The sequence below is a fragment of the Sinohyriopsis cumingii genome, chromosome 3 (assembly GCF_028554795.1).
Source record: "Sinohyriopsis cumingii isolate HCF-2022 chromosome 3, ASM2855479v2, whole genome shotgun sequence".
Taxonomy (NCBI): domain Eukaryota; kingdom Metazoa; phylum Mollusca; class Bivalvia; order Unionida; family Unionidae; genus Sinohyriopsis; species Sinohyriopsis cumingii.
Window position 1 is genome coordinate 11,168,557 of NC_142963.1, and position 219,315 is coordinate 11,387,871.

Genomic DNA, 219,315 nt, shown 5'->3' on the forward strand with positions numbered 1-219,315 from the left:
TTAATTCATGACCAACAAGACAATAAGTCTACTTGTGAAACCCCCATGTCAGCAGGACCTTTTATTCAAATTGAGAAGCAATAGTTACAATGTCATGATAGCTTTCATGCCAGCCATATTTGAAATTTGATCAGCACCATTTTAATTTCCAACCAACTAAACATCAAAATTAGCTTTCTGTTGAAAATCCAATGTTGATATGACTTTCTATCTATGGTGAGTACAAAGATTTAACAGAAAATATGGTGGTCATATTAGACCACAGCTCAACAAATCTTTTACTGAAGACCAAGCAAACAAGATATAAGACGTCTCCAGGTGAAAACCCCATATTAATATTAAATTTCAGGTTGACACTAATTTGATTTAGGACCAACTACTGTCTGCATAAAGAAAACCGTATGCTGATAAAACCATCCATTCAAGAAGAATTGCAATAAAAAGATTTTCAATTTACTGTTTTGTCTCCATTAAGGATAAGTAGTGAATCAAGATTGACACAACTGCTGAATGGTAACCTCATTGGGCCTCAGATCAGAACTAGTTTCATTTAGGACCAACCAGAACTCTTTTCATGAAAACCCGATGTTGCCATGATGGGTGCAGTAGCCATAATAAGTTTTTCATGATGATCACCATGGCAAGAACATAAGAATAATGGCATTTTTATTAAGGTCCCTTTATACTATGGGATGTCTATGTCTGACTAATATTTTTATTAAGGTCCCTCTATATATGTGATGCCTATGTCTGACTAATATTTTTATTAAGGTCCCTCTATACCATGTGATGCCTATGTCTGACTAATATTTTTATTAAGGTCACTCTATACTATGGGATGTCTATGTCTGACTAACATTTTCATTAAGGTCCCTCTGTACTATGGGATGCCTATGTCTGACTAACATTTTCATTAAGGTCCCTCTATACTATGGGATGCCTATGTCTGACTAATATTTTCATTAAGGTCCCTCTATACTATGGGATGCCTATGTCTGACTAACATTTTCATTAAGGTCCCTCTATACTATGGGATGCCTATGTCTGACTAACATTTTCATTAAGGTCCCTCTATACTATGGGATGCCTATGTCTGACTAACATTTTCATTAAGGTCCCTCTATACTATGGGATGCCTATGTCTGACTAACATTTTCATTAAGGTCCCTCTATACTATGGGATGCCTATGTCTGACTAACATTTTCATTAAGGTCCCTCTATACTATGGGATGCCTATGTCTGACTAACATTTTCATTAAGGTCCCTCTATACTATGGGATGTCTATGTCTGACTAACATTTTCATTAAGGTCCATCTATACTATGGGATGCCTATGTCTGACTAACATTTTCATTAAGGTCCCTCTATACTATGGGATGCCTATGTCTGACTAACATTTTCATTAAGGTCCATCTATACTATGGGATGCCTATGACTGACTAACATTTTTGTTAAGATCCCTCTATACTATGGGATGCCTATGTCTAACATTTTTGTTAAGATCCCTCTATACTATGGGATGCCTATGTCTGACTAACATTTTCTGGCAATCAGTCATAAGTTTAGCAGTGGAAATAACTATCTTGTTTGAACAGATGAATGACAGACAAAAGGCCATCCTTCTGAGTGCCCTTCAGAAAACTGTAACCAGCTTAGCTCAAATAAAGGTCATTGCCTACACTTTTTGCTTTTAATTTTTTACATTGATAAAAGCTGTTTTGTTCTTTTTCCATTCTGGCAAATCTAGACTATGAATTTCCTCTTTCTGGTTGAATTTAACTATGTGAAAAGTTAATATTCAATACATAGTCAAAGATACATCTTGGATTTCTTTCCTGCTAAGATTTGGTATGTAAATGTCCAACATTCAACGTCATCATTGATTTTACCTACTTGCATTATGTTCATTATAGATCCTATGGCAAAACATTTGAAATGCTCAGTGTTTGTATACTTCTTGGGTGGGTGGGAATATTGACTTGGCTATGTTGTTTGCTTTTAATTTTGCATGTTCTAAGTTTGTCAAATCATGTATCTGAAACAAATTATTATTTACTTGGTATATTCGAATAAGTAATTCTAGTCATTTATCGCTTCTATCATCAAGTTGAATTAACAGTACTTTAACATCCCTAAAAAGTAAGTTTTTGCTGTCACTCTTGTTATACATAAATGCTGGTCAAGATGGTGACAAAAAAGTCAAAACAAGATTTTATATTTAGTTTCAGTCAAATCTAGTATAAACTTTGTGGTTCTTTCAAATTCATGGTCATTAAGTGCTAATGCTATCTGAATGTAAGATGTGAGTATTATAAACTTTCTTGGTTTCTCTTGCTTTCTAGAGGATATATTATGTTTTCTTGTGCATATTTTCCAGAGCTTCAAATACAAAATAAATATACATTTTGTGCACATCTACATTTACTTTCTGTTTATCATTATGTATATTATTTGTTGAACATTACCCCATATCAGGGCTTTACAAATCTGATTGCCCAAATTTTGGGATAAAGCTCAAAACTAGCCCAGACAAGCTAAAGGTTGCAAGGTACTTGTGCATGGGCAAGTCCAAAATGTTGGGAGAGATATGTCAGATTCATTTAGTAATGCTTATTGTTCTGAAAGTTTTGTTCACCGCAATTTCACCACAGTACATATATCAGTACCTTTATTTGCATCTATATGTACCACATTCTTCAATTACATAACTGTCAACAGTCTTGTTTAATAGTTTTTCGTTTGTACAGACAGAAAACCTACGCTCAAAATGACTCACTTTGATGAATTTTGAACTGAAAGAATAACAAGACAAATAACTAATGATTATTCATGACCACTGAAGATTAAAGTAACTTGATAGGGTTAGCATCATTTATATTGATTCTTCACCTCTTGTACTTAGAAGTTATTAGAAGATTATTTTGTTTTCTATTTACTTAGAGTGGACAAAAGCCCATATAAACATAACAGGGTTCTTCCTCCACCAGTTATACTGGCCGCCATGTATAGCCTATCTTGTGCTGAAAAATGGCGTTAAACCCTAGAACAACAACAACAACAATATTGATGACATGGTTTGTTAATGTTTTAATGATTGAAATTCAAATTTTCTCATCAGGTCAGTAATGTAGTTTTAAACATGTTATTTGCAATATGTGTCAGTAACCTAAGGAATAGTGAAATATTTTTTTACCAGTTTTCAATATTTTCTTACATTTTTTTAACACATCAACCCCTGGAGCTTTTTGTCATTTTCGCCTGAAAATCGAGAAGGAAACACATTTTGAAAGCTATTTCTGAATAGACCCGAAAACACCAAATCCCCGGTCATCTTTCAATAACATAATGCCTAGCTGTGTTAAAAACATCATTTTTCATTGGCTATTTGACTCAAGAATGAGCAGAAGGGTAAAAATTGGAGTTCTTTTTTTTCTTTTTTGGGGGGGCTAATCAGAGCCATTATTTTTGTATGGAGAACACTCTTTATTCCAAATGCCCATCTTATCCTACTTTTTGCAAAGGCTTATCTGTCTTTCTGCAGTACATACTGGTTTGCCTTAGCTATGAGACCAAAAAGTCTAAAATCCAGACACAAAATCGGATTTTGACCACAGGCGAATTTTGGGTAAATAAAAAGTTGGGTGCAAAAAATTAGTTTTTTTTATATGTCTTTTGTAGTGCAACTAGATATTCCAGATTATTTGGTATCATTGTAGAGCTACATCTGTCTACCTTTGTATAATATCACCCATTTTAGTGTATCATGCATGACCATGACATTACAGAGCTCGGCAGTAAGCTACTACTTCCTTCCCTGTTAAGTCGTCGCTAAGGGATTAATGTGTTAAAGTAACTTGATAGGGTAAGTATTATTTTATATGATTCTTCACCTCTTTTACTTAGAAGTTATCAGAAGATTATTTTGTTTTCTATTTACTTAGAGTGGACAAAAGCCTACATAAAAATAATAAAACTATTCTAAATTATGTACTGATTTCTTAAACATATGAGTCTTGACTTAAAACTTAAATATCAGCACCCTTGTTCCCACACATCTACCATAACTCTCCTCTACCGCAACCATCCTCAAAGCAAATATTTGACAGCATCTTTGGAACTGCTAAAAATGTATCCTAGAAAGCCCCAATGTTACTGCTATATTTTGTGATAAATTCATTCAAGTTGCACATAAAGTGTATAGAAAATATCATTACCTGTCACTACTTGCACAACAATCAAAAGCAAAGTAGATTCCATCTTCATGACCTTTGAGATGAAGCTCAATTGAAACTGGAAATAGATATGAAGAAAATAACTTATTTTTAAATGAAGTCCAGTGTACATGTAAAATACTGTACTGCATTTGAATACAAAATGGAAGTATGCAGACAGGTAGCATTATCCACAGGTTTTTGTTTGTTATCACAACACACCTCTATCCAGTATAAATATATAGAGAAATGTTTCCCCTCTAACTCCAGATACACAAGTGATTCCATTCTAGCTCTAACTCCCTATATACAAATGTTTCCCCTCTATCTCCATATACACAAATGTTTCCACTGTAGCTCTAACTCCCTCTATGCAAATGTTTCCGCTTGAGCTCCATATATACAAGTGTTTCCGCTTGAGCTCCATATATACAAGTGTTTCCGCTTGAGCTCCATATATACAAGTGTTTCCGCTTGAGCTCCATATAAATACAAGTGTTTCCCTCTAACTCCGTATACATGAGTATTTTCCCTCTAGCTCTTAACCCCCGATACTTGCGTGTTTCCAATCCAACTCCCTATATACAAATGTTTCCCCTCTATCTCCATATACACAAATATTTCCACTCTAGCTCTAACTTCCTATATGGAAGGGTTTCCCCTCTAACTCCATATACACAGGTGTTTCCCCTCTAACTCCATATGCACATGTGTTTCCCCTCCAACTCCATTACACAAGTTTGTCCCCTCTAACAAAATATACACAAGTGTTTCCCCACTAGCTCTAACTCCATATACACATTTCCCCTCTAACTACATATATACAAGTGTTTCCCCCTCTAGCTCTAACTCCATTTACACAAGCAAACTTCATATACACGTATGTTTCCCATCTAATTCCATATGGAGGTAATGAAATCTAATTCCAAAACTGTTATGTGCACTCTACAGAAGACTATAAATCATACTTAAAATTAAGAGGTATTTATAATATGTATAATAATAATTCTAATAACAATTATATATATATATATATATATATATATATATATATATATATATATATATATATATATATATATATATATAATCATAACACTATTATTGTTATTAATATTATTAATATTATTTGTTATTATTATTTGAGTTAAAGAGGGTGATATGTGTGTGTCCTTGCTGACTTCTCTCCCCCAAACAGTCGAAACTCATACAGTATGCCATCAGTACCACACAGATGAGTAGTATTTCATACCGTCAAAGCTCATACAGTGTGCCATTAGTACCATACAGATGGGTAGTATTTCATACAGTCAAAACTTATACAGTGTGCCATTAGTACCATACAGATGGGTATTATTTTGAATTAATCCCATTCAAAGTTCCTTAGTGTTGGAAACTGCCTCTGAATAATTACTTATTTGTTTTGGGAACTTTATACTGATTGGTACATATTGATCTCAGATGGAGTGTTATCAGGCTGACTGTTGTGGAATTGTCATTTGAACTGTACATAGATGGCTTGGCTTTCCTCAATTAATTTGGTCTCCAACAGACAGTGTTTTTAATTTCTAGGTTGACCTTTCCTCTTCTGATTGTTATGATATTAGCCTTGATGCTTTATATAGAGATGCCAGCCTGCTATGTTTTTATCACATAAACTATCTAAATATTATTGTATGTAAAGGTTATAAAATAACTTGATTATGTTACTCAAAGTAATAAACCTGAATTAACGTTTTAACTGATCCCTTGGAGAACTGTACCATGTAGTGTAGATGCAATATGTCTTGTACCTCTCCTGGTAAAATACTGTACTTATGCTGGTAAAACATTGTACTTGTGCTGGTCAAATACTGTACTTATGCTGGTCAAATAATGTACTTATGCTGGTAAAATAATGCACTATGTTGGTAAAAAATGTACTTATGCTGGTCAAATACTGTACTTATGTCAGTCAAATACTGTACTTATGCTGGTCAAATAATGTACTTATGCTGGTAAAATAATGTAGTTATGCTGGTAAAATAATGTACTTATGCTGGTAAAATAATGTACTTATGCTGGTAAAATAATGTAGTTATGCTGGTAAAATAATGTACTTATGCTGGTAAAATAATGTAGTTATGCTGGTAAAATAATGCACTATGTTGGTAAAAAATGTACTTATGCTGGTCAAATACTGTACTTATGTCAGTCAAATACTGTACTTATGCTGGTCAAATACTGTACTTATGCAGGTAAAACATTGTACTTATGCTGGTAAAATACTGTACTTATGCTGGTCAAATACTGTACTTATGATGGTCAAATACTCTACTAATGCTGGTAAGATACTGTACTTATGCTGGTAAAATAAAGTACTTATGCTGGTAAAATAATGTATTTATACTGGTAAAATAATGTATTTATGCTGGTAAAATACTGTAATTATGTCGGTCAAATACTCTACCTATGCTGGTCAAATACTGTACTTATGCTGGTAAAATAAGGTACTTATGCTGGTCAAATATTGTACTTATACTGGTTAAATACTGTACTTATGCTGGTAAAATAAAGTACTTATGCTGGTCAAATACTGTATTTATGCTGGTCAAATACTGTACTTATGCTGGTCAAATACTGTACTTATGCTGGTAAAATAAAGTACTTATGCTGGTCAAATACTGTACTTATGTTGGTCAAATACTATACTCATGCTAGTAAAATACTGTACTTATGCCAGTAAAATACTGTACTAATGCTGGTAAGATACTGTACTTATGCTGGTAGGATAATGTACTTATGTTGGTCAAATAATGTACTTATGCTGGTCAAATACTGTACTTATGTTGGTCAAATAATGTACTTATGCTGGTCAAATACTGTACTTATGTTGGTCAAATAATGTACTTATGCTGGTCAGATAATGTAGTTATGCTGATAAAATAATGAAGTTATGGTGGTAAAATAATGTACCTATGCTGGTAAAATACTGTACTTATGCTGGTCAAATTCTGTACTTATGCTGGTCAAATACTGTACTTTTGCTGGTCAAATACTGTACTTATGATAGTAAGATACTTTACTTATGCTAGTAAAATACTGTACTTATGCTAGCAAAAAAAGGTACTTATGCTAGTAAGACACTGTACTTATGCTGGTAAGATACTGTACTTATGATGGTCAAATACTGTACTTATGCTGGTCAAATACTGTTACTTATGCTGGTAAAATAAAGTACTTATGCTAGTAAAATAATGTACTTATGTTGGTAAAATACTGTACTTATGCTGCAATACTGCAGTACATTTCCAGCATAAACACTCATTTATGCTGTTTTTGAGCATCGACTGCTTTCACACTGAATATGCAGTCATGTTGATATTTGATATGTTTAATACCAAATGAAGCTTGAGTGTGAAGAGCTTTTTAAATAATGCATGTGTGAACCAATATATATCAAAGCTACAGCAGAACCAGCTGTGCCTGAAATTCCCACTACTGGCCGAATGGCTACCATGATGGCTATAGTGGATATCAAATTTATTTCCATTTAGGACCAAATAAGACATAAGAATTCTTTCCATTCATGACCAGTAATGTTAGAGGAATTTCAATATTTCCAACTGGCACCATTTTCATTTAGGACCAACCAGACCATGGAATAAATGTGCGTGCAAATTTTTATAGCAATCCTCCTGGTAGTTTAGGAGGAGTGTTGGTAACAAACTTGTACTAATGTATGGGCAGATGAAGGATGACAAACCAACCTATAGGATCTTCTGTATTTATGACAAGTTGAGCAAGAAAGCTATTAAACCAAATCAAGCCATATAAGATACTAAGATATACTAAGCAGGTTCTAAGGCATGAGTGGCCTTTGTCCATAATTGGGGATAGAAATTTGGGCATATCTGACAAAGTCATCTTTGTTAAACATGTTTATGGATCTGAGTTCAGGACATTAGTTTTCACCTTGGAAATTCTGAGTCCATCTGATATTTGTCATGCTCTTTACTAAATTTTAGTAAAAGACTTGACCTTGTTAACAACTTAGAATGTTCTGGAAATGAACATCTGACCGTCATCCTGATCATCTTATTGTATCTTAGATTTTTACAATAATGTTGCTTACATCAAAAGTATTCATTCTTATCTTATAATCTATAGTGGAATCAGTATTTTAGTCATGTTCAGTTATAATTTGAGAGGATCATTTATTTAAATTATTAACTGGAATTACAAAGTGATCTTTTGGACTAAATCACTATTTTGGAATTATTATGAATTGATTAAAAGTCATTCTTGACTATATCATTGTGATGTATCAAAACTGTTGTCACATCAGCCCATCCAAGACTAATGTCACATCAGCCCATTCAATATTAGAATTCAATCGAAATACTCTATACATTGGAACTTGTGATAGAACTTTAAGTACTATTTGGGATTTAATTCACAATACTATAAGTTCGTTTTAAATATTCACTTTTTATTCCAGGGAAATAAATTATTTGTTTAATTTTACTAAACTTCTTGGTTTTTGCTCTTTTCTGTTACTTAGCTGAAGACCATAGAGTTGTAATCAGTTCAATCCAGAAAAATGATTTGACGCAGACAAATGAATGTGGTTCCCATGAAAATTCCATTTACAGTGATGAGGTGCAGATTTTAGACTACACATACATAAAAGGTTACACTGTACTGACTGTATCCAGTATTTAAATTTTTAATTTTAATATTCCTCCACTGCCCAAAAAAATGGAAATGTGATGGAAATATTATGCCTTAAATTTGAAAACATGCAGAGCAAGCAGTTTGCTGAATTGTAAACTTATTGTGCAAATTCATCAAAACAGATTTGCCCATGTAAACATGATCACATTATTAGCAGTGAAATGTTTGTCTTGAAATGCAAGGATGACAATGTTAGGACCACTGGTGACAATCAGGTTTGAAATTATAAATTAATTACTGAAATTGTCAAGTTTTGTGCATTTTTCATATATCCTTCAGGCATTTCATTTTCAAATCAGAAGCAGGGTATAAACTGCCTTTTGGGTTACCAACTACAGTATAGGTGCATGTATAAACTGCAGCACAGCATTGTGGTGTAAATACCTATTTATGCCATTTTATCCAATATTTTATTTTCATTTGTTTTGAAATTTAAACAATACTACTTGCTTCTTTCATTTATTTAACAAAAACTGAAAATGGCATCCCAACATTTCAACCATATATACTTTCTTGTAGCAACTGGGCAAATGCAGTTTCAACTGATTATGTATTTGTCAAGTTTAAATTATAATGAGTGATGAATGTTAACAACATTCTTATTACAAAAACAATATAATTATCTAAACTTATTTATGTACTTAGTTTGTTTCTTTGTTTTTGTAAACATTTTATCACCTTACGATTGTATATATCTTCATGTTTTGTAATGGCACATTAAATGTCAATTTTTATCCATTGAAAAATGTGGCCTATGAAAATTTTGTGTGGGTTTTCAGTTTTCCATTTCATAACCATCTAACTAATGCACATATTTGAGATTTGTCATTCACTGCCTTCAATATTTTAAACACAGTCACATTTAAATTTGATAGCTTTTACACTGAATAAACACAACCCACAAACACTTCTTTCAAAGTTGTAATTTCTGACAGTCAGGAACTGTTTTAAATATTTCCTGCAACAATGCAGTTCAAACAAAATATATTGGCCCTATGTATAATTAAAACCCTAACCAAACATCTAAACCATGATGGCCTTTTATTTGAAGCCCAAGATATGCATTTGATCTCCTATACAAGTCTAACTGTCAAAGACAGTCAGCAACAAACCAATTCATTTTCATGCCTAACTCCAAGTAAATGTAATCCAGATTAACTTTCCATGCTAACAAGGCTTATGCTTTTTAGGTTCATACACTCTACATTCAAATTTAGAAGGGTGTCAAATACAAACTATCCAGTGAGGCTTTAAGAACTTACATGCAAGTGTGATTAATGAAATAAAGACTCTGTTTGAAAATGGTGGGTAATTCTGAATAAAATGCCATCCAAATTTGTTAACAATTTCAAAATGTTCATTTGCTTAATTTATTGCATTCCCCCAATGGTCCAGATGTTTTCATATCGAGCAACAGCTATGAGACACCGTCACACTTCGTCTTTGACCCTTCCCACTTGAACCTAAATTTACATTACTCACATATCCGCTTCATCAAGTTTCATAGTTTATAAATGCCTGCAATGTTAGTGCCCAGTGCTATTAATTATGTATTAAAATAATTAATTATATAGTAAAAAAAAATGTTAAGAGTCTTTGAGAAATCTCAAAAGGAGTTTAGTTTTTTGCAGTAAATGTATAAAATGTGCATACTTAAGTGTTTAAGCTGTGTGCATGTTGTGCGGCATACATACACTGATCAGCAATCATTCACTGGATTCATAAATACAATTTAAAACAGGACATTCATCATACCTTAATGTCTAAGACTCAAATAAAGTTGATGTGTATACATCTCAGCCTGTAAAATCTCCATAGCAACTGGTGCTGCAGATGACTTCTGAGGAAATATAATAGACGATATTCTTACATCTACAAGTACCACTTCTGCTGTTGTGCTATCCAGGACCTTCAGGTCTATAAGAAAAAGACAAGGAGAACTTCAACAGAAAAGAAGCCTGACACTATTAGACTGATGATAATGTTAGCATTATTTTCACATTAAAAATCAAATTTTGCTTGTGGCTTTTCAACTAGGCATGTGTCACATCCCAACAACATGCAGTATTATTCATAAATGAATTGGACTGTGCATATTTTGTTGTGACAAGTATGGGAAACATGTTCAATTTCTGAAATATACATATCAGGATGATGCAAGAAAAACAGTAGATGATGCACTGCATGTTTTATTTGTTTCCCTCTTAATTAAATCACTCTGTACCTGCTGAAGTTGTACACCTGCCTAATTTGACAGTTTTCTTACTTAAAATGCCATAAAATTACTGATTTGCACCAAATATTAGATCAGTGGTGTATTGAAAGGCCATTATACATTTAATTTCTCTAAACAGAATGATATTTATTGTTTTAAATATTGCAGTCTGTGTAGATAGGAACATAAAGGCATACAATTAAATCAATCCTCATTTTATTATGGAAGTATGTAAACTATGTACTGTAGATATAATGAAACTTAATAACAAAGTAAAATAATTCAATTAAAACACCTTGATTAAACTTCAACGGTTTAAGAAGGTTATTATATAATGGGTGAGAAGTGACAAATTAACTATGACATTGTTGAGTTAGCTCCCTTCTACAATGTTTTATTCCTAGTGTGCTGTTATAATGCCTTAATAAGTCAGATTCATGCTACAGAGATAATGAGGACATGATTTTTAGCAGAGTGAATGGGATTTGAAATGCTTGACAAAATTTCTTAATGTCTTATAGACCAGATTTAGTTTCTGTTGGAATTTATAAACACAAAGCACATGCCCTCCATCTTAAAAATGAATCGGGGGAGAAAAATCAAACCATCTAGTGAGACCTAAGGCACCTTCATTCACAACTTGTCGTCAGTCTAATGGATCTTACACATTTTCTCATATGAGTGACATGAGAATATTTCATACCCTAGTCTGTCCATCATGCTACTTTAATGCCAATCAATGCTGACCTACTTCCTGGTCTTCATTCACAACTTGTCGTCAAGTCCAATGGATCTTACACATTTTCTCATATGAGTGATATGAGAATATTTCATACCCTAGTCTGTCCATCATGCTACTTTAATGCCAATCAATGCTGACCTACTTCCTGGTCTTCATTCACAACTTGTCATCAAGTCCAATGGATCTTACACATTTTCTCATATGAGTGATATGAGAATATTTCATACCCTAGTCTGTCCATCATGCTACTTTAATGCCAATCAATGCTGACCTACTTCCTGGTCTTCCTTTGTGAACTGAAACATATGAAATACAACATCAACTGCTCTGACCAAACAGCCTACTAAAAACTGATTTATACTAAAAGATCAGCATTATTATAAAACAAAATAGATTTTCCTTAATGTACAGCAATTTGTAAGTCATAACTACTTGTCCTATGCATATGACTGATTAATGGGTTTTACAGCAATAACTTTGTCCAACTCTGGTAAATACTTAATGAGAAAGTCTGTTTTTCAGATGCTAGGAAAACATTTGATACGGTCAATCACTGGACACTTAAAAAAGCTGCTCAACAATAAAGATACCCATCAACATGATTGATATTAAATGGTGTGGCAACAAGTAATACTATGTAAAGTGGGAATCCAATTCCTTTGATGTAATCAATCAAGCAAAGCAAAAAGAAACAATTAAATGATTGTTATAATGCATAATAAACAAACTGGTTTATCACTCGGTGTTCTTTCAAATTACCATCTCCTCCCTCTGTACTTCCTAATGGTCATGCTTTTGGACATGTAAACAGTTGTACATATTTTAGAATCCAATGGATCAGACGATAAAGATATGATGAGACATTACAGATTTATGTGTACTCAAACAAATTATTTTATTAAAATTAGACTGCTTAAATCTTATTGCTTTACAATTTATTGTGCATTGCTGTTAACAAATTTAAAAGAAGTATAAAAATAGAGTTTAATTTTTACTGTTTATTAAAATAGTCTTATTTTTAACTATTAAGACTTCCAAGATGGAACAGTGACTCTAGAATGTCTGTAAATAATAATGTATTTATGGTAGTTTTCAATAAGTAATGAGCAAGTATGTATTTTAAATGATAAGAATATTTCATGCTGAGAATAGTATCTTGAAATATATTTCAAACTTGTGATATGTTTTAATTCTCAGATCATAGATGGAACAAATTACTCTTTAATATCCTATAGAATTTTTTCCTTAACAATGACAGACACTTTGTAAGTGTACATGTGTCTCCATATTTGTACACAAAACATGTACGATCTTTTATGCTTGAAATATATTGATACCTTAGTTCAGAGTCATGAATGGTGCAATCTGAAATAAGGAATCTTATTCTTACATTGTTTTGCAGAAATAGCAGAGATGGTTAAAATGGAATGTCAGTCATTTCATAAACTGTTTGTTTTATAACTTGGTAATTTCACAACTGGGGTTTTTATCTGCCAATTTCAAAAACTGTTCATATAACTTAATTTCACACAATTGTTGGTAACATTTTAAACAGAAGATATACTACTATATTTATCACTCAATTATTTTTCCTATTGACGCTACATTATTTTGTTCAATGTCAATTTCCTTTATTCTTTGTCTCTATGATATTTTATAATTTCAATCTGATCACTTTGTAAATGTCTTCAATACTGCATAACAGCCTGTCGATTAAGTTGTTTTATTTTATTTTTATGTCTTAAACTATTTATAAACTTATTCTTATGACTTAATGTGATTTAATACTTATGTATACATAATGTTACTTTAAAATCCATTTTAAACTCATTCATTTTATATTTTTATTGTACTTTAAACATTTTAAAGTGTTGACTTTTTCATTTTAACAATAAAAACAAATAATAACAAATGTTCACAGTTCATTTACATTAAATGAAACTAATTTGAATAGAAAATAAAATAGCATACTGGGTACGAAAAACGTCCCATCAACGAAAACGTACTACACCCGTCTGAATGTACCTGTACATGTAGTGGCCCTTTACAAAGAAAGAAACTATACACATCTGAATGTTTTTAAATGAGATGTTAACAATAAAAAGAATGTCCTCGTCGTTTTAGTTTTCCGGGCGAAACAATTTCGTCCTTTCGTGCAAACATGGATTATCGTTTTAGTTACAGTCCTGTGTGGTTTCCACCCAGTTCGGAATGTATAATTGTGGATGTACTTGATTTAGAATTCAGTGTAGCGCCTTCCAGTGTTCCGTCGCATTAAAGTGCCACGGTACCGTGTTCAAGACAAGAATCACTCTGCGACATTGCCACTAAATATCGGTTTTTAATAACACAGGAACTTGTAAAATTTGGACAAGAACTTTCTGCACTTTCCCACTGCACTAACATGGAGTGTGATGATGTCAGCAGGCGGTAGTCATTTACCAATGCTGATGCAAACTAGTTTTTTCCACTTCATGGATCAGTGTATAGTAGAAGTCACACGGGTCATGTATACCCATTTACTCATTTAGCATGAAATATTGTGTGCATAATGGGTAGTCCGGCCCTGAACCAAAGTGAGAAGTCAAATTAAATCATATTTACAGAAGGAGAGATAGATACTTTTTTCAACAACATTGCAATTAGTCGTCAAATATTAAGTAAGCGTATTGTCTATCTGCCGACTACAGAAGGACACGACCCACCCCCACCCGATGCCCAATAACGCCACAGCGACGATAGCTATGGAGTCCAGCATGTTGCACATTAAAAGTCAACAACAACAAATCGCTGACGAAAATTATTGATCGCTATGGAGTTTTAAAGTCGTGGCCAGATATTAAATTGGGAAAAGAATGAGTATGGTGGGTCAGTCATAATAAATGACAGGGTAGTACGAATGTTTTTCAACACGCACAGCTTTCCTTGTGAGATCACAACGCGCGACATTCAATATTTGACCTCGTTCAAAAATGTCTACGTTCTTTAACATTGATTTTTGCTGTATGTCTTCCTAAAAGGAACGTGGATGTGTGGTGATCTAAATAAAATTAATTATCACCATTCAAAAGTATGTGTAATTATATTCTAAAAACAGTATACCCATTTTGAAAAAGTAAATAAAATAACAACAGCACAATAAGCATTGACTGTTACTAGAGCCTGCCTAATAACGTTTAAATGTAAACAAGGAGAATACTGCTTGTCACAAAACATTGCTTAAAAACCGTGAAAGAGCTGGTACTGCGATAAAGGCATCAACTCATATTATGTCCCTTTTACTTCATGATCATCCTCCATTAAATCTAGAAGTCGTAACCTCTCATATGAAGTACGTCATATTTTTTTTAATTTTGGAACTTACACGCGACTTGATGCAATCTGAAACGGTGCATTAATCTGGTATTTTGCCTTACGCGTAAATTAAGCACCCTATACCGACACCACAACACCAACCCCTCAAATTTCTTGTGAAAATAATGGCCATTTTAACCTACCCCAAGCCCCGTGTCATCACAAATCAATAAACAAAATCGTGGATATTCAAATAGAACAAAAAAACATCCCAAGAATTAAAACCTAAAAATATGACCAAATCTATTTTAGATTTAGACTCAGTGGAATCGACTACCTAATTAATCATTTTAGAGACCAATCAAATTTTAATTCAGTTAGATCAGTAGTTTGTCTTGGAATGGTAAAAACTGTAAATATTATATCGGCAAATAATACCCCCACCCCCAACCTATGATGACGACAGCTATTATGTGTGTTACCATTTGTTTTACTGTCCTTGTCTTGTGTGCCATCGAGTGTCCTACTGTTAGCTCATTTCTTTGTCTCATAATGATGTTAGTCTTAAATTGGTGTTTTTGACTTAAATTTAATTTAAATTCCGATTTTAATCTATTTTTTAAATAACGAAGCCTTGTTAGCATTATTCAGATCACCTTAACGTGTTATTTTTTTATTTTATTTTTTTTTGCCTAAATTCACTTTTAATTGATATTGTCCTGGGAATCATGTTGATTTAATGTCTTTATTTCTTTTATGTCATGTTGGTACAAAGCTCAATAGAACTTAAACTGAAATGTTGTTTTGAATCATGCCGACTATAAATAAATCTTATGTCCCGTCTTGTCTTGTCATCTCATCTCAAGGTACTAATTTATAAGTGATATAAATAAATTTACAAATCAAAAGTGCAAATACGTGGGTGAAGTAACATGAAACTGAGGTGTTACTTATTTCCAATCCACGAAAACAATAGAAATGTTAGATGTTCTTTTCTTTTATATTTATAATTTATATGAATAAGACTGTGCTTAGAATGAACCAAAAAGGATTTTTTTATTTTTATTTGAGTAGATTTAAAGTAGGGCTTTTGGCCCACCCCTAACAGGGGGAGTTTTTCATGTAATATACTAGCTGTTGATTGGTCATTTATTTGATGTTTCTTGGAAGGACAGCACAAGTGCAAACCTTTCAGACAAATGACCGTTGGCAGCGGAAACGACATCTTGACGAAAAAGGAAAACCGCTTGTTGTTGTACCGTTGGGCAGGACTAGGACGTACCCCACCCCACCCCCCGAGACCCTTCTCCCATCTTGTAGCTGGCTCAAAAGGTGTTTTCAATAAGCTTTATAATGTGCCGTTTTCAACGTTTATTTTTAATGAAGGCCAATGATAATTTGTGAGACTGAAAGCATGGTAAAATCGATATCTGCTGTCATAAACATTTTAATATTGTTATTATTATTATTATTATTATTAAGTCGGTAATAGGTTGACTACTGGATTGAGAAACACCCTCCAAAAAGTCACCTTAGAATCAAACATTTCGAATTATCACATAATCCAGGTATAAATAAATATGATGTACATAAAAAGAAAAGGGAAGTAAAAAAAAGCAATATAAAAAATAAACAAAACACACACACACATGCATTTAATATCGCACTCTCTTCTGATATACAGGGCCAGCGCTACCATATAGGCAAACTAGGCAGCCGCCTAGGGCGCTGATTTCAGGGGGCGCATTTCTCCAAATCAAGAACAGTTTTGAAAAATAAATAAATAAATTTCAGTTTTATTGAGGATCGTTTTTTATCCTGGTTTATTTCATACAGGGACAAATAATCGGGTAGATTCAGTCTGACCGAAACACCAGGCTGACCGGAAGAAGCAAAATGAGTGAGTGAAAATCGCGCGTATACGAAACTTTCAGGACGTAATTAAGTTCGCGTGTTTTTATAGGCCACGAGTTTTTCCGTGGAATCACGCGTATACGAAACCTTCAGTTTGCCGCGGAAACCAAACTGAGGAGGGTAACTCCTTATTTTAATGATATAAACAAGGAAAGAAATGGCCTGTGTTGGGTATTTAAATGTCCGTCTTTATGTTTGTTTATTCTTGTCTTAATTTTTCAAATAAAATAGTATCAAGTAGTGCTTTTTGGGGGGGTCTCCGGACATTTGAGCACAGAGGGGTAAATTTTTTTAAAAATTACCCTTGGTCTGTGCTCAAATGTTGATTTTTTTATTTTAAATTTATTGTTTATAAATTTTGAAATTTATATTTTCCGGGGGGAGGGGGGCGCCAGAATCTAACCTTGCCTAGGTTGCCAGATAGTCTGGCGCCGGCCCTGCTGATACACATATTAAATATACAAACACGAGTATGCAATGTCTAAGTGATACAAACTTGTGTGATATTACATTATTTTGTTGTAAACTGTATGATATTAAAGTATTTTGTTATCGACTTTGTGATATTACAGTATTTTGTTATAGACTATGTGATATTACAGCATTTTGTTATCGACTATGATATTACAGTATTTTTCTGTCGGCTATGTGAAATTACAGTATTTAGTTAAAGACTATGTGATATTACGGTATTTTGCTATCGACTATGTGATATTATATTATTTTTTATACACTGTGATATTACAGTATTTTGTTATTGAGTATGTGATACTATAGTATTTTATTACTGACTATGTTATATTATGGTATTTTGGTATAGAGTGTGTGATATTACAGTATCTTGTTATCGAATATGTGATATTACATTATTTTGTGATCGACGATGTGATACCGGTATTACAGTATTTTGTTACAGACTCTGAGATTGCAATATTTTGTCATATACTGTGTGATGTTATAGTATTTTGTTATAGACTGTAATATTAGAGCTTTTTGTCGTAGACTGTGATATTACAGTATTAGACTGGGATACTACAGTATTTGCTCCTGTTTTCCATCAGAATAAACCCAAATAAAGATATCCAATTGAAAGGAGAAAAATTATTCATACTTAGGTCCAATTTGGGACAATTAGTAATCTTTTTTTATACAATTTAGCAATGTATTCTTCCATGTTTTTTATGCATTTCAACTGTTTGCTTAAAAACTTAATTGGAAAAATTCTGCATCTCGAATACGAAAGCGTAAATATATTATTTAGCCGAGATAAGCAAGGAACGATACAAAGTGTCAAATTGTTCAATTCCTAAAAATATCTATTTTATTAGATAAATATTAAAAAAAAATTGGCCAACAAGGTGCAAATGTTGAATACAACGGCACCAAAACTTTCAAGTAATATTGCAGTCACATAAGAAATGTTCAATACTTTCGTTCTGACTCACGCAGAAAGTACATTTGTTGTCGTCTAATATGCTCATTCATTTCAAAACAAATATGCTTAACACTTATTCTATGAATTAATTTTAAAAATAAAATATATCCGATTGGTATCCTTAGTACAAATTTTCACCAGACTAAAATCAGACCGTTTCTCATTTCTCATACTTTTATTTGACATTTGCATCAATGTTTCTTGCTTAGCAGTATGATGCCTTTTTACCTTTTTTGAAAAGTCTTCGTAAACAAATTTAGTGATTCTTTTTTTAGGGTGGAGGGTGGATGTTCATCAAAATTTAGTGTATACTAAATGGCTCTTGACAGCATATTGCCATGATTTTAGAATTCTGTATACTAAGAAGCATTTCGAGAAACACTTACATCTACTTTTTCGTTTTCCAAACGTATTACATTACCATGATTATCCACTAAACCATTTCTAATTTCAATGCCGGACTCTGTCCAGGATTTGTATTGATAACATACATTGATATTGTTTTCTTCTGGTGGGGGTAACTACTCTGGGATAAATAATCAATTGAATTTTGCAGTTCCTTTTTCGAACTGATACTGTCCAGTGACTTCCCCACAAAAACCATTTTAATGAGCTTACCAAGTTATGCTGATGAAATCTTACTGTTAGTGTTCCATTCTAGCCCCTACCTTCCTATTTTAAACACAATTTCCACCCAATTCAAAAATAAGGTATTACACAAAAGAACTTGAAAAAAGAAAATTCAATTAAAATACCGTACACCACACGCTTAAAGATAAAAAAAGCATTAATACAAATTTAAATCCATTATCAACACAACTAATTTAATTATATTCCTATAACCCAAAAATCCTTTTTATAAAGTAAAAAGCACTACCTTCATTCTGTAATGTCGATGATTGCTCCGGTGGGCTAAGTGGCAAGAGCGTCCGACTCAGATGCGGAAGGTCGCGGGTTTGAACCCCGGCCGAGTCATATTAAGACTTATAAAAATTACTGCAGCAACGGCCTCGCTTGGCGCTCAGCATTTAGAGGTTAGTGTTAGGACTGTTGGCCTGGTGTCAGGATAATGTGAATGGGTGGGAAGTGATATATATTAAATTACATAGCTCTTGTATGTCCTTGATAAGAACCAGGCATTTTACTCCTTGTAAAAGTTGTTTACTTGACCCTCAGTCAAGGTCAGGAATTAAGTCAAAAATAGAAACAAGTGTTTCTATTTTTAGGTATCTAAGTTAAAACTTAGGTTAAACTGAATTTTCTGGAAAGTATGAATTCCTTGTAAACAAAATTACATTATATTGACATGTAAAGAAAATAAAAAGATTCCAAAACCCACAAACAATCAAATCAAATCAAATACAACTTAAATCGAATATAAATTAAATCAAATATGTGTAACATAAATAACAGAAGGATACCATTTTTACCGCATTATAGTGCGAATAGAAAATGAGATTGGGTCATGTTTGGTTTTTGTTCTGAACAGAGTGTAATCCTAAGTTAGAAACGTTTGTTGACACATTTTTTCATCGATCGATTGTTTAAAACAATCACTGTTATGCTCACTGTCAAATGAGAGCTGTAATGGTTTGAACATGTGCCAGATCTTAAGTCTAAAATTCTTTCATGGCTGCATGGCAAATACATTCAGATGGCAAAGGCGTGCGGTGACACTTTTGGTTCTCAATGTTAATAATCGCAGCTAACATGACCTACCCATTTTATGTAATGTCAGTGTATTTGTGACAACACTTTGTTTTAGCTTACCTTTTAAAGTCAACGCAGAGCAGAATAAGTAAGACACCATTATCATTCTGTAGGAATCTCACACTGAGACTGTAATTGTATGTCAATGGGTATGTGCAGAGGCGTAGCTGGGGGGGGGGGGTGGGCAGGGGGGTACATATGTCCCCGGGCGCCAAGGTACAGGGGCGCCAAAATGAGGCTTACAGCGTTACATTATAATAAGTAAACAAGGGTAATATTCAAAAATGTGATTAAACGGGGAGGGGGCTGGGGCGCCAATTTTATAGTTCGTCCCCGGGCGCAAAATATCATAGCTACGCCTCTGGGTATGTGTGTGTGTGTGTGTGTGTGTGTGTGTGTTTATGAAACAGAGAGAAAGGGGACCTTAATAGGTAGTATACTAAGCGTGAGCAGCTGATGTTGAAAACGATGTGTGTGTGTGTGTGTGTGTTAAGATCTTATTCCTAATAAAACAAGACGCATTTTATCAGGTATATGTTTTGTTTGAAGAAAATTGAACTGAAATTTCAAAACAAATTACAAAAGTCAATTTATTTTCTACTATCAGTGTCTTTATTTCTTAAACTTTTTCACCGACATGCGTAATTCTGCTATGTCATCTGCGTGTTTTGCTTTGAATTTCTCTGTTGGAATGGATTCTTCTTTTGTCATTTATTTCTTCTTCTTAAATTTACTCTTTTTTCTGTTTTCACTTTCCGGTTTTGACAGTTATAATATATCTGATTAAAATCATATCTCCGCTGTCATACGTGAAGACCAGACGACGCACGCCTAGGTGTCATGTTCTGGTGGCCTTTGAATTAGCCAGTGGAAATGTAGCTTTCAAAATCATGCTCTTCATATACACTGCTCAGTCTCCAAACGCGAAGATATAAGACTTCATCTGATTAGATGATATAATTTTTGTTGTTGTTGGGCTGACTTCGCTTGCGAAGATTAGGAAGGGGTATATTCATATCTACTGCATGCGCGCTGGTGGCTGACGAACCATATACGTGACAGGCACGTCCGTCCACAGAGGCTGCAAGGGAATGTCTGGGTTGTGTTGGGTGCTGATGATGGTTTCCGGTTTTTTCTTCGCCATCGTTTTTTCTCCAAGATGGTCCGTCTGTTTTGTTTAAAAGTGGCAACGGCCTGGTGAACTGTACGCGCTAGCTTTCACGGTCAGCAGCTTGTGATGCCCATTTCCGGTGATGGATGCCACAGGTGGTGAGGGTCTTTTTCAAGTTGTCTTTATAACTCTTTCGAGGTGCCCCTCTATCACGGTAGCCAGTTGACAACTCACCATACAGTGCGATCTTTGGCAGACGATGATCCTCCATCCTGGACACGTGCTCTGCCCAGCGAAGCTGTATCTTCATGAGCGTGGCCTCCACGCTGGTGATCCCTGCTTGTTTGAGGACTTCAGTGTTGGGGATGAAGTCACTCCAGTGGATGTTGTGGTTGGTGCGGAGGCAGCGTTGATGAAAGCGTTCAAGGAGGCGGAGGTGGCGGCTGTAGGTGACCCAGGATTTGGCGCCATATAGGAGGGTGGTCAGTACGACAGCTCTGTAGACGCTGATCTTTGTATCTCTCTTGAGACTGGCGTTGTGCCAGACTCGTTTATAGAGTCTGCCGAAGGCACGGTTTGCCTTGGCCAGTCTGTTGTCTATTTCTTTATCGCTGGTGGACTACGTTCAGCTCTGTCTGGTCAATGAAGATGCTTGGTGGTCGGTACTCTTCCTTGGGAGCAGGCTGGTGAAGTACCTCGGTTTTCTTTAGGTTGACCTCAAGACCAAAGAGCTGGCAAGCTTCTGCATAGCAGGATGTTACGCGCTGTATTGCAGCTTCCGTGTGGGCAGCAAGGGCGTCGTCGTCTGCAATGAGAAGTTCTCTAATCAGTTTTTCCAAGGTCTTGGTGTGGGCATGAAGTCGCTTTAAGTTGAAGAGGTTGCCATCAGTCCTAAATCGGATATAGATGCTATCTTCGTCATCAAGGTCTTCTGTTGCTATTTGGAGAATCATGCTGAAGAAGATTGAGAATAGTGTGGGGGCTAAAACGCAGCCCTATTTCACGCCATTTGCAATGGGGAAGGTCTGTAACAGGTCGTTGTTATTTCTGACCTGACCAAGCTGGTCTTCATGTAGTTGGATGACCATGGTAAGAAATTTAGGAGGACAACCGAGCTCTTCAAGGATTTTCCACAGTCCAGTTTTGCTCACCGTATCAAATGCCTTCGTCAGTTCCACAAATATGATTTACAGTCCTTTGTTTGTTCTCGGCATTTTTCCTGGATCTGTCTCAGGACGAACACCATGTCAGTTGTGCTCCTATTGGCTCTGAAGCCATATTGACTCTGTGGAGCATGATCTTCTGCAATGTGGGCAACAGTCTGCTTAGCAGCACTCTAGCAAGGATTTTGCCTGCAATGGAGAACAGAGTTACCCCACGGTAGTTTGAGCAGTCAGACTTTTCCCCATTGTTCTTGCACAAGGTGATGATGACTGCATCGCGGAGGTCTTGTGGAAGTTTCCCTTGCTCCCAGCAACGAAGAACTCGTGGAGTTTGGTGTGCAATGCTAGGCCCCCTCTCTTCCGTATCTCTTGGTTGGATACCATCTTTTCCTGCAGCCATTCCTGTCTTCCGCTGTTACATGGCTTTATCAGTCTCTTGCAGTGTGGGTGCCTCATCAAGTTCCATCTTAGGTGGCTGTTGTGGGGTGCAATCAATAGCTGCCTTCTGGACTATACGGCTAGTGCTAAATAGGGTGTGGAAGTGCTCTGACCAGCAGTTCAGGATAGATTCCCTGTCAGTGAATAGCTCTTGGACATCTGCGCTCTGTAGGGGGCTCTGTATTTGGAAGAAAGGACACTACATTGATTTCAGCGCTTCATAGAACCCCTTGTAGTCACCAATGTTAGCGTACAGCTGGGTTCTTTCTGCAAGCTTTGTCCACCATTCATTTTGTATGTCTCGCAGACTGCTCTGGAGGCAACTGCAGATAAGGCGGAAGGCTGCTTTCTTCTGTTGATAGGATGGTTGTGCGAGATGGGCTTGGTACGCTGATCTCTTCTTGGCAAGCAGTTCTTGGATTTCTTGGTTGTTTTCATCAAACCAGTCTTTGTTTTTCTTAGTGGTGAATCCAAGGATTTCTTCTGAGGTTTGCCGAATGGCAGCCTTGATGTGATTCCACATATCTTCCGGACGTAGATCTGGCGGAAAATTAAGTTCTTCAAGTCTAGACTGCAGGCTTTCTTGAAAATCTACCTTGACGTCTTCAGACAACATGTTTTTGATCTGGAGCTTCCTTTTCGGGGTACCTCTTTGTTGTCTGGGCCGGGGCTTGAAGTGGAAGTCGAGCTTTCATCGTACAAGACGATTGTCTGTGTAGCACTCTGCACTGGGCATCAGTCTGGTATGAAGGATATATTTTAAGTCCCTCTGGCGTACTATGATGTAATCGATTAGCTGACAGTGTTTTGATCTAGGATTCATCCAGGTAGTTTTTAGGCTGTCTTTCTGCTGAATACGGTGTTTGTGATGGTTAGTTGTAATTTTGCGGAAACTTCAAGATGAAGGTGCCCAATGTCAACTCAGTCACCCACGCCATCTTTCCCAAGAACGGCTTTCCTGGCTTCTGAATCTCGGCCCACTCTGGCATTGAAATCTCCGAGGTGATCATTTTGTCGCTTTCTGGGACGCTCTTGATAAGTCTGCGCAGGTCAGCGTAGAATTTATCATTTTCAGAAGGATCTACTTGGAGTGTTGGAGCATATACACAGAAGAGCGTGGTATGTTGTTGGTTCCCTAACGGGAGATGTGTGGACATGATGCGGTCGTTGTGACCAGTGGGAAGGTTTGTTAACTTGGTGGTGATTGAGTCCTTGACGATGAAACCGATTCCTGAAAGTTGTTTTTCAGTTTTTGGTTTTCCTGACCAGTACAGGGTGTATTAAGCACCGAGTTCTCTCAAACTTCCCTCCTCTGAAAGGCGGACTTCGCTAAGTGCAGCAATGTCAACAACAAGGCGAGAGAGTTCGTGTGCGATTAAGGCAGAGTGTCATTCTGGTCTGTTGCTGTCCGTTGAATCTAGCATTGTTCTGATTCTCCAATAAGCCAGTTTTAGTCTTTTGCCACGATGTGAATCAGGTTGGGCATGCCTTGGTTTTTCTGTTAAGTTTCGACCGCGTTGAAAGATGCCCGTTGGCTGCGTCAGGCCAACTGGGGGGTAGGGGGAAAGGAGACGAGCTTTGGTTAGGCCACTTTTTCTAGGCCCCTCTCCATGCGGAGCAAGTAGTGCTGTCCCTAGAAAAGGCTGCTTGGTCACTCAGGCTGCTGCCGGGTGATGGTGTCGTCTCCGAATCAACACCAGACGACCAAAGGCCTGAGTCGACTGCATGCAGGATTGGGACTGCGGCTTCCAGTGACATCTTTCACCTGCCGTTTCGCCACTTTCCCATCGCTGCAGGGCTTGATAGAGTCAAACGTAAACAGTAGACAGAGTTCCTTCATGCCTGCGCCATAGAGCTTTTAGGTGGAGTGCAGTCTGCGCAAACTGGCCCCACCCTTTAAAGCTGGGGTTCATCTGCCACGGCTCAGCAAGCAAGGACGGTGACAACGAGGTCCGCAGACCGTAGGTTTTATATCGGAGTTTCCCTCTCCTAGGCAGATGGCCAACCATGACTGAAGAGATCTGCCTTCCCTGCTATTTCAAACCATAGCTGGTCGGCCACAACCGCAATCCACTAATACATATGGTGCGCCCTGGTCCCGAACACTTGGTCGTTGATCTGTAGAGACCTTCCGCCGTAGCCGGTGACTGCCCTGTAGAAGGTGATACGCCTAGTGATGCAGTGTTAACATCACCCCCTCAACGTCGATTGGTCTGCCAGCTGAAGTGGTGTACCGGGGTATGCCAGGAATAATTCCTTCTTGGAGGCAGACGTTGGAGATTTGGGAGATGGATGAAGACCAGTATGTCCGTCCACTCAGAGAATTAAGCTGCCAGACAATAAAGGTACTACCTCTACCTAGAGCCCCCTATACACCTTGATATAATTAGCGCTTATAGTAATAACATAGGTTACCAGATCATGACCCTGAAGCGATCTCTGTCAGATCTTCATGTATATTAGTGGAGATTGATTTTAATCAGATTGCAGTTATAACAAGTATATATAAATTAGAGTAGTCTGAAGGTTTGTAGATTTAATGCCATTTTCAGCACGTGATAGGCTATACATGGGTCCAGTATGTTTGGTGGAGGAAGAAAATGGGAAAACCACAGGAAGAACTATCGACCCACAGATTGAACTGGCAAGTTTTGTCAAGTGGGCACTTTGTCCGGGCAGAGATTCGAGCCACGGATAGCGGTGAGAAGTGATTTGTGAAGTGACTTCCGGAAAATTTAGAACAATTGTTTACACTTACAACATTAAACTCAAACAGTTGTCTTGTCTAGTCAATGATCAGTAAAGGCGACTGCCTTTGACTTCTCGGCCACCTGGGTCCCCATAAGCATTATGAGGGCTTGCCGGATGTGTACTGTCAAATAACACTTTCTGGATCTCTTACCAAAATGGGGCGGTATCCTAGGGAAAAATTAAGGATGATTAATCAACCGTCATGAAATCATCATTCCATTCAAAGAAAACCAGAATCTAAAAGCAACGATTTTCTACTTCACCTCCTACCCTAAGAGAAGTATTAGCAGATGTTGACCAGAACGATTTTAAATAAGACATGAGTGCTCCTGAGCCATTGCCATCTACATCATCTAGGGTCAAGGCCAGTCAAGAATTTAGATCAAAACACTGTATGTTCCTCTTACATTTTCATATTATAACTTCTTTCTGTTACTTAATTTAAGATAATTTCAGCTTGTTCTTTTTAAAATAGTGTGCCTGCTAATTCATCATAATCATCATTTAGTAGGAATTATTTATTGTTGTATTCCAAAGTCTACACCACCATCAGAAATTTAGTTTGCCTGAAATAACTCAATACCCATTGCTGCTTCAATTAGCTAACATTAACGTTCTTATTAAATAGTGAATAAATCGACACAACATATCTTGAAAATGAATTGGAAAGTTTAGGTGTTTCAAACAATCTACAGTCACATAAACGGAATAATAATGACCAGATTTTAATGTAACTACTCTAAATAGAACATATACAAGGATTACTGGTAAATACCTAACTCGAAGTATTGAGAGGAAAGTTTTGGAAATGCCATAGCAACTAAACTCATTTCAGATGTAAGTTTTATTATTACTTCCTGAATACATGTCATCAAACGGAATTTGATATTTCGCTGGAGTTTTATCATTAAAGTTAGTTTTGCCATTATCAGTATCATGTGTTAGCTTGACAACATTCTTACGTAAATATTTGAATGTTGCAAAATTTGAATGAGGCCTAAAATGCTGAAAATATGTTTTATGGATGTGCAGTGGTGGTTTGTACTCGATGTGCCTTTAACTATAAGTATTACAATAGTCTTGTTATAGGCATCTCTGTCTGTTATACTGTGAGATCTTTTAGAAAAAATAACAGAAAATAATATTCATAAATCTATTATATGTGCTTTAACATTTACATGTAATAATAAACAAGATGTCGTCTGAAACGAAAAAGTTAAATTCGGCTTACTATGCAGAGCTTACATCAGCTCTAAGAATTGCGTACAATAAGCTATTTTTCTTCCTCAACCATGTGATAGGAATTCTGGTGCAGTCAGTCCTTTATTAATATGCCCAATCATCAAAGTTCATGGAGCATATTTTACTAGTGCAGATTTTTATTGATATATACAAAAGTTATTATAGTTAAACATACCCTGTGTTTTTTCTAAAATGAACAGAATACTATATAAGTGGTAGATTCTGCGATAGCCACTAATTGGCTTCTTTGTTGTGATTTTAGTTCATTAGAATTAGTATTATTTGGTTAATTATAATGTTCACGAGGTTACTAGCACATTTTTCAACTCTGAACAATAGCCATGAAATTGATTAGCTGCTGTTCTAGAACTAGCAACAACAAATTTGCTTCTTTGCTTGATAGTAAATATGTTAGAACATTGCACGAGGTATACATATCATTTGTAAAATGCAAACAACAACTGAGTTATACCAACTATGACAAAGTAAATTAATCCTGAAACATTGTTAATTCCTTATGTGTATCTTTGTGTGTGTATTTGTGTTTATCTCTGTTTTTGAGTGCAAAGGTTGTTTAGACAATAATATTTACACGACGGACTCGAGACCTTTACGCAAAATGCACTATGGTATTTACTAAGTCTTCTTCTTCCTTTAATTGTAAACATATCACCTGCATTTTTTTCTTTAAAGATGAGTTGCATATTTTTCTGCCACATTTACAATAAAACCATTGAAACTTGCGTGATCTGGTATTCTGATAATAGAATAAAGAGCAATTTTAATAAAGTAGCAGTATTGTTATAAGGAAATTTAGCTCTTATAAATCATAGAAGAACATCAAGTTCAATTGGGCTGTTAGTCTGGTTCTGAATACTATTACTGGAAATGCTTATGAAGAAATTGTTGAACATTTCCACAATGTCTTGTACAGATGTTGCTATATCATCATTTTGCTAAGTCTAGGGGGAAGACAACTGTTCCTGGGTGGGTTCAGTTCTAGTAGATGCTTCCACGATGTCTTGGTACTCTTATGTTCATTAATAACCTAGTTTTAGCAGTTTTCTTTTGCCGTATCTATCAGGTGCTTAGCTTTATTCCTCCACTTTCTATAGTTTTTTATGTCTTTTCTTCTTGTGCACATTATCTCTTAGGTACCTAGCCTCATTGATCTCTGGGGTAATTAATAAAGTTTATTTTTAATGTCTGCATGCTTCTGTTAGATATGAAGGCCTAAGGTCTTAAATATACTCTTTGGTGTACACTCAGAAATACCGTAACTAATCTGCTATAGGTTATCTCCTAACAACAGTAACTTGACATGGTACAGTCTACACAGCTGAGTCTAAATGGGATGAAAAAATAACAGAATAATATAGTCCTTCATACAAAACCGCCAACTAAGGGGCAGACAATTGCATCAGACATGAGTCTTTGCAGAATATAAATCACTGACTTCTGATTCAATGGGTGGAATTTCCCCATCCAACATTAGTAAATAATGAAGGTTATGTTCGCACATTTCTTCCTATGTAGCATAAGGTATAAAGAAAATGGCATCCAATGTTCTTTATTTAAAGCGATTGTATAATGTTTGGTTTATACCAAAAGTAGACGCAAACTGGAAATGAGGTTAGTTAGAAAAAGATATAATAATTGCAGAAGATTGTGGCACAGTGCATAGCATGACATCATGGTGGTGATGCTCCATTTCACCATTTGCTTTGTTCTGCACTGCAGATTGTAAAACAAAATATTAAGTTCCAATTTTTACCTTCTATCCTAAGATTTAAATCAATTTCATCAATATATCATATGGATAGACTGTACTGAATGCAGACCCAGTCCTCAATGTAGACAGTAGAATGGCATGATTTACGCTGGAGATGTAGACTAATGGGTCACAATGACCTTGATTTTTGTTAAGGTACATGGTCTAGAACTAAACTTGTTGAGCATTGGCTACATGGCTGTCTTACGAGATGACCATAAACTCTGCAAGCCATGTACCATGACCATAAACTCTGCAAGCCATGTACCATGACCATAAACTCTGCAAGCTATGTACCATGACCATAAACTCTGCAAGCCATGTACCATGACCATAAACTCTGCAAGCCATGTACCATGACCATAAACACTGCAAGCCATGTACCATGACCATAAACTCTGCAAGCCATGTACCATGACCATAAACTCTGCAAGCCATTTAAATTGTTGGGTCAAGGAACTGGGTCTACAATAAAAGTTATACTGCAAAAGACATTTTTCAGCATAATGGTCTTGACACTTCACCTTTTGACCCCCGAATCAATAGGTATCTTCCATACCTTCAGTGAAAGTCTGTCAGTGAATGTGGAATCAAAATGAAGTTTTTTAAAATCTTCCATTCAGTGACATTGACCTTGACCCCAATGTCAAAGGTATATTTTCTACCCAATTGTAAGTCATCTAAAATGTGTAAAGTTTCCATGGTTACAGACTGACAGTTTTTTGAGGAACCCACTTTTCAGCCACAATGAACTTGATTTCTGACTTTTTGAACCGAAGAATAGTAGATGTCTACCTTACTTCCAGTGCAACCATCCACACTGTTAGGTCTGCAAATAATAACATTTATTGGGCACACTACAATATGTTCTTTTAGTACAATTACATTGACCATTCACCTTTCAAACCCAAATTTGATAGGTTTATTTTCTGAGGCAAGTGGAAACTACTCATAAAATTTTGTGCAAGTATGCATGTAAATTATTTTACTGTACATAAACCATCTTTCTTTATTTAGTCAATGACACTGACCTTTGATATACTGTCCCACAAAAATGAAAAGCTTTTTCCTTACTCCAAGTGCAAGCCATCTGCAAAGTTTGGTAATATTTGATGGTTGAGAACTTGAGTCATTGTGAAGAAATAAAACAGGGAACAGGGCGAAGTATAAATGGATAATGTCAGGACATAGCATGCATATAAAAATAGGTTCTGTTTAGCATCTGTGCAGAGGTGAGGCAAGAAACTTAATGTATTGAGGAATTTCACAATAGGCTTCATTTACACTAATAAAATATTAGTTCAAAAAATCTCATAAATACAATTTTATGAATGAAAAGATTTATTTTTCCTCAAGCATATGTACATTTTTAGAGTAGTTCAGCCTTTTTTCAAGCTAATGTACATTTCTAGAGTAGTTCAGCCTAACTATGATCCTTTTAAGAGTAGCTTTTATTAATGGACTCCTTTGCTCATTTGAATAGAACTCTCATTTGAATAGATCTCACATTTCAATAAATCTCTCATTTCAATAGATCTCTCACATTTTTAAATATTGCAATACATCTGACCGCAATTTTTTTTTAACCTAGTGTCGCAAGAGTACCATAAATTATACATAATACACCTGATGCATATCTTGTTACAGGCAATGATGACATTACAGTCATCGGGGGTATATGTTATCTGTTGCATAATACCTGTTACATTAAAGGTAATGATGACCTAAAGTCATCAGGTGTCTATATTGTATCTAGGGCACATAACCTGTTACGTTAAGGGTATTTATGTTATCTATGGCACACTACCTGTTACATTAAAGGTAATAATGACCTAAAGTCATCAGGTGTATATACTGTATCTATGGCACACAGACTGCTACATTAATGTTAATTATGATTAGCATATTTTTAATTCAAAGGAGTTTATCCCATTCCAAGAAGTAATTAAAAACTATGAGTATATTTTTGAAACTTATAGACCATTTCAAGATGAAACTGAAAAGGTACCAGTATATTTTTATTGTCACTTCCAGGGATATGAAATGAACTTACCGCTATTGCAGAAATAATAATGTCACTTTACATTGCAGTCAGTATAATTAGTGAAAACAGTATAATAATTAAAGTTGTAGTTCCTAAAAATCGCTAAGTATTGCATTTACTGTGCTTGACAACTGAACACAAATCACTAAACATTGCATTGTGTCTGATGATTAAAAACTAACTAATCATTGTATTTGCTGTACTTGTCAACTGAACACAATTCGCTAAGAATTGTATTTGCTGTCTTTGATGATGAAAAATAACTAAACATTATATTTCCTGTGATTCATATAAAGAAGAATAAATTAAACACATTATATTACAAAGCACATCAAGGAATTCTATCAAATGTAGGATTGCGTATGATATATTACATAATATATATATATAGTTTGGTTTTTCTGCCATGTCAATAATGATTAATTTAGCTTTGTACATTGGCCATAACAAATGGAAATCACACATTATCTGCACATAAGAAAGTGAGCTAGTGTCCCAGATCATCAACAATTTATCTGTTTGCTAATTTATAAAATACCTTAATTACAGTTTTCTCTAGCTGAAATTAAATTAATTTTGTTAAGATCTAGCTAAAACTTTAATCTATGACTTTGATAAAAGACAGCAATACCTTTTGGAGCATACAAGTTACTAACAAAAAAACTAAAAGTGCTTTCTACAACATACAAAAAACAGCCTTTATATTTTTATCACTTTTAGCTCACTGCAGTTTAAACAATCATACAGCAGTACATTATTCCAATGATGAGTCACACAAAAGAAGAATAAATGGCATATGTTCCCTATCTGTAGTGTTTTTATGAAAGAAATAATAGTTTTCTTCAGCTCCCATTCCTTCATTTGTTTACTTCTTTTCAGCAGTTTTCTGTTTCACCATCACTATCAGGAAATGGTTCTCCTGTCTTGCCATATGCTATCTGTGTTTCATCATCACTATCAGGAAGTTGTTCTCTTTTCTTGCCATATGCTATCTGTGTTTCATCATCACTATCAGGAAGTGGTTCTCCTTTCTTGCCATAAGCTATCTGTGTTTCATCATCACTATCAGGAAGTTGTTCTCCTTTCTTGCCATATGCTATCTGTGTTTCATCATCACTATCAGGAAGTGGTTCTCCTTTCTTGCCATATGCTATTTTGACATACTCCATGCCGTTCTCTGTACCTCGAATTATCAGCTTACTTTTCTTATTTGCAGGGGAATATAACTCCAAGTCAGAATACAGTAGGCCTTCAATGTTCACCTGAAATAGTCCGAATCCAGTCTGATAAAATGAATTAAAAGCTTCCAAGAAGCAAATGTTGCTTATGATTAAATTTAACTTTTCAATAATATAAACCATTTGAAAAACAGGATTTCTTATCTCCGTCTCTAGTACGGATATGATGAAATGGTAAGATAGCTGATTAGCAGTATATAAAGTATAAATGATAATAAATTCAAAGATTCATTTCCTCACAGTTTAATAGTAACTATTGGGTATATCAATAAACTGTCACTAAACTTAGCTGCTTAATAATTTACTGTGTATTAATGAGTAGACACACCGATAAAATGATGACAAAGGTGATATGTGCCCTGAATCTAGATCAAACTCCAGAAATGACTTCATGTATGAAGGTCGACTAGCAACCTCTGACAATCAAACCCGAACATTACAATTCTTCATGTGTATGACTCAAAAGCTGATAGCCATGAATATTTACTTACTGTATTTGTTAGTTACTCAAACAAAATGTTTTCTACTGACTGATGCACCACTCTAATATGACAGAAGTTAGGCTATAGTCTAATGTGATAGCACAAAGTGGAAAGTCTAATGTGATAGCAATTAGGCAGGAAGTGTATGTTGTAGCAAGTTTTCTGTATGGTTTATATGGAAATTGAACAGATGCTAGGGAGGCCTCTAAAACTAAGACTTTGGAAGAAGATATTACAAGGATTCATGCAAAGATCAATGACTCCAGAAGCTTGAAAATTGAAAAAGTGAAGTGACTCTTGATGTCGAGGGATGCCCTAACCAGCAACACACCATGTTAACATGATGTTGGGAGGTGCCTAATATACATCACACAGTGTCATCATGATTTTGAGGGATGCCTAAATGCACATCATACCATGTCATCATGATATTGAGGGATGCCTAATGCACATCACACCATGTCATCATGATATTAAGAGATGCCTAATGCACATCGCACCATGTCATCATGATATTGAGGAATGCCTAATGCACATCACACAATGTCATCATGATATTGAGAGATGCCTAATGTACATCACACAATGTCATCATGATATTGTGAGATGCCTAATGTACATCACACAGTGTCATCATGATATTAAGAGATGCCTAATGCACATCACACCATGTCATCATGATATTGAGGGATGCCTAATGCACATCACACAATGAGCAGCAGAGGGGGCGAACAGACCGAAACTATTTTCACAATAAACCCCTCCAGGAAACTATTCCTCGATAGAGGGCTTATTTCGACGAAATAAACCCTTCTATTCAGAATACAGGACAAAAAAAAATGTCCTTGAAAATGCTTTGTATTTCCGCTGATATAACGCGAGTTACTTCAATAAATCCGACTCGTATCCGACATAATTTCCACGGTGAGGTATCATCGAAAAATCAGGTGTAGTTTGCGCCCCCTCTGCTGCTCTACGAAATGAGTTTCCAAGAAAACATTTTTATGTCGCAAATAGTGTATCAAGGCCGACGCGGTATCGTGTCCGCGGGTCGTGTAAATTTATTGTCACAAATCCATGCGGGGTTCTTTGAGCGCGACTAAAGAAATTTTTGAATTTATTAATATCCATATCGCCGCTACACCAGGTTTGATGAATATTTCTCAGCGTGTGAACATCAACTCCATTAAACACCGCAAGAAGATTACAGTTATCCCTGATTACTTTTGGAATTTGTGTATAACGCTGAGTAACATAAATCACATCAGTGTTTTTATGACGACCTCGTGAAAATATTCTTGCAGGATTTTTTTGCTTGTCCAGCATCACATCATCATACACTACTAGGTTATTTATTTCCCCGTTAAGGTCTTCCACGGACGGAGCTTCTTCAATATCAGTTATAAATTCAACAACATCCTCGCCGTCTTCACTCAGCGCTTTTGCACTCTCATTAAAATCTTTTATAACATCATAACAACGTTGATCATCCACAGACGGAGCTATCAAGTATAGTTTGTCCCATTTCATCCACTTCATTATCATGTTCAGCAACAGCTGTGTTTTACCTGATCCTGACGGTCCTATGATGATCATTCTGATAGAATTTGGTAGCGCGGAATTATGCTTGACTGGTTCTTTCCTTCGCGTCGCAGAAAAATCAGTGATCTCCATTTGTATATAAGGAATAATAATTATGGATCTATATTGTGTGAAGTGTAAGGCACAAACCCCTACGAATGATCTAACAACCATTACAACAAAAAATAACAGACAAGCACTTTCTGGTAAGTGTGCGCGATGTGGCACAAAAAAATTTAGATTTCAAAAAAAAAGCCTGACAAAGTCAGCGGAGGTGACATCGCAGCAACCCTCGGACGACTTCCAGGTACCCCTTGGGGAAAATATCCCGGAGAAAAACATCTCCCAGGATACAATTACTGCGGTCCAGGGACACGACTAGATATCAGACTTGATGAACAATCTAAACCAAAACCGGGAGAGTATCCGATAAACGCTATCGACGCAGCGTGTCACATGCATGATGTTGCTTATCGAAGTAAAGATCTGCAAGACAGGCATATCGCGGATGTGAAATTAATTCATGCACTAAGCGCCATAAAAAATAAATCATTTAAGGAGTCACTCGCTAATTGGTTAATAAGATCAGCGATGAAATCTAAATTAGCATTAGGCGCTGGATAATTAATAACGATGCAGACAAGTCCAAGGACTTCCAACGCTAGTGTTTCCATGCAAGCGATTTATTATTCCCCAATCGGATATTGGAGAGGTAACTCAGCAATTAATAAACTCGCCAACGCGGCATCAGTAACACGCGAGGTTGCCAAAAAATGGCTGTCAAAACAAGCAATATGGCAAATCTACCTACCACCACCTCGACAAATCAACTTTGCACATTTTGATGTTAGTGTGCCCAATGAAGTTCATCAGGCTGACATACTATTCCTGCCTCATGATACTGTCCGTAGAAAAATATACAAATACGCGCTAACAGTAGTTGATGTTGCTAGTAGATACAAAGAAGCAGAACCGTTAGCGACTAAAACAGCGTCCGAAGTCGCCTCTGCGTTTAAACGAATTTATCAACGAGGACCTCTAAACTGGCCACGATTATTACAAGTTGATCCTGGCAAGGAATTTCAGGGCGCGGTATCATCACTGACAAAGCAGCATAACGTTGTTATACGACGAGGGCATACTGAAATTCATCGGGATCAGGCAATTGTTGAGCGATTTAATAGAACACTCGCTGAGAGATTATTCGGATACCAGTACGCGAGGGAATTCATTTACGATACGAGATCTCGTGAATGGGTTGCAAGACTGCCAAACGTGATAGCCGCACTGAATAATGAAATTACCAGAACAACAAACATGAGGCCTGTAAATGCAATCACAAAAAAATATATACCCCCGATCACTAAAGTGATTCACGGACATGTTTCAACGCAGCCAACGACGCTAGCGGGTAATGTCACCGTTAGGTATTTATACGAACCAGGCGAACTAGAAGGAGGAAAAAAAAGAGCAACCGATCCCACATGGAGTGTTACTACACATAAGATATCCAGCATAACCAGATCAACCGGCAGACCTCCCATCTACAGATTAGATTCGACTGCTCCTCAACGCGGATTTAAACGCGAGCAACTTCAGGTGATTCCCACGGATACACAATTACCACCTCGATCACTTAAATAACTGCAGCAGCACCTCTGCGTCGATTACACTCAAGACAGGTCAACATCACATTTTCACGCGTATGACCGCGATTACTATCTATTCTATCTACGGTAAATTGCCTTGGATTATTTTTCGAATACTGCCACAGCAATAAACAATTACAACTCGCGCAGTGATTATTCTGCTGTTGTTGTAATTGTATAATAAATGTTTCGTCGAGATCAAACTCGTTGCCATTTTTTTTGTCGCTCTGTTTGTAACCGGCTAATTTCTTTCTTATTGTATCATCAGCGATTGAGCTGTTGATGCTGTCGTTGATAACATCATCTAATACAATTCTTCGTAACTGAGCTATCCTTCTTACTCTTGACACGGCTAAATAAACTAAATTTGACCACTCGATGCGATCATCAACAATCCAAACTGTTGTATCTGAAATAGTTAGTCCCTGCGAACTGTGGATGGTCATAGCGTATCCTAGCGTCCACGGGGATTTGCTCATTTTCAGTGCCTGTTCAACAGCATCAATATCAACTGTGACAATATCATTTAATACTAAATTCTGTTTCTCCGGACCCGCCGCAGTCAGGCGCCCTGGAATATCAACGTCGGTATTCTGCAATCGCGTATCAGCTGGTCTATAACACAACGGCACTACCAGCATTGGAAATTTCTTCTGATGTAACTGAAATAACCGCTGCTGAAGTGTGTCCCTGACTATCTTTCTACTTGCCACAATTAAATCACCTGGTTTCCACGTTTCCCAAAAGTCGCTCAGCGAAGTCTCTGGAATTATTTCACGCATTATCTCACACTGGACTTTATTGGTTTGTAGCCTGATCAACGCCTTAAACTCTTTCAGCGTTTCATCGAGTGCTCTAACATCGTTAGTTATTTCCTCATAATAATCTACAAAAGTTTTCAGCCACGTGTGTGGAGATTCACCTGTAAATGGCGGTGGTTGACCATGATCGCCGCACATCACCACTGCGGTATTTTTCTTTAGCAACCAATCCAGAACCTGTTTTAATGTATCCAACGGCACAGTGTCTATCTCATCCCAGATGATTATTCCAGGGATATATTTCGTTCCCATTCGCGTAGGTGTCCACGTGCCGCCGCTGTATTTGAAAAAACTGTGATACGTACACGCGTTAACATCCCGTTGTCTCATCTCCCTGGCAAGTCTATGTGTGGGTGTTAGCACAATCATGTCAGAGTTTCTAAATAATTCTATCGCGCGAGTTGTCTTACCGGAACCACCAGCCCCGTTGAGATAAACTGTTCTATGTCTCACAACAGGATCGTGCACCGGCGGCAGCGAAGTTGTCGTAGAAATTGAAAATTTCCCAGATATTTCTGCGCCGCGATATTCATCCTCGATTTCAACATCAGCCGATTCACAATATCCATGCAACATTTCATTTTTTATTCTCCATGAACCCCACGATGGATCATTCGGTATAACCTTATTTAACGCCGCTAAGTGTTTTTTATCGATATAGAATGAATCCGTTGCAACTCTCACTGCGTCAACGGGAAACCTATTAATCATCGACAATAGGTTTATTGATACATAAGCTAGCATCGAAGATCTCAAATGTGTGTACTGAGATGATTCTCCGTCGGTGTAACTAACAACAGTTCCTAATTTTTCCCCGTTTGACAGAAACACATCTTCGCGGGTACAAAACGTATTATTCGTGGCGGCATCAGCGACAATAAGATCCAATTCGGCCTCGTCCATGATTAATCGACTATGATGTAGTTTATGATCATACGCTCCACCTTGAGTAAATTTTCCTATTATTCTTCGTCCTAGATCTTTTGCGGTGCTTTCATCAGTTCGGGGAGTTCTTTCGATGATAGTGTCGATAAACGATTCTGGATATTCTCGGAAATTTTCAATTTCTACGGTGACTTGCGGAGTTGGCAACCAAACTTCGGTTTGACGACAATAACATATAATCGCTTCACTGACCGTCAGCGACAGCAGTATTCGACTGTCAAGCATGTATCGCAATAACACTATTGGGGCCCATCGCTTCTCAACGAAATGTCTGCCAAACCAAGCATAACACATAGGATGTAAACCCGTAGCGAGTTTAAACGACGACACACAAGCAACCCCGGTCAGGTCAAAATCAGGCAATGGTCCGTTTATGGCAACTCTTGTCATCGAGCTTGTAATATGACCAAACCGTTTAAAATACTCACTACATTCTCCCCGCCCAAGAAAACTTCCTGGATAACACGCCGTCATATCCACGGATATCATATCGCGGTGATCATACTGGGTATTCCACAAACCACCGTGTCCGTATTCGATACAGCTCTGTTGAATATCCTCGAGAAAACTCTTCGGGGTTGGTCTCCATGAATTTCGTTCTCGGGCTATATGCGTGACAACACCCGGGACAGTAAAACACTGCGTCAGTAACGTATCAGTGTTCGTCGCATGATATTTTTCTGCGAGTTTTTTCATTTCGTGATGTAATGCCGCCGTTCTGTATACCTCCCCGTTGGGTTTCACAAACTGATCAAACTCACCCTCGAGGTCACTTCGGAATAACCACACCGACACTGGATCGGTTTTACTTATATGATAAATAAAATCAAACATGGAAACTCTTCGAGTTTCACCACTAGTGGTTCCCATGCTAGCATTTTCCAATTCCGGATAATACTTTACAACACGGTCTCGAGGAAATATCCTAACCGAGTCAGTCCAGGCGTGACTGTTATGATCGATAATAGTTATTGGTGCTCCACGGGAATCATATTTACTCTTGTACAATACCTCACCGGTCAACGATGAAACCGTTATAGGAAATTTTAGTAATCGTTCGAGCTCGGCAACATCATTTATTGACGCTCCTTCATCCACTACTTTTGCCGCCCACGCTGTTATTTTAGTCTGTCTTAGCGGTGTTAGGCCGTTTCCTCGCGCGGCATTTTTAAAATGTTCCATTACTCGCTCGGCTACACAATTCAACCCTGGGGATTTTATCAATGACTCTGACATCTTCATCGGTTTGAGTTTATCAACGCGTGGTTTCTTCATCGGATAAATTCCATAAATGACTGCGGTCACAGGATACGCTCTGGCATAATACGGTGTATCAATCCCAACAAGTACTCCCGGGTTTGAGTCTTTGGTTACGACGACGGTTTTTCCCCGTCGGGCATCAAGAATAGGGTCTAGTTTGTCTCTGATAATCCATGTTGTTTCACCTGTTTCCGTGTCGTCGACGCCAACGATAAATTTTATCTGTATGAAATATCTTCTATCGTCGAGATACTCAATTATACTACGCGCGATTGTATCGTTCATGGTACCATCAATGATGGCATTTTCAGAAATGATTTTATACGAAGACCACACATGTGCGGCACCATCACGACGAAACTCTTCTTTGGCGTTCTTGATAACACCAATTACCGCTGCGAGTTCTCGTCGTCGTACATCACCGGTTAACCGGTCAAGATCGAATCGACCTCGGGGAAATTGGAGATTTCCAGGTTTTATTCTGGATAGTCTTTCAAAACTCATTATTATAATTAAGACAAGTATTTAAATAGACAAATATATTATATGCACCAATGCAAGTGGATTAAACTAAATTTATCAGCGCCGTGTAGCAAACGTTGCAGAGGCGAATACTGTGGACAACATGCTCAACAGGTCCGCGGTGGGAGTCTAGGACCGATACCGTGTATCAGATGCGGCATTGGAGTACGAGGAAAAACTCAATTATGTTCAGCGTGTGGGGGAAAACGCTATCGAGAACTAAAACGGTATTATGATAAAAAAAATCCAGACTCGAACACGTTCTCGGAGCGTGATTACATAAATAAGTTTTCAGACAAATTATGAATTAGACAAATGATTTGCTTATAGTATAATGAATCAAGAATTCGTCCCCGAACAAGAATTTGTTCCCGAACAAGAATTTGTTGCACATCCAACTATTCCAAATTATGAGGCAAACCGAGATGGCATAGTGAGAAACTACAGGCTGAGGAAACAAGTTGGTACAGTTGATAATGCTGGTTATTTAAGATTTACTGCCACGTGCTCAAAGAGGTATTTATGTCATCGTTTTATTTACGAATGTTTCTTTGGAGTGATCCCTAAGGGTTTTGTCATTGATCACATTAACGGTAACATACTTGATAACTCTATAAACAATCTTCGCGTGGTCACTCAGAGCAAGAACTGCCTACTGGGTAACACAGGGCGTTGTAAAACAGTTGCAAGAAGAGCTATTAAATCTATAAACGCAACCGGTGAAGAAATTGTATTCCAGTCAATAAACGCCGCCGGTAGGTATTTCGGTATTTGTTCACCTGTTGTACAGCATGTCGCAGATGGGATCCACAAAACAGCATTTTCAAAGAAGCTCAAACAGAAGATTTCATTCTGTTATATAACTCTTATCGTTGACACAAACGACGATAACTCCTCCACGAGTGTGTAACGCTTTGCAGAGTTGTCGTCGTAAGAGGATTTGCTCCCCTGAGAAAGCCACCTTGATAAAATATTTTATCGAGTTCATAACATGTAATCATTTATTTACCGTAGAATATATATTTTTTTACAAACAATATCCTCGTTTTACTGAATATATCCGACTGTTTTGCTCTTCTGTGCTTGTTATATGACCGCGCTCGAGAAAACATACAATTAAAATATTTTAAACAAGTCCCGCCCACTGCTAGAGCGAATTTCCAACTCGCAAGTAACAGTTGGGTTATATACGAAATCGCTCCCTAAGACCTTTGGGTCGATCGAAAGTCAGCAGCGCAAGCAAAACCATAAATTAAATCCGCCAATGGCGGGTGTCTTTTGTGCACCATCCAATGGTCGATTCAATGGATGGTTTTGCTCTGCTGCTGATCGTAGAAAATGACCCTCCTGTGTATGTTTGTGTCGTCATAGGATAAGGTCTTAGGATAAGTTAGGATAAGATTACATGTTCATTGTGCCTTTACTTGCTGTCATACTCGAATCAGAGGTAAAGGTTCTTCTGTGTTGTATCGTCCCTCCCGAGCTTCTAGACCGTTATTTGACGATCTAGAAGTTCCTCATGGGGTGAGACCCCCAAAAATAAACAGATAGATGGATGCATAAAGCTCTACGTCACCTGGGTGCCCACCAATAGAAACATTCAGAAAGAGTGTTGGCCAAAAATAAACGGTAACATGAGGTGCCTAAGGGAAAAATCACAACACGAAGGTCTAATATAAGACCAAGAAAAAAAAATCCTAACAAAGGACTCATGAAAGAACCGTAGGCCGGTGAAGAGTACCCAGTAAGTGATAACCGCTCATCATCTATCTGTTTATTTTTGTTTTTGGTGATGCTAGCACGAGAAACTCTTCGAGTTTCCACGCTCATGCAAAGCATTTTTCATGCATTTAAAAATATAAAAATATATAATAATATGAATCACGAAAATATAAATACCATACTTGTTGAAATTAAAGAATTACAACAGCGAGGTTTTAATATTTTACTAGACACTGAAACAATTATGTCAGATTTTGAATCCTTGAATGAGCTATCACAATCGGGGAAGAACAATCTCCCCGCGTGTTATAGGTTCATTAAGGGTTTGCAAGATCGCATTTACAGATCACTTGCCGGGATAACTGAAAATCAGGTATCTGAATTTATTCCACTGTGCCGTGCAGTTGAGAAGATTCGTCTTGTATTGTCAAGCGAGTATGAGACTCGAAAATTAATTAGCACCAGGGTGAGACGGTTAAAAGGTTATATAAAGAATCTAGACACGGAAATGCCTTGCATTTCTGACGAAAATACTAGTATTTGTGACTACGAGGCCGACAAGGAAGTATAAACCGCCGCGTGTGACTCACAGCACAAAGTGAAAGTAGAACCTGAGAAACGCTAGCCCCCCCGCTTAAGTGTAAAGCACATTTCCACGGTAAAAAAAAAGTGTATTATTTTTTTTGCCCGAGCGTGGAAACTCTTCGAGTTTCTCTGGAAGTCCAAAGGACTTCTCAAGGGCGTTTTCAGAGTGTGAAACTCAAAGAGTTTTCGAAATGTTTTACATGAGAAGTCCTTAGACTTCCAGGATTTGCTTAAGCGTTTCAACATCAATACAACAATGAGAATAGTTCATAATCTGTTCTCGTTGACACCAAGCTGTGATCATATGATTTTGCTGTAGCTGTGTTAATTGTGACGACGTTAACAAGAAGTCTTCGTCACCATACACGTCAACGATTATTTTAACGGGGAAATACTGTTCCCCTAGGGAAACCCTAGGGGGCTGACTCTTTGAGTTTCCACGGAAGTCCAAGGGACTTCTCATGCTAGCGTTTCCAAATGCGGTTTTTATTGCCTCGTGAAGAATTTGCTTATCATGAATATGAACTCGTGCGTGAATGTATTCACACATTATATACAACTGTTTTTTTTTAAATGCGTGAGCGTGGAAACTCGAAGAGTTTCTCATGCTAGCATGAGAAGTCCCTTGGACTTCCGGAGAAACGCTTTGCATGAGCGTGGAAACTCGAAGAGTTTCAGGACTTCACCAGTAAGTTCACGGAGACAGTCTCGCCACGCAGGTCCAACAACCCCCCCCCCGTTGGTCGACGAGTTTGAAATTTATCGTTGACAACCACGGATTATTACACCGCAGATAGACCACATTGATTGGTTCTTGCACAATCAGAAAACCAGGGGGGTCTTTTGGTGTAAACGTATACAGGATAAACCCCTGTTGGGCCGTCGTAGTATCTGATGCGCTGTAGCTACCGTCGATGACGTCACATACAAGATTGACCGCAATAACATCTGTGATATTTACGATCCCGGGTGAGATGTGTCTGCCATCGGATGCTGTACTGTTGTCGTGTCTTAAAATAACAGGTTGTGGTTTTGTTCGCGTGTACGTGGCAGAAATATCTTCGAAAGATTCCGCGATGAGATCCTGGACTGATTTTCTCAGTGTGTGCACGTTATATCCAGGAAGTTTAAAATCTGAAATATCCTTCACGGGAATACCAAATCGGGCTGCAAAATTCGATCTTTTTTGGGTTCCATAATCGCCTTTGTGATCCAGTAGATTCTGAATTACTTTTTGATTCATAAATTCCATCGTGGATACGAGTTTGTTTAGTTTTTCTATGGTGGTGATAATGTTCGTGCGTGGTTTTGTTATATCAGAGATATAATCTTGAAAATATACTCGCAACAGGTCTAGCTGTTGTTTATGTGCTTGTTTGATCGGATTAAAAAAATGAGCTTCTATGTCTTCTGGAAGGTATTCACGGAATCTCCCGTCTTCGAAAGCTGTATATATTATATCCAAGGGGTGTCTATCTGATGTTGAAAACCGGGCTTGGCCTGATCGTAATTGATCTGGAAATAATAAATGCTCGCCGTACACGAGGTCGTGTAGTTCTTCCTTCGTGGTCTCGAAATCCGATTTTTCAGGTTTTGGTGGACCCGGTTCAACCTCGGGTCGTTCTCGTGGCCATCCTAATACTGTTCGAAGAGAGCTGCTATAAATATCCACGGCGTATTCCGGTGTTGAGATTTCAATGACCGCAGACAGCGTTGGTTCGTGCGCGGTCACAGATATTTTGGCTTCCTTGCCGGTGATTCGTTTTATTTGGCGTTGTATCTCATTGTTGATTTCTTCGATCTGATAACTCCCAGTGGGTAGCGTAATTGTATCCCATTCAAGTTCACGTTGTTGTGGGTCCGCGCTGGGTCTCCCGAACACAAACGAATTATTCGGCTGCTGACCGCCAAATGATGCCGACCTGATATTGGGCCAGCTGTGATACGCACTGAGCTTTGCTAATGCGATTTCGCTCACACGAATTGGAGTTGGAAAATTAATGCTGAATTCTGGTGTCGTCGAGGACACTGAGATCATTGTGGTCCTTACCGGTGTTGTGTTTGTGACTATTTGCTGAAGCAGTTCCTGTGGCGTTGCCATCAGTGACATTATTTATTTGTTTAGTTTTCAAATAGTCATTGTACACATCTGACATTAGTTTGAATTCAGAATCTGATATCAACGCAGCGTCGCTGGATTGCGCGTCTAACGATGATGATATCAGCGATGATAATTTCTGGTATGCGGTCGTGGCTGTATTTAATTTTGTCGTGTAATCGTGTAATTTTGTGTTAGCACACGAGGATATTTTTTTTGCTATGATGCCGAAAACTCCTGCTGTTGCTGTAGCAGCGGAAACAGAGATCGTGGCAGCGACTACTGCAGTCACTGGAGTGACCGCTGATAGTATTACTCCCGCGGATGCAACAACGGCGGATACTGAATAAACCATAACGTCTAACACTGTTATGCGTCTGCGGTATTTTTTTACTTTTTGACTGGTTACTTCGATGACAGTTTTTAACTCAGATTGCCACTCACGGACTTGATTATATCGATATTGTTGAGCATCTGGAAATCCTTCGGATTTCAACGTTGACATTTATTTAAAAATCGCTGCCGATTTTCAATTACGCGGTAACCAATTGAGGCGTTGCAGCGACGAATTCCAAACAAAACCAGTAAGATGTTGCTGTTAAAGTATCGTCGGCGGCTTCAAGCATAAATGTTTCCTCGGTTCCGCTGTTTAGTATTACGGTTACAACCCCGGAATACTTATCGGTGGAATGTCTCCAAGGATATGTTGTGAAGATTTCAAATTTAGCGGCTGAAAACACAGACAACCTGTAAACACCGGTGGTTGTTGCTGTATATTTGATAGTGCTATTTTGTCGTGACCATGTTGCGAATCCCGATGATACCGTGAATACGATGTTGGTGATATGCCCGGGAGTAACTCCAGTGGGAACTTTAATCAAACTGGTTTTGTTAACGATCTCAGGAATACCCGATACTATATTCTGCTGTGTTTGTTTGATCGTGTTAATGTTATTTTCTATTATCTGAACTTGATCTGAAAAACTTTTTTCCGTTCTGACTACACCTAACCGGGTATTAATCTTATTGATATCGTTGCCGTTATTAGTAAGATTTGGTATGATTTCAGAAAGTTTCGTGTCGACGACTGGAGGATCCCCAAAGAACTTATCCACGGCCTCATCAGTTTTTGAGAAGTTTCTTCGAAGTCTTGTAAACGCGCCCACGTGAACATCATACTCTGCACGCAGCGTATTTAGTTTACCGTTGACGATGTCCACGTATTGTTTGTTTGACGCATCCTGGTCGGATTCGGGATTTGCTAACGCGGTTATTTTGTTGCCGCTCATGTCAAGTCCGCCGGTCATTACGTCGCCGGATTTTGTTACTTTGTCGCTGACTAGGTCAACAACGAGTTTGTACTGCGCGTCGACGTATTGTTTGTTTGCTGCATCGTCGTTCGAGGCTGGATCTCTGAGTACGGTTATTTTGTTTCCATTCATGCTGAGTTCGCCTGTCATCGTGTCACCGGCTTTTTTCACACATTTATCAACACCTTTATCAATACTGTCTTTGATGCTTGCGATTGATATGTTCGAGTCCTTGATCCGGCCGCCATCACTAAATGCGGCGAAGTTATCCTTGGTAGCTCCAAGAACTCTGCGAATTATATCATTCCACTTAATGTTGCTCGTTCTTAGTTTTCCCTGCCTGTCTTGAAAAATAGCAACTTCATCTGGGTCAACTCCAGCTATATTCAAAAGATTATCGACTTCATCTTTGGTCGCATATTTTGAGAGATCAACATCTGTGCCAGGTTTGACTTTTCTTGTGAAAGGTCTTCCGTAAATATCCACCATTATTCTTATTGCTGTTTTTCAAATGCGAGCATGAAAATGCTAAGCATTTCTCGATGCGGTATATTCATACACTACTCGATGCGGAGGAGTTGCTGGATTTCTTGAGATTGCATCAAGAACATTTAAAACCTCGTTTCCACAAATGGGCGGATCAATTAATGTTTGTGTTGGTAGCGTCGACTGCCACACTGGAACATTATAAAATCTGCTGTTGAGAGTGCGAGGCACTCTGCGGACATACTTGAGAAACTCAACTGGCGGTGCTAAACCGTACGAATCGAAATAGATAATTCCACGTGGATCGATCGCGTAAGCAACCCAGTGAGTTCCCGGACCATCTTTGTTGTCGAGATTGATAATGCCAGTTTCTGGATTATTCGGCCGCGTCGGTAATTGATCTCGCATAAATACTCCTCTAAAATGTTTTATACGCAATTTTTTAACAGCATCGAGTAAATCAAAATTGCTCAACGGCGTTAGAATTTTTTTGGATACCATGATGGTGGAGTTCCTGGTAGTCTTAGCCCTGATCCGCGAGTGGATCTCCCCTTTTTTTTCTTGTATCCCTTTCCCGTTGCCTTCTTTAGTGCCATTCCAGCTGCGGTTCCAACTGCACCTAACGCTGCAGCTTTTGCCGCTGCGCCAAGTAATCCTGGAATTGCAGCAGCTAGTATTGGGATGAGGGGAAATATTCCACCGGTTTTAGTCATGTCCTTGATAGCTGCAGCAGAGAAATCAAGTCGGACACCGGTTTTTGCTGTTAGTGCCTTATTAAAATGTTTAATCTGAGTATTAGTCAACGACAGCTTGTTTGGACCACCAGTAATCTGATCTCGTTTTAGTGTTATTGATGTCCCGCACGTGCTTGCGTTCTTTGATTGCAATTTCTTCGTTTGACCGGAAGTCAAGGTGACATTAACATGACTGTATGACATTATATCCTAAGTTTGATTTTAATTGCGTTACATATTCTCGATTGGAGCGTCGATGACCCTCATTCGTCCGCCAACACCTTCAAGCAGCATTGCTTTATCGGAGAGTATGACAGCAATCGCTCTATAACCACCGGCAGGAGCACCTACACGAGCTCGGAAATGTAGGTCGACAACAGATTGTTTAACCAGATCAAGATGTTCCAGCGAAAAGTAATAAATCGGATATAAACTCATAAAGTCTCGCTGTGATATTTGCAGGCCAGTGTCTACATTAAGGTCGCGCCCCATAAATGACATCAGACGATGATACGCGCGTGCGACACGATGATGTTCGAAATCTATTAATATATCCTCAGATGGCTCCTGATGCCCATTTATTCTCAACGAAACTTCAGAAACTCCAAGTGTATCAAATACCATTGGATTTCTTTCCTGATTATCTATTCTAGCACGGTATTGAAATGCAATGAAAATATGTCGTGGTGCTGATACTCCTTGTTGCGATGATATATGCCATGTAAACAACCCGCCGTGATCACTTTGAATAACGTCTGTGGTTGTTGTTTTCCAGGATAGCAGTGATTTACCATCCGTATTCATAAAAGACAACAGTCGTTCTTCTTCGGTGATTGACGGAGACAACACTGGCATCCACAACCACAGTTTAGTTAGTACTATTTGACCAGGGGCAACAGCAGCATCTCGCCAGATAGCGTCATTATCATCAGGTTTTCGCACAAGTACAACTGTGTGTTTGGCACCAAATATGACCTTGTGGACATCTCTGCAGAATCCAAAGATGTGAGACAATGGAATCACACCTGAGAACTCTTCATCTCCACTTAACATCGATCTACGTGTTGCAAAACCCAAATTAAAATTTTCGTTCATCGATGCAACTTCGGTACCACCAGCATTCATTGTTACATTCCTGTTCTCGGGGCTGTCGGTTATATCCTTTGCAAACATCATTGATGGTCCGGCTGATCTAGTGTAATCATCCGAGTATCTCGCCAACCCGAGAATTGTTGTGGCAACATCGACGTTATCATGAATTGTTTCAATTTCTTTTCCATCTATCATATAAATAGCGGATTTAAATAACGCCATGATGCCGTTGTTAACAAATCCAACTCGGTCGCCGATTCCGTAGTTAGTGTTATCATTCTTTAAAAGCCTACCTTCAACTTCGATGAAGGCCTCAGCGGGCAAGAAGTATCTACTTGTATCCTGGACCTGTAGTTCAATTCTTCCCCGTTGGTTAGGATTACGTGCTTCATAAGAATAATATTGAAAATCACGTACAGAATCATCTTTAAGTACTGGTTTGGACATATCAAACGCGTCATTGGATTTTCGTGCAAACATTATTATTATTTGTGATGGTCTAATTAAAATGTTATCGTCACCGGAAACCACTACCAGCTATCAAATTAGCAGTTACACTATCTTGCAACGCTTTGGAGGTAATTCCCGCTGTTGCGATCTCAGCTAATTTCTGATTTACGGCCTTATTTACTACGCTACTAACATTTGCCGGCATAGCTTCAGTGGATGGTAGTTTTACTGGCGCGGACTTCTTGACTGGGGTTTTTTTTTGTATCAGCTGTGCTAGTCGATCCTTGATTGATTGAAATGCTTTTCCGGCAAGACTACCAACAGTGCCAATGGCTTTATCCTTGACAACATCAGCGGCTTTCATCGCGAATTGTTTTACTAACGGTCCAGCTTTCGGAGCGATTCTTGTGACTAAATCCCTAACAACATCACCGACTCCATCTCCGTAAACAACCTCGTATACTGGTAATCGTGAGTTTACTACTCTGACACTTCTTGGTCTGCGAAAAGAATCGTGTAGTATCATTTTATTTAATTATTGTTTCTCTAACTAAATTTACTAGTCGCTGTAGTAACCATCCGCGAGTTCATCAATGAGTCCCCGGTAGATGCCGATATCCATGATGCCACGCTGAAATAGTCTCTGACAGATATCTGCGGCTTCATTTATAATTTCCGGAGAGTTGTTTCCGGCACGTCTTCCTCCGATGAGAACTTCCAACCGTGATACGTCATTGACGATATTATCAGGGCAAGTAATGTGACCACCAAGACCACTACCTGTAATTTCGAAGGATTTAATAAGATCTTTGGGAACATCATCATTGCCTTCATCTGGACGCCCCCCTCCTGGCGGTAAATAGGGGGGAAGAGATTCTTGTTGTCTACTAGATTCTTGTTGTTCACTAAATCTTTGTTGTCTACTAGATTCTTGTTGTCTACTAGATTCTTGTTGTCTATTTTTTTCAAGTTTCTTCACTGCGCCTAAAAGTAATGAAAATTTTGAATCTTTAGATTTAACAATTTTCTTGTCGTAGTATATACGATACATCCACTTAACAAATCTAAAATCATCCGTGGACTTATATTTTTTGTTTAAAACTTTTTCTTTGTTGTGTAAACCCTCTAATATCGATTCAGGTAAATTTTCTTCTGGTGTATTTTTAAGGAATTTAATAAAACCCGGATTAAATCTCTCAGTTAGTTCAGCAATTCCCCTTGCTGGTTTAGGTCTATCAGCTTTAGCGACGGGGAGAGGTTGAGCTGCAGCGACTTCAACGACGGGTGGAGGCTGAGCTGCAACTATATCAGCCGGAAGATCTCGTAAAATCTTTTTTGTTTGCTTCGTTCTTTTTGCTATTTTTTGAGTCAACGGGATAATACCCAACTTTTCTCTCTCCTCCTCTTTAATATCACCCCATATTGCCTTTTCAGCGGCTGCTGCGGCTTTTTGTGTAGCTGTTGTAACGGGTTTAAATAATTCTTCCGCGCCAGCTGCAAATTCGATTTTTGCTTCTTGTCTTGCTTGTAATTTTTCTCTAACACTATCACGGACAGGAATAAATTTTTTAATTGCTTCGAGTCGTTCTCGTGCTAGTCTAGATGCGCGAGATTCGCCAATATTTGCCATTATTTATTTGTCCATGATTTAATTCCCCCGCATGGATTTGAGCAGCAGAGGGGGCGCAAACTACACCTGATTTTTCGATGATACCTCACCGTGGAAATTATGTCGGATACGAGTCGGATTTATTGAAGTAACTCGCGTTATATCAGCGGAAATACAAAGCATTTTCAAGGACATTTTTTTTTGTCCTGTATTCTGAATAGAAGGGTTTATTTCGTCGAAATAAGCCCTCTATCGAGGAATAGTTTCCTGGAGGGGTTTATTGTGAAAATAGTTTCGGTCTGTTCGCCCCCTCTGCTGCTCAATGTCATCATGATATTGAGAGATGCCTAATGTACATCACACCATGTCATCATGGTATTGAGGGATGCCTAATGCACATCACACAATGTCATCATGATATTAAGAGATGTCTAATGCACATCACACCATGTCATCATGATATTAAGAGATGTCTAATGCACATCACACCATGTCATCATGATATTGAGAGATGCCTAATGCACATCACACAATGTCATCATGATATTAAGAGATGCCTAATGTACATCATACCATGTTGTCATGATATTGAGAGATACCTAATGTACATCACACCATGTCATCATGATATTGAGGGATGCCTAATGCACATCACACAATCTCATCATGATATTAAGAGATGCCTAATGCACATCATACCATGTCATCATGATATTGAGAGATGCCTAATGCACATCACACCATGTCATCATGATGTTGAGAGATGTCTAATGCACATCATACCATATCATCATGATATTGAGAGATGCCTAATGTACATCACACCATGTCATCATGGTATTGAGGGATGCCTAATGCACATCACACAATCTCATCATGATATTAAGAGATGCCTAATGCACATCATACCATGTCATCATGATATTGAGAGATGCCTAATGCACATCACACCATGTCATCATGATGTTGAGAGATGTCTAATGTACATCATACCATGTCATCATGATATTGAGAGATGCCTAATGCACATCACACCATGTCATCTTGATGTTGAGAGATGTCTAATGCACATCATACCATGTCATCATGATGTTGAGAGATGCCTAATGCACATCATACCATGTCATCATGATGTTGAGAGATGCCTAATGTACATCATACCATGTCATCATGATATTGAGAGATGCCTAATGCACATCACACCATGTCATCATGATGTTGAGAGATGTCTAATGCACATCATGCCATGTCATCATGATGTTGAGAAATGCCCAATGCACATCATACCATGTCATCATGATGTTGAGAGATGCCTAATGTACATCATACAATGTCATCATGATATTGAGAGATCCCTAATGTACATCATACCATGTCATCATGATGTTGATTATGTCATCATCATGTTATGGGATGCCTAATGCACATCACACCATGTCTTCATGACGTACATCACACCATGTCATCATGATGTTGAGGGATGCATAATTTACATCACACCATGCCGTCATGATGTTCAGGGATGTTGAATGCACATCCCACTATGCTGTCATGATGGTGTGTGATGCCTCATGCACATTACACCATGCCATCATGGCATTAAGGGATGCCTACTACTCATCCCACTATGCTGTCATGATGGTGTGGGATGCCTAAAGCACATTACACCATGCCATCATGGCGTTAAGGGATGCCTGCTACTCATCCCACTATGCTGTCATGATGGTGTGGGATGCCTAAAGCACATTACACCATGCCATCATGGCGTTAAGGGATGCCTACTACTCATCCCACTATGCTGTCATGATGGTGTGGGATGCCTAAAGCACATTACACCATGCCATCATATTGTTGAGGAATGCATAATGCATATCACACCATGTCAATATGATGTTATGGGATGCCTAATGCACACCACACCATGCCATCATGATGTTGAAGAATGTCTAATGTACATCACCTCATGTCATATGTTTTGAAATGCCTAATGCAAACCAGATCTTATCATCATGATGTTGAGAGATGCCTAATGCACATCACACGATGCCATCATTATGTTGAGGTATGTCATTATGTTTAGGGCTGCCTAATGCACACTACACCATGTCATCATGATGTTAAGGGATACCTAATGCACATAACAACATGCCTTCATGGTGTTGAGGGATACCTAATGCACATCACACCATGCCTTTACGATGTTGAGGGATGCCTAATGCACATCACATCATAAACAATGTATGACAGAGCCAGAGCCCTATCAGACGTCACATGTCTTTATGAACTGAGTTACAACTTAGTGTAGAATTACCAGTAATGAAATAAAACATCACATGTCTTTATGAAACTGCAGGTGAGTTACAACTTAGTCTAGATGTAACAGTAATGAATCACTTCACAATCAAACAAAATACAAATATCCTGAAAGGATTACCACACATAGTATGCAATATATCCAATATCTTGTTTGTGGGGTAAGGGTTCAGAATGAACTTGACCTTGACCTTCAGACCAGAATAAATTTAACTTATTTGTATCATGAATATAATCAGCTGCAATACGTCTGGAAAGTTCTGGAATATGTGTCTCCATATAAGAGTTTATTTGAGGATTTCCAAATGAGCTCAGAATCTTTTATCAATGAAAAATCCCATTATACTGAGAATATGAATCATCTACATCGAGTCCTTAGGCATATGACACTATACAGTCCTAAAAAGCTGTGTCAGCTGTTTGTATTGCTGTCTACTGACAGCAAATATACTCAAAATCATTACTAGGGCTGTCTATTGACAGCAATTAAACAAAATCATTACCAGGGCTGCCCATTGACACAAAAGTATTCAAAATCATTACCAGGGTCCTCTATTGAGAACAATTTGTACTCAAAATTATTAATATGGCTGTCCATTGACAACAAATGAACTCAAAATCATTAATAGGGCTATCACTGACAGCAATTAAACTCAGTATTATTACCAGGGCTGTCCAGTAACAACAAATGAACTCAAAATCCAAAAAGGGCTGTTATTGACAGCAATTAAACTCAAAGCCATTAATAAGGCTGTCCGTTAATAACAAATGTATTCAAAATCATTCATAGCATTGTCCATTGACAACAAATGTATTCAAAGTCATTTATAGGGCTGTCCATTGACAACAAATGTATTCAAAATCATTCATAACACTGTCCATTGACAACAAATGTATTCAAAATCATTCATAGCACTGTCCATTGACAACAAATGTATTCAAAATCATTCATAGTGCTGTCCATTGACATCAGATGTATTCACAATCATTCATAGTGCTGTCCATTGACAACAAATGTACTCAAAGTCATTTATAGGGCTGTCCATTGACAACAAATGTATTCAAAATCATTCATAGGACTGTCCATTGACAACAAATGTATTCAAAATCATTCATAGCACTGTCCATTGACAACAAATGTATTCAAACTCATTCATAGCACTGTCCATTGACAACAAATGTATTCAAAATCATTCATAGTGCTGTCCATTGACATCAGATGTATTCACAATCATTCATAGTGCTGTCCATTGACAACAAATGTATTCAAAAGCATTCATAACAATGTCCATTGACATCAAATGTATTCAAAATCATTCATAGGACTGTCAATTGACAACAAATGTATTCAAAATCATTCATAACACTGTCCATTGACAACAAATGTATTCAAAATCATTCATAGCACTGTCCATTGACAACAAATGTATTCAAAATCATTCATAGTGCTGTCCATTGACATCAGATGTATTCACAATCATTCATAGTGCTGTCCATTGACAACAAATGTACTCAGTCATTTATAGGGCTGTCCATTGACAACAAATGTATTCAAAATCATTCATAGGACTGTCCATTGACAACAAATGTATTCAAAATCATTCATAGCACTGTCCATTGACAACAAATGTATTCAAACTCATTCATAGCACTGTCCATTGACAACAAATGTATTCAAAATCATTCATAGTGCTGTCCATTGACATCAGATGTATTCACAATCATTCATAGTGCTGTCCATTGACAACAAATGTATTCAAAAGCATTCATAACAATGTCCATTGACATCAAATGTATTCAAAATCATTCATAGGACTGTCAATTGACAACAAATGTATTCAAAATCATTCATAGCACTGTCCATTGACAACAAATGTATTCAAAATCATTCATAGCGCTGTCCATTGAAAACAAATGTATTCAAAAGCATTGATAAGGCCGAATTGGATCAGAACTCATCTTAATATGTATCTATGTAATTTTCAGTGGCCAAGTTTGCAGATGTAGACTGTATTTATTAAAACTGAATGACATGATGGATATATAAGATGGCTTCAAGGTCAATACAGTATACCTACCTGTGGCTGAATCAGTTTTTCTGCCGCTGGATTTTCATACACATTCTCTCCAGAATCTTGTACTCCCCCAAGTACTGGATTTTCATACACATTGTCTGGATTTGTGGGCTTTCTTGTTAAATCATCATTTGTATATATAACTCCTGGAAATAATTTTAAAAAAATTACATATTATTATTCCATCCAAAAAACTCGTTCATATTTTTCCATACAAATGCAGTAACTTATAATTCTGGACCATTGGTGGTCATTCAAGCATAGAAAAAATGTTGGTTTTTTTATCACTCAAGGGGGTTCTGGTCAAGTGGTTAGTCACTTCAGCGCTGGTTCTGGATGACTATTGGTTGCATCGGTGTTTATGCATTATATAACGGCTTGGTAGTGTCCATGTGCTAGTGAATACCATCAGTGCAGTATTGTTTATCATCATATGGGCATAGTCCTTTTTTGTTGTTGAGCGTTGTAGATATTTTGTGCGGTCGTGATCGGAAAGTTCTCACGGAGTAGTATTGGAGATGTCAGTGTAGTGCTTGTATGTAATGATGGTTGGTAGCGATGTGGGTGATGACATTTGTTTTGACACCTTTAGCTTTTTTACTAATGGTTCCATCATCGAGTGTGATGCAGCACATTTTAGACCAAAGTCCTAAGAAATCAGTGATGGGTACATGCCAGGAGTTTCATCTTTAAACTTTCCAAACACTTTTTTATTATCGTTGCAGTGGAAGGTGTGGTCTTGTTGATAATTGCTGAGATTGAACAGTTTTTGGTGTTGATACAGGTCTGTGTAGGTGTCATCGGTGTGAACTTCATACATGAGTGAGTCTGTATCGATCATGGTCAACATTGCCTTGTCTCCGTATTTGTGTTTGATGAAGTCGTAATGAAACTCAAGCATGAGCATTTGGAAGTGATCAAGAACTGCTGCACCCATGTAGATGGGGTTTTAGATGGGGTTGTCCAGCTTGAGACGTAGATGGGGTTGTCCAGCTTGAGACATAGATGGGGTTGTCCAGCTTGAGACGTAGATGGGGTTGTCCAGCTTGAGACATAGATGGGGTTGTCCAGCTTGAGACGTAGATGGGGTTGTCCAGTTTGAGATTGGTTTTCTGCATTCGATCACAATTAGATCTTCATCAAATATTTTCATGCTTACAAAGGCATCGTTGGCCACGAGCTTATCTCATTGTCGTAGGTTATTGACTATTTTGATTGTTTTTTTTTTATACCTAATGTTTTCTATAGTTTTTCCAAACACACTTCTGTCATTGAGTTTGAAGAAATCTTTGTCGAATGCTGTGGTGGCACTGGCTCATTGTGTCATGTTTAAGTTGATGTAGGGTTTCATCCACGGCGACAAATGAAATTTAGTGTGCCATAAACTTTATCAATAACGAATCCATGTTGGAGAGCCTGTTAGAGCAGTCAATGATGCATCTTGTATTTGGTTTTGTTCGCGAGATTGGGTACCAGTTTTTTCACCTTGTCATCTTCAAGTCTGAATTTGACACCAAATCCCTTTTCTAGGTGTGTAAACTTAGGACAGTTTTCAGCAAGTTCTTCCAGTGACACTGGCATGAACTGATCACTATTGATGAAACGGAAAGGACCAATCGAGAATGACATGTACTTTTCAAAATTGTTAGGGATGCATTTGATTTGGTTTCCAACCTTGGCGAAAAGTTGTTTGACATGAGAATGACTCAGCGCTGAGACAACAAAATGTCCATCATACCCGTATAGATTATATGGGATCACTGGTAAGAAGTCTGGGTCTTTGAAGTGTACATTGCAATCAGCATGAGCAGCTCTCGATATAGACCGGAGATATGGCAATGATCTCTGCCTTTTTATCATGCAGTTTAAAGTATTCTTCGCAGATATGACATCACTGAGCTGCACTGTGTTGCTGCAGTTGTTGTGGCATGAGTGGAATCATCATTGCTGGAATTTATCGGAGGTCGTTAATGCGTTTCCATTCAGCAACGAGTTGGTCAAAGAAACAGACGATGCAATCTTTGTCTCATGCTGATGATAAAGTGAAGACAAACTTACATCGACGGAACAACGTTTTATATCCGATCGCGCATCGGTCATGCTTATGTTCCACTTGGGTGAAAGAATGGTTGGTATCTGGCAAGGTTCCTTCCCCTATTTTAAGGATTGCCTCTGAGCCGAAGTCAATATGGAAGGGTTGTGCATATTTGTTATGTTGTATTTTGAACTGTAGTGTTCCATCGCATGACATCTGAATGGTTTGTAGTTCTCGACAGTATCCCGACGACATGTGGTCATGTAGTTTTTGTGGTTGAGGAAAGCATTGTAAGCAATGGTAATAGAATTATCCATGATTTTTATGTTGCATGTACTGAGATTGGCATAACCAACTGAAGTTTTTAATGTGCAATATATATACTTATATATGTATGTGTGTGTGTGAAGTGTCGAATTTTGAAGTACAGAAAATTTAAAGTTGAATGCATTTAGCAATTAAGGTTATCGCAGTTAAGCCAGGAAAGTCTTTGTGAAGGGTCACTCTGAACTTCCATCAATCATCTCCCATCATGTCAGTGTAAACTTCAAAGGAACAATATTTCTGAACCAGTGAAATTGACCGGGGTATCTTAAAAAGTCTTTAGAAGTAAACATTTGAGCTGCCGACCCTAACTGGTAGGAACCTATATCCACTTATCATATTTTCAGAGGGAAAATTGTCATGCATTGTCGTACACAGATTCTGAGCTGTCTAAATCTGATGAAAGAAATTATTTCTTTGGGAAAGATTAGGGACCCTTGCCTATGATTGGGTAGAATAAATTAGGGCGTACACTTTAGAGCAATCTGACTTTAAAGTGACGACCCTAGTGTAAATTCTTTAGTCTGGAAACTTCCTAGAAAATGAAGCTTTGTCTCGACTCCGTGGAAGCCTAGGATTAGTGCTTTCCTCGTGAAACAAGAAAGGGACCACTGGGTTGTCATGTAAAAGGAAAGGCATGTTTAGTGCTAAAACGTGGAAGTCCTGAAAATACATCAATGAGGAACAGCTTTCGGAGAGAAGGACGAGACAGTCCGAAGACAAGAGTATGGAAAAGAAAGAAAGAAGGACGAGGTCAGAGTAAAAAAAACCAGGAAGTCCGTGAAGGGGCAAAAACTAGAGTTGGAAGGATGAACTAGGAGACGTTGATATATGGTCAAAGTGAATGAAGGTGGTGCAGTCAATTGTGGATATTGTGCTCTTTCACCTCTCGTTATGATGATGTGATAAATCCAAATTGGTCACACCTGTTAAATTCTACTTGTATAATCTAACTTGAATTTTAATTACCATTTTAATTTGTTCTTATTAAATTTGTTATTTTCTTGTCAAAGGGGGCTCGTATTGTTTATTTCTTAACAGCATTCTCGCTCAGTTCTCTGTTGAAATTCCATTCTTCTTTCACTCCCGCCAGGCTATAATATCGAGGGATGTCATCCTCTGGATAACGCAGCCAAAACCCAATTAACCACTCCCCTTTATAAGAGGGCGATGTTATATATATATAGAATACAAATCATATGACGAATAACAGTCCTTTCAAGTGCACTGGATCAACAAGGGATCACGTTTGTCAGGGATAGATTAAGATAAATGTAATAAACTGACTACAAACAGTGCAAAACTAGTATCTAGCTAACCTAAGCGCTTTCGACTCTTAATGAGTCTTTTTCAAAGGCAAATACAAAACAGACAAGACAAACAAATAAAACAGACAAAATATTGTCTTTGTCAGACTTTACATGACTATGACTTGTTGCGGATGCTGAAAGATATTTTATATTAATCTAAAAATCGATGAGCCATAACGACATCTGTTATTATGAATGACTAGTGTGGTCTTGGTTAGTGATTGGCATTATCTTCGCCCTAACCAGGATGTCTTTGAGGTGTTTTGGTCTCCAGTAGGCTACTACAGGTTTGTTCAGAAGTATTAATTTTAGTGCATCACATGATTGCACGATGTGCCAGTGTTTCCCGATGATTTTACCTACTTTGGGGTTGCCTGAATGGTAGGTCAGGATAAATGGTATCCTCTCAGCCTTTTCCTTCTCTCTATATTTTAGTAGGTCATTGCATTTTTTTTTGCTTTATCTTTTGGGTTGCTTCCGCAATCCGGTCTTTGTCATAGCCTCGGTAAGTCAAATGTTTAGATAACTCTTCAGACCCTTTTTCGAATGTTTCACCATTGGAGCGAATTCTGCGTATCCTCAGTTCCTGGCTATATGTAATGTTCCTAATGCAGTGTTTTGGATGGTAGCTGGTTGGGAGGAGATACTGGTGTTTGTCTGTTCGTTTAGAGTATATGTCTATATTGAATTTATTTCCTACCAGTCTGGTTGTTGTGTCCAGGAAAACATGGTTTGAGTTGGAGTCTTCTGCCTTGAATTTTATTGAAGGATGGAAATTGTTTGCCTTTGATATGAAATTATCCAGATTTTCTATTCCATGTTGCCACATCATTTCTATATCATCAATGAAGAACATCCAATAGTATGGTGCAAGTTCCACCGATGCTAAGAGTTGACCCTCCAGTTTCCCTTTAAAAATATTTGCATACGAAGGAGCCATTTTTGTACTCATTGTGGTTCCATTGATTTGCAGGGAGTGTTCTTCATTAAATTCAAAGTTATTGAGTTTTAGGACAAGCTCCAGGAGTTTGACTAGGAAGTGAGTGGGTGGATTGTCTATAGTTCTTGTTTCCCATGCTTCTCTACACGCATGAATCCCTTCGTTGTGTGGTATGTTAGTTTATAAAGATGGGATGTCTAAGGAAGCAAGCAATATATCTGGTGGTAATGGTTCGCTTGCTTTGCTTTTTATGAGGTAATCCGTTGTGTCCCGAAGATGTGATGGTAATTTGTGGACATGTGGTCTCATGAAATGATCAAAATATTCTGATATCCTCTCTGTGGGATGCCCGTTACCGGAGATTATAGGTCACCCAGGTTTCTTTGTTTGTGCTCACGTGAAATGATCCAAATATTCTGATATCCTCTGTGAGATGTCCGTTACCAGAGATTATAGGTCTGCCAGAGTTTCCTTCCTTGTGAGATGTCCGTTACCAGAGATTATAGGTCTGCCAGAGTTTCCTTGTTTTTGGTCTCATGAAATGATCCAAATATTGTTTGCAAACAAGGAAACCCAGGCAGATCAGATCCCTTCCCTGTCTCAAACCGAGTGAAGCAAGGCTGTGTACTGGCGCCAACACTTTGCAGTCTCATGTTCTCAACCATGCCCACTGATGCCTTCAGAGATGGTGACATGAGAATCAGCATCAGATACCTAATTGATGGCAATCCATTTAACCTCAGGAGGTTCCAAGCAAAAACTAAGGTCAGAACAGACTTCATCAGAGACTTTATATTTGCTGATCACTGTGCACTCAACGCTAGTCCTAAAGCTGACATCCAACACAGCATCGACAAGTTCTCAGATACTTGCACAAATTTTGACCTTACGATCAACACAAGGAAAACTGAAATAATGTATCAGCCAGCCCCAGGAAAACCGTATGCGGAGCCCAAACTCACAGTCAGTGGCTACAAACTGAGTGCAGTGAACAAATTCACCTATCTTGGCAGCACTCTGTCCCAGAACGTCGTAATCAATGATAAAGTTAATGCCAAGATTGCAAAGGCCAGCACAGCCTTCAGCAGACTACACTCCATGGTCTAGACTAGAAGAGGCATTAGTCTACAGACAAAGTTGAAGGTGCACAGAACGATAGTACTCCCTGTGCTTTTATACGCCTGCAAAACTTGGATAGTGTACCAGCACCATGCGAAGAAGTTGAACCACTTCCACAAAACATGCCTCAGAAGACTCCTAAATATCAAGTGGCAGGACAGGGTCCCAGATACTGAGGTCTTTGCCCATGCAAGACTTCCCAGTATTACACCATCTTGATGCAATCACAGTTGCGATGGCGAGCTTGATCAAGGTTAACTCAACAAAAGAGGCCAGAGAAAATGATATAAGGACACCCTTAAAACGTCATTGAAGAACTTTGGCATTAGCTATGACACATGGGAGAAGACTGCCCGGGACAAGGTCGTGTGGCGCTCATCCATCACTAAGGTGCTAAAGCTTGCGTAGACAACAGGAGAGCCATGACAGAACAATGGAGGCAGGCCATGAAATCCCGAGCCAGTAGCCACATAATCAGCATTGCTACCATCCCATGTCCACAATGTCACAGAACATTCAGGGTGAACATCAACCTCATCAACCACCTATGTACCCACAGACCATTTGTTCCCGCTAAAACACTGAATGACTAAAGTGGTCCTCATTGACTTGATAGGCGAACTATATATATATAGATAATAGAACTATCCATGATTCTTATGTTGCGTTGACTTAGATCGTCATTACCAACTGAAGTCTTTGATGTGAACCTCATCACTAGAACCCACTCGATTGACGCTCCAAGGATAACATATATGAGACATCTTCACTATACTACAGTCACATCTCTAATTCAACCAATAGTCATCCAAAACCAGTGCTGAAGTGACTACCCACTGGCCAATAAAACCCTTGAGTGGTCCAAAAACACTTATTTTTCTACATTGGAGTGACCACCCCTGATCCAGAACCCCCATTTCTGTATCCAAGACACCCATTTTTTCTCTGCATGAGCCATCTACATAAACTTGAAAAAAGGTTGTCCAGAACCCCCATTTCTATATACTACTAGCAACTGCAAAGATGCTGAAAATATTAAAATATGTCAAACTTGTTGAAATCCGAGACAGGCACAAGTCAAAAAGCTTATGTGTGATAAATGACAGCTTTAATATGGCTCGTAAATGGCACCTGTTAGCAAACTTCAAGCTGCCAAAAGTGATTTTATACCAAAGGAATTATTGTAAACACCAAGTAACAATGAGATAACATTGTTGACCTTGGATTATTGAATCTAAAGACATGTAACTTTCAAATGAAACATCAGAATGCCTTATGTATTCTGTTTACCAAAATTTCATAGAAATATTTTCAAAAGTGTTGGAGTTTTACCCCAAAACAAAAGCATGGGATGGTTTTAGAGATATTCTCTAGAAACAAGTGTGTAATGGATGGATAGAACCCATTCCAAAAAAGTCTTAAAACTTTAAGGATATATGTAACTTGAATTAAACTAGTAGAAATATATTTGCCTTTCATTTCTTTCCTGTTTTTCTTGTCCACCTTGGTATAAAGATTGCTGTCGTCATCTAGCTGTCTTGCTGTTTTCTTTGGTTTGACTATAACAGCATACTCAGCCCCTGTACTACCAGCTGATGGTCCAGGTAGTAAACCTGAGGATTCATACACTGGGTTGTCCACCAGTCCTATTACATTCAAATCAGGTACTCAGTTTAAGTTTCCAAATTGCTTATCTAATAGCTAAAAGATGAAAGCCATATTAAATATTTTACTATAAGAAGAAAAGCTTTAACAAATATGTTCATGATGAATTACAAACACATGCTAGGTAAATCAGGTAAATCAGGTAAGTCACGTAAATCGGTAAATCAGGTTAAACTAGCTTTTACTGCAAAATAATCAGATGCACCCATCTCAGAGGGAATAAAATTGTTTACAAGCGCAATGTAAATCTGAAAACACTATTCTGTGATTTAAATACTAATTCCATGTTAAAAACAGGTAAATCTTACCATCTTCTTGCTGTTGCCTGTAACAGAAACAATAAAGTAAAATTATATTTAATAATCTGCTTGTCAAGAAAAAAACTTGGAGTTATTATCACTAAAAATTGAAACATCTAAATAACGTGAGTCATATTTACGTAGTGACGACTTTACAATAATGACTATTTTAGGCTTCATTTTTACTATTTCCCATCCTTATTTATCAATTACATTTACATTTCTTTCCCAGTATTTAGACATTTCATTCATGAGATGATCGAAAATTAATAATTCAAAATCAAAATTCTGAGAAAAGGTGTACCAGAAGTTAAATGATAGGTCCAAGGAAGACCAACATCCCTCACCTGGCACAGGTTGCTCTAAATATCAAGTGTAGTAATTATAAGGAAGATAACTTGGGCTGAAAGACGCCTATGTCAGGATAATTTTCTGTAATATGTTTGAAATTGATGTTAAATGAAATGTGGTTTAACTATATTTTTCTACCTTGAATAACTTTAGTTGTACTAAGTATTTAAGTGGCATCTTTGAATCTATGATCATGAAAGGTGTTCATCTTAGGACTGTATGGATCAAATTGGGTCTGATATGGGAAGACAAATTTGCAGAGAAAATTGTTATATAAATAATAATAATAATAATAATAATAATGCTTTATTTATAGAGGGTGACTCATTAGTCAAGGATTATTCTCCCTTGAGGCCCTCTTAAGAAGAGTATAACAATGCACATTATAAGAAGAAAGCAATAATTACTGTTCATTTTAACATGTTTAGTATTAAAATACTAAATTTCATTATCTATTAGAAACACATACATGCTCATGATATCTCTTCTTAAATACTCTGATATTTTCAGCAGATTTTGCATAAAGTGGAAGACTGTTCCACAGAACTGTACCAGAGTATTTGAAGCTCTTTTAAATTGCTCTGTTCTTGGTTTTGGTGCTAGTAGGTTTCCATGTGATATTGATCTCAACTGGTATTGTGTTGAAAAAGGCCTGAATAAGTCCTGAATAAGTCCTGAAGATACTCTGGTGGAGGTCTATGTAGACATTTATATCAAAGAACTGTCTTGTGAAAATCTATCCTGTCATATGTTGTGAGCCATTTGAGTTCTGTACACAATGCTTTTGAGAGATGATCAATAGATGCATCTAAAATTATGTGTGCTGCTCATTTCTGAAGTTTATCAATCATGTCAAACTCAGATTTAGCACAGTTCCCCCATACATTAGAACAATAATCCATTGTTGGAAGAATAAATGACTTGTAGGAGTGTTTCCCACATAATTTATAAATGACATGATAATCGTCCTCTCCAGAAGGCACCATCACTATGTGCAGACTACCAGATACAAATTTAATAAATAAGAATCTAAAATATAATTAAACAGGATATTTATTTGATCAAAATACCTATATTCATACCAAAGTATCGAGATATAGGTTAATAAAAAAGGATGCTTGGAAATCCCCGATTATTTATAGCTGAAAAATTGTGCACTAGAGGAGTTCTGCAACTGATACCCTTTCCTCACATTTGTACATGTACAGACTTGGGTCCATTACTGGAAGAGGAGATTATAGTCAACAATGGCTTGGCAGGAAATTACTGATCATTTTCTACTTGAAGTCAATGCTGATGCAAATTTGCAAAGTGAATAGCAGAATGGAGAAAGTGAAGGATGAAATCGAGGATGATAATTCTAAAATGAAATCAGATGCTGGTTTAGAAGAGCCACCATGGAAGAAGCAAAACTTTGGAGCAAAGTTTCAAAAATCCTGGCTGTTACACTATAAATGGTACAATACAACACAAACACAGGAAGTATGTTGAGTAATATTTGGAAAAATTGTGGGGAAAATGTTCCTTTTATATCAGAGATGGGTCTTTGAATATTACAATGTCAACTTTTACATGAAACACTGAGTCAGCATTAAGTATAAAGATTATCAGTATGTCAAAGATTAAACAAAACATTTAACCCAGATACACTGATAATTTAAAGCACACTTAAAGGTGTATATATTACAATAATGGTATTTTTAAAGACTTTATCTCTATTATATATAATTAAACTATAACCAATACCTTGTACATGGTTGCAGTACACACAGCTTGTAATTAAACTATAACCAAGACCCTGTACATGGTTGCAGTACACACAGCTTGTAATTAAACTATAACCAAGACCCTGTACATGGTTGCAGTACACACAGCTTGTAATTAAAACTATAAGTAAGACCCTGTACATGGTTGCAGTACACACAGCTTGCAATTAAAACTAAACACAAGACTGTGCTCAAGGTTGCGGTACACAAAGCTTGCAATTAAAACTATGCACAAGACCCTGTACATGGTTGCAGTACACACAGCTTGTAATTAAACTATACACAAGACCCTGTACATGGTTGCAGTACACACAGCTTGTAATTAAACTATAACCAATACCTTGTACATGGTTGCAGTACACACAGCTTGTAATTAAACTATACACAAGACCCTGTACATGGTTGCAGTATACACAGCTTGTAATTAAAACTATAAGTAAGACCCTGTACATGGTTGCAGTACACACAGCTTGCAATTAAAACTAAACACAAGACTGTGCTCAAGGTTGCAGTACACAAAGCTTGCAATTAAAACTATGCACAAGACCCTGTACATGGTTGCAGTACACACAGCTTGTAATTAAACTATACACAAGACCCTGTACATGGTTGCAGTACACACAGCTTGTAATTAAACTATAACCAATACCTTGTACATGGTTGCAGTACACACAGCTTGTAATTAAACTATACACAAGACCCTGTACATGGTTGCAGTACACACAGCTTGTAATTAAACTATAACCAAGACCCTGTACATGGTTGCAGTACACACAGCTTGTAATTAAACTATACACAAGACCCTGTACATGGTTGCAGTATACACAGCTTGTAATTAAAACTATAAGTAAGACCTTGTACATGGTTGCAGTACACACAGCTTGCAATTAAAACTAAACACAAGACCGTGCTTAAGGTTGCAGTACACAAAGCTTGCAATTAAAACTATACACGAGACCCTGTTGATGGTTGCAGTACACACAGCTTATATCTTAATGCATCTTTTGCTACAAATATTTTAATGGAATATGGATGCCCAATCATACAGTCTGAAAAATGATCTAAACATCATATTCAAGGTGTGATTAATGGAGAGACTGATGGATAACAATATTACTATATGAGCTACTATTTTCATAGTAAATTATACAAATAAAATTCGAATTTGACTTACTAACAGACTATGATATGTTATTAATGATGCCAAAAAGATAACATCTTTTAAAAAGGGACATATATCTGTTCATGTGTAATCTATGAGCTTCAATGACTCAGACTTGAATTCAGGTCAACAGTACATTGTGCTCTTAAACAGGATGAATTTCGTACCTTTGAATATCTACTCTGCTCATGCTTTGTCCTGAAGAAGATAAGAAAACAAATAATATTAAATTTAGACACACAAAAGCCATGAATAAAACCAACAACCACTCTCAATATGAGACAAGTTGTACATATCTATACTAAAATATTCATGAGTCAAATGGAACATACAAGCTATTTCATAAAACCAACAACCACTCTCAATATGAGACAAGCTGTACTAAAATATTCATGAGTCAAATGGAACATACAAGCTATTTAATAAAACCAACAACCACTCTCAATATGAGACAAGCTGTACTAAAATATTCATGAGTCAAATGGAACATACAAGCTATTTCATAAAACCAACAACCACTCTCAATATGAGACAAGCTGTACTAAAATATTCATGAGTCAAATGGAACATACAAGCTATTTCATTATATTCTGGTTGTTACACCAATTATTTTCAATTCAGTTTAGATTTCTAAAATGCAAAGCTCAGAATTAATTCACCTTCTTTTAAGAAGGACATCTGATAAATTTATTTCAATGGGATTGGCATGGGGAATGGTTATAATAAGGGAAGGTATGGGGAATGGTTATAATAAGGGTAGGTATGGGGAATGGTTATAAGAAGGGTAGGCATGGGGAATGGTTATAATAAGGGTAGGTATGGGGAATGGTTATAATAAGGGTAGGTATGGGGAATGGTTATAATAAGGGTAGGTATGGGGAATGGTTATAAGAAGGGTAGTCATGGGGAATGGTTATAATAAGGGTAGGTATGGGGAATGGTTATAATAAGGGTAGGTATGGGGAATGGTTATAATAAGGGAAGGTATGGGGAATGGTTATAATAAGGGTAGGTATGGGGAATGGTTATAAGAAGGGTAGGTATGGGGAATGGTTATAATAAGGGTAGGTATGGGGAATGATTATAAGAAGGGTAGGTATGGGGAATGGTTATAATAAGGGTAAGTATGGGGAATGGTTATAATAAGGGTAAGTATGGGGAATGGTTATAATAAGGGTAGGTATGGGGAATGATTATAAGAAGGGTAGGTATTGGGAATGGTTATAATAAGGGTAAGTATGGGGAATGATATGAGGGTTAGTACAGTGATTGGTATAATAATAATAATAATAATAATAAGAATAAGAATGACTTTATCTAAATATGGTATTGATATTAGCCCAAATGCTCATTTTTGAAGTTATGCCAGTTTTGCTGTTTTTATCATTTGAATTAGCCCATACTGTATTACAGTAGTCTAAACAGGGTTGTATGTAACTGTTATAAAATAGTTTTCTGTGTGTTTCATGTCTTATCCTACTGAGAAGCCATAAACTTGAATTAACTTTTTACTGATATGTTTGATATGTTCAGTCCATGATAGATTATTATCTACCAGAACACCAAGTAGTCTATCATGACAGACCATTTGCAAATTTGTATCCTTCCATGTCAGACATAGTTCATCACTATCAAGATTTGTCCTTCTTTGCCATATTGAGATAAGTAATATTTTAGTTTTACCAGTATTTATCACCATGCCATTGCATGTGTACCAGTTGTCCAGTTTGTTTAGGGCATTCTGTAAAGAAATTTTGAGTTCATGCTTTGTGTTTGGATGTCTGACAATGTTATGCCATCAGCATAGAGATCTGTAGATGATATTGAGTCTCTTAGTAAAAGTGGCAGCTAAGGTCATTAATATATAAAATGAATAGTAATGGACCTAGAATTGTTCCAGGTTCAGATAGAACATTATTTATATAAACATGTTGTGTTCTCTCACTTAAGTAAGAATTAAACCATCTAACTGTTCTTTCATCACACTGGTAGATTTTCAGTTTCTTCAAAAGGATTTCATGATCCACCATGTCAAAAGCTTTCCTGAAATCTACAAATACAGATACTATTATTCTACCTTGGTCAAGTGCTTGAAGCCATTTATCAGTTAGGGAGATCAAGGCAGTCTCACAGGAATGTTTCTGTCTAAAGTCTGATTGATTAGGGTGTAACAGCAAGTGTTTGGCTAAATATGACATGAATGAGTCCCGGACATGTTTTTCAATCAATTTTGACAAGTTTGGTTGCATTGAGATCGGTTGGTAGTTATCAGCATCATCTTTAGAACCAGATTTACGAACAGGAGTTTCTTTTGCAGTTTTCCGTATTTTGGGGACAGATGAGGTTGCAATATTTAAATTGATTATAAATGTTATGCTATCTAAAATAGCAGAGGCAGAAGATTTAATCAGTGGTGGACCAATCTGATCAAGTCCTGTAGCTTTCTTGGTATCAAGTTCACTGAGACATATTTTAACAAAGATTTTTGATACTGGTGGAATAGAAAAACATACCTCATTAGAGATTTTACTGCTGCAGAACCTTTTCACTTCATTAAAGCTGTTTTCTATCACTGTTTCTTTTAATTTTGTGGTAATTTTGGTGAAAAATTCATTGAAAACACTTGCAATGTCAGTGTCATCAGTGACTATGGTGTCATTTACCAGAAGTGAGTGAATTTTTTTTGTCTGATCTTTGTGTGTTTCTCCATTGAGTTCATTGAAGACTTACCAAATGGAGTTTGTGTTGCTCTTTCTTTTCAAGCATTGATTGATAATAAGTTATTTTAGCTTTTTTAATCATACTTGTTATTTTATTTGTCCATACTTAATATTTTGCATGGTTTCCTATAACCTTGAATTGGTCTCATGTTTTCATAGCATCTAGGATTTCAGTAGCAAGCCAATTAGGGTGGATTTCATTCTTTACTCAATGTACTTTCAGTGGTGCATGCTTAGAGACTACATCCATAAATAAGTCAGTCCACACCCTCAGAGCTTCATCTATGTCATCCAGATTTTGGATCATATTCCATGGAACTTTATATAGGTCAATGAGAAACTGTTCTTCATTAACATTTTTGAATGATCTGTGAGTGATCGTTTTCTGTGTATGTTTCTTATTCCTCTTGCATTTAACCTTTCTTGTCAAACAAGTAGGATAGTGGTTGCTACGACTAACATTTGGTACATTAACACAAGCCAAATTGTCTGGTAGGTTGGCATAAATGTAATCAATAAGAGTGATTTATTTTTCTTATTTTTCTTTTACTCTTGTGGGCTCATTTACCAGCTGGACTAGGCCTAATGATTCAATAAATTCCATCCAGTTGTTCCTTATTTGAATATTGAGAAGGTCCTTATTTATACTGCCAAGTATATGTTTTTTTCACCTGTGCAAGAACATTTTTCATTTGTTTCTTTAAGTTATCATTCCAAATTGCTTTGCAGGAAGGTGGCCTATAAATGAAACCAACTAGGAATGATTTTGCATTATTTTCAGAAATTTCCACCCAGATACTCTCAGTTTCATGTGACTCCAAGTTAAGTCACCTTTCTGCATTTACATCTTCCCTAATAAATACAAGACCTCCTCCCCCCCCCACCGCCTTTTCTCTCCCTGCATAATAGTTTATTGTAGCCTTGAGAGTGAAATGTATTATCATTGTGGTTAGCATTTAAGTTGGTTTCAGTGAGACCTAAAACAATTATATTATTTTCCTTGGAAGAGAACATTAACTTAATCTGATCTGTGTTTCCCACTATACCTTGTACATTTAAGTGACCTATGTTAAAACCTTTTGTATTTAGTTTCATATCAATTATATGTATGTCATCATGCAATGGGGTACTCACTGAGATTGTCGCCATACTACTTTTATCATTTTGATATTGTATTTCCATATTTAAATATTCATATATATTAGCATCTTCAAAGTCACATACAAACGCTGAGAATCTGTTAACTTTTGCATTTACACAGTTAGTGTCAAGAGTCCTAATAGGTACATTTAGATTTCTTATAAATGAAGCATTGGCATTTTCCTCTTTGCCAGCTTCCTAGTATGGATAATACATTGATTGACAGAGCCTTTGTATGTGTCCACATTTATGGCATCTGAAGCACTCAATCTGCCATGACAGCGTACCTGTGTCACATGCCCAGTTTCTCCGCATTAGAGACAGTACTCTTCATTATAGTGCCTGAAAATGGGGGCATACATGTTTATATTTCTCAGCAGTTGAGAGGTTCCTTTTCTACTTAAATGAATTTTGTCTCTGTGGTAGAGGCTTAAGTTGACATCCTAGTTCTGAAGAAAGAAAGATGTGTATTGTGGAATGGACTTTAGGTATGGGATTGACATGGGGATTGGTATGGGATTGGTATGATGATTGGTATGGAACTGGTATGAGGGTTGAATTGGGATTGGCATGAGGAATGGTATAAGGGTAGGTATAGAGATTGAAATGAGGGTTGGTATGGTGGTTGGCATGGGGATTAGTATGAGGATTGGTATAGGGGTTGAATTGGGATTGCCATGGAGATTGAAATGAGGGTTCATTTTGAACAGCAATGGTTAGATGCACATGACCAGTGAACAAATTAATCAAAAGTTTAAACAGATGATTGGAGGATGGTGTCAAATGCATTCATATGCCATACACAATATGGGGATTGGAGGATGGTATTAAATGCATTCATATGCCATACACAATATGGGGATTGAAGGATGGTATTAAATGCATTCATATGCCATACATAATATGGAGATGCATTCATATGCCATACACAATATGGGGATTGGAGGATGGTATCAAATGCATTCATATGCCATACACAATATGGGGATTGGAGGATGGTATTAAATGCATTCATATGCCATACACAATATGGGGATTGAAGGATGGTATTAAATGCATTCATATGCCATACATAATATGGAGATGCATTCATATGCCATACACAATATGAGGATTGGAGGATGTTATTAAATGCATTCATATGCCATACACAATATGGGAATTGGACGATGGTATTAAATGCATTCATATGCCATACACAATATGGGGATTGGAGGATGGTATTAAATGCATTCATATGCCATACACTATATGGGGATTGGAGGATGGTATTAAATGCATTCATATGCCATACACAATATGGGAATTGGAGGATGGTATTAAATGCATTCATATGCCATACACAATATGGGGATTGGTATGAGGGTTGATATGGGAATGGCATGGAAAATGGAATCAAATTTATTCATAGAACACATGCAAGTAATTTAAGGTTCTGCTTCATTTTTTTGTCAGCTTGTCATGTGCATGACAACTGCTGACATGATGGCATATATCTGCTCTGTATAAATGACTCCAGTAAAAAGTCACAAAATTTGTATGCCAAATGCAGTTCTTTGTTTGCTTTCAACATTTACTTTCTTATTGCTGTAAATTGTGTTTATCTGTACAATAGAGCAAATGCAAAGGCTTATGGGATATTAGCAATATTAATTTATCAAAACAAAGAATATGAATATTTTTATAATTATTATTTTTAATTTTAGAACTCAGTGATAATACCCACCATATGATGAAGTCTGTCTTCTTAACAACAGTGTCAAAACAAGTATTAATAAGGCTAAGACGACAACAACACCACCACCTGACCCTCCAACAATAGTCATTATGGGTAGACCAGGATTTGTGGGTTCTGCCCATCCTGAAAAGATGTATATGCATATTAGTACTAATACCACTCCTACAAACAAAATGAACTGAGGGCAAGACATCAACAGCAAATTGAATCATCACCCTATAAATTAAATATATTTTTCACCTGTCATAAGCTATTCCACTGCAAAACAGGTTTAGAACTGAAGGCATGCAAGAGCATGAACATATGTGCACCAGAGATAATTCCATTTTTAACTAGTGGAACCAAGATGGCAGGCAATCACATGGTATGATTTAACAGAAATCAGTGATTTCAGATTAAGATGTTTGAAAGCCAAATATTGCACTGTAGCAAAGATTTCTGATTAACAAGTGCAAAATTGGTTACATGACATCATATCTTATTGCCTTTGAGAACTTACATCTTTGCAGAAGCACTACCAAAAACATATTTAAAGGCAATATTATGTGGCTACCCAACACAGTCTGGAATCCATCAATGCAGATAACAGAGAGGAGAATCTGCAGACCAGAGCATGCAAGTACAGATTACTAAACACAATATCTGCATTTATTGTGTGGAATGGACAGACCAGCTGGAGAGATATTACTGCTGAATTTATTAAAACAAATTTAAATTATTTTGAATAAGTCTGAAAGATAACCATTGACACCTATATTGTCTTGTGTTATTGGTGTTTAAGCAACTTGAAAAAGATAATGACCAAACTACACATAATAATTATTGATACATTATATGCAACATCTGACATGTAAAGTTAACAAAACTGTCATTTGAATTCATTTGTTTTTGCCTGGTAAATATGGCCATGTGTGGGGTTTATGAATGGTAAACTAAGATCTAATGTGGGGAAAAAAGGGTTTGTTCCTGATCTCTAACCTGCAAATGTTTTTTTCCAGAAATCACCTCATCTGCCAGTTTTCCATTTCCTTTCAATTTGAATGTATATGTTCTGAAGTAATGTAATGTATTTGGACTCAGATCTGTAATTGCTGTATTAAATGATTCTACATGTGTTCCTCCAGATATTGAAGAAAGATTATGCCATACAATGTAATCCAAGCAAATCTGTACAACGAAAGTCTGGTTGAAGCCAATGTAGTAACCAGGATACCAGGACAATGTTTTTTGATTCTCCTATGGAATCCTGGAGTTAAAATAGTAGGGATCTATTTATGTCCAGTGTGTGCCATTGCTAGTGATCCTTGCCAGGGATCTATTTATGTCAAGTGTGTGCTATTGCTAGTGATCCTTGCCAGGGATCTATTTATGTCTAGTGTGTGCTATTGCAAGTGATCTTTGCCAGGAATCTATGTATGTCTAGTGTGTGCTAAATGTGCAGATTTATCAAGAGATGATTCAAACATACAGAAGTCAAAAATTACTGTAAATTAGTGACATAATTTGTCTTCAAGTTAGTCCTCTTTATAATTATACTTTAATTTGCATAAATCTTTTATTAGCTTCATTATAAAAGTTGCAACTGAGTAGCACTTTTTATACTTTTCTAGTTTGAGATCTATTAAATTAATTTTTTGATAATTTAAATAGTGCTTCTTACAATTCTGGCAGAGGGGGGCTACCATAAACCCTGGCAAGGATCACTAGCAATAGCACACACTGGACATAAAAAGATCCCTGGCAAGGATCACTAGCAATAGCACACACTGGACATAAATAGATCCCTGGCAAGGATCACTAACAATAGCACACACTGGACATATTAGATACCTGGGAAGGATCATTAGCAGTAACAAAGAGAACCGTCACCTCAGAGGTCACAAGCTTAACATGGCTGGGAAAGAATCTCCTATCTAAATTCATGAAATGAAGCCATTAATTTGCTATTTTGCTTCATAGCTAGCATCCTTCTTCATGATAGACAACCTTCTTTTAACAAAGACAAATTACTATTCTGATGCAAAACTGTCTTTAAGACAGAAGCATATGGATCAATAACATCAATATGAAGTAAATGGACTCCTCAAATTAACAAGCAATGATTTATATTCAGGCAATACCTGACATTATGTCACTACATGGATTACAATTTACATTTATTGTGGCACATGTTTGAAGGTCTGTTGGTAAATATACACAAAGAGAAATTCAATTGTGGTTCATGTCCATTACAAAACAATAATAATATGTACTTAAAGTGATGAATATGTACATAGAACTATTCAGCTGTGGGTTATGACTAGTACAAAACAATAATAATATGTACTTAAAGTGATGAATATGTACATAAAACTATTCAGCTGTGGGTTATGACTAGTTACAAAGCAATAATAATATGTACTTAAAGTGATGAATATGTACATAAAACTATTCAGCTGTGGGTTATGACTAGTTACAAAGCAATAATAATATGTACTTAAAGTGATGAATATGTACATAAAACTATTCAGCTGTGGGTTATGACTAGTTACAAAGCAATAATAATATGTACTTAAAGTGATGAATATGTACATAAAACTATTCAGCTGTGGGTTATGACTAGTTACAAAGCAATAATAATATGTACTTAAAGTGATGAATATGTACATAGAACTATTCAGCTGTGGGTTATGACTAGTACAAAACAATAATAATATGTACTTAAAGTGATGAATATGTACATAAAACTATTCAGCTGTGGGTTATGACTAGTTACAAAACAATAATAATATGTACTTAAAGTGATGAATATGTACATAAAACTATTCAGCTGTGGGTTATGACTAGTTACAAAGCAATAATAATATGTACTTAAAGTGATGAATATGTACATAAAACTATTCAGCTGTGGGTTATGACTAGTTACAAAGCAATAATAATATGTACTTAAAGTGATGAATATGTACATAAAACTATTCAGCTGTGGGTTATGACTAGTTACAAAGCAATAATAATATGTACTTAAAGTGATGAATATGTACATAAAACTATTCAGCTGTGGGTTATGACTAGTTACAAAACAATAATAATATGTACTTAAAGTGATGAATATGTACATAAAACTATTCAGCTGTGGGTTATGACTAGTTACAAAGCAATAATAATATGTACTTAAAGTGATGAATATGTACATAGAACTATTCAGCTGTGGGTTATGACTAGTTACAAAGCAATAATAATATGTACTTAAAGTGATGAATATGTACATAGAACTATTCAGCTGTGGGTTATGACTAGTTACAAAGCAATAATAATATGTACTTAAAGTGATGAATATGTACATAAAACTATTCAGCTGTGGGTTATGACTAGTTACAAAGCAATAATAATATGTACTTAAAGTGATGAATATGTACATAAAACTATTCAGCTGTGGGTTATGACTAGTTACAAAGCAATAATAATATGTACTTAAAGTGATGAATATGTACATAAAACTATTCAGCTGTGGGTTATGACTAGTTACAAAGCAATAATAATATGTACTTAAAGTGATGAATATGTACATAAAACTATTCAGCTGTGGGTTATGACTAGTTACAAAGCAATAATAATATGTACTTAAAGTGATGAATATGTACATAAAACTATTCAGCTGTGGGTTATGACTAGTTACAAAGCAATAATAATATGTACTTAAAGTGATGAATATGTACATAAAACTATTCAGCTGTGGGTTATGACTAGTACAAAGCAATAATAATATGTACTTAAAGTGATGAATATGTACATAAAACTATTCAGCTGTGGGTTATGACTAGTTACAAAACAATAATAATATGTACTTAAAGTGATGAATATGTACATAAAACTATTCAGCTGTGGGTTATGACTAGTTACAAAGCAATAATAATATGTACTTAAAGTGATGAATATGTACATAGAACTATTCAGCTGTGGGTTATGACTAGTACAAAACAATAATAATATGTACTTAAAGTGATGAATATGTACATAAAACTATTCAGCTGTGGGTTATGACTAGTTACAAAACAATAATAATATGTACTTAAAGTGATGAATATGTACATAAAACTATTCAGCTGTGGGTTATGACTAGTTACAAAGCAATAATAATATGTACTTAAAGTGATGAATATGGGGACTGATGTTTTCTACTGGCCAAAAGAATTTGCAGGCATTAATAATTATCTGTTTCTTTCCATCTTATATTCTTTTTAAATGCAAAGTATTCAAGTCATGTATAAGGACAAATGATGATAAAGCTTGCATTTGGCCTACTGCTTTCCTCAAATTCAGATTCAAATGTAAATTGATCTTGCATTTAAATTTTATTTGATAGTCTGTGGTCTTGCTCTGACCTGAGGTACATATATATCTATTGAGAATACTTTTATATAAAAGTATACATGTATTTATGTGTGTGTGTGTGTGTACAAGTGTGCATGTGTGTGTGTCTGTGTGTTGAGAATAATTTTATATAAAAGCATCTACATATAAAATCACAGCAGAACTCTATCATTGGAAGCAACAACAACAAAAAACAAAAATTTTTCAGCACTCTCAATCCAGTTACTGGAAGAATTATTGAACATCATGCAAAAATCTTAATTAGCCTAATGCTTCATAAAGACTGTTATTATACATTTTTAAGACAATCTAAGTAAATTAAAGAAAAATACAAACACAGAAAATTGTGCTAATTCAGTGTGATTAGTCATGGTACAGGATAAAATGACCATTATGTCAATAGTAGGTGGAAATTGGATAATCCATGGCAGATAATTTGGAAATCTAAGTTTTTGTAATCATAAATTGAGAATATTCAATGCATGCTGATTTGACCAGAAGTATAAAATAATTTTGAAAAATTTATTTATATCAGAACTCTTGCAAATTGTAGGAAAGATATGGATGCAAGCTAACACAAACACATAATATTCATATTGCATTTAAAACAACTAACCTGAAATGAAAAACATTCTTCTTGTTGAAGAAGAAAATGCAGAATGAATTAGGGCTCATTCTATATTTACCCAGGCAATAGTACATCATGATATAGACCTATCAATGCCAGACAATAAACAGAATGAATTAGGGCTCATTCTACATTTACCCAGGCAATAGTGCATCATGATATAGCCCTATCAATGCCGGACAATAAACAGAATGAATTAGGGCTCATTCTATATTTACCCAGGCAATAGTACATCATGATATAGACCTATCAATGCCGGACAATAAACAGAATGAATTAGGGCTCATTCTACATTTACCCAGGCAATAGTACATCATGATATAGACCTATCAATGCCGGACAATAAACAGAATGAATTAGGGCTCATTCTACATTTACCCAGGCAATAGTGCATCATGATATAGACCTATCAATGCCGGACAATAAACAGAATGAATTAGGGCTCATTCTATGTTCACCCAGGCAATAGTACATCATGATATAGACCTATCAATGCCAGACAATAAACAGAATGAATTAGGGCTCATTCTATATTTACCCAAGCAATAGTGCATCATGATATCGACCTATCAATGCCGGACAATAAACAGAATGAATTAGGGCTCATTCTATATTTACCCAGGCAATAGTACATCATGATATAGACCTATCAATGCCAGACAATAAACAGAATGAATTAGGGCTCATTCTATATTTACCCAGGCAATAGTACATCATGATATAGACCTACCAATGCCAGACAATAAACAGAATGAATTAGGGCTCATTCTATATTTACCCAGGCAATAGTACATCATGATATAGACCTATCAATGCTGGACAATAAACAGAATGAATTAGGGCTCATTCTACATTTACCCAGGCAATAGTACATCATGATATAGACCTATCAATGCTGGACAATAAACAGAATGAATTAGGGCTCATTCTATATTTACCCAGGCAATAGTACATCATGATATAGACCTATCAATGCCAGACAATAAACAGAATGAATTAGGGCTCATTCTATATTTACCCAGGCAATAGTACATCATGATATAGACCTATCAATGCTGGACAATAAACAGAATGAATTAGGGCTCATTCTATATTTACCCAGGCAATAGTACATCATGATATAGACCTACCAATGCCAGACAATAAACAGAATGAATTAGGGCTCATTCTACATTTACCCAGGCAATAGTACATCATGATATAGACCTATCAATGCTGGACAATAAACAGAATGAATTAGGGCTCATTCTACATTTACCCAGGCAATAGTACATCATGATATAGACCTACCAATGCCGGACAATAAACAGAATGAATTAGGGCTCATTCTACATTTACCCAGGCAATAGTACATCATGATATAGACCTATCAATGCCAGACAATAAACAGAATGAATTAGGGCTCATTCTACATTTACCCATGCAATAGTACATCATGACATAGACCTATCAGTGCTGGACAATAAACAGAATGAATTAGGGCTCATTCTATATTTACCCAAGCAATAGTACATCATGATATAGACCTACCAATGCCGGACAAAAAACAGAATGAATTAGGGCTCATTCTACATTTACCCAAGCAATAGTACATCATGATATAGACCTACCAATGCCGGACAAAAAACAGAATGAATTAGGGCTCATTCTATATTTACCCAGGCAATAGTACATCATGATATAGACCTATCAATGCTGGACAATAAACAGAATGAATTAGGGCTCATTCTATATTTACCCAGGCAATAGTACATCATGATATAGACCTATCAATGCCAGACAATAAACAGAATGAATTAGGGCTCATTCTATATTTACCCAAGCAATAGTACATCATGATATAGACCTATCAATGCCAGACAATAAACAGAATGAATTAGGGCTCATTCTACATTTACCCAGGCAATAGTACATCATGATATAGACCTATCAATGCCGGACAATAAACAGAATGAATTAGGGCTCATTCTACATTTACCCAGGCAATAGTACATCATGATATAGACCTACCAATGCCGGACAATAAACAGAATGAATTAGGGCTAATTCTACATTTACCCAGGCAATAGTACATCATGATATAGACCTATCAATGCTGGACAATAAACAGAATGAATTAGGGCTCATTCTACATTTACCCAGGCAATAGTACATCATGATATAGACCTATCAATGCTGGACAATAAACAGAATGAATTAGGGCTCATTCTATATTTACCCAGGCAATAGTACATCATGATATAGACCTATCAATGCTGGACAATAAACAGAATGAATTAGGGCTCATTCTATATTTACCCAGGCAATAGTACATCATGATATAGACCTATCAATGCTGGACAATAAACAGAATGAATTAGGGCTAATTCTACATTTACCCAGGCAATAGTACATCATGATATAGACCTATCAATGCCAGACAATAAACAGAATGAATTAGGGCTCATTCTGTATTTACCCAGGCAATAGTACATCATGATATAGACCTATCAATGCTGGACAATAAACAGAATGAATTAGGGCTCATTCTACATTTACCCAGGCAATAGTACATCATGATATAGACCTATCAATGCCGGACAATAAACAGAATGAATTAGGGCTCATTCTATATTTACCCAAGCAATAGTACATCATGATATAGACCTACCAATGCCGGACAAAAAACAGAATGAATTAGGGCTCATTCTACATTTACCCAGGCAATAGTACATCATGATATAGACCTATCAATGCCAGACAATAAACAGAATGAATTAGGGCTCATTCTACATTTACCCAGGCAATAGTACATCATGATATCGACCTATCAATGCCGGACAATAAACAGAATGAATTAGGGCTCATTCTACATTTACCCAGGCAATAGTACATCATGATATCGACCTATCAATGCCGGACAATAAACAGAATGAATTAGAGCTCATTCTACATTTACCCAGGCAATAGTACATCATGATATAGACCTATCAATGCTGGACAATAAACAGAATGAATTAGGGCTCATTCTATATTTACCAAGGCAATAGTGCATCATGATATAGACCTATCAATGCTGGACAATAAACAGAATGAATTAGGGCTCATTCTACATTTACCCAGGCAATAGTACATCATGATATAGACCTACCAATGCCGGACAATAAACAGAATGAATTAGGGCTCATTCTACATTTACCCAGGCAATAGTACATCATGATATAGACCTATCAATGCCAGACAATAAACAGAATGAATTAGGGCTCATTCTACATTTACCCAGGCAATAGTACATCATGATATAGACCTATCACTGCTGGACAATAAACAGAATGAATTAGGGCTCATTCTATATTTACCCAGGCAATAGTACATCATGATATAGACCTACCAATGCCGGACAATAAACAGAATGAATTAGGGCTCATTCTACATTTACCCAGGCAATAGTACATCATGATATAGACCTACCAATGCCGGACAATAAACAGAATGAATTAGGGCTCATTCTACATTTACCCAGGCAATTGTACATCATGATATAGACCTATCAATGCCAGACAATAAACAGAATGAATTAGGGCTCATTCTACATTTACCCAGGCAATAGTACATCATGATATAGACCTATCAATGCCGGACAAAAAACAGAATGAATTAGGGCTCATTCTACATTTACCCAGGCAATAGTACATCATGATATAGACCTATCAATGCCGGACAATAAACAGAATGAATTAGGGCTCATTTTATATTTACCCAAGCAATAGTACATCATGATATAGACCTACCAATGCCGGACAATAAACAGAATGAATTAGGGCTCATTCTACATTTACCCAAGCAATAGTGCATCATGATATAGACCTACCAATGCCGGACAATAAACAGAATGAATTAGGGCTCATTCTACATTTACCCAAGCAATAGTGCATCATGATATAGACCTACCAATGCCGGACAATAAACAGAATGAATTAGGGCTCATTCTATATTTACCCAAGCAATAGTACATCATGATATAGACCTATCAATGCTGGACAATAAACAGAATGAATTAGGGCTCATTCTACATTTACCCAGGCAATAGTACATCATGATATAGACCTATCAATGCCAGACAATAAACAGAATGAATTAGGGCTCATTCTATATTTACCCAGGCAATAGTACATCATGATATAGACCTATCAATGCCAGACAATAAACAGAATGAATTAGGGCTCATTCTATATTTACCCAGGCAATAGTACATCATGATATAGACCTATCAATGCCGGACAATAAACAGAATGAATTAGGGCTCATTCTACATTTACCCAGGCAATAGTACATCATGATATAGACCTATCAATGCCGGACAATAAACAGAATGAATTAGGGCTCATTCTACATTTACCCAGGCAACAGTACATCATGATATAGACCTATCAATGCCGGACAATAAACAGAATGAATTAGGGCTCATTCTATATTTACCCAAGCAATAGTGCATCATGATATCGACCTATCAATGCCAGACAATAAACAGAATGAATTAGGGCTCATTCTATATTTACCCAAGCAATAGTGCATCATGATATCGACCTATCAATGCCAGACAATAAACAGAATGAATTAGGGCTCATTCTATATTTACCCAAGCAATAGTGCATCATGATATCGACCTATCAATGCCAGACAATAAACAGAATGAATTAGGGCTCATTCTATATTTACCCAGGCAATAGTACATCATGATATAGACCTATCAATGCCGGACAATAAACAGAATGAATTAGAGCTCATTCTATATTTACCCAAGCAATAGTGCATCATGATATAGACCTATCAATGCTGGACAATAAACAGAATGAATTAGGGCTCATTCTACATTTACCTAGGGAATAGTGCATCAAGATATAGACCTATCAATGCTGGACAATAAACAGAATGAAAGATGACTTAATGATATTAATTAATTGTGTTACCTTCTGTAACTCTTTGAATGAGGAATGCAGTAAAGCTTCCTGCAACATGTAGGTAAACTGTATCCTTGTACCAACTATATCTACTAAGGCAAATACAAATTTTATGATTCACAGAATTTATTCTATGGGGATTGCAATAGTTCTCAAATAATAATCCTATGTATAATATTATTCTTTCTGGCAAAAAATTGTTCCTCCTGTTGCTTCCCCTATTCCAAAGATTGATTATCAATTAATCTCACATAAAAGTGTGATTGCATGTCATATTGTTCTGTCTAAATCAGAATTCTTCAATTAAATATATCCAAGTGCCAACCTTTGAATGAAATTTTTGTTGTTGTTTCTAATAGTTATTTCAAGGTTTCTCTATTGTCAAAAACAGTGGGTTCTTCTGATGGCAAATCAACAATAATTAGTCTGGATGCTTGCAGTCAAGTTTGGTCATATTTACATGTTTTGGAAAATAAGCTGTTCTAAGCCTTTCCTAATAATGGTGATGGCCATACTTGACTGGATATTAGCACTATTTGCAAGTCTTACAGTTCACAATGCTAAGGTACTTTGTGATAAATATAATCAAATTCTGTTCAGCAGTTTTGTTTTTGTTTCTTTTTGTTGTTGCTTTTTTGTTACTTATGTGGCTGTGACCACATCTTATAGTGGCTAAGCAGCCTTTGTAAAATTCTAACCATTCTATGCTATAATGACTAATGATACATCAGGTCAAATTCAATTCACCAGTTTTGTTCAGAAACTCTTTTAAAGCCTTTTCTGTTTTTAGTAATAGTGATGTTTCTATTGTTTAGGATCACTGCTCACATCTGAAGGTAAACTGTCATAGAGTGCAAAATTATTAAAATGCTTGCTTGCATGACAAGTCCTTTTAAACTTTATGTAAATCTGCTCATTGGTTTTTGACAAACTTTTAGTCTTTACGCAGGTAAAGCTAATTTTGTTTAGGTAATACTTACATCAGGGTTCCTGACACAAATTTTTTATATGAAAAGTTAGACATTTTCCAGATCAAAAAATACAATTTTCCAGACCCATCAATGTGACAAATTTATTTTTATTGATCTAAAGTACTTAAATATTGTGAGTAAAACGTAAAGAGATGAAAAATGACTACTAGATTTTAACCATAAATCACAACTTCTCCTAAATGCAAAAAAGCTGACATGTTACCAGTTTCCATAATAACAAAAGTTTAAGACTTATTCAAGATTTTTAGTCAATTTTCAGTTTTCTCAGACATTTTCAAGACTTGGAAAAGCAATTGTCACATTTTAGATGTTGTCTAGATTTCCAGACCAGCACACGAACCTTGCTGCATGCTTTTTCTAACATTAGTCCCAAATCCATGCACACTATTCCTTTGTCTAATTAGTACTTTGAGGCCTCAAATAAAATCAACTTGATAACAGTCTTATACCTTAGTTCACTTCTAAACATCAGGATGTATTCCTTCTGTGAGATGGACCAAGACTGAAGGACATCAGAGTGACAAAGGAAAAGAAAACATGCAATAATAACAGGTGAGTATTGCATGGTCAAAGTTAATTGTACTTACAGGTTACTGCATTTGTATCAGAAAATATGAACAAGTTTTTCTGATAACACTGCATGACCTTGAGAGTGAAGTATTACTCCAACAAATAAATTCATATTTTCCAATACAAATGTAGTAAGCATTTTATTATATACTCATTTCATTTTCCTACTTAATGTTTAATAATAAAGGAATACACTACCAGAAACAAGTAATTGAATTTATCCTGCATTTCATAATAAATAGACAACTGTAAATTCATCATTACACAGCAAAAGTATTATTGTGCACATAGCACCACCAAGAGACCTTTGAACTTCGTCATGCACTTGACATTATTTTTTTTTTAAATTTGTAGCTTGGTCTACTTAAAATTGAAATTCAGAGTCATATTTTGAATGAATGTGCATTGAAAAAACTTTTTCTATTGGTCTGGAATAGATGGATTTTGTTCTTCTGTTGATGAAACTTAATTCTGCTTTTCTGCTTATGATGGACTGGATTTATTAGATCAATTCAGTGCAGTAAGGAGAATGTGATTTCAGTTGGAAATGTAGTTGAAATTACAGTCCAATTTCAGTGTCTATAAGGTTTTCATGTCATTCATATTTGCAAAACTAAGTACATTTTGAGGAAATTCAGGGTACACAAATGTAGGTGTATTTATTACCATTCTTACTACCAGCTAAAGAAGACATGTCTATGCCCTGTCACTTGCATGCTTGTTCTTGAATGGACTACATTTATGACCTGTATCATACAGTGTATGTCTTCTATTGCTAGCCTAAATTTTATCAAAATAGCTAAACAGGGAAAATTGCAAAGCAGCAGTTGGGTGACCGTCCATTTAGCCAGTGGAAATAATACTTTTTGTCATCTTGGCTCATTAGCTCTTGTGCTCTTAGTTTCCTATCAAAACTTCAGTTGCATTTTTGTCTCAAATACAGACTGACTTGTAAATGATATGTCTCTGATAGATATGAGATAGCCCTTTGCCTCAATATCACTATTTTTACAGGCTCTAGAGAACACTGGTAATTGTCTTTGTAAACCATTCTATTTGTGAAAAGTTACAATTATTTCTCCTAAATAACTGTTTAAATGATTAGAATGGTATTTTCAATTAATGTGTTCCTCACAAATGTTGTTGACATGGTGAATATCATGTTCATTCATCTGCTTGCTTTAAAGTTTCATTTGTGACTAAGCGAATTCATCCACATCATGAACTTTATCATCTCTACTTTCAAATGGATGAAAGAGCTTGTTTAGTTCATTCACAAACAAATCTAATCAAGCAACATGAGTGTACATGGTTTCTTTAGAAAGTATTTTCTAATAGATGATAATAGTTACAGATACATGTGTTATGCAGTATAAAGATGTTCAGTATTAAAAAATGCCACAAAATTCTGACAATGTACATTTAATGGATAAAAAATGAGCATATGATAATCCCAATCCCCATACTACATTTTTAAGAAGAGTAATAATTACCCGCTACTGTTTCATTGCTGACTTTGCCACACCAGTTGAATCTTGATGATTTAAGATAAGCTATCAAGTTGACTGGGAATTGTGGTTGATCGTCATCTGAAGCACCTCCAACCATGATGCTTGCTTTCAAATTTGCTGAGAGGTTTTTGAGAAGTTGTTTTAATACTTGTCTGTTTTTAGGAACAGGAGCCAAATTTTAGAGTGGATTATCATCTGCGAACAAATGTGAAAATTGCACAGTTTTTTAGAGTAAGTTGTTTAGAAGGTTTCCAATTTTCAGATGGCAGGATTAATGTCAGGATGCTTTCTATTAAACAGCAATTGTTAAGATCAATGGAAAACACATGACATATGATGTACCATACCATAAATCAAATGAGTAAAAATCAAAGTCACAACATTTGACCTTCAAATTGATGACATTGTGCTGTTAAATTGTGTATTAAAAATAAATGAAACTTCTGGAAGCAATGACTCAAAATCTGCCAGGACTTGGTTGATTTCTTTTCACATTTACATTTTTCTTCATATATATATATATGTACCACATACATTAAAAATAACATGGCTTTTAAAGTGTTGGAATAAAGCAATTTGATATACCAATACTATTGGTATATCAAATTATGATCCACCCATGGCACAATAGTGAGCATATATAAACATTTTTGAAACTGTGTGCCATTGATTCTAGGCCTATATATCAATGATGAATTTCAACTCATTAATTGTTAGTGACGTATGAAAATAACGATAAAAATATTAATAATCCCCTTTTTCTAAATGAATTTAATATGATACAAAATTTCATCACAATCCATTCTGCTTTCTATTCCCACTCCCCTCTATGCATAAGGAACAAAATATGCAAAAATCTGGAGTGAGAGAAAAAAAGAATTTGGGCTGGATGAAAACCTTGAAACTGAATTTACACCAAGTAATTTAAAAGAATATGATTAATCATAATGGTACGTGTACACTTTCTTTGGGATTTATCATCAGTGTTTATATAATCAATGATACAAAGTTGCAATAGCCTGTCGACAATATATGGTAAATTTCTGGGTTACATGGCACACATACTGTAATGTATTTAATACTTTATTGTCGTTGTTGTTTCTTAAACCTATTATAATGTTCAACAATTATTAATAATTAAATATAAAAAATGTCCAAAGGCCACCTCTCTCTCTCTTTCTCTGAACCATTGTAGCAAGATACAAATGAAAATGCATGAAAAGACAAGCATAGAGGATTTTTGCTTGGATTGTTGCCTGTGTCAGACAACAATATTTCTGGACCTATGAATGATGGTAAAATTTAAGTCAAACTGACCAAAGAAAGAGAGAGAGAGTGAGAGAGAGAGAGAGAATTGTATGTTCAGTAGTAGCGTTAATTAAAGCAGAATAATGACTTAGATCAACTGTAAATATATTACATATTTTAATTACCTCTTGTTGGTTCATCATTTTGCTTAGTTTCTATACCACACTTATTTCCATGTGCTGGTACATAAATAGCTGAGCGTTCAGTGTTTGTAGTGCTCTACTTTCTTCATTAAAGTTATGTTTCATTTTTAAGACATTTTTAAGTGATTTAATCAATATGAATAAAATAGAAACTCAAAAAAGAAAACAATCAACTTATCAATATGCAAAGGTGATTGTAAATCGCTACAAAAGGCACAAACCTACATTTTGTAGCAGACACACTTAGCAGAGATGTGAGGATTTCATTCATTCGTTTAATACACGTTGCCAGTATTCAATCTTAACTTTGTTCAAAGGGCAAATATGTGTATTTGTACATGATATAAATAAAATATAAGTATACCAATAGTATGTACACTGTATCATTAATATACCACTCACTGTATAAATTTTTCATGAAAAGTTAACTCAGCAAACCTTGTTTCCTTTTAATGAAACATTTATACATCTCATGGTATATCACTGATACAGAGTGTATATATATATATATATATATATATATATAACCATACCACCAGGTGACAGGTGAACTAAAAACCAAGGACAGCTTGTAATCAGGGTCATAAACTTAATTTTTTTGTAGAACTTACTTTTGTGCATTATTTCCAAAGTCGAAATAGTAAAGCCAATGCTGTTGCTGACATTGACTGTGTAAATTCCAAAGTCCCCCTCTTCATCAATGCTGATATTGAAATTTGCTTGGAAAACTTTGGCTGGAACATAGTGCAATTGCACTTCGAGGTTGTTTATTTCAATCTCATAAACACTCTCTGTTCCTTTCACAATGTTAGAGTAAGAATGTTGCAGGGTCACATGTCCAACATCATTGTTAGAATAATAATCAAGCTGAATGACAACAAAGCCACCAATATCACCTCTTATTTCCTTGGGAAACTTAAGTATCACTGGAGGAGCTGCAAGATCAAAGGGATATACATGAGACAAAAACAAACAACAGAAATTATGAAATGCACATACTATTATTGCTGCAAAATGACCTGCAGAATAGAGCTAATATTCTATATGTTAGAAACAAGTCATCCATGGTCTGCTTATGAGTGACAAGAAATTGTTATCAGCATTTAGTAACATGATACCAACATTTCTTGTGAGTGACAAGAAATTGTTACCAGCATTTATTAACATGATACCAACATTTCTTGTGAGTGACAAGAAATTGTTATCAGCATTTAGTAACATGATACCAACATTTCTTGTGAGTATAGCAATGAATGCAGATCATGGATGACTTCACACAGAACCAAACATCATTGTTACAACAAGAAATTGTATATCTTTTTCCAGTGATTCATACCATCTATGTGTTTGCAGAACCGAAGAATTTCCTTGCTAAACTTTAAGTGTGGAAATTAATTGATAGCTAATGGATGACCAGCATATGCATGGGTTGCCAAGAATGATTGCCCACCAGACATTTTGTTGATGGCTGACCAGCAATCCACAAGTTGCCAAGAATGACTTTCCACTGGACATTTTATTGATGGCTGATAAGCAATGCACAAGTTGCCAAGAATGACTGCCCACTGGACACTGTGTTGATGGCTGACCAGCTATGCACAGGTTGCCAAGAATGACTGCACATTGGACATTTTCTTATAATACAGATCATAGCCTAGTTCACTACCAAACAATTATAGTTCCATACATGTATTTCGAATATTATAGGTATACAATGTAAATTGTCCTGGCCATACAAGCACTGTGTGCAACACCATTTGGTGAGGAAGAAGTAGCAAGGCCAACAAGAGTAAATAATGCCCTGACAAATTCAAATAGACATATGATTCTCTTTCATATCTATTCCTACATTAAAATTCTTGAAGTCTCAATACCCTCTGACAAATGGGGTCAAATATGGTTGCACTGGTTTAGATATGTTAAAAATGCAAAATATTTACAAATATACGATAGATGATATTCAATACACTGAACATGAAAGATAATACAATTTTACACATGGCTTTATCATCTCAAGCTAATATTTATTATATATTAAGTGGAGCTGCTTACATGTCTTTCAATGAATTTTATTGCATATTCCACTCTCTCTCCTCACATTTCTCCATTACCCTCCCATTTGACCCCAACACCATTTATATAACAGATTTCAGCTAATAAGCCCTTAGTTAAAGTAGTGAAAATGGCGTTGGGATCAAATGGAAGGGTAATGGAGAAATGGAAGGGTAATGGAGAAATGGGAGGGGAGAGATTGGGTGCACCATATGCCCTCATGCCAAAACAAAACATGGGCCAATTTGCAGATAAAATGTTCTGATGAGGATAATAACAAATTCAGCTATTTACCTACAGGAAATGAAGTCATACCCATTAATGTCTTATTTTCGTACACGAGTTGAATACTGTAGAATCTCTGGCCTGGCCAAAGACAATGGCAATTCTCAAAGGAACTAAAAAAGAGCCCAAAAAGTGATTTTCTGGCTTAATGTACATCTATTGTGTAGATTGCAAATGAGAAGTCCAAATAAAACTGAGTGTGAAGCTGGCAGTCTTGAGGCCCATCAAAGGTTCACTTCTATGAAAAACTAATACTCGTGTAAACCAGCCCAAAACAGACAATGAATGTTTTTTTTTTTTATAAATATATTTCTAACAGATAGTATAATCCACCATAATGAGGGGATATAGCCAGGGCCAATGGCTATTGCTTAGCACATATACAGTATGTAGCTGGACCTGCATTTACAAGTTTTGTTGACTTTATAGGAAAAAGCAAAGACAAACTGGTAGCCATCCTGTTGTTTGTCACTGATGAGGGTTAGGGATGTAGCCACATGCCCTCATAGTACTCAATGCTGTGTCACTCATGGAGTGATGGGAAGTGCAGAGCTTTTGGCTACATGTTGCTGTTGTGGACAATGAACTCGATTGATGTTTGACTCAATCCGTGCCATTGCTATCATGTCACGGCTAGCTGTGTCCTTCCGGAATAATTACAAATGCGATTTTCTCCAGATAAGCCATGTCATTGATGAATGCATCTGTCATGCACTCATATTTCCCATTTTGTAATTTATAGGTGGGTCATTTGGCTATTTAAGATTAGGCTGTCACATCATACTTGGTACTCCAGCATACTATTAAGGTCTTAAAATCTAAATGGCTCTTTTTCTTCGATGTTAACTATCCATAATCTGCTGAATGGACTTCCAGGTGTCCCATTAATAGTACTCAACACTAAATGGATTTCCAGGTGTCCCAGTAATAGTACTCTAGATTGAATGGACTTCCAGGTGTCCCAGTAATAGTACTCAACATTGAATGGACTTCCAGATGTCCCAGTAATAGTACTCAACATTGTGCTGCTGACAGAGAGATGGAACATGGAGAGTTCTTGGCCAGGTATGACTGTTGTTGATCATGAGCTTCGTTGATTGATGTTGGACATAATACTTACCCCTGTTTTAAATCTCACTGACAGATATTTATCAGCATAATTGCATGCATGATGATTTTCTACAGATCTGCCATGTTGTTCATGGTTGTACTTATATTCCCATTTAATTTTCATGTACTTGGTGTGCATGTGCCATCATGATAAATATTAATTACTACAGCAGAATACTTTCTAATAGGGATTCAGTGCTTAGGACAAAATACCAAATATTTTTCATGCATATCACTGACAGTGATTGAGTCACCTGATGACAAACATCATTTTTTGTATTTCTGCTGCTTGAGAAAGGGTGTGCAAAAGTAACAAAGCTTTGACCCATTGCCAGTGTCATCTATTTCTCAGCTGATTATTCATACACTGCAGCACTGACATTCCCATACGTCTTTTCAGCATGCTGCTTGAAGCAAAGCTGCACATTGAGGTAAATGAGATGCTCAGGTTGCTTGTGAGGTTATTCAGCTTTGAGTACATGGAGGTCTTTCACTGCCTTGTTATGTTGACCATTGTGAGGTTATTCAGCTTTGAGTACATGGAGGTCTTTCACTGCCTTGTTATGTTGACCATTGTGAGGATATTTAGCTTTGAGTACATGGAGGTCTTTCACTGCCTTGTTATGTTGACCATTATGAGGATATTCAGCTTTGAGTACATGGAGGTCTTTCACTGCCTTGTTATGTTGACCATTGTGAGGATATTCACTTTTGAGTACATGGAGGTCTTTTACTGCCTTGTTATGTTGACCATTATGAGGATATTCAGCTTTGAGTACATGGAGGTCTTTCACTACCTTGTTATGTTGACCATTTTCAACTTCATCTTGTTTATAGATTAGCATAGACAAATTGCGATTTGACTGAAATGGATAACTTTGTACAAAATGTGGCCAAACTTGTGGAGATACTAGAAAATTTGTTCTTTCAAATGCAAGTCAGCAAACTTTTACTCATCAGCAGTAATTACACCCTTACAGAAATCGCTGATAACATCTTCACATTGGCATGGCAATGTGCCAATAAAGCTGCAGTTTTGTCAGTGACCTCGGGTGAACTTGACACTGTTTGACCATAAGAAAATTCAAATTATTTTTACCTTTTGGCTCTTAACTTCCTACATATATCATGATGCATAATTCAGTAAAAGACATTAAAATACCCCTGCATTGAAATGTCTCATAGATTATTGAAAAATGTCACTGTAAATGCCAACACTGTTAAGAAATCAAGGTGTGAAACTGCATTTTTCTAAATACAAACGTTTACTTGTGTTACATATTTCTAGAAAGAGTAATGTGTAGCTAGGGTTGTAGCCCTGTTTGCTTCACTCTGAATATAATATTTTCATGGTTGGGACACAATTTAGTATCAAAGCATCTGTTGGGTGCTCATGGTGTTTTGGCAAGAACTTATGCAGTGTATTAGATAATTATCCTATACACATTCAGTCAATATTTCAATTACAAATAGTTTCCACTTGATATAAGGCCATGCTAATCATAACATTCAGTGCAGTTCTGCTACCACATTTATACTTCAGACATCGTATTTCTCTGGATTACATATAGTGTATCCAGCTTTGTTATCTTGATACAGTGAACTATGCATATCAGTCTATCATATTATATACAGTTTAGAGGAAATGGACAGAATTATTTCCATCATAAATGATTGTTCTGCATTACTATTTTACTCTCCTCACGAGTATGACTAACATTAATCTAGAATGTAGAATTTTCTTTAAAATCTTTTAATAAATCCACAAAATTTGGAATGGCTTGCACCTCTTGCATACTAATTACAATGAAATGTCGAACATCAAAATTGTATTTGAAGGTAGACAGCAGATTCATGTTTGTGTTATAGTAATCATGCAAATTAGGAATTTAGACATCAAATTAAAGTTTCTGAGACTGTCTTATCAGCAGCAGCATACTTCGACTTTAAGAACTATTTGCCAGTGTATTTACTCCTCAGCAGTGTATATGCATTAGCAAGGTGTCAGAATAATGTAAGACTCGGTAACTCACCTTTCACAAGAACATACACCATCTGTGTTATGACATCTTTTTGTGTCCCATTAGCTTTGACGCCATTGCTAGCCTGACATACATAGATACCACTATCCTGGTATGATATAGAATTCAGATCTAGTGTAGCATTGTGCTCATTAACATACGTTGATGGCAGGGACCTCAGAGTTTTATTATACCCAGGCCAGAGATGCAGCCATGTGCTAAAGGTGTATCTGTTTGGAATACCATCTGGCATGCACACTAATCTGGCTTGACGATCACTAGTTGTAACGTTACTTGCCGATAACTTTATATCTGGTGGATCTGGAAAGATGGGCAATTGAACAGTCAAACATTGTGATATATCTGGTTGGGAAGAATGTTACTAATGGATGCCATCTTAAGTTTTAGGAGGAACTTTATGATTAGATGTTACATTACAGTAACTCCCAAAATACCAATTAATGAAATCATATTAAAGAATAACTCCCAAAATACCAATTAATGAAATCATATTCAAGAAAAGACTGCAGTGTATGGGAGATCAGTACATATACATAAAATTGTTAATATGATTAATAATAATTTGTACTGAATAAAATCAATTTTTCTCTGTTGTATCATTCATTTTATTGCTGAATACTGAAACCATACTCTTCAGAAACTCCAATATACCAAAGTTAATAACAAAATTATTTTCTTACATGTCAAACATCTTCCCATGTAAACCAGTGTGTACATTATAAAATTCTTTGACAAGGCTTTTTACCTTGAATCAATATCATGAATATTAAGATATACCTTCATGGTTAACTCTTTAGATTTAGCACCAACCAAACATCATAAGAAGCCTTTTCTAATGAGGAAAGCCCATGTCAATAAAGAATATCCCTCTTAGGAAATAGCTATAACAAGATCTTCAAGATGGCTACAAAAACAACAGTAGTGAAAATCTGATGAGCACCACTGTAATTAAGAACCAAAATGATAATAAGTCTAACTTTCAGTTAAACCCAATGTTGAAATGAATACATGCAGAAGAATTGGTGATAGCATTATTTCAAAGATGGCCGTCATGGTGGCTGTACCGGATGTAAAATCCACATCATTTTTAACAAGAGTTTGCTAGACATAAAAAAAGAATTTGGTGGAAATCCCATGTCATTATGACCATGCATTCAGGAACTCCCATGTCAATATGACCATGCATATGGCAAATCCCATGTCAATATGACCTTGCATATGGCAAATCTCATGTCAATATGACCATGCATATGGCAAATCCCATGTCATTATGACCTTGCATTCAGGAACTCCCATGTCAACATGACCATGCACTCAGGAGAAACTGTGACAAGATTTTCAAAATGGATGCCATGAAGTCCATATCTGATGTCAGCTTGGCATTATTTCAATTTTCACCAACTAGACATCATAGTAAGCCTTTTAGGGAAAATCTATGTTGATATAGCAATTATAACATTCACAAGAATTAGCAATTAAAAGATGATCAACCATGGTACCACATTGACTGTTAGATTGGCAACATTCTCATTCAGGGTCAACTAGATCTTGACCATGGGATGAATTTGTGGGTGTGAAAAGTTTCATAAACTTGAATGTGCTAAGAGATGGATGATGAACCATGTACAATAGGCAATCCTTAAAGTTCTTCTGGTCTATGACCAGTGAAACTAAAATGATCTAGCACAAAACAGATTTTTATTGTATGTGTGTTGTATTTGGCTATGAACTTATGATTACTAGAATGTAATTTAATTTCCAATTGTTCCTTTAAAAGTTTCAGTGCCAGATTGCACAAAAAATGGGAATAGTTTTGATTTGTTGTAGTAATAGTGAGGATCAACCTCCTAATGCTTAAAGAGAGTACTTTTTATCTATTTAAAAAATTACAGTCAAGACTGGTCCTATCAAATTTAGAAAATTACAGTCATGACTGGTCCTATCATATTTACTTGCATTTTGTTTTTATTTAATAGCAACTCTGCAAACAATATGAGTTGTATTTATGCAGATATGGTACTAGATCAAAATATAATAAATGCATGTACATATGTAGATATGGTACTTGATCAAAATATAATAAATGCATGTACATATGTAGATATGGTACTAGATCAAAATATAATAAATGCATGCATTTATGCAGATATGATACTAGATCAACATATAATGAATGCATGTGCTTGTGTGATATAGTGTTTTTCAATCTCTTTGCATTTCTAGTGGATTGAAATAAACTAGACAAGCAATGCAAGTATATGTCAGATTTCATTCACTGATGTACACATAAAGTGTCATTACTTTGCCATGTGACTTAATAGATAGCATATGTGTGGGTTTGGTTGCCATGTGACTGAAGCCAAGTATAACAAATTAAAATGCTTATTATAGGTACTTATAGTAATTTTTTATGTTGATTTATCTTCTTCAGCTGTAACATAAGCATTGTTGTTAATGCCCATATTGTTGGGGAGGAAATCATTGTAGCAGTATTAGAAACTGAAATAAATAAATGAGGTTCTCTGGCTTTAGTGTGTCTGATGAACCTGAAGATCAGAGCCATATAGATAATCAAATGCAGGAAAGTCATGTACAGAGTGAAAACGAAAACAATGGTACAGATGATGATTTGGAGTTATCCATTATGGCATACTTTTATCCAAAATTCCTGAGGGTCAAATATAATAAATACAGTGTCACTGTGCATATAGATCGACAAAAGTTTAAATTTGTAAAACAGATATTGGATTCAGAACCTCGCATGACTTCATGCAGTTCAAGTGTTCAAAATGGTACTATCTACAGAACACAAGAGAAAAACACAGTGACAGCTACATTGTATAAAACAATTTGTGTCCTACACATACAGGGGCTGAGCAGTTTCACATGGTTAGATCATATTACCTGTAAATGTAGACAGGATGAGAACAAATATGCTAAAGGCAGTTATATGCTGACATCTACACCAGTAAGTTGATGTACTACCAAACATGAAAGAGTTCCTAAAGTCTCTGACCTAGATGAATTTGGTAATAAAATTAACACCTCTCCAGAGTGTCAGACAATTATACGCTCCATAAATCATGACCACAGCAGTGATGGCTTAAACCATAATGATTGCTCCATGTGTGTACATCAAAAAACAATTAGGAACTTGGAGACCCAAACTGAAGAATTAAAACTACAGTTACTTGCTATGAAGTCAGCACAGGGAAGGATTAATGAGCAAGTGACCTCATAGGAACCAGCAATCCAGACAGACTCCCAGAGAGCAACAATGTCAGATGTTCATACACAGACAATCCCAACACCAGCCAAAAGAAAATGTAAAATGACCATACAAGTAACAACTCAAAGTAATCCTGCATTGCAAACAACAGTACCCCCCTCTCAGTCATGTGTCACACCTGCAACAGCAATAAGAGAACACCCATGATGCTCATCTCAAATAAGTCTGTTGCCTGCATCAGCAACTGTATTTCCCACTGATCAGACAAATGTGACAACATCAGTTCAGTTAGCTCATACAACTGAGACACCAACTTCAGCACCCATTCATCAGACATGCATTGTGTCTGAAATATGAACCTGAATCCAACGCAGAAAATCACAAACCAGAAAAGATAGGACTCTTATAACTGGCTCCTCAATATTGAAAAGCATAATACCAAGGAGAATTCTTAAAACAGATGTACAGGCTCTTAGAGGTACAAAAATCGACAACATCATGGACAGAATAATGAATAGTGACCTAACCAAATACAACCAAATTATTATTTTAGTAGGTGGAAATGATGCCAGTGATGGAAGGTCACTAAATCAAATCAGAGCAGATTTTGAAAGTTTACTGTATGCTGCTAGGTCACTTGCAGCCCAAATACATGTAAAATAATGATATCAGGACTACCTCCGCATATGGACACCAGTGTGAAAGAAATCAATGATCTGATAATTGACCTATGTGAAGACTTCAACTTACAGTACATTCAACAATACACATCTTTCTTTCTTCAGAAGCAGGGCATCAACCAAAGCCTCTGCCACAGAGACAAAATTCACTTAAGCAGAAAAGGAACCTCTCAACTACTGAGACATATTATATGTATGCCTTCATTTTCAGGCACTATAATAAAGAGTACTATCCCTAATGTGGAGCAGCAGAGAGGGTGAACAGACCATAGAATTCCGACAAAACAAATAAAACAAACAAATAAATCATCTCGTAGAAAGGTCCAGATTTTACAAATGAACATTCCTTGAGATGTTTATTTTTGCAATGACCGATTGTGCTAATAAAACCTCAGTTTGAAATAGTAGCTGAAAAAAATAAAGTACTCTACGTGTTTATTTATTTCTTGTTTATTTTTTTGACGACCAACGTTGGTAGGTACCCTCTCTGCTGCTCCCCCTGTTACCCAAATATTTTATCAATACCCACACGATATCTTGTTCTTGGATCATGTAAATTTATTGTTATAAATCCATGCGGGGTAGCTTGCGCTCGTGAGAAGAAATTTTTGAATTTAATTATATCCATGTCACCACCACACCAAGTTTGATGAATATTTCGCAACGTGTGTGTGTCTACGCCATTAAACACAACTAAAATGTTGCAGTTGTCTCTGATCACCTTCGGAATTTGTGTATATCGTTGAGTAACATAGATCACGTCTGTATTTTTATGTCTCCCTCGGGAAAATATTCTGGCTGGATTTGATTGTTTATCTAGCATCACATCGTCGTATACAACTAAATTATTAATAAATCCGTCTATGGAATCTACGGATGGTGCTTCATCAATATCGGTTATAAACTCTATAACATCATTATCTTCATCCAGTAATCGCGCGTTTTCATTGAAATCTTTAAGTACATCATAACATCGTTGATCATCAACGGATGGTGCTACTAAATACAACTTATCCCATTTCAACCATCTCATTATCAGATTAAGTAATAATTGCGTCTTACCCGATCCAGATGGTCCTATGATAATCATTCTGATGGAGTTCGGTAGCGCAGGATGATGCTTAACTGGCTCTCGCTGCCGAGTTGCTGAGAAATCAATTATATCCATATATATTATAACATGAATTTATATTGTTTACGCTGTAAAGTTAAAACTCCAACTATTGATTTAGCTACAGTTACAACAAAAAATAAAAAAATAGCGTACGGTGGAAAATGTTCTGTATGCTGTAGAAAGAAATTTTCGTTTTTACCTAATAGGCGCGGTGGTGATATTGCTAATTTGATGTCAAAGTTTCCAGGTGCTCCATGGGCTAAATACAGCGGGGAAAAACATCTACCAGGATATAATTATTGCGGTCCTGGTACCAGACTCGATATCAGGCTCGATAATCAAGATCAACCAAAACCAGGCGAGGAACCAATAAATGCTATTGATCGAGCTTGTCATGCTCATGATGTAGCTTATAAAAGTCAAAATCTACAAGATAGGCATATTGCAGATGTAAAATTAATTCATTCATTAAATTCTATAAAAAATAAAAATATTAGAGAATCATTAGCTAATTGGTTAGTAAGATCCTCGATGAAAGGTAAATTAGCGATTGGGGCTGGTAATTAATAATGGAATCAATTTATTATTCACCGAGAGGATACTGGAGAGGCAAAGCAGCAATTGGTAAACTCGCTGATGCAGCATCGGTTAAACATTCTACTGCTAAAACGTGGTTATCTAAACAAGCAATATGGCAAATTTATCTACCACGTCCTAAACAAATTCATTACTCGTATTTCGATGTCAGTGTTCCTAATGAAGTTCATCAAGCTGATATTCTGTTTTTACCGCATGATACTGTGCGTGGAAAAACGCACAAGTACGCGCTAACCGTAGTTGATGTTGCAAGTGGATATAAAGAAGCAGAGCCGCTATCGGCGAAAACATCATCTGAAGTAGCTGATTCGTTTGAACGAATTTATCAACGAGGACTCGGACCACAAGGTGGTCTGCGATGGCCACAGCTACTACAGGTTGATCCTGGTAAGGAATTTCTTGGTCCAGTATCATCGCTGATGAAACAACATAATACCAAAATACGACGAGGTCATACTGCAATTCACCGTGATCAAGCAATTGTTGAGCGATTTAATCGAACACTTGCTGAACGGTTATTTGGATATCAATACGCGAGGGAATTTATTCAGGATAAGAGATCTCGTGAATGGGTTGCAAGATTACCAATCGTGATAGCTGCATTAAATAATGAAATCACACGAACAACCAACATGAAACCCATTAGCGCGGTCACAAAAAAAAATATACCAACACAACGAAAAGATGCTGGAAAACAAAAAATCTTAGGTGATGTCACAGTCAGATATTTATATGAGCCTGGTGAACTTGAAGGTGGTAGCGCGAGAGCAACTGATCCTATTTGGAGTGTTACCACACACAAAATATCTACCGTGACAAGATCCACTGGAAGAAATGTAGGCGTTTCCAGACCTGCAATCTACAGATTAGATTCTGCTGCTCCTCAACGTGGATTTACACGTGAACAACTACAAATAATTCCCGCGGATACACAACTACCGCCGCGATCACTCCGGTGATTTCGATCACTTAACTAGCGCCCAAGGCGCTAGCGCCAAGGGTGCCAGCGCCTCTACGTCGATTACATTCGAGACAGGTTAACATGGTATTGTCTCGTGTATGACCGCGACTATTATCTTTTCTATCTACGGTAAATTGTCTTGAATCATTACTCGAATACCGCCATAACATTATACAATTACAACTGATGCAATGATTGTTCTGCTGCTGTTTTAACTCAATAATAAATTCAACATCAAGATCAAAGTCACGTTTATTTTTTTTGTCAGATTGTTTGTATCCGATTAATTTTTTTCTTATTATATCATCATCGATGATGTTAAATTTATCAACGATTTCAGGAATTATAATTCTACGTAATTGAGATATATTTCTGACCCTCGATACCGCTAAATAAACTAAATTTGACCACTCGATGCGATCGTCTACAATCCAGACTCGTGTATCAGAAATAGTTAATCCCTGTGACGAGTGGATCGTCATAGCGTATCCCAACACCCATGGAGATTTGTCAGCGCGTAATGCATCTTCGACCACACTGATATCGACGGCGACAATATCATTTAATACGAGATTCTGTTTCCTTGACTCTGTCTGTCCTGGAATATCAACATTAATATTCTGTTTTCGTGTATCTGATGGTCTATAACACAACGGTACGGGTAGTTCTGAATATTGTTCTTTATGTAGCTGAAATAACTGTTGTTGTAAAGCGTCTCTGATTATTTTTCTACTTGCTACGATCAAATCGGTGGGTCTCCATGAGTTCAAAAAATCACTCATTGATGTCTCTGAGATCACTCCACGTATTATTTCACACTGAATTTTGTTTGATTGTAATCTGATTAATTTTTTAAACTCCTTCAAATTTGCATCAAGAGCTCTATGATCATCATCTATTTCTTCGTAATAATCAACGAAATTTTTTAACCAATCATGTGGAGATGGTCCAACAAAAGGCGGAGGTTGACCATGATCGCCACACATTATTATGGCGGTATTTTTCGTCAACAACCAATCAAGAAACATTTTTAATGTATCCAATGAGACCGTGCATATCTCATCCCAAATAATTATTTTAGGTATATATTTTTCCCCCATCCGTTGAGGAGTCCATGTATCCCCGCGCCAATCGAAGAAACTATGATACGTACACGATTGTACTTGCCGCTGTTTCATCTCACGTGCAAGTCTATGTGTGGGTGTCAGCACGATTATATCTGAATTTCTAAAAACATTAATCGTTCGAGTTGTTTTGCCGCATCCACCAGGTCCATTGAGATATACTGTCTTATATCTAGTTATTGGATCACTCAACGATGGTGCCTTCGACATTTCTGATATTTTATTACCCTCACGATAAACATCTCTCATTGGAACATCTGCTGATTCTGTGTAATTGTGTAATAGTTCCTTTTTTATTCTCCACGAACCCCATCGTTCATCATTACTTGTAAATTTCATAACAGGTTCTAAATATTTACTTGAAATATAAAACGAATCTGTTGCGACTCTGACTGCGGTCTCAGGAAATCTATTAATCATCGATAATAAATTTATAGAAACATAAGCCAACATGGAAGATCTTAGATGAGTATATTGCGAGGATACGTCATTTATGTAACTAACGATCGTACCTAATTTTGTTCCGTCGGATAAATAAACACTTTCTCGATTTACAAATGTATTTTTCGCCGTTGTATCAGCGATTATAAAATCGTACTCGGCATCATCTAAAATTAATCGTGCGTGATGTCTTTTATAATCATATGCACCACCTTGAGTAAATTTACCTATAATTTTTCTACCGAGATCTTTTGCGGTTTTGAGTTTATTAGGAATATCATCCTTAAACTCGCTGATAACTTCAGAATCTGACATGGACAACCAAACTTTGGTCTGTGCATGATATGATATAATTGCCTCACTGACCACCAACGATGTCAGTATCGCACAATCTAGCATATATCGCAACAGAACTATAGGTGCCCAACGTTTTTCACAAAAATGTCTGCCAAACCAAACATAACAAATCTTGTGAAGATTTTCGTTAAACTCGAACGACTCAATACAGGCGAATCCAGTCAGATCAAAATCAGGTAATGGTCCATTAATTGCCACTCGCGTCATCTCGTTTGTAGGGTGACCAAATCTTTCAAAGTACGTAGAACAATCTCCGTATCCCAGAAAACTTCCTGGATAACATGCAACCATATCAACCGAAATAACATCATTGTAATTGTATTTGGTATTCCATAATCCGCCATGTCCATATTCGACGCAACTTGCACGTACGTCCTCGAGTAAATCAAATCGTGTTGGTTTCCATGAATTTCGTTCTCTGGCGAAATGAGCCGCAACAGATGGAACGGTAAAACAATTAGTTAGTAATTTGTCAGTATTTTCCGCGTGCTTGCACTGTAAAAACGTCGCAAGATTTTTCATCTCGTCATGGAGGGATTCTGTGCGATATATTTCACCGTTCGGTTTGACAAACTGATCAAATTCACCCTCTTCATTACTTTTGAATAACCATACCGATACAGGATCGGTTTTACTTATTTCGTTGATAAAATCAAACATACTCATATCTGCCACAGATAATTCTGCCACAGATAATTCTGCCACAGATAATTCTGTGGGGTAAAATCTAACAGTTCGATCACGTGGAAATATTGTTACTGCGTTAGTCCATGCGTGCGCGTTATGATCGATAATATTTATTGGAGCTCCTTTCGATTTATATTTCGACTGGTACAGTACTTATCCCGTTATTGTCGCCACAGTTATTGGAAATTTTAATATTTTTCCTAACTCAGCAACATCTTTTATTGTAGCACCTTTATCCTTAACTGAATCAGCCCACGAGTTTATTTTTTCACGCCTTAAATCAGTTAATCCATTTCCACGCATCGCGTTTGTAAAGTGTTCTATTACTCGTTCGGCTACACAATTTAGCCTTGACAAGGTCAAGGATGATAATTTCATCGGCGCTAGTTTATCAACGTTGGGTTTTTTATTTATCTCATAAATTCCATAAATAACCGCCGTTACAGGATACGCTCGCTCATAATACGGTTTATCAATACCAGTCAATAGACCCGGTCTGGAATTTTTACTTAATATGATAGTTTTATTATTACCAAGGACAGGATCATATTTGTCACGGATAATCCAACTATCTGTTTCTGTTAATACAATAAATTTTACTCTGAAGAAATATTTTTGATTGCCCTCGTATTCAGCGATGTAGTTAATGATAGTTGCCGCTCGCTTGTCATTCATTGTAGCGTCCGTGACAAAGTCAGTGTTTCGTATAATCTTGAACGTTGACCATGTATGAGATGCACCATCCGTGTAAAATTCTTTCTTAGCGTCATGAATTTTCGAGATCAAACTTTTATTTTTCGGATCAACCAGATCTCGTACTGGCAAGTCAGAAGATAATCTGTCAAGGTTGAATTTATACTTAACAGGCCTAGTTTGGGATAATCTCTCAAACTCGTTCATATAATTAAAACAAATATTTAAATAAAGAAAATTATATATACAATGTCCCAATGTAGATGGTTGATGATCGGCTCAGTAAATCGATGCAACAAATCCTGTAGAAAGGAATTTTGTTGGATGCACTCACAAAACATACGACGAGGAAGTCTAGGACCAATACCATGTCTACGGTGTGGTATTGGAGTACGTGGAAAGACAGAATTATGTGGAAAGTGCGGCGGGAAACGGTTCAGAGAACTTAAAAGATATTATGACAAAAAAAATAATAGCGGTGAAAACGCTATAAAATCCGTGAGGGATTATATATCAAGATTTCAGACAAACAATGATTTAAACATATAATATTATTATAATGGAGCAAAATATATTTGTCCCACATCCTGTCATAACAAACTATGAATCAAATATTAATGGTATCATCAGACACTGCAAGTTGAAGAGACCAGTTGGTCATATTAATAATCATGGTTATCTTAGATTTACAGTTGGGAAAAAACATTATTTCTGTCATAGATTTACGTATGAATGTCATAATGGGATGATCAATGACGGTCTTGTTATTGATCATATTGACGGGGACACTCAAAACAATAATTTATCCAACCTTCGTATTGTCACATACAGCGAGAATAATACACGTGGAAATACAGGAAGATGTAAGACAATCGGAAAGAGGGCGGTAATTTCTACAAACATAGAAACCGGTAAAGTAATTATGTTTCAGTCTATGAACGCGGCTGCGACATATTTTGATATTAACTCGCCTTCAGTGCAAAAAGTCGCAGAAAATATATATAAAACAGCTTTCTCGAAAAAATATAAACAGAAAATCATCTTTCAGTATCAATAACTAACATCACCACATTATTAACTATCATCACCACATTATTAACTATCATCACCACATTGAATTAATTTTTTTAATTTATGTCACAGTAGGTCCTCCATACACTACTGAATTTTTTATTTAGGGGGAGATTACTTTGTAATATATAGTTTTCTTCGTAGATGGTTGGTTTTTTATGATCGTAATTAGTCAGTTTAACTAATTACATCGTAACTAATTACATCGTAACTAATTACTCGTAGAAGTATTATTTATGTTTTTTAAATATTTTCCCATCATACAAAAGATAATATTATTGATCCGTAGGAAGCTGTGTGTGAAACAGAAACCGTTACTCATTGTAATCGACCTACAGTTGTGTGTTCACTGAACTTACACTCTGGAAAGTTCTTTGACTGGTGCATTAATGCTACTGTTATTATTGATTTTCGGTCTGCTTAGGAAACTAGCTACAAATACAGAAACTGTTATAAATACAGAAACTATTATTCAGAAACTGTTATAAATACAGAAACTGTTATTATTCAGAAACTGTTATAAATACAGAAACCGCTACAAATACAGAAATTGTTATAAATACAGAAACCGTTATTATTCAGAAACCGCTGTTTAGTGTAAATATTGGTTCCTTAGCTATATATTAACTTCCGAAACATATGTTCGTAACAATGTTTGATAGCTCGATCAGTATGGTATTGGACTGTGGCGCTCGCGGTCCAGGATCGAATCCCCATGGCTGACAATTTGTCGGTGGTGCGCATAATTGCGATTTTATAATAGTGGGGGGAACCGCAAGAACCCCTCCGCTCAGCAAAACCACATACATATTTTCGTATCACCCACTGGATTAATTATTGTGGGTGTGATTTTGCTGAGCGTACATGTTTGTACTGTCCTTAGTTAGTACCGTTTCATTCATAATCTGAGCTCGCTAATACACTCGATAGGGGCTCTTCATTCATTGTATATAACCATTTCATTGTATGTATGTCCGATAAACTTGGTAGATTGCGGTGGCAAGCTACGAGTTTAATGAGGACTGTGCTGTCCTTAGTTAGTGCCGTATTCATAATCTGAGCTCGCTAATACACTCGATAGGGGCTCTTCATTCATTGTATATATGTTATATGTATGTCCGATAAACTTGGTAGATTGCGGTGGCAAGCTACGAGTTTAATGAGGACTGTGCTGTCCTTAGTTAGTTATATGTTATGTGTATATCCTCTAAACTTGGTAGATTGCGGTGGCAAGCTACGAGTTTAATGAGGGTTGTGCCGTCCTCCCTCTTGGGCCTCTAGACCGTTGTTTGGCGGGTTAGGGGCTCTCGTAGAGGGAATATTTGCCTAATGAACTTGGTAGATTGCGGTGGCAAGCTACGAGTTCTTGGTTGTGCTGTCCCTGAAACATCCCGACGAACTCGCTAATACACTCGATAGGTGTTCTAGGGATATTTTTTTTATTTTAAAGATTTATATATTATATAATGAACCATGAAAATATCAATGATGTAATTGTTGCTATTAAAAAATTAAAAAAAGATGGAATTAATATATCTGATGAACTTAATCCTGAAAAAATAGTTTCTGACTTTGAGATTTTACAAGAACGTAAAACCATGGGCACACACACACTATCATCTGAATACAGTCTCATGAAACGGATTCAATCGGCAATGTTTCAGTCGCTAGCTACCGTAGAAGATGATCATGTGAAGGAGTTCGTTCCTCTTTCTACCGCCGTAGAAAGAATTAAGTCGTTATTATCCCACGAGTATGAGGCAAAGAAAACGATTAGTACCCGCATAAGAATATTAAGAAAAATAATGTCAGAGAGTAACTTCGTTACTGATGAAACGATCCAAGGTAACTTCGTTACTGATGAAACGATCCAAGGTAACTTCGTTACTGATGAAACGATCCAAGGTAACCTCGTTACTGATGAAACGATCCAAGGTAACTTCGTTACTGATGAAACGATCCAAGGTAACTTCGTTACTGATGAAACGATCCAAGGTAACCTCGTTACTGATGATAATGAAAATGAAAGTTTTGGTAACTGGGGTCCATGTCAACGCTGACCACGTGTATTGGTAGTCAAAATCAAGTAGTTCTAACCTTGTCAAATTGTTCCTAATAAATTTTATTTATTATAAATTTTATTTATTATAAATTTTATTTTTACTGAGGATTTATTTTTTTTTACTAAAATCAAGAAAAATGCACAAATTACTTGATTCTGACGGGGTAGTTGGTAGTCAAAATCAAAGAAAAATGCACGAATTACTTGATTTCTGACGGGGTAGTTGGTAGTCAAAATCAGGAAAATTGAGCAATTTCGTTGTATTTTAGTAAAAAAAAAATAAAAATCTCAGTAAAAATAATATTATTAATAAATAAAATTAATTTATAATAAATAAAATTTGTTAGGAACAATTTGACAAGGTTAGAACTTTCTTGATTTTGACGGGGTAGTTGGTAGTCAAAATCAAGTAGTTCGTGCATTTTTATGTTTCTGAGGGGGTAGTTGGTAGTCAAAATCAAGTAATTCGTGCATTTTTATGTTTCTGAAGGGGTAGTTGGTAGTCAAAATCAAGTAATTTGTACAATTTCAGTAAAATTAATAAATATTATTTTTTTTTGTGATAGAAATTTTAATTTTACTTTCATCGACTAGCTTTTTTAGTTGAATAAACAATCACATCAACGATAACCAATCGTCGTCGATATTTTTTTACTTTTACTGTATATTGATCAACTTGATCTTTTAGCGCCGCCTGCCATTCACGCGCTTGATTGTATCTGTATTGTGCACCGTCCATATATATTTTTATGCAGTAACCAATTCAGGTGTTTCAGCTACAAATTCCAAACACCACCAGTAAGATGTTGCGGTTAATTCCTTATCAGCTGCTTCCAGAATAAATATTTCCTCGGTTCCGATATTTAATATAACAGATACAACCCCGGAAAACCTGTCGGTGGAATGACGCCATGGAAACGTTGTAAATATTTCAAATTTTGCAGCACTAAACACAGACAGCCTGTACACGCCAGTGGTTGTTGCGGCATATTTAATAGTTTTATTCTGCGTTGACCATGTTGCGAATCCCGATGATACCGTGTATACGATGTTTATGATATGCCCGGGAGGTATTTCAGGTGAAATTTTAATCAGATTGATTTTATTGATAATCTCAGGAATTCCCGCTACGATGTCTAGCTGTGTTCGTTTGATCGTGTCTAGGTTACTTTTGATATCAACGAGTTTTATGTTGACGACAGGCGGAGCGCCGAAGAATTCTTCTGTGGTTATTTGATGGTTTCTGCGAAATCTTGCAAAAGCGCCCGTGTGAACGTCATACTCGGCCCGTAGCGTGGATAGTTTACCATCCACGTTGTCAACGTATTTTTTTGTTGCTGCGTCTTCGTCAGATGTTGGATCTCTTAAAACTACTATTTTATTTCCGTTCATGTTAAGTTCACCCGTCATTGTGTCACCGGTGCTTTTCACACAATTAGCAACGCTTTTTGTAATTTCATTTCTAATTGTTGCAAACGATATACTTGAATCTCTGATTTTGCCGTTGTCAGTAAACACGGGAATATTATCCGTAACTGCACCAAGTACTCGCCGGACTATATTATCCCATTTGATATTGCTGGTTTTTAGTTTACCATGTTGATCCTGAAAAATAACAACCTCATCTGGGTCAACTCCAGCAAGGTTCATAATATCAGCGAGGTCATCCTTAGTCGCATACTTCGACAGATCAACGTCGGATTTTATTTTCTTACCAGTAGAAGATCTTCCGTAAATATCAACCATTATATAAGATCCGTTGTTTAAAATGCTTTACGCGCAACATATCGGTTGCTTGTATAATCGTGCACGACTTTATGTGGCGGCCTGGATGATTTTGATATTGCGTCGAGTACATTAATTACTTCACGGCCGCATATTGGCGGATCTGTCATTGTTTGTGTGGGTAGCGTTGAATACCAAACTTTATAACCGCTAGTTGTTGCGTGGAGTGGTGCGACATACTTGATAAATTCAACAGGTGGAGCTAACCCGTACGAGTCAAAATAAACAATTCCACGCGGGTCAACCGCGTATGATACCCAATGAGTACCAGGTCCGGAACGTTTGTCAAGATTAATAATACCTGTTTCTAGTTTGTTTGGTTGTTTCGGTAATTGATCTCGCATAAAAACACCTCTAAAGGCAGATATTTTTAATTTTTTAGCAGCATCAAGTAAATCAAAATTTGATGCTGGAACGTCTAACGAAATGACCCTGGAAGCCTTAGGCCTCTCCCCCAACGAGATCCCGGTAATCTTAGACCGCGTCCCTTTTTTTTGTTATATCGTCCACCAGTAGCTTTTTCGAAAATTTTTTTACCCGCCGCTCCAGCAACACCTCCAGCAACACCTAACGCGGCCGCTTTTGCTAAGGCTGGAGCGGCTGCAGCTAGTAATGCCGGAATGGCCGCAAGAAATGGGAATATACCACCCGTTTTAACCATGTCTTTGATGGCGCTCGGGGAGAGATGGAATTGAACTCCAGTTTTTGATTCTAGGGCTTTATTGAAATGTTTAATCTGATTATTTGTCAACGATAATTTGTTTGGACCACCACCAATTTGATCTCGTTTTAGTGATATTTTAGTTCCGCATTTGTTGGCGGTTTTTGATTGAAGCTTTTTTACTTGACCCGGGGTCAGAGTAACATTAACATGACTATACGACATTTTTATATAAAATATATTTTTCTAAATAGCACGATTAAAGATTTTCCACCGGTGCATCAACAACCCTCATTCGACCACTACCACCTTCAAGTAACATGGCCTTGTCGCTAAGTATGACCGCGATCGCTCTGTAATCAACACCACCGGTATTTAATGTTGCTTTGAGATGTATATCAACGACAGATTGTTTTGATAGATCAAGATGTTCTAATGAAAAATAATAAATCGGATACAATTTTTTAAAATCTAGCTGTGATATTTGCAACCCAGTATCAACATTTTGATCACGTCCCATAAATGACATCAAACGATGATATGCACGTCCTATGTGATTTAATGCATAATTTAGTTGTACATTTTCTGTTGGTTCCTGTTGTCCGTTTATCCGTAAGGAAATATCTGTGAGACCTAGTTGGTCAAATATCATATGAGAGTGAACTTGTGAGTTTAAACGATCAGTTCTCTGAAAAGCAATAAAAATATGTCGTGGTGCAGAAACACCCTGTTGTGATGCTATATGCCATGTAAACTGACCGTTAACGTTAGTTTGCATACTGTCTGTGCTTGTTGTTAACCATGACAACAAGGATTTACCACCTGCATCCATGAAAGAAATTAATCGCTGTTCTTCTGCGATCGTTGGAGTCATTACCGGCATCCACAATGAAAGTTTTGATAATACTACTTTACCAGGATCACCAACGGGTCTCCACAGAGCATCATTATCATCGTTCTTTCTTACAAGAACAACCGTGTGTCTAGCTCCAAAAATAACTTTTTTAACATTCCTGCAAAATCCAAAAATATGCGATAGTGGAATTGTACATGAGAAACCTCTATTACCTCCTAGCAACATATTTCTACGCGCTGCAAATCCCAAGTTGAAATTTTCACTAGGACCATGAACCACTGGCCAGATATCAGCATCAGCGGTATTGGCGAGGTTTCTTGGTTGTCTTATATTATACGGATCACTTTCAGGTTTATTGGAGTTATCTTTCACAAACATCATTGTGGGACCTGCTGATCTTGTATAATCATCAGAATATCTCGCCAGACCAATTATTGTTGTAGCAACGTCGACATCATTCTGAATTGATTCAATATTTTTTCCATCAATCATGTATGTGGCGCCACTAAATAATGCTATGATCCCGTTGTTGACAAACCCAATTTTTACTGGATCTAAGTAATTAGTATCATCCGTTTTTATAATTGTACCTTCTACCTCAAGAAAGGCATCAGCGGGTAAAAAGTATCTACTTGTATCATGAACCTGTAATTCGATTCTCCCGGGCTGATTTGGTTGTTTTGCGTCATAGGAATAAAATTGATAATCACGTACAGATTCATCCTTAAGGACGGGTGCTTCCATATCAAATGCTGTGTCGGACACGCGCTTGAACATTTTATTATAATTATTTTTCGTCTAACACGTTGATCACCGCCTTCGGAAAGTTCCACCTCGGGAAGTTCCACTTCCTGATATCAAACTTGAGATATTATTTCCAGATTCACCGAGTCCTTGATCTGCTAACGCCGCTAGTTTTTGATTTGCAGCCTGATTTATTATTTTACTAACATCTGCAGGCATCACCTCAGTACTTGCCAGTTTCACCGGTGGTTGTTGTTTTCGTCGCAATAATCGTGCTAGTCTTTCTTTGATCGCCGAGAACGCCTTACCAGCAACATTGACAATTGCACCAGGAGCTTTATCACGAACAATATCAATAGCCTTCATCGATAATTGTTTTGCAACAGGTGCTACTTTTGGAGCTATCCTCGTGAATAATCCTCGAATGACATCACCAAGTCCATTTCCGTAAATTGCTTCATAGATTGGTAATCGTGAGTTTACCGCTCTAACCTGTGTGGGTTTACGATGATTATCATGCACAATCATCTTATTTTATTTACCATTTACCTAACAACTAGTCATCAACGAGCTCATCAATAAGTTCTCGGTAAACGCCAATATCCATGATACCACCTTGAAATAGTCGCCGACAAATATCAGCTGCTTCATTGGTTATTTCTGGTGAATTATTTCCGGCACGTTTTCCTCCTATGAGAACTTCTAACCGTGACACATCATTGATGATATTATCAGGACATAAACCAGATCCTGTTTTAGGTTCATCTTGGGGTGGTGGTTGCATTACCGAAGTAAGTACTTCAGTGGTGTCCGGGGGTGAGTCACCTTCTCGAAATCCATGCGGTGAACCTGTCGGTGTAAATGTCATTTTCGGTGCAGGAATTTTCTTCGAGAAGGGTGATTTAAGTGACTTTTTAGCCTTTTTAATTTCCGACATCAACCTTTGTTGTGGCGAAGAAGATTGTTGTTGTTGTTCTATTTGTTGCAGAGGTGGAGGAAGCTGATACTGGGAGGACTCTCCTTGTTCTGGTTGTTCCCGTCTCCCTCTAAGTCTTTCTACTTCTTCTTTAAGTCTTTTAAATTCTTGACCTCTAGCTTGTTTTTTATTGTAATATACGCGATATATCCATTTAATGAAATTATCATCATTTGTTTTTTCATGACCGGGTTTTAAAATACTAGATTTATTAGATATACTATTTAATATTGCTTCAGGTAATCTCTCTCTTTCAGTTTTTCTAATTTCCTCAACAACTCCTTCTTTAAATCTTGCAATTAATCTTAAGCTTTCTTCTGCTGATTTGGGTTCAGATGCAAGTTTTTTTCTCACATCGGCGACTTCAGCACGAAGTTCTCCAATACCTTCAAGTATTTCCTCATCAACAGGTGGAGGCTGAGCTGCGGCTATGTTAGTTGGAAGGTCTCGTAAAATCTTTTTTGTTTGTTTGGTTCTTCTTGCTGTTTTTTCAGCCTGCACTGCAGTTTGTTCTAATACCGGAAAAATACCCTTTTTCCTCTTCTCATCTTCCTCCGCAATATCTCCCCATATAGTTTTTTCAACAGCCGATGCAGCTTTCTTAGTAGCTGCAGTGACGGGTTTAAATAGTTTTTTAGTGTCTTCTTCGTACTCAACTTTTGATTCTTGCTGCGCTTGTAGATTTTTTCTAAATGAGTCTCTGACAGGAAGAAATTTTTTAATTGTTTCTAATCGTTCTCGAGCTGTTCTTGCAGTATGAGATTCTGGATGTATCATTTTATTATAACATAATAATTTAATTAATATCAGCAGAAGAGGAGCAGCAGAGAGGGTACCTACCAACGTTGGTCGTCAAAAAAATAAACAAGAAATAAATAAACACGTAGAGTACTTTATTTTTTTCAGCTACTATTTCAAACTGAGGTTTTATTAGCACAATCGGTCATTGCAAAAATAAACATCTCAAGGAAAGTTCATTTGTAAAATCTGGACCTTTCTACGAGATGATTTATTTGTTTGTTTTATTTGTTTTGTCGGAATTCTATGGTCTGTTCACCCTCTCTGCTGCTTGTGGAGAAACTGGGCATGTGACACAGGTATGCCATCATGGAAAACATTTGAGTAATTCGAGGCCATAAATTTGGACACAAACAAAGACTCTGTCAATCAATGTATTATACATGCTAGGAAGTTGGCAAAGAGGTGAATCCCAGTGCTTCATTTATAAGAAATCTAACTGTACCTAGTGAGTCTATTAACTATTCAATGGACACTATTGTCGAAATTATTTGAAAAGCATGTAGCCATTCAGGTCTATAAATTTTTCGAAACATACTCTCTATTTCATAAAGTCCAATCAGCATTTAGAAAGTACCACTCATGTCAAACAGAACTTACCAAATTAATTGATCTTTGGCTGAAGGAAATGGATAATGGACATATAACTGGGATTGTTTTCCTTGACTTCAAGAAAGCCTTTGATCTTGTTGATCATGAAATTCTGCTGCAAAAGTTGAACTGTTACAGGTTCGACAATCCTTCTTTAAACTGGTTTAGATCATACCTAAACCAAAGGTCTCTACAAGTAAGCATTGGCAATATTAGCTCTCAAACTTGCACTATTCATTCAGGGGTCCCTCAAGGCTCAGTTTTAGGCCCTCTCTTCTTTATCTATATCAATGATCTACCATTAAATATTGAATCCACAAATACAGATTTGTTTGCAGATGATGCAACCTTGTATACATCTAGTTCTGATACAGAAGTTATCCTAATGAGATTAAACTCAGACCTTATTAGAGTCCAAAACTGGGCACAATAAAATAGGATGGTAATTAATGATGGTAAAACAAAATGTATAATTTGGGGGACATCACAAAAGCTACACAAGTCAGGGAACCCAAAACTATCTCTTGCAATAAATAATCATCCATTATAAAATGTCAAACATGAAAAGCTTGTAGGTGTGACCATAGATAATAATTTATTATGGAATGACCATATTGATAAGCTTTGTAAAACATTGTCATCCAAAATTGCCATACTCAGCAGAATCAGGAAATATTTACCTATGGAAACTCACAATTTATACTGCAAGTCATTTATATATGTTTATGTTTTCACTGATGCATGTGCATATGTTCCAGGCTTGATGCTTTGAATTTTAAAATTACTTAATAATTTAGTGTCAAGCCAGACTCTTCACATCATGTTGTATATACTGTATATATTGTACATAACAGATATAAGACCTCAAGGTAGATTAGTTCTGTAACTAACTGAGTTACCTTCTCTAAATAAAGTCTTTATTGTTATTATTATTATTATTATTATTATTATTATTATTATTATTATTCAAACAATGGATTATTGTTCAAATGTATGGGCAAACTGCTAAATATGAGCTTGACAGGATTTATAAACTTCAGAAACAAGCAGCACACAATTTTAGATGCTTCTATTGATCATCCCAAAAAAGCATTGTTTACAGAACTCAAATGGTTCACAATATATGACAGGATAATTTTCAAGTTCTTTTATATAAATGTCTATATGGAACTGCATCAGAGTATCTTCAGGCCTTATTAAGGCCTTTTTTAACACAATACCAGTTGAGATCAATATCACATGGAAACTTTCTAGCAAAAAAAACCAAGATTTAAAAAGAGCTTCCAATACTCTGGTACAATTCTGTGGAACAAGCATCCACTGCACGTAAAATCTGCTGAAAATATTAGAGGATTTAAGAAGAGATATCATGAGCATATATGTGTTTCTAATAGATAATGGAATTTAGTATTTTAATACTAAACATGTCAAAATAAAGAGTAATTGTTGCTATCTTCATATAATGTGCATTGTTACACTTTTCTTTATGAGGGCATCAAGGGAGAATAGTCTTTGACTAATGATAATAATAATGCTTTATTTATAGAGGGTGAATCATTAGTCAAGGACTATTCTCCCATGTGAGGGTCATACATTTAAATGCTATAATTAGTTTTCTGAGAGATTCATATATTTAAATGTTATAGTTAGTTTTCTGAGAGAGTCATATGTTTAAAAGTCAATGAGGTAATGACATTTATAACAACAGTGGATACAGGACTTTAAGTTATGTGAGATTCAACAAGAAGTTTCAACAAAACCTTGCTGAGCCATGCAACTCGCATATTATGTCAAGAGAGATAACCTAAGCTGAACCATGTAACTTACAAAATACATCAAGATAGATTCATATAATTTATATATTACATCAAGAGTGATCCATGTAACTTACGTGTTACAGCCAGAGAAATATATCCTTGTCCAGTTGGGGATATGCTATTATTGGCAATACAGCTGTACACTCCATTAAAGCGCCTGTTTACTTCACGTATGGTAAGAATGTCTTGGTTGTCAGACTTTGGCCCTGTAGTGTACAGAGTCACATTGTTCCAAAGCCAGATGAAGCTGGACACAGGCTTGCTCTCAGCAATACACACCAGGGTTAAATTGGTGTCCCCTTCCTTGACAGACATTGTAGATCCATTTGAAATCAAAGCGAGTGGGTTGTCTGAAGACACAAGTAAAGCATACAAAGTATAGTTATAAAAGTAATGACCACATTAAATGAAATATGATCCACTTTACATATGTGGATATTATATTTCATACTTTGGTTCATAATGCAAAACAAAGAAAGTGCCAAGTTCATTGGTAGCTAAGTTTTTGCATTCATCCTTCAAAACAAAACAATACAGTAGGGAAATAATAACTGTCAATGTCAACTGTTGGCATAAAATATTGTGACATAATATTCTAGGCAAGTAGAAAAAACCAGGCTTAAGTTTACTGCAGTCATTACGTCAGCAAATCAAATGCAGAACTTGAAACTTCTCAATTAAAAGTAAGTGATAAGTAGAGCTGAGTATGTGTAATTAGCCATCTAACCACATGCATCTTGACTGGTTGAGTAGGTGTACTTAGCAATCTAACCATATGCATTTTGACTGGTTGAGTAGGTGTACTTAGCTATCTAACCATATTCATCTTGACTGGTTGAGTAGAGCTATCTAACCATATGCATTTTGAATGGTTGAGTAGGTGTACTTAGCTATCTAACCATATGCACATTGACTGGTTGAGTAGGTGTGCTTAGCTATCTAACCATATGCATCTTGACTGGTTGAGTATGTGTACTTAGCCATTTAACCATATGCATCCTGACTGGTTCAGTAGGTGTACTTAACCATCTAACTGTATGCATCTTGACTGGTTGAGTATGTATACTAAGCTATCTAACCATATGCATCTTGACTGGTTGAGAAGAGCTATCTAACCATTTGCATCTTGACTGGTTGAGTAGGTGTACTTAGCTATCTAACCATATGCATCTTGACTGGGTGAGTAGGTATACTTAGCTATCTAACTGTATGCATCTTGACTGGTTGAGTAGGTGTACTTAGCTATCTAACCATGTGCATCTTGACTGGTTGAGTAGGTGTACTTAGCTATCAAACCATATGCATCTTGACTGGTTGAGTAGAGTTATCTAACCATATGCATCTTGACTGGTTGAGTAGATGTACTTAGCTATCTAACTGTATGCATCTTGACTGGTTGAGTAGGTGTACCTAGCAATCTAACCATATGCATCTTTACTGGTTGAGTAGGTGTACTTAGCTATCTAACTATATGCATCTTGAATGGTTGAGTATGTGTACTTAGCCATCTAACCATATTCATCTTGAGTGGTTGAGTAGGTGTACTTAGCCATCTAACCATATGCTTATTGGCTGCTTGAGTGCGTGTACTTAGCTATCTAACCGTATGCATCTTGACTTGTTGAGTAAGTGTACTTAGCCATCTAACCATATTCATCTTGACTGGTTGAGTAGGTGTACTTACCCATCTAACCGTATGCATCTTGACTGGTTGAATATGTATACTTAGCTATCTAACCATATTCATCTTGACTGGTTGAGTAGGTGTACTTAGCCATCTAACTGTATGCATCTTGACTGGTTGAATATGTATACTTAGCTATCTAACCATATGCATCTTGACTGGTTTAGAGCTATCTAACCATATGCATTTTGACTGGCTGAGTATGTATACTTAGCCATCTAACCATATTCATCCTGACTGGTTCAGTAGTTGTACTTCGCTATCTAACCATATGCATTTTGACTGGTTGAGTATGTATACTTAGCTATCTAACCATATGCATCTTGACTGGTTGAGTAGGTGTACTTAGCCATCTAACCTTATTCATCTTGACTGGTTGAGCAGGTGTACTTAGCTATCTAACCATATGCATATTGGCTGCTTGAGTGCGTGTACTTAGCTATCTAACCGTTTGCATCTTGACTGGTTCAGTACTTGTACTTCGCTATCTAACCGTTTGCATCTTGACTGGTTGAGTATGTGTTCTTAGCCATCTAACCATATTCATCTTGACTGGTTGAGTAGGTGTACTTAGCTCTCTAACTGTATGCATCTTGACTGGTTGAATATGTATACTTAGCTATCTAACCATATGCATCTCGACTGGTTTAGAGCTATCTAACCATATGCATTTTGACTGGCTGAGTATGTATACTTAGCCATCTAACCATATTCATCTTGACTGGTTCAGTACTTGTACTTCGCTATCTAACCATATGCATTTTGACTGATTGAGTATGTATACTTAGCCATCTAACCATATGCATTTTGACTGGTTGAGTATGTATACTTAGCTATCTAACCATATGCATCTTGACTGGTTGAATAGGTGTACTTAGCTATCTAACCATATTCATCTTGACTTGTTGAGTAGGTGTACTTAGCTATCTAACCGTATGCATCTTGACTGGTTGAGTAGAGCTATCTAACCATATGCATCTTGACTGGTTGAGTAGGTGTACTTAGCTATCTAACCATATGCATCTTGACTGGTTGAGTAGGTGTACTTAGCTATCTAACCATTTTCATCTTGACTGGTTGAGTAGGTGTACTTAGCTATCTAACCATATGCATCTTGACTGGTTGAGTAGGTGTACTTAGCCATCTAACCATATGCATCTTGACTGGTTGAGTAGGTGTACTTAGCCATCTAACTGTATGCATCTTGACTGGTTGAATATGTATACTTAGCTATCTAACCATATGCATCTCGACTGGTTTAGAGCTATCTAACCATATGCATTTTGACTGGCTGAGTATGTATACTTAGCCATCTAACCATATTCATCTTGACTGGTTCAGTACTTGTACTTCGCTATCTAACCATATGCATTTTGACTGGTTGAGTATGTATACTTAGCCATCTAACCGTATGCATCTTGACTGGTTGAGTAGGTGTACTTAGCCATCTAAGCATATTCATCTTGACTGGTTGAGTAGGTGTGCTTAGCCATCTAACTGTATGCATCTTGACTGGTTGAGTAGGTGTACTTAGCTATCTAACCATATGCATCTTGACAGGTTTAGAGCTATCTAACCATATGCATTTTGACTGGTTGAGTATGTATACTTAGCCATTTAACTATATGCATTTTGACTGGTTTAGTAGGTGTACTTAGCCATCTAACCGTATGCATCTTCACTGGTTGAGTATGTGTACTTAGCCATCTAACCGTATGCATCATGACTGGTTGAGTAGGTGTACTTAGCCATCTAACCATATTCGTCTTGACTGGTTGAGTAGGTATGCTTAGCCATCTAACCTTATGCATCTTGACTATTTGAATATGTATACTTAGCTATCTGACCATATTCATCTTGACTGGTTGAGTAGGTATGCTTAGCCATCTAACCATATGCATCTTGACTGGTTGAGTATGTGTACTTAGCCATCTAACCATATTCATCTTGACTTGTTGAATATGTATACTTAGCTATCTAACCATATGCATCTTGACTGGTTTAGAGCTATCTAACCATATGCATTTTGACTGGTTGAGTATGTATAGTTATTCATATTCATCTTGACTGGTTCAGTAGTGATAGGTATTCTCCAGGCCCAAGTAGAAAGGTTAGAACAGGAACTCTCTGCACTAAAATCAAAGAGTCTACACAGTGTTCAAATGGATAAACCAGGTGCCAAAAAAGTGTGCCAGAAAACCCAGACAACACAATACACAAATATGTCAAAGGACCAGAAAGCATGTCAGGGCACTAAGACCATACCAAAACCAGCTATTAGAAAAAAATCATTATGCACACAAACAGATGCAACCACACCAATTAAACAAGACGAGTCTCTTCTACAGGTATTAGATGGGCAGAGCCAAAAGTTAGCTAAAGCACATGCTGTAAACACTGACCATCATGTGTCTCATTCGACATCAAGTCCAGGTACTGAAGAAACTGTTCTAAAGACAACCTCCAATTACCCACAACAAGGAGCTAAATTAAATACAAATACTAAATACAGCAGTCACCAAACTCTCAGTCAGTCTAGTCATGGAAATCAAGAAGTTCAAACAATGCATCTGAACCCCCCACTGGTCAAAATCAACAACATAGTTAAAGACAGATCTCTTCTCATAGGATCATCAATAATCAAAGGAGTAAGAACAAGAGGGTTATATAAAACTGACGTAAAAACTCATAGAGGTGCTACTATTAACACTATTACAGAAAAAATATTGGAAATGGATATGTCACCATATCATACTGTAATTCTTCTCATTGGTGGCAATAATTACAGTAATGGCCAATCTTTGAAGGGCATTGAGAATGATTATGAAAGTTTGTTGTATGCCATCAGGTCCAAAAACGCAGAGTGTAAAATAATCATCTCAGGTCTACCGCCAAGAAGGGATGCACTTATGACTCAACTAAATGACACCCTAAGTATGTTGTGTGAAAATTTCCAAATACTCTTTGTTCCGCAATACTGGACCTTCTTCAAAGACAATCGAGTGAACCAACAATTGTACCAGCGAGACCAAATCCACTTGTCCAACAGAGGTACTGCCATGCTCCTTAGGAATATAGACCAGTACATAAGACTTATAAAAGGGGTTAGGCATGAGTCAGACAACTGCTTGTATTGTGGAGAGCACGGTCATGTAACACAGCGGTGTCTGCATGGAAAACAGATTCGCTGCCATCTTTGTAACGAACTAGGACATAAGCAAAAGTTGTGCACATACCAATAGGTAGAAGGCTATGATGTACAGGCCTGTGCAACACATATCCAGCAACAAAATGCATTAGAATATGTGTATACTTTTCAATGCAATAATTATAATTCTATAAACAGGTTTCAGGCACTATCTGATTTGTGTACAAAGTGCAACTTGTTAACATGTAAACAACTGTGTGATACTGTTCAAGTTACTTCTCCCTCTGAGGCCCCCCAAGTGTCTAATATGTCAATGTCTTCTTGTATGTATGTAAATCAGTCTCATATTGAACATTCTCATATCCACTACATGTGGTCATGGTACAACAGATGGATCTTGTATGTTATCTTCTTCATATGTTTATGTAAATAATCAAGGCAATGTAAAGAAATCTGTCAAGTCTAAAAACAATACATTGCATACTGCCTTGTCTGAAGATCAATCCTCTGATCAAAATTGTCATGTATTTGGCCTCCTCAAAAGAGGTCTGCAAGTAATCAACCTAAATATTCAACACATCATTCCTAAACTGAATGAGATAAAGTTAATATTACAGCAAACTAGATCAGTCAATATTCTAGGTCTATGTGAAACCTTTCTTTCTGACGATACTGATGATTTGGCTCTCCAAATACAGGGGTTCAACTTTGAAAGAAAAGATAGGGAATCCATGGGGGGTGGGGGTATTCTTCTCTATGTAGACAGTTCCATTAGTTATAACAGATGTGTTGATCTAGAGACTATTGGGGTAGAGAGTATCTGGATCGAAGTAACCCTTGTCCAATCAAAGCCAATACTCTTATGTTCAGTTTACAGGCCACCTAGTTCCACAGCTGATTGGATTGATAGATTTGAGGTTCAAATTCAAAAAGCGTTACTTAAGGAAGATTTAGAAATTATCATATTAGGTGATTTTAACATTGACTATATGAAAACTCCACCATTAACATGGATAAGTAGCTTTGAAACTTACAACTTTACTCAATTAATTAACACCCCAACTAGAGTAACGGATAAAAGTGCTACTATCATTGATCATGTCTATACTAATAAACCTGAAAACGTAAGTGAAATTAAGGTACCAGTGTATGCACTGAGTGACCACTACCCAGTCTGTATAACTAGACATGTTCCGAAATCATCTAAAAATGGCCAACACATTGAAATTCAATACAGGGACTTCAAACAGTTTGATGAGAAAATGTTCTTAAATGATTTAGTTTGCAAACCTTTCCAATCAGTCTGCACTATAGCTGATGTCAACACTGCCTTGGACAAATGGTATCAGATGTTCAATGCAGCCTTAGACAAGCATGCCCCAATTAAAACAAAAAGGGTTAAACACCAAATTACACCCAAGTGGATCACCCCTGAGATCAATGAGGCTAGGCACCTAAGAGATAATTTCCACAAGAAGAAAGACATGAAAAGCTATAGAAAGTGGAGACATAAAACTAAGCACCTGATAGATAAGGCAAAAGAGAACTACTATAAACAGGCAATGAATGAAAGTAAGAGTACCAAAACATTGTGGAAGCATCTAAAAGAGCTGAACCCACGCAAGAATAGTTGTCTTCCCCCTAGACTTAAGCAAAATGATGATATAGCAACATCTGTACAAGACATTGTGGAAATGTTCAACAATTTCTTCATAAGCATCTCCAGTAAGAGTATTCAGAACCAGACTAATATCCCAATTGAACTTGACGCTCTTCTATTATTTATAAAAGCTAAAATTCCTGATGATAATTATTTTTCAATAGCTAATGTTAGTGAAGCTGATGTTTTTGATATGCTAATTAAGGTTAATATTAATAAATCCTCTGGATTGGATGGTATTGGTCCACGAATTCTTAAAATTGCCGCACCAGTAATAACAAAGTCACTAACGCATATCATAAATTTAAGTATAATGAGTGGCAATTTTCCAGAAACACTGAAATGTGCAAAGGTTACACCTATCTTTAAGAAAGGAGAAAAGGAGGATCCAGGAAATTACAGACCAATATCAATTCTACCTGTATTGTCAAAACTATTTGAAAAGCATGTAGCCATTCAGGTCTATAAATTTTTCGAAACATACTCTCTATTTCATAAAGCTCAATCAGGATTTAGAAAGTACCACTCGTGCCAAACAGAACTTACCAAATTAAGTGATCTTTGGCTGAAGGAAATGGATAATGGACATATGGCTGGGATTGTTTTCCTTGACTTCAAGAAAGCCTTTGATCTTGTTGATCATGAAATTCTGCTGCAAAAGTTGAACTGTTACAGATTTGACAATCCTTCTTTAAACTGGTTTAGATCATACCTAAACCAAAGGTCTCAACAAGTAAGCATTGGCAATATTAGCTCTCAAACTCGCATTATTCATTCAGGAGTCCCTCAAGGCTCAGTTTTGGGCCCTCTCCTCTTCCTTATCTATATCAATGATCTACCATTAAATAATGAATCCACAAACACAGATTTGTTTGTAGATGATGCAACTTTGTATACATCTAGTTCTGATACTGAAGTTATCCAAATGAAATTAAACTCAGACCTTATCAGGGTCCAAAACTGGGCACAACAAAATAGGATGGTAATTAATGAAGGTAAAACAAAATGTATGATTTTGGGGACATCACAAAAGCTATACAAATCAGGGAACCCAAAACTGTCTCTTGCAATAAATAATCATCCATTAGAAAATGTCAAACATGAAAGGCTTGTAGGTGTGTCTGTAGATAATAATTTATTATGGAATGACCATATTGATAAGCTTTGTAAAACACTGTCATCCAAAATTGCCCTTCTCAGCAGAATCAAGAAATATTTACCTATGGAAACTCGCAGTCTATACTACAAGTCATATATTCTTCCAACAATGGATTATTGTTCTAATGTATGGGGAAACTGTGCCAAATCTGAGCTTGGATTTATAAACTTCAGAAACGAGCAGCACGTGTAATTTTAGATGCATCTGTTGATCATCCCTCAAAAGCATTATTTACAGAACTCAAATGGTTCACAATATATGACAGGATAGATTTTTTCACAAGGCAGTTCTTTTATATAAATGTCTACATGGAACTGCACCAGAGTATCTTCAAGACTTATTCAGGCCTTTTTCAGCACAATACCAATTGAGATCAATATCACATGGAAACCTTCTAATACCAAAACCAAGAAAAGAGCAATTTAAAAAGAGTTTTCAATACTCTGGTACAGTTCTGTGGAATAAGCTTCCACTACATGTAAAATCTGCTGAAAATATTAGAGTATTTAAGAAAAGATATCATGAGCATGTATGTGTTTCTAACAGATAATGGAATTTAGTATTTTAACACTAAACATGTTAAAATAAACAGTAATTATTGCCACCTTCATATAATGTGCATTGTTATACTCTCCTTAAGAGGGCCTCAAGGGAGAATAGTCCTTGACTAATGAGTCACCCTCTATAAATAAAGCATTATTATTATTATTATTATTATTATTATTATAGTTAGCCATTTAACCAGATGCATTTTGACTGGTTTAATATGCATAGTTAGACATCTAACCGTATGCATTTTGACTGGTTGAGTAGGTATACTTAGCCATCTAACTGTATGCATCTTGACTGGTTGAGTAGTTGTACTTAGCTATCTAAGCATATGCATCTTGACTGGTTGAGTATGTGTTCTTAGCCATCTAGCCATATTAATCTTGACTGGTTGAGTAGGTGTACTTAGCTATCTAACCATATTCATCTTGGCTGGTTGAGTAGGTGTGCTTAGCCATCTAACCATATTCATCTTGGCTGGTTGAGTAGGTGTGCTTAGCTATCTAACCATATTCATCTTGACTGGTTGAATATGTATACTTAGCCATCTAGCCATATTAATCTTGACTGGTTGAGTAGGTGTGCTTAGCCATCTAACCATATTCATCTTGACTGGTTGAGTATGTGTTCTTAGCCATCTAGCCATATTAATCTTGACTGGTTGAGTAGGTGTACTTAGCCATCTAGCCATATCAATCTTGACTGGTTGAGTAGGTGTACTTAGCTATCTAACCATATCCATCTTAACTGGTTGAGTACATGTTCTTAGCCATCTAGCCATATTAATCTTGACTGGTTGAGTAGGTGTACTTAGCTATCTAACCATATTCATCTTGGCTGGTTGAGTAGGTGTGCTTAGCCATCTAACCATATTCATCTTGACTGGTTTAGTAGGTGTACTTAGCTATCTAACCATATTCATCTTGGCTGGTTGAGTAGGTGTACTTAGCTATCTAACCATATGCATCTTGACTGGTTTAGAGCTGTCTAACCATATGCATTTTGACTGGTTGAGTATGTATACTTAGACATCTAACCGCATGCATTTTGAAAGGTTGAGTATGTATACTTAGCCATCTAACCGTATGCATTTTGACTAGCTGAGTAGGTGTACTTAGCCATCTAACCGTATGCATCTTGACTGGTTGAGCAGGTGTACCTAGCCATCTGACCATATGCATCTTGACTGGTTGAGTAGGTGTATTTAGCAATCTAACCATATGCATTTTGACTGGTTGAGCAGGTGTACCTAGCCATCTGACCATATGCATCTTGACTGGTTGAGTAGGTGTGCTTAGCTATCTAACCATATTCATCTTGGCTGGTTGAGTAGGTGTACTTAGCCATCTAACCGTATGCATCTTGGCTGGTTGAATATGTATGCTTAGCTATCTAACCATATGCATCTTGACTGGTTTAGAGCTGTCTAACCATATGCATTTTGACTGGTTGAGTATGTATACTTAGCCATCTAACCGCATGCATTTTGAAAGGTTGAGTATGTATACTTAGCCATCTAACCGTATGCATTTTGACTAGCTGAGTAGGTGTACTTAGCCATCTAACCGTATGCATCTTGACTGGTTGAGCAGGTGTACCTAGCCATCTGACCATATGCATCTTGACTGGTTGAGTAGGTGTACGTAGCCATCTAACCATATGCATATTTACTGGTTGAGTATGTATACTTAGCTATCTAACCTTATTCATCTTGACTGGTTGAGTAGAGCTATCTAACCATATGCATTTTGACTTGTTGAGTAGGTGTACTTAGTCATCTAACCATATGCATCTTGAATGGCTGAGTATGTGTACTTAGCCATCTAACCATATGCATCTTGAATGGCTGAGTATGTGTACTTAGCCATCTAACCATATGCATCTTGACTGGTTTAGAGCTATCTAACCATATGCATTTTGATTGGTTGAGTATGTATACTTAGCCATTTAACCAGATGCATTTTAACTGGTTTAATATGCATAGTTAGGCATCTAACCGTATGCATTTTGACCGGTTGAGTAGGTGTACTTAGCCATCTAACTGTATGCATCTTGACTGGTTGAGTAGTTGTACTTAGCTATCTAACCATATGCATCTTGACTGGTTGAGTATGTGTTCTTAGCCATCTAGCCATATTAATCTTGACTGGTTGAGTAGGTGTACTTAGCTATCTAACCATATGCATCTTGACTGGTTGAGTTGTGCTTAGCCATCTAACTGTATGCATCTTGACTGGTTGAATATGTATACTTAGCTATCTAACCATATGCATCTTCACTGGTTTAGAGCTGTCTAACCACATGCATTTTGACTGGTTGAGTATGTATACTTAGCCATCTAACCGCATGCATTTTGAAAGGATGAGTATGTATACTTAGCCATCTAACCATATGCATTTTGACTAGCTGGGTAGGTGTACTTAGCCATCTAACCGTATGCATTTTGACTGGTTGAGCAGGTGTACCTAGCCATCTGACCATATGCATCTTGACTGGTTGAGTAGGTGTACGTAGCCATCTAGCCATATGCATCTTTACTGGTTGAGTATGTATACTTAGCTATCTAACCTTATTCATCTTGACTGGTTGAGTAGAGCTATCTAACCATATGCATATTGGCTGCTTGAGTGCATGTACTTAGCTATCTAACCATATGCATCTTGACTTGCTGAGTAGGTGTACTTAGCCATCTAACCATATTCATCTTGACTTGTTGAATATGTATACTTAGCTATCTAACCATATGCATCTTGACTGGTTTAGAGCTATCTAACCTTATGCATTTTGACTGGCTGAGTATGTATACTTAGCCATCTGACCATATTCATCTTGACTGGTTCAGTAGGTATACTTAGCTATCTAACCATATGTATTTTGACTGGTTGAGAATGTATACTTAACCATCTAACCATGTGCATTTTGACTGGTTTAGTATGTGTACTTAGCCATGCCCCATAGGACACTCTAATGGTTCTAACAAGCCGATTCTTCCACCATGTACTCTGATAACCGGGGTCACAGAAAAGTTAACGGAAACGTCAGTGATTTGTTTTGTGATTATTTCAATAGGGAACTTCTTTTATAAACTTTGAAATGACACAATCAGCACATTTAAAAGGCTGCAAATAAGAAAAATTTTCCATTGCCAAGAATATACACGTGTAAAACAGTGCGAAACAGCTATACAACCAAACACGACTGGATAAGGCAGTTTCTTACGGATTTATTAAATTTTATGTACAGTACATGGTTTTTTTTTTTTTTTTACTGATAATGTACACATGCATAGGAAACAGGGTTGGGGTGAAACCTCAATAATAATTTGTCTAATACGTAACCTGTTGGACTGTTCAGTCGGCGTTTGAATTTTAGCAGACACTAGACAAAATGTTTAATGTTACCCCGCGTATTTCTTTGATGCCAGACATTCAACATCGGTGGACAATGTTTTATTAAACATGTTAATATTATTAATCCTTTATGGTTTCTGCGTGGATTAAACATAAGCTGTTTTATAGAATTGGCGAGGGGGTGTCAAGCGTACGTACGCAAGGGGGGGGTGGCGTAAAAAGTATGCATGCGTACGGGGGGGGGGGGGTCAAGCTTTGCCAGATTTTTGCATACGTGCTAAATGGATGACCCCTAAGCCGAATTACACAATTCAGTAAGTATAAGATTGTATTGACCTTTTTGCGAACATTAGGCATGGAAGAAAACGACGTAGTTTATGTAATTCTCCAATTTTTCTGGAAAATGACTTGAGAGTTTATTAGGCCAAAAGGACTGTGCATCAGTGTTTATTTTTTTTTCAGATATGTGGCTATGTATTGTATTTGTTTTACAATTTTATAGTGGGGTTTTAGAAGTTTGTGAATAAAGGAGTTGCATCATATGTTTATGATTCATTTTAGGGCAAAAGTTTTATTTCCTTTTTGTATTTGTAAACTGTGTATTTTGGGGAGAGAAACATTTCACCTTCTTACGGATTACTTTATTAAACATCAACCACGAATAGTATGCAAGTTATTGACTCTATTCTTTGACAGCTGTTAAAGTTTAAAGGGTAGTCTGGTTATACGAGACATTAATTCTGAATTGTTTCGTTTTATGAACAGTGAAATGAACCTTAATATGTTCAAATACAAGTAGCCTGTTGGGTCAAAATAAGATTAAAACTCACTGTTAGAAAATAAGTTGAAGATGTTTTAAAATTTAAAAAATCCCATAAAGCAAGAGCAAGTGCAAAATAGAAATGATGTCTGTGTGACAATAATGGAGAAACTTGACATTCAATATTTACACAAAATATTTAAGTCCAAATTGCTCATGTGATAACTCACATGAGAAAATCCAACTTTGAATAAATTTGAAATAAGTGTTTAATGAGAATCAAAGTCCAAGTTTCTCACTTGATAACTCACGTGAGAAATTAGAACTCTGCCTTATTTTCAAACATGGTTGTATGTAATGGAAAAGAATGTTTTCTAAGTTCTACTTTCTCATGTGAAAAGTTAGATTCTCACGTGAGCAAAATCTGCTCACGTGAGAATCAGGTTAGTTTTTCCTTGGCTCACAAGATCTAACAAACTGCACACATGAGCCTGCAAAATCTACCCTATTTGCATACATTTCTAACAAGGTTCTCATGTGCAGCTTATGAGCAGCTCATGTGAACTGGTGAGATTTTTCTGTACGGGTAGCCATCTAACCATATGCATCCTGACTGGTTGAGTAGGTGTGCTTAGCCATCTAACTATATTCATCTTGACTGGTTGAGTAGGTGTACTTAGCTATCTAACCATATGCATCCTGACTGGTTGAAGATGTATACTTAGCTATCTAACCATATGCATCTTGACAGATTTAGAGCTATCTAACCATATACATTTGGACTGGTTGAGTATGTATACTTAGCCATTTAACTATATGCATTTTGACTGGTTGAGTATGTATACTTAGCCATCTAACCGTATGCATTTTGACTGGTTGAGTAGGTGTACTTAGCCATCTAACCGTATGCATCTTCACTGGTTGAGTATGTGTACTTAGCCATCTAACCGTATGCATCATGACTGGTTGAGTAGGTGTACTGAGCCATCTAACCGTATGCATCTTGACTATTTGAATATGTATACTTAGCTATCTAACCATATGCATCTTGACTGGTTTAGAGCTATTTAACCATATGCATTTTGACTGGTTGAGTATGTATACTTAGCCATTTAACCATATGCATTTTGACTGGTTGAATATGTATACTTAGACATCTAACCGTATGCATTTTGACTGGTTGAGTAGGTGTACTTAGCCATCTAACCGTATGCATCTTCACTGGTTGAGTATGTGTACTTAGCCATCTAACTGTATGCATCTTGACTGGTGAAGTAGGTGTACTTAGCCATCTAACTGTATGCATCTTGGCTGGTTGAGTAGGTGTACTTAGCTATCTAACCATATGCATCTTGACTGGTTTAGAGCTATCTAACCATATGCATCTTGACTGGTTGAGTAGGTGTACTTAGCCATCTAACCATATGCAATTTGACTGGTTGAGTAGGTGTACTTAGCTATCTAACCATATGCATCTTGACTGGTTGAGTATGTGTACTTAGCTATCTAACCATATGCATCTTGACTGGTTTAGAGCTATCTAACAATATGCATCTTGACTGGTTGAGTAGGTGTACTTAGCCATCTAACCATATGCAATTTGACTGGTTGAGTAGGTGTACTTAGCCATCTAACCATATGCATTTTGACTTGTTGAGTATGTGTACTTAGCCATCTAACCATATTCATCTTGGCTGGTTGAGTAGGTGTGCTTAGCCATCTAACCATATTCATCTTGGCTGGTTGAGTAGGTGAACTTAGCTATCTAACCATATTCATCTTGACTGGTTGAATATGTATACTTAGACATCTAACCGTATGCATTTTGACTGGTTGAGTAGGTGTACTTAGCTATCAAACCATATTCATCTTGACTGGTTGAATATGTATACTTAGACATCTAACCGTATACATTTTGACTGGTTGAGTAGGTGTACTTAGCTATCTAACCATATTCATCTTGACTGGTTGAATATGTATACTTAGACATCTAACCGTATGCATTTTGACTGGTTGAGTAGGTGTACTTAGCGATCTAACTGTATGCATCTTGACTGGTTGAGTAGGTGAACTTAGCTATCTAACCATATGCATTTTGACTGGTTGAGTAGGTGTACTTAGCTATCTAACCATATGCATTTTGACTGGTTGAGTAGGTGTACTTAGCTATCTGACCATATGCATTTTGACTTGTTGAGTAGGTGTACTTAGCTATCTGACCATATGCATCTTGACTGGTTGAGTAGGTGTACTTAGCTATCTAACCATATGCATCGTGACTGGTTGAGTAGGTGTACTTAGCTATCTGACCATATGCATTTTGACTGGTTGAGTAGGTGTACTTAGCTATCTGACCATATGCATTTTGACTGGTTGAGTAGGTGTACTTAGCTATCTGACCATATGCATTTTGACTGGTTGAGTAGGTGTACTTAGCTATCTGACCATATGCATCTTGACTTTTTGAGTAGGTGTACTTAGCTATCTAACCATATGCATCTTGACTGGTTGAGTAGGTTCACTTAGCTATCTTACCATATGCATCTTGACTGGTTGAGTAGGTGTACTTAGCTATCTGACCATATGCATTTTGACTGGTTGAGTAGGTGTACTTAGCCATCTAACCGTATCCATCTTGACTGGTTGAGTAGGTGTACTTAGCTATCTAACCATATGCATCTTGACTGGTTGAGTAGGTGTACTTAGCTATCTAACCGTATGCATCTTGACTGGTTGAGTAGGTGAACTTAGCTATCTAACCATATTCATCTTGACTGTTTGAGTAGGTGTACTTAGCTATCTAACCATATACATCTTGACTGTTTGAGTAGGTGTACTTAGCCATCTAACCATATTCATCTTGACTGGTTGAGTAGGTGAACTTAGCTATCTAACCATATTCATCTTGACTGTTTGAGTAGATGAACTTAGCTATCTAACCATATTCATCTTGACTGTTTGAGTAGATGAACTTAGCTATCTAACCATATTCATCTTGACTGGTTGAATATGTATACTTAGACATCTAACCGTATGCATTTTGACTGGTTGAGTAGGTGTACTTAGCTATCTAACCATATTCATCTTGACTGGTTGAATATGTATACTTAGACATCTAACCGTATGCATTTTGACTGGTTGAGTAGGTGTACTTAGCTATCTAACCATATTCATCTTGACTGGTTGAATATGCATACTTAGACATCTAACCGTATGCATTTTGACTGGTTGAGTAGGTGTACTTAGCTATCAAACCATATTCATCTTGACTGGTTGAATATGTATACTTAGACATCTAACCGTATGCATTTTGACTGGTTGAGTAGGTGTACTTAGCTATCTAACCATCTTCATCTTGATTGGTTCAATATGTATACTTAGACATCTAACCGTATGCATTTTGACTGGTTGAGTAGGTGTACTTAGCTATCTAACTGTATGCATCTTGACTGGTTGAGTAGGTGTACTTAGCCATCTAACCATATTCATCTTGATTGGTTGAATATGTATACTTAGACATCTAACCTTATGCATTTTTACTGGTTGAGTAGGTGTACTTAGCTATCTAACTGTATGCATCTTGACTGGTTGAGTAGGTGTACTTAGCTATCTAACCATATTCATCTTGATTGGTTGAATATGTATACTTAGACATCTAACCGTATGCATTTTGACTGGTTGAGTAGGTGTACTTTGCTATCTAACTGTATGCATCTTGACTGGTTGAGTAGGTGTACTTAGCCATCTAACCATATTCATCTTGATTGGTTGAATATGTATACTTAGACATCTAACCGTATGCATTTTGACTGGTTGAGTATGTGTACTTAGCCATCTAACTGTATGCATCTTGACTGGTTGAGTAGGTGTACTTAGCCATCTAACCATATTCATCTTGACTGGTTGAGTATGTGTACTTAGCTATCTAACCATATGCATCTTGACTGGTTGAGTAGGTGTACTTAGCTATCTGACCATATTCGTCTTGACTGGTTGAGTAGGTGTACTTAGCTATCTAACCATATGCATCTTGACTGGTTGAGTAGGTGTACTTAGGTATCTAACCATATTCATCTTGATTGGTTGAATATGTATACTTAGAGATCTAACCGTATGCATTTTGACTGGTTGAGTAGGTGTACTTAGCCATCTAACCATATTCATCTTGACTGGTTGAGTATGTGTACTTAGCTATCTAACCATATTCATCTTGACTGGTTGAGTAGGTGTACTTAGCTCTCTAACCATATTCATCTTGACTGGTTGAGTATGTGTACTTAGCTATCTAACCATATGCATCTTGACTGGTTGAGTAGGTGTACTTAGCGATCTAACCATATTCATCTTGACTGGTTGAGTAGAGCTATCTAACCATATTCATCTTGGCTGGTTGAGTAGGTGTACTTAGCCATCTAACCATATTCATCTTGACTGGTTGAGTATGTGTACTTAGCTATCTAACCATATGCATCTTGACTGGTTGAGTAGGTGTACTTAGCTATCTAACCATATTCATCTTGACTGGTTGAGTAGGTGTACTTAGCCATCTAACCATATGCATTTTGACTGGTTGAGTAGGTGTACTTAGCTATCTAACCATATTCATCATGACTAGTTGAGCAGGTGGAACATAGCAACCTAACCTTATGCATCTTGACTGGTTGAATACTTTGGAACTTATCTATCTAACTGCATGAATTTTGACTCGTTGAGTAAGTTGAACTGAACTTATCTAACCATATGCATCTTGACCAGTTGAGTAGGAAGCAGCAGGCTATCTGGCCATATTGAACAAAGTGTAAAACAGCAAAACATCTATTAGTAAATAGGCTGTTATACCAAATAGTAGCTAAGTTACTTCCCGCATTTGCTAAATAAAAACTGAGAAGTGGTAAATTTAAGTATAAAACTTCACCTGTCAATCAGTGATCATTGAGATTCAAACTACTAGTCAGACTATATAAGGACATATTTTCTGTATGAAAGCCAAATTAAGACTGAGAAAAGAGGCAACCAAATCCCTTTTAAAATACTTTGGGGTGAAGGTGGGGGGTACAGTCATTTCATATATATCAGTTTGGAGTTTGCTGTCTTGATTGCCTTAGTATCTAACAAAAATCTGAGTTTTTCTTGTTTATAAAAAATAAGTAGGACTTAATGGTATTTTCACCCATTTTCAATTTTCTTATTTTTACCCAGTGACCAAATGTAAATTTTCACCCAGCTGACCCAATGTCAATTACTTAATTTACACCCAATGACCCAATGTCAATTTCCTTCTAATATTTTCACCCAATAACCCAATGTAAATTTCTTCATTTTCACCCTATGACCCAATGTAAATTTCCTTGTGGCAAACACAACATGTAGATCTTTCGGTTAATTACTTGCCTGATTCCACTTACCCATGCATAGCAATTATGGCAATCAAAATGACAATTTTCTTTTTGCTAGCATGGGTTACAAAATGTATTATTAAAGCAAGTTATTGCTGTGTATACTAATTACCTGCAAACATCAATGCCCATTTGTATTAACTTTGACTACAGATGACAGGCAAATAGAAGCCTAGGTGGTGAATAAACACCAATGTTAGTGAGCAAAAGCTTTTGTCTGAACTTACCAAAGCAAACCAACCTTGGAAGCCCACTTTGGATTCTTTTCCTTTTTTTTTTTTTCATAATATATAAAAAGTCATCTGACATTGGGAAGTTAACTTTGATTCCTTTTCACCAGTATTCATGGGAATTTTGAATACAAATTGAACCAATGGAACAATTTTTAAAGTGACACAACATAGTGCTTCGTACATGGACATCAATGACCCAGCATCGCCCAGAAGATTTTGAGAAAATAAAATCATTAGGTGAATTCGTGAAGGCTAGAAGATGATTTTGTCAACAATATGATCATTAATGAAATTCCAGCATTCTTTGATCTCATTCCTGGATAGTCTGTCAATAAGAAGGGAGTTAAAAGTGTGAAAATTAGCAGGACTGGTGTAGATATTTAGAAAGTTTGACTTTGTTTCCTCAAATGATAATTTTACACGGCATGAGAAAGCAAAAAAATATTCATGCGCTGAAATAATGGATCATACATGTGCAGGAGAAGGGTTGGGTTGATGAGAAACTGCTGCAATGGATTAAAGAGTTTTATCTCAAGTACACAGTTTTATATTTTTTTAAAAACAATGAAAGTTGGAGTGCATTTCTGCCATGTAATTTTTGAATGAAATAAAAGGTGTCCCACAACTAATAACTTAAAAAAAGACAACTATGCTTCCCAGAACATACAGTGCACAAATAAATTACTTAAAAAAATTAAGTTATGGTGTCCCAACAAATACGATGTTCCAACATATATGGTAAATATGGTACATGTACTTAATCTACATTCTCTTTTTATTGTTCATCACAGCATAGTAATTCTTCTTTATTCTTTTTTTCATCTAGCAATTGTTATTTCTCTTGTGAACCTGTATTATTGCTATGACGGATCACAAGTCTCATACAGCGACACTCAAATGACCATTCAGTTGGTTTTTCACAACACTGTGGATGGTGGCCTAGTGGTTAGGGCATTTGCCTAGAATGTGGGAGGTCGCAGATTGATACCCCAGCCTAGTCATACCAAAGACTTAAAAAACTGGTACTAACAGCTGCCTTGCTTGGCACTCAGCATTAAGAGGTTAGTGTTAGGTCTGGTTGGCCTAGTTTCAGGATAATGTGACTGGGTGGGACATCATGCTATATGTCTGCGGCATGATGCCCCAGTGCTAGACATCACTATAAACTGTCACACTGCAGACATTGTAGCGATATGACCGAAAAGTTTTTGAAGCTACGTTAAAAATCCATATCACACATATCACATCACACACAACACCTTGGAAACCTTTGTTACACTGAATAACTCAAAATGAAATGTATATTCTGCAATGTATCCATAGGTTTCCAATACAAACTGTGCGTATTTTACTCTGCAACAAAGACACTGTTAACAGCTCAGTCAACACAGCATCCATCCTTTTGAAAATTATAATGAGTTTACAATTCCAAACAGCCTGACCATTCACTGATCCAACCAAAAGACACTGTGTGAACATGCACTGACCCTATCACAAGACACTGCTTGACCAAGCATTGATCCAACATGACATGGTTTGAAATAAACAAAACTTTACCACTTGATTTCACACAATACAAGATATTCCATGTATATAAACACAGAAAAATATATTAAACTTACACGAAAAGAAAACCAATCATATTTTGAATATTTACTTAATTAAGCAATTTTGAAGCCTGAACTTTATATAATTCTGTGGATTTATTGATATCTTACATAATAGTTATTTCATATCTTAATCTATATTAATCTGTGGATGACACTGCAGAACATGTTATTTCCAAGTAATCAATATAACCATTGATTTGATAATTAGATTTTATAATTTTGACTAGATTGTACCAGATTATTCAAAGAAGTTCATGGAACATGCTCAATCAGTCTATGATGCACATACCAAGCATATTTTGTGGTATTATAACTACAGCAAACAAAAAAGGAAAACCTTCCCAAACAAGTTCCTATGTATTCAGGCTGCATGCCCCAAAGGACCAAAAAGACAAGGTCATGAGTTGGACAACTTTCCCCACCGTGAGTTATATTCAAAATGTTAATGTACTAGTCCATGTCGATGACATACATGAGTTGGACAACTTTCCCCATCCATGAGTTATATTCAAAATGTTAATGTACTAGTCCATGTCGATGACATACATGAGTTGGACAACTTTCCCCATCCATGAGTTATATTCAAAATGTTAATGTACTAGTCCATGTCGATGACATACATGAGTTGGACAACTTTCCCCATCCATGAGTTATATTCAAAATGTTAATGTACTAGTCCATGTCGATGACATACATGAGTTGGACAACTTTCCCCATCCGTGAGTTATATTCAAAATGTTAATGTACTAGTCCATGTCGATGACATACATGAGTTGGACAACTTTCCCCATCCGTGAGTTATATTCAAAATGTTAATGTACTAGTCCATGTCGATGACATACATGAGTTGGACAACTTTCCCCATCCATGAGTTATATTCAAAATGTTAATGTACTAGTCCCTGTCGATGACATACATGAGTTGGACAACTTTCCCCATCCATGAGTTATATTCAAAATGTTAATGTACTAGTCCCTGTCGATGACATACATGAGTTGGACAACTTTCCCCATCCATGAGTTATATTCGAAATGTTAATGTACTAGTCCATGTCGATGACATACATGAGTTGGACAACTTTCCCCATCCATGAGTTATATTCAAAATGTTAATGTACTAGTCCATGTCGATGACATACATGAGTTGGACAACTTTCCCCATCCATGAGTTATATTCAAAATGTTAATGTACTAGTCCATGTCGATGACATACATGAGTTGGACAACTTTCCCCATCCGTGAGTTATATTCAAAATGTTAATGTACTAGTCCATGTCGATGACATACATGAGTTGGACAACTTTCCCCATCCATGAGTTATATTCAAAATGTTAATGTACTAGTCCATGTCGATGACATACATGAGTTGGACAACTTTCCCCATCCATGAGTTATATTCAAAATGTTAATGTACTAGTCCATGTCGATGACATACATACATGACAACTTTCCCCATCCATGAGTTATATTCAAAATGTTAATGTACTAGTCCATGTCGATGACATACATGAGTTGGACAACTTTCCCCATCCGTGAGTTATATTCAAAATGTTAATGTACTAGTCCATGTCGATGACATACATGAGTTGGACAACTTTCCCCATCCGTGAGTTATATTCAAAATGTTAATGTACTATTCCCTGTCCATGACATACATGAAATAAACAGTTTATGCTGTTATGATTACTGTCAGAATTCAAGCGCAATGGTAGTAACATTTTCAAATTACAACATTATAGTAATAAATGTTATTATAAAGATGGAACAATGATAGTACATGTGCATCATTAGGTGTTGTGAGACCTAGAATAAGTATAGGGAATAGTGGCAATGATAGAAAATTTTATGGGTACAGCTAAAGAATTGTACTTACTGGCCTCAAGTGGACAGTACTTACTAAGTAAATTCTGATAAAATGTCCTATATGGAATAAATGTTGAGACTCCTTCCAAATGCATACCAAGAAAAGAAATCATTGGGCGTTATAATGTATAGTATTATAATAACAGCTTACACATGACACTGAGGATGACACTGTCACTAACACTCAGTCCAGTAGTGTTAGAGTTATGAGCTGAACATGTAATATTATTTCCATCCATGTAGCGGGTGGGTGTGATGGTCAAATTCTGGTATTGGATTTTCCAGCCATGTGCTCCAGGTTGTTCCATTGTGGTGGAAACTTGCCCATTTGGGGCATCAGTCCCATTCCTCCAGATGATCTCAGCAATCGGACCGGAAGTTCTTGTTGTACATGTCAGTGTCAAAGTATCTCTTCCTGCTGTTACCTCTCTGTTGTTGGTAATACTCACATTGATAGGTGGAACTGAAAGTGACAGTTTTAGAAATGAAACTAATTAATTAGTCTGTGTAGCTGTTGTTTTCTCTGAGATGTGCTATTTGATGAATTGATCCTAAATTTAATAAATCAACCTGAGGTTTGCAAATAAGTGATCACATGAATATGAAGTTAATCGGCCATCAGAGAATAGCAAACTGTAATCATGGAAGCATTTGATTTCTAAATCAACGACCATAATCATGTGCTTACTAAATGACTTTCTGCAATTGAGTAATGGGACACTTTCATTGACTATCTACGTGTAACTGTTAAAAAACACTTTACAAACTGCACTTAGTGATGTTCTAAAATGGTGGACATGCAGCATACCCATTCAGTGATAATACACAAGTTGTTATATGGAGTCATAAGGTATATGACAGTGACACTGTTAAATAGAATAAGTATAGGGAATAGTGGCAATGATAGAATGTTTTAAGGGTACAGCTACAGTAGTGTACTTTTTGGCCTCAGGTGAACATTGCTTACTAAGTAAATTCTGATTAAATGTCCAATATGGCATAAATTTTGAGACTTCTTCCAAAGTGACCAAATGCATACCTAGAAAAGAAATCATTGGGCATTATAATGCATAGTATTATAATAACAGCTTACACATGACACTGAGGATGACACTGTCACTAACACTCAGTCCAGTAGTGTTAGAGTTATGAGCTGAACATGTAATATTATTTCCATCCATGTAGCGGGTGGGTGTGATGGTCAAATTCTGGTATTGGATTTTCCAACCATGTGCTCCAGGTTTTTCCATTGTGGTGGAAACTTGCCCATTTGGGGCATCAGTCCCATTCCTCCAGATGATGTCAACAATCGGACCAGAGGTTCTTTTTGTACATGTCAGTGTCAAAGTATCTCTTCCGGCTGTTACCTCTCTGTTGTTGGTAATATGCACACTGATAGGTGGAACTGAAAGTAACAGTTTTAGAAATGAAACTAATTAATTAGTCCATGTAGCTGTTGTTTTCTCTGAGATGTGCTATTCGATGAATTGATCCTAAATTTAATAAATCCACCTGAGGTTTGCAAATAAGTGATCACATGAATATGAAGTTAATCAGCCATCAGAGAATAGCAAACTGCAATGTTCATTAAAATTAGGAAAGCTCATGTAATCATGGAAGCATTAGATTTCTAAATCAACGACCATAATCATGTGCTTACTAAATGACTTCCTGCAATTGAGTAATGGGACACTTTCATTGACTATCTACATGTAAAAAGCACTTTACAAACTGCACTTAGTGCTTTTCTAAAATGGTGGACATGCAGCTTTGGGTATTCAATGGTAATATACAAGTTGTTATATGGAGTCATAAGGTATATGACAGTGACACTCAAAACATTCTATCAGTGTTGTAGTGATATCAAAGATAAACAAATGGTTTAAAATACACGCTTACCAGTATATTTGTTAGCTAGATATGCCAAATCTTTAAAACTTTCTCTGATTCTGATTAAAAAACTTTGATTTTCTAATTTTCTGGCTTAGGCCTCTTAATTTATAATAAATTCATTAACATTAAAATATCCAATCATAACTGCTGTATAAATCAACATATATTTCTAGTAATCCCAAACCAAAATGCATGCTTGCCACAAGCTTGCAGCAAGCTTGCTTTAAGCTTACAATAAGCCTATAAGCTAACTGAAGTTGCACAAGCTTATAAGGGTGCTTGCACAAGTTTGTGAATGGAATTTTTCCAAGCTTGCAAAATCAAAAATTCTTGATGTAAGCTTGGAAAAACTTGCAATAATCAGTCATGAAACATGTTACTTACTTCTACAAATGTCTTTTTTCCACTTTCATAATATATCTTTTTTTTCAAAGTTTAGTCATGTCAGAGAAGCAATTACGTTTTCTGCATAAAGAAAATTTTTCAAGTGATTGTACACTCAAATAGCTATGCAGTCATTTTGTCATTGAATGGAAGACTGGATAAAGAATTCAATTTAGCAGAATCATGTAAAATAGATACAGTGTGACCTGATATAGCACAGTAGTTGGCATCCATAGAACCCGACCGTGTTATAGACCAAACCATGTAATAACCAACCAAGTCAATTAGCTGATGAAAATGATGCATTTACCTAAAATATGGTGGTGGCGGAGGGGGTGGGGTGTTAAAACGGGCGCAAAACTATGTGTTTTTGATGAAATACAGAAAAAAAGATAGTGTGAAAAACACTTGTATATCGACAACTTACATTTGTTTAGTTCAATCCATAAGTACTGTACTTGTATATTATAAATCCATGAATTCGCGTATAGATCACATGTTTTAAACTTCGTGTATGACTCACATCTCGTAATAAAACACAAATAGCATGTATGTAAAAGAAATGGTAGACCTCATTTTGATCCATATCTGATCGTCACTTAACAATTCACTACATTTGTTGCAAGTAGCACATGGCTGTAGCTGTTTACAAGCTATATGTACATGTTCTTAAATTGGCCGAGATTGTGGTCAGCTAGAGACAGAGACCTCTTGCCAAGGCTACCCAGGGGGATGAGGCTATTGATAGGGAAATTAAAACTTGAACAAATTAAAAAGTTTAACAAACATCTTTGCAAGATAACCCATCTTCATTTAACATGATGGCCATATGTATATGGTTTCAAAGACTGGAAATTTAATTTGCATTTTATGCTGCTGTTGGTAGATAACGTAACCATTTTTTTCCAGCAAAAGTAAAACTTTCATGGTACAACATGGACCAAACATGTATGTTTCTTATTGTGGCGACAACATCAAATAACTAAAGAACATTGACTGAGATTGATCTTATTTTCTTTGCTTAATATTTATACAGAATGATTTATGCTTCAGAGGTGATTGGTTTTCTTTGAAGTTCAGCAAAACAATTTTTGTCTGGGTTCATTTTAAAAACAAAAGGAATTAGCCATCATTTGGTCGATTGTAGCAGTTACTTTTACTACTTTCAAAAGTTGGTCAATTGTGGCTTGTCCTGGTAGTATAGAAGACCAACACTTTTGTTTTTTGTTGTATTTTTTTTGGGGGAGGGGGGCATATTTTTGGTGACATTTCTGGTGTTATAGTGATGTTGCCTTCCACACACGCGTCATTATTTTTTTTTAAAAGGCCAACAGACATTGTGTACACATGTGTTCTGTTCTGACAGGCATTACAACAGAAAAATATGTTAGAAAGTATTTAATTCAATGAATGAAAGAAGAGGAATTTTACTGACCATCCACAAACAGAGGTCAGTCAAAATAAATATGTTAATTACGAGCGAGTGGCCAGTAATCCGACATGATTTTGTTCTAAAGATCCATTACAAGATTATGCATCGTCTGGTTGATCTCCGCTACCAGAAATGTTTAAAAATAACAATAAATAAACAAATGCAGAGATCTTACAGCATACATTACTCAGGCCAGATGTAAGAATAAGTGGATTATGATATAACAATGCACTGTTGAAGTGCTTAATCAATATGAACAATAAATTTATCTAACAATATACAAATTCCAGTACATTTAATATCAAGTTTGAGGCTTCCTTTCATGGTGCCTCTGAATTTCTTCATTGCAAACCTAAGTTGTCTATACATGTTTAAACAGTCACCAATGTTGCAAAAGTATATACTTAAGAAAGTCTATCACCAGTCATATCCATTATCTCATTTAGAGAATTACACATGATAACATGAAAAAATGGCTTCTTTTTAATCGTGTTAACTCTCATTTGCTATATATCTAACCTCTGAGCAGAAACTTATTTATATATGATCTTTAGCTGAGTTTTCAGTTTAACCTCTGCAGATAGCAATGCTGCATTAAGTCTGATTAATGCAGTCAACTTAACCAACTTCGCAACAGCCAAAGCAAGAAAAGAGCAAAATCAAATAAAACAAATGAATAGCAAAACCCTCAAGATATATATATATATATATATATATATATATATATATATATATATATATATATATATATATATATATATATATATATATATATATATATATATATATATACTAGCCTGTATCATATATATATATGATTCTTTATTCGAAGTGTCTCTGAAAATAATATTCATTATGACACTTTACTGTATATAAATCACTCCCACATTTTCGTTGGAGAAGAAAGAGTTCAAACACTGACCATTATTTCATGTACATGTCAACTTTGCAATCTATCTCCCATTTGACAAACAGACCTTCTTGGATGAGTGTTGGGGGAGTAAGGGGAAGTAAAATTAAAACAGCATATATATATATATATATATATATATATATATATATATATATATATATATATATATATATATATATATATATATATACCACTCCAATGGCCTAAGTGTTTAGAGTGTACACCTCAGATGTGAGAGGTTGTGGGTAAAACCCTGGTTGAGTCATACCAAAGACTTATAAAAATTATTCTAGCAGTTGATTCGCTTGATACTCAGCATTAATAGGTTAATGTTAGGACTGGTCTGTCTAGTGTCTGGATAATGTGACTTCGTGGAATATGTTTTTCTACATGTCTGTGGTATGATGCTCCAGTTTTAGCCATCACTATAAACTGCCACATTGCAGACATTGTAGCATGACTAAAATTGTTAAAGCTATGTCAAAAATAATAAAAAAGACATTTGTCCATAATTGTCGGTAAAGGTTTGTGCCTACCTTAGTAAAGGCATTTTTTAAAAGATGTTCACTTGGATTTGAGTTCACGACATTGGTTTCTCATTGGAAATTCTATGGTCTACATGATCTCTGTCACATTTGTTTGTTAAAATTTAAGTAAACGGACCTGGCCTTGTTTATGAAATTGATGGAAAAATGACCCTCATCCTGGTCCTCTTGTTAGGTCTTAGGTTTTTATATTACGGTTGTTTACATCGGAATTTAATTCTGATTTTAACATCTGTAGTGGAATCATTCTTTTAACTGTGTTCAGTTATAATTTGAGAAGACTTATTTATTTAAATTATTCAATGGAATTGGAAAGTGCTCATTGATACTTTAGGACTAAATTACTATTTTGGGCTTATTGGGAATTCATTTAAAGAAATTTAGGATTATATCAGTGCGATACATCAAGACTGTTGGCACATTAGTACATTTCATATTATTAATACATCAGCACATTCAAGATTGGAGTTCATTAAAGACACCACTAGAATTCATTTGGAACACTATACTTTTGGACATGTGATATAACTTTTAGGACTATTTGGGATTTAATTCACAATGCTGTCAGTTTTCTTTAAAGTTTCACTCTGTATTCTAGGGAAACACATTATTTGTTAAATTTTACCAAAATTGTTGGTTTTGATTGTATATGTCACTTAGTTTAAGATGATAGAGTTGGAACAATATAAAATGTATTTCTGAACCTTTGTACTCAATATTAACACTATTAAGAACCTTTAGTAGTTTTCAGCAAATAAATTATGGAAATAAGACAATTTTACACATTACAATATATGACAGGAAAATAACCTCGAATAATATAAATGGATGAAAACCTGGTTGGGTTATTTTCCTTTGGTATAAATTATTATGAATATATCATTTGTTTGGAGAATGAAACTATAATTAACGCAGGTGACATCAACTTGATCTTGAAGCGATCACGGCTGGATTTTACTATCGTTCCTGAAAACATGCTCCCCGTTATCATTTCATCTTAATTTGAAGCAGATTACTGAATGGATCACTGAGCTGTAATTGTATACGAAAAGAATAATGTAATAATTCTTTTCCAAAAGTCTTCGATGATGTTTAGATTGTTAAACATACGTTAATGATATAAAATAATGGTACACTGGGACATATCAAATTCGAATAAAACTTGTATTTAAAATTGCAGTTTAATGTAAATAAATTGTTGATGGAAATAAGGAGTGACAGTATAAGATTGGAGCCATAAAAATATGCCTGATTATAAAAGTCTGGATTTTGTTGTTTCATTTTAGTCAGATCAATATAATATGCATATCTTTCAAGGAAACTTTCCTGAACATATTAAGAAGGCATTATTTGTTTTATTCTTAAAGGACAGAAATTTAAATAAAATTTAGACTAGGATACATGTACAATAAAGCCATATAATATTTCCACCCCATGTTTAATAGTTTCCTATATAAAACCATAGCACACTAAATTTTAATATGCACCAATCATTATTGTCATATTAGATTCACCAAGACATGTGACCTTTCCACCACACAATCTATTGGTTTAATTACTACCGTAAATGCAAGCCAGCCACGAAGTTTGATAGAGTAACTGATTCTCGAAAATTATCATTCTGCAAAATATATTTCTTAAAGTCACAATGACCTTGACCTTTGACCACATAATAAATAAAATTTTATCTTCTTTATGGAGGGTGTATATGACTATTTGAATGCATAATGTAAAATCTAATATGCATATATATCACAAAAATCTGTATTATATCTAAATTGATCCATAATTATCACAAGAGTTTTCAATACAGAAGAAATTGAGGAGAAACCAAATGAAGTTTGTATGAAATGATATGAAATAAAGGAGAAAGCATGTGAACTTTGTATAAAGTGATATGAAATACAGGAGAAAGCATATGAACTTTGTATGAAGTGATATGAAATACAGGAGAAAGCATATGAACTTTGTATGAAGTGATATGAAATACAGGAGAAAGCATATGAACGTTGTATGAAGTGATAAATGGAAAAAATTTCCATCATAGTTATTACTACTTGATTTTGGAAGAGAATTTGACTTTTCAGCTTAGCTTTTTATTTACCGAGTTTTATACTGTTTAGGTAAAACAAAAGGCAAGTGTTCCCAATCTTTAATAATAATAATAATAATAATGATAACATTATTACTACTAGTTCTACTACTAATACAACTACTACTGCTACTACTACTACCAATACTACTACTACTACTACTAATAATGATAATAGTAATAGTAATAATAATAATGGTACTATTAATGGTAACATTACTACTACTACTTCTACTACTACCATTACTACCACTCCTACTACTACTAATAATAATAATAATAGTAATAGTAATAATAATAATAGCTACTACTACTACTACTACTACCATTACTATCACTACCACTCCTACTACTACTACTACTACTAATAATAATAATGCTTTGTTTATAGAAGTTAAGTGAATTAGAACAACGTTATTCTACACTGAGGATTCCAATCAATCTACATTTAAGTACACTATATATATTATTAAAACAAGTTAAAAAGCAATAGTTGTTTCTTATTTAACAGGTAGCTAAGCTTTATTTTTAAATGTACTAACATAATTGTATTGTCACAGACATGAACCCCTCCATCAAGCTCTTCTTACACTGATGTATATTAAGTTTACATGGCAAGATTTATTCATCTCCTACAGGTGGGTATACCTGTATACGTACAGATTTATAACTAATTACTACAGTTAGTTATTCCTGTATTCATACAGATTTATAACTAGTTACTACAGATAAGTATACCTGTATTCACACAGGTTGTGGGAGATAAGTACCTACTTCCTTGGAAATCTCCCAATGGCGTACGTCTGATAGAGCCTCTGACAACCAAATCCAGCTCCAGGCCTTCACGAGTGGCGGAACCTGTTTAAACTGACTGGAGAACGGATGACAGGCGAGCTTCTGGCGCCTCAAAACCAGATGCTTCGGGCAGATGGGGTTCGTTAACCTTGGGTGGTCGCCCATCTAGGAGAAGGTAAGCTCCGATTTCAAACCTTCGCTGCCTTGCGACTATACCCTCTCAGGGGAAAGGCTAAGGGAGTAAACCCCAACAGAAAATCCGCAGTCGGAGTCCCTAAGGCGACTTGGCATTGATTTCAGTGTCATCTCGGCAACTCCTGCGACGCAGATGGTGCCATGACGTATCGGCTTGTCCTTTCCCTTGGATCCATCAGCTGCGTGGAGAGGGGGGATCAGTTGCATGGGCAACAGTTGATTCTCCATATCACCCTGCCCAGGCTTGCGCCCTGGAGAGGACACTCCAGCTTCGCTCCATAGCGTCGACACGGGAAGCAGCAGTTTACCGGTTATAAGTCACCGCTCGATTGGCGTAGAGCCAGACGCCAGGGGTTGCTTCCGACGGTGGGAGAGACCAACATGTTTCACTGGACAGCTACCGCCCGCCTCAAACTGAGCAGCCCCCAGCCAATAAGGTGCCGTCCCGCCACAGTTCGCCTGCCTTGCTGGGTGCGTAAGGCTTAAGGTACGCGAGTACCTGACAAGCGGACTGCAACTACTTCACCAAGAAATCACAAAATAAAAATAAAAAAGAAGACTTCAATCCTCAAGCTAGGTACCTGGAATGTCCGGACCATGCTGACTGGGCTTTCAGATGATCTCCAGACAATCAGTGATGTTCGTAAGACTTCAGTCATCAACGACGAACTTGCAAGGCTCCAGGTCGACATCGCGTCACTACAGGAGACACGACTGCCAGATTCTGGGTCCCTCAGAGAAAAGAACTACACATTCTTCTGGCAAGGAAAGAGTGCAGATGAAGCCAGAGAGTTTGGTGTTGGATTCGCTGTCAGGAACACTCTGCTGGGAATGATAGAACCCTGCCAACAAGGAAATGGAAGACTGCTATCCCTCCGCCTCCACACCATAAACGGGCCTGTCAACCTGATCAGTGTTTACACTCCCACACTAAGGTCCACCACAGATACCAAGGATGAGTTTTATGATGAGTTAAACTCGTTCATTGACAAAATTCCCAAGGAAAGAACTTGATTTTTCTGGGCGACTTCAATGCTAGGGTGGGTGCCTATCATGACTCTTGGCCCTCCTGTCTTGGCAAGTTTGGCATTGGGAAAATGATTGAGAATGGGCAGCGCCTTCTAGAGATGTGCTCGTACCACGAACTCAGCATCACCAATTCATTCTTTCAGACAAAGCCACAGCACAAAGTGTCTTGGAGGCATCCCCGGTCTAAACACTGGCACCAGCTGGACTTGATCATTACAAGACGGTCAGCCATGAAGGGTGTGCTTCTCACCCGTACCTTCCAGAGTTCTGACTGTGACACCGACCACTCGCTGGTGTGCTGCAAAATGAAGCTTCAGCCAAAGAAGATCCACCGCTCTAGGTAAGAGGGTCAACCACGCATTGATGTGAGCAAAACATCATATCCAGACAAGGCTGAGGAATTCACATATGCTCTTTCCAAGACGTTTGACTCAGAACCCCCCAACGGCAGTGCCAAAGAAAGATGGGATTACATCAGGGAGACTGTATACAGCACAGCCACACGGATCTTTGGTAAGAAGCAATCAAAGAACAATGACTGGTATGAGGCTAACTCTGCCACACTCATGCCAGCCATAGAAGAGCGTCGCAGTGCTCACCTGCAATACAAGCGATCCCCCTGTCAGAAGACACTACAGCCATACAGGTCTACCAGAAGCAAAGTGCAGAGATTAGTACGGCAGTGTGCCAATGAATACTGGCTTCAGCTCTGTCAGAGTATCCAGTCAGCAGCAGATATTGGAAACATCAGAGGCATGTACGGTGGCATAAAGAAAGCAATGGGTCCCACGAAGAAACAGACAGCACCACTGAAGTCTGCCACAGGCGATACCATTCACAACAAGGGCAAGCAGATGGAGCGTTGGGTGGAATACTACTCCGAACTGTACTCCAAAGAGAACCACGTGAACAATGATGCCCTCAACGCCATTGAAAACCTTCCTCTGATGGCCGAACTGGACGAGAAACCTACTGTAGACGAACTAAATAAGGCCTTAGAGAAACTGTCCCTAGGTAAAGCCCCAGGGAAGGATGGCATCACAGCAGAACTCATCAAGTGTGGATGTAGCGTACTTCTCACACACCTGCACGACCTCCTCTGCCAGTGCTGGGACGAGGGGACAGTGCCTCAGGACATGAGAGATGCTAACATCATAACCCTGTACAAGAACAAGGGCGACAGAAGCGACTGCAACAACTACAGGGGCATATCACTTCTCAGCATCGTGGGTAAAGTTTTCGCACACGTCATCCTGAACAGACTGCAGATGCTTGCTGACAGAGTTTACCCAGAGTCGCAGTGCGGGTTCCGCGCAGAGAGGTCCACAATCGACATGATCTTCTCTGTCAGGCAACTGCAGGAAAAATGCAGAGAACAACACAGACCCCTCTTCCTGGCCTTTATAGACCTCACCAAGGCATTCAATCTGGTCAGCAGAGACGGACTCTTCACAATCCTGGCGAAAATTGGTTGCCCTCCAAAGCTGCTAAACATGCTCCAGTCCTTCCACGATGACATGAAAGGCACAGTACAGTACGATGGCTCAACATCCGACCCCTTTGACATCTGCAGTGGAGTTAAACAGGGCTGTGTCCTTGCCCCCACGCTCTTCGGCATCTTTTTTGCAGTCCTGCTAAAGCACGCCTTTAGGAGTCCACAGAAGGGATTTACCTGCACACACGATCAGACGGCAGACTGTTCAACCTGGCACGACTGAAGGCAAAGAGCAAAGTGCATGAAGTAACCATCAGGGACATGCTCTTTGCAGACGATGCTGCTCTAGCCACCCACACAGAAGCTGAGCTTCAGCGCCTGATGGCCCGCTTTGCTAAAGCATGTGATGAGTTTGGGTTAACAAGGGGTTTCAAGGGTTGTCACCGCCGGGGGCGGTTGTGGGCGGTTGTCATCGCCGGGGGCGATTTATAACTAATTACTGAATAACAGCTTTCATATTTCCCACCATCCTCTCATTATGTCTTCACATGCCAAGAAGTACAAAGTATGTAGAAAATAACTCATGATGTTTATACAATTTGATTTGTTCTATGCTAGCCACAAAACTGTTTTAATTATACAAGGATAGATGTCCCTTTTATTAGAATTAAATATACATTAACAATCTCCAATTCTGGTGAATTTATTATTCCAAACAATATGTTTTCATCTGTTAAATCAAATTTAATATGATATATGTCTCTAAGAGCAGGTCTAAAACTTATCAATACTGTTTTCAGAAAATGACAAGTAAAAAGTAAATGAAGCAGAGACTCCGCTTTATTACAAAAAGTACATATTGATGATTCATAGATTTCATTTTAAAAATTTACTTTGTGATGAAGTGCGTATGACAGGATAACAAGAGAATCTAAGTACAAAATATGTGAGCAATTAGATTACAAAATGAATAGTTTAAGTTGACATCAGCAACTTTTCATTTATTTTGATATTTTTATCATACCATAGCAGTATTGATAAAATTTGTTCAGGGACTGTGTTGGGATAATTATCTAATTCAGACAATGCAAAAACACATCTTCCCCAAAAAAAGTGTCAAGCTTCTGTGAAACTATTTGGAATCTTTCTTTCTTAGCAGCAGAGAGGGTGAACAGACCATAGAATTCCGACAAAACAAATAAAACAAACAAATAAATCATCTCGTAGAAAGGTCAAGATTTTACAAATGAACTTTTCCTTGAGATGTTTTATTTCTGTAATGGACGATTGTATTAATAAAACCTCAGTTCGAAATAGTAGCTGAAAAAATAAAGTACTCTACGTGTTTATTTATTTCTTGTTTATTTTTTTGACGACCAACGTTGGTAGGCACCCTCTCTGCTGCTCCTCTTCTGCTGATATTAATTAAATTATTATGTTATAATAAAATGATACATCCAGAATCTCATACTGCAAGAACAGCTCGAGAACGATTAGAAGCAATTAAAAAATTTCTTCCTGTCAAAGACTCATTTAGAAAAAATCTACAAGCGCAGCAAGAAGCAAAAGTTGAGTATGAAGAAGACACTAAAAAACTGTTTAAACCCGTCACTGCAGCTACTGAGAAAGTTGCAACTGTCATCAAAGAAGATCTTCTTCCGGTATCAGAAAAAATAGCAAGAAGAACTAAACAGGCAAAGAAGATTTTACGAGACCTTCCAACTGACATAGCTGCAGCTCAACCTCCACCTGTTGGTGAGGAAATACTTGAAGGTATTGGAGAACTTCGTACTGAAGTCGCCGATGTGAGAGAAAAACTTGCATCTAAATCCAAATCAGGAGGAGAGAGCTTAAAATTAATTGCAAGATTTAACGAAGGAGTTGTTGAGGAAATTAGAAAAACTGAAAGAGAGAAATTACCTGAGATGATATCAAAAAATATATCTAATAAATCTAATTTTTTAAAACCCTTTTATGGAAAAACAAATGATGATGATTTCATTAAATGGATATATCGCGTATATTACAATAAAAAAACAAGCTAGAGGTCAAGAATTTAAAAGATTTAATGAAGAAGTAAATAGACTTAGAGGGAGACGGGAACAACTAGGACAAGGAGAGTCCTCCCAGTATCAGCTTCCTCCACCTCTGCAACAAATAGAACAACAGCAATCTTCTTCGCCGCAGCAAAGGTTGAAGTCGGAAAATAAAAAGGCTAAAGAGTCACTTAAATCATACTCCTCGAAGAAAATTCCTTCACCTTTACGTAAAATTTCTGCACCGGATATAACATTTGCACCGATAGATTCACCACATGGATTTCGAGAAGGTGACTCACCCCCGGCCACCACTGAAGTACTTACTCCGGTAATGCAACCACCAGTATTTAAAACACCTCAAGATGAACCTAAAACAGGATCTGGTTTATGTCCTGATAATATCATCAATGACGTGTCACGGTTAGAAGTTCTCATAGGAGGAAAACGTGCCGGAAATAATTCACCAGAAATAACCAATGAAGCAGCTGATATTTGTCGGCGACTATTTCAAGGTGGTATCATGGATATTGGCGTTTACCGAGAACTTATTGATGAGCTCGTTGATGATTAGTCACCGCGATTAGATAAATGGTAAATAAAATAAGATGATTGTGCATAATAATCATCGTAAACCCACACAGGTTAGAGCGGTAAACTCACGATTACCAATCTATAGTGTTATTTACGGAAATGGACTTGGTGATGTTATTCAGGGATTATTTACAAGGATAGCTCCAAAAGTAGCACCTGTAGCAAAACAATTATCGATGAAGGCTATTGATATTGTTCGTGATAAAGCTCCTGGTGCAATTGTCAATGTTGCTGGTAAGGCGTTCTCGGCGATCAAAGAAAGACTAGCACGATTATTGCGACGAAAACAACAACCACCGGTGAAACTGGCAAGTACTGAGGTGATGCCCGCAGACGTAAGTAAAATAATAAATCAGGCTGCAAATCAAAAACTAGCGGCGATATCTGAAGAAGCAGAAAAAAATATAACAGCAAATTTAATAGCAGGAAGTGGTCTTCGTCGACGATGATCATCATTTGGAAAAATGGTAACTATAATAAAAATGTTCAGGCGCGAATCAGACCCAGTATTTGATATGGAGGCACCTGTACTTAAGTACGAGTCGGTACGTGATTATCAATTTTATTCTTATGACGCAAGACTACCAAATCAGCGGGGGAGAATCGAATTACAGGTTCATGATACAAGTAGATATTTCTTGCCCGCTGAGGCGTTTATTGAAGTAGAAGGTATACTTGTAAAGGGGGATGATACGGCATATGATGCCAATTTGCGTGTTGGTTTTGTCAACAACGGAATTATGGCACTGTTTGATAGCGCCACATACATGATTGATGGAAAAAATATTGAATCAATTCAGAAGGATGTTGATGCTACAACAATAATTGGTCTGGCGAGATATTCTGACGACTTTACAAGATCAGCTGGTCCAACAATGATGTTCGCTAAAGATATCACAGACAACGCTAACCATAATCAGTATATCAAGGTACTCACACCACGGGATACTTCTGTTGCTAATCAGGCAGAAGCCGCCAACCCCGATCGTGAAACTAGACCAGCTGCTGAATTTGAAATCATAAAAGATATTGCCCCGACTTACAACTTGGGGTTTGCAGCACGCCGGGCGGCGCTGTCGGGAGATAATAGAAATTTTTCGTGTGCAATTCCATTATCTCACATCTTTGGATTTTGCAGAAATGTTAGAAAGGTAATCTTTGGAGCTAAACACACAATTGTGCTCTTAAGAAAAGGTGATGATAATGATGCAATCTGGCGAGGTACTGGTGTTGCTGATGCTGGTAAAGTAAATATATCAAAACTTTCACTATGGATGCCAGTAATGACACCATCTATTACTGAAGAACAAAAATTACTATCTTTTATGGATCAAGGTGGTAAATCATTGCTATCATGGTTAACAGTAACCACAGATGCTGCTCAAAGCAATATTAATGGTTTATTTACATGGCATATAGCACCACAACAGGATGTTTCTGCACCATGACATATTTTTATTGCATTGCAAAATATTGACCGCATAAATAATCAAGAACGTTCACATATGATATTTGATAACCTTGGAGTTAATGAAGTTTCCTTACGGATAAATGGACATCAAGAACCAACAGAAAATATACAACTAAATTTTGGTCAAAATCATGTAGCGCGCGCATATCATCGTTTAATGTCATTCATGGGACGTGATCAAAATGTGGATACCGGTTTGCAAATATCACAACTAGATTTTAGAGGTCTATATTCGATTTGTTATTTTTCACTAGAACATCTTGATTTATCCAAACAATCTGTTGTTGATATACACTTTCGAGCTCATGTTACTAACCCGCCAGGTGGTGGTGCTTTCTACAGAGCGATCGCGGTCATACTTAGCGACAAAGCCATGTTACTTGTGGGTGGTAGTGGTCGAATGAGGGTCGTTGATGCACCGGTGGAAAATCTTTAATCGTGTTATTTAGAAAAATATATTTTATATAAAAATGTCGTATGGTCATGTTAATGTTACTCTGACTCCTGATCAGGTAAAAAAGCTTCAATCAAAAACCGCCAACAAATGCGGAACTAAAATATCACTAAAACGAGATCATATTAGTGGTGGTCCAAACAAATTATCGCTGACAAATAATCAGATTAAACATTTCAATAAAGCCCTAGAATCAAAAACTGGAGTTCAATTCCATCTCTCCCCGAGCGCCATCAAAGACATGGTTAAAACAGGTGGTATATTCCCATTTCTCGCGGCCATTCCGGCATTAATAGCTGCAGCAGCTCCAGCCGTAGCAAAAGCGGCCGCGTTAGGTGTTGCTGGAGCGGCGGGTAAAAAAATTTCCGAAAAAGTTACTGGTGGACGATATAGCAAAAAAAAGGGACGCGGTCTAAGATTGCCAGGATCTCGTTGGGGGAGAGGCCTAAGGCTTCCAGGGTCACTTCGTTAGACGTTCCAGCATCAAATTTTGATTTACTTGATGCTGCTAAAAAATTAAAAATATCCGCCTTTAGAGGTGTTTTTATGCGAGATCAATTACCGAAACAACCAAACAAACTAGAAACAGGTATTATTAATCTTGACAAACGTTCCGGACCCGGTACTCATTGGGTATCATACGCGGTTGACCCGCGTGGAATTGTTTATTTTGATTCGTACGGGTTAGCTCCACCTGTTGAATTTATCAAGTATGTCGCACCACTCCACGCAACAACCAGAGGTTCCAAAGTTTGGTATTCAACGCTACACACACAAACAATGACAGATCCGCCAATATGCGGCCGTGAAGTAATTAATGTACTCGACGCTATATCAAAATCATCCAGGCCGCCACATAAAGTCGTGCACGATTATACAAGCAACCGATATGTTGCGCGTAAGGCGTTTTAAACAACGGATCTTATATAATGGTTGATATTTACGGAAGATCTTCTTCACGCGTTAAGAAAAAGCTCGTCGACGTTGATCTGTCGAAGTATGTGACTAAGGATGACCTCGCTGATATCATGAACCTGGCTGGAGTTGACCCAGATGAAGTTGTTATTTTTCAGGATCGATATGGTAAACTAAAAACCAGCAATATCAAATGGAATGATATAGTCCGGCGAGTACTTGGTGCAGTTACGGATAATATTCCCGTGTTTACTGACGGTGGTAGAATCAGAGATTCAAGTATGTCACTTAAAACCATCAGAGATGAAATTGCAAAAAGTGTTGCTAATCGCGTGAGAAACACCGGTGACACAATGATGGGTGAACTTAGCATGAACGGGAACAAAATAGTAGTTTTAAAAGATCCAACATCTGACGAAGACGCAGCAACAAAAAATACGTCGACGTCAACTATGGCACCGTAGACGGTAAATTATCCACGTTACGGGCTGAGTGTGACGTTCACGCAGGAGCTTTTGGAAGATTTCGAAGAAATTTTCAAAAAATCGATGATGCCATGGATAAATTCTTCGGTACTCCACGCGCCATTGACATGAAACTTTCTGATATCAAAACTGACCTAGGCACGATCAAACAAAGACAGCTAGACATCGTAGCGGGAATTCCTGAGATTATCAATAAAACCAGTCTGATTAAAATTCCAGCTGAAATAACTCCCGGGCACATCACAAACATCGTATGCACGGTATCATCGGGATTTGCAACATGGTCGCAGCAAAATAATACTATCAAATATACCGCAACAGTCACTGGCGTGTACAGGCTGTCTGTGTTTAGTGCTGCAAAATTTGAAATATTTACAACGTTTCCATGGCGTCATTCCACCGACAGGTTTTCCGGGGTTGTATCTGTTGTATTAAATAGCGGAACCGAAGAAATATTTATTCTGGAAGCAGATGATAAGAAATTAACCGCAACATCCTTCTGGTGATGTTTGGAATTTGTAGCTGAAACACCTCAATTGGTTACTGCATAAAAATATATATGGACGGTGCACAATACAGGTACAATCAAGCACGTGAATGGCAGGCGGCGCTAAAAGATCAAGTTGATCAATATACAGTAAAAGTAAAAAAAATATCGACGACGATTGGTTATCGTTGATGTGATTGTTTATTCAGTATCCGCTGTTGTTGCTGGAACCGGTGTAATATTATCAGCGTTGACAACGATGGCACCAGTAGCTGTAACTATTTGTATTTCAGCAGCAACAACGATTGCAGGTGTGCTTAATATCATCACAAAAAAATATGTACTTGTACGAACGAAAAATTATCCGATTACAAAATAAAATTACATAGAGCGACGGTAGCATACTCGAAATTATCCTCGTTGTTATCAGCGAGTCTCAGTGATGGAATTATATCTGATTTCGAATTTTCAATGATAACCAAAATATACGACGAAGGTATTAAAGATACAAGTATCAATAATGACAGAATTACTCCAGCAGATCGTGACCAACACAACTCCGCTAAAGATAACGATGATCTCGGTAAGTTCAATTAATCCTGAATTTAGTGTTAATTTTCCCACTGCAATTCCAGTGAAAGAAATAGCACTAGCACAATTACGAGTATATTACAGCTGGCCAAATATCAGATCAAAATCATTTAACGGTACACCAGCAAATAATTCGCTCGTATTTGCTAACAACAACAAACCCGATGGAACACCTGACTGGGTTGTTGTTGGAATACCAACTGGCAGTTACGAGATTGAAGAGATCAGTGAGGAATTTGCGCGTAGAATAAAATCAATAACGGGAAAAGAATCAAAAATATCAATTAATGTTCATGAACCCACCCTGTCCTCGACGATTGAAATAAACTCGCCTGATTATGCCGTTGATATTTATCAATCCACGATAAGATCCGTGTTAGGATGGCCTGAAATATCACCACCGATAACACCGATACCACCAGAGCCGAAAAAGTCTGATTACGTCACGGATAGACAATCATATCATGAAATTAATCCATCATACGGGGAAGAACTACGTATTTTAAAAGGTAAATCAATGCTTAGCAAGGTTTTAATTCACGATTTTGATGAGTTATGGGCTTTTAACAATTCCGGGGAAAAAGCAAATATTTTTGCTATTTATCGGAGTGAGATTATTAAATATTTTCAGGAAATCAATCAAGAATGTAAAAAACAACTAGATCAACTAAATCAATATTTTAACGAACATATTTTTGACATATCAGCGTCATCGCGTGAAAAAATCATCACGCGTGTGGAAATATTAAATCAGCTTATATCAGATATGGAATATATTAATAACCGAATAGTTCAAGCGATGCTTAGTTTAGAATTTTCTGAAAGATCTGAGGCAAAAATATGGTTAGATAAATATAAATTAACAGAAGCCGATGTACCAAATTTTAAATTTCCCGGGTATAGTGTAACCGAGTTAAGAAAATCTGTCAGTGATGTCATTGATGAGTTTTTTCCTAAAATACTCGATGCATGGAGAAAATTAATTCCACCAGCAGCTGTTCTTAGACATGATAATGATCCACACGGCGGCGGAAGACACGTATCTCCGGGAATCGTTAATATAACACCGACGGTCGCGGTCAATCTGGTTTGTGACGTAATCGATGGCAGCTATCAAATAGATCTCGGAAGATCAAATCAGGCTCAACAAGGATACATCCTGTACACGTTCACACCACAAGTTCCTCCTGGAAGTTTAATCGTGCAAGAACCAACTAATCCTGTGTATTTGCGGTGTCACAATAATATGTTAACACGAATCAATTTTAAGCTCACAGACCACCTTAATCGCTTAATTGACATACGTGAAGAAGAGCTTGTAATAAATCTGTATGTAAAGTCGTAAGACTTTTGTCGTAAGACTTTATCGTAGATCTTTATGTAATGGAGGGTTTACCAACTCACCCATCAGAGTTATAAATAAATAAATAATAATTCAGAAATAAAATAATAATTCAGAAATAAATAATTTGTAAAATTAAGAAATTTGTACAATTTTATGTTTTTGATGGGTAAATGGTACTCAAATTAAGAAATTTGTACAATTTTGTAAATTTGATGGGGTAAATGGTAGTCAAATTAAGAAATTTGTATAATTTTATGTTTTTGATGGGGTAAATGGTAGTCAAAATTAAGAAATTTGTACAATTTTGTTAAATTTCAGTAAAAATAAATAAATTAATTCAGAAATAAATAAATAATAATTCAGAAATAAAATAATAATTCAGAAATAAATAATTTGTAAAATTAAGAAATTTGTACAATTTTATGTTTTTGATGGGGTAAATGGTAGTCAAATTAAGAAATTTGTACAATTTTATGTTTTTGATGGGGTAAATGGTAGTCAAAATTAAGAAATTTGTACAATTTTGTTAAATTTCAGTAAAAAAAAAACAAATTAATTCAGTAAATAAATAAATTAATTCAGAAATAAATAATAAATCAGAATCTTTGATTCTAAGTACCAACTCACCCATCAAAATTGCAAATTGCATAAATAAGAATCTTTGATTCTAAATCTTTGATTCTAAGTACCAACTAACCCATCAAATTCAGAAATAATATTTCTGATCAAAGATCTCAGTCATCTTCATCGGAATTACTACTCTGGATCGTTTCACCAGTAACGAAGTTACTCTCTGACATAATTTTTCTTAATAGTCTTATACGGGTACTAATCGTTTTCTTTGCCTCGTACTCGTGGGATAATAACGATTTAATTCTTTCTACGGCAGTAGAGAGAGGAACGAACTCCTTCACATGATCATCTTCTACGGTAGCTAACGACTGAAACATTGCCGCCTGAATCCGTTTCATGAGCCTGTATTCAGATGATAGTGTGTGTGTCCCCTGGGTTTTACGTTCTTGTAAAATCTCAAAGTCAGAAACTATTTTTTCAGGATTAAGTTCATCAGATATATTAATTCCATCTTTTTTCAATTTTTTAATAGCAACAATTACATTATTGATATTTTCATGGTTCATTATATAATATATAAATCTTCAAAATAAAAAAAAATATCCCTAGAACACCTATCGAGTGTTTAGCGAGTTCGTCGGGATGTTTCAAGGACAGCACAACCAAGAACTCGTAGCTTGCCACCGCAATCTACCAAGTTCATTAGGCAAATATTCCCTCTACGAGAGCCCCTAACCCGCCAAACAACGGTCTAGAGGCCCAAGAGGGAGGACAGCACAATCCTCATTAAACTCGTAGCTTGCCACCGCAATCTACCAAGTTTAGAGGATATACACATAACATATAACTAACTAAGGACGGCACAATCCTCATTAAACTCGTAGCTTGCCACCGCAATCTACCAAGTTTAGAGGATATACACATAACATATATACAATGAAATGGATATATACAATGAATGAAGAGCCCCTATCGAGTGTATCAGCGAGCTCAGATTATGCATGGACGGCACAAACATATAACTAACTAAGGACAGTACAAACATACACGCTCAGCAAAAACCCACCCACAATAATTAATCCAGTGGGTGATACGAAAATATGTATCAACCACAAGTCAATATTATGGTTGGGATTTTGCTGAGCGGGGGGGGGGGGGGTTTGCGGTTCCCCCCACTATTATAAAAATCGCAATTATGCGTACACCACCGACAAATTGTCAGCCATGGGGGTTTGATCCTGGACCGCGAGCGTCACAGTCCAATACCATACTGATTGAGCTGTCAAACCTTGTTACGAACATATGTTTTGGAAGTTAATATATAGTTAGCTATATAGCTAAGGAACCAATATTTACACTAAACAGAGGTTTCTGAATAATAACAGTTTCTGTATTTATAACAGTTTCTGAATAATAACAGTTTCTGAATAATAACAGTTTCTGTATTTATAACAGCGGTTTCTGAATAATAACAGTTTCTGTATTTATAACAGCATTTTTCCTAAGCAGACTGAGAATCAATAATAGCAGTGGCATGAACACACCTGCAGATCGATTACCATGACAACGGTTTCTGTTCTACACACAGCTTCCTACGGATCAATAACATTATCATGATTTCTCGTAATGTTGTATAATGGGAAATATTTAAAAACCATAAATAATACTTCTACGAGTGATTAATTACGATGTAATTAATTACGATGTAATTAGTTAAACTGACTAATTACGATCATAAAAAATCAAAATCTACGAAGAAAACTATATATTACAAAGTAATCTCCCTTTTATATAATCAAAATTCAGTAGTGTATGGAGGACCTACTGTGACATAAATTAAAAAAATTAATTCAATGTGGTGATGATAGTTAATAATGTGGTGATGATAGTTATTGATACTGAAATGTAATTTTCTGTTTATATTTTTTCGAGAAGGTGGTTTTATGTATATTTTCTGCCGCTCTTTGTACTGATTGCGAGTGAATATCAAAATATTTTGCAGCCGCGTTCATAGACTGAAATATAATTTCTTTGCCAGTTTCTATGTTTGTGGAAATTACTACCCTCTTTCCGATTGTCTTACATCTTCCTGTATTTCCACGTGTATTATTCTCGCTGTGAGAGATAGCTTGTAAATTGGATAAATTATTGTTTTGAGTATCCCCGTCAATATGATCAATAACAAGACCGTCATTGATCATCCCATTATGACATTCATACGTAAATCTATGACATAGATAATGTTTCTTTCCCCCCTCGCATGTGAACATTAGATAACCAAAATTACTAATATAACCAACTTGTCTCTTCAACTTGCAGTGTCTGATGATACCATTAATATTTGATTCATAGTTTGTTATGACAGGATGTGGGACAAATATATTTTGCTCCATTATAATAATATTATTCGTTTAAATCATTGTTTGTCTGAAATCTTGATATATAATCCCTCACGGATTTTATAGCGTTTTCACTGCTATTATTTTTTTTGTCATAATATCTTTTAAGTTCTCTGAACCGTTTTCCGCCGCACTTTCCACATAATTCTGTTTTTCCTCGCACTCCAATACCACACCTCAGACATGGTATTGGTCCTAGACTTCCTCGTCGTATGTTTTGTGAGTGTATCCAACAAAATTCCTTTCTACAGGATTTGTTGCATCGATTTACTGAGCCGATCATCAACCATCTACATTGAGACATTGTATATATATATATATATATATATATATATATATATATATATATATATATATATATATATATATATATAATTTTCTTTATTTAAATATTTGTTTTAATTATATGAACGAGTTTGAGAGATTATCCCAAACTAGGCCTGTTAAATATAAATTCAACCTTGACAGATTATCTTCTGACTTGCCAGTACGAGATTTGGTTGATCCGAAAAATAAACGTTTGATCTCGAAAATTCACGACGCCAAGAAAGAATTTTACACGGATGGTGCATCTCATACATGGTCAACGTTCAAGATCATACGCAACACTGTCACGGACGCCACAATGAACGACAAGCGAGCGGCAACTATCATTAACTACATCGCTGAATACGAGGGCAATCAAAAATATTTCTTCAAAGTAAAATTTATTGTATTAACAGAAACAGGTAGTTGGATTATCCGTGACAAATATGATCCTGTCCTTGGCAATAATAAAACTATCATATTAAGTAAAAATTCCAGACCGGGTCTACTGACGGGTATTGACAAACCGTATTATGAGCGAGCATATCCTGTAACAGCGGTTATTTATGGAATCTATGAGATAAATAAAAAACCCAACGTTGATAAACTAGCGCCGATGAAATTTTCAAGGTTAAATTGTGTAGCCGAACGAGTAATAGAACACTTTACAAACGTGATGCGTGGAAATGGATTAACTGATTTAAGGCGTGAAAAAATAAACTCGTGGGCTGATTCAGTTAAGGATACCGGTGCTACAATAAAAGATGTTGCTGAGTTAGGAAAAATATTAAAATTTCCAATAACTGTGGCGACAATAACGGGAGAAGTACTGTACCAGTCGAAATATAAATCGAAGGGAGCTCCAATAAATATTATCGATCATAACGCGCACGCATGGACTAACGCAGTAACAATATTTCCACGTGATCGAACTGTTAGATTTTACTCCCCAGATAATTCTGGGGCAGATAATTCTGGGGCAGATAATTCTGGGGCAGATAGTATGTTTGATTTTATCAACGAAATAAGTAAAACCGATCCTGTATCGGTATGGTTATTTAAAAGTAATGAGGAGGGTGAATTTGATCAGTTTGTCAAACCGAACGGTGAAATATATCGCACAGAATCCCTCCATGACGAGATGAAAAATCTTGCGACGTTTTTACAGTGCAAGCACGCGGAAAATACTGAAAAATTACTAACTAATTGTTTTACCGTTCCATCTGTTGCGGCTCATTTCGCCAGAGAAAGAAATTCATGGAAACCAACACGATTTGATTTACTCGAGGACCTACGCGCAAGTTGCGTCGAATATGGACATGGCGGATTATGGAATACCAAATACAATTACAATGATGTTATTTCGGTTGATATGGTTGCATGTTATCCAGGAAGTTTTCTGGGATACGGAGATTGTTCTACGTACTTTGAAAGATTTGGTCACCCAACAAACGAGATGACGCGAGTGGCAATTAATGGACCATTACCTGATTTTGATCTGACTGGATTCGCCTGTATTGAATCATTCGAGCTTAACGAAAATCTTCACAAGATTTGTTATGTTTGGTTTGGTAGACATTTTTGTGAAAAACGTTGGGCACCTATAGTTTTGTTACGATATATGCTAGATTGTATGATACTGACATCGTTGGTGGTCAGTGAGGCAATTATATCATATCATGCACAGACCAAAGTTTGGTTGCCCATGTCAGATTCTGAAGTTATCAGCGAGTTTAAGGATGATATTCCTAATAAACTCAAAACCGCAAAAGATCTCGGTAGAAAAATTATAGGTAAATTTACTCAAGGTGGTGCATATGATTATAAAAGACATCACGCACGATTAATTCTAGATGATGCCGAGTACGATTTTATAATCGCTGATGCAACGGCGAAAAATACATTTGTAAATCGAGAGAGTGTTTATTTATCCGACGGAACAAAATTAGGTACGATCGTTAGTTACATATATGACGTATCCCCGCAATATACTCATCTAAGATCTTCCATGTTGGCTTATGTTTCTATAAATTTATTATCGATGATTAATAGATTTCCTGAGACCGCAGTCAGAGTCGCAACAGATTCGTTTTATATTTCAAGTAAATATTTAGAACCTGTTATGAAATTTACAAGTAATGATGAACGATGAGGTTCGTGGAGAATAAAAAAGGAACTATTACACAATTACACAGAATCAGCAGATGTTCCAATGAGAGATTTTTATCGCGAGGGTAATAAAATATCAGAAATGTCGAAAGCACCATCGTTGAGTGATCCAATAACCAGATATAAGACAGTATATCTCAATGGACCTGGTGGATGCGGCAAAACAACTCGAACGATTAATGTTTTTAGAAATTCAGATATAATCGTGCTGACACCCACACATAGACTTGCACGTGAGATGAAACAGCGGCAAGTACAATCGTGTACGTATCATAGTTTCTTTCGGTGGCGCGGAGATACATGGACTCCTGAACGGATGGGAGAAAAATATATACCTAAAATAATTATTTGGGATGAGATATGCACGGTCTCATTGGATACATTAAAAACGTTTCTTGATTGGTTGTTGACCAAAAATACCGCTATAATAATGTGTGGCGATCATGGTCAACCACCGCCTTTTGTTGGACCATCTCCACATGATTGGTTAAAAAATTTCGTTGATTATTACGAAGAAATAGATGATGATCATAGAGCTCTCGATGCAAATTTGAGGGAGTTTAAAAAATTAATCAGATTACAATCAAACAAAATTCAGTGTGAAATAATACGTGGAGTGATCTCAGAGACATCAATGAGTGATTTTTTAAAATTATGGAGACACACCGATTTGATCGTAGCAAGTAGAAAAATAATCAGAGACGCTTTACAACAACAGTTATTTCAACTACATAAAGAAAAATATTCAGAATTACCCGTACCGTTGTGTTATAGACCATCAGATACACGAAAACAGAATATTAATGTTGATATTCCAGGACAGACTGAGAATCAAAATCTCGTATTAAATGATATTGTCGCCGTTGATATCAGTGTAGTCGAAGATGCAATACACGCTGACAAATCTCCATAGGTGTTGGGATACGCTATGACAATCCATTCGTCACAGGGATTAACTATTTCTGACACACGAGTCTGGATTGTAGACGATCGCATCGAGTGGTCAAATTTAGTTTATTTGGCGGTATCGAGGGTCAGAAATATATCTCAATTACGTAGAATTATAATTCCTGAAATCGTTGATAAATTTAACATCATCGATGATGATATAATAAGAAAAAAATTAATCGGATACAAACAATCTGATAAAAAAAATAAACGTGACTTTGATCTTGATGTTGAATTTATTATTGAGTTAAAACAGCAGCAGAATAATCATTGCACCAGTTGTAATTGTATAATGTTATGGCGGTATTCGAGTAATGATTCAAGACAATTCACCGTAGATAGAAAAGATAATAGTCGCGGTCATACACGAGAAAATACCATGTTAACCTGTCTTGAGTGTAATCGACGTAGAGGCGCTGGCGCCCTTAGCGCTAGTGCTAGTTAAGTGATCGAAATCACCGGAGTGATTTTGGTGGTAGTTGTGTATCCGCGGGAATTATTTGTAGTTGTTCACGTGTAAATCCACGTTGAGGAGCGGCCGAATCTAATCTGTAGATTGCAGGTCTGGAAACGCCTACATTTCTCCCGGTGGATCTTGTCACGGTAGATATTTTGTGTGTGGTAACACTCCAAATAGGATCAGTTGCTCTCGCTTTACCACCTTCAAGTTCACCAGGCTCATATAAATATCTGACTGTAACATCACCTAATATTTTTTGTTTTCCAACATCTTTTCGTTGTGTTGGTATATTTTTTTTTGTGACCGCGCTAATGGGTTTCATGTTGGTTGTTCGTGTGATCTCATTATTTAATGCAGCTATCACGCCTGGTAATCTTGCAACCCATTCGCGAGATCTTTTATCCTGAATAAATTCCCTCGCGTATTGATATCCAAATAACCGCTCAGCAAGTGTTCGATTAAATCGCTCAACAATTGCTTGATCACGGTGAATTGCAGTATGACCTCGTCGTATTTTGGTATTGTGTTGTTTCATCAACGATGATACTGGACCAAGAAATTCCTTACCAGGATCAACCTGTAGTAGCTGTGGCCATCGCAGACCACCTTGTGGTCCGAGTCCTCGTTGATAAATTCGTTCAAACGCATCGGCTACTTCAGATGATGTTTTCGCTGATAGCGGCTCTGCTTCTTTATATCTACTTGCAACATCAACTACGGTTAACGCGTATTTGTACGTTTTTCCACGCACAGTATCATGCGGTAAAAACAGAATATCAGCTTGATGAACTTCATTAGGAACACTGACATCGAAATACGCGTACTGAATTTGTTTAGGACGTGGTAGATAAATTTGCCATATTGCTTGTTTAGATAACCACGTTTTAGCAGTAGAATGTTTAACCGCCGCTGCATCAGCGAGTTTACCAATTGCTGCTTTGCCTCTCCAGTATCCTCTCGGTGAATAATAAATTGACTCCATTATTAATTACCAGCCCCAATCGCTAATTTATCTTTCATCGAGGATCTTACTAACCAATTAGCTAATGATTCTCTAATATTTTTATTTTTTATAGAATTTAATGAATGAATTAATTTTACATCTGCAATATGCCTATCTTGTAGATTTTGACTTTTATAAGCTACATCATGAGCATGACAAGCTCGATCAATAGCATTTATTGGTTCCTCGCCTGGTTTTGGTTGATCTTGATTATCGAGCCTGATATCAAGTCTGGTACCAGGACCGCAATAATTATATCCCGGTAGATGTTTTTCTCCACTGTATTTAGCCCATGGAGCACCTGGAAACTTTGACATCAAATTAGCAATATCACCACCGCGCTTATTAGGTAAAAACGAAAATTTCTTTCTACCGCATATAGAACATTTTCCACCGTACGCTATTTTTTTGTTTTTTGTTATAACTGTAGCTAAATCAGTGGTTGGAGTTTTAGCTTTACAGCGTAAACAATATAGATTCATGTTATAATATATATGGATATAATTGATTTCTCAGCAACTCGGCAACGAGAGCCAGTTAAGCATCATCCTGCGCTACCGAACTCCATCAGAATGATTATCATAGGACCATCTGGATCGGGTAAGACGCAATTATTACTTAATCTGATAATGAGATGGTTGAAATGGGATAAATTATATTTAGTAGCACCATCCGTTGTTGATCAACGATGTTATGATGTACTTAAAGATTTCAATGAAAACGCGCGATTACTGGATGAAGATAATGATGTTATAGAGTTTATAACCGATATTGATGAAGCACCATCCGTAGATTCCATAGACGGATTTATTAATAATTTAGTTGTATACGACGATGTGATGCTAGATAAACAATCAAATCCAGCCAGAATATTTTCCCGAGGTAGACATAAAAATACAGACGTGATCTATGTTACTCAACGATATACACAAATTCCAAAGGTGATCAGAGACAACTGCAACATTTTAGTTGTGTTTAATGGCGTAGACACACACACGTTGCGAAATATTCATCAAACTTGGTGTGGTGGTGACATGGATATAATTAAATTCAAAAATTTCTTCTCACGAGCGCAAGCTACTCCGCATGGATTTATAACAATAAATCTACATGATCCAAGAACAAGATATCGTGTGGGTCTTGATAAAATATTTGGGTAACAGGGGTGATGATAAAATTAAATTTAATTAAACAGATATCATTAATATAATGAACAACTGTGCGTGGCTGCGTCAAGGAACCACTAACAATTGTAATAAAAAATGCCGTGGAGAATATTGCAAGAAACATAATTATCTTATAAAGAAAAAATCTTCATGCTGGTCCACGAAGTTGTGTTGGTTGTAACAACGGTGTTAGAGGATTATATCAGATTTGCAAAAATTGCGGTGGAGATCGATATCGAAGTTTGATGATATATTATAAACACAGAAAGAACATAAATCCAAAAATAGAAAAACCACCATCAGAACTTGAATATTACTTGAAACATAGAACAAATTCCGAAGATTCAGATGAAGATGAAACAGATGAGGAGAAAGGACAGCGAGAACGCGTTGAAAAATATTCATCAAACTTGGTATGGTGGTAAATTAATAGCAGCAGAGAGGGTACCTACCAACGTTGGTCGTCAAAAAAATAAACAAGAAATAAATAAACACGTAGAGAACTTTATTTTTTCAGCTACTATTTCGAACTGAGGTTTTATTAGTACAATCGTCCATTACAGAAATAAAACATCTCAAGGAAAAGTTCATTTGTAAAATCTTGACCTTTCTACGAGATGATTTTATTTGTTTGTTTTATTTGTTTTGTCGGAATTCTATGGTCTGTTCACCCTCTCTGCTGCTTTCTTTAAAAAAAAAATTGTTTTCACCTCCAAACTTTTCAAGTACATTTTAAAAATAATGGTTGAGTGAATCAATTAATTTCTTTTCTTTATCCACATTATCTTAAGCATGATGAAGATATTGAAATTGCAGCATCTTCTGCCAACCATCTTGAATTCTTGATATTATTAACTAGAATGTACCTTTCAATTTTGTCACCTTTTCCACTCCATAGATTAGGAAGTACTACATGTACAAGCAAAACCAAATATTTAATTACTGATTATTTTCAACCCAGGTCAGGTTTCTAAAGAACCAGTTAATAAGTATATTGTTTTTGATTGATTCGGTTCTCTCTGTATAATTAGTAGTACATGTATGGCTTTTGCTCAAATTATATTTAACTGCAAGAAGTATAGAATAAAACACCCATGTAATTCAAGTAATAATTTTGGCTGTTCCCAATTCTTTACCACAATCCATGTTTGCACCAAGCTATGTGACCTGGGATTTGTTAAAGTTCACCTCAGTCCAGAGCAGCAGGAAGAGCTATCTCGAATATTTAAAGCAGTGTTCTAAATACTTTTCTATATAAGACCATTCTATTGAACCTACAACCTTTTCAAAATAACAAAGAAATAAAAGTGATGTAATTTAATCTTCCTGTTGGTTTGGTTTTTTTCTTCAATTAAATCAAAAGCGAGACATGTACATGTATAATCACCGATGTTTCGACCATTTCAAACAATCCTGATTGTATTTCGTTTATTATCTATGATAATGACTTCGTTATTCTCTGAGAATAAGATGATGATGTAAGTTTAGATCAATATTCAAGAGAGAGATACGTCTAAAACATTTTATATAACATTTCGATTTTCATTCTTTAGGAATACATGTGAGAACTTGTTGCCATTAAATAACTGATGGACTATTGTAAGACCAGAATGAATGGCATTCTTAAGGTAAGGTTTTCGAATGAAACTTCAATCAGTGGTTGGTGTGACTGTTTAGACAACAACCAAAGAACATATCAAAGGTTCCCCTTATGTATTAAATAGCAAAAGACTTATCCCTGATGCCGTGACAATAGACCCCTGCTCAGCCTGGGGGTATCTTGTTACGAGGGACAGTATCGGTGTAATTCGGTATGGGCAACATGAACTGTCAATTGATTTATGAGGAAACGCATCCGCATGTGGCGACATTTCCAGTCGTCAGACCTGACTTCCACTGGCTGGGGATTATCTCCGGATAATTAAATATCTTCCAACTTAGCGACAGGTCTTTTAGCAACGGTACACATTGTGAATAAACCAATTGTCAAAATACTGGAGGATACTGACCCTTGATGATATTAAGTGGCTCAGTATTACTCAGGTAACCTTGGTAAAGGTTCCAGGCCAAAAGCAAGAGCATAAAATTGACAAAGTAACTTCCTCTGGCAAACTACAAAAGTTCCTGTGACGGGTAAAGATGGGAATGTGTAGGAGATAGGAATAAATCTAAAGTTCTATGGCGACCGCTTAGTTTTTCACCATTATAGCGTTCCTGACTATGGTCCATGTGTCCCTCTTGAACGACTCTTGCTAAATAAATGTTTAATGGAAAAAGATAATTAATTAGGCAAATTGTTCTCCCTTTAATCTAAACTATTCAGATTTATGACAAGAATGACAATATCCCAGCAGAGGTTATTAAAGATAATTTCATTGTTTTGACGATTAATGGTTATTGTATTGTTAACTTGTTTATATCAAATGATAGTGTGCCTGATTAACTTCGATTATCTACAGTGTGAACTATTTACACATTTATAGTGGGATGATGCAAGCAATTACAGTCTTGTTAGTGTGCTTTATGTTGTTTATTCCAGTGTAAAAAACCGGTCTATGTTGTTCACCTTCTAAATTGTTATAAATAAGAATAGCTTAATTTATGAACTACAATCTGGTTCTAGTGTAATCTATTTTACCGATGGATGTTTGATACACGATTTTGTCATTTTAAAATTCAGATGTGCAAGGTTTTGACACTGAAACTATCATGTCCACTTCGTGGCATGACATAATTCGTACGGCTTTCAAATAGCTAATTTCCAAATAGCACCACATTTTAACGACGATTATTACTGTAAGCAATGGTGATCAAGCACCAGGAAGTATGATTTGAATGTGTGGGAATGCTAATAATGACGGATGTAGTGAAAAAAGGATATGCAAGACTAAATCACGCCCATACATGCGTGAAAGATTTGTGAAAATTAGTTATCGTCGTTATTTTGTTGATATGAGTAGCAAATTTAATTTTCTTCCACCATTTTTGTAGTTTCGCCTCTACGACATTCGTTTATCAAACCCATTTACAGCATATATTATTTGGAAACGGCTGTTAAATCATACCTTTTAAAACAAGACAGATCAAGAATATGCAATCATATTTTACTAATTACTGGTTTTTAGTGCTATTTTAAAATCTGAAATAAGTATTAAAGTTATAATGTTTACTATATATAATTTTTAACTAAGACGAAAATAGAATTTGAATTCACCTTGCCTAAAAATCTTGATCCATCTGGGCCAGATAGCAAATACAATTTTTTTTTACATAAACTTGTAAATTATATCACTTATCGTTTGTCACGTGTTTCTTGTGTTTGTATTACAATGATATTTATATACTGTGTCAGAATTATGTTACTTATTTGCACAGTTTATTTTATATTATTACTTGTTATTTGCAGACCATACCTAAATAAATCTTTTTAATGTTGGTCAGTACATTTTAGATACAATTGCATAAATGTGATTGTATTTTAGCTTTCGATTGGCTTCCTTTCTTTTGACAGGTTATGTCACAATCAAGGTTATGCCACAACTTATGACATTAAATTAAACAGTGCCTATATATTATTTTGCGGGGACATGAGTTAATATGTACCTTTTTTATGATACAGAAGTCTGATGTAGGTCTGATATGACTGAATCTAGCATTAGCTATACATATTAGTGTAAACATTTTCGAAGAAACTAAATACCTACCTTTCACATCAAGAGAGAATTTCAAAAGGTCCACATTGCCATCATTACAAGCATATATGCCAGAATCTGAATCCATGATGTGAGAAATGTTGAGATTGCTTTGGTTTGTCGCCTCAACAGTAAGCCTGTCTCTCTGTGGCACTGAGTCCAGAATTGTTGTTTGCCCTTGTTCTGTGTATTTTATACGCTTTCCTGAACCATCGGGACCAAACCATGTGACAAGCGAGATGTTTGAAACTGCTTCACACCTCAAGGTTATGTTGGTCCCCTCAACAACACTATTGGGTAAAACATCATGTGCAACTGAAAAAGATGATGATTGCTGGTGGAATTCAGGAGCATTTTAAATTTTACACAAAGATAAAGATCAGTTGGGTCCGAGATCTCTCCCCCGGCTGACATGTGATTAATACCCAAATGCAGAAGCAGTTAGCCTAGACACAGGTAATATACGCTCCAACAAGAGTAACAGCCTGTACTTCTACTCTGATCGGCCACATCTATGCTACCCATCCAACCAATCTCTACGAGATAAACGTACCATGTTTCCCTATTAGTGATCACTATTTTATATGTGCAACTCGTAAGCAACAGAGCGCAAAGAAAAACAACTTACACTCCTACATGCAGTACAGATGTTTCAAAAACTTTTCTGAAAATGAATTTCTCTCCGAACTATCACAAAACATTAACGCAATATATTTCCCTAACATAGACCCAGATTATGACTTGTCTAACTGGAATCACTGTTTTCTTACTATCCTAAATAAACACGCCCCCATACGCATCAAGAGAATTAAACGATCAAAACAACAAGAATGGTATACTAATGAAATCGCAGAGGCACAACGCAAACGAAACTACTGCCATAAATATAAAGACTTCACAAACTATCGTTTATGGCGAAAAAAAGTCAAATCAATCGTTGTAAAACACAAACGCTCCTTTTTCAAAGAAGCCATCACATCAAAGTCCGATAACAGATCCATCTGGAATCATTTACGAAGTCTAACTTCAACGAAACCTGCGCCTCTAGCTTCATGTGAAATTATAGTCGATGGCACTAAATATACTAAAGAGCTCGATATTGCAAACCAGCTGAACCATTTTTTTACTAATATCTCCCAAACGCTTGAAAGGTCTAAGAATACAGAGCCTAATTTAGACAAACTTACTAAATTCATGAATGAAAGGGTACCCGAACATATTAGTTTCAACATTCCCTTAATAACAATAAATGACACTTTTGATATTATAAATAAACTTGACACAAACAAATCAACAGGTCTAGATGGAATTCACCCCAAAACTCTGAAAATGTCGGCTTTATCAATCTCAGAGTCGTTGAAAGAAATAATTAACTGTAGTATCACTTCCAATGAATTCCCGGAGTCATTGAAGTTTGCAAAAGTATTCACAATTTATAAGGGAAATGAAAAGAATGACCCATCCAACTATCGACCCATATCTGTTCTATCCGTACTTTCAAAAATTATAGAAAAACATGTCAGCAAGCATATTTTCAGATATCTTGACAAGTACCAACTCCTCCATAGATCACAATCAGGTTTTCGAAAGAATCATTTATGTCAGACTGCAATGACAAAACTTATAGACCAATGGCTACTAGCAGCAGAATCAGGTGAACTTACTGGTGCAATCTTCATTGATGTTAAAAAAGCATTCGATTTGGTTGACCATTTGGTGCTCATTAAAAAACTTTCAGCCTACAAGTTTTCTCCAAACTCAGTTGCCTGGTTCACGTCGTATCTTACAAACAGACACCAGGTTGTTTGCACGGGTAAACATATATCAGAACCAAGTCATATCTTAAGTGGTGTTCCTCAAGGATCTATATTAGGGCCTCTTCTTTTTCTTCTATTTATCAATGACCTAGCCTTGTATCCAGCGCACGCTAACACAGATCTTTTCGCTGACGATTCGACATTACATTTATCTGATAAATCTCTAGACTCCATTAAAAATAAACTTCAAACCGACCTCAACAATATATCAGTTTGGTGTCATCAAAACAAAATGCATATTAACATCTCTAAAACGAAATGTATGACAATTGGAACAAGGCAGCGTCTATCTACTAACACGGATTTACTTCTAACTCAAATGGCTTAGACGTATCTATTGTCAAAAATCAAAAACTTCTTGGTATCTACATTGATCAACACCTCAGCTGGAATGCGCATATCAATCACTTATGTGCAATGGTAGTCAAAAGAATAACTCTATTAAAATTGCTTTCAAAATTTCTACCTCCACAATCACTTGAAATTTATTTTTCGGGTTATATACTACCACTGACAGATTACGGCTGTACCATATGGGGAAACACATCAAATTATAATCTGTCCAGAATTGATAGACTCCAGAAAAGGGCAGCCCGAATAATACTGAAACTTCCTGTTATTACTCCCTCAAATGTGTTGTTTTCACGTCTGAAATGGCTACCTATATAAAAACATATTCTTTATTTTAAAGGAATCATGACATACAAGTCTTTAAACGGTCTTTCTCCAGATTATATCTCTAACATAACTGAACTAAGATCATCAAATACTGAGCGTAATCTCCGATCGACGACAAACAACGATCTCCAGATTCCTTGGTCGAAAACAAAAGCTCATTTTCTGTATCAGCACCTACTGTATGAAATTCCTTACCAATGAGGATACGTAATTCAACATCCCTTGTTTCTTTTAAATTATCATTAAAGAAATTCTTTCGCGACCAGCTAGAATGATATATTAAAAGTTCTCAATAGAAAACTTTAAAATCATATCCATAATTGATATATATTTGTATGTTTCCCAGTATAGTCACACATAGTAATTCATGTCAAATATGTACGAATGAGTGTGCGACGATATATGGTTATGTGCATGAACTTCTATTTTTATTATTTTATTACAAAAACTGAGGACCGCGTGGCAGATGGGTCAGCCATGACCAAATGTGTTATCCTCGTAAAAGATAGTTTATTATCATTATTATTATTATTATTATTATTATTATTATTATAGAGGTGTGGATACTTTTGAAATCTCTTTTAATGCTGTTGCTATAAAATAATTGAGTCAGTGTTCGTTTGTCTATATTCGTCCATACTTAGGTGCAAGTATGCATCATTTGCTCCATATTTTAATGCCCCTATACCAGGATGATTTGTGTCAACATTTCTTCAGTTTATTATTATAGAAAGGTTGCGTAAATGTTTTACTGCTTGTAGTGTTGAACTGGCATCATTTTATACAAATCTGAAAGCCATAATTCCAATGAAGCTTTCTGTCAAACTTGATCAGATTCGTGGGAAAGTGGTTTTGAAATAAATGTTTAAAATATTTTTCCTCTTTAAAGGATAACAGTGATATTTGATAACAGATCGTCGTCATTTGTACCAATTTGAAAGGTATTCATGCCATACTGTTTGCTTAAGTTCAACATAGTATGTTTGGAGAGGTTATTTTAATTTTTTTTCTTCTATGTTGAATAATTGCAACCTTATTTGGTGTTGGATTTGTAAAGATTTGAAAGGTATTATGGGACGGATTCTTTCTGTCAAGGTAATCAAACTCTATTCATCAGTTGTGCAGAAGGAGCGTTGCAATTATATATAGAGTATCTTGTGTAAATGGTATTGATCACAGCGATCCTCTTTTAACTACTCATTCTCTTATTTCTAATCAAGGTGACAAATGAACATCACTTGCCGTTGAACAGGGACAGGTTCCTGAGATATCCTGTTCCTGAGATATCCTCTTTATCTTTGGGAGGTATTACTGAAACTGAAGCCACAGAACCATATGTCTGACATTTTGTCAAAAATGGGGTCTTTATGAGAAAATGAAGACCACATGAAGTACCTGCTGATGACGAGAGGTCAGTGAACTATAACATTGTAGTTCGAAAATCATACAGGCAGGGAAGTCTTAGTTTGGCTCATGAAAATTCCTTTGACTGATCATGTGGGGATCAACAAGATGTATCACAAGATCTTAAATCACTTTATTGGCCAAAAATTAAAAGTGATATTTGTAAATACTATACGTTTTTTCATACTTGTCAAATGGTAGGAAAACCCAATCAGAAGATATTTAAGACTCATCTGCAACCTATTCCTGCATTTGACGAACCATTTAGCAGAATAATGGTAGATTGTGTCGATCCCTTGCCTAAGACCAATTCAGGCAACCAATTCTTGTTAACCATGTTTGTGCGTCGACAAGATTCCCAGAGATAGTTCCTTTGAGGAATATTAAAACTATAACATTAGTGAAAGCTTTGATGCATACAATATTTTTCGCATGTGCACTGACTATAGAAAGGCGAGTAGGCTGACTAAAACAGATTCATTTCCATTGCCAAGACTCGATGACTGCATTGATAAAATTAGAAATGCAAAAGTATGTCACTAGATTTGACCTTCTAAAAGGATTCTGGCAAATTTTATCGCCGAAAAGGGCAAAGGAAATAAACTTTATTATAATAAACTGGTGCCGTTTTGGGATGAAACGTTCGCTTTGTATTTCTTAACGTTTAATGAACATGATTACATCTGGTCTAGATAATTGCGATGCTTAAATTGATGATAGCACAATAGATAAGGACGCCTGGAAAGATCACATAGAGACACTTCGGAAATTCTTTGATAGACTCATTGTTGCAAATTCGACGATTAATTTATCCTAACGTACGTTTTCTCATGTTTGTTTAACATTTCTAGGACATATTGTGGTACATGGAGAGGTTAACCTATAAATTCTAAGGTCAAGGCTATCTCTGAAGGCTGTCTCTGAATTATATGTGCCAACCAGTACAAAGCAACTGATGCGATTTTTTAGTATGACCGGATACTACCGGAAATTGTGTTCCCAGTTTTCCATAATTACGGAACTGCTGAAAACTTTATTGAGTACGAAGACCAAGTTTCATGGGTCTGAATACTGTCAAGGCTTTGATAAACCATATTAGAGAGTGCAGCAGTTCTTTCGGCTACAAATTTCACTCAGTTATTTAAAATGTCTGTGATGCAAGTGATATTGGGGTCGGTAGTAGTAAATGGGGATACCCTAGCCTCAATGGGAATTAGCATTACAGAGACCCCTGGGACACTCTAGCCTCAATGGAAATTTAACATGGAGAAAAATCGTGAGCAAATCTACGTACAAGGGGAATTAACATGGGAATAAATCGTGGGCCACTTTACGTACAAGGGGAATTTAACATGGTGAATAGAGTTTGGGCTTGTTTAGGGACAAGGGGATTTTTTTTTTTTTTAAATTTTTTTTTAAAAAAAAGGGGTAGGCAATTGAAAGGCTATCTCTTTTCGAGAAATATGGCTGGCCCTGAAAAGGGCCTTTGGCTTTCTTCTATTTCTCCATTTACTCATGCAGCCCCTAATCTTTCCCCAAATTCCTTTTTTCTGCTTCTTTTCATTTTCCGGTATCCAGTCCGGGTGCCCCATGGCTCGGAACTTCTGTTGGATTTTTATCCAGTTATTGTTCAGTCTCTCATATTCTTCTTTTTTCTTTCTATTCTCTTGTTCTTTTCTATCCTTTGCCCACCTGTCCTTAATTTTCTGCACTTCTTCCTCTATTATCTTTTTCATCTTTTCTTCCGCTTTCTTTAGTTGTTCAATGCCCCTTTTCACGAACTTCCACTCTGACCATTTCTCTAGCTCTTCTAAATAGCATCTCACTGCTTTTACCTTGTCCATAGACTCTTTTATAGTCCCTACTCTTACATACTCTGGTTGAATCAATTCTCTCAATCTCTTAACTTCTTCCTCTATCATCTCCTGTATCATCTTCCTCGCTAATTGTAGTTCATTGACATAGTCAAGACTTTTTCTCAACCTCCATTCTCTTTCTATCCTTTCAATAGTATACTCTCCATCCATCATCCAAAAGTAAACATTTCTTAAGTCATTAAACAACGCCGACACTTCCATCATGTATCTTATTCCGTAGAATGGTTTGAACGACGAATACTGTGGGTTCTTATACGAAAAGCGCGGACGTGATGGAAAACATCCCCTAAAAAACATAAAATTGATCTTACCTAGATCATGACCAAACAACGCGCGGACGTGAAAGAAAACATCCCCTACTTTCTCATTTCATATAATAAAACCAAAACTATACTCTCCACATACGCTAAGAAACAATAAACAAACCCATAATCTACTATTCACACAAACATACCTGAGCTCTTACAAACACAAACACACAAACACATACCCTCACATTTTTTTCAAAAAGAGTTAGTGTTTATATTCACACTACTCTACCTACACACATTGGCAAATTAATAGTTATTTCTTTTCTAGAGTATTGGGTAGCCCTTAAAAGGGCTGTTTTTTGAACTCCAGATGCACCTATCTAATGGTGGCACCTTCCAGGCCTGGCGCCACACACACATCTTTGACTCCAGTCTCTTTTTACATTTTGTCTTGAGAGTGCAGAGGCGGGATGATTCGCTTCAGCACCCCAATCCTCTGTCTCGGGAATATTGTATGACATCCGTTCTCTCCTATTTTCTTTTCCTCTTCTTCCCTCTCTCTTCTCTCCTCCTCTTCCTTCTTTATTCTTGCTTCTTCTACGATAGCCTCCGCTGATATTTCGTTTACTATGCGCCTGGCATATTCCAGGTGCATCTGGAGTTCTAGCAGCTTCACAATCCTTGTATTCATTGTCTTCCTGTTAACAGGTCGACGATGGGCCCAACTGACGATTAGTTTTTAATTTATACTGAAAGCGCGGACGTGAAGGAAAACATCCCCTTAAAAACATAAAATTCATCTTACCTAGATCATGACCAAAAAGCAACAACGCGCGGACCTAAAAGAAACACTCACTCACTTTTTTATGCCACCCATCACTATTGTAAAATTTTTTATAAATCACTTCAATAGACTATTTACATACGCAAAGAAATCCAATCTAACCCCAAATCTACACCTCAAACTCCAAAAAAGACATGATTTTAATCTACTATCCACACCAACCTACTTGATCACTTACAAACACACAAACACACAATCCTATACACAAACACATACCCTCACATTTTTTTGAAAAAGAGTTAGTGTTTGTATTCACACTACTCTACCTACACACATTGGCAAATCGATCGTTATTTCTTTTCTAGAGTACTGGGTAGCCCTGAAAAGGGCTGTTTTTTTGTTTGCTATGGCAATCGTTTTTTAGTTTCTAAGAATGCGATGTCCTCTGAGGATAGACTTTCTGGCGATAGCTCTGCTTCTTCGAAAAGAGAAGAAGAACTCTTTGGTGTCGATACGACAATCGACAAAGCCTCTGTCAGCTTCAGGTTGCTGCTGCTGTTGTTGTTGTTGCTGCTGTCTCTGAAGTCTGTACTTCTCCGTCCATTCTTCTTTCTTCCTGTTCATTTCTTCTCTGAAGAGCTCTTCTATCAGGTCTTCAGTGATTTTTAACATTCTCACATTCTCTATTTCTTCTGGCTTCGGTATCAGACTGTGTCTGACCCTATGCAAATTCAAGTAGGCTTCGTTGAGTTTAGCTAGTTTGGAACACATCTTCTTAGGAGGATTAGTCGACAATGGATGGTTAGACTGGAAACAACCCCGGTTCTTAAAGGCAAAGCGCGGACGTGAAGGAAAACATCCCCCACACGGTTTTCGAGCCGCAACGTTCAGTGAGTGTTATGGGAGGGATAGTAAGAAATGAAAGAGCATCAATCCAACATTCTTATAGCTAAACAAAAGACAAAGGCATTTTTTTTTTCAAAACACAACATTTTTTATTCAAAAATCACTTAACACTAAACAACAACTCTAACATTTTTAACAATAATCCAACATTTCATGTCCAAAGTTTCTCCACTAGGTAAAGAGGGACAACAGTCTTCCATGGTTTCTAGTAATCTAGAATAACTTCTCTCAAACTGTTGATTTCTATGGTATTATCGAATTCTGCATACAGGATGACGTTCACCGTTTCATCAGGGTCTCGGTCTTTAAACTGAATTTCCACACGAATCTGGCCGGATTTTATAGGGTGGAAATGTCCCTCGTCGCTGCCTTGGTCAGGAGTGAAATCGAAAGCCCACAAAGCATAGCCTCCTGCATAATCCTCGTACATAATACCGTGACTGGTATTGGTTCCTGACTGTCCAGTGGCTTCGTACAAGGACAAGTACGATCTCAAGTAATTCTTCTTGGCAAAGTCAGGTTCAAACGGTCGGGTACACAAGGTTTTGCCATCGCGACTGACTTCGATTTTGGACAAGCCAAAGTGTTGAAAGTAGAAAGGATTTTTTTCGGCAGCTCCGTTGAAGGCTGTATTCTCGACGATACCAACGATTAAACGTTTGGGTAACTGTCCTTGGAACAGATGATCTTCGATCATGGATCGCTGTCCCTTGGGAATGGTGAAGGTTTTCACTTCCACGCGTCGTATGGGATACTTGGCGGTCGTTCTGCTCAACGTCTGACTGATGTCGTTTCCCACTTTAGGTAACACTTCCACACGGCGTACGTAGAGTCTGGCTTCTTGGATTTTGGTTTTGTAACCGTCACTATCAGCCATCAAATGGAAAGCGGCACTGCTACGATTCAGTCTCAGGCGGACATCCACCCCGTTCAGCAAATACTTTTCTTGCAACCACATGTCCAAATGCAAACGATCCATCAGTTCTAAACTTGTGTCGACTCCCGTGATTCTCTTTCTTCGTTCTACAAATCCATCATTGTCGTCTTTCTTTTCATCAGTTTCCAATATTTCAAACTTGGTAGGTTCGTCAGCTTCCCATACCACACAGGCATTGAGATGAGTGTTCTTGGCATCTATTCCGTACGTCAAGAGATTTTCCAGGTAGGCACGATAAGGGTAAGTATCCATGCTGCTACTGACCAGTTTGTTATTCAAGTACAAGTCCACTCCACTGAACAAGGAATGCATGAAATTGTTGACGGGAGCTACTGCTTCATCGTCTATAGCACCTCCAGTCTTATCTAGAATTTTGACTTTCAGGTACAAGTAACTGCTATTCAGATCGATGTAATCTTCAGGCTGTCCTTTGATTTCAAACTCGATGGGAGCGGAATCGGTCAGTGAGGAGACGGGGTGAAATTCCACCCATTGGGATTCTTGCATCGTCATCATCGTGGGGGGCATGGCAAACAGGTCCAGTTCCGTCTTGGAACAAGCGCAAGATTCTCGGTGCATCATTTTCTTTTGTCTCTTTTCTCAATAATCGAAAACGTCTCAGTCTCGAACGGTTCTTCTTTTCTTGGCCTTTCTCGCTTGAAGTCTGGTGAAAGGGTGTCTTCTTCGTCGTCTCTTTCTGCCTTGTCCTTCCTGAATGCCTGACTCGGTAGCGTGCAGGGCATTTATAGGTGTCTCTCGTTGGCCTAAAATGTCTTTGCCCGTTTGCAGCAAGATATTTTTGCCTGCCCTCATGAAGGCTTCTTTAGGGTTTTGTTTGTCGATGATGACATTTTGGAGAAATTCTTTGCCTTGCGTCAGTGCCGCATCTTTCAAGGCGTGCAATCCGCGTGTTACCATCGGTTTCAACACCGGGGCCACCGAACGAAAGGCCGATTTTAACATGTCTCCTAAGCCGTGTCCTCGCTGTCGAGCAACCCCTCGGTACACTGGATACATGACTTACGAGTCGTGAGAGAACCGTTTTCGAAAATGGAGTTTCACCGTGACTTTTCCTTTGGTGAATGGAATATTTTGTCCCAGATCTCCTTTTATAGCAATGTTGACCGTGTCCAAATACGACTTGCTGACAGGCAAATAGTGAGGATGGACAAATTCGCGGTGGACGTGGTAAGTGTTTCCACCTTCCTCGTCAGCGCCCGTGGCAGAATCTACTTTGAAAGGAATGACACGCAGTAACGGTACGGAGGTGTGTCCCACCACGTTGTACTCCACCACATCGGAATACACGAACATCAAATTCAGTCCTTGGTTCAGTTCTACCGGGGCACGAAATAACTTGCTAAAAGACTCGTTGTCGTAAACGATGGGTGATTCGTTTTTCTTGAGCATGGCCTTTCTCATGTCCATGTCTCCGCCCAACATGTCAAACAATTCAGGACAAAATAAAATGGACACGATTTTACTTCGTTCAAATTTCATCAAGAAGCGACGAGCTGCTTTGTGGTACTCCATGGTGACACTTTTGTTGACATGCTCCAAAGCTTTCAGAAACACGACATTAAACCTGGAGGTTATGGTGCTGACCAAATGTTGACCACTAAAATAATAGCCTGGGGGAATGAACAAGTGATAGGTGGTGTACTTTTGATTTTGTGTACGGGTTTTCTTGTCATATTTGACATTGCTATCCATCCACTGTTGCATTTGCTCGTCATGAACTTCCACATCAAAAAAATTTTGATCGGGAAGGACATTGAGGACGTGGGTCGGGTGAATCATTTCTACTAAAGCCACTTCCCAATGGGCTTCGTGATCTAACTGGAAGGCCTGAGGTAATTTGGCCGTGTAACAGCACAATGTGTTCTTGGGAAACACCTCCATGGAACTGTCACTGGGTAAAGTTAAGTAAAATTGGTTTTGGTGACTCATAATTCAAGAGTTCTGTGGCTGTCCGAGGGGTTACTGGACGTCAGAGGCGTGTCTCCGTCTAAAATGGGGTTATGGTTGTGGTTGAAGTGGTGACTGGCACTGGCACTGGACACAAGGTTCCCGGGGTTCACGTTCGAGGTGAATTTCAGGGAGGGATTAGGAAGCAGGTAACCGATGCAACTGCTCAATAAAATGGTCCACAATTGTTTGTCTCCTTGTTGCAAACTCAAATTGGCGATGGCTGCCCCGATGACACAATACACCACGAAGATTTGGCAGAAAAAGACGATTTGCGTTTTAGGCACACGTTCTCCACATCACACCCACAAGGGTTGTTTTTGTAAATCTTGCAGAGAAGAACTAGGTGAAGGAGGAGTGGTCGACGTAGCTGCGTCTGCTGTGTGAAAGGGCATGATGGTCACTTCTTTTTATAGTCGATGACTTGCGAAGCGTCGATCCAAGAATCAAAACTGGGTGGATATCCTTTCCAACGTACTTTGACTTCTTTGACACGTCGTTTGCCCACTTTACGGGTTCTGCGTTCGAGAATGCTTTCGATGTCGTACACGTCGTCTTCTTTTTTGGTGACACGTTGTAACTCGGGCAAATAAAACGTTCCTTTGAGCACTTCTCCGTTCATGTCTTCCAATTTATAGACGGTAGGATGACGGCCATGCACTCGTCCAGTGACACGAAACAATTCGGTTGTCCAGTTAGGTAAGTAACCTTTGTCGAAAGTGCGTTTGGTTTTGCCAATGCGCACCCAATCTCCTACGGCCAACACTCCACTTTTCTTGGGGATAGCCCTCGTCGGGGACGTACCAAACAGACGCTCAAACACCAACACTTCGTTGTCGGGAGTCACGTCTTGCGGGGCACGTCCGATGTTTCGATGGTAAGATTGGTTGTACGCTTGCACCAGGTGCGGTAAGATGTCGATGTACTTCAGAGTGTGGTGATGCGTAAAATATTTCCAAATGCGTTCTTTCAAAGTGCGTTGAAAACGTTCCACGATGCTGGCTTTGGTTTCGGGATTCTCGGTGGTAAAAAAATGAATGTCACGTTTCTTTAATTCTTTTTGGAAAGCTTGGTTCAGAAATTCGGTACCTTTGTCCGTTTGCCATCGAAGAGGGTGACGACCGCTTTGTTTCAACACCCGTTGAAAGGCTCGCACTAACTCGCTGCTCGATTTGGAAGTCAAGGGCACGACCCAGGCAAATTTGGAAAAGACGTCGATGACACAAAACAAATATTTGTAGCCACGATTGTAGCTGGCCAAATGAGAGACATCGGCTAAATCGGCTTGCCATTGATGATCGATGCCTTCCACTCGGGTGCGACTTCTGGCAAACTTGCGTCGAATGGGTTTGTGTAAAGTGTAGGTAGCTTGTTCTTGTAACCATCGTTGCACTTGAGGTAAACGGAGACTTTTCAGTCGAGTTTTGGCAGCACGATACAATTTTTGAACTCCTGCGTAACCTGCAGGATGGGAGGGATCGTAGTAAATGCTGGCTAAGACTTTTTCCATTTTTTTTGTGTTGGTTGGTGTGTTAATAAGACACCCACTCTTGGAGGACAGCTCATACTCGCTTAAAATTGTACGAAGCTTTAGAACTGTTAGAAGAACGCGTCCTGTACTTTGACACGGACAGTTGCATTTACATCCATCACCCGATTCAACATCACCCTGACATCGAAGGAGACCGTTTAGGAGCCTGGACAGACGAGCATCCCGACGACAAGATTCTAAGTTTCGTCAGTGGCGGCCCCAAAAATTACGGCTACGAATACCGGGACGAACAAGGAGAAGTGCACACGACGTGCAAAGTGAAAGGACTGACTATGAATCATCGTACCAGTCGAGTGGTCAACTTTGGGGTATTGAAAGAAGCCTTGCAATCGGGAGAGGATGGAAACTTTAAAGTGACCACCTATCAACCGAACAAGATTGTACGTTTACCCACTCACCACATCGTCAGTCGACCCTTGGAAAAAGTCTGTCAAATTGTATACCAGAAGCGAGTGCGACTTCCCAATCACTTTACGTTGCCGTACGGTCACGTCGGTATTGGTCTGTATATAAAAAGGAACCCTAGGCGAGATCGATAGTTCATTGTTCATTGAAGTAACTTACCATGTCGTTGACGAAGAAGAAACCAGATTGGTTTGGCTTGGACCCAAGAGGTGGCCCAGTATGCACGAGAGTTACTCAAGGAAAAAAGTTACTTTTCAACCCGTGTTAGTGACGGTGCCGGAAGAACCCGTCACCCAGGACGGGACTGTCGTGGACAGGCCTTAAACACCCTTTCGGGAGGACACTTGTGTGACCTTACCCCCTACTATAGAACTGGTTAGAACATTACCCAAAACATGTTGTTGTACAGACACTTGTTTTTATTCCACGTTAATGGTTATCATGTGCCTTTTATTCTTGTACTTAAGCCTTTGGCTTTTATGTATTTTTGTCTTTCGTATTCATGTTTGAAACATTCAATAAACGTGTTCTGAGAAAAGTATATAAACTCTTGTCTTGTTTCTTTTCGTGTCACAAGTGACATTTCTCACATTATGGCTACCTCTGCTGTCTCTGCTCCCTCTTCCTCTACTGTCAAAGTCATCGACGAACACTTAGATCGTGCCAGTTGGGAGGCTTTGTATCTTCGCCATCCCTTTAACATGCTCATTGCTGGACCTAGCGGTTCAGGCAAAACCGAATTCGTCAAACGTTTGATCGAACATAAACATCATTTGATCGATCGGCCACCTCAACGGATCGTGTGGTGTTACAAAGAGTGGCAATCGGCGTACAGCCTCTTGCGAGAAAGTCAAGGCGATTCCATCGTGTTTGTGGAAGGCATTCCTAAAGAAAACGACGGCATCGTCTCTGACGCCCGTCTAACCCATTTGGTCATTTTCGACGACATGTTAAGAGAAGACGAAGAAGAAATTAAACTGTGGTTCACGCGCAAAGGGCATCACCGTAATGCCAGTGTCGTTTACATCACCCAAAATTTGTTTCAACAAAGTAAAGCCCATCGCGCCATCAGTCTCAATGCGCATTACGTGGTCTTGTTTAAAAGCCCTCGAGATAAATCGCAAGTGCAAGTCTTAGCCAAACAGTTAGGAACGCCTTGGCTGACTCAGGCGTACGACGATGCCACTCAAACGCCACACGCCTATTTACTCGTCGATTTGAAACCTACGACCCCCGAGGATTTGCGATTTCGTACCCACTTGTTTCACCACTGGTTCCAAGACGGAGGGCCTGTCCTGTACACGTCTCCGTCCTCGACTTCATTTCATCAAGGTCTTAAAATCTTTCAGAGTGGGTAGAGCTGTTTCGTCTAAAGCTTTCTGGTGAAAGAGTTGCAGTCGTTGCAAGAGTTGACCGTACTTTTGCGATTTTTCTGTTTCGGACAAATCTCGGCGATCCATCAAGGACTGCAATTCGTGTTGCAACTGGGACATCTCGCTCAAATTGGGATTGGGAGGTAAATGCGGGGTGCGTTGTTCTTGCCACCGATGGTATTCCAAGATTTCATTTCACTCCCCATCAAAAAATCTATAAAAACCTCAAACCCTTTTTCGTCTGTCTCACACAGTGTGAACATGACGTCCCTTCAGTCGCATCTTCCCGTCAAATTGATTCGTGCTTTGTATGGCATCAGTCGAAAAAAAAATCCACAAACACGAGCTCGTGTCTTAGAAGCTAGTCTGAAAGAAGTCTTACGATGGTTCACGGTGACGGCACGTCAAATACTCCAAGGAATCATTCAGATTCCTCATCAAACCAAACGCTTTTTCGATCGAAACAAAGTCGCTTTGGTCCAACTGGCCGATCCCCGCATCGACACTCAAACCAAAAAACAAATCATTTTGAAACCTGGAGGGAGCGGTACTCTAGGAGGGGTCATCATTCGCTCACTCTTAAGATGGGATCCTAATGCCCCCAAAGTTATACCCAAGACAAAAGTCCAACGAAGCCCCAAGAAGAAAAAGACCAGGTCCCCAAGGAGAACTTCTCCAGTGGCAGGACCCTCCTCTTACCAGACACCACCACCACCCCAGAAAAAGAAAAGAAGCCCCCAGAAAAATAAACAGAAAAAAGTCCCCAGAAAAAGAAACGTCCACAGAAGAAAACTAGTCGCAAGAGAGGCACTTCGGCCATGACGCAACCTTACACTCGCAAACCACGATCTGCCACGGCAATGACTGCGTCTCCGGCATCCTCACGTTTGTCCACTTCTCCGTTAATGACACCAGGAACTGAAGAGTACTTGGAGACGTTGATCACACCAAGAACTTCTCCGTTGATGACCCCCAAAACAACTTCCCCAGTGGCAGGACCCTCCAATTTAGTGGCAGTCACGTAAGCCGCAATGATGACATTTCCAAAAGGGTCGTCTTGTACAAAGTCCAGATCTTCTTCGTAACTGACCAAGATCAAATCCTCTCGAACGACGTCCACGTGTTTCATGTATTTGGTTTTGTCGTGAATCGTCTGGAAGTAGCGGGAAGGTTCTGTCAAATATTCCGTCTTGGGTAAACACGGTCGTTGTGCCATTTTACCCCACGAGCAATTTAACATCACTTTGGCAAACGATCGCCTGCCTTCGTTTTTTTCGATGTGGTCTAAAGAGATGCCTTCTTGTTCGTAGTATTTCTCTTTGAATTGTATTTGGTCTTCGGGAGTGTGACACCAGGAAGGATAGCCGCTGGCTTCTTGTTTCAGTTTCAAAAAGGCATCCACGTAGTCGGCGAAAATGCCTTTCTGAGTAGGGTCACCCTTGTGGTACTGTTGTGTCTTGGGAAAGTGGCAAATTTCGTACACTTCTAACAGTTGGTATCCCATGTCCAGAGCTTTGAACAATTCCACGCTGACCCAGGTTCCCGTCAAGGCCCGTTCTTCCTGGCTGTGATGGCAAGGTTGGTCCTGGTTGCACGTTTCGGCACAAGTACGGCACAAGGGAAACATCAGTTTGCCTTGACAATGGTGAGGTAAGACGGGATGGTATAGGTTCGTGGGAGGCAAAACTTCACACTTGATCAAGCCTTCGTATTGTCGAATGTTTTTCAGGTCGATGTGTTCCGTCAGCAATTGCGGGTGCCCTACGGGAAAGCGACAATATTTGCACACGTAGGGATACAGCGAACACACGTCCAAGTATTTGATTTCTTCTCCTTTCTCTTCGTCGGCTTGGTACAGCAAACAGGTGGCATTGGTCCTTCCTCCGTACAAACTATCCCTCGGGTTCAACGGGTCCATGAACTGGTAACTTTCCAAGAGGCGTTTAAACTCGGGATCGGTTTTCAAACGGTTATCGTACTCGTGTTCCCACATTTCCACCACTTGGTATCCTTCCTGTTCTAACTTTAGGCGTCGCTGACAAGTGTCCTGGTACAAGTCTTCCATGGTTCGTTGCAAAAACTGATTTTTAGTGTCACGGTCAGGGTAACAGACGGGACATCCATGAAATAAGCAACCGTTAAACTCGTACACGATCTTGGGGTTTTCTAAGTCCCAGCCATCGACCGAATACGTTCCGATGGTCTTTTCGCCTCCTCCGTTGCGGGCATGCTGAATCCATTTGTCTTCCTTGTCGCACAAGTAATGTAATTAGCGTAGGGCTTTGACCGAGTATTGACGCTTGACATAGTGGGTCGTTTGAGGGCTGATGACAGCCACGGTGTTTTCAGGCATGAATCGTTGTCGGTACACTAAGGAACACGCTTTGGCAATGGTGCAAGCTTCTTTCAAAGGATCGACCCCTCCGTGTTCCATGAACAGTTCTCGAAATTTTCCACAGCAACGCCGTAAAATGTCCACGTCGGAACGACAATATTTTAGGATTTCTTCCTGAAAGTCGAAAGGGTCCGAGGCGTGAGCCTGGTACCAAGCGTAGAAAGCTTCTCGTTGTTCGGTACGCATGTTGTCGGGGTCGTAATAGTGAGCCTCAGGCAAATGGGGTAGAACGGCATGTTGATTGGCTTCCGTATTGAAAAAGTGTGGAAAGTACCCTTTAGCCATTTCTGTCATTCCAAACGTTTTAGGCATTCGACTCAAAGGCATGGCCAAATAGCTCATCGAATCTTTAAACTGTACTTGTCCCACTTGCATGAAAATGAGTTTAGCTCCGTTCAAAGTCACTTTAGGACGCTCGGTGCCTTGTTCCGTATAGTACCTCAAAAGAAACTGTCCATCGTATCCGGAGAAATTGTGAGCCATCACCGTGGCATGACGATGACAATCTCCGTAACGTTCGATGTCCTCTTGGCTCCACGTCTTGTCGATGGGGTCTAAGACCCATCGGGCAAAATCGGCTAACGTGTTCGGTCCCCGAAAGATTTTTTCACGTCCTCCAGGAATCTTGCTGCAGTGAGGGCAATGACTGAAGATAGGTTCTTGAATGCACTTCTCGCACGCTCGATGAGCCACGCAGAAATTAGGAATGTGAATGCCGGTCTCTTGCATGCATTCGAAATCGAAAAATATGAAATTGCCTTTATTCTTGTGACCGTCCTCTTCCTCTGGTGGGGGTTGGTATTTTTGCACGTAACATTCGTGTTCCAAGTCCACGATGTGGTGACAAATGTGACATTTTTTCTTTCCTCGACATACGTGTGCCTTGGTACTATTGGTCCGTATGCCTTGTCCACACGTAGGGCACAATCTCAGGAGTTGACAAGCACATTTCTTCTGTGAACCTTGTGTTTTCAAATGTTGCTGGTAACAGGTAGGGCTGACAAACGTGCGCAGACAAGTCGAACAAGGCACTGGTTCTTCGCTCAGACAGGGTGGAGAGGCCAAACATCCTGGGCATTTCCATCCACAAGACTTGTGTTGCTCTCGATTGTTATAACCATAATCACATTTCTCACAATAATAACCGTATCCCAGGAATCCAGTGATACTGGTAAGGTATCGAAATGTTCATCGTGATAATAGACATGAATGTATTTTCCGTCCTTAAAATCTTGGCCTCGAAGCAACAGAGACCCACGCATTTCTTGAGGGTACACTTTCAAGGTGTAGCGTGGAGCTAGGGCATCTTGCAATTTTTGCATCTCAGGAATGCCACAGGGTGTGTCTTTGGACAGGCCAGCTTGTTGCAACAGGAGTTCTGCTTCGTTTCGTTGTTTGGCTCGGTCCGATTGTCGAATTGTTTTCCAGGCTCTTTTCCATTCTGTCGTGTCGTTCTTCTTGGCATAGGTTCGTCCCACCACGATGGCTCGAGCTAAACACATCTGGTCTTGAGGGTTGTTAATTCGGACGAGACTTGTTTTGGTGTTGCGAAGGTCGTCCACCAATAACATCTTATTGCTTCCAGTCCCTTGAGGAGGAGAGGCGTGGGTCATTTTCAGTGTATCTTTACCATCGGTGATGTCAAACTGGTCATTAGATTGTTGTACGTGTTGAATCTTGTCCATGACTTTGGAAGGGGTTAGTTCTGCGGGTCTGCTAAACTCGATCCAAACAGGGGATTTCAAACCGTCGTGATATATGGATAGTGTCAAGCGATCGTCTTCTTTGGCTTGACATTGTCGCTTGAGTGCGGTGAGCAAAGAATCCCACATCTCGGTGATAAACCCTTCTGCTTTCTCTAAGGGTACGTCGGCCTTGAAATCTTTAAACTTCACCGTGTAGGTGTAAGCCGTGGTTCTAAATTTTCTAGAGGAGCGCTTTTCCGTCTCTCGAATGGAATAGTATTTTTCAGGATTGACTAAGGGTGGTGAACTTGGTTTAGAGGTTTCAAATTCTGGTTCACTCATGTCCTCTTCAAAATCACTGGCATGAATTTGTGCCAAGATTTCAGCCCTGGTACTAGGCGATAGATCACGTTTCTGCCTCTTACTTTCTTCTTCTTCTTTCTTCTCAAATGAATAGGATCGTTTCATCTTGAGTGAAAAACGTCAAATGACTCAAGTTCAAACACCATAGACTAATTTATAGTCATGGCAAACCAGCGTATATAAAAAGGGTGTGTGTCTTGTCCTTTCACTATTCAATTCACTCTCAAGCCGAGCACAACGATGGAAGAGACTAACCAAATCGAACGTTTCGTCAGAGTTTTGCGAGGTTTCATTAGAAAATTCTCTTCAGACCAGCCGAAGGACTACTCTCCTTCCTTTCGAGATAAAAGTCATGATACTTGCTATATCTGTAAGAAGAAATGGCATTGGTCTTCAGAGTGTCCAGACCGTCAAAAAAGAAAAAAAAAACAGGGGCTAAAAAAGACAAAAGTCAAGATACCTGTTATTATTGTAAAGAAAAAGGACATTGGTCTCCAGATTGCCCAAAAAAGAAACAAGAGGAGTCAGAAGAAAAGAAGGATTCTTCAGAAGAAGAGAGGGATTCTTCGAAAGAAGAGAGGGATTCTTCGAAAGAAGAGAGGGATTCTTCAGAGTAAGAAAGAAGACAATTCTATTTAAAAGAAGCAAAGAAACAGGAGAAGAAAAGAAGAAGGGAAGATAATGAGGAAAAAACGGTGAAGAAATTCAAAAAACAGAGAGACTAAACAAGGAGAAAGAAGAAGTCAATGAACTTTTAATTAAAGTGTTCTGTGGTGAATTGTGAATTGGATTGTAAAAAATGGTGAAAAGAATATATGAATGATATAAGGTAAGTGTCTTTGAGTTTTGATTTTAAAATAAGAAGCTACACTCACGCACTCATACACAGACACGTACTATAAGGGTAAAAATGGGTTGTTTATTTGTTGTTTTTTTTTTGAGTTATTGGCAATTGAAATTGTATTTCTTTTCGAGAAATGTGGGTGGCCCTGAAAAGGGCCTTTTTATTTTGGTGTAGGGGTGAGTTTAACCAATCAACTTTAACTGCCTTAAGTCTTTGCCACGGCCAAGGCCTACTTCTGAACTGCGTAACGTTGATGATGAATGGTTGAGTTGAAATCACTAAGGGTGGTACGGCAGGCTTAGTCACAGGGTTGACGTGTTTAGCTCGGGAAGGTCGTATTCTCTTCGGTCGTGATAAAGAAGTCTGATACATTTGTTTCAGACTTCTTAACTCCGCTAAAATGTCCAGCAGTACCGTGACCGTTTGATTTTCACCCTCTTGTTTCTTTGCTGCTACTTCTTCTTGATGTTGTTGCTGTTGCTTTTTTCTTACCTCTTCTTCTTGCTGATGCTGCTGCTGTAGGAGAAAAGCTTGTTCCGCTTCCTTTTGTCGTTGTATAAATTTCTCCAATTCTCCTTTCTGTCTCTGTCTAAAATTCTCCACTTGCGGTAATGAAGAAGGTAACGAAGGTTCCGGAACAAATTCTTGCGAGGTAAGAAAATCCACAAAATCCCAATGTACCTCTTCTGAAAGTAAGTCCGGGTTCCCTTGGGGAGTCTCCCCTGCTGGTGCACCCCAATGGATCGTTTTCTGAGTTTCCGTCATGTTGAATCACTGTCGCATAGATTGACTGCACACAAGCGCTAACGAATCTATATAGACCACGTGACGTCACAGACTGCTCTCTTCGGATTGGATGCGAGCTGACTGAATTTTGTAACGCGTGTTCGGATTGGTGAATGAATTCAATCCGTTTCAATCCTTCCCGTACCTATAAATAAGCGCAGTTCACTGCATTGATTCACCTATTCTCGTCGCTTCAAGATGTGGACCACAGTTGAGTCATCCACCCTTGTGTCTTCCATGATGTTTAGGACGGACATGCTCATGTATGTCAGGTCCAAGTGGACTGTTGTTGATAGGACAGATACTAGACAATGGATGAGGAGAGTTTACATAGAAAGACAAGGATGTCTCAAGAGGGTACTTGTGTATGGACCGGCAGTTAGAAGGAGTTTAAGAAGAAGAAGAAGAAGATGTGACAGATGCCATCTATGTTAATATTAATATTAACATAAACCCAAAGGCCCTTTTCAGGGCCAGCCATATTTCTCGAAAAGAGATAGCCTTTCAATTGCCTACCCCTTTTTTTAAATTTAAATTTAAATTTAAGAAAATTTAAAAAAAAAAAAAAAATCCCAAAAGCCCAAACTCTATTCCCATGTTAATTTCCCCTTGTCGCTAGACAGACCCACACTATAGTTCCATGTTAAATTCCCCTTGTACGTAGATTTGCCCACGATTTTTCTCCATGTTAAATTTCCATTGAGGCTAGAGTGTCCCAGGGGTCTCTGTAATGCTAATTCCCATTGAGGCTAGGGTATCCCCATTTACTACTGTCGATGCAGTATTGATTAAAGACAAAAATAGTGTAGATCATCCAGTGTGCTATTGTTCTAAGAAATTAAATAAGCACCAGTGAAATTAATCCACAATCGAAAAGGAAGGTTTGGCTCTGCAACACTTGGAAGTGTACCTTAATTCAACTCCTTATCCGATTGATTGTGTTTGGTTAATCGTTTAAAGTGCACCTTAATTCAACTCCTTATCCGATTGATTGTGTTTGGTTAATCCTTTAAAGTGTACCTTAATTCAACTCCTTATCCGATTGATTGTTTTTGGTTAATACTTGGAAGTGTACCTTAATTCAACTCCTTATCCGATTGATTGTGTTTGGTTAATCCTTTAAAGTGTACTTTAATTCAACTCCTTATCTGATTGATTGTGTTTGGTTAATCCTTTAAAGTGTACCTTAATTCAACTCCTTATCTGATTGATTGTGTTTGGTTAATACTTGGAAGTGTACCTTAATTCAACTCCTTATCTAATTGATTGTGTTTGGTTAATCCTTTAAAGTGTACCTTAATTCAACTCCTTATACGATTGATTGTGTTTGGTTAATCCTTTAATGTTTACCTTAATTCAACTTCTTATCCGATTGATTGTGTTTGGTTAATACTTGGAAGTGTACCTTAATTCAATTCCTTATCCGATTGATTGTGTTTGGATAATACTTGGAAGTGTACCTTATTTCAACTCCTTATCCTATTGATTGTGTTTGGTTAATCCTTTAAAGTGTACCTTAATTCAACTCCTTATCCGATTGATTGTGTTTGGTTAATCCTTTAAAGTGTACCTTAATTCAACTCCTTATCCGATTGATTGTGTTTGGTTAATCTTTTAAAGTGTACCTTAATTCAACTCCTTATCCGATTGATTGTGCTTGGTTAATCCTTTAAAGTGTACCTTAATTCAACTCCTTATCCGATTGATTGTTTTTGGTTAATACTTGGAAGTGTACCTTAATTCAACTCTTTATCCGATTGATTGTGTTTGGTTAATCCTTTAAAGTGTACCTTAATTCAACTCCTTATCCGATTGATTGTGTTTGGTTAATACTTGGAAGTGTACCTTAATTCAACTCCTTATCTGATTGATTGTGTTTGGTTAATCCTTTAAAGTGTACCTTAATTCAACTCCTTATACGATTGATTGTGTTTGGTTAATCCTTTAATGTTTACCTTAATTCAACTTCTTATCCGATTGATTGTGTTTGGTTAATCCTTTAAAGTGTACCTTAATTCAACTCCTTATCCGATTGATTGTGTTTGGATAATACTTGGAAGTGTACCTTATTTCAACTCCTTATCCGATTGATTGTGTTTGGTTAATCCTTTAAAGTGTACCTTAATTCAACTCCTTATCCGATTGATTGTGTTTGGTTAATCCTTTAAAGTGTACCTTAATTCAACTCCTTATCCGATTGATTGTGTTTGGTTAATCCTTTAAAGTGTACCTTAATTCAACTCCTTATCCGATTGATTGTGTTTGGTTAATCCTTTAAAGTGTACCTTAATTCAACTCCTTATCCGATTGATTGTGTTTGGTTAATACTTGGAAGTGTACCTTAATTCAACTCCTTATCTGATTGATTGTGTTTGGTTAATCCTTTAAAGTGTACCTTAATTCAACTCCTTATACGATTGATTGTGTTTGGTTAATCCTTTAATGTTTACCTTAATTCAACTTCTTATCCGATTGATTGTGTTTGGTTAATACTTGGAAGTGTACCTTAATTCAATTCCTTATCCGATTGATTGTGTTTGGATAATACTTGGAAGTGTACCTTATTTCAACTCCTTATCCGATTGATTGTGTTTGGTTAATCCTTTAAAGTGTACCTTAATTCAACTCCTTATCCGATTGATTGTGTTTGGTTAATCCTTTAAAGTGTACCTTAATTCAACTCCTTATCCGATTGATTGTGTTTGGTTAATCCTTTAAAGTGTACCTTAATTCAACTCCTTATCCGATTGATTGTGCTTGGTTAATCCTTTAAAGTGTACCTTAATTCAACTCCTTATCCGATTGATTGTTTTTGGTTAATACTTGGAAGTGTACCTTAATTCAACTCTTTATCCGATTGATTGTGTTTGGTTAATCCTTTAAAGTGTACCTTAATTCAACTCCTTATCCGATTGATTGTGTTTGGTTAATACTTGGAAGTGTACCTTAATTCAACTCCTTATCTGATTGATTGTGTTTGGTTAATCCTTTAAAGTGTACCTTAATTCAACTCCTTATACGATTGATTGTGTTTGGTTAATCCTTTAATGTTTACCTTAATTCAACTTCTTATCCGATTGATTGTGTTTGGTTAATACTTGGAAGTGTACCTTAATTCAATTCCTTATCCGATTGATTGTGTTTGGATAATACTTGGAAGTGTACCTTATTTCAACTCCTTATCCGATTGATTGTGTTTGGTTAATCCTTTAAAGTGTACCTTAATTCAACTCCTTATCCGATTGATTGTGTTTGGTTAATCCTTTAAAGTGTACCTTAATTCAACTCCTTATCCGATTGATTGTGTTTGGTTAATCCTTTAAAGTGTACCTTAATTCAACTCCTTATCCGATTGATTGTGTTTGGTTAATCCTTTAAAGTGTACCTTAATTCAACTCCTTATCCGATTGATTGTGTTTGGTTAATACTTGGAAGTGTACCTTAATTCAACTCCTTATCTGATTGATTGTGTTTGGTTAATCCTTTAAAGTGTACCTTAATTCAACTCCTTATCCGATTGATTGTGTTTGGTTAATCCTTTAATGTTTACCTTAATTCAACTCCTTATCCGATTGATTGTGTTTGGTTAATACTTGGAAGTGTACCTTAATTCAATTCCTTATCCGATTGATTGTGTTTGGATAATACTTGGAAGTGTACCTTAATTCAACTCCTTATCTGATTGATTGTGTTTGGTTAATCCTTTAAAGTGTACCTTAATTCAACTCCTTATCCGATTGATTGTGTTTGGTTAATACTTGGAAGTGTACCTTAATTCAACTCCTTATCTGATTGATTGTGTTTGGTTAATCCTTTAAAGTGTACCTTAATTCAACTCCTTATCCGATTGATTGTGTTTGGTTAATCCTTTAATGTTTACCTTAATTCAACTCCTTATCCGATTGATTGTGTTTGGTTAATACTTGGAAGTGTACCTTAATTCAATTCCTTATCCGATTGATTGTGTTTGGATAATACTTGGAAGTGTACCTTAATTCAACTCCTTATCTGATTGATTGTGTTTGGTTAATCCTTTAAAGTGTACCTTAATTCAACTCCTTATCCGATTGATTGTGTTTGGTTAATCCTTTAATGTTTACCTTAATTCAACTCCTTATCCGATTGATTGTGTTTGGTTAATACTTGGAAGTGTACCTTAATTCAATTCCTTATCCGATTGATTGTGTTTGGATAATACTTGGAAGTGTACCTTAATTCAATTCCTTATCCGATTGATTGTGTTTGGTTAATACTTGGAAGTGTACCTTAATTCAATTCCTTATCCGATTGATTGTGTTTGGATAATACTTGGAAGTGTACCTTAATTCAACTCATTATCCGATTGATTGTGTTTGGTTAATCCTTTAAAGTGTACCTTAATTCAACTCCTTATCCGATTGATTGTGTTTGGTTAATAGAACTCCCATGCTTTCATTGGCAAGATGAAAACAAAAATCTCAGATTATTAAAGTGGAGTTTGATGTTGCAGGAAAATAATATTGACTTTAAGCACGATAATGGAAAATATGAAAGTAGAACACATGCTTGTAAATGCGTAAGAGATGTTTTTATCTGCACGATATATATCAACACAATTCATTTCGTCATAGACTTCAACACTGGAACAGCTCATCTGCGTCCGAGGAGAATCTCAAAAGTCACAGACTAATCTCATTTAAGTGTGCACACAATAAGTCTTAGGGTGAAGTCCCTTTTACTTTCCTAATAGAAGAGAATGAAGATTACATTTTTAGCAACTTGACTTGGTAACATGACAACTACAATTCCTCTGATACATACACGCACTATTCTAAATAATTCGTATTATGTTTCTTTAAATTGTCCTTTATTAATATAATTATATTAACATTTGAAACAGTATTGGAGAAATTAGTGTGGGGAGTGCCTTTCAACATTTCCTACTATTTCTTCACATGTTACCATTAATATGACAAAACCAAGCGGGTATAACTTATATCAGGCCTAATCATTGTACCAAAATTCGAATTTTTTTCCATATGGATCTTCATTTTAGACGTAATAGTGATAAGACTGTGGCAAAGACATATAATACATGCCATTTCATTATCTTGTATCTCTGAATCTGAAGTAGTAAGTTTAATGTGCTTGCTTCGGACACTACCAGTTTATGACAGGCAGAAAGCATCAACCTAATGTTAATTGCACCATATTGTGGGGGATATAATCTGCCATTAAGCACAACCATTTAAGTGTCGTATCCATGGTTTTGGAGCCTAGAGTTTGTCATAATTTTATTCAGACCTTGATTTGATGTTCTTTATGTGTTGGGGATGTGTGTTTATGTTTAGGTGATCTGTACAAAGTGTTCTTTTCTGAGTGACCGATCATTTAATACTAGTGATCAAACACACTTTGGAAATAATATTTTACCTCATGTTTACCTCTGGGTTAAAAATTGTACTCGTGCTTCAGAAAACATTTAAAAATAGCGTATGCATGACAAAGATGAAGAGGTGTTATATGGTTCAAGAGCTTTAATAATTACGTCCCTTCAAACATGTCCACCAATTTCTGTCCCACCTTCTTATAATAAATGGATAAGGAAATATTTATTTTAAGGTGATATAAGCTGAAGTACCCAGTCTTGAAAGAATTCTTTGGTTTTTATACCGGTGTAGCTAACCCAAACTATAACGTCCAACTACTCAGACTATAATAAACCATAGTTGACCCGAACATGACACAGACCTATTATTAGGAGAGGAACATATAAGTAAAACCTAACATAATCTTGTATCAGACGTGAGCATTCTATAGATTTTGAAAGTTTTGAAACTTACCACTTGATAGAAGAGTCAATAATAGCCAGAAGAAAAAGGCGAAAAAGGGAGATTTCCCCTGGAACATCATGTACATCTACCTGCGAATAAAAAATTTAAATAATTGTATTTTTTCAATTTTAAAACTGGGATTCTAATTTAAGAGTACAGAGAATGACGCATTACACCCATCCATCTTGTTCAATAAAGCTCTATGTGAATAATTAAATACTTTGAGCAGAACAAATATCATTTGTTGCAAAATCATTTTCTTTCGATCACGTTGAACCTTTCCCTTACATTTATTACCACATTTTTTTCTTCATTCCTCAAATTGCAAGCCATTTACAACGTTTGGTCCATGTATGTGATGTAGACTTAGCAGAAACCATATTTTTTTATTTCAGTCACAGTGACAGTATCTTTCGACATTTTAACCCCAAATGTGACACGCTTCTTTCTTACTCTTAGTGCAAGTCATTCAAGTAAGTTTGGTCCAGGTCTGTAATGGAGAACTAAAGTTAATGTGTACAAATTATTTTTTCTTTAATCAAAATGACTTTGACCTTTTAGCCCTTTGACCCCAGAATCAATTTACGTTTTTCTTACCAAATCTGCAAGTTATCTATATAGTGATACTCTACTTGCCAAAAGAAATTTCTACGAATCGAAAATAAAACTATTTTTCGTCTTTTTAACAGCTGATCATTAAAATCATCAGTGATTTCTTGAGCGTTAACAAGATTATTATATTGGCCACTGTTATGGCCATAATTGGACGAACGATTTGCATGGCCATAATTGGACGAAGAATTGTTATGGCCACAATTGGACGAAGAATTGGCACCAATTGGACGTGAAACGAACTAAACACCATCGGGTCTTCTGGTAATAACTCCATGCCAAGAAGACATTTCGTTAAGGAGGTGTAGCCATAAGAAGATTTTTAAGTTAGACACCATTGCGGCTATATGTGCTTGTCAGATTTGGCACCTTTTCACTTAGGATCAAACTGACACCAAAATAAGTGAAAACCCCATGATGATATGACCGTCCAGTCAGGAGGAGTTGCAGTAATATTATTTCCATGATGATCTGATGTGGTGGCCATATTGGATATCAGTTAGGATCAACTAGACATAAAAATGCCTTTGGTTAACAGCCCATGTTGATATGTCTTCCCATGCAAAATGATTGAAGTATACGGAATGAAAATGGGCCCCTATATGAACCTTACAAAGTTCACCCATACTTTGGAACGTAAAAGCCACAGAAGTACAAATACATAGAATCAAGGGTTTTGACATATCACTGAAAAAGTAGGACCATACAATGAAGGTATGTGCAGTACGTTTAAATGTGTTACCATGACCTTCTGACAGCAGTTTTATGCTTTTCTTATAGTGACAATCACATGCCATAAGCATCAGATGTATTGCTCTCTGAGTCCAAATGAATTGCTTTGAAATATATGTGTGCAAATGTATTTCTGTAATGGACAATGTATTGCTCTAATAAACATAGTTTTTGCTCCGAAAGGTAATGACCTTTGAAGTTTCTAATTCAAGATTTAATATACTGCTATGTAAAGCGCCACATATGAATTGTCTCGCTTAAAAAGGTACAAGCCTAAATGTATTGCGCATTCATATTTCAAACTTCAAATATTCAAGTTCATCAATTCAAATATTGAGTCTACCATATTGCTCTGTAAAATGTCCAAGTACAAAGAATGCGAAACTTATTGAAATTTCTGTGTCCAAATATATTGGTGTTAGAAAATTTAGACTCAGAATTTAGAACTATGAAAATGTTAAGCAGAAAATACTCAAATTTGTGTTGCTCTTTAAATACATTCATTCAAATACACTTTTTGGGGAAATTATACCGATGTATACAAACAATCCTTTCACATGTTTAGATTAATTAATTCTGTATATACCTATCATCTGCAAATTATGATATTACTCTATTCTACTCATCATTAATTTACAAAATAATTATACGACAGCTAAAGGTCAATTAATAAAAATGGCACTCAATAAATATTTTTTACCATAAAATAGAGCAGAGTTTACGATGCAGGAGGAAGAATAAATGGTATGGTCAGCTTCTAATATTTAATTTTCAAGGTCACTACAATATCATACCTTTTCTACACCACCTCAAGTTGATCTTTTTTTTGTCTTTGATGTCCCTTTAGAATGTTCACCGTTAGTGCATGTGATATGTTGACAATACCAGGATTCAGACTGATATTTTTCACTACACTTTGCTATATAAAATTAAGGGCCCAAGAATACTTTTATTACATGCAGCCACTTTTCGATTGTTTCATATATTAGGCCCATTATGGGCACACAGCTAATTCCACTACTTGTGAAATATATTTTTAAGAAATCTCAACAGGAACCCTTCTTAGAGCCTCTTATCCTATTGAAACTGGACTGGTTAACTTCCTGTTGTTGTGAATCATCGGCCTATTAAACATAAAAATGTAATACAGAATCGAATGTCTCAAGCACAGGCTGTAGCATCAGTATTTATCCCAAATCTTTGGTTAATTGGTAGTGTTGTTAGCAATCCTGAACTTTGGTTTAACCATAATGTAACTATGTATCTTGACAGCAAAGACAAATTGTACATGTGGTTTACATTCTCGAACAGAAATCCGGGTCAAAATAGAACACCAAATCAGCAGCTCAAGTCGTTGTACATGACGCATACATCATTTTGGGTCCTTATTCAAGAAACTCCTCAAGCAGAGTGGTAAACTCAACTTAAAACCGAGATTGTCTGTTATACGAGTGCGCACACAGATTTTGATTCAAAAACACTAGACTCCTTAAAAGATCGTCTAATTCTAGAATGTTGCAGAGCGCTTTAATGATATTTTGATTTCATTTATAAGAAGAAAAAAGTAGAAGCACTACATTTGAATCTCAATTCGTTTTTTCGAAAGTTTCCTTTTTTATCAACAGTGTAAGAATTCCGATCACGACAATGTGCATTAAGGTGTGTATTTCTTTGATAACAAAAGCGTATAATAATATTACCCAAGAGTACTTGAAAGGAAATGTGGACAGTAAATCAGTAGAAGGAGTAATGGTGACCTCGAAGAATGGAAAAATTGAAAAATAAGAAACATGGAAATTAGTCATAATGAAATCTGGACAGGACTGAAAATGCCATAAATTTGTTTAATATTTTATATGGCCATAAGCAGCAGAGGGGCGAACAGACCGACCTTTGGAAGCGTCCAAAAACCGAAATAAGGCTTCTAACTAAAAATATTTCGAGCTGAATATTTGCTTGAAATAAATGATTGAGTAATCCGGTTAATTAGACCATTTATTTTCCTGATCTGAAAACTCGTGAAATTACAAAAAACGAACCAACTTGAGGTCATGCCCCCTCTGCTGCTATTAATTTATCCAAATATTTTATCAAGTCCGATTCGATATCTTGTTCTAGGATCGTGCAAATTTATTGGTATAAACCCGTGCGGAGTAGCTTGCGCTCGTGAAAAGAAGTTTCTGAATTTAATTATATCCATTTCGCAACGTATGTGTATCAACTCCATTAAACACAACTAAAATATTACAGTTATCTCTGATGACTTTTGGTATTTGTGTGTATCGTTGAGTAACATAAATGACATCGGTGTTTTTATGTCTACCTCGAGAAAAAATCCAAGCTGGATTTGACTGTTTGTCCAGCATCACATCGTCGTATACAACCAAATTATTAATAAATCCGTCTGTGGAATCAACTGATGGTGCTTCATCAATATCGGTTATAAACTCGATAACATCGTTATCCGCGTTTTCGTTAAAATCCTTAAGCACATTATAGCATCGTTGATCATCAACTGACGGGGCTACCAAATACAATTTATCCCACTTTAACCATCTCATTATAAGACTGAGTAACAACTGTGTCTTTCCACTTCCAGATGGTCCTATTATTATCATTCTAATAGAATTTGGTAACGCAGGATGGTGCTTGACAGGTTCTCGTTTTCTTGTCGCTGAGAAATCAATTATATCCATGCTGTATAAAATATCCATGAATTTATATTGTGTGAGGTGCAGGACAAGTACCCCGACGGATACACTAACAACTATTACCACAAAAAATAACAGATCAGCGGTTACGGGTAAGTGTACGCGGTGTGGTACAAGGAAGTTTAAATTTATTCCCGGTGATAATTCAGAAACAAAGTCAGCGTTAAAAAAAATGCAACGCGGAGGTGATATTGCAGCAAAATTAACAAAATTACCAGGGACTCCGTGAGCTAAATACCAAGGAGAAAAACACCTACCAGGATATAATTACTGTGGTCCTGGTACTCGACTTGATATCAGGCTTGATAATCGGGATCAACCAAAAGCAGGCGAGGAACCAATAAACGCTATTGATAAAGCATGCCATGCTCATGATGTTGCATATAAAAGCAATGACCTACAACATAGGCATATTGCAGATGTGAAATTAATTCATGCGCTAGATTCTATAAAAAATATAAAAAATATCAAAGAAAAATTAGCTAATTGGTTAGTAAGATCCGCGATGAAAGGTAAATTAGCGCTAGGGGCTGGTAATATATAAATGGAATCGATTTATTATTCACAAATTGGATACTGGAAGGGTAAAGCAGCAATTAGTAAACTCGCTGATGCAGCAGCGGTTAAACATTCTACTGCTAAAGCGTGGTTATCCAAACAGGCAATATGGTAAATTTACCTACCGCCACCTAAGCAAATTCGATTTGCACATTTTAGTGTCAGTGTTCCTAATGAAGTTCATCAAGCTGATATTCTGTTCTTACCACATGATACTGTGCGTAAAAAAACGTACAAATACGCGCTAACTGTTGTTGGTGTTGCAAGTAGATATAAGGATGCAGAACCGCTATCAACGAAAACAGCATCTGAGGTAGCCGATGCTTTTAAACGAATTTATCAACGAGGTGGTCTATGATGACCACAGCTGTTACAAGTTGATCCTGGCAAGGAATTTCTTGGTCCAGTATCATCGTTGATGAAACAACATAATACTAAAATACGACGAGGACATATTGCAATTCATCGTGATCAGGCAATTGTTGAACGATTTAATCGAACACTTGCTGAGCGGTTATTTGGATATCAATACGCGCAGGAATTTATTCAGGATAAAAGATCTCGTGAATGGGTGGCAAGATTACCAAATGTGATAACTGCATTAAATAATGAGATTACTCGAACGACCAACATGAAACCTATTAATGCAATTAAAAAAAATATACCTACACAACAACGTGATTTTTCAGCACAACCATTATTAGGTAATATCACTGTTAGGTATTTATACGAGCCCGGTGAACTTGGAGGTGGTAAAAAAAGAGCGACTCATCCTATTTGGAGTATTACGATGCACAAGATATCCACCGTAACAAGATCCTCAGGTAGACCAGCAATCTACAGACTGGATTCTACTGCTCCTCAACGTGGATTTGTACGTGAACAATTACAGATAATTCCCGATAACACACAATTACCACCCAAATCACTTAACTAGCTCCGTTACGTCGGTTACATTCAAGACAGGTCAACATGATATTTTCTCGTGTATGACCAAGATTGTTATTTTTTCTATCTACGGTAAATTGTCTTGGATCATTTTTCAGATACCACCATAACATTATACAATTACAACTTGCACAATGATTATTCTGTTGTTGTTTCAGTGCATCAATAAAATCAACATCAAGATCAAAATCGCGTTTGTTTTTTTATCACACTGTTTATAAGCAGATAATTTTTTTTCTTATTATATCGCTTTGACATTCGTCAAGGCCTCGACGATCGAGGTCATCACTAATCACTGACGAGTAAATGACAATTCGTCTTAATTGAGATATTTTTCTAACTCGAGACACTGCAAGATAGACCAAGTTCGACCATTCGATACGATCATCAACGTTCCAAACAACTGTATCAGTAATAGTTAATCCCTGAGATGAATGAATTGTCATTGCGTATCCAAGCGTCCACGGGGATTTATCAGTACGTAGAGCATCTTCAACAACACCAACATCAACTGCAACAATATCATTCAATACAAGATTCTGTTTCCTTGACTCGGTCTGTCCTGGTATATCAACGTCAATATTTTGCCGTCGTGCATCTGCTGGTCGATAACATAACGGGACTGGCAACGTTGGAAACTTTTCTTGTTGTAACTGAAACAACTCCCGTTGAAGTGTACCACGAACTATCTTTCTATTTGCAACTATCAAATCGTTTGGTCTCCACGCGCGAAGAAAGTCTTTCATGGGTGTTTCTGAAATTATCTCGCGCATTACTTCACACTGAATTTTATTCGGTTGTAGTCTGATTAATTTTTTAAATTCCTTCAACGTTGTATCAAGTGCTCTATGATCACCAGATACTTCTTCGAAGTGGTCAACAAAATTTTTCAGCCATCCATGTGGAGATCGTCCAGCTACGGGTGGTGGTTGACCGTGATCGCCGCACATTATCACGGCAGTATTTCTTGTTAATAACCAATCAAGAAATGTTTTTAGTGTTTCTAGCGGTACAGTGCATATTTCATCCCATATTATAATCCTTGGAATGTATTTCTCGCCCATCCTTAAAGATGTGCCAGGTCCGTTTAGATAAACCGTTTTGTGTCTAGTTATTGCATCGTATACCGACGGTAACAACGAAGTTGTCGACGATAGTTTTAATGTTTGATATTTTTTACAGTAAGTATCTTTAACCGCAACATCAGCGGATTCGGAATAATCGAGTATATATTCCTTTTTTATTCTCCACGAACCCCACGATGCATAAGTGCCTATGCTTAATCTTTCTAACAGTATTGAATATTTTTTACTTATATAAAAGGAATCAGTAGCGACTCTGACAGCGAGTGTAGAAACCTTATTTATCATCGATAATAGGTTTATTGAAACGTATGCTAACATTGAAGATCTTAAATGAGTATACTGCGGTGACTCACCGTCCATGTAGCTCACAATTGTACCTAGTTTATTTCCATTTGAAAGAAAGCTGTTTCTCGACTTATAAACGTGTTTTGTTCGTTGTATCAGCGATTATGAAATCTAAGTCAGCATCATCCATGATCAATCTTGTACAAAGTCGTCTGTGATCATATGCTCCTCCTTGGGTAAACTTGCCGATTATTTTTCTACCAAGATCTTTTGTAATCTTTTTCTCGTAATCAGTTTCATCCGAATACTCCTTTTGTTGTGGTAACCAAACTTCGGTTTGTTTTCAATATGATATAATTGCTTCGCTGATCGTCAGCGATATTAATATCGCACAATCAAGCATATACCGTAATAACGCCATTGGTGTCCACATTTTTTTCTGAAAAATATTTTCCAAACCAAACATAACAAATTGGATGAAGTCCTTTAGACATTTCGAATGACTCGATACGAGCGAATCCAGTTAGGTCAAAATCCGGTAATGGTCCATTTATTGATACTCGCGTCATTTCGTGCGTCGGATGACCGAATCGCTCAAAATACACAGAACAATCTCCGTATCCAAGAAAACTTACCACGACCATATCAACTGAAATAACATCTCTGTGATTGTATTTAGTATTCCATAGTCCGCCGTGTCCATATTCGACACAACTGGATACTATGTCATTGAGAAAATCAAACCGAGTTGGTTTCCACGAATTTTTCTTTCTAGCAAAATGAGCCGCAACTGACGGAAAAGTAAAACAGTTGCTCAATAGTTCGTCAGTATCATCAATATATTGCAGTGCAAGATTTTTCATTTTCTCGTGAAGAAGATCTGTTCGATAAATAACACCATTTGGTCTCACAAACTGATCAAATTGATTTTTTTCTTCCACGCAAGACTGAAATAACCATACTGACACAGGATCGTTTTTACTTATTTTGTTAATAAAATCAAACATGTCTCCGCGGTAAATTTTAACAGTTCGATCTCGTGGAAATATTGTTACTGCGTTAGTCCACGCGTGTGCGTTATGATCAATAATTTCGATCGAAGCTCCTTTTGATCTATATTTTGATTCATACAAAATCTCTCCTGTTATCGTCGCTACGGTTATTGGAAATTTTAATCTTTTTCCTAACTCAGCGACATCTTTGTAAGACGCACCGGTATCTTTAACCATTTCTTCCCATGTATTTATTATTTTACGTCTTTTATCCGTTAGACCGTTTCCACGAGTCGAAACGGTAAAATGTTCTGTTACTCGTTCAGCTACACAATTTATTTTTGAAAATTTCATCGGCGCCAGTTTATCAACGTTGGGTTTTTCATTTATCACATAGATTCCATAAATAACCGCTGTCACAGGATATGCTCGTTCATAATACGGTTTGTCAGTACCTGTCAAAAGACCTGGTTTGGAATCTCTACTTAGTAAGACAGTTTTTTTATTACCGTGGACAGGATCATATTAGTCACGTATAATCCAATCATCTGTTTCTGTCAACACGACAAATTTTATTGTGAAAAGATATTTGCGATTATCAAGATAGTTAATGATAATTGCTGCTCGTTTGTCGTTCATCATAGCATCGATGATATCTTTGTTGACCAGACATGAGATGCACCATCTGTGTGAAATTCTTTCTTGGCGTCGTGAATTGTATTAATCAAACCTTTGTTTTTCGGATCAACCAGATCTTGCATCGGTAGGTTAGAAGATATTCTGTCGAGATTAAATTTATCTCCGCTCAGGGGCTTTATTCTTGATAATCTATCGAATTCGTTCATATTATATTTCAAGCAAATATTTAAATTAAAATATTATGTATACAATGTCTCAATGCAAATGGCTCATGGTGGGTTCATTGACTCGTTGTAATAAATCCTGTAAAAAGGAATTCTGCGGACAAAACATACAAAACGTTAACCGTGGAAGCTTAGGACCAATACCATGTCTGCGATGTGGTGCTGGAGTGCGAGGAAAAACACAGTTGTGTGCGTGTTGTGGTGGTAAACGATACAGAGAGCTTAAAAGATATTATGACAAAAAAATAACGTCAATAGCAACGCTATAAAATCCGTGGAGGATTATCTAAGTTTTCAGACAAATTATGATTTAAACAAATAATATTGTATAATGGAGCAAAATAAGTTTACAAAGCATCCTACAATAACAAACTACGAATCAAATATTGATGGGATGATAAGACACTGTCACAAAAAAGTACCAGTTGGTTGTATTAACAATCACGATTATCTATTGTTTTCTGCTGGAAAGAAAATTTATCTCTGTCATCGTTTCACATACGAATGTCACAAGGGGTTGATCAAAGACGGTCTTGTGATCGATCACATTAACGGCGTGAAAATTGACAATAGTTTATCCAATCTTCGAGCTGTTACACAGAGCGAGAATAATACACGTGGTAATACTGGGAGGTGTAAAACAATTGTAAGGAGGGCGGTAAAATCTACAAACATAGAAACTGGCGAAGAAATTATATTTCAATCAATGAACGCGGCTTCGAAATATTTTGATATTAATCCGCCTTCAGTACAATTTGTCGCGGAAAATATATATAAATCCACTTTTTCCAAGAAATATAAGCAGAAAATCACCTTCCAATATTGTTAATGAGATAAACTATCATCATTACCTCGAATTATATTTAATAACCATTTTTTGACCATTTATCCTTTTTTGTCAGAAAGCCTCATCGTTACACTACTGAATTTTTAATTATGCAAAAGGGAGATTACTTTTGTAATATATAGTTATTTTCGTAAATTTCCGATTTTTATGGTCGTAATTGGTTAATTAATCATCTACGTCGTAATTAATTAATACCAAAGAAAGATATTTATGGTCACTAACTTACAAAATAGAAAAATAAACGTATTTCCCATCATACAATATAGCGAGTTATTTTTAAACCTGTTATAAGAAATCGAGGGAAAACACGCTGTTTTTAATGCAGATATTTACAATCTGTTAAAAAAATACAGAAATATTTAAACCGCTCTGTAGGTGGTAAAACGTTTGATGGTGCCGTGGTAGTACAGAACACGCTGTTAGTGCAAGATCTTGGCAGAAACCGCTGTTTTTAATGCACAAGTATTCAGAACACGCTATTTATAATACAGAAATTTACAGTCTATTCAGAACACGCTATTTATAATACAGAAATTTACAATCTATTCAGAACACATTGTTTTAATACGGAAATTTACAGTCTATTCAGAACACGATGTTTTAATACAGAAATTTACAATCTATTCAGAAACCGCAGAAATATTTACGTAGCTATATAATAACCTTTGAAACATATATGGTTAGATGAATTCGATAGCTCAATTGGTAATGCATCTGGCCGTGATGCTCGAGGCCGCAGGATCGAATCCCATGACTGAAAACCGTCGGTGGTTACGCATATTAGCGATTTTTATAATTGATTGGGGCACCGCCAGCCCCCCCCCCCCCCGACGCTCAACAGAACCCTCCAACCACATATCACCGGTGGTTGATACATATTTTGTATCACCCACGGGCTGATTATTGGGGGAGGGGGGAGCGTAGAAAATGGCCTCATTTCATTCATTCATTACATATATTTCATTACATACTTACTGAACCTGCTAAAAGACTCGAATAGAGGTTCATTCATTGAATATATGTTTGTGCTGTCCTTAATTCATTGCATACTTACTGAACCTGCTAAAAAACTCGAATAGAGGTTCATTCATTCATTGTGTACCCCTTCCTGAACTTGCTAAAAGACTCGAATAGATGTTCATAGGGGAAATATTTTTTTATTATTTTATATATATATATACTAAATAATGAACTACGAAAATATTAATGATGTAATTGTTGCTATTAAAAACTTGGAAAAGATGAAATTAATATATCCGATGAACTAAATCCTGAAAAAATAGTTTCTGATTTTGAAATTTTACAAGAATGTAAAAGCCAAGGAATACACACACTATCATCTGAATACAAGTTCATGAAACGGATTCAGGCGGCGATGTTCCAGTCGCTAGCTACTGTGGAAGATAATCAGATGAAGGAATTCGTTCCTTTCTCTGCCGCAGTAGAAAAAATTAGATTGGAGTTATCCCACGAGTACGAGGAAAAGAAAACAATTAGTACTCGCATAAGACTATTAAGAAAAATTATGTTAGCGAGTAACCTCGTTACTGGTGAAGTAGTACAAAATAATTCTGGTGAAAATGAAAATGAAAGTTTCGGTAACTGGGCCTGACCACGTGTAGATCTTTGGTCAGAAATATTATATTTATTCTGAGATTATATTTATTCTGAGAATATATTCATTCTGAAATATTATATATTTTTTCTGAAATTATATTTATTCTGAAATATTATATATTTATTCTGAAATATTTTATTTTTTCTGAAATATTATATATTTATTCTGAAATATTTTATTTTTTCGGAATTTTGATGGCTAAATTCATGCAAACCAATCAATTTCGTAATTTTGATGGGCTAGAATCATACAAACCAATCAATTTCGTCATTTTGATGGGCTAGTTGGTACTCAGAACTATGAAAAATGATCAAATTCGTAATTTTGATGGGCTAGTTGGTACTCAGAACTATGTAAAATGATCAAATTTTCAGAAAAAAATAAAATGTTTCAAAATTTTTAGTCAAATTTGTTAAGGAAAATTGATGAATTTTCCAATATCATCAGGTCAAACCTCAAGCGGTTCTCTAATTGATTTATCGATAATTCATTAAAAATCAGTAAAATTAGCTCAAAAATGAGATTTTTCATGCGATTTTTGTTAATTTTTCTGGTAATTTTCGAAAAAAATGACGATTTTTAACGATTTATCGATAAATCAATTAGAGAACCGCTTGAGGTTTCACCTGACGAAAAATTGTAATTTGACAAATTTTCCTTGAAGAGAAGAAGAACTCTTTGGTATTGATACGACCAGAGGCTTTGTCGACTGTCGTATCGATACCAAAGAGTTCTTCTTCTCTTTCCGAAGAAGCAGACCTTATCCTGTGAGAAAGCCTGTCGTCAGAGGAGGCCGCCATCTTATAACCTAAAAGATCGCCATAGCTTCAAGTTCAGAAAAAAAAAAATAAAAAAATAAAAAAATAAAAAAAAAAAATTTTCAGGGCTACCCCATACTCTCGAAAAGAAATAACATTCCATTGCCTATGATATGTTAGTCAGTTAGAAAAAAAACAGAAATGAGTCTATAAGTACATGATTTCTTTATCTTGGTTAGAAAGTGTGACTCTAAGCCCCTCGTTTCCGTCGCTTATCAAAATTTTTAAAATAGTGATGGTCAGTAAAAAGTGAGTGAGTGTTTCTTTTAGGTCTCGTGCGTTTTTTTTTTTTTTTTTTTTTTTTTTTTTTGTTTTTTTTTTTTTTTTTTTTTTGGTGATAATATGGATAATGTAAGTTCCGGTACAACGAAATTAAAATAATTAGACCCAGAACTCGGTGTGGAGGGAAGAAATATACGCAACAGCAGCGGGAGCAAGAAAGGCAGACCCAGCCAGTTAGCACTCCACCCACCTCGAGACCACAAATAACATCTAGTCAACAGTCGACTATACCTAACAAACAACCCACCCCGGAAAGAGTGGTGGCAGAACAAAGGGCCAATTATGTTAGACGAACGGTATGGCAAACTCAGACTCAATTATCGGAGGCACTACGTTCTTCTCTCACTCCGATACTACAGGCAATCCCAGCTGAAATAACAACCACAACAACAATAACAGCGACAGACACCATAGCAGCGGATTTGGAACTATCTACCTCAAATGAAGAATTAGTATCAGAACCAGAAGAGGAAATAGAGGCGGTTGAGGAGGAGGAGGATGGGGACGCTGACCCACGTTGAGAAGTACACCGAAATGGGGCTAGATCAAGCATTGTATGACGTCAATAAAGCAAGGCAGTGTATAAGAGCCATACAATACGTTGCCTACAAATCTCTAGACACCTTTAAACCAAGACCTTCTCAATGGGGATTTGGGGTCAGAGTTCTCCCCCCAATTCTACAGACAAGTCTACACTGGATACCCCCTCAGTTAACTGGTAGAAGCCGCTGCTCATAGTGTCGCCCATCATGGCTACGCATTTCCTGATATCAAGAATCATGAGACTAGGAGTGCGGGAAAGATCGTGAGGGAAAGAGAGACGTGGTACCTTCTAGCAGAAAAAAAACAGCCCTTTTTAGGGCTCCAAAAGATTGCCTTTTATTAAATAGGGAACCATATTTGGCTTGGTATCCCTCCTTGACTAAACTATTCTCGAAACAAACTTGACCCATTGGAACACCACAACAAACTTAACTTGTTAAACCTAACAGTGAGAAAACTTGTATATGTCGCTTAGACATATTAATTTAAATAAGACCAGTATGGTTATTTTTATATACACTAAGTACTAATATTAGATAGATACGTTAGGAAGTAGGAAATTTAACAGTCTCGTTAGATTTGAACTAATTGCACAGGTGGTTAACACATTATTGGTACTTTTTATTGTCTATTAGCAAAAACGGGACTTGATTTGAAATAAGCACGGGCTGGCGTTTTGGGGAGTACTTAACATCCATGGCTGGCTTGCTGAGCACCTTTTTCCTCCTTTACCACGCTCGGACATCGTACACGTGGCAGAATGTGGAACGATTTCCACCTGCCACACGCCCATGTGTCCTAATGTGACGTTATCGCTGCCGACCAATCGTAGCGGGCTTTACATACTACTTGGGTTGACACCTGAGGCATTTCAAACCAACTAAGAAAAATGAGTGTGTGGTGAGACTATTCCCACTCATGTTTAAAGCCTTTCAGTCAGGTTGTTAAGGACTAGTTAGTCCTACACCTGAGTGGCTAAATTTAAAAGTAATCTGTGAGTACATAAAAGCCTGGAGGATGAGGTTCTCTCTCCTTCCCCAGGAGTAATTGAAAATCACGCGGTGCGTGATTAAACCAGTGATACATGCTCCATTGGAGCGAAAATCACTTTAATTCAAGTAAGCAAGCAAGTTCGGGTACCGTCTCTAGCACTCTTGATGACACCAATTGTCTGGGTTATTTTCTTTCTTGCAAGCCCCTTTGTTCCACTTCTGTTTGTGATAATGACTTGTGTTACTTCACATTTTCTAAAGTGGAAATCTTTACAAGCCGTACAAAATACAAAAGTTATATGACTTTGGCTTTTGACACTTGCACAGACTCTTCACTTTATAAGTGTCACGAAAAAATTGTATATATCCAATTTTTACCATTTTCCAAAACACGCACACACTTGCAGCTTGACCAGTAATATGTACATCTTGTTTTGTGAATAAGTCACAGACAAGTCCAAGCATATATAGGTGGCTATGAACGTTAGGAATATCCCTCATTTTTTGAGAAATATCAAAGCTTTTATGTGCATTTTCCCTTTTCCACTCTATATTAGTGCTTAGATTTGTTCCAAAAAAGAAACGAAACAATTGTGAAAGAAAAACAACTGAATTTTGAATTCAGATTTCTCTCTGTTTATAATTTTTTTTCAAGTTGATGGTGCATGACAGATTACAATCGCCTACCTTTCCAAAGTGAGAGACATTTCTTCACATGGCATTGCCTTTGTTAAATTCGGTTTCATTGGTTAGTTATCGTTAATCTTTAATTTTTTGATGCATTCCTTTTTATAGAAGATTTAAGGCTTTCTAGTGTTGTAACGGTATTTATGTTGCTTAGTCTATTGATGAAATTATTTATAGCAAAGTGCTTAAGATTTTTCAGCTTTTTTTTTTATTTCAAGCCCTACAAAAGGAGACCAAGTTTGTCTTGAAAGAGGATTGAAACTCTAAATTACACGGGCGTGAAGGAAAACATCGTTGTGTTCATTCTAATCATGCTTGGCTTATCTCTTTGTGTTTTAGAGGTCATATTTCTTCTTAAGTAAATACACGCATCAATAGACAGACAGATTGGGTCATCATCCTCGAGGTTCACTGTACTTTCGGTTCTTTACTTCATACAAACCCCAAATTTATTAGTTTGAAGAAAAAAAAGATAGCATGCCCCTCAATACTGTAACACGTCTGTTCTGACTCTACCGATGTGAGTGTGAGTGTTTATGTTAAAATGTTTAAGTGAGATATAAAAAAATGGTCAGCTTGAAAACGCGAACCAATACTGTGATACTCAGTACAACGCAAGAGCATAGGGATTATTATGCCACACAGTCCTAGAACAAAACAATGCATCACTTGTTGTACGCCATTTCATTGGCTATACTTATTTTCTTACCGCGTTCACTTCGAATTGACTTGAGTAGTTATTCACACAGTGACGAGAATGGCCATGCTTTACTGGGTCTATCCTATAGGCGATTTATATAAAAAAATATTTTAAAATATTAAACTAATGCACGAACAATGGTACCATGGGCGATCCCATGGAAATTGAGTCCGTCTTATTGCAAAATACATCAACATTTAATTTAACCGTGCAGATCGCTAGAACAAACCTCTGATAATATACATTTTGAAAAGTGTTGTGTGACACGGATCGCCATTGTCGCTTGGTGTCTGCTTTCTTGTTCGAAAAGAGATCGTTTCGTCTTGACTATAAAAATTTAATTTGACTAAGTTTTACGCACTACTTGAACTCATACATTTCACGTTGTAGGTGTAAGCCGTCGTTCTCAGTTTTCTGGAAGTTCGTTTTTGCGTTTCTCAGATGTGACACTATTTTTTATGGACCGAACGAAATTTCTTTTGGCGTGAGTCAGGACTCGTGGTTTTGTGGCATAATTGGAGAGCATTGATTAAAGCTCAGTTATGTCGTCTTCGAAATCGCTGACACGGATTTGAACTAACACTTCAGGTTTTGTGTGAGGCGATACGGTACATCATTGCCTTTTACTTTCTCAATGAAATCGTTTCATCTTATTGCAAAATTACATTTGACTAGGTTTCGTACGCAGCAGATTCCTCTTTATAGGGACAGTGTCTTAGCGTCAGAGTATTCATTCCACTCTCAAACGATCAAGAAGATGGAAGAGTCAGCACAGATCGACCTGCTGGTCAAATATTTGTTAAAAGTCATACGAAAGCATAATTCACAGGCGAAAGTGGCAACAAAACTTACTCTTTTGGTCGTTGATTTGATGAGAGTCATGCGAAAGTGTGTAAGTGCTAATGAAGTTTGCTATATCTGCAAAGGTAAATGAGTATTTGTCTCCAGAATACCTGCTTCGTCTAAGAAAGAGAGACAAAAGTCAAGATACCTAATATCGTTGTCGGGAGAAAGGACACTGGGATTCAGAGTGCCCTACGAGAAAAGAGAAGAAACAAAAACAAGACGAAAAAGAGAAGAGGGATTCAGAAGAAGAAGAAATTGAAGATGAGGAAGAACTTGTGCCAGTGAAGACATGGAAATGAAAAAAATTGACAATGTGAGCCGATGCATTGGCCCTGATGTGAAATTTCATACTACCTTCTAAAAGAGAATAGACCAGAAAGAAAACGTAAGTGTCTCTTGTCTTGACATTGTATAATAAGGATGGCGTGTTTTGTTTTTACTCACACTTTATGAAATTGTGCTCTTTCACCTCTCTCTATCCCTCTGGATCATGTTTTAGTTAGACGTGAAATGGAAGGATGTTTTTCTTCACGAAAGCTCTTTAGGCATGCAAGTCGGTAAACAATAGTCGGTCTATTAATCCATCATTTTGTGTCTTGATGTTTCCTAAATCACACACTGATGCCATAAAATAACGGGTTAAATGGGTTTTGTAGTGTTGGGAGTGGGGGTGGGGTGTAGGTGTTTGGCAGAGTTGGTCATTGCAGGTGAGGGCTTAGGTGTTTTCAAAAAACTTTTTCTTCTTCACTCTGTGTTGATGGAATATAACGGGTTATTTTCTTCACTCTCTGTTGATAGTATATATAAAGGGTTATTTCTTCACTCCGTGTGGATAGTGTATAATGATTTTCTTCTTCCCTCTATGTGGTTAGTATATTATGGCTTTTTCCTCTTCCTTCTTTGAGGATAGTGTGTATTGGTTATTTATTTCTTCTTCCCTCTGCGTAGATTGTAGATATGGGGTTTATTATTTTACATCTCACCTACGTGTGGTTAGTAGGTATGGGATTTGTATTCTTCCTCTTCCATGTGTAGATAGTATATTTGGGGTTTATATTATCTCCCTTCTGTGTTGATAGTATATTTGGGGTTTGTTTTTTTCATCTTCCCTTTGTGTGTGTGTGTGTCTGTGTGTGTGTGTGTTTGCGTACTTTGTGTAGATCATATATTTGTTTGTTTTTCTTCTTCTTCCTCCCGAGTGTGGATAGTATATTTGGCGTTTGTACGCGTTAGCGACGTTGTGTGGACAGTATATTTGGGGCTTTTATGCGTTAGCGACGTTGTGTGGATAGTATATTTGGGGTTTGTATGCGTTTGCGTACGCTTGTATGAATAGTATATTTGTTTTGTTTTCCCTCCCTTCCGTGTGGATTGCATATTTTGGGTTTGTTTTCCCTCTCTTCCGTGTGGATAGTATATTTCGGGTTTTTATGCGTTAGCCACGTTGTGTGGATATTATATTTAGGTTTTGTATGCGTTCGCATACGTTTGTATGGCTAGTATATTTGGGGTTTGTATGCGTTCGCGTACGTTTGTATGGATAGTATATTTGGGGTTTGTATGCGTTAGCGTACGTTTGTATGGATAGTATATTTTGATTTTGGTTTTATTCTTAGATCTGTGTGTGTGTGTGTGTGTGTGTGTGTGTGTGTGAGTGTAAGAACGTCTGGATAGTATATTTGTTGGTTTTTTTCCTCTTCCCTGTTTGAATAGTATATTTTGGGTTTGTTTTTTCTTCTTCCCTCTGTGGTGTGTGTGTGTGTGTGTGTGTGTGTGTGTGTGTGTGTGTGTGTGTGTATTGATCTCTGTTTGTCCCTATAAAACTCCCTTTATCCCTAACAGATACATTCTACCTACATACCTACAGTAGCGCGTATTCAGGTCAGCCACTTGGAACACTGTTGCCATTTATCCCCTAGTTTCCAGTACAGTGACGTCACTGACGCTGGAAATTTTGAGACTATAAATATGGACTTGGGCTTTTCCACAGGTTGTAGCTATACGTATGTACTAGAGTTCATAAACAGGAACGTCAATCAAGCTGAGGCTATAAAAAGATAGTGGGGTTTTCCAAAGGAATAACCCACAAGTTGTAGCTATAAATAGATAGTGAGATTTCATAGGAATTTCAGCTGATTATAGCTATAAATAGATACATGGGTGTTTATCCACGATCGTCACACAAGTTGATATTGTAAGTAGTTGCTAATTTTATCCATTTTAGTCTAAACCATTGTAACTTAATTTTCGGGGATATGTTTATTTTCCTTTAAATTCTGGGACAATTTCGTCATTTTAGCGTTACTTTTAGTCACATCCATTTTGTCGTTGAGCATTTCCTTGATTATAGCTATTTATAGCATTAGGGGTTTCCATAATGTTAAATTTCCCTTGTCCCTAGACAGGCCCAAACTATATTCCCCTGTTCAATTCCCCTTGTCCCTAGACAAGCCCAGACTCTATTCCCATGTTCAATTCCCCCTGTCGCTAAACAGGCCCACGATTTATTCCCATGTTCAATTTCCCTTGTCGCTCAACAGACCCACGATTTATTCCCATGTTCAATTTCCCTTGTCGCTAAAGTGGCCCAGGGGTTTTCGTAATGTTAAATTTCCCATTGTTGCCAAAGTGGCCCAGGCGGTGTTTTTAATGCTAATTCCCATTGTCGCTAAAGTGGCCCCTTTCACTACTGACAGCGAGCAAAACAAATTCAGAGAGAAGAGAAGAAAGGGAAATGTAATTGCATATAATGAATTAGAACTAGCAAGCGGTGCACACTCCTCTTTTATCAACATGTTCCGGTTTCGATATTACCAGAAATAATAGGCTTGTACCCCATTTTAAAAAAAAAGAAGTAATTCAATACGTTTCTCATTTTGAGAAAACTAGAAAATTGCAATTGCCGCGAGAGCGTTTGGGCTTTATTATTCCAAAGTATGCTTATTGGCAAAGCTAGTGAAGTCTATATTTCATTGTCGGTACAATAAAGCACTACTTGTGCTGGGGTTAGGGAATCCATCTTGAAGGGCTATGGGTGCCAGAGGCATATTGACAAAGGTTTAGGAACTGTAGGAAAGAAACTGGAAGAACCCATGTCGAATTTTTTTTAGGGAGAAAGATCAACTATTTGATTGTTGGTGCTCAGCCAAGAATGTTGATCGAAATTGCGATAACCCTGGACAATAAATTAAATATTTATTTATTGCATTAATAGTGATGTCACCACCGATCTTGATGAGCAGAAGGTATTTTTTATGAATGCTGCTCGAACAACTGATGACTATTCCTTGTCTCACAATGTTTCATTTATCAGTAAGTATTGCTTTCAACAGCTTTCTGTGGACAATTTATCTCAGTCGCATACGAGTATTTCCAAACCTCAATCTGTCTCAGCTATTAGGAATCAGGTTTCTGATAAAACAGATCAGAAATCTGTATCGCTTCCTTTGTACACTTATAATAGGAAGAAATGGCGCGCTATCTCTGAGTCTTTTGTTATCAGGTACGTTGCCTTTGTGTGAGAATTCTTGTGAAAGTGATCTTTTTCAGGGAGTAGAGTGCGGGTGTTTTACTGTTTATCTCCACTGTGTCAATTTGACATCAGACTTGGTCTCAGTGACTGTGAATGTGGAAACAGTGACTTCTTTACCCATTGATATTATTCATTTATTGCTAGGAAACGGTAAGGTCTTACTAGACAGGTTTTTTATGAATTTTCATGGGACAGTGGCAATCCAGAAAAAAATCATATTACAATCACAATAAAATAAAAGTTACAGTAGAGTTTTGTAGAAAGCATGCATGTAAGATTTTAAATAAGGTACTCAGTTTCGTTTCTGGTACAAATGACAGCTCTTACACTGATACAACATAACCCCTCTTTTATAGTGTTAATTTCCGACAGTCAAGTGGCTATTTTGATTTCGTCTCCTCTGACTAGGCGGTTCAAGCAAACAATATAGAACGTATGCTTGACTGAAGTTCAGTGTCATTATAACATATACGTCTCAGTACCCTCCACAACTCGACCTTGATATATTTACAGCAGATGCGTACACTGTGTTCAATATTTCATTTCAAGCCTAATTAACGCATTTGATTTCCAAAGAGAGTCACTAAAAACTATTCCATTTTCAAGCAAAGCTCCAAATAGTTGTACACAGCACTATAGAGTTAGTTCCTGTGTAAATTTTTAATCACAATGCTCGTGGTAATTATTCATTGTATGACAATGCTCGTGGTAATTATTCATTGTATGACGAATGGTTATAAAAATACGAAAATGTCATGTCTGACCGATGTACTGAAGTCCTTCATAACCAACCACTCCAGGAAAAGGATATAACTATTTTCTTTTCCTGTCTAGGAACTATATTTGCTCTTATATTTCTTTTTCTTCTACTTCTATCAACACCCAGTTATAAACTATCAGCACCCAGTCAACTGCTACCTAGGTACCCTGTTATTTCCCTAAAAGATAAAGTTCAAATATCAACCTCCTTGTATATTATTCTTACCCTTCACTACTCTCCTGTTGCAGACAAAACTGCATACCATTCACACAAGGTGGGGTTTTAAAAAAGCATTATATAATGCCTTTTGAATCCCTTATCAGCAAAACTAAAATTATGTTCCTACCTAATCCAACCACTATTTTAACTAATATCCCAATTAGGCTGTTAAAGAACTCGTATAGAGATTGAGACAGAGAAGGAGGGCGAAAAAGAGGTATCTTAAAACGGAACAGTAAAAAATAAGATTAAAATATAAATAATTATGTGGCAAGGTCAAGAGATAGGAGTGTTGTAATTGTTGTAATTGTAGTTGCTCTTAATTAAGGGGTATGGTAGATGAATGGGTACTGGTAGTAGATGACTGGTTGATAAATAGTAAATCGCTGGAAGTGGATAGTTATTAATTGGCTTGCTGGATAGTAGATGACTGAATGTTGATAGAAGATAATTGTTTGCGGGATAATAGACAACTAGATGCAGGATATTATATAACTCGTGTTATAACGTTTATCAATCAGCCACCCTCTCCTTCCTAAAAATATATTATTTCATTTAGAGTGCGAACAAACTCACATTTTTATTTTTCCTTATTTGGGCCCTTTCTTTCCTCACTGTACTACTAACGCCTTATTTTCCAAACGAAATGTTCATTTTCTTCTTACTTACCGAATATTCCTAATGAACAACCAGCCCGAGTATTCCGAAAGAACAACCAGTCTATGACAGAAATGCATGCCATTATATACAGAGGCCGTCATCTTTGTAGGCATTCGTGTTCTCAGATAGTTCTTTATGTAATTACTTTAAATTGTTATTGCGAAATACCTTTCAAACTACATTTATAATATGTATTTGCAGGACTCATATATAATATATATATATATATATATATATATATATATATATATATATATATATGTGTGTGTGTGTGTGTGTGTGTGTGTGTGTGTGTGTGTGTTTACTATTTTATATTAATTTCTACTGATTATTGAACTAGTGATGAACATTAATGTGACTCTATTTCACTCTCATTAGTTCGGGTGGTTTTTTTAAACCCAAGCATTTACATGAAAGCATTATGGGATTGTGGACTACGTGCAAGATTTACCAAATTTCCAAAATGGAAGAACTTCACAACACGAGAAGCTTACATGCATTCGAAAATGAAGATTTGATAAAGGGAGTACAGCAAAGAGCATGTATATTTTTGTAGGCCTTGCAGAAAGACACGTTAACATATTTTTGAGGAATAATTTTACTAACTTCAAAATTACGTCCGCATTGGATGCGGGAGGTAATGGGTTCGATACCCGGCTGAGTCATACCAAGGACTTACAAAAATGGTACCAACAGCTTCCTCGCTTGGCGCTCAGCATTACGAAGTTAGTGTTAGAACTGGTCTGCCTGGTATCAGGATAATGTGAATGGATGGGACATCACGCTACATGTCTGCGACATGATGCCCCAGTGCTAGACATCACTAAAAACTGCCACACTGCAGACATCGTAGCGATATGACTGAAATTTTTTTAAAGCTACGTTAAAAATCCAAATCACACACACACACACACACACACACACACACACACACACACACACTTCAAAATTACAATCAAGACATGTAATACAGTCACTTTAGCAAGTAAACACAATAAAAATGTAATGAGGTTAATTGTTCAGAACTATTTATTTATACCCTCAAGACACATAAGCGTTGTTAAATGTTTCAAAGTCATGGTTCAACAACTAAATACAATAGACTCATATGTTCACACTGGTCTTTCAAAAATTTTAATACTTAGTTCGGTAGCAATAACACCGAAGAAACATTTAAGATGAGATATGATGTTAACTATGTAACATCTAATATTATTTATTTAAAAACTGGTAAAAAGAAATGTTGGGCAAACAGTGTTCCCTGGCGGATCTCAAGACACTCCTAGGCACATAGACAAAAATGTTTATCTTAAAAAAGGACAAGTAAGCTTAAAAAACGGACTATCTGGTATAAAACCAGACGAATGGCAAGCCTGTGGACAAATTCTTCAGGAGGCATCTCAGTATTTAAACAAGCACAGATCAGACATAAATAACTGGATCGATTCATCTTTGCGATATCATGTCTGCGCACAGTTCAATGACGACTTCCACAATTCGCAAGAATTTTCGTTTTAAACAACTGATATTGTTAATTCGGAAATGGCGCATGTTTTCAAAAACATATTTGATTCACCGACTGGATGCTAATTATCCAAGGGGGTTGAATGTTAAGATTATATATGAACTGTATTGATAAGCAGATTGCATTTGGTAACTTATTTTGCTACTGGTGTGGGTCAGGAACACATTCTCATTAAATAGTTGGGTTGGGCTGTGTTCGCCAAGAAGTATTTTGACTACAAACCTTTTGTTTTGTTTTGTTTGTTTGTTTTTTCTGTGCGGTTTTTTGTTGTTTGTTTGGTTGGTTGGTTGGTTTTTGTTGTGTTTTTTTTTCTTCTACTTCTCAATGGTAAAATACAGCTGATATTCTCTACTTTTGTATAGGATGGTATACGTTACGGTGTTTCTTGTTGTTTTTTTTTAACCGTTCAGGTCTGTTTAGGCATGATGGTACTGTGGACTACGTCCAAGATTTACATATATCCCACACTGAAAACTTGACAACATTTAGAACCCCCAACCTTCCAAACTGAAGATTTGACAACGGCAGTGCCCCAATACGAACAGGCAATGTTTAGCATCCACAACCTCCCAAACTGAAGATCTGACAACGCCAGTGCTCTTATAGGCACAGGCGACATTTTGCAGCAACACGTTTTTTTTTATATATAAAAATTAAGAATTTTACTTAGTTTGAATTCTTTTACGACATATTAGATTCATATTAAAAATTCATGAAAACAAACACTGTAAAGGAGCTAGCTAAGTTTTTAAAAACTTTTAACATACGTCAACTTCTGTCGAGTTGGTCGGCGTAAAGATATTATCTAATATTGGATTGTAAATCTCAAGATCACAAAGGCGCGTACCTTGGGACTAGTATCGTTGTGCGTCTTTTACAACACAAGATCAAGAATGTGGTGTGGTCGGACTGAGCCCTCTGTAAATTGGTTTGCCTACAATGTTTTCGCTGACTCGTGGCATGGTCCTTCACTATGTAGAGAAAGAGAAAGCACAGAGAAACTAGAGCATAATGGCGATGGTGCTGAGTGACTGTTGAAAATTTCCGAACTAAGAAAGATGAACTGAACCAATATACTTTTATTTCATTATTTGTAGCAAACTCACGAGAATAGCAATACAAAAGTATTGTACAATATAAAAATATACATTCCTTGTTGTGGTTATTTTTGGACCTATTTAGGTATCAAATTCTTAAGAATAGTTTCTGTTTTAAGTCTAATTTTAAAATCTGATATAAAAATGTTCGATTTGTTATGTATCTCTAAAAGTTCTGTAAATTGTATTCATGACTGTAAGTTGTAGTGATCATCTTTAGTTGAAATTTCGAACGTGCATTGGTTCTATTTTAAGATATTACAAATATAAAATTGTATAGGATCTATAAATAAATGTTTATGTACGTGTTTATAGTTACTAATAATTATTCGCAAATATTTGACAAGTTTCAACTGTTTCCCATTGGACGGGTTTAGGTCCGGTGAGTTATCAGAAGAATTAAGTTCATTTCCATTGGATGGATTAGATCACATGAATAGGTATTTTGAAAAATTAGACTGAGTAGTACGATCTGTCACGTGGGGTATAATAAGACAGACTCTTGAAGGTGTATAAAACGAGAAAACTGAGCAATCAAATTCATTCTTATTTTGGATTTATTCCTTTCTGGGATTCTTTGTTCATATGTTGAAGTAGGTCTGCAGATGTGTTTAATTTTGTGATTAGATAATTTGAGAGAAAACATTTGCTACGATTATTCAGTGGAAATAGAAAGTGTTTTTTGGACTAAAATTTTATTCTGCAACTATTGTGAATTGCTCAAAGGAATTCTGGACAATGCAGTTGGGATACGTACATTATAGGATCTGACATTTATTCGGAGCATTCAATTCTTTTGGAATTGAATGTAACATTTTAGGATTGTTTTGGATTTTTTTGATAATACTGTATATTTCTGTTTTTGAACTTTGAAAATGAAAACAAAACATGTTGACTTTGCTTGTTTCTGTTACTTAGTGTGTGACCATAGAGTCGAAACATAATTTGTGGACTCGTCCGGGATGAGAATTTTAGAAATATTTCAGACAAATTAAAATTCTTTTGAAATTTAAATTTTTAGTTCGAAAATGTTTGTGCTCCTGGTCTTTTGAGTTTCAAAGTGAAACCAACAAGCTTTCGCGATATCATCTGGGGTGGAGTGTTTTGTTTCCAGTCCGACACGGGTTTTAAAAAAAGGAAAGATGAGTTGCTTGAGCTTGCCAGCCGCAATTATCTTTCGGACATAAAATCGTTTTTGTTAATACAAGAAAATAAAAAATATTTTGCTCACGTATTTGGTTGAAAGGAAATTTTTGATGGAGGTGCTTTGGAGTTAATTAGTAAGTCTTTATCTAGCTCTGAAATGAAATTAAAAGACTTGAAATTGAAAAGCCAGACGGAAAAAAGAGCTTAGGAACTTCAGCTTGACAGAGAAGAAACATTAAGGTAGAGAAAAGAGGAAGATGAAGATACAAAAGGAAGACAGTGAGATGCAAATGATATTGAAATTTCAAGAAATGGAACAGGCAAGCAAACAGCATTTATCTCACGAATGTTCAGGTTTTTATGTTACCAAAATATAACATCAATACCCCCTTTTACAGAAAAAGGCGTAGATCAAAATGTTTCATATTGAAAAAATATCCGAGAATTTATAATGGCCATGAGTACACTAGACTTTGTTATGACAGAGTGTAAGTATTGGCAATGCTTGTGAAGTTTATACTTCACTGCCAGTGGAAGGAAGTGCCTATTATGGTCTGGTCAAGGACTGTATCATCAAGGGTTGTGAGTTGGAACCTGAGGCATATCGATCGAGGTGTCGGAAGTAGAAGAGAAATAAAAAATAAAATAAAAAAATAGCCAAGCCCATGTCGAGTTTGCTAAGAACTCCCCCCCACACACACACACACACCAGCTATTTGACAGGTGATGTGCATCTGAAAAGATTGATAAAGATTATGACAAACTTTACAACTCATGTTAGTCGAAGTGTTCAAGAACTCCATCCATAGTGACGTCAAGATGTACCTTGAACATCATGTATATACCTTGGAAAATGACGCTCGTACAGCTGATGAATATTCCTTGACTCGCAAAATTTCATGTTAGTAAGCTGTTCTCTCAGAAGCTTCTTAGGAATAAACCGATTCAGTCTCGCACGAGTACTTATAAATTTCAATCTGGCAACTTATAAGAATCAAAACTTTGATAACACTGATCAGAAATCTTTATCTCGTCCTACATGCACTTATTGCAAGAACATAGTGCGCACTACGTTTGATTGCTCTAAGTTCAAACATAAGCAGCAGAATAAACACAGAGCTGTTCCAAATGCTCTTGTTTCTCAGAGTTTAAGGTCATGGCCATATATTGGAAGCAAAACATTTGTTGGGTCAAACAAACGTTTGTCTGATTTTATTATGGACAATTATGAACCATTCATGTCGAAAGGTTCTACATCACTTATTGGTGATTTGACCAATTCTATTCCTATTAAAATATTAAGCAACACACGAGTTTCTCGGTCTTTTATTACATATCATTGCCATGAATGAGAATGTTTAAGCCCTCTCTATTATAGATTTTTGAAAAGTTTGTGAACAGAGACAATGTTTCTTTGAAGTCGAATTTTACTGTATGTATAGAACCCAAAGCATGATCATTTCAGTTGTCAGAATAGTGCTCAAGTGTGATTAATTTTTAAGCTGATTTAGGAAGGATATAGCGATCAGCAAAGAACAACAAAAGTAAATTTCAGAACTCGAGATTGATGGAGTTTTGAGTTGTGAAGCATGCCAGCAAAAGAAATAAGGAGTGGGTGGCAATTAATTATGTGCACATACTGCAAACAACATATCGACATATTGAATGCACTGAAGAAGTTTGAACACCAGGACCATCCAGGCTCTAGTGATTGTAATGATGAACACTAATGAGACTTGCATTACCGTCAAACCCTTATTGAACCCTATTGAATTTAGATTTGAAATGTAGCAATTGCAACTTTGTATAACAAAAAATATTAGAAGAAGGGAAAGTTTTCGGCAAATGGAAATTGAACCCCAGGCTTGTGGAATTTCAGTTAGGGCTTGTGATTTTTTTTAAAGGCCTGTGATTTTTTTTTTAAAGTCACCAGTCCTAGGCCTGTGTCTAAAACTAATTTCTTTGAGCATGAGAGGCCAAATTTTAAAGAACTTCTCCCACACACGGCAGCACATATTGAAGCTTTTCCACAAATTAAAGTCATGTTGATTTAGGCGGACTTTACTGTCTCTGGTGTCTTTTTTAGAATAAAGTTAAATTGTCACTAAAGTAAATGGACGTGTTTTCACGTTCCGTTGACCTACATTTCAGTTGGTAGGAATGAGATGGAAGTCGGGAGTGCCGAAATTGGTTAAAAGGATTATAAATATCTTGAACAAAACGAAGCTATCTAAACACTTTTTTTCACTGTTAGTACATCCGAAAAAGAACCATTCTTGAACCTAATCCGATTTCGGCATTCCCTGCTTCCATCGTATTCGAATCAGCTGAACGGCTCGTGAAATTTTCAGATTTTCCATTCGTAAGATTTTGATTCGATAAGAATAAAGACAGCAAAGTAAGTATAATCAATTAAATTTAAATTTGTGGAAGAGTGTTCATGTGGGCTGCTAAGTGTGTGAGATATTCCTGAACATTTGCTCTCTCATTCTCCTGTCAGCCGTCTTGGAAACACGCTAGACAAGGGTCTTGGAAACATGCTAGACAAGGTCGTTATTTAGCTAGGAAGAGGTAGCTCCACAACAACAAAAAATATCACGTGATACGTCTTGCTAGCTGTTGGACTATGGATCGTATACGACGGAAAATGTTAGAGCAGACGGATCTTTTCAAACTTCAAAACATGTCAGATGAGAAAAAAGGAACAATCACTACCGCTTTACAAGCTTTATTAAAATAAAACGAGAGTAATTTAATACAGCGCTCTGAGTACCCGGCCATAGTTACTGCGGAATACCAAGGTCATTCAACACATGTGAACTAGTTAAAATAAGTGATGAATATCAATAAATTTTCAGTATGTTTTGTGTTTGTACTCTGATTTTAATCCTTATGGATCTTGATCTTTGTGACAAGAATTTTGAACAAGTGAAGAACTAGATTAGTAGTCAAAATATCTTTTTTAACACGTGCTATACTATAGCTCTGGCATGAAATGTATAGATTACACTTTTCTGCCACTTATAATAGCAATAATTCCGCTTTTACCTCTCGGGGAGTTTGCGTATCCTCGCTGTGTCGGTTTCGGATCCCTAAAGACAAATCCTGGAATAATTCGTAAACAATTTAAGTTTTATTAAAAGTTCATTGAGTAGTGAATCATCATTATATCCGTAGCAAAATTCAAAACTTAAAACTATTCATGGCTTCAGATATTTCTTCCGTGATATATTATTTATGAGTACCACGTTTTTCTTTCCTTTGTTTATAACGTCATCTGTTTCGGTGTGGTTGATCTTAGCGCCACTTGCGGCCATCGTAGAGATGCGAAAAGAAATGTACGATCACAGGAAATGACAACCATGGGTAGTGGGACTTTTTTCATTGATTGGAGATGGGTGTGGAGACAATTTTCGATTATGTGAGATACTATTTTATAGATGTCACCGCTTTTTATACATACTATTGGCCTTCTTTGATCAATTACTGTATGCAGCTTTGGTCAACAGTGTATTGTTATGGTGGCGCTCTACAGTTTCGTATTTTGCACTGGGAGGGTTAGAATTTTAAAGAAAATGAAATTCCCCGAGTTTCCTCACTTGTTATCCTGACTATTTAAAAAAGACATTGTATATCTTAGGTATTGTTCAAAGAACCTTTAATTCCCTTTATTTTGGTGTGTGATTGATGGGTGTAATATGGGTTATAGAGTATACAGCTTGGCCTT

The 219,315-nt window shown here is 36.9% G+C and overlaps 1 protein-coding gene and 1 long non-coding RNA gene across 4 annotated transcripts; both read right to left on the reverse strand.

Annotated features, from left to right (window-relative positions):
- Positions 1 to 4,126: 4,126 nt before the first annotated feature.
- LOC149802455 (uncharacterized) lies at positions 4,127 to 14,207 on the reverse strand. The gene is made up of 3 exons (XR_016419915.1): positions 13,911 to 14,207; positions 10,684 to 10,845; positions 4,127 to 4,291 (listed from the first exon to the last, which is right to left on the reverse strand). It is a non-coding gene; the product is annotated as an uncharacterized LOC149802455 (long non-coding RNA).
- A 15,830-nt stretch (positions 14,208 to 30,037) lies between these two features.
- On the reverse strand, positions 30,038 to 193,269 carry LOC149802456 (immunoglobulin superfamily member 10-like). Of its 3 annotated transcripts, XM_089951688.1 has the most exons (15): positions 192,669 to 193,269; positions 190,540 to 190,619; positions 164,705 to 165,007; positions 133,979 to 134,290; positions 133,037 to 133,348; positions 111,549 to 111,824; positions 95,202 to 95,285; positions 90,222 to 90,530; positions 85,353 to 85,676; positions 70,288 to 70,422; positions 64,869 to 64,899; positions 61,432 to 61,448; positions 60,931 to 61,104; positions 53,734 to 53,876; positions 30,038 to 32,020 (listed from the first exon to the last, which is right to left on the reverse strand). In XM_089951688.1, exons 2-15 carry the CDS (start codon positions 190,613 to 190,615, stop codon positions 31,634 to 31,636), a joined length of 2,883 nt encoding a protein of 960 aa, XP_089807814.1. In that variant the 5' UTR covers positions 190,616 to 190,619; positions 192,669 to 193,269; the 3' UTR covers positions 30,038 to 31,633. The 3 variants fall into 3 exon arrangements, with proteins under 3 accessions (XP_089807814.1, XP_089807816.1, XP_089807815.1); XM_089951690.1 differs by lacking the exon at positions 133,979 to 134,290; XM_089951689.1 differs by lacking the exon at positions 95,202 to 95,285.
- Positions 193,270 to 219,315: the final 26,046 nt, after the last annotated feature.

Excerpts from the sequence above, each read along its gene's own strand:
- LOC149802456 (XM_089951688.1), bottom strand. The coding sequence starts at position 190,615 with ATGTACATGATGTTCCAGGGGAAATCTCCCTTTTTCGCCTTTTTCTTC. Across the intron at positions 165,008-190,539 it reads ATTGACTCTTCTATCAAGTG|TTGCACATGATGTTTTACCC; the intron begins GTAAGTTTCAAA and ends CATCTTTTTCAG. Across the intron at positions 70,423-85,352 it reads TTTGGAAATAATGCACAAAA|GATGGGCAGAACCCACAAAT; the intron begins GTAAGTTCTACA and ends ACATCTTTTCAG.